Here is a 288,358-nt window from a genome sequence, read left to right on the forward strand (position 1 = left end):
TGCTAATACATTTCTGTTGAACTCTCCTATAATTACTAAATTGTTCAGGTGTGAAATAAAAACATTTTCTATCGTGTCACAAAACTTTGCTAAGAAAATTTCGAAGTTTCCACCTGGCAGTCTATCTAAATATATAACAAATTTCATCATTTGGTACCTTTATATGTGCTGCACGTAATTCAATTGTTCCTTCTAATGAATATTTACTTACATTTACAGAATTAAAATCAAATGTGCTTTTTACATACATTGACACACCCCCACCTCCGATAGATGATCTGCAAAACTTACTAGCTAGTACCATGTTTAGAGGTTTAAAAAGTTCTTATTTGGCATCAGATAACCAGTGTTCACTAATAGCAAGCACATCAGGCATAGTTTCATTTACAAACACGTCTAATTGTTCACATTTCTTGCTCAAGCCCTGTACATTCTTGGGGATTATTTTAAAGTTGTAAACACCTTGTTGTAGATTTCTCTGCTTTTCCACCTTAAATAAGGTCATACCTCTGTTTCTCTTGTGGGCTTCCTCCTCTTTCTGGTTTCCACTAAAAAATCATTTAGATGGGATGGAGGCACTGGCTTCTATCTGCTGTCTGAAGTTTTTTTTAGTTGACAATACTGGTTCAGCTAATGTTGGAGTTGATTCTGCTGCTATTGTGGATGGTTCTGCTGTTGTTAATGATGGTTCTGTTGCTTTTGCGGTTGATTTTCCTGCTAGTATTAGGGCTGGCTCTGCATTTGTTGCTGTTTCTGTGATTGTTTCTGATGCTTTTAGCATTTTTTGTGGAATTACTTCTGCTGGTGCTTGCTTTAAAACTGAAGGAGGTAGGGTGCTCTTCACAGTTTGCCCTTCTTCACACACGATTTCTGGCTCTGCTTCTTTTGTGTCTTTAATGGAAGGAGTAGTTACTGAGAATTTGTGCTTGGAAGAATGGACTGGTGGAGCTAATGGTAATGACATGCTGTCACTATGTTTATTGAGTCTCTCTAACATTTCACTGATTTTCCCACACAAACGTTTCTTGCCTTTTTGTTCAGATGCATCTCATGTTCGTGAAGCAATCTCTCTTAAGAAAATCTGTACAAAGAAAGGTTGTATTTGGATACATTTTGCATCTTTCCTGAAACTGGGAGTTGGCTCTCCTAATTTCAGCGTTTACACACGAAGTGGGGATGAGGTCATGTCTACAAGCAATGCTAGTGACAATCACTTTCTGCTTCTTAGTACTGTCCAGAAAATTCCTTAAGTTGTGCACAGTAATCAGTAACTCATTCCTGTACACATCATTGGCACCTCCAATTAATAAAATATAACGATTTGTGCTTTTTTGTTGTCTTTGACGTCCTTTATAATTTCCTGCATTGGAGCACCTGGTTTTACACAACTGTAGGCTTTATAAGTCATGATGATTACTGAGAATTTCCGCAAGACCGAGTCCATGGCTATCAGAGTAAATACTTAGGCCTACCTCGTTTTCTGTGTTGTTGGCAGTGTACGACGTTTTTGGCGTAAATACTGATGTTTCAGGAGAGAATACATCAAGTATAAACAGCAGAGATGCTGTTATTTTTCCCCAGCTTCAAAATATAGTAAGCGCCGTATAAACCAGACTCGTGCTGATCTCCTGCAGCTCGTTAATTTGTACTGTACAAGGCACTTGAAAGAACGTACAACGATTACTTCCTTGCATGTGAATGGGATCTTACAGTTTTGCGTTTACACATGTGTCACTGTCATTGTAGCCCCATGGAATTAATTTGAGCAAAGACTTTTAAGGCTATGTGGGAGGGGAGAGAGGGAGAGAGAGAGAGAGAGAGAGAGAGAGAGAGAAACCACAACTATTTCAAGATTACATGAGGCAATGGGCAAAGACGCAACAGACAACATCTCACCTGTAGCGTGAGCAGCTGGTGTGGCATGCTGAAAAGCTTCAGAAAGAAGAATTTGACTGGGAAATGATGATGGATATGAGACTTGAACCTATCATCGTAAATCTAAAATCTGATTGTTCAGAAACAGACTCCAATAGAATGGCGATGGTATTATGATGTAGACTTTGGAACAAAGTAATAATATTTCTTAGTTTTAAAGACTCGTGGTTTAAAAAATATGTTTGTCAACATATCAGTTGCATACATAATAATGAGAATTTCCTAGCCTTTTTGATTAGGACTTTTTATCCTTCTGATTTGCAGATTATGTTCAACTTATTGCCCAAGGAGAAGTTAAGCTTCTCAAGCTCCTTGTTGTAAGCCTCTGTCATTTTCAAGCATGAACTGGATAAGGCCCTAAAATGACAGTAACTGTTACTTGTCGAGATTTCTATAGTCTTCGATGTTATCGGTCGGATTCTCCTGAGTTATTCGCAGATGATGGTGAGTTGTTTGTTTGTTTGTTCAATGGATTATAAATGCTGTCTCTCGCAGTAATGAACGTGTTAGTTAACACTCATAATGCCCATTAACAACGAAAAATATGACACCTTACTGACCATTTTTACGATAGTCTTTTACATTATTCTTTTCTACCACTAATATTTTTTACACGCAGTGATTACACTTAACTATCGTCAAAAACACACACACACACACACACACACACACACACACACACACACACACACACACACACTTTCAAAAGTTCTATTGAGCAGTTGTCAAAGAATAATGATTTCAGTTTCTGCTTGAAGTTAATTTTGTTGTGTATTATAAAAATTGTACTTTACGTCTTCACAAAGCGTGTCAGCTGTTCTCGGCTCCCGACATCACGCAGAGTACGAGGTGCAACAATAAAGTAAAGAGACTGACGTGAAAAAAATGTTACTTACCGTTTTAGTCAAGTTTAGTGTTGTCTCCTTCAAAGTAGTTCCCTTCTGACTGCGCACACTTTTTCAAGCGCTTCTGCCATTGATGGTAACATTTCTGGAACTCATCTTCTGTAATATCCTCCAAGACCCTCATCACAGCTTTTTGGACATCTTGTGTTGTTTGAAAATGGTGTCCCTTAACTGCTGTTTTGACTCTTCGAAACAGAAAAAAGTCGCACAGAGCGGTATCTGGTGAATAAGGTGGCTGTAGTAGTACTGAAATTTGTTTTGAGGTTAATATTACTGAACTGACACAGCAGTGTGGGATGGCGCATTATCGTGATGCAGCATCCAATTATAGTATCAGCAATGTTGGCATGGACACGAAGAACTCTTTTACGAAGTCTTTCCAAGACATGAAGAACTGTTTTATGAAGTCTTTTCAAAACTTCTTTGTAGTAATATTGGTTCAGTAGGCAGCCACTCTAAGAACAATACCCTTGCAATCAAAGAAACACACAAGCATGCATTTCACTTCTGGCTTTAACATGCGAGCTTTTACTGGTCTACGTGACCCCTTTGAGCACCATTGCCAACTTTGGCGTTTTGTCTATGGATCGTACTGAAAAAAACCAACTTTCATCACCAGTGATAACACGGCTCAACAATTCTGGATTGATTTCCGTTTGCTCTAACAGATCGCCTGCCACATTTTTCCGTGTTTCTCGCTGTTGTGGTGCGAGATTTTTGGGGATCATTTTTGAACAAATCTTTCTCATACCAAGATCTTCAGTTATTATTGGACGAACCGTTTCTCGATTGATGTTGTCTTCTGCAATCGTTTTCACAGATAATGTTCGATCAGATCGTACAAGTTCATGCCACCCTCGCTAAGTTGACATCTGTCCGTGAGGTTGATGGTCGTCCACTGCAGTCTTCATCTCCAACATTTGTTCTGCCTTCACTAAACATTTTATGCCAACGAAAAACTTGAGCTCTTGGCATAGCCTCCCTCCAAAGTCTTCTGAAGCTTACCATAAGTTGTCGCGTTTTCACCCAATTTAACGCAAAATGAAAAGGCATACCATTGCACAATATTATGCACTTCCATTTCCATGACAAGACACAAACACGTGTTAACTTATTACAGCACAACTCACAACTGAGCAGTTGCACTGATGTGCCGCTTGGACTAGAAGCAGCTTATAGACCAAGGTCAAAGATACTGTGCCGACGAAAGCCTGCAGGGTTGCCACATCTTGCAAAGAAAATCAGTCTTATTACTTTATTGTCGCACCTTGTAAATCTGTGGAGCAGTAGACGTGAACTTGTTTTCTCTCATGATTGATCGAAATCGGTTTTAATATTTATAATTACCCTCATACATTTGAATGTATAATACAATGTATGGTAGGCAAACGACCCTGACTTATCCGCAGCAATGCAGTTCGGCAATGTGGACTTTGTTCGCCCGCACATGCACAGTTCTCATCCTCCCCCCTCCCCCATCCACCCTAAGCTTCCTTTTCACTCCACCTCTATGCACAGAACACCGTCCTAGGTGAGGCGGGCTTGAATTTTGTTAATAAAATAGGTTGAGCAATTGGGGTGATACTGTTTTTCCTCAAGAAGGGAGGCCATGCGGAAAAACATTTGAGAACCACCATTCTAGTGAATAGCTATCTTTAGTTGTAAGTAATGGCAATAAGTTATTGGCTGAACAGTGGAGCATTTTGAACTGTGTAATGATATGGTGTTAAACTAATTTTTTTTATACTGCTGCAGGAGTTTTGTTTTGGAGTGATTCTCCCACATATTGCTGGCCAGCCAAACTACCTAATCGCACCCAAGTTAGCGGCTCATAGGATCTAACCAACATCACAGCACGTGCTGTCTATAGTTCACGAGTTTTCTAGGGGGTGGCGTGATAAGACATCCATGCTACGGTGATGGACAGCACTGCACCTAACTGTGCAGCAGTCATCTCCCATCCCCTCCCTCTCTCTCTCTCTCTCTTGTAAGCATATTTGTGAGCATTTCATTGTCAACTCTTCCATACGCGTCAGAGCAGCGACGTGAATCTTTGAATGCATGTGACTCATTTATATTGTTGCTAAGGTTTACAGAAAGCTCACCAGTGCAATGAAAGTGTGCAATACAAAGCTACAATGCAAAGATGCAGATATTTAGATATATCAAACGTCAAGAAGCACTGCATACTACCTGCCAAACGGTGCTCCCTTCTCATATTTTTTTCCAACACTTCTTTTTTATTAAATATTAACTCAAGTGTATTTTCATTGGAAATATTGACCTTTTTGTGCAGACCTATATTTGCCCATGTCAGCATTTTGTATTCTCATACGACTGTCACAAGTATGAACATTTTGGGTACTTCAGACAAAGCTAGTTCATTTTCATGAAGATTCTTTGATGAATAAGTACCAAAGTATAGTGAGATGTGCTAGTAAGTTCTGCAAAAATATTTTAATCGCAATTAATTAATACGTCATTGGTTGACATACATGTGATTGAGTAACAGTTGCTAATAAACATAAGAAGCTGAGCACTGTAAATGTGCCTGTTAATTGAGTGAAATTTACTGGTTTTGTCACACTTAAAGCGAATAATTATTTTATTTTTATCTTTATCAACCAACATTTTCATAGGTGTAATATAACGAGTTTGCTGGTAAAGTCATAGTCACTTCAACTTTAAAAATATTTTTGTGTGGCTAGAACCAACCCAAAGCGCATATTTTAAAAGTTTGTCAGTGTCCTGTTGTGTTGTATTTGCTATATGCCGGGGATGAATTGAGATCCGGGAATACATGGGGATCCTATATTAAAATATAGAGTATCATTTCCTACAGTTTAATTTTTCGATCTGTTTAATCGCAGTGGATGTGTTACAGATACTACTGGTATGCCATGGTAGAATTTTGAAGTAATCTCTGCCAGCTAACAATGTTCTTGAATACAGTGTGATTGTTGTTGCTGAGCGCCAGTGCTGGGGGGACAGTTTACAGTCTGCAAGCAGAGGTATGTCGCGCGAGACGAACGGTCGACTTGAGAATATAAACGGGCTTGCACTATTTGGTTCAAGTTGCCAATCTCTTTCGTATATGATTATTCGCACGGCTTTTATTCATGCGATAATTTGTGTGGCAAGATCGATGTTGTATAGTGGCATGGGGAATATTAACCCGTCAGTGCATGCAGGTGATCTGTTGGACCAAGGAGAATATTTTCGCATTAATGCAATGTCTGAGAGTTGTTTCCAAGAAACCATCTTCTCAATACCTTTAAGTGAGCGTAATAGGAGTCGTTTGGTATGGTGTATCTGGTATTTCAACAATAGCACTTCCGGTTAGCTCACAACAAAGAGGTCTAGGGTCTCTCAGGCCAACCGCATGCACTGGTGTCAGTTTATTGTTAGTTCCGCCAAGGTTATTCACACGCGCTCATATTTGCGGTATCTGCTTAGTTTAGTGGTAGAACAGACTTTTTCGTGCTTTGTACCTTATTTTTGTGTTTTGTAACTACATCATGGCTTATTCTTACAAGGCACAGGAGGAGAGAATTAGGAACTTCTTTGATGAAGTAACGCCTGAAAGTGACGCTGGTGATTCTGAGGATGGAGAAACCGGCTTTGAAGAAATCCAGGCCCCAGAGTGGAAAAGTGATTTCGGCACTGAACAAAAAACGTAGAGTGATGAATCAGAAGACAGTGATTGTGGTGCTGACAGTAATGTGTTTGTCGGTAAAGACGGAACAGGATACTCGTTGACTGCACTAACAGGTACATTCAAAGTATCCAGCGAAACTTTTCATGTGAAAGAGATGCACAACAAACTAATAAAGCTGAAATAAAGGCCTTATTGGGATTATTGCACTACACTGGTGTAATGCGTGCCCATTGAGTAAGTCTACAAGATTTGTATGGCACAGGAGTTGAAATATTTCATCTCACAATGGGCACAAACATTTCGTTTTCTCCTTCGATACCTCAGATTCGACGATAAACAAACCAGAATGGAAAGGGAGAAAACACATCACATGGCGGCGATAAGGAAAGTTAAATGTCGTACAATGGTAACATCTATGGATTGTTTACATCTTCACAGATGTTAGGTACGTAGTCGTCGCGTTTATTGTCATCTTTGCAGTAAAGCTGCGGTGCATCAGGAACAGCTGACTATGAACTGGGCGCTGGGAGGCTCATGACAAGTAGGTTGAAGTAGGAGGATGAGGTTGATAGATGCCCCAAGCAAGGACATGGCGGACGTAAGGGCCAACTTTTTAAACAAACAAATTCGCCGTAATGTTTGTGTGCGAACAGCGTGAATGGAGGTAAATATATCTTTTTGTTTCAGGAAATGAAGAAATACCTGCAACAAGTACTTTCCAAGTAAGTTTCAGTTCAGTGCTGAATGCAGTGCAAGTGTATATTAGCATTTATTGACGATCACGAGGCTGTCCAAAGGTAATCTGAAAAAGACTGCATAAATAATTTTTTAAATCATTATATCGACAGTGTGTGCTTGGAAGGTTTTTTTAAGATAAATTATGTGTCAGTATTTACATTTAACAAGTATATTTAGTACATACGTTAAGGAGTCCAGTGAAAAGGGAAAGCGTTACAGGCGCGGTAACGTGGGAGAGATCATTTCAAATATTAGGCAATGTCAGTCTTCTTGGCCCACATCTGTATCCTCGCATGTGGCAATGGAATGTTGCTTTCATTACGTGCTTGCTCAATAAAGTTACTGAAATTACCCTTCAGATAATTCACTGCTGATAGTTCTTATCCCTATTCAGTGAAACTAAGTGAATATTCATTCGTCCGGCCACTGTGGCCGAGCAGTTCTAGGCGCTTCAGTCTGCAACCGCACTGCTGCTACGGTTGCAGGTTCAAATCCTGCTTGGGGCATGGATGTGTGTCATTCCTTAGGTTAGTTAGGTTTAAGTAGTTTGTCTAGGGGATGGATGATCTCAGATGTTAAGCCCCGTAGTGCCTAGAGCCATTTGAACTATTTGAATATTCATTCTATTGGTCCAAAACTAATCAAAGTAATGTGACCAGAATCTCTCTCTCAAAACTGAGAGGAGACCTGTCCACTGACTCAGTCTTCCAAGTGCATGGCTTAAGGTTCATAGTTTCATGCACAAAATTTTGTAGCCTTGTGCAATATTGAAGAGTTAAGCTACTATTATTATATTCCTTGAAAAAGTATACTTCTCAAGTTGAATCTGGCTTTCAGTAAACACACAACCAAAACTATACTGTCAGTACAAAATGGTGAGGTTTTGTTCTGAGTTCATCTGTTAGCTTTCATGGATTGTAAGTGCTTTCTAATGCCTTTGATACCAAGACTTCAAAGCTACTTAAATAGTTTTCTTTGTGTTTTCACATATCAGCTTTTCATAGTCTTATTACTTAGTTTGTGAAATTATGTGATATTGGAGTTTCAAATCAATTGAAGATGCTGCCCATAATAAATTGGTAATATAACAGAAACATTGAACATCAGTAGAACTGAGGCACTGAGAACCATAAGGGTGTAAATAATTGTCATTAATTTTGAAATTGTAGCATGTATGTATATATGTATGCATGCTCCTGCCATCTGTTGATCACATGGTGGAACCATTTTTATCTATATGGAACCCCATATGGTTTATATGAAAATCCACAGAAATGCTGCCTCACTGACTTCTTGGATATTTATTTCCAGATGAGCACAAAGCATAATTCTATCCCTCTGTACTGCCTCACCTTGGGTTGACAACATAATTTAGTGTCTACATCATGTATGGAGTAAGAGTATTTTACAATTGGAGGTATGTTGGCTGTTCTATGTGAACATCAAGTGACAATGCAATGTAAGACCGTGATATGGTGGACTGGATCATAACTGTGTATGTGGTGCATTTAGTATCTGTTCTTTGTTCTGATTCTAGTTTCAAATTAATCTTTCATAAGAAATGTAGGATGTTGAGACTTCAATCATGTCACACCTAATAGACTGTGATTTGTCTACAAATTTCATTTACACACACATTTATTTTTCTAAAACTGTCACCCCTTTAGTTGTACCTAAATTACATACTTTTCTCAGTGTTGGCAGAATTACAGCCTTTCATAGCAAAGGCTTCAGCAAAGCAAGTTAATAACCTAATGAAGAAAATAGAAAAGTCATAAATCTAAAGTTAAGCAGAAATTTACCTTCACAATTGCTGTTTTTTATGAGTTTAGTAATTTCAATACTTTTACATAAAAACAACTGAAAAGTTTGCACAGGACAGTATGATGTAAAATGTTAAATTCCTTTTGTCAAATCAGTTTGTGCCTATTAAAAAGAAAACCAAAAAGAAATCCCAAACTGGAAATAATTTGGGATCCTGAATACTTTTAGACAAGTAATCAAATAAAGAAGACTGTAGACACAAGGGAGTGCATACAGTGAATCTTTCATCTTAGGAACTTTTTGTGCTTCAGGTTTTTTTGGGTTTGGGTACTTAGTGGCTGTGAGCAACAGTGGGGATGACACGTTTATGATCTTAATGTGGAGAGAGATGAGTGCTTATCACAGTCTTCCTTCAGTTGTGTAATGAATTGAACTTTTTTTACTGTAGACACACCAGATCTTGCCTGATGCATTCCAAGCATCATAACAATTTCTGTATATGCATATACAACATATTCAAACACAACAAATTACTGATTTTGTTGTGCCATTACATATCAAATTACTGACATAAATATTTACAGTATTGAAGTATGCATTTGGCCCTACACTTACTCTCTGCAAGCCAACTTGTGGTGTGTTGTGAAGGATACATTATGTATCACTGTCAGCCCCCTCCCCCACCCCTCTTGTTCCATTTATAAATGGTGCATGGGAAGAATGATTGTTAAGACTCCATGTGTGCTTGAATCTCACTAATTTTACTTAAGTGAGCTTTTCACAAGATGCACATAGGAGGAAGCAAAGTATTGGTTGATTCTTCTAGATTAGATTCCGTTTTCATTCCATAGACCCAAAAAGTGGGATGATTCTCATGTGTGTGGAACATGTCAGAAAGTATAACGTCAAGATATGAAACATTTGAATATAATACTTACTACCCTGATCATTTGCCAGGGATCAGAAGTGGGGGGCACTGCCACTCTCCATCTTGCCAAAACTCCTTGCGGTGTGTGAGGCATATTAGTTTCTCTCTGCTGCCCATTCAACAGCATACCGTACTGCTGCTTGTCCCACTGTGGAACAACTTCTCTCCAGTCCTTTAGCGAAGAGGCCATTTGAGGTCTGCGTGAACCATGTGCTGGAGACAGTTGATGTGGTGTAAGTAGTATACACACCCAAATCCAGGGCTTGAATCTACTGTCACCCTGGGTACTACAGAATCTGAGCCATTTTAGATTTAGTGTGGTGCAGGAGAGGATGCACTCTGGCATCTGTTGTAGATACCAAATTTCACAAGATTTTAAGTGAGCACCACAACTATATATATATGTATTTACAGGTGGGTCTATGCGTGGGGACTCTGTTGATTGCTCCGTTTCCCCTGATAGTCCTAAAGATCAGATTTCCTCAAGACTTCGCTATCTTTGATGTGAAATTAAGTGTAATCTTGTGAGCACTGGAGCAAATGAGATGGGTTGCACCTGATAACTTAACCTGTTTAGACTCTCTGTGCCCTTAACATACTGAAACATAGGTACCCAGCAGATAAACTTGAGCAGGATATCCAGGATACATCCCTCCACTTAAAAGTCTGGTGAATGAAGTGTCTTTCCATTGGGTGACAGCACATAGGTGTTAAGAGAAACGAAATGGCAGATGTAGCAGTTGAGGAGGCATGTTGCAGTACTCGAATAGTTCAGTGTTGTATCCCCCAAGTGCTATCACATCACTGTTGAGGTACAGTGTCATGTGTCGAAGGGAAGAAGATAGGATGGAAGTGACAGACAAAAGCTAGGTCTCCCCCAGGGGTCCACAACTCTTTTGTGGATATGTGCATGGTGAGCATAGGACCCCGAGCTAGTACAGCTCTTTGCTTTCCATGCTGCATACATTCCCTTTCCCCCATCTCTCCCTGTCCCTGATCCTCACCCTGCCCCTTTCCTTCCCCTTCTCCCTCTCTTTGGGCCCCCTGCGGGTCCGGGAATTAGAATAAGCCCGAGGTATTCCTGCCTGATGTAAGAGGTGACTAAATGGAATTTCACATGCTTCGGCCTTTATGTAATGGTCCCCTGTAGGGTTTGACCTCCATTCTTCAAAATTTTCCTGATGAGTGAGACAATTGGGAAAAGGCACCTTATGTGGTGCATTGTGTCCATCGTGCATTGAGATCTTTAGCTCATTTTCTTGTCATTGCATTTCAGTCCTACTCATTCTCCATCTCTTGGGCGAGGACACCTTCCTGAGTGTGTTTTCCACCATGCACTATGCAGTGTTGCTGTCTGCGTCGACGATAACCATGGACTTCTTTGCACCTGATAACCAGCACGATAGCCAGCCCGTTGTGGTGGGGCCGACATGTACCCTGTTGGTTGTAGCCCCCTGACCACACAGGGATCACTCTGCTGATGCGTGTGCTGTTACCTCCCCACATATGCCAAGGGATAGATGCCCATCCCCCCTGGGGTATTGGGACTCCCGGCATCGCCATCCTGCCAGATAGCCTTCGCTGTGGCTGGGTGGCACCCATGGGGAGGGACCCTGGTTGGAGTGGGTGGCATCAGGGCGGATGACACGTGATGAAGCAAAGTCCATCATCTCTTGCTGGTGGTGAAACACCAGCAGTCTCTAAGCGTTCACGAGCTCAATTCAACGCACAGAAGTAAGACACCAAATTGTTCGCCTCCCTGGCCACACCATGGGAGGAACATCAGGCGAAGGATAGCAGCGGATCTTATTCGCCCTGGTACCTTGTATGTTTGAGAGCTGGTGGGGAATCTTTCATGACGATGAAGCCTCAGTTTTTTTGTGGAGCATTGATAGGACAAGTCTGCGGAGGTGGAGTGATTGTCCAAAATGAGATTTGGGTCAGTCTTGATAAAAACAGCATCCTCTGCCCAGTCACGGCCATTACTTGCTTGTGACAAGCTGGGAAATGTTTCTGTAACCACCACACCCCGTGAGAACTTAAATATGGTCCAGGGTATCATATTTCACAGGGACCTTCTTTTGCAGTCTGACGATAGGCAGCGTGCCAATTTAGAGCGGCGAGGTGTACATTTTGTCCAGCATGTCCACCAGGATCCGAGGGATAATCAGGTTGCCACTGGTGCCTTCATCTTGTCCTTAGAGGGTGATACATTGCCCAAGAAGGTCAAGGTGATGGTCTGCTGCTGTGCTGTAAAACCCTATATCCCTCCCCCGATGTGGTGCTTTAAGTGCTGGAAGTTCGGCCATATGTCTTCCCGCTGTATTTCCAGTGTCACATGTCGAGATTGTGGACGCCCGTCACATCCCAATACTCCATATGCCCCGCCTTCCATCTGTGTCAACTGTGGAGAGCACCATTCGCCTTGCTCACCAGACTGCAGGATTCTCCAGATAGAAAGGAAAATCATGGCGTACAAGACCCTGGACCAACTGACCTACACTGAGCCTAAGAGAAAATTTGAACACCTGCATCCTGTACGTATGACATTCTTACGCTGCCCCTACAACAGTTCTGGCACCATCAGCTCCGCCAACCCCAGTCACCTCTCAGAGCCGGAAGACTACACCTGCCCCCTTGATAATGGGGGGCATTTCCCTTCCTGTTGCTCCCGAACGACCTACTACGGGAGCAACCGCCTACCCCCAACCATTGGTGAGGTCCATCCCCAATTTTAAGCCAGAGAAGCATAAGTCTTTTTCCATTTCTCTTGCTATGAAGGGGTCCCTTGTGTCACTCCCTTCCCAGGTTTCTGCTAGTGGGAAAGATGACACACGCAAGTGGCTCAAGAACCCGAAAGCAGCTGGTTGTAGGGCTTCACGCTCATCCTTAGTTCCAGAGACTGAGCCATTGAAGTCCTCCCAGCCAGTGCAACCCAAGGAGCAGCGAGAGAAATCCAAAGAGAAGACCCCCTAAGACAAAGGAAATTGCGGTGGCATCCACACCACTGCTACCTACAAGCTCTGTGTCTGAGGATGGGTTGAAGATTCTGGGGTCTGCTGAGGACCTAGATCTCACCAGACCCTCAGGCACAATAGCTGTATACTGCTCAGGCAATAAGTCGGTGGCGGCAGGTGACTCTGAGGCTTAAACTGCCTCATTGAATGCTCCTTCCTTCCCAATCTCACGATGACATCAACCTCCAGTGGAATTGTGGCGGTTTTCTCCTGGCTGAGCTGCGACAACTGTTAAGCCTTACACCTGCTATCTGCATTGCCCTCCAGGAAACCTGGTTCCCGGCAATGTGGACCCCTGCCCTTCATGGCTATAAGGGATATTACAGGAACTGTAGTGACTATAATAGTGCGTCAGGTGGAGTTTGCATTTATGTCCTAAACTCACTCTGTAGAGCCACTGTGCCCCTTCAAACCCCTCTTGAAGCTGTGGCCATCAGGATAAGGACAACACAGGAAAGAACTGTCTGCAATGTATATATTCCTCCAGATGGTGCAGTACCCCTGAATGTCTTAACTGCACTGATTGATCAACTCCCTAAACCCTTGCTACTTTTGGGAGCTTATAATGCCCATAACCCCTTGTCGTGTGGCACCGTGCTTACTGGCCAAGGTAGAGATGTCGAAACTTCACTTTCTCAGTTTGACCTCCGCCTCTGAAATACTGGGTCCACCACACATTTCATTTCAGTGTGGCTAATGGTAGTTACTTGGCCATTGATTTATCAATATGCAGCCCAGGATTTCTCCCATCTATCCACTGGAGAGCACATGATGACCTGTGTGGTAGTGACCACTTCCCCATCTTCCTGTCACTGACCTGGTGTCAGGCCCATGGACGCCTGCCCAGATGGGCTTTAAACAAGGTGCACTGGGAAACTTTCATCTCTGCTGTCACCACTGAATCTTCTCCACAAAGTAACACTGATTTGATAGTTGAGCAGGTGACTACAACAATTGTTTCTGCAGCAGAAAACGTGATCCTTTGCTCTTTAGGGTGGCTCTAGTGTAAGGCAGTCCCTTGGTGGTCGTCTGAAGTCGCTAAGGCAATTAAAGAGCGTTGGCGAGATCTACAGTGGCATAAGCAGCATGCTTCCCTGAAGTACCCATAGCCTTTAAACGGCTCCATGCCTGCTTTTGCCAACTTATCACATGACGGAAGCAGGAGTGTTGGGGAGAGATGTCTTGACCGTTGGGTGCCACGTCACCTTCTCAAGTCTGGTTAAAGATGAAACATCTTTTCAGGTACCAGACCCCACCAGGTGTTCCCGGTGTTAACGTAAATGGTGTGTTATCTACTGACGTAAACACGATTCCTGAGCGCTTTGCTCGAGCCTCTACGTTGGAGAATTACCCTCCCCTCCCTCTCCCCCCCCCCCCCCACCCCCCCCCTCCAGCCTTTCACACTCTCAAAACGGCGGCTGGAAGGGAAAGTCCTCTCATTCACTACATGCCACGGTGAATCTTATAACGCCCCATTTACGGAGTGGGAGCTCCTTAGTGCCCTGGCACATTGCCCCTACACAGCTCCTGGGCCTGATCGAATCCACAGCCAGATGATTAAACAACTCTCATCTGACTACAAGTGACATATCTTCGTCATCTTCAACCGGATATGGTGCGATGGTGCCTTTCCATCGCAATTGTGGGAGAGCATCATTCCGGTTCTTAAACCCGGTAAAAACCTGCTTGATGTGTATAGCTATTGGCCCATCAGCTTCACCGATTTGTGAGCTGCTGGAACGTATGGTGTGTCGGCGGTTGTGTTGGGTCCTGGAGTCACGTGGCCTACTCGCTCCATGTCAGGGCAGCTTCCGCCCGGGTCGCTTTACCACTGATAATCTTGTGTCCCTCGAGTCTGCCGTCAGAACAGCCATTTCCACCCCCCTGTGGGTCCGGGGTAAGAATAGGCCCGAGGTATTCCTGCCTGTCGTAAGAGGCGACTAAAAGGAGTTTCAACCGTTTCGGCCTTCTATGTGATGGTCCCCCTTGGGGTTTGACCTCCATTTTTCAAAATTCTACAGAAGTACGAGCCTTTTGGGGAAGGACACCTTACATGGTGTACCACAGGTCCTAAGTGCACTAAGACCTTGGCACTGAGCATTGCACTGGCGTTGTAACCATACCCACTATTCCTCAAATTGGGCCTCAACGCGTGATGGGTTGTCCAAGTTACGCCCATAGTGGATCTCCATCTGCACCAGCGATCATGATGGACTTTCCATGGCACCAGAAATCCAGCCCGGTAGCCAGCCCGTTGTGGTGGGGTCGTCATGTACCCTCTAGGTTGTAGCCCCCTGACAACACAGGGATCGTACTGCCGATACCTGAGCTGCACCCTCCCCACGTCGGCCAAGGAGTAGATGCCCGTCTCCTTGGGGCATCAGGACTCCCGGCAATGGTCATCCTGCCAGGTGGCCCTTGCTGCGGCTGGGTGGCGCCCGTGGGGAGAGCCCCTGGTCGGAGTGGGAGGTATCGGGGCGGACGTTTCGCAGATGAAACGTCAACACGTATCAGGTCGCTCTGCGGCCGAGTCTTTCAAAAGAAAAGGTGCCGTTTCTAGTTCTGGTTCTCCTGCCCTTTCCCCCTTGGCCACTCCATGGGAGGAGGGACAGGCCCGCCGGCTTGGGGCGAAGTACTTCCCCCGCTATTTGGTCTGTTCTCGAACCGATGGGGGGACGTTCGCCACCTCCAAGCCCACGTTCTTTGTTCAGCACATTGAGAACATCTTCGGGGAAATCGAGGCTCTCAGTAAGATGCGTTCAGGGTCCGTTCTTATAAAGACCACCTCCGCCACACAGTCGGCGGCGCTCCAGGCGTGCGACCGCCTAGGGGACATCCCAGTGTCCATTGTCCCACATCTGGCACTAAATAGGACACAGGGGGTTATTTTTCATCGTGACCTCCTGCTACAATCTGATGAGGAGCTTGGGGCCAACCTGGAGCGCCGCGGCGTGCATTTTGTCCAGCGAGTCCAGCGTGGCCCCAAAGACCGTCGCATCGACACTGGGGCCTTCATCCTCGCCTTCGAGGGGGACGTTCTCCCGGAGAAGGTGAAGGTGATGTGCTACCTGTGCGACGTGCGACCTTACGTCCCGCCTCCTATGCGCTGTTTTAGGTGTTTGCGCTTTGGGCACATGTCGTCACGGTGTGAGGCTGAGCCCCTTTGTGGCGATTGTGGACGTCCTCTTCGTGAGGAACATACATGCACCCCACCACCTCGGTGCATTAATTGTCCTGGCGTCCACTCGCCTAGATCCTCAGACTGCCCCGCCTATCAGAAGGAGAAGAAAATACAAGAAATTAAAACTTTGGATCGGCTCTCTTATTCTGAGGCCAGGAAGAAATATGACCGCCTTCATCCCGTGCCATTGACCACTTCGTTTGCCTCAGTTGTGTCCACTCCTTCCGCGGTATCCTCACCCCTATCCTGTCCCCCTTCCGCCTCCTCCACCCATCAGGGGGCTCCGCCTCCCAAATCCCTCCCTTCCAAATCCTCCTCTCCCGTGGACCCCACCCCCTCTGCCCCAGGGGCCACCCTTCCTCCTCCTCCTCCCCCCACGCCACCTGAGAAGCGATCCTCTTCTCAGGCGTCCATCGGGGAAACGTTCCGGACCCCAGCTTCCGAGGTCCGGCGTTCCAAAACGGACCCCGCGCGGGAGGACCTTCTTCGGGTCCAGCCCACCATCCCTGTGCCTCCTCGGCCTTCCAAGAAGGCCTCCAAGAAGAAGTCTCTATCCCCCTCTCCACCCCGGCGCGTTTCGTCTGACGCTTCATCCGTGAGTCGCTGCTCCCGGCCGTCCTCAGTTTCTCCGGGACGCTCTGCTGCCAGGCGCTCCGCCGGCCTTTCGTCGGCAAATGATGCGGCCCCTCCTACACAATCAGGGACAGCGGCCGCAGCTGGCGACGAGTCGATGGAACCGGATCCGCCTCCCGTCGGTTGTAGCATTGTTCCCTCGCAACCTGGCCCTCCGCGGCCGTCGCGGTGACCAGCTCTTCCCCTGTCTCGTTCCCCCAACTTTTTGACTAGCGATGGCGTTGTTTCATTGGAACATAAGAGGTATTCGATCTAATCGGGAGGAATTACATTTGCTCCTCCGCCTGCACCGTCCGCTCGTCCTTGGTCTCCAGGAAACCAAGTTGCGCCCGACTGACCGTGTTGCCTTTACCCACTATACCTCGGAGTGGTATGACCTCACCCCTGTGGACGGTATCCCAGCTCATGGTGGGGTCATGTTGCTCGTTCGGGACGATGTCTATTACCATCCCATTCCATTGACCACCCCACTCCAAGGAATAGCTGTCCGCATTACTCTTTCTGCTTTTACTTTTTCAGTTCGTACCATCTACACTCCACCGTCATCTGCTGTTAGTCGGGCTGAAATGATGCACCTGATCGTTCAGCTTCCCCCGCCGTTCTTATTGTTTGGCGACTTCAATGCCCATCATCCCCTTTGGGGCTCTCCTGCATCCTGTCAAAGAGGCTCACTCTTGGCGGATGTCTTCAACCATCTCAATCTTGTCTGCCTCAATACCGGCGCCCCGACTTTCCTCTCGGACTCTACTCATACCTACTCCCACTTGGACCTCTCGATCTGTTCTACCACTCTTGCCCGTCGGTTCGAGTGGTATGTCCTTTCTGACACCTATTCGAGCGACCACTTCCCCTGTGTCGTTCGTCTCCTGCACCACACCCCATCCCCATGTCCTTCGAACTGGAACATACTGAAAGCTGACTGGGGACTTTACTCCTCCCTGGCGACCTTTCCGGACCACGATTTTCCCAGTTGTGACAGTCAGGTCGAATACCTCACGGCTGTTATTATCAATGCTGCCGAACGTTCCATTCCTCGTACTACTTCTTCTTCACGTCGCGTTTCCGTCCCCTGGTGGAACGAGGCTTGTAGGGACGCTATCCGTGCTCGACGACGTGCTTTACGCAACTTTCGCCGCCATCCTACGTTGGCGAATTGTATTGAATACAAACGACTCCGAGCGCAATGCCGTAGAATCATCAAAGACAGCAAAAAAGCTTGTTGGGCCTCTTTCACCAGCTCCTTTAACAGTTTTACTCCCTCTTCCGTCGTTTGGGGTAGCCTGCGCCGGCTGTCGGGCATTAAGGCCCACTCCTCGGTACCTGGCCTGACCTCAGGTAATGAGGTCCTTGTTGATCCTGTGGCTGTCTCCAACGCCTTTGGCCGCTTTTTCGCGGAGGTTTCAAGCTCCGCCCATTACCACCCTGCCTTCCTTCCCAGGAAAGAGGCAGAAGAGGCTCGGCGACCTTCCTTCCACTCGCTGAATCTAGAAACTTATAATGCCCCCTTTACTATGCGGGAACTCGAACGTGCGCTTGCAGTGTCCCGATCCTCTGCTCCGGGGCCAGATGCCATTCACGTTCAGATGCTGGCACACCTTTCTCCGGCGGGCAAAAGCTTCCTTCTTCGTACCTACAATCGCGTCTGGACCGACGGTCAAGTCCCCAGGCGTTGGCGTGACGCCGTTGTTGTTCCTATACCCAAACCCGGGAAGGATAGACACCTTCCTTCTAGTTACCGCCCCATTTCTCTTACAAGCTGTGTCTGTAAGGTGATGGAGCGCATGGTTAATGCTCGGTTAGTCTGGATTCTTGAATCTCGACGACTACTTACTAATGTCCAATGCGGCTTTCATCGCCGCCGCTCCGCTGTTGACCACCTTGTGACCTTGTCGACATTCATCATGAACAACTTTTTGCGAAGGCGCCAAACGGTAGCCGTGTTCTTCGACTTGGAGAAGGCTTATGATACCTGTTGGAGAGGAGGTATCCTCCGCACTATGCACAGGTGGGGCCTATGCGGTCGCCTGCCCCTTTTTATTGATTCCTTTTTAACGGATCGAAAGTTTAGGGTACGTGTGGGTTCCGTATTGTCAGACGTCTTCCTCCAGGAGAACGGAGTGCCTCAGGGCTCCGTCTTGAGCGTAGCCCTTTTTGCCATTGCGATCAATCCAATTATGGATTGCATTCCACCTAATGTCTCAGGCTCTCTCTTTGTCGATGACTTCGCGATCTACTGCAGTGCCCAGAGAACATGCCTCCTGGAGCGCTGCCTTCAGCGTTGTCTAGACAGCCTCTACTCATGGAGCGTGGCAAATGGCTTCCGGTTCTCTGAAGAGAAGACGGTTTGTATCAACTTTTGGCGATATAAAGCGTTCCTTCCGCCATCCTTACATCTCGGTCCTGTTGTTCTCCCATTCGTGGACACAACTAAGTTTCTAGGGCTCACGTTGGACAGGAAACTGTGTTGGTCTCCACATGTCTCTTATTTGGCGGCCCGTTGTACACGTTCCCTTAATGTCCTCAGAGTTCTTAGCGGTTCATCTTGGGGAGCAGATCGCACTGTCCTGCTTCGCTTGTATCGGTCCATAGTCCGGTCGAAGCTGGATTATGGGAGCTTCGTCTACTCGTCCGCTCGGCCATCCCTCTTACGCCGGCTCAACTCCATCCACCATCGGGGGATACGTCTTGCGACCGGAGCCTTCTACACTAGTCCTGTCGAGAGTCTTTATGCTGAAGCTGCCGAATTACCATTGACCTACCGGCGCGACGTACTGCTGTGTCGGTATGCCTGCCGGCTGTTGTCTATGCCCGACCACCCCTCTTACAAGTCCTTCTTCGCCAATTCTCTCGACCGTCAGTACGGGTTGTATGTGTCTGCCCTGCTGCCCCCCGGAGTCCGCTTCTGTCGCCTGCTTCGACAATTGGATTTTGCCCTCCCTACCACCTTCAGAGAGGGTGAGAGCCCGACACCACCTTGGCTCCAGGCTCCGGTTCATATTTATCTCGACCTCAGCTCACTCCCGAAGGAAGGTACTCCGGCTGCAGTGTATTGCTCACGGTTTGTCGAACTTCGTGCTCGCCTTGCCGGTCACACCTTTATTTACACCGATGGCTGCAAAACTGACGATGGTGTCGGCTGTGCCTTTGTCGTCGGGGCCACCACCTTTAAATACCGGCTCCTCGACCAATGTTCGAGCTTTACGGCCGAGCTTTTTGCTCTCCATCAGGCCATTCAGTATGCCCGCCGCCACCGCCATTCATCGTACGTACTCTGCTCTGACTCACTCAGTGCTCTTCAGAGCCTTGGAGCTCCCTATCCGGTCCATCCCTTGATTCAACGGATACAGCAGTCCCTCCATTCTTTCGCTGATAATGGTGGTTCTGTCAGCTTTCTGTGGGTTCCCGGACATATAGGAGTGCCTGGGAATGAGGCTGCGGATGCTGCAGCCAAGGCTGCAGTCCTCCTGCCTCGGCCAGCCTCCCACTGTGTCCCGTCATCTGACGTTCGTGGGGATGTATGTAAGAGGCTTGTGTCGTTGTGGTGGGATGCTTGGTCATCCCTCCAAGGAAACAAGCTCCGGGCAGTAAAACCGCTCCCAACTGCTTGGACAACATCCTCCCGACCATCTCGGCACGAGGAGGTCCTTCTGACCAGGTTGCGGATTGGGCATTGCCGGTTTAGCCACCGCTACCTGCTCTCTGGTGACCCAGCCCCGCAGTGCCCTTGTGGTCAGGAATTAACAGTGCGCCATGTTTTATTGTCGTGTCCCCGTTTTAGTCAATTTCGTGTTGTCCTGTCCTTGCCATCTACTTTACCGGATGTTTTAGCTGATGACGCTCGAGCAGCTGCTCGTATTCTGCGTTTAACTTTAACTGGCTTGTCCAAAGACATTTAACCTTTTTACTTATTTTATCTGCATCTTTGTCAGGTCCTTCTGGTGTCCCCCCATCTCCTTGAGTTTTAACAGATTCCATGTGCTCTAACAACAGTGACAGGGCGCTAATGACCTCAGCAGTTGAGCGCCCTTAAACCCAACCAAAAAAAAAAAAGCCGTTTCCAGATGCCAACACCTGGTTGCCATCTTTTTTGACTTGCGTAAAGCATATGAAACGACCTGGCAACATCATATCTTTGCCACATTGTATGTGTGGGGTCTCCAGGGCCCGTACTGTATTTTTATCCAAAACTTCCTGTTACTCTGTACTTTTACGTCCAAGTTGGTGCCTCCCATAGTTCGCCCCCTATCCAGGAGAGTGGAGTCCAGCGGGGCACTGTATTGAGTGTCTTTCTGTTTTTAGTGGCCATTAACGGGGTAGCAACAGCTGTCGGGCTGTCCGTCTCACCTTCTCTGTATGCAGACGACTTCTGCATTTTTTACTGCTGCTCCAGTACTGGTGTTGCCGAGTGTCGCCTCCAGGGAGCCATCCACAAGGCGCAGTCATGGGCTCTAGCCCATGGCTTTCAGTTTTCTGCCATGAAGATGTGTGTTGTGCATTTGTCAGTGTTGTACTGTTCATCCAGAACCAGCACTTTACCTTAATGACGATCCACTCACTGCAGTGGGGACATATTGATTCTTAGGTCTGGTTTTTGACGCTCATTTGACTTGGCTTCCTCATCTTCGTCAGCTTAAATGGAAGTGTTGGCAGCACCTCAATGCCCTGCCTGAGCAACACCAACTGGAGTTCAGAATGGGTCACGCTGCTGCAGCTCTACAGAGCCCTTTTTCAATCCCGCCTTGACTATGGGACTGTGATTTATGGTTCAGCGGTGCCCTCAGCATTGTATTTGCTCGACCTATTGCACCATTGCAGAGTTAGATTAGCGACAGGAGCTTTTAGGACAAGTCTGGTGACAGGCATACTGTTGGAGGCTGGAGTCTCTCCATTGAAGATCAGACATGTACAACTGCTCGCCAATTACGTTGCACACATTCATAGCTTCTCCTGAACATCCTAATTATCGTCGTCTTTTCCCAGCCGCGGCGGTTCACCTCCTGCATATGTGGCCCAGGTCAGGGCTAACAATTGCTGTTCGTGTGCGATCGTTTTTGTCTGAACTGTAGTCCTTCCCTTCACCACTTCTCCTCGAGGTCCATTCACACTCACCTCTATGGTGTAGCTATTGGCTGATGTTTCACCTGGTCCTCTCATGTGGACCTAATGTCCCCGTTAACCCTGCAGCTCTCCGCTGTCACTACTTCTCAATTCTTGAAGTGTTCCAGGGCTCTGAAGTGGTTTACACAGACGGCTCGATGGCTGATGGTAATGGTGGCTTCGCCTTTGTCCACAGAGGCCATATTGAACAGCATTCCTTGCCCAATGGTTACAGTGTATTCACTGCAAAACTGGTGGCTGTATCTCGTGCACTTCATTATATCCGTTCGTGCCCCAAGGAATTGTTTCTTCTGTGTACTGACTCCTTGAGCAGCCCACAAGCTATCGACCAGTGCTACCCTTTCCAGTCTTTGGTGGCATCTGTCTAGAAGTCCATCTATGCCCTGGACCGGTCCCGTCGTACAGTGGTGTTTGTGTTGACCCCAGGATGCGTCGGCATCCCAAGCAGCGAGCTTGCTGACAGGTTGGCAAAACAGGTTATGCAGAAACTGCTTCTGGAGATGGGCATCTCTGAACCTGACCTGTGTTCTGACTTAGCCGCAGGGTTTTTCAGCTTTGGGAGATGGAATGGCATAACAGTACGCACAACAAACTGCTTGTTACTAAGGAGACTAGGAGTGGTTGGAAGTCTTCCATGTGGGCCTCTCACAGGGAACCAGTTGTCCTCTGCTAGCTCCACATTGGCCACCCTTGGGCAACCCACGGTTACCTCCTGTGCTGTGAAGACTCACCTCAGTGTTGGTGCGGTGCCCAGTTGACAGTTGCCCATATTCTGGTGCACTGTCCCGCTTTGACTGCCCAGCGGTGAAATCATGGGTTACTGGACTCGTTGCCGCTCATTTTATCTGACAACACCTCATTGGATGATTTAGTTTTACGTTTTATTCATGAGGGTGGATTTTATCGTATGATCTAAGTTTTAGTGCATTTCCTCCACCCGAGTGCTTTTAGGGTGGAGGTTATAATGTGTTGCAGAGTGACTGGCTTTACCTTTTTATTCTCGTGGTGGCCAGGCACCGTAATCTGCTTTCTTGTTTTACTCTCTTCTGTTTCTAGCATCTCTATGTTGTTTTCTTGTCCTCTTTTGTTTCTTTTACTGTTCGTTGCCTTTCCTTCTTCCTTGTGGTTTTTTCTTTCTTTCCATTTTGTGTTATGTCTTATTCTCACACTTGTGGCACTGTTTTATTAGGAACAAGGGACCGATGACCTCGTAGTTTGGTTCCCTTCCCCCCCCCCCCCCCTCCCCCCCTCCTCCCTTTTAAACCAGCCTCTTTGGGAGTATGTTTTGTGCCTGCACCTAGAGACAGACGTGTGTGACTGTAAGACGTGGTTTCTTTTCTTTTCTCCCTCTACTGGAAAATCTCTGCCCTCACTTTGTCCTTCTTTTTTCTTGGGTCTTCTCTTTACCTTTTGCTCTGCCATGGCATTTGAGACACCTTCTCTTCTTTCCTTTTCTTTGTTCCTCCCTTCTTTCCTATCTGTGCATGTCTGAAGGCCAACTCACGCATTCCTGTGTCTAGTTGGTGACGGAATAAAGCATAATTCACCATCCCGCGTAGACAAGTAGGACACGTACATACCCCTTGGTAAAGGTCAGGTGCAGGGAGGGGTGATTAACTGAGCTGGTACCTTTTGAACATGCTGATTGGTCCCTCCGTCCATTTCTCAGGAGGTGTGGACAATCACCTAAGGCGGGAGTGCCCTCAGGGAGGTCTCCCCACTAGGAAGGAGCCGGCCATCGGGGACACCGGTAATCATGGGGGATACTTTTGCATTGGTTTCCTCTACTTCAACTTCTGCCCACAACAGAAAGCTAGATGAGTCTCAGCCACAGACAATTCTTCCATCAGTGCCAAAGTTCCTAGTTGTTTCTTGATCTGACGAGGGTCAAGACTTCTCCACGGTCAACCCTTTCATTATTCAGAAAGGTATCTATGCAATTACAGGTCCTGTAAAGTCTTGTTCCCGGTTATGAGATGACACCTTATTGTTAGAAACAGACAGTGCCCTCTGGACACACAAATTGCTTCAAACTACACTGCTACACACCTTCCCTGTCCAGGTGGAAGCGCACTGTACTTTAAATTCATCATGCGGGGTGGTTTATACAAGATCACTCGATGGATTATTGAATGAGGACATTCAAAATTACCTGTCTGACCAGGGATTAATGGCTGTACATAGTCTTGAAAAGGATTGACAAGGAATTTGTACTGACCCGCACTCTTTTCTTGATGTTTGACAGAGTTCAACTTCCATTGAACATTAAAGTAGGATATGAGATCATTTCAGGTCGCCCTTACATCCCCAACCCTACACCTTGCTATTGGTGTTGGCGATTTAATCATACCAGCCAGTCATGTTCCAATACAGCAAATGCGTTGCATGTGGCAGGGATGCCGATGAGGGTGATTTTCAACTCATCCCCTCGTTGCATCAACTGGATGGGCGACCACACTGCTTCCTCTAGAGATTGCCCTATTTTTAAAGATGAACAACTTTTTCAGGAAATCCTGGTGAAGGAAAAGGTGTCTATCTTTGCTGCTTGTAAGTTATTCACCAGTAGAAAGCCCACTGTGCTCCTAGTGAGTAAATATAGAGCAATGTCCTCACCTCTCCTCGACCTACTGAGGAGGTAGCCACGCAGACTTGTGATCTCACCTTTAGCACCACGGTCATCAGATAGGCCAGCCCAAAGATCGACCATTCCACATCCTCACTATCACCCACTCACTCCAAGGCTCAACCTTCATCGGCTCCTGCTAAGTCATGGGCCCCAAAATCGGACACCTGGACTTCCAATAAAGAGCCTACTCGCGAAGACTTTCCTACGTACCCAGACCTCACAGGCATCAACTCCTCTCTGATCTCAACGTCCTGCTTCCAAACAGGCTCATAAGAAACAAAGCTCCTCTCCTTTGCCGCCACGGCATATCTCTTCTGCAGCACCACCCAGCAGTAGTCGCCCTTGGCCATCTTCTGTATCGCTGAGACACACTGCTGGCAGCCTATAAACCAGCCAATCACTGGCAGCAAGGGCTGCCCCCGAACAACCTATGGCTCAGGATCTTCCGCCTTTGGCTGAATGCCATTCCATGCCATCAGCCGCTGGTTCTCAGTGGTTGTTGAGTTGATGGCAGTCGTGGTGAGATTTTTGCCTTTTATGTCCACCCTATGTCAATTATCTGTTGGAATATCTGTGGAATTCACTCCAGTCAGGATGAATTGTCGATCCTGTCTTCAGGAAACAAAGCTACAGCTCCATGATTGCTTTGTCTTCCCGCATTCCACGGCACCTTGGCTTTGCCCCTGGACCTGCCTTCTCTGTGACCTATCTCAGCTTTCCAAGGAGTGTACCCCTCTATAGTTTATCATCGGACATTTGCTGCTTTATGTGCACAACTGGAGGATGCCACATTTATTTACACTGACAGCTCAAAGACCACCTTTGGTTTTGGGAGTGCCTATATAGTTGGCGACACCCGTATTAGATTTCGGCTTCCCGACCAGTTTTTACTGCAGAGCGTTACGCTGTTCTCCAGGCTGTCCACTACTTCAGTCGCCATACACAGATGCACTATATTATATGCTTGGATTTGCTCAGCTCTGTTCTCAACCTCCGAGCTCTTTATCCCATCCACCCTCTGGTCCACCAGATTCAGGACTTTCTCCACATGCTCCACTTGATGGGCGTCTCTGTGTCGGTCCTCTGGATCCCAGGGAATGTTGGTATCTGCGGAAACAAGGCAGCCGATATAGTGGCAAAGGCTGCAGTCTGTCTTCCTTGGTCTGCTGTTCGCATGGTTCCCTTTGCCGATCTACAGATCATTTTATGTCGTTGTGTTGCTCTTTTAGGGCACACACATTGGTCTGCACATCCCGATAATAAATTATGGAACATCAAACCTCTTCCCTGTACATGGACCTCTTCCACTTGGCCTCGTTGTCAGGAGGAGGTAATTTTATCTCCAGATTGGGTACTGTCTTTTTAGCCTTAGACATATTTTAATTGGCAGTCGTCTCCTGCTTTGTCCTCACTGCTCTCAACCGTGGACGGTGAGACACCTATTTTAATCCACTACAGGCCCATTTACTAATGTCGCCTGATATATCTTCCCTTTTAGCAAATGACATGTGCTCGGCAGATCGCGTCCTTGAGTTTATCCGTGTCAGTGAGATGACATCACACATTTGAAGCTCTTTCCGGGAAAAATCACCTCCCCTTCAATAGCAGTTTCCTAAGATATCCTTCCATTTTTAGTTTTCCTCCTCCTTGAGATTCACTCCCATTGCTGCTATTTTAAATTTTGGTTTTTTACCCTTCATTAAGCAACAGAAGGGGTGCTTATGACCATAGCAGTTTTGTGCCCTAAAACCATAATTTAAAAAAATGATGCTGGGTCTGGTAAAGTCGAAAACTTGGTCATGGCATACTCTTTCCAGCCATGCAGATGGATGAGGTCCTTGTCAGTTGTGTTTGCACAGGACACAGCCCTCTGATGCTCAGCTTCTTGCTCTGATGAGTCACGTGCAGATCATGGTACACCACATTTCAGTAGACTTTTTTTTTATCTTCATACAAAGTGCAGCAGTTAATTTGCTGACAGATTGCCATCTGTATTAACCTACAATCAAACAAATGTATGTGTTTTAAGGTTTTGTGAAATGTCTGACGTGTTCTCTAAAATTTTAGGGAGAAGTTTTTAATTAGTTATCAGGTTAGCTGGCTTACCCATGTTTTGTGTAATGAGCTGCCACCACATTTTTCTGTGCAATTACTTCAGCTTTCCTCTTATTTTAATTTACATTCAGGGATGTGAGCTAGTATGAATGTGTGGGTAATGGTAAATCACTAATTTTTTAAAGAATTTCTCATGGAGAACAGTGGTCTTTCTTAGTCTTTAAAATGGAACGTAAACAGTCTCGATTGCAAGAAACCTTTATTTTTGTGGTTACCGGTTTGTCAGTTACTGACTGGTTTTGGTCAGTTCACTGCCACCATCTACTAACATGGTATGAGATCTGAAGATGATCAGTAACTGACCAAAATCGGTAACAAGAAAAATAAGTTTCTTACAGTTGAGATTGTTTGTTCATTTTAAAATAACTGTGAACAATGAGAGTGAGTGCATGTATTTGTGTAAGACTCACTCACCCTTGTTTTGACAATAACCACATTCATTCCTCCTAATGTTTTTTTTAAGGGTGCTGATCAACTTGCTGTTAAGTGCTTATAAACCACTTTATAAATGTACACTCTTGGATTCTGAAAAGTAAATCTCACCATGATGCAGAGTGCTTCTTGTAGTGCATGACATAAGAGTTCGCTGAGCATCTCCATGCTGCTTTTGTGCTTACTAAATGAGCTTGTAATGAAATTTGTTTGTCGGTTTTCCTTTATCAGTTCTTTCTGGTATTGATCTCAGAATTAAGAGCAATATTCAAGTATTGGTTGAACAAGGGTTTTGTAAGCTATCTCCTTAATGTATTGACTAAGCTTCCTGAGGATTATTCCAATGAATGTCTGGCTTATACTTTACCTGCAGTTAGTTTTATGTGGTCATACCACTTTTAATCGCTCCATATGCAACAGTTTGTATGTGACTGCTTCCAGAGTTGTTCTGCACTCACGTAATCATACAGTAATTGGTTCGTCTGCTTATTTATTCACAACATTCCTTTTTCATGTTCAACTGCCAATTCCTGCAACAAGTGTCAATCTTCTAGTGTTGCAGTTGCATACAGAGACGTGCATCATCTTCAAAAAGCCTGATGGAAGTCTGGATGTTATCCAATAGGTCATTTATGTATATGGTGAAAAGTAATTGTCCCAGAACACTCCCTTGTGATATGCCCAGTCATTTTTCTGTTTGAATAATTCTCTATGTAAAGAATGATATGCTGTGTTATGTTTGCGAGAAACTCTTCAATCCAGTGGAGTCCAATTCCACAGCAGGTCTGATAGTCTGTACACTTGTATTTTGCTGATTAGAAAGCAGTGCAAAACTGTGTTAAACATCTTCTAGCAGCTAAGGAACACGGTATTAACAAGTGCGCCAGTATCTAGTGCTCTCTGGGTCTCGTGAGCGAACAGGATGATCTGAGTTTCGTTGTTTCCAGAACCCATGTTGAGTCTTACAGGCGAGAATTTTGGTCTTCAGAAATGTTATGATACATGGGCATGAAACATGTTTCAAAATTGTAAAACATACTGACAACAGAGACAGAGCCTTGTAGTTTTTTGCAGTGTTCTTAAATCTTCTTGAAAAATGTAATGAGCTGTGCCTATGTTACTAGGAACACTTCACTTCTTCAATGACCTACAGTATAATGCTGCTAGATGAGGAGCAAATTCTTTTGGATGCTCTTTATAGAATTGTAATGGTATCCTGTCAGATCCAGTAGTCTTTCCTCTTAGTGACTTCATTTGAATTTTTATCTCAGTCACCTACACTATCAGATAAAAAGTATCTGAAAACTGCTGTGTAATGCGAAATTGACCACTAGGTGTCACAAGAAGTGGGAATGACAGTATAAAAAGAGGTAGGGAGTACTGTGTTGTCAGTAGAAAAGCAGTAACAGCAGAATGCATTTGTAAGGCGAACTCAATGGCTTTGAAGATGGAAAAGTCATTGGATGTCACCCGAGTAACAAATCACGCACATTTCAATCCTCCTAAAGCTACCCAAGTTGACTGCTGATATGATTGTGGAATGAAAATGCAAAGCAACAACTAAATCTAAATGGAGACCAAACAGACCTCAAGTACTGATGGACAAGGCCCATTGAGCATTGTTGAGGGTTGTTGTAAAACATTGTGTGAAATCAGTGGAAGGAATCACTAGTGAGTTGCAGAGTGCCACCAGCAGTTGAACTAGCACAATGGCTGTGCGTATAGAGTTACAGAGAATGGGTATAACGGCAGAGCAGTTCCTCATAACCCGCACATTTTGGTAGTCAATGCTAAGTAATGTGTAGTGCCAACAGTGGAGTATGGAGAAAGAGGTGTTACAGAATGGGGGTCTTTCATAGCTAATGTGTGATCCCCTTACTGTACTTGAGAAAATGCAAAATACAAAGGGAATTAGCATATTTGACAGCATTGCGCATGGTGAACAGAAGTGGAAGAGTTTGGAGATGATTGTATCAGTATGATGCTGCAGCCTGCCATAAAGCAACATCTTCAAGGCAATGGTTCGTGAGCAGTAACATTCCTGGAAAAGACTGGCTTTCCTAGAGTCCTGACCTGAATCAAACAGAAAACTTTTGTGATGAGTTACAATGTAGAGTTTCTTCCAGACCTTAGTGTCTGTCACTACCTTCTCTGGTTGTGACTCTTGAAGAATGGGTTGCTGTTCTTTCAGATGGTGGTTTTTAAATCAGATTGTGTATTTCATTGTCATTTTGATATTCCTGTGACGATTTAAAGAAGGAACTGCAGTTACAGTGTTAGTGAAACAGTTACGGAAATGTGTTCAATATTTAGATTTTCTGTTATCCTCTGCTTTGATGCCATTATTGTCGCAAGACTTTCTCGACAGATGGCTAGTCCATTTACGCATTTTTTAAACCAAAACTATGTAGGGTTTTTTCCCCCTCAAGCCTTTATATTGAGTTTTACTTCCAAATTCACTGAATGCTACATGCACGGCTCTGAGCCTGAGAAAGCCTAATTTTGGTTTTGTTCAGTTTCTGTATGCCTGGAAGGCTTTGACGACCTTTAAATTTACATTATATTACTGTTCAGTGATAAGACTTCCTAATCCTATTACTCACACAATATAAATTGGCACTTTTGTGTGGAGTGTTTGATGCATAAGCAAGTGTTTGCCACTGCAGATGTTTGCTGCTGTGATGGGTGAAGATGAGAGACTAGAATAGACTGTGTTGCTTTCTTGTGGGACAAGAAATACACTGGGATCACTGTTGCATACACAGTGCCTTCTACAGTGCTGTATTATGCTCCTTTGTTTCCTAGCTAAGGTCAGCAATGGATGGAAACAATCAGTACCAGTGTGAAGTCGTCTAACCAACTGCGCTCCTCCGGGTGCTAAGTTATATTACACAGAAGTGGCAAAGAAACTGGTACACCTGCATAATATTGTGTAGGGCACCTGTGAGCACGCAGAACTACGGCAACACGACTAATGTCTGAAGTAGTGCTGGAGGGAACTGACAGAATGCATCCTGCAGGGCTGTCCATAAATCCATGAGAGTACAAGGGGGTGAAGATCTCTTCTGAATAGCACATTGCAAGGTATCCCAAATATGCTCAGTAATGTTCATGTCTGGGGAGTTTCGTGGCTAGCGGAAGGGTTTAAACTCAGAAGTGTGTTCCTGTAGTCACTCCGTAGCAATTCTGGATGTGAGGTGTGTCACATTGTCCTGCTGGAATTGCCCAAGTCTGTTGGAATGCACATGGACAGACAGACACTCTTTAATCTTGATAACCTGTCATTGTAGCTGCAGTAACCAATTTAACAAATGTGCCAGTCACTTGTTTTATAGGAGTTGCCGACTGCAGTGCCACATTGTGCCTGTTAACATATCTCAGTATTTGAATACACATGCCTGTACCAGTTTCTTTGGTGCTTCAGTGTACATATAGTAAAAGTACAATAATGGACATGTTTCACAACAATATTTTCTTGGCCCCCCATTAAAAATTCATTGTCTTCATGAAAACTCAGTTCTAATAGGGATTTTTTTTCCCTCCATTGACCACTCTTGCTATCTTGTAGATTTTTATGTCTTTGGTGTGCATCTGCAGGTGGTTTATATGCTTGCTCTGGCCTTTCCTGTTGTAGTTATGTGTTCTCTCTGACAACTGATTTCACTTCTCCTTGTTAACACCACCTTAATACTCAAATGCATTGTAACACTTTATGTATTCTCAATTTTTCTATCAATACAGAATGCCTGTTTAATGTGTGCTTCTGTATCTCTTTTGTTTCAGAGTAGATGGTCTTCTGTGTATACTGATTACAGATAGGGATGGTGTACCTGTTTTGAAAGGTAAGTTGCTACAGGAAGTGAGTTTTGTTGAAGTAAAAAAAATGGAAAGTCCAGGATAGAAAAGAAAGAATAGATTGCTACCTACCTCATTCATCCCTCTTTATTCACACAAGAATCAGCATTACAGTGATGCAGGATTTATCAAAGCAATACAGTGCAAATCAGTAAGCTAAAACACACAGTATATCTAATATGCTTTGAGGATATGACCGGTAGAGTATGGGGACAGGCTAGGTGATCAGCTGTGGGCTTAAGGAACTATCCTGCCATTTGCTTTAGTGATCTAGGAAAAAGCCAGTTCAGGCTGCCCAGACAGAACAATTCCATCTTTCTGAATATGGTGTGTGTGTGTGTGTGTGTGTGTGTGTGTGTGTGTACGTACACCCATAGGCTATAGGCAGTGTGTAAATATTGTTGGAATAGGTTATTTACGTAACTAATTGCTAATTGTGCTGGGTTGAAGTGACTCATATCTAGTGTCAAAATGATGTGTTTAGATATTGTGTACATAAAATGAGGTACTCAGTACTTTCAGTGATATTTTTCAGTATCCACAATTTATAAGAGGTAATCTAGTCGTCATGAGTGAACTCTAATTTTGCAGGAACAGTTTTAAAATCTTTGACTGTCCTTATTTAGGATGTTTAATATCTTTTAATCATGTTTGGTTAGTGGCAGGACAGTTTTGAGATATACCATTGCTGTTTCCATTCTTCCTCTTTCTCAAACTGAGCTAGAGTTTCCTCTCTGATTACCTCTGTGTCTTCAACATTTTTTGCAAAGTCTTTCAGGTTATTATGTAATTTGGCATGTTATACACTCCTGGAAATTGAAATAAGAACACCGTGAATTCATTGTCCCAGGAAGGGGAAACTTTATTGACACATTCCTGGGGTCAGATACATCACATGATCACACTGACAGAACCACAGGCACATAGACACAGGCAACAGAGCATGCACAATGTCGGCACTAGTACAGTGTATATCCACCTTTCGCAGCAATGCAGGCTGCTATTCTCCCATGGAGACGATCGTAGAGATGCTGGATGCAGTCCTGTGGAACGGCTTGCCATGCCATTTCCACCTGGCGCCTCAGTTGGACCAGCGTTCGTGCTGGACGTGCAGACCACGTGAGACGACGCTTCATCCAGTCCCAAACATGCTCAATGGGGGACAGATCCGGAGATCTTGCTGGCCAGGGTAGTTGACTTACACCTTCTAGAGCACGTTGGGTGGCACGGGATACATGCGGACGTGCATTGTCCTGTTGGAACAGCAAGTTCCCTTGCCGGTCTAGGAATGGTAGAACGATGGGTTCGATGACGGTTTGGATGTACCGTGCACTATTCAGTGTCCCCTCGACGATCACCAGTGGTGTACGGCCAGTGTAGGAGATCGCTCCCCACACCATGATGCCGGGTGTTGGCCCTGTGTGCCTCGGTCGTATGCAGTCCTGATTGTGGTGCTCACCTGCACGGCGCCAAACACGCATACGACCATCATTGGCACCAAGGCAGAAGCGACTCTCATCGCTGAAGATGACACGTCTCCATTCGTCCCTCCATTCACGCCTGTCGCGACACCACTGGAGGCGGGCTGCACGATGTTGGGGCGTGAGCGGAAGACGGCCTAACGGTGTGCGGGACCGTAGCCCAGCTTCATGGAGACGGTTGCGAATGGTCCTCGCCGATACCCCAGGAGCAACAGTGTCCCTAATTTGCTGGGAAGTGGCGGTGCGGTCCCCTACGGCACTGCGTAGGATCCTACGGTCTTGGCGTGCATCCGTGCGTCGCTGCGGTCCGGTCCCAGGTCGACGGGCACGTGCACCTTCCGCCGACCACTGGCGACAACATCGATGTACTGTGGAGACCTCACGCCCCACGTGTTGAGCAATTCGGCGGTACGTCCACCCGGCCTCCCGCATGCCCACTATACGCCCTCGCTCAAAGTCCGTCAACTGCACATACGGTTCACGTCCACACTGTCGCGGCATGCTACCAGTGTTAAAGACTGCGATGGAGCTCCGTATGCCACGGCAAACTGGCTGACACTGACGGCGGTGGTGCACAAATGCTGCGCAGCTAGTGCCATTCGACGGCCAACACCGCGGTTCCTGGTGTGTCCGCTGTGCCGTGCGTGTGATCATTGCTTGTACAGCCCTCTCGCAGTGTCCGGAGCAAGTATGGTGGGTCTGACACACCGGTGTCAATGTGTTCTTTTTTCCATTTCCAGGAGTGTATTTACAAAAAAATTGGTTGTATCGTACTTCCCAGAGGCACAGCCAGTAGATAGTCCATTACATTTTGCCCAAGCGCGTTAACTCAGTGGGAAATGGTCTGTGAAGTTTAAAAATTACAGTATTTGTGATGGTGACCATGAAAATCAAGAGTTTGGAGTTGGTCCATGTTGTGGTCTCATATAATAGATTACCGCACTGAAAAGGCAACGATCAAGAATTTATTCTTAACCATGTTAGTGGTTGCAGCACTCAAGACTGAAAGCTTCATTTGGAAGTTCTCTGTTGTGGTATCTCCACTTAACATATGCTAATATCCACTTCTCGAACATTCTCATGTAAGTCACAATCCAGAAACAGTGGCTTGCGTGTAACATGCCACTTCTAATGTCAAACGCTCACTGACACATCCAAGCACTGATATTAATCAATTTTCATAATTTTGAAAGTAGACATGTACATCTTAATAAACTTTTAACTTTACTCATTCTATGTTAGCTTCATTTTCTTCTTGTGGTATGATTGTTGTCGTGTGTTTTTTATGTAAAAAGAAATCTTGAAGCTTCCAAAGTTGTGATGGTTTAGTAGGTCACTTCATCTATTAAATGATAAAAATTCATCCCTTTTAGCTTCTGCATGTTAAACAAACTGTCCCTTATAACTAAACAACTTCCACAGAAATCTAGCTTATAACCATTTGCCATGAGTGCACAAATATATCAGACTTTAACTGGCTTCACAAGACTCAAAGAAAGATAAGAAAATTTACATTTGTAGGCAAAGAATTTAATCATTTATATTGCTTTCAAAGACAGTACTTAAATTGACTTTATGAATATTCTTTATGTAAATATAGCAAAATTTAGTGGAAATAAAATTTGTTATTTAGTTTCTTGTTAACTTCAAAATTATTCTAATCATACCAAATGTAAGTAGCAGTTTACAAAGTACAACATTACATATAATCTTTTTTATGTAAGGTGATTTTTACAATCAAGTGACGATAGTATCAGAGTTCATAATGTGCATTAGGTGTGCTTATATCACAAGCTTCATTAGGTACTAAATCAGGTGTTTTGCATAAATGGTCAAAATAAATATTCACAAAAATTCCAACATTTTTCATCATTTTAGGACATTGTAAGGATGCACAGCTCAAAATCATTAATACATGGAGCTGTTGTCTGCTAAATGGTAACCTCATCTACAGTTATTACTGGATCTATTTCTCTTAGGATTGCTGAAAATATGATACATATTCAAGAACAGCCTGAAGCATAGTGATGCCATGTTTATTTTGGGTGAAATGAAGCGTTGGCCCTTTTCTGTGCATATTTCTGGGATGGATGTAGCGATTAATGGGAAACTTGGTGCTACATTCACCTTGTGACATTTGCCTGCTTTATTTCCTCGTTGATTGTCCTCGGTGTTGGAAGTTGAACACTGACTACTTTAAATGATGTAGCTGACAGGTGCACATTTGCGTTTAACAGTTCTTTACTTTCACTGTTCACAATCCCCCAATAATACACAGTAATATGGCTAGTGCACCATTTTCAATAAGCCTCAGTAATAGTTTGCAGGCAAACACCAAATACTGCTACAATAGTTTGCTATCGAACATCTACGAGCAGTAAAAACCTAACCACACAGTTCTAGAAGAATAACAAAGTACATATGGAACAGACACTGTCATTGTTTTAACACATGGCCTAATTGTGTTACACGTATTTCATGATCTGAAACTTGACCTTGGACGGACTGTCTCGGGACCAAAAATCAGGCCCTTATATGTTCTCACAATAATAGGTGGTGAAACTACACATTGTTCGAAGTTTAATTTACAGAAATTACAATTAAAGCTTAACTCATTAAATTAATTGAATACATCGAAAAACTGCTTCTTTGTAACAGTTTCTTATACTAAGAGTTAGGCCGAATTATTTGTTTAAATGATGAAATTAAGATATCGTTACACAAACAGTACTTTTGACGAAACTGAAAATTACTTTGGAATTAATTAAGGGCTGGCTTCGCTAACGTGTTTTTGAACAGAGCCAAATAGATCCTTTAATAATACTATTAGTTTTTCCTTCAAAAGCTTATAATTAGTACAAAATTTATATTTGTTTAAAAGTCAACAATAGAATTTAAGTTGCATAACAATTGCTGATTCCACCCGATAATGAAAGATATTAACTAGTAACAGAATAAATTAGAAAATCAGTTACATACATAAAACTAAGCATAAAATTAGACCTCGTGTTATATTCTTTAAAACTGAGGGCCAATCTTTCTCTTTTACGAAAATGCAGATTATACTCACATGTTAATGGTAATTAGTCAGACATGAAAAAAATGAATTTTAAGGAGGCATATGGCAAAACAAGTGGGGAAGTAAAAATATCCCAGCTTGCTTCATCACAACGTGTGAAAAGCATAGGCTGTGGTTGTAAATTATCATGCAGTCACATTGGCATCACTCAGACGCACAATCCGTTTGAAAAAAGTGTAAACAGGTACGTCGTTGAGAGACCAGAGTTTCTCCTGGCGTATACAACTTTAAAATAACTTCCGGGAATTCAGCCAGGTAACACTTTCAGCGACCACCGATATTTTGGCGGGAGAACACCCCGCCATTTTCAAGGCAACTGCAACGGACAGGCGCCGTACATGCAAATTTAAAACCTCAGTTCTCGGACTCGTGCAGGAAAGATAACACACACTGAACACTAGCGCCACCAAAGATGACCAGTCAGAGCTATCGGTTAGTGAGACTACGAATTCGCAGGTGAGGTAGCATTGACTCTGTCCCTCTGTTTTTTGCCAAGGGAGAGAGCCGGATTCCGAACAGAGTTTAAACAAAACACTCCATCCCTGCTAATGAGGTTGCTCGCTAATTTAATCTCAACTGCCTCCTTAATAACACTGTCCCAATAGCAGGACGTGCATGCCGATATCTTGGTGTTATTTTATAACAAGGAGTGACCAGTATCCAAGCAATGTTCAGCAATAGCAGATCTACTTGGGTGCTGTAATCGTGTGTGCCGTTTATGCTCAGTACATCGGTCCTCCATGGTCCTGATAGTTTGACCAATATATGCCATGCCGCAGCTACAAGGAATGCGATATACACCCACATTACGCAGACCAAGATCATCTTTAACAGAATTCAAAAGCACTATAATTTTAGATGGAGGTTGAAAGACACATTTCACATCGTATTTCCATAAAATACAACTGATCTGGTTCGAAGTGTTTCCTATGTAAGGCAAAAAGGCAGTAGACTTAGGTGTCGACTCAGAATTGTCATCAACCACCCGATGTAATGTTGGTCAATAGCACAACGCACGTTCAATCTGTCTATCACTATAACCATTTTGACAAAACGTAACTTCAAGATGGGACAGCTTAGCTGGCAAAGTCTCAGCGTCGGAAACGACATGTGCCCTGTGTACCAAGGTATGAAGTACCCCTTCACGCTGAGCTGGATGGTGGCAACTATTAGCCTGTAAGTACAAGTCGGTGTGAGTACGTTTCCTGTAGACTGCATATCCCAATGATCCATCATCCTTTTCCTAACCAACACATCAAGAAAGGGAAGGCAACCATCCTCTTCCACCTCCATTGTTGAATGTTCAGGTGGATCGAGTTCAGATATTCTAGAAAGGCATTTAAATTCTCCCTACCATGAGGCATGTACGTCGCCTGTCTGTTGCAGTTGCCTTGATAATGGTGGGGTGCTCTCCCGCTGGAATATCAGCGGTCGCTGAAAGTGTTACTTGGCTGAATTCCTGGAAGTTATTTGAAAGTTATGTCATTGTTAATAATCCAAAGTTTCCAGGCAGGTAATTGTTAAATGTGTCCATTGTTTAGTAAGAAATCAAATTGGCATCAACAGGTGCTGTGGAGATGTTAAATACTAAACACTTCAGCTGGATACCAGAGGAATGTATAGTGTATTACTTATCAAGAAGCAAAAGTACACGTATCTGTAGTTTAAATTCAATGATACCTACATTCTCTTAAGAACTGTCATCGTTCATCATTTTGTCTCTCTTATACTTTTCGACCTCTTGTTCATCATGAAGAAAATGAACATTAATTTCACAGTCAGGTCAAATCATTAGTGTTGTTAAAATTCTTCATTGTTCATAATAATTTTTGAGGTGCATGCAAACAAAATTGGTTTAAGGTTTGCAGGTTACATGTCCTAGTACAATGAATAGGAGATTCATCTTCCATGAGTGTAAAACTCAAACATTTGACTTTTTTCTGATATCACCACCATTATTATTATTTATTATTGTTTTTACTACAGTTTCAGCAGACTCAGCCCCAGAACTTGCAATGCGACCAAGTTTCTTATCCACTTTTAGTATGGCTACTGAGCAAGGAGGAAAACTTGGACTTGGGAAAAATAAATCCCTAATCTGCATGTACTCCTCATACCAGGTAATTTTTCTTAGCCAGATGTAACATTTGACAGACTGAAGTGAATCAATTTTGTTGTCTGCTTTATCAGTTTTTATGTGTAAATAATTGGATGCCAGCAGTGCCATTGTGTGTCCTGCTTATTTACTGATCTATTCATGTATTCATTTTGAAATAAAAACTTGTTTTCATGTCAAAATATGAACAGTGAACTACAGAGTGGAAGGCAAGAGTGAGAAAAAAAAGATGGCAAGTGTTTTGTTAAAGGCTAGAGAAGGAATTTGACCTAAGAGCTCAAGACATACAAACGTCAATCTAGAGGGTTGTAGAGATGGAACAAAGGAGAACATTGATTTTGGAAATCTCAGAAAATGGGTGACTCAGTTACAACTCTGAATAACATATGCTTGTAAAAGTTCAATTTCTTGGACATTACAATGAGTTCCTTTTTGCGTATGAATAGGATTTGTTTGATTACCAACACTTACATTGTCTGTCAAATTGTCAGTCATGTATCTTATAAAACATAAGAAAAGTCATGTAATATACTTAGTTGCTGATCAGGACCTACTAATCAGTACCAAGTAACAGTGCTCCAGCAATATGTGGTGGATCATGTATCCTTCTGTGTAGTTGCGGTGCTGGAAAGACAACTCGTGTTGTCTGCCAAAACTACCAAGGAACTCAGTCTGTTGTATTAACTAGTACATTTATTAACACACTTAAACAAAACAAAAGTCTTTTTAATATTGCGTATGTAGAGCGACAGAGCATTCACATACTCAAATCTCCACTCAACATCACAGACAGTTGTAAGTCACAATTTCTCTCATAACTAACCGAACACCATTGAGTTGTTTCTTTTCCTCTTTAGATTTCCATCCTTACAGGTAGTTTACTCTGAGAGTAGCAAAGTACAGTTGAGCCACCAATCCAAAATATGGGAAGCTGCCCCAGCAGGTAGGGGCATGTATATGCTGCTTTGCCTTCTCAATGCCATGCATTTGCTTTTCTGTATCTCCATTGGTACTCCTGTTTGTCAAAAGTGTGCACAGTGGAAGGTTGACCAACTTAATAGCTAGATAAATGGCAGAATTGGGGCACACACACACACACACACACACACACACACACACACGCCTTCTGTTGGGCCAAAAGGATTGGAGTGGAACACAACATTAGCAAAATTGGTATATTACACCTGTATCACAGTCTAACATAAGTCGCGACACTTCGCCTCGATTTTGTTGCCTTCAGCGCCAGCAGCGGTCCAAGCGGCCGGTAGGTTGAACTGTGAGTTTGGCGCGATCGTGAAAGCGAATAGTGATTGTTTATTTTGATTTATACAATGGTTTTTACCGTCGGGAGCGTTTGTAGCGCAATAAATTGCAGCAGCAATAGGAATAAGACACCACAGCTGTCTTTTTTTAGGTTTCCGAAGGATCCTGAGAGGTATATACCATCATGTTACTAAACTGTATCGTCAGGATTCATTTGCAAATGTATGTGTATAAATCATGAATGTTTTGTTTTAGGAGGAAAAAAATGGCTAGTTAATAGCAGATGAGAAGACCTTATGAAGAAAGACCCGGTTTACCTGTACAATAATGAACGCAGACAATAACAAACTCGTGTGGAATGCAGTATCCACACTGTTTGACATTCCAAATAAGCCACCTCAACTGACAATGAAGAAGAAACTGCCACAAAGATTCGACAGTCAATCTAAAGCTGTAAAACAGTCCTATGACACAGAAGCAGCTAGTTCAACTCTCCATTTATTAGTGCTAGATTCGTGAGAATCAACACAAGACCTGCTTTGACGATGAAGTGGTTAGATTAAGTGCAGCTGTCCGTGTCTTACAAAAGCGTATGAAGTGTCGGAATGTGCAGATCGCTAGACTTAGAGTGAAACTATTATGGGACAAGGAAAGTGCCTACAGACAGATTGTTTGAAAATTATTCAAATATTTGGTTTTTCGTGAAATGTTATGTAATCAGCTCATTATGTTTTCAACATATTTCTCCCACTATTTGTCAGTTGCTTGTCCCACTTAGAATAATACAAAGATGAAGGTCGTGGAAACAAGTGACAATGACAAACACAGAAGGCCTACAGAAAGATAAATGAGCTGTCCATCGCGTTTGCATGTAGAGGCACATGTCTGTGCTTCTTACATGTGAATCTGTGTGTTTATATTCTTTTGATATCAACGTGGTACGCTGCAATTCTGTCCAATGTCACAAGTGTTTCTTCACGAATGTGTTGTAGCTTGCCACTCTATTCATGGTTTTTGTCCATACTTGCGCTTATTTTAGAATCATTTTTAGAAACTTATATGCCTTCTAATACTACACAAACTCTTGGAGGCAAGAAACTAACTCGAATAATTCGGAAATTACGTAGGAAATGGATGCAAACAAACATTATGCTTACGACGTGTCTGACGTTCACCTTACCTGCCGCTCTGAGCGCTAGTGTCGCTCCATCTGTCAAACGGCAGCAACTTTTACAGCAGTGAGTGTCGGACTGTTATGTTAGACTGTGCCTGTATTATGTTTGAGATTCTTGTTGGTCTTTCCCTCCTGAGGGAGAAGATTCAAAAAGGGGATGTGATTCATGTTAACTTTGTTTGGGTGGCCTTAGGACATGAAGAGGTGGGAACTCCAATGGGTTCCAATGGGACACATTTCCAGAAAGCTTTTGTGGACTACAAACCACAATAATCTCATTGTGAAAGATCCAGAGAAGCTAGATGTGATATTATTATCCAGTGTGCTCATAGTGTAAAGAACATATGGATCAAAATGGGGGAAATTTGGATCACTTTAGGATTGTTAATACCACTGTTTTTCCTCTGTAGGAAGAGGGCACATCAAACAATGCCACAGTATTCTCTAATATGTGGAATGTTAATGTAAAACAATTGTTCTGAATTTTACATGATTCTTTATTTATCCTGCTGGTCCTATCACACATTTTGTGAGTGGTGTGCTCATGTTTGTTGAGCCAGTTCAAAAGAAGTTAACTGAGTTACTCAAGCTATTTCTTCAGAGGTGATTTTTGCTGCTAGTGCATTTATGCTGTTTCATGGGAAATGATTTCGTCTATGAGTTCTAAGTCCTGACTGGTGAACTTTTACTTTTGTCAACTGGTAATATATGTATCTCTTATGTTACATTGAACTTGATTACAAACCTGTTGACAGTAGTTAAAGTGTCGTAATTTAAAAATAAGTGATGTAGACAATGCTATCAGTAAAAAATAGAAATAGCATGTTCCTACACTAGTGGTATTTTTATTCATCTTTCCACAGATGTAGTCAAATACAATGTTGGCTTTTGATTCATGGTGTAGTTACCATTAATTTGTCCAAATAGATATTGTGATCAGAATGTATAGTTATAGAAACTTACAAAGAATGAACCGAATGACATGGCACTTTTACAAGACACTGAATTGTCATTAGAGAGTGAAGTGCTTCAGATCCATGTGTGGACATTGAGTTAGGTTTTCCATGATTTCCTTAAATTGCATAAGGCAAGTGCATGGATGGTTTCCTTGAAAGGGCAATGCCGATATCCTTTCCCAATCAGAAGCCGTCATTCTCCTCAAGATCTCTTCATTGAGCCCGCTGTGGGTCAGCAGGTAAGAATAGGCCCGAGGTATCCTGCCTGTCATAAGAGGCGGCTAAAAGGAGTTCCATGTGTTTCGGCCTTCATCTGATGGTCCCCTGTGGGGTTTGACCTTCATTCTTCAAAATTTTCCTGAAGAGCGAGCCAATTGGGGAAGAGCGCCTTACATGGTGCATCGTGTCCAACGTGCATTGAGATTTTTAGCCCTCTTTCTCATCGTCACATTTCAGTCCCACTCATTCTCTGTCTCTTGGGCGAGGACACCTTCCTGGGTGCGTTTTCCACCATGCACTATGCAATGTCACTTTCTGCATTGACAATGACCTTGTACACCTTTGCATCTGATATCCAGCACGGTAACCAGTCCGTTGCGGTGTGGTCTTCATGTACTCTGTTACTTGTAGCCCCCTGACCACACAGGAATTGCTCTGTTCATGCCTGTGCTGTGAACTCCCCACGTATGCCAAGGCGTAGATGCCCATTCCCCTGGGGTATTGGGACTCCCGGCAATGGCCGTCCTGCCAGATAGCCTTTGCTGTGGCTGGGTGGCACCCATGGGGAGGGACACTGGTCGGAGTGGGTGGCATCAGGGCGGATGACACGTGATGAAGCAAAGTCCATCATCTCTTGCTGGTGGTGAAACACCAGCAGTCTCTAAGTGTTCACGAGCTCAATTCAACACACAGAAATACAACCCCAAATCATTCCCCTCTCTGGCCATACCATGGGAGGAACGTCAGGTTAAGGATGGCAGTGGATCTTATTCGCCCCAGTACCTTGTAAGTTTGAGAGCTGATTGGGATCTTTCATGACGATGAAGCCTCAGCTTTTTGTTGAGCATTTAGAGGACAAGTTTGGGGAGATGGAGGGATTGTCCAAAATGAGATCTGGGTCAGTCTTGATGAAAACAGCATCCTCTGCACATCAGACATTGCTCTCTTGTGACGATCTGGGGAATATTTCTGTAATCATCACACCCATGAGAGCTTAAATATGGTCCAGGATATCATATTTCACAGGGACCTTCTTTTGCAGTCTGACTGTAAGCTGCATGCCAATTTAGAGTGGCAAGGTGTATATTTTGTCCGGACGAGGGATAATCAGGTTGTCACTTGTACCTTCATCTTGGCCTTAGAGGGTGATAAATTACCCGAGAAGGTCAAGGTGATGGTCTGCTGCTGTGTTGTAAAGCCCTATATCCTTCCCCCGATGTGGTGCTTTAAGTGCTGGAAGTTTGGCCATATGTCTTTCCGCTGTACTTCCAGTGTCACATGTCGAGATTGTGGACGCTCGTTATATCCCAATACTCTATATGCCCCGCCTTCCATCTGTGTCAACTGTGGAGAGCACCATTTGCCTTGCTCACCAGACTGCAGGATTCTCCAGAAAGAAAGGAAAATCATGGAGTACAAGACCCTGGACTGACTGACCTACACTGAGCCTAAGAGAAAATTTGAAAGCCTGCATCCTGTATGTATGACATTCTTACGCTGCCCCTACAACAGTTCTGGCACCATCAGCTCCGCCAACCCCAGTCACCTCTCACAGCCGGAAGACTACACCTGCCCCCTAGATGATGGGGGGCATTTCCCTTCCTGTTGCTCCCGAACCACCTACTACGGGAGCAACCCCCTACCCCCAACCATTGGTGAGGTCCATCCCCAATTTTAAGCCAGAGAAGCATAAGTCGTCTTCCACTTCTCTTGCTAGGAAGGGGTCCCATGTCACTCCCTTCCCAGGTTTCTGCTAGTGGGAAAGATGATACCTGCCAGTGTCTGAAGAGCTCAAAATCAGCTGGTTGTAGGGCTTCACACTCATCTTTAGTCCCAGAGACTGAGCCAGTGAAGTCCTCCCAGACAGGGCAATGCAAGGAGCAGCAAGAGAAATCCAAAGAAAAGACCCCTAAGACAAAGGAAATTGCGGTGGCATCCACACCACTACTACTTACAAGCACTGTGTCTGAGGATGGGGTGAAGATTCTGGCGTCTGCTGAGGACCTAGATCTCGCCAGACCCTCAGACACAGTGGCTATAGACTGCCCAGTCAATAAGTCGGTGGCTGCAGGTGACTTTGAGGCTTAAACTGCCTCATTGAATGTTCCGTGCCTTCCCAGTCTCACGATGAGGTCATCCTCCAGTGTAATTGCTGTCGTTTTTTCCAGCTCCTGGCTGAACTACAACAACTGTTAAGCTTTACTCCTGCTATCTGCATTGCCCTCCAGGAAACCTCGTTCCTGGCAATGCGGACCCCTGCACTTCGTGGCTATAAGGGATATTACAGGAACTGTAGTGACTATAATAGTGCATCAGGTGGAGTTTGGATTTATGTCCTAAATTCAGTCTGTAGAGAGACTGTGATGCTTCAAACCCCTCTTGAAGCTGTGGCTATCAGAATAAGGATGACGCAGGAAAGAAGTGTCTGCAATGTATATCTTCCTCCAGATGGTGCAGTACCCCTGAATGTATTAGCTTCACTGATTGATCAACTCCCTAAACCTTTCCTACTTATGGGAGATTTTAACAGCTGGCCTCTGTGACTGAGTGGTTCTAGGCTCTTCAGTCTGGAACTGCGCTGCTGCTATGGTCACAGGTTCAAATCCTGCCTTGGGCATGGCTGCATGTGATGTCCTTAGGTTAGTTAGGTTTAGGTAGTTCTAATTCTGGGGGACAGAAGACTTCAGGTGTTAAGTCCCATAGTGCTTAGTCATTTGAACCATTTTTGTGATTTTAACTCTCATAACTCCTTGAGGGGTGGCACCATGCTTACCAGCCAAGGCAGAGATGTCAAAAATTTACTGCCTCAGTTTGACCTATTCCTCTTAAGTACTGTGGCCACCACACATTTCAGTGTGGCTCATGGTAGTTACTCGGCCATTGCTTTATCAATTTGCAGCCTAGGAGTTCTCCCTTCTATCAAATGGAGAGCACATGACAATATGTGTGGTAGTGACCACATCCCCATCTTCCTGTCACTGCCCCGGCATCAGGCACACGGACGCCTGACCAGATGGGCTTTAAACAAGATGGACTGGGAAACTTTCATCTCTGCTATCACCATTGAAACTCACCCACATAGTAACATCGATGTGGTATTGAGCAGGTAACTACAACGATCGTTTCTGTGGCAGAAAATGTCATCCCTTGTTCTTTAGGGAGCCTCCGGAGACAGTCAGTCCGATGGTGGTCACCGGAAGTTGCTGAGGCTATTAAGCTCTACACCGGCATTAGTGGCACCCTTCCCTGGAGCACCTCATAGCCTTTAAATGGCTACATGCTCGCGTTCGCCAACTTACAAAACAATGGAAGCAGGATGTTGGGAGAGATGTCTCGACCATTGGGTGCCATACCTCACCTTCTCAAGTCTGGGCAAAGATCAAACATGTTTTCAGGTACCAGTCCCCAACAGGTGCTCCTGGTGTTAACATAAATGGCATGTTATCTATCGACGCAGATGCAATTGCTGAGACTATGCTCGAGCCTCTGCATCGAATTGCCCCACAGCCTCTCGCACTCTCAAACGGTGGCTGTAAGGCAAAGTCCCCTCATTTACAAGACACTACTGTGAATCCTACAATGCCCCATTTACAGAGTGGGAGCTCCTCAGTGCCCTTGCACATTGCCCCGACACAGTTCCTGGTCCAGGTTGGCTCCACAGCCAGATGATTAAACATCTCTCATCTGACTACAAGTGACACATTCTCGTCATCTTCAACTGGATCTGGTGCGATGTCGTCTTTCCATGTCGTCTTTCCGTGCTAAAGCTCGGTAAAAACCCGCTTGATGTGGATAGGTATCGGTCTATCAGGCTCACAAACGTTCTCTGTAAGCTGCTGGAATGTACGATGTGTTGGCAGTTGGGTTGGGTTGGGTTCTGGAGTCACGTGGCCTACTGGCTCAACGTCAGGGCGGCTTCCGCCAGGGTCGCTCTACCACTGATAATCTTGTGTCCCTCGAGTCTGCCATCCAAACAGTCTTTTGCAGTCTTTTTTTATTTACGAAAAGCTTATGACACTACACAGTGACATCATATCCTTGGCACATTATACGAGTGGGGTATCCGAGGTTGCTCCAGATTTTTATCTAGAATTTCCTGTCACTCTGTACTTTCTGTATCCAAGTTGGTGCCTCATTTAGTTCCATCCATATCCAGGAGAATGGAGTCCAGCAGGGCTCTGTATTGAGTGTCTTTCTATTTTCTGTGGCCATTAACTGTCTAGCAGCAGCTGTCGGGCCCTCCGTCTCACCTTCTCTGTATGCAGATGACTTCTGCACTTTGTACTGATCTTCCAGTACCGGTGTTGCTGAGCGTCGCCTATAGGGATCCATTCGCAAGGCGCAGTCATGGGCTCTAGCCCATGGCTTCCAGTTTTCTGCCATGAAGACATGTGTTATGCATTTCTGTTGGCGTCATACTGTTCATCCAGAACCAGCACTTTACCTTAATGACGATCCACTCACTGTAGTGGAGACATGTCGATTCGTAGGTCTGGTTTTAAATGCTTGTTTGACTTGGCTTCCTCATCTTCGTCAGTTTAAATGGAAGTGTTCACAGCACCTCAATGCTCTCTGCTGCCTGAGCAACACCAACTAGGGTGCAGATCGCTCCACGCTGCTGCAGCTCTACAGAGCCCTTGTTCAATTCCTCCTTGACTATGGGAGTGTGATTTGTGGTTCGGTGGCACCCTCAGCGTTGTTTGCTCGACCCATCGCACCATTGCGAGTTGGGCTAGCGACAGGAGATTTTAGGATGAGTCCAGTGAAAAGCATACTGGTGGAGGCTGGAGACCATCCATTGAAGATAAGACATGTGGCACATGTCACCAATTATGTTGTACACATTCATAGCTCTCCTGAACGTCCTAATTACCATCTTTTCCCAACCAAGGCGGTTCACCTCCCACATAGGGGGCCCAGGTCAGGGCTAACGATTGCGGTTCGCACGCGATCGCTTCTGTCTGAACTGGAGTCCTTCTCTTCACCAGTTCTCCTCGAGGTCCATTAATGTACACCTCCGTGGTGTAGCTCTAGGCTGAAGTTTCACCTGGATCTTTCGCATGGCCCTAAGGACTCGGTTAACCCTGTGGCTCTCCACTGTCACTACTTCTCAATTCTTGAAGTGAAGTGTTCAAAGGCTCAGAAGTGGTTTACACTGATGGCTCGATGGCTGATGGTAATGGTGGCTTTGCCTTTGTTCACAGAGGGCATATTGAACAGCATTCCTTGCCCGATGGCTCCAGTGTATTCACTGCAGAGCTGGTGGCCATCTCTCTTGCACTTCATTATTTCAGTTCATGCCCCAAGGAATTGTTTCTTTTGTGTACTGACTCCTTTTGAGCAGCCTACAAGCTATCAACCTGTGCTACCCTTGCCAACCTTTGGTGGCATCCGCCTAGGAGTCCATCTATGCCCTGGACCGTTCCTGTCGTACAGTGGTGTTTGTGTGGAGCCCCAGGACACGTCAGCATCCCAGGCAACAAACATGCTGACAGGCTGGCCAAACAGGTTACGCAGAAACCGCTTCTGGAGCTGGGCATCTCTGAACCTGGCCTGTGTTCTGACTTAGCCGCAGGGTTTTTTGGCTTTGGGAGATGGAATGTCATTAAGGAGACTACGAATGTGTGGAAGTCTTCCATGTGGGCCCCTCACAGGGAACGACCTGTTCTCTTCCGGCTCTGCATTGGCCATGCTTGGGCGACCCACAGTTACCTTTTGTGCCATGAAGACCAGCTTCAGTGTTGGTGCGGTGCCTGGTTGACAGTTGCTCATATGCTGGTGCACTGTCCCATTTTGACTGCCCAGCGAGGAAATCTTGGGTAACCAGACTTTCTGCAACTCATTTTATCTGACAATGCCTCATTGGCGGATTTAGTTTTAAGTTTTATTTGTGAGGGTGGGTTTTAACATTTGATCTGAGATTTAGTGCTTGTCCTTTGTCCCTCTGTGTCCTCCACCCTAGTTCTTTTAGGGTGGAGGTTTTAATGTGTTGCAGAGTGGCTGGCTTTTCCTTTTTAAGCTCTTGGTTGGCCAGCCACTGCAATCTGCTTTTTTGTATTGCATTGTATTGTATGTTAACCAGGGGCCTATAAACGACAGAGAGGCTCCATCTCCGATGCCGCTGCAGTGGTCCTCAACCCCACGATGACTACTGCAGTCCACTTCACCCCTCTGCTGCCCCACACTGAACCACTCTTTCAGGGTTATTGTGCGGTTTCGGTCCCTGGTGGACCCTCCCCCCCCAGGGAATGTCTCACAGCAGATGAGTGTAACCCCTATGTTTTTGCATGGTAGAGTAATGGTGGTGTATGCGTACTTGTTTGCATAGCTATCACTGAAATAGTGTAGCTGAGGCGTAGTAAGGGGAACCAGTCCGCATTTGCCGAAGCAGATGGAAAACTGCCTAAAAACCATCCACAGACTGGCCGGCTCACTGGATCTCAACCCAAGTCCGTTGGGTGGATTCATGCCGGAGACCAGGCACTCCTTCCCAATCCGGAAAGCCATGCTTTACACCTCATGGCTAACCAGGTGGGCTTTCTTGTTTTACTCTCCTGTTTCTAGTGTCTCTGTTTTCTTGTCCTCTTTTGTTACTTTCAGTGTTCTTTGCCTTTCCTTTCTTTCCGTTTTGTGATATGTGTCTTGTCTGTTTTATTCTCACACTTGTGGCATTGTTTTATTAGGAACAAGGGACCGATGACCTTGTGATTTGGTCCGTTGCCCCCTCTTTTAAACAAACCAACCAATCTCGTCATTGACAGTATGTTGAACAGAAATTTTCCTTCCTTGATGGATGGATGGATGGATGGATGGATGAATTGCAGTGGTAGGACTGAGATAAGAAAAGCACTATTGAAAGTTGGGTTTCCAGCTATGAGTGTGACAGACTATTGCTCTGTGACTGTAAAATCCTAAGTGACTGTATCGTGTATAGTTATTAACATAATGTGTCTGTTTTTAATGTGAAACTTCAAGCTTTAGATTTCTCTTATTTGTTAGTAAAATTACCACTACAATATAAATTACAAAGATGCTCTTATCGGTTGTATATTCCAGATTCTTTATTTACATGAGTCTATCTTTTTAAGTAAGAAGTAGTAAGGGAGACTCTAGTGGACTTTAACCTTAGGGAACACCTGGTGAAGATTGCAAGTTACACTATCAAAATATCGTGCAAGTACGACGTGGCTTGCCAGCAGAAAACCCGATTTTTCAAGATGACAGCTTGAACCAATTCGGACTTCCATCAGCTGCTGCTTTTATTTTTTTTTCACTTGTGTTACACAAGCAAAACATTTTAAATGAAACTGTCATGTATAATATTATCATAAATCTTTGATTTTATTATTAATGTTTGCTAAGTATTTAACATAGTGAAAGTAGGTTAATTTTGACACTGTGAGTTGAGCACATTTTATTTATATCTTTTTTTCCCCAGGTTGTGCAGATAAATAAGTTGCCACTGGTAATCAGTTTCATTGCTACAAGCTCATGCAACACAGGGCATTTGCTTTCCTTGGAACACTCAATTGAACCACTATTGGGAGACCTGAAATGCGCAGTAGCAGACTGAGTACCATTCTGGGACTGACTGTGTGATAAATGTATGCATGTTGCATGTATTGTGTACAGCACTTTATGATACTGAAATGTTATGTTCCTTGTCCTGAAATTTATTTACACTGTTTAAAACCAAACTATGTTTTTAAAATAAATATTTCTCAATTTTCATAGTAAACGATACTTGTGCTTATCTCAGATTCAGTGCTTAACTTTTAATCTCATAAATTAACTAATGACTCTGAAAGAATCTATTTGGCTTCATGGTAAAAACATTTTCATGACTATCTAGATCAGGCTGTTCCAGCTCATCGGCTCCGTTGTGAGCTGCGGAGCGCTCCCTGCCCCAGGGAGCCGTGTCGCTCGCTGTAACCAGTCAAGTGGGCCGGCACGTGGCACGGCTGGCTGAGGCAGGCGGCAAGGCAAGCGTTTTGATGTGCCAGCTGCGTCTTAAAAGATCGACAACCTCATACTCTTAGCTGCTAAGACGTGGTGACATGCTACACCAGGAAATACGATGTTCAGGAAATAAATAAGAAACAACTGTTTTACAAGAAATTGCATACTAACTTTATTGGGTCTCTGTAGCTTGACATTTTCTTTTCATTACAAGATCGGAAATATCAGGCGTCAAAGTGTTCGCAGAGTTAATGCGGAGGATGGCCTTCATTGTTGCATCCTGAAGAAACGATCGTTCCTTACTTTTTACTCTTTTCATTACTGAGAAAAGCTGCTCACAACAATACGTAGATCCAAACATGCACATGATCTGAGCGGCATTGTTGTGAAGCTTGAGAAATGTTTTTTGCTGTAATGAATGATACCATTGTGACAAATCCAACGTGTTGTAGTACCTCTCTTTCAACAAAGTTGAATTTTGCAAATCAATTATCTCCAATTGAAGTGACGGTGACAAGTCATCGGGGGAAACTGAAAAAGGAGTGCTGAACACCTTAAGTTCCGTTTCCAAACTAGTGAGGTCTCGGAATCGTGTTTCAAACGACGTGATGAGCTGCTTTAACTTTGCTTGGTAATCGCCGAAAGTAGTACCTTCAGGTAGTTCTAAAGAAGCAAGACGACTGAAGAACGTTAAATGTCCATTACTCATGTGCCTCTCAAATAAACGTAACTTTTCAATGAACGCTTTGATCCGGTCGTGCATGTCAACGATTAGCTGCCCTTTGCCCTGCAGTGACAGATTTAAATTATTCAGATGCATAGTTATATCAGCTAGGAACGCCAGGTCTGATATCCATTTTATATATTTCAGACAACACATTTCTTCTCCTTTCATTTCGAGAAAAAGGGATATTTCCTCACGAATGGCAAAGAAAACATCAAGAACTTTTCCCCGACTCAGCCAACGAACTGTACTGTGGTAAGGTATATCCCCATACTCCGCTTCGATATCTTTCAGGAATCCTTTGAATTGGCGATGATTCATACCGTGACGCCGCACAAAATTCACACACTTCACGACATCTGTCATTACGCCACCTAGCTCTACTGTTTCAGCATACAGTGCCTCTTGGTGAATAAAACATAGGTCTTTCCCGAATTCGTCCCTGAGTTTATTTTTCAAATGAGAAGCAAAACCTTGGTGACGCCCGATCATTTGTGGTGCACCGTCTGTAGCTACAGAATGGAGCTTATCCCACAGACAAATTCATTTACACCGCAACAGGACATGACATTTTTGAAGCTGTTTGTGAATCAGTAGACAATATGAATTTGTCTGTGGGATAAGCTCCATTCTGTAGCTACAGACGGTGCACCACAAATGATCGGGCGTCACCAAGGTTTTGCTTCTCATTTGAAAAATAAACTCAGGGACGAATTCGGGAAAGACCTATGTTTTACTCACCGAGAGGCACTGTATGCTGAAACAGTAGAGCTAGGTGGCGTAATGAAAGATGTCGTGAAGTGTGTGAATTTTGTGCGGCGTCACGGTATGAATCATCGCCAATTCAAAGGATTCCTGAAAGATATCGAAGCGGAGTATGGGGATATACCTTACCACAGTACAGTTCGTTGGCTGAGTCGGGGAAAAGTTCTTGATGGTGCTTTCGTCAAGCGCTAGCGAAAATGCAACAAAGCTCTCCGCCTTTCTCCTGAGCTGTGTCTCTAAATCTGCTGCCATGTCCGGGATTCGACGAGACATTGTTTGCTTCGACAGGCAAACCCCTTCAATTGCCTGCACCTCCATTGGAAACAAACATTCTGCAACACCTACCATGCACGATTTTACGAGTGGTCCCACCGAAAATGGCTTGCCACTTGTCGCAATGATGTGAGCGACCCTGTAGCTTGCTCGAAGTGCAGATTCAGTAGTGTTTTCTCTGCTCTCATTCACCTGAAAATTATAAACGCATTACAGAACACGAACTATGTTGCATGTTTTGATACCCTCCGTATTACGAAACTGTTTTTGAAATTACGTCTCCTGCTATGTCGTTCTTAAGCCTGGCTACCAGTTCTCTGCGTGCAACGCCTTCTACCTGATCGTAGTGCGCAGCGTGAAGACGTGTATAATGTCGTTGTATATTGTACCTCTTCGCAGAATTGAATACTTTGACATACAAGACATTGCGGACGACCATCCCTCTCAATGAATAGAAAGGTATCCTCCAACAGAGGTACAGGGCTCCCGCGGCTAGTCACAACTGTCATTGAACAAGGATTATTGCGTCAGTTGCGGCTGCATGCGGCCAGGGGTCAGTGAGTTCGCTTTCCCCCTCCACGCGGGCTCCGAGCTGCCGCAGTGAGCGCTCCGGCTCCCTGGAGCTCGGTTGGAACAACCTGATCTAGATACTCTCAAATCAGCTGCAATATACAAAATACAAGCCTGGGATTTGATGGAGCTCCACTGGGTGGCTGAAGCTAGTGCTAACTCATTGTGCACTTTAGTCCAACTTAGCTGGTGGAATGTCATTTTTGCAGTGACAGTGCTTATGAGATTAGTGTACATACAGAAGTCTATGAAATTGTGTGGCATTATTGGCTGGTGCAGTCAAGCCAATATTGATGCCTCGCCTACACCATTTTTTTTTTTGTGTGTGTGTGTGTGTGTGTGTGTGTGTGTGTTTTTTTTTCTGCTTGTCACGTTCCTTCCCAGAGGTGAAACCATCCATGCAGTATGATACTGTGCAACATTTAGGACTTCAGCATTCAGCTCAAAACAAAAGGTGTGGGATGGTCAGTCAAGGCATTGTGTTGCTTCGTGACAATGCATGTCTCCATTCTGCCAGTGGAACTCAACATTATTCAGACATTCGGTTGTGAGAAGTTCGATCACCTACCATAAACCTTTTGACTACCACTTGTTCTGCTACTTGATGTGATTTGAGGAAGGTGGTTTTTATAGCGATGACAACACAAAAAATGATGCTCAGCAGTGGCTGTCTTCACTAGCAGCATCTTTCTATGAAGAGGGCATAAAAGTTGGTTTCCTGCTATGACAAATGTCTCAACAATGGTGGCAACTGTGTGGAAAAATAGTTTACAGCAAATGCATTAACATGTTCATTGTGGTACTTAAATTGTAATAATGGTACTGCACCATGCAAGCACAGTAATTGCTTTGTGTAAGTAGTATACGTTTTCAAACCTAAATTTTCTAGCAATGAACATACGAAAGTTTTTCGCAACTAATCTGCACATTGAAATGAGGGTTAAAACCAACAAGTGAGAATGGTTATCAAAAAATACACTTGGGTATGTTCTGGACACAGTAATGTCAGTTGCTAAAATTCAGCACCCTCATGCTGCAACTATTGTGTTACTGTAGTGTAGAAATTTAACAAAGTTTTCTATGACTGACTGTCAGAAACAGATAGTTGGATTGTTACCTTAAGCAGGTCTATTAATTGTACAGAGAGTAAAATTGTCAGTGTATAAAGGTAGTGCAGGGTACAATTGAGTAATAACGGAAACTCATCCCCAGACATGAGAGAATTAATAATCATGAAACAAGGTGCTTCTACAGTCAAGCACAAGCTATGCAACCTACCTCTCATTCACAAATTTTCTTTCCCTAAACCACTTGCCATCAGTTAGCAATACTGACAAGGAAACATCACCAACTCGACCTTATATTTTAAAGAGGAAAAAGACATGTGCAAGATAGCCCCAGCAATCAATCTCATGCAGAAATTTGGGCCATTATTGGGACTCACTTCACCTGCTTTGGGGAAATATATTGCAACACAATAGCTCCCTCCCCCTCCTACCGCCCTGGATTCGCCTTTGGTTTCCTAGCAAAATATCCCTTCCACATGCAGCTGAAACATCAATACCACATGCAGCAATTCCATCAACAGCAGCAGAAGTTAACAGAAGGACCACTAAAAGCAAAAAATCCATAAGCTTTAAGTAATTTTGAGATCCTGAGTCAACAAAAACTGAAATTAACACAAGAAAGAGCACAAACCAATCCCTCTTTCAACAGTAAAAAATTTGTGAGCCATCAACTGCGCATTAAAAGGACAGGAGGAATGTTGACTAGACAGTGCATCCATACAAAAAAAATTGTTTTCTTCTGGACCTGGTAAAGGATACAAAACAAAAGTTTAGACCTACAAAAATATTCTTGGAGAACCACTCATAAACTGTAGATTTGGTCTGTGTAGCTTTAATAACTTCTGCAGAACTTAAAGTGGAAGTGGCTTCCTAGTTTTTGCTGGAACAGTGTGGAGTGTAATCCCATTCTCAAAACCAAATATCTGAACTATGAAAAAAAATTTGAACATGTAGCATCAAATATTAAATCCATGAAGCTTTTAGTTATGTTTCTGTCAATAACCTGGTAGTAGAATATCAATTTTCATTTCAAAACCAGACTTGGTGCTACAGTTCTACAGCTGAAAGTATTTTATTATAGTCTTTTTAATATAATATTTCAAAGAGGGTTGAGATGATCAAGACGGTGACTGCCCTGGATGCCCTAGAACATCAGTTACTGGTGACAGTGTGGAGGAAGTAAAAATAAGTCGTTCCTTCTCACCCTGTCCCATAAGTCTACCCTGACCCTGGATTCTGGGTGACTTTTCTAAACTGTACCCCTTTCCCTAAACCTCTTCAATCCTTTTCCTCCCCTCTCTTCTGTCCCCCTTCAACTCTTCTGCCAGATGAAGGAGCCACTGGCTCTGAAAGCTTGTAAAAGTTAAATCCTTTGTGTGTGTGTGTGTGTGTGTGTGTGTGTGTGTGTGTGTGTGTGTGTGTGTGTGTGAGAGAGAGAGAGAGAGAGAGCGCGCGAGCGCGCGCACACGCACACGCGCACACACACACACACACACACACACACACACACACACACACACACACACACACAATATATATGACTGTTTCATACTGTACAAAAAAATTTTCAACAAGGTTATTTGTGAAGCCAAGGAACTGTACAACATCCAATTTATTGCAACTTAAGAACTAAATATAGTCATGTGGGAAGTTATCAATGTAGTTTTATCTCTGACCCTAAAGAAATTATGAAGTATTCAATAACCACTTCATAAGCAGGGGCAACAAGCTTTCTTCTCAGACTGGTGCTCTAGTACGCTCTCTCTGTTCATACCAAAAGTTATTCCCAAAAAAACATTGCATCTTGATGTAGATACACCAGGTAAAATCTGCAGTATTATAATACAAAAACCCGACTTCACCCCCATTTGGTTTCGATGGCTCAGCCTTCTTCGAGAAATGTGGCATCATGTGTTATGCCTGCTGTTAGATACAATAATCTGCTTCTTGTCCTTGGGCCAAGTCCCTAAAATTTTCAAGGCACAAAGGTGGCCCCTGTCATTAAAAAAAAAGTTGGAGGACTGATGTTAATAACTACAGATCCATATTGACCCCTTCAAGCATAGCTAAGGTTCTTGAGAAATCAGTATATGACCATATTATCAAGTTCCTGTAGAGAAGCTGTTTATTGAGTCCTCATCAAAAAGATCAATAAATGCCATCATATTTTGATTTATAAATGAACTTTATGGTGCACTCAGTGACAGAAAGCATACAACAGACCTTTGATATCATCAAGAATGAATTACATATGGATAAACTGCTACAGTGTGAAATTATGGGAAATTGAATTAATTTACATATATTTAGACAGGATGCAAAAAGTTGTAATCACAAAGAAGTTGAAAGTATATAGTCAAACTGCAAGACATGGCGTTTCTCAAGGTTCCACGATTGGATCCTTTCTGTTTATTTTTTATCAATGATCTGCTCCAAAGAGTTCCAAAAGGTCTACCAGTAATGTTTGCTAATGACACCAATATACTGTATTCAAATTACTGTGTTCATGAGCTCTGTAACATGATTTGTGGTACAAACTCCAAGCTGGTAAACTGAATAAACGTGAACTGTTACTGAATAAGGACAAAACTGTTTATCTAATTCTTACCGATGACATATAATTTCATCAAGAATAGACGATAGATTTGAAAAGTCTCCCTATAAAGCAAACGCTAACCACTAAATCCGTTGGAGAGCGAATGGATGATGAAAAGTTTAATATGCAGAACAGTTTTTTTACTGTGCATTTAATCTCCTGAGTAAAGTCTGACACTAGAGCAGTAAAATGTGTATACTTGCCCCCAGTACACTTCATTTTTGTACTGCCTTACAAAGAGTGATATTTATTATACAGAAGAGAAGAATGATGATAAAGAGACTAATACTGCTGACCTACAACACCAAACATCTACTGCTGGTGCTCAATATCCTGTTAGTGTCATTTATTTACATTCATGACAATGTGTTTTATCCATGAACATTACCACAGTTTTACAATAATTCACCATCAGCAGACCTGTGATTCCAGGGGTGTATCTGTAATTAGTCAAGAGCTATGTAAAGAACATATGACTGTAAGACACATGGGAGTCGTTCTATACAACAAGCCACCTTAAAGCTTAAGTAAAAACATTAGTTCAGAAGAAGAAATTATGACTGCCAGTGTAAAATAACCAAGTTAAATATTTTCATATGTATCATAAATTTATAGCTAATTAATGAATTCTACAGACATTTCTGTTAGTTTTCTTATTACGAGTCTAAAATAACTAAGTCAAATGTTTTCTTAATGACTAAGTTTTTAGCTGATTTTTTTTTTTCATTCTACAGATGCAATTTTTGTTTTCCATCATTATTAACTAATTATTATTATTATTATTATTATTATTTTACAAATTGTAACTGTAGCCTGTCCCACAATCATTTTTTTTCTTATTAAAAATTAATTATTATATTTATACATATTATAGATGTGACTTGTCCAATATCCATATCAAACAACACACAAAAGAAGTTATGGGATCAATACAAATCGAAAATTTCCCATGCTAAACATTTTTAAATTCTTGGGCTAAAATTTTGTGATTTTTTAGATACATTAGTAGATGTCTGGGATTGACCACTTATGCAAAGTAGTACTTGCATAGGCAGCTAATAAGTCTTCATTGTGGCTCTTTTAATGGGTTGTTGTTGTTGTTGTTGTCTTCAGTCCAGAAACTGGTTTGATGCAGCTCTCCAAGCTTCATCATCTCCCAGTACCTGCTCAGTATATTCATCTCTTGGTCTCCCTCTACGATTTTTACCCTCCACACTGCCCTCCAATACTAAACTGGTGATACCTTGATGCCTCAGAACATGTCTTACAACCGATCTCTTCTTCTAGTCAAGTTGTGCCACAAATTCCTCTTCTCCCGAATTCTAGTAAACCTACTCCAGCATTTCCTCTATTTGATTTTGTATTTATAACCCTGTATTCACCTGACTAGGAGTCTTGTTCCTCCTGGCACCGAACTCCACTAATTCCTACTATATTTAACTTTGACCCATCCATTTCCCTTTTTAAATTTTCTAACCTACCTGCCCGATTAAGGGATCTGACATTCCATGCTCCGATCCGTAGAATGCCAGTTTTCTTTCTCCTGATAATGATGTCCTCTTGAGTAGTCCCCGCCCAGTTTCATTAATCATGCCCAGCACTCTAATATTGCAAATACATACTCCACATCATCTCAACCTCAAAGCAGTGGCCCAAAAAGGTCCATGACTACTAAATCCCTCAAACTTAAAGAAATAATAGAATACAATTGTGTACCTAAGTGTATTGTCTCTGGTATGTCATTTTGGCAAACCTCTCAAGCGAATGCATTATTCTAAGTTATCGTTAGTGTCGCTAATGTTACCAAATAATCATACAGTTTCTTCATCATCATCATCACCTCATCATCATCGTTTATTGCATTAAAAGCCTTTAGGGCCTAAAACAGAAAATAAAAATCTATGAAAGAACATGTTACAAAAAGGTCAGCGAGTTTCAGCAGAGGAGATATACACCTATACTGAAGATGGTAGTCCATTGTTGCTGGCCTCTGGCTTCATCCTCCACTGCTGTTAGCACACTTGTTTAAGGATTGTTAATACTCAATCCTTCCATTGCATCCTTGGTTATCTCCTTTGTTATTTTCCAGCAGGTTGAGAACAGAGGACTCAGTATGGGAGGGATTTACCAGCTTGAAGGGTGTCACCAAATACTTTAAAGAAAAAAATACTACAGTGCTCAACAATAACAGAAATAATGTTAGTATCTGTATTCGAGCACTGATTTTATTACTACAGCAGCTTTGTAATATTCCTGTGAAACCAGATTAAATTATAGGATTCTTTAACTCAATACTGGTGGCATGATTGATTAGTGCTGATGGTGCAGTGTGCTGGAACTGCCTCCACAATGTCATCAGCATGATGGTCACAAATGAGCTGTATGGAAATAAGGTGGCCCGCTTCTGAGTCATGTGATTTGATTTTGTTGACACCTAAACTGTTACTGTCATCACTGCTCTCACATACTGCAGGTGAGCTGACCACTGGAAGCTCTGCTCAAGATATGAGAGAGATAACTATCAATAATCACATGCATTATCTTCCAGTTGGTAACTCTGCCCTACACATCCACCAACTATCTCCTAATGAAGTAAAGTCACAAGCATTTGTTACTCCATACACTGGAAGGCCACATGCGAAAGTAGTGAAATGAAGTGTCAGATATGTTATGCCCCTCCATATATCTGCGTATCCTCTGTTCTCACAATCCTCCCAGCCTAACCCTTTTCTAGTTATTGTTCTCTCTCTCTCTCTCTCTCTCTCTCTCTCTCTCTCTCTCTGTCTGTCTGTCTGTCTGTCTGTCTGTGTGTGTGTGTGTGTGTGTGTGTGTGTGTGTGTGTGTGTGTTCGTTCCCCCCCCCCCTCCCTGCACTGTTACAGTCCTCAGTTTGAAACTTGCACATAGAGCCACCCGTCTCCCCTGTATCACATCTCCTATTACCTCCCAACCATTCTATGCTCTGCTCAGCTTATCCCATTACAGCTCACACATTCCCTTGACTCCTATCAGCCAGAATAACCACCCACAAACAGTGTACTTACAGGTGGGTATCTTTGGGTATCAGTGAGAGAGATTATATGCCAAGTCAGTCTTTCACTGAAGCCCACCTGTCATAGAAATTTGGATGAATATTCTCTGTCCAGAGGGTATTATTTCTTTGAAAAGGATTAATAGGACAAGATTGTGCATAACATCAATTGTGTATATTGCAACAATTGTGTGACTGATACTAACTCTATTTATGAATTAATAGAGAGAAACATTCCACATGGGAAAAATATATCTAAAAACAAAGATGATGTGACTTACCAAACGAAAGCGCTGGCATGTCGATAAACACACAAACAAACACAAACATACGCACAAAATTCAAGCTTTCGCAACAAACTGTTGCCTCATCAGGAAAGAGGGAAGGAGAGGGAAAGACGAAAGGAAGTGGGTTTTAAGGGAGAGGGTAAGGAGTCATTCCAATCCCGGGAGCGGAAAGACTTACCTTAGGGGGAAAAAAGGACGGGTATACACTCTCTCTCTCTCTCTCTCTCTCTCTCTCTCTCTCTCTCTCTCACACACACACACACACACACACACACACACACACACACACACACACACACACACATACAGACAGACACAAGCAGACATATGTCTGCTTGTGTCTGGGGATTGGAATGACTCCTTTACCCTCTCCCTTAAAACCCACTTCCTTTCGTCTTTCCCTCTCCTTCCCTCTTTCCTGATGAGGCAACAGTTTGTTGCGAAAGCTTGAATTTTGTGTGTATGTTTGTGTTTGTTTGTGTGTCTATCGACGTGCCAGCGCTTTCGTTTGGTAAGTCACATTAACCCTAATTATCTATGCACGTATGTATGAATGATATCAAAACTCAGGCAAGTCGGTTCTTTTCAAACTTATTTAGCACTTGATGTGGTAACATATTACCAGCTAGTGAGCCAAGTATATTTCTGTGAGGTGGTATATAGTTAAATGTGCAACTGAATGAATTTTTTTTGAGATTACTGAGCAAGAGTATTATCACCAGAGGGAATAGCTGCAGGCATAAAGGTAGCATTCAGCATTCTTCAGCATAATCTTGACAAGATTTTGTCAGGCTTGTGACTCACACTCAGTTAGTTTAAAGAGATACGAAATATAATACTAACGACTGTTCAGTTATAGCCATAGTATTTGAAGGATTGATGCTGACAGACAGATTGATGGTAAGTGATAGCTTATCTACTAGCATGATTTGTGCAACTCTGGTATATCTTTATAGTAGATTCTGAAGAGAGGATGCTTATTTTCTTACAAAAGCCTGAAAACTGAAATCTGTAAATATTTATATAGTTTCACTCAAAGTTTAGTTTTAGGAGACCATTTAGGATTTCAAAATGAATCCAATCCATATTTCACATTCAATTTTGTTTTTATGAACTTTTCCAGAAACAGGAGATCAAAAATACAACTGAGTATGGTCCATGAATGATAAATTGACAAGGGAAATCTTAATTTTAATCACATTATTTTCAGAGATGTAGAAACAGACATTTTAGTGCCATTTACCATGTTTATTTCATTTCATTTGAATACCTCCTGTATCATGTGCTTGTAAACTCAACTGTCAATTTAGCAACAGTTGCATGACAACTGGATTAGATAGAAGAAGGCAGAGGTTCCCCATCCAAGGCAGCAAAAATATTTTTTACTGTAAGAAGTGCCATGTTTGTCCGTGTCTTCAGTGTTGCACTGCCCAGGTGTGGTAGCAGTACTGGGAAAAGGAAAGTTAAATTTCATTTCCAATTTTCTAAAAAATCTAGAAACAGCCACACACAAAAATATAACTATTAGACAAATCATAAATTATCAAAAGACATTTTAATCACTATTGTAACTGTGAGATGAAATTTAACTTTTATTTGTTTGACCTAAAATTCAAAAAGTTGCCTTTATTTGCTATTTTCATAAAGTTAATGTTCTACACTGTGTTAAGAGTTCTTGCTTATGAAAGAAGCTGCAATAATTTTTCATGTTGGTGACTGTCAGTAAATGTTGCTAAATGCACTATGTGACTCAGTCTCTGAAAATTCTGTACATTTATCATGTGACAGCCCCTAGTACTACTTCTGATAGTCAAGTGGAAATTTTCCTGAAACTTGGTGAATAGTTGCTGTTGGGGTTTTAGATCAATGACACACCTCAAAATTATATAATCGGCTTCAAATGCCATTCATTTCATAGTGTGGTCTTAGTCCAACTGCTTGCTACTATCTGAAGTGTTTACAAAAACACCTGCAATCATTATGCGATTAACCAAAACTAATTATCCGAAATCAAATCAGGACAATAAGTTATTCTCTCTCTCTCTCTCTCTCTCTCTCTCTCTCTCTCTCTCTCTCACACACACACACACACACACACACACACACCTCTACAAAACCACCTCCACTGCTTGTATAACAATGTTTACACCTCTAAGTAGCACTGCATACTTCGTCTCATTAGTCATGACACTGAGCATCTCCACAACCTTGAATAGTAGGTATTGTCTCATTTTTATAATCAGTATGTCACTGGCTTGTGTATCTGGGCTGGAATTCTTCTGCAGTAATTGACATGGATATCTGACAGCTGATTGTTACACTACACTTTAGAGTTGGGCTAACCCTATCAATTGCTTTTTGATGAGCATGATATTCAAAATTAGTGCTTTCACGATGTTTCCACTTCACACTAGCATTGAAAATAGTTACAGACTAACTACCCTTGAAGGGATCTAGAATCATAAACAATTTGAACTGACTCACTCTGGCACAATACACAACCCTGATTCTAACACATAGTGACTGCACTCATATATGTACAGCTAAATGTCACACTGAATGAGTTCTGTGGGGTGTGAAGAGACTTTTGGGTAAAAAGTTTAGCTTCTTACGAAATAAACATCCTGTTTTCCATTTCTTAAAAAGGGTGTTCTCAGATACAATTGCCACCAGAACATTTTCAAATACTGGATACATCAGTGTCACAAAGTATGCTGTTTTGGGTACATCTGTTCAGTTATGTGATTTCTGACTCTTTTTTTTATTTTTTTTGTAGAAATTTACATGAATCAGATAAAATAATCAGTTAAAAAGTGTCTGAATTATGTGCAAGTCAGCCAAAGAACCTTCTGTCCTAAACTGTTTAATAAAGGTGGCATACTTTCCAATATATTTATTCCATCCTAAGCTTCATGGTTGAATACCCTGCACACTACAAAACTGCTGACATTTACTATAAAGAAGTGATCACAAAAATTTAACTCACTGCCACATAGCATTACAAGTTTACTTGCTAACAATACATTATGTAAGAATAAATAGGTTTATTTACTTTGTAATACCAAGGAACAACTAGGCAATAACTAAGGATCCACTACATATCCTTGGGTAACACGTGAGGTATTGAATTTAACTGATGAAAGAAAAAATGTATACAAATACAGCAAGTGAAACAAGAAAAAGATAATACACAGAGCAAAATGTCACGCAAAAGAAAATTGCACAAGTCTTTGAAGAAAACAGAAGCAGCTGTATGAATACCAAGAGCTCATGTGAGAAGCCAGTGCTAAGCAAAGAAGGGTAGACTGGAATGTTGAAGGAATATACAGAACGGCTATACAAAGGAGAGAAACTTGGAGACATTGTTAAGGAAGAGGAATTAGATTACTATGAGATGGGATATGTGATAATACCAGTGCACTGAAAGAATTCAGTAAAAACAAGACATCTGGAGCAGATGACATTCCCTCAGAATTGTTAAAATTGTTTAGAGACCTGCTATGGTAAAACTATTCCAACTGGTATGCAAAGTACATGAGACTGATGAAATACTCTCAGATTTCAAGAAGATTACAATGATTCCAGTTGCAAAGAAGTTGAGTGCTGACAGGTGTGGATATTACTGAACCATCAGCTCAATAAGTCATGCTTGCAAATCGTGATAAGACGCCCTAGACCGCGTGGCTACAAATTGCACTGTGGTTTCTTTCACATGTAGCACTACCTTGGATTGAATAGGAAAGTTCTGTGGCTGGAGGTGGTAAATGGATCTTGCACCTGTGCCAGGAGCAGCAGAAATAATCCATGGGGTGCAGGATTAGGAGCAGCAGTAGCGTGTTGGTGTAGGTGATTAAAGCGTAAATTGTTGCCAAGAGGAAAGAGGATAATTTTGACAAAATTTCATCCCTCGGTATTGAAAAAGTTTCAGAAGTAACAGCCTGGGTTATGGAATCAGTTTATGCTAACCACTTCCATGACATCTGATAAGCCACCTATGCCTCCTGGCCAGTCCTTGCAAATGGAGTTAGAAAACCCAGGGTACCCAGTCTGTTAGCATCACCAGTATTCTATAACCATCATCTCCAAGAATGCTTTAGTCATAATGGTGTGCTGGGGCAGATTATACACATGACAATATGATCAGGAGAGATTGCTAGTCTCCACATAAAGGAGGCAACGAGTGACAGACAGGCACATAAAGTTACTTGTGATGACCACTTACACTATGTGATCAAAAGTATCCAGACAGCCCAACAAACATACATTTTTCGTATTAGGTGCAATGTGCTTTCACCTACTGCCAGGTACACCATATCAGTGACCTCAGTAGTCATTAGACATCATGAGAGAGCAGAATGGGGCACTCCGTGGAACTCATGGACTTCAAACATGGTCAGGTGATTGGGTGTCACTTGTGTCACATGTCTGTAAATGACATTTTTACACTCCTAAACATCCCTGGGTCCACTGTTTCTGATGTGATGGCGAAGTGGAAACGTGAAGGGACACATGCAGCACAAAGGCATACAGGCTAACCTCACCTGTTGACTGACAGAGACCACCGACAGTTGAAAAGGGACGTAACATGTAATAGGCAGACATCTATCCAGACCATCACACAGGAATTCCAGACTGCATCAGGATCTACTGAAGGTACTATGACAATTAGGCAGGAGGTAAGAACACTTGGATCTCATGGTCGAGCGGTTGCTCATAAGCCACACAATACGCCGATAACTGCCAAAATATGCCTCGCTTGGTGTAAGAAGTGTAAACATTGGACAATGAAACAGTGGAAACCCGTTGTGTGGAGTGACGAATCACGGTACAAATGTGGCAATCCAATGGCAGGGTGTGAGTATGGCAAATGCCCTGTGAACGTCATCTGTCAGCACGTGTAGTGCCAACAGTAAAATTCGGATTGGTAGTGTTACGGTGTGGTCATGCTTTTCATGGAGGGGGCTTGCACCCCTTGTTGTTTTGCATTGCACTATCACAACACAGGCCTACAATGATGTTTTGAGCACCTTCTTGCTTCCCACTGTTGTAGAGCAGTTCGGAAATGGCAATGGCATCTTTCAACACAATCGAGCACCAGTTCATAATGGCAGAGTGGTTACTTGACGATAATATCCCTGTAATGGACTGGCCTGCACAGAGTCCTGACCTGAATCCTACAGAACACCTTTGGGATGTTTTGGAACACTGAATTCATGCCAGGCCTCACTGACCAACATCGATACCTCTCCTCAGTGCAGCACTCCATGAATCATGGGCTGCCATTCCCCAAGAAACCTTCCAGCACCCGATTGAACATATGCCTGTGAGAGTGGAAGCTGTCATCAAGGCTAAGGGTGGGCCAACACCATATTGAATTCCAGCATTACCGGTGGAGGGCGCCACAAACCTTTAAGTCATTTTCAGCCAGGTGTCCGGATACTTTTGATCACATAGCGTATCTTTTAATTTCTCTTTAAGTATTTCCATGTCTCTAATTGACACAAAACTCTTTCTGTAGTTCAGGGTACATGTGCATCACTGTATTCAGCCTTTAAATAACATTTAAATACAGGGAAATTTCTAATTGTTAGTCCTTCTAAATAACACATTAGATGATGAGGATCGAACTGTAATTACAGAACTCCATCACCAATTCATCCTTAGTAGTGATTTCAATGTACGAATAGTATTCTGGGGTTCTGCCACTGGCTGCCCCAGGGCCAAAAGGTTAAGAGTCAAATGTTGTAGGGAGCTACATGTCTTGTGAACATGAGGAAGAGTATTTAATGGTACTTTAAAGACTGGTAAGAGGTCTTTCTTTACCAGGGATCTGTTGATATGCCCTCCAGGTGTTGTGGGTATCCTTGTTGGTGGCAATTTGTTTTGTGCAATACGAATTCAACTAGCAGATTAAGCCATTAAATTGGATGCTCACCCACACAGCCAAATAACTGCATTTGAACACTGTGGAAAGTGTCCTGAAACTGCTGCAGCATCCATTCCACAGTCTTCAGGTCGAACACAAAGGCAAACCCTTACTTGGGCAAATGAGGATTGTCCCTACGCAATCAGTATGAGACATATGTATCTGCAAAGTTTCAAATGTGGATTAATTGTAGAAAACCACACAGCCTTTTGAGTTATGAGGAAAAATGCATGCCACACTATTAAAGAGAGTGGTTTTAAGTGCCAGAGAATAAACTGTAGCTGGTTATATCAATTATTTAACCATGCCACATCTTTTCACTAAAAATGCTAGATAAAGCCCTCATCAATTGATCATGAATAGGAGATAATTCAATGAAGAAAAGGCTTCTTTCTTACTGCTCCACTGAGAGGACCTTCTAGTGTGCAGTGTATATGATACACCGATTTCAATAGGTAATGTGTAAGTGCTTAACCAGTTGTATTTCCATGACTACGTATTTGAGCTTTCTGTTTGCCATCCCAACAATTACAAATAAACAGTTTTTACATAAAGAGTGACATAGTGAATGGAAAGAAAGTGGGGGAAAGTAAGTATGACTGCAGCTGACACTATCTTTACTTTTTGTGCATTTTACACATTTAACCACATTTGTCTTTATAGCAACTGTAAAATCTGTGAAAAAACAGATGCATTATAACCAGTAAATAGACTTTTAAGATAAGACGTACCTTATGTCTACTCTGAATTTCACAACACCTTCAACTTCTGTGTTGTTGTAGTTGTGATCTTCAGTCCTGAGACTGGTTTGATGCAGCTCTCCATGCTACTCTATCCTGTGCAAGCTTCTTCATCTGCCAGTACCTACTGCAACCTACATACTTCTGAATCTGCTTAGTGTATTCATCTCTTGGTCTCCCTCTACGATTTTTACCCTCCACGCTGCCCTCCAATACTAAATTGGTGATTCCTTGATGCCTCAGAACATGTCCTACCAACTGATCCCTTCTTCTGGTCAAGTTGTGCCACAAACTTCTCTTCTCCCCAATCCTATTCAATACTTCCTCATTAGTTATGTGATCTACCCATCTAATCTTTAGCATTCTTCTGTAGCACCACATTTCGAAAGCTTCTATTGTCTTCTTGTCCAAACTATTTATCGTCCATGTTTCACTTCCATACATGGCTACACTCCATACAAATACTTTCAGAAATGACTTCCTGACACTTAAATCTATACTCGATGTTAACAAATTTCTCTTCTTCAGAAACGCTTTCCTTGCCATTGCCAGTCTACATTTTATATCCTCTCTACTTCGACCTTCATCAGTTATTTTACTCCCCAAATAGCAAAACTCCTTTACTACTTTAAGTGTCTCATTTCCTAATCTAATTCCCTCAGCATCACCCGACTTAATTCGACTACATTCCATTATCCTCGTTTTACTTTTGTTGATGTTCATCTTATATCCTCCTTTCAAGACACTGTCCATTCCATTCAACTGCTCTTCCAAGTCCTTTGCTGTCTCTGACAGAATTACAATGTCATCGGCGAACCTCAAAATTTTTATTTCTTCTCCATGGATTTTAATACCTACTCCAAATTTTTCTTTCGTTTCCTTTACTGCTTGCTCAATATACAGATTGAACAACATCGGGGAGAGGCTACAACCCTGTCTTACTCCCTTCCCAACCACTGCTACCCTTTCATGTCCCTCGACTCTTATAACTGCCATCTGGTTTCTGTACAAATTGTAAATAGCCTTTCGCTCCCTGTATTTTACCCCTGCCGCCTTTAGAATTTGAAAGAGAGTATTCCAGTCAACATTGTCAAAAGCTTTCTCTAAGTCTACAAATGCTAGAAACATAGGCTTGCCTTTCCTTAATCTTTCTTCTAAGATAAGTCGTAAGGTCAGTATTGCCTCACGTGTTCCATTGTTTCTACGGAATCCAAACTGATCTTCCCCGAGGTCGGCTTCTACTAGTTTTTCCATTCGTCTGTAAAGAATTCGTGTTAGTGTTTTGCAGCTGTGACTTATTAAACTAATAGTTCGGTAATTTTCACATCTGTCAACACCTGCTTTCTTTGGGATTGGAATTATTATATTCTTCTTGAAGTCTGACGGTATTTCGCCTGTTTCATACATCTTGCTCACCAGATGGTAGAGTTTTGTCAGGACTGGCTCTCCCAGGGCCGTTAGTAGTTCCAATGGAATGTTGTCTACTCCGGGGGCCTTGTTTCGACTCAGGTCTTTCAGTGCTCTGTCAAACTCTTCACGCAGTATCATATCTCCCATTTCATCTTCATCTACATCCTCTTCCATTCCCATAATATTGTCCTCAAGTACATCGCCCTTGTATAGACCCTCTATATACTCCTTCCACCTTTCTGCTTTCCCTTCTTTGCTTAGAACTGGGTTTCCATCTGAGCTCTTGATATACATGCAAGTGGTTCTCCTTTCTCCAAAGGTCTCTTTAATTTTCCTGTAGGCAGTATCTATCTTACCCCTAGTGAGATAAGCCTCTACATCCTTACATTTGTCCTCTAGCCATCCCTGCTTAGCCATTTTGCACTTTCTGTCGATCTCATTTTTGAGACGTTTGTATTCCTTTTTGCCTGCTTCATTTACTGAATTTTTATATTTTCTCCTTTCATCAATTAAATTCAATATTTCTTCTGTTACCCAAGGATTTCTAGTAGCCCTCGTCTTTTTACCTACTTGATCCTCTGCTACCTTCACTATTTTGTCCCTCAAAGCTACCCCATTCTTCTTCTACCGTATTTCTTTCCCCTATTCTTGTCAATCGTTCCCTAATGCTCTCCCTGAAGCTGTCTACAATCTCTGGTTCTTTCAGTTTATCCGGGTCCCATCTCCTTAAATTCCCACCTTTTTGCAGTTTCTTCAGTTTTAATCTACAGGTCATAACCAATAGATTGTGGTCAAGAGTCCACATCTGCCCCTGTAAATGTCTTACAATTTAAAACCTGGTTCCTAAATCTCTGTCTTACCATTATATAATCTATCTGATACCTTTTAGTATCTCCAGGGTTCTTCCATGTATACAACCTTCTTTCATGATTCTTAAACCAAGTGTTAGCTATGATTATGTTGTGCTCTGTGCAAAATTATACCAGGCGGCTTCCTCTTTCATTTCTTAGCCCCAATCCATATTCACCTACTACGTTTCCTTCTCTCCCTTTTCCTACACTCTAATTCCAGTCACCCATGACTATTAAATTTTCGTCTCCCTTCACTATCTGAATAATTTCTTTTATTTCATCATACATTTCTTCAATTTCTTCGTCATCTGCAGTGCTAGTTGGCATATAAACTTGTACTACTGTAGTAGGGTGGGCTTCGTATCTATCTTGGCCACAATAATGCGTTCAATATGCTGTTTGTAGTAGTTTACCCGCTTACCTATTTTGCTATTCATTATTAAACCTACTCCTGCTTTACCCCTATTTGATTTTGTGTTTATAACCCTGTAGTCACCTGACCAGAAGTCTTGTTCCCCCTGCCACCGAACTTCACTAATTCCCACTACATCTAACTTTAACCTATCCATTTCCCTTTTTAAATTTTCTAACCTACCTGCCCGATTAAGGGATCTGACATTCCACGCTCCGATCCGTAGAATGCCAGTTTTCTTTCTCCTGATAACGACATCCTCTTGAGTAGTCCCCGCCCGGAGATCCGAATGGGGGACTATTTTACCTCCGGAATATTTTACCCAAGAGGACGCCATCATCATTTAATCATACAGTAAAGCTGCATGCCCTCGGGAAAAATTATGGCTGTAGTTTCCCCTTGCTTTCAGCCGTTCGCAGTACCAGCACAGCAAGGCCGTTTTGGTTATTGTTACAAGGCCAGATCAGTCAATCATCCAGACTGTTGCCCTTGCAACTACTGAAAAGGCTGCTGCCCCTCTTCAGGAACCGCACGTTTGTCTGGCCTCTCAACAGATACCCCTCCGTTGTGGTTGCATCTACGGTACGGCTATCTGTATCGCTGAGGCACGCAAGCCTCCCCACCAACGGCAAGGTCCATGGTTCATGAGGGGTTTCAACTTCTATAAGGGTGTAATGTTGTGCCATGTTATAGTCAACATTGATATGAAAGAGCAATGAGGAGAATGTCAGTTGCCTGATTTTGGTGCATAACTATTCACCATTTCTTCATGTACAAATTTCTATCATGGTATCGCCCACGTTCATCTTTTTTCTTCACTCTAGGCACCATTTTTTGGCCTTCCATTTAACCTTCTACCTGGTACTTGGCACTTCCCCTTTACAATATTCTTCTTGCCCCCCCCCCCCCCCCCAAATCTCTTTGGAGTAATGAGCATTTTGATGCCAAATTTGTTCCTATTTACTTCATTTTTAATCTTGCCTTTTGTAGTATTACTTTTCTGATGAATTTATATCTTCACAATATCTAGAAGTCAATCTGTACCTTCCTACGAAATGAGTAGCAACTGTCATGCATCACTGAGTCTACATTAACCTCTTTTGCAAGACTGTCCTCTCACCTGTAATTGTATAGGGTTGCCACAAGTTTCCCCAAGTGAAATTCCCTGATTTTTCCCCAAGTTCCACACAAGTTTTAGCATTTTTCCCTGGCAAATTTTGAGATCTCAAGGGTAAGTTAAGATGTAAGTTGACAACCCATCTTTGCAGCCATGGTACAAGAAACAATAGTGCAAACAAGGAAATATCTTTAAAAACATACCTTGCAAGCAGGTGGCACTTCCTGATGTGAGCAAAAATATTAAGTTCTAACATCAACATCTTTTGTAATGAAACTTCCTGGCAGATTAAAACTGTGTGCCCGACCGAGACTCGAACTCGGGACCTTTGCCTTTCGCGGGCATGTGCTCTATCATCTGAGCTACCGAAGCACGACTCACGCCCGGTACTCACAGCTTTACTCCTGCCCGTATCTCGTCTCCTACCTTCCAAACTTTACAGAAGCTCTCCTGCGAACCTTGCAGAACTAGCACTCCTGAAAGAAAGGATACTGCGGAGACATGGCTTAGCCACAGCCTTGGTCGGGCACACAGTTTTAATCTCCCAGGAAGTTTCATATCAGCGCACTCTCTGCTGCAGAGTGAAAATCTCATTCTGGAAACATCCCCCAGGCTGTGGCTAAGCCATGTCTCCGCAGTATCCTTTCTTTCAGGAGTGCTAGTTCTGCAAGGTTCGCAGGAGAGCTTCTGTAAAGTTTGGAAGGTAGGAGACGAGATACTGGCAGAAGTAAAGCTGTGAGTACCGGGCGTGAGTCGTGCTTCGGTAGCTCAGATGGTAGAGCACTTGCCCGCGAAAGGCAAAGGTCCCGAGTTCGAGTCTCGGTCGGGCACACAGTTTTAATCTGCCAGGAAGTTTCATATCAGTGCACACTCCACTGCAGAGTGAAAATATCATTCTGGATCTTTTGCAATGGACTATTATTATATGGAAACAGCAAACCAAATGGTATGTGTCTTTCAGTAAGACCACTGATGTTATTTTGTTTCAATAAAACACAACACATTTGGTGACAAAAATACGCATTTCCTTGGAGCTGCAAGACAGTTAAAATACCTTCAATGATTTCAGAAAAAAGTAGGCCTCTTGAAAGGTGTATAAGGCAGGGAACAATTGTGTAAACCAACACTGTGGGTGACCACCAATAAAATATTGGTTTTATTATGTTCATTACTGTCGGTCATTACCCAGTGTGTTGCATCTATTATTTTACAGGTATTGTACGATTTTCATTTCGAGAAATATAAGAGTACATAGCATACAAACCGCCAGTGACTCACAATTTTCTTCTTCTTATTATCCATACAGTCTAACATATAAACTACTTTTGAAGTGCCAGAATGTACTAGAATCAATAAAATGTCTATAAAACCGCACACTGTACAAAGTGTGAGACATTTGCAATTCCTGAAATCCATCGGTCATGGCCTCTGGCCTGCTGAGGAGCACCACAGTCCTGGGTCCATGGACAAACCATGAAAATCTACTGCATTACGCCACACACAAACAGACCCAGCCTGCAGGAAGAGCAATGAGACTAGATCCAATGGGCAGGGCCTGGACATTAGTGGGAACCAAATGGCTTCAGATCAGCAAGCGCGATCCGTTACAGATACCCACAGAAATGGCCAGTGGTTTTGGCCTGTTGCGGAAATCCACTCATGTGGCCACAGACAGCATGTTGATGGAATGAGACCACAGTGATCAATCCATGCAACAGATAACTTGTTCAAATACTCTGAGACTCAATAATAATGAGAATAGGCAGCAACTGACTATAACGATGATTGCTGAGCCACAGACAGACACTTTGAAAAGACTATCTCACTCTCATAACTAAATTTTCAGCCATAGCTTTCGTCAGAAAATGAGAGCGCGCACACACACACACAATCACTCAGACATAGCTCATGCACACGACTGCCGCCTACAGTCTCCTAGAATCAGATCCAAACAAATCACTCCTCACACCTCCCTGCCTCACACTGGCAGCTGCTAGGCTAGTGGCAAGAAATGGTGATGGCACGACTGCAAGCTGAGGGAAGTGACTGAAAGGGGAGAAGCAGTAAGAATGAGGGAGTACGGAAGCAATGCATGTACTCAGCTGCACCCAGCCAGCAAAGATGCCTGATACCTCAGTAAACAAACCATTTCATCTACTGAGACAAAAATGAAATTTTTTCAGTGTTCCCCCCCCCGCCCCCCCCCCCCCCCCCCCTATTTCCGTGATTTCCCCAACGTGTTTGAAATTCCCTGATTTCCAGAACGTGTGGCAATCCTGCTGTTATTCATAGATGCTATGGGCATGTGCTTTGTTCAGTAAACTATTAGCACCAACCCCAACTAGTAAATGGCCTTCTTTGCAATGAAGTAATTATTGCTTTCTTTTCTTCCTCACTTGTCTCTCCATTAAATGTCTTGAAATATATTTGTATGAATTGTCATTGCTTGACAAACAGCACACCAGTGTCCCTCAGCAATTGATATCAATAAAAGTGGAGCCCAATTGAAAGCAACCTGACCGATTACATCACAAATGTATTTAATGAGAATATTGTGAATATCCTGAGCCAAAATTATTTTGCCTCACTGTTAAAAAATCATATATAGGAATTCTTTCATGGCACTGTAGGTTTAGAAACACTTTATTTGTGAAGTATGACAAGAAAATCTTGGTTGTACAATGGGAATTATGTTGTATTTTTTCATCCAAACATAAATACACTGTTTAACAATAATTATGTTTTATTTTAATATGCTAAAATAGCTGTGCTGCTTACCACAGTTGGGGATAGACAAAAGGCGGTGGTCACTAGGCAGTGGTTCTGGAGTCATAACATCGAGCCCCGCACCCCATATCTTGCGACTTTCAAGGGCTTCAATCAAAGCTTCTTGGTCAATGACGCCTAAAATAACGTTAAAAATTTGTTGTTATTCAAAAATGAATGGGTTGGACTAAACTGATAACCAAGAACAGGGACACCAACAACAGAATAGTGCAAAATAAAAATAAAACTGCAATACTAAAATAAAGGAACTGGCTCAGATAACATGATAGAATTGTATGGAAATATATGTGTGCTTTTTTGGCTGGTACTTGTCTTGTGGAACATAGATTTCATTGCTTTACATTCTGGCATAATCAGTGGTAGTTCTAAACTTCCAGAATCACTACAAGTACTGCAAAGTGCTCCCTTTTGACAAAGCACATAGCATTAATTCTTCAGAAACTTTGATAAAAGTGGTAGAGTAATATCAAGGCAGCAATTAGGTTATTTATAATACAGGCATCACTGGTGGTACAGATGGAAGAAAATCATTGTTACTGGAAGTATATGAGATGAGCACTGTAAAATTTTATATTAATACTGAAACATACTAAAAATAATCAAATTAAACATACCTCCACGACTAACATTCACTAGAATTGCATTTGATTTCATTTTTCCTAATGCCTCTTTATCTATAAGATTTACAGTTTCACTGTTCAGAGAACAAGCCAAAAAGACAAAATCACTCTGTTTAAGTAGTTCATCAAGAGATACAAACTCTGCATTTAATGCTTCCCCTGTAAAGAAATGAAAAATGTTAGTGTCAAGTAACAAAGTATTTACAGTATGCTAAATTTTAAAATGAGTATAAGATTGCAGTCATGCTTCAGTGTCACTGTACAAAGAGCTGTTTCTAAACTACTTGTAAAATAATACTATGAGTTTCATATCCTTATACTTAGCTAAAGATTTCTGCATAGGCAGTACTGTTCATTCCACAGTCAGTATCTCTGAAATTAATAGTATGGATGAGATCCTTTTGGCTACTGTTTCAGCATGTAATTCCAAGATTGGTTTTCCCAACACCAAGCATAATGACGCTGATGCAACAAATGTGGAATTTATTTCCTCTAATGAAGGGGTGTTGCCAGTTTTTCAAGCAAATTCATTTAGTAGTCTACTTCATCCCAAAAACTGTTAATGGGGTTCAGGACAGTAAAGCAAATACACTTGACTTTCTACACTGTACAGTGGAGTGCATCTTCATTTGTGGATAAGAGCATTATCAACCTGATACAGAAAACCAGAAGCATTTGACTCTCTCTCTCTCTCTCTCTCTCTCTCTCTCTCTCTCTCTCTCTCTCTCACACACACACACACACACACACACACACACACACACACACACACACACACACCTGTACACTTACATTTTGACAGCTGGACGTACAGTCATACAGAGAGAGAGAGAGAGAGAGAGAGAGAGAGAGAGAGAGAGAGTGTGTGTGTGTGTGTGTGTGTGTGTGTGTGTGTGTGTGTGGTTGTGTGTGTGTGTATGTATGTATGGGGGCGCGCTTGTACTCTAGCTTGTGAAAGAAAGTATTACTGTATTTTGTGTGTACGCCTGTCTACAACTCAAGCCTTCAGCTATTTGGTAACTGGGTTGTCTTTACTCCTAAACTATTTACATTCTGCCAGAACAGTCCTTGCTATATTGACACAAAAAAGGATTGACTCCAGATTTATCACTTGTAAGGGGGATGGTATTGTCCAAAATGTAACCACAAATGGTATTCCTATGCAGTGAATAATTTTGGAGGTGTTGTGCTTTCACTGTTTGTGTGTCAGCAGAATGCAAAGACAATACAATAATATAAGCACTCTGAAGTATGTGAACACTTCGGGGCCTTCATTTCAGCTTTACTGTGATCATTGCCTTATGCAAATTGTTTTCCCAGTGTGTTGATTTTCCCAGGACTTGTGTGGTTGTTTGTGGGAGGGGGAGAGGGGGGCAGGAATACAATTGCATAATTCCAACATTTCAATCCTGGATTTGCTATTCGTACTCAAGCTTAAAATGTTTACAATAGCAATACTCGATTAAAAAGTGTTGAATCTGTCTCAACACACTACTGAATTTATAAAAGTTAAGTCTCATTTAATTTATTTGTCTTTCAAACAGTTAATGAACATGAAGTTGTGGATAATGAATGTTGTCTTCTGTGGCTTACTCCTATTTTGCCATGAAACCATCCATCTGCAATTTGTTGCTTTTCACTGGTACGATCATTTTTCGCATTGATTAACTACACCCACAACAACCTCACTGGCAGCAGAGGGTAAATGCTGGCAATAAGTGGCTGTACTGTGTTCTTATCGGCACATATGAATATCAATGGCAGTTAACCAGCTTTTAACATCTGGTAGAATTTTGTGCGCAATGACCTGTTTGCATTTCACTGCTACTGATGTCTGCCCTTTTAAACTTTTTACTGAGGCTCACTGATCATGGTTGACACCTGGCTGAGAAAACAAGAATTTAATTTTGACTGATAATTGGCCTCTCTCTCTCTCTCTCTCTCTCTCTCTCTCCACCTCCTCCCTCTCCATCTTCCTCTTTCTTTTTTGTTGCTTGCCAGTTTTGATTGTGCTCATCACCCTACATGTTTAAAATTTACACGAATTATATATTTGGAACACAGGCAACTGTTTTAAAAATGTGTTGTTGTTTTTGGGACACTTATCTGATTAACATGTAAACTGACTTGGCTGTAGGACCATAGGGAGAGAGGGGGGGGGGGGGGGTGCCGAAATGATTCTCCACCAAGGACATAGGCACAACAGGGGACACAGAAACTAACTGAAAAAAATAATAAAGAAAAACTTCTTAAGAATTAACTGGGACAGGTACATGGGTTCTCCTACCTCTCGTTTCTTTGTCCTGCCTATGAGAAGAAGCCTTTCTCTCTGCCTGTGACTGTACATGTCTGTTGTCATTGCCATTTCTACAGTGTCATTTCTACATTGAGATTTTTGTCAAGTAGCAAATATAGAAATAACTACTGTTGAACAGACAGCTATCACTAACATGGTTTATGTAGAAACAATACATTTGGCTCTGGCAACTGTAGCTTATACAATTCGCTCAAGTCCAAAAATGAAGCACTTGTGGCTACTTTTCTGTGGTAGTGCTACAGGTCGATGAGTCAGTACTGAAGCGAGACTGTCTGAACTGGAGTGCATCTAAGTATTTGATAGAATAATCAGTTGGAGTATCAACAATGTAAGGAAAAGATAGATTGCTACTTACCGTAAAGAAGACATGTTAAGTTGCAGACAGACAGACAGACAGACACACACACACACACACACACACACACACACACACACACACAAGACTGGCATTTCTGACAGGCAGTTCGGACCAGCTGGAGATGGCGGTCATGTGTGCATGAAGATGAAGTGTGCTTATATATATAATAGAAAGAAACATTCCACATGGAAAAAATATATTAAAAAACAAAGATGCTGTGACTTACCAAACGAGAAAGTGCTGGTATATAGACACAATAGAAAACACACACACAAATGGCTCTGAGCACTATGGGACTTAACGGCTATGGTCATCAGTCCCCTAGAACTTAGAACTACTTAAACCTAAGTAACCTAAGGACAGCACACAACACCCAGTCATCACGAGGCAGAGAAAATCTCTGACCCCGCCGCAAACACTCACACAAATTTCAAGCTTTCTCAACCTAAGGTTGCTTCATCAGGAAAGAGGGAAGGAGAGGGAAAGACGAAAGGATGTGGGTTTTAAGGGAGAGGGTAAGGAGTCATTCCAATCCCGGGAGCGGAAAGACTTACCTTGGGGGGAAACACAATCTTCCTATCTTAAGTCCTTAGCTGTTGTACACTATGCAGGTTACAGGGATTATAGAATAAAACTGGCTACCAGACTCTAAAGGTTCTCGCAGTTCATTATGCACATAACATCTTGTCCGTCTCAGTGTCTTGTCTGTGATTACCGAATGAGAGACTGACACGCCTCAAGGGTGTATTTTAATTGGTGCAGCATTCACAGTAATTATTATACAGTATTAAGCCTAATTCAAAATTAGCTGCTTGTTGATGACTTTGCCATATTTTACTTCTCCTACAATCTTACTAGCATAACTCATCAGCTTCAGCTGAATATTAATCTTTTAATGTTGAGGCAGCCATGTTACATTGCAATCAAGCCAAGAAACTTGCAGATGGCCTGTAATGGCTGTAATGGTGTACAATTTCATAACCAACATGTATCAGAGATTACACATTTCAAAAGTAAATCATCATGCATCCTATAATTTCTGGTTACAGATTCAAGTCACAACACGTAAGTCTTAGAAAAGGAATAACCAAAGAAAAAAAGACAGCCAATGATGCTGCAATAGTAAGTAATTATGATGACACTGTTCCATTGCCTAACTCCGTCAAATCTACAAGCATCATTTTCTTTAGCTGTTTACACATAAATTTCCAGGTACTGTTATACATCTACGCAGCCAACCTTTCTGTGAACCACTTCATCTATTATTATTGATCTTTTGTTAAAAAAAGGAAGAAAAACAAAACCAGATGTTATCAGAAGTGTCTAATTCTTCTAGGAATCAACTGAATTCCAGCATCACATTTTCCTGACCGAAGTGATGAAGAAAAGCTTGCATTTCGTTACATTTTAAAACAGTACATGCTGAGATAGTCTCCCCACCCTGTTATAGCATTAGCCCCAAACCTCATAATTTAACTATCTTGACTAGATCTGCAACCAATTTCAACAGTTTTGTTAGTTAATGAATATATATATATATAATAGAGGGAAACATTCCACGTAGGAAATATATATCTAAAAACAAAGATGATGTGACTTACCAAATGAAAGTGCTGGCAGGTCGACAGACACACAAACAAACACAAACATACACACAAAATTCAAGCTTTCGCAACAAACTGTTGCCTCATCAGGAAAGAGGGAAGGAGAGGGAAAGACGAAAGGAAGTGGGTTTTAAGGGAGAGGGTAAGGAGTCATTCCAATCCCGGGAGCGGAAAGACTTACCTTAGGGGGAAAAAAGGACGGGTATACACTCGCACACACACACATATCCATCCACACATATACAGACACAAGCAGACATATTTAAAGACAAAGAGTTTGGGCAGAGATGTCAGTCGAGGCAGAAGTGCAGAGGCAAAGATGTTGTTGAATGACAGGTGAGGTATGAGTGGCGGCAACTTGAAATTAGCGGAGATTGAGGCCTGGTGGATAACGGGAAGAGAGGATATATTGAAGAGCAAGTTCCCATCTCCGGAGTTCGGATAGGTTGGTGTTAGTGGGAAGTATCCAGATAACCCGGACGGTGTAACACTGTGCCAAGATGTGCTGGCCGTGCACCAAGGCATGTTTAGCCACAGGGTGATCCTCGTTACCAACAAACACTGCAATAAAAGTCCTCAATCTTTCCTCTCCCACATCCACACCGGCTATTCAGAGCATCCTCCTACAGGCCAACCGCAAATTAGAGCAGCATGCCACCCTTCACCTCAAAAAACTATCCAATCTCCTGGTTTCCCACCTCCGGAAAGGCAACTCACTCACCCTTCACAACCTTTCCAGCAAACCTCAACCACCTCTCATTGCACACAAACCCAGTCTCTCCCATCTACTCAGTCTCCCACTTCCAGCTCCACTCCCTCCAAAAACCTCAAAATTCCAAGCAACACAATCTGGCACCACAACACCCTAATTCAGTAGTTAACCTTTCCTCCAAACCTCTCTCCCAATCTGAAACCTCTGTCCTATCCAAAGGCCTCACCTTCAGCCCCACTCCCAGATTCAACCAAACAGCCCTCGTCAAAGATTTACTGTCCTACACTCGTACTCTCTGCTGGAAGTATCACTTTGCCACGAAGAAAAATGATCCTAATCCTACCCCTAATGATCCAACTCCCCAAGACACTATCCAAATTGAACCCTGCCTGGAACAGTTCCGTCCTCCGTCACAGCGGGACCCACCTCCTCTTCCTCAAAATCACCCTCTCCAAACCTTCCAGGAATTTCTGACTTCCAGCCTTGCCTCTCAATCCTTCTTAAAAAACCTTAATCCTACTCCCAACATCACCACTGCTGAAGCCCAGGCTATCCGTGATCTGAAGGCTGACCGGTCCATCATCATTCTTCCGGCGGACAAGGGTTCCACGACCGTGGTACTTGATCGTCGGGAGTATGTGGCTGAGGGACTGCGTCAGCTTTCAGACAACACCACATACACCAAATCCCATGCCACTTTCCTTGATGTTGACCTCCACCTGTCCAATGGCCAGCTTCACACGTCCGTCCACATCAAACCCACCAACAAGCAACAGTACCTCCATTACGACAGCTGCCACCCATTCCACATCAAACGGTCCCTTCCCTACAGCCTAGGTCTTCGTGGCAAACGAATCTGCTCCAGTCCGGAATCCCTGAAGCATTACACCAACAACCTGACAACAGCTTTCGCATCCCGCAACTACCCTCCCGACCTGGTACAGAAGCAAATAACCAGAGCAACTTCCTCATCCTCTCAAACCCAGAACCTCCCACAGAAGAACCACAAAAGTGCCCCACTTGTGACAGGATACTTTCCGGGACTGGATCAGATTCTGAATGTGGCTCTCCAGCAGGGATACGACTTCCTAAAATCCTGCCCAGAAATGAGATCCATCCTTCATGAAATCCTCCCCACTCCACCAAGAGTGTCTTTCCGCCGTCCACCTAACCTTCGTAACCTCTTAGTTCATCCCTATGAAATCCCCAAACCACCTTCCCTACCCTCTGGCTCCTACCCTTGTAACCGCCCCCGGTGTAAAACCTGTCCCATGCACCCTCCCACCACCACCTACTCCAGTCCTGTAACCCGGAAGGTGTACACGATCAAAGGCAGAGCCACGTGTGAAAGCACTCACGTGATCTACCAACTGACCTGCCTACACTGTGACGCATTCTATGTGGGAATGACCAGCAACAAACTGTCCATTCGCATGAATGGACACAAGCAGACAGTGTTTGTTGGTAATGAGGATCACCCTGTGGCTAAACATGCCTTGGTGCACGGCCAGCACATCTTGGCACAGTGTTACACCGTCCGGGTTATCTGGATACTTCCCACTAACACCAACATATCCGAACTCCGGTTGGTTGGGTTAAAGATTAAAGGGACCAAACTACAAAGGTCATCGGTCCCTTATTTCATAAAAACACAGAGCACAGGGGAACTATCCACCAGTCAAGCGAAGCACTAAAAGAAAAACTCCAGGGGAAGAAAAGCCCCATGGTCCATTGTAAGACAACATGGAAAACAGAGCACAGCAACAAAAACAACATAGAGAACAAAGGCAGATGGAATTAAAACTGCACAGCAGAGAACTGTGGCTGGCTGATCACGAAAATAATAGGATGAGCCAGCCACTCTGCAACACGTTAAAACCTCCAGCCTAAACGTTTAGGGCGGAGGCGAATCACAACACAAAACTAAGTAAAAGAGAGAGCTCAAAAGAGGGTGATGTTAAAAAAAAAAAATTTAAATGGACCTATAAAAGCCGCTTGCGCGAATAAAACTTAAAACCCGATCTGCCATAGAGACATTGTCACCTAAGAGAGATGATAAAGCACCCTGGAGATGAAAAGTTCGCCTGAGGGCGGTTAAAAGAGGACAGTCCAACAATATATGGGCCACCGTCATAAGCACACCACAGCGACAATGAGGGGGGTCCTCTCGACGCAGCAGATGACCATGCGTCAGCCAAGAGTGACCAATGCGGAGCCTACAGAGAACCACAGAGTCCCTCCGAGAGGCCCGCATGGAGGAACCCCACACAGTCGTTGTCTCCTTTACACGCCGCAGCTTGTTGGGCACAGACAGGGTGCGCCATTCGTCGGCCCACATCCCAAAGACCCGACGGCGTAACACCGATCGGAGATCAGTGGCCGGGAGGCCGATCTCCAACGGCAGTTTGCGGGTGGCTTCTTTAGCTAACTTGTCGGCGTGTTCGTTGCCCGCTATCCCAACGTGTCCCGGGGTCCATATGAACACCACTGAACGGCCACGTTGTGCAAGAGCATGAACGGACTCCTGGATGGCAACAACAATGGGATGGCGTGGGTAGCACTGGTCAAGAGCCTGGAGACTACTGAGAGAGTCACTGCAAATGACAAAAGACTCGCCAGTGCCGGTACGAACACGCTCAAGGGCACGAAAAATAGCTGTTAGCTCTGCAGTGTAAACACTGCAGCCGTCCGGCAAGGAGCGTTGGTTGACATAGTCCGCATGAACATAAGCGTACCCCACACGGCCATCAACCATCGAGCCATCGGTATAGATAACCTCCGAGTCACGGGATTCGTCGAGGAGAGCAAGAAATTGGCGGCGCAAGACTGCAGGAGGAACTGAATCCTTTTGCCATTGGGAGAGGTCCAGCTGAAGCTGCGGCCGACGGATACACCAAGGTGGTGTATGTGGGCGGACCTGAAAAGCAGATGGAAGAGGCAAAGACTCGAGTTCACTAAGCAGGGACTGAACACGGATCCCAATTGCATGGCCTGATCGCGGCCGCCGGCGTGGAGGATGGACTGCCGCATCGGTGAAAAGGAGACGGTAGTTAGGGTGACGGGGAGAACAACGGACGTGGGCAGCATAGTTGGCTAAGAGTTGGTGACGCCGAATGTAGAGCGGAGGAACCCCAGCCTCAGCAAGTAGGCTATTAACAGGACTGGTGCGGAATGCTCCTGTCGCCTGTCGAACCCCACAGTGGTGAATGGGGTCCAGCAGTTGCAACGCTGAGTGCGACGCTGAGCCATACGCCACACTCCCATAATCCAGTCGGGACAGCACAAGGGCTTTGTAGAGCTGCAGCAGCGTGTTACGGTCGGCACCCCAAGTGGTGTTGCTGAGGCAGCGGAGGGCATTCAGATGCTGCCAGCACTGACGCTTGAGCTCACGAATATGTGGAAGCCAAGTAAGCCGGGCATCGAACAGCAATCCCAGAAAACGGTAAGTGTCAACAACCCTGAGCTTAGCATCCTGAAGATAAAGCTCAGGGTGGGGATGGACAGTGCGACGCCGACAAAAGTGCATAACACAAGTCTTCGCAGGAGAAAACTGAAACCCATGGGCTAGGGCCCACGCCTGTGCCTTGCGTATGGCTCCCTGCAACCGACGTTCTGCTACGCCAATGGTGGAGGAGCTGAAAAAGATGCAGAAATCGTCAGCATATAACGTGGGCGAGACAGAGGACCCTACTGCTGCTGCAAGGCCATTAATGGCCACAAGGAAAAGGGGCACGCTCAATACAGAGCCCTGTGGAACGCCGTTCTCCTGGATATGAAGGGAACTATGGGATGTGCCAATTAAAACGCGGAATGTCCGAACAGATAAAAAATTCTGAATAAAAATGGGGAGAGAGCCCCGGAGACCCCACCCGTGCAACGTGGCGAGAATATGGTGGCGCCACGTCGTGTCATATGCTCTGGAGAGGTCAAAAAAGACGGAGACGAGGTGTTGGCGCCTGGAAAAAGCAGTGCGGATTGCAGACTCAAGGAGGACCAAAGTATCGGCGGTGGAACGGCCCTGACGGAAGCCGCTCTGGCATGGAGCCAGGAGACCCCGAGACTCGAGCAGCCAACACAGCCGTCGACTCACCATGCGTTCCAGCAGCTTGCACAGAGTATTGGTTAAGCTAATGGGCCGATAACTATCCACAGTAAGCGGGTCCTTACCAGGCTTCAGCACTGGAATGATGGTACTTTCTCGCCATTGCGACGGAAAGACACCATCACCCCATAGGCGGTTGAAGATGGCAAGAACACATCGCTGACAGTCCGGGGACAGGTGTTTTAGCATCTGATTGTGGACGCCATCAGGCCCAGAGGCTGTATCGGGGCACTGTGCCAGGGCGCTCTGGAGTTCCCACAAACTAAATGGGGCGTTATACGCCTCAGGGTGGCGAGAAGCGAAAGAAAGCCGTTTGCCTTCCTCCCGGCGTTTGAGCGCGCGAAACGCAGGCGGGTAATTCCCCGACGCAGAGGCCCGGACATAGTGCTGAGCGAAATGCTCGGCGATTGCATCGGCATCGGTGGATACTGCCCCGTTGATGGTAAGCCCTGGGACACCTGTAGAGTACTGCAATCCAAAGATGCGCCGAATCTGCAGCCACACCTGGGAGGGGGAAGTACGGGAACCGATCTTGGAAACGTACCTCTCCCAACACTCCTGTTTCCGCCGTTTGATAAGCCTCCGTACCTGAGCACGGAGACGTTTGAATAAAATGAGGTTCTCCAAAGACGGGTGCCGCTTATGTCGCTGAAGAGCCCGCCGACGTTCTTTAATGGCGGCAGCGACCTCTGGAGACCACCAAGGCACCGACTTTCGCCGGGGGCACTCGAACGAACGAGGAATGGTACGTTCCGCAGCGGAAACAATCGCTGCAGTCAGTGTCTCAACCGCCACATCGATGGTACCATGGGGGAGAGAGTCAACAGTGGCAGCAGAGCAGAACGTGTCCCAGTTCGCCTTGCTAAATGCCCATCTAGGCGAGCGCGCAAAGGAGTGACGCTGTGGTAGTGAAAGGAAGATCGGAAAATGGTCACTACCACACAAGTCCTCATGGACTCTCCAGTGGACCGATGGTACAAGCCCTGGGCTGCACAACGACAGATCGATGGCCGAGAACGTGCCATGCGCCACACTGAAATGTGTGGCGGCGCCAGAGTTTAAGAGGCAGAGGTCGAGTTGGGAGATGAGATTCTCGACCTCCCTGCCTCGGCCAGTAACCTTCGTTCCACCCCACAGGGGATTGTGGGCGTTAAAATCCCCCAGGAGAAGAAAAGGCGTGGGGAGTTGGGCGACAAGCGCAGCCATTTCGGTCAGGGAGACTGTACCACCTGGAGGGAGATAGACACTGCAGACGGTTATGTCCTGGGTAGTCCTTACACGGACAGCCACAGCTTCCAATGATGTTTGAAGGGGCACAGGAGCACTATATACAGAGGTAAGGACATACACGCAGGCTCCACCTGACACACAATTGTAAGTGCTACGGTTGCAGTAATAGCCCCTGTATCCACGAAGAACAGGGGTCCGCATTGCCGGGAACCAGGTTTCTTGGAGGGCAATGCAGAAAGCAGGTGTCAGGCTTAGGAGCTGTCGTAGCTCAGGGAGATGGCTAAAATAACCGCCACAATTCCACTGGAGGATTGTACAAAGCATGTCCGGTAGGGGCATGCAGGCACTGAAAAGGCAAATTACTTGGCAGGGTCACATGCTGCCACCGACTGAGCGACGGACGTCACTACGGCCATCGTTTCTGAGGAGACGGCGAGATCCAGGTCATCAGGGGACGCAAAGAGCTCGACCTCGTCCTCAGAGGCTGAGCTGACAGGGAGCGTTGGTGCGGGAACCACTGGGTCCTTATTCTTCTTGGAGAGCTTCCTTTTCTCTCTCTTGTCTTTGGGAGGAGGGTTGTCATGCTGGGAGGGCTTTCCTGACGCATCATCAGGAACAGAGGAAGAGCGTGAAGCCCTTCGACCAGCAGCTGGTGGCTTCTTCAACCACTGGCTAGTGTCTTGTGAGACACTGGGGAAGTCCTTGGAAGGGACGCCCCCAAGGGATCCCTTCCGAACAAGTGAGGCCGGAGGAGGCTGTTGCGTCCCCGGCTGAGCAGCCGGAGGGAGCTGTCGCTTCCCCGGCTGAGGAGCCGGAGAGGGCTGTCGCCGCTCCGGCTGAGAGGTGGGGACCAACGTCCCCGGTTGCTTGGGGCGCACTGCTCCCAAACTCGGTGTTTTGGGAGCAGTGGAAGAGAGAGCGGCCTGTCCCAGCGGTGGGGCAGACGTTACCTGATTTCTCTGTGGGCCAACAGAGAAGGGAGTCTGTGCAGGAGCTGGTGGCGGCAGTGTGACAGTAGCATAACTCCTCAACATAGGTGTGGGGTTGAGCCGTTCTAATTTCTTCTTTGCCTCTTGGTAACTTAAACGGTCCAAGGTCTTAATTTCTTGTATCTTCCGCTCTCGTTGATAGACTGCACAGTCTGGTGAGCAGGGAGAATGATGCTCCCCACAGTTAACGCAGGTGGGAGGCGGAGCACATGGAGCATTAGGATGTGGAGGTCGTCCACAATCACGACATGTGGGGCTGGAAGTGCACCTGGAGGACATGTGTCCGAATTTCCAGCACTGGAAGCATCGCATAGGGGGCGGGACATAGGGCTTGACATCGCACCGGTATATCATGACCTTGACTTTCTCAGGCAAGCAGTCGCCCTCAAAGGCCAGGATGAAAGCACCGGTAGCGACCCTATTATCCTTCGGCCCCCGAAAGACACGACGGACAAAGTGTACACCTCGTCGTGCCAGGTTCTCACGTAGCTCGTCATCAGACTGTAGCAGAAGATCTTTATGAAAAATAATCCCCTGGACCAAATTTAAGGACTTATGGGGAGTGACAGTGACGGGGATGTCACCGAGCTTCTCACAGGCGAGTAATGCCTGGGACTGCGCAGATGAAGCTGCTTGTATCAAAATGGCCCCGCTCCTCATTTTGGAAAGAGATGCCACTTCCCCAAACTTATCTTCGAGATTGTGCACGAAGAAAAGAGGCTTAGTCCCCAAAAACGAATCCCCATCAGTTCTGCTGCATACAAGGTATCGTGGCGAATACGGCTCTTGTCTGTCTGCAGCCCTACGTTCCTCCCATGGTGTGGCTAGGGAAGGGAACGACTTCGGGTTATATGTCACAGCGTTAAATTCCACCTTACCACGCTTAGAGACATTGGCGGTCGGACGACCACCAGATTGAGATTTCACCCGCTTCATTGCGGGGCATCCGCCCCGATGCCACCCACTCCGACCAGGGGCTCTCCCCACGGGCGCCACCCAGCCACAGCAAAGGCCACCTGGCAGGATGGCCGTTGCCGGGAGTCCCGATGCCCCAGAGAGACGAGCATCTACTCCTTGGCTTACGTGGGGAGGTGTCAGCTCAGGCATCGGCAGTACGATCCCTGTGTTGTCAGGGGGCTACAACCTAGAGGGTACATGACGACCCCACCACAACGGGCTGGCTACCGTGCTGGATTTTGGGTGCCATGGGTAGTCCATAGTGATCGTAGGTGCTGGTGGTGACGCACTAAGGGCGGTACTTACACAATACATCAGGTGTCTATGCCCAAAATGAGGGATGAAGGGTGCAGGTACGACGCAAAGACGATCAAGAGTGCCAAGGTCGTAGGGCACAGAGGACTGATGGTGCACCACGTAAGGTGTCCTTCCCCAAAAGGCTCGTACTTCTGTGGAATTTGGAAAAATGGAGGTCAAACCCTAATGGGGACCATCACATTAAGGCCAAAACGTTTGAGACTCCTTTTAGTCGCCTCTTACGACAGGCAGGAATACCGCGGGCCTATTCTTACCCCCGAACCCGCAGGGGGGTCCGAACTCCGGAGATGGGAACTTGCTCTTCAATATATCCTCTCTTCCCGTTATCCACCAGGCCTCAATCTCCGCTAATTTCAAGTTGCCGCCACTCATACCTCACCTGTCATTCAACAACATCTTTGCCTCTGCACTTCTGCCTCGACTGACATCTCTGCCCAAACTCTTTGTCTTTAAATATGTCTGCTTGTGTCTGTATATGTGTGGATGGATATGTGTGTGTGTGCGAGTGTATACCCGTCCTTTTTTCCCCCTAAGGTAAGTCTTTCCGCTCCCGGGATTGGAATGACTCCTTACCCTCTCCCTTAAAACCCACTTCCTTTCGTCTTTCCCTCTCCTTCCCTCTTTCCTGATGAGGCAACAGTTTGTTGCGAAAGCTTGAATTTTGTGTGTATGTTTGTGTTTGTTTGTGTGTCTGTCGACCTGCCAGCACTTTCATTTGGTAAGTCACATCATCTTTGTATTTTTTATATATATATATATATATATATATATATATATATATATATATATATATATATATATATATATATATGTGTGTGTGTGTGTGTGTGTGTGTGTGAGGGGGGAGGGGGTATCCACAGTAAAATAAAAAAAAATAAAAAACACACACACACACACACACACACACACACACACAAGATCATGAGGAGTACTTTTGAACTACATAGATAATCAAATTAGCTGAACTGCTATTCATAAATTAATATTAACTTACTTACTATAAATAATAATTTATATGCATTTGGTGCCACAATTTCCTGTAATTTTGATTGTGTAATTGCTTTTTATATTTTACATTTTGCTACTTATATTAAATCTCACCTTCAGGTTTACGTGAATGCCCAGTGTACAGTAATCGTGCAATATCAAATCCCTTAACTCTTCTAGCTATGGCTTGGCCAATGCCTCCGAGACCAACAATACCTACTGTTGATTCCTGAAAGTCTTGACCCAGCATCCATTGTGGTTCACTAGTCTCCCACTGCTTGCTGCACAAATATAACACATTTCACTTCTAATGGGTCACTGTATGCACAACTTAAAAATTGTACACAATTTTACATTATATCTGAGACTGGAGAGAAAAAATACAAACTGTACAATATATTATGCATTTTCTTTTGAAAATTTAGTATCTTTCATGGTTGAAGAAACTATTTGAATTTAAATAACAAATAATGGCCTGATCTAGAAATACCTACCATACATTCCATATTACTATGCACATTATCAACAATTTAAAACAAACATGATCCCCATAATTTCATTCTTGACTACTAGGAGGTAAAACGTCCAGAGGTTCTTCAGTGTCAGTCTTACAACAGTACTGTTAAGCTTGTTTACCAGTTCTACAGTGGGACAAGATGGAGATGTGAATAGGCTTTACCAATTAATTCTGGATGTGCTATCATTTACAACAGTGACAATTATCAATGTGGAAAATTATTATGTAGCAGAGCAGGAGGATGTTGAGCTAATCAAAATATATTCATTAGCACTGTTGTTTATTCAATAATTTTATATATGGAATTTATTGCCAAATTTCTGAGACTATAAATATTAATGTTCGTTTCAGTTCAAATCTTTCAACATGATGTTTCAGGGAGTGAAGTCTCCCTTCGCTTTTCTTATGTGGGATGCTATAAGAAACAGGCTTGAATGGAGATGTGAGCAGCCTTTTGCATTGTAGTAGTTGAATGTATCTCTTCACACTAATGGAGAAAGAGTGACTTGTTTAAAAAACATAGCTGAACTGGCAGTAGCACTTGCAGAATTAGAATGCTATATCCAAATTTTCAATACAATAATACAGCAACTGCATTGAAATTTAAAACAATTTAAATATATTGTTTATTTTTCAGTTCCAGTTGCACTTTTATTTATTTTACAATATGACTAATTTCAATCTTCCTCAATAACCTTCAGACCTATGTAGTACAGTATCCTGATATGTGATTCTGATACAGACACAATGGGTTGCTGATGCATCTATACTGATATGAAGATGATCCAGCAAGATCAAAACTAACAATAACAATAATAATGATGCAACAGGGACTGAAAAATAAATAATATTTTTATTTATTAAAACTGCCAAGAGCTGCATTTGACATCAGTAAGGTCAGGAATGGGGTAAATGACTGGACTGTGGCCAAACCTGGCAGAGGGGCAGCAGATACCAGAGATATTGCAAGTTTGCTAGCTCTAGTCTAGATTTCTTGAAAAGCATCTCTATTCCAGCTAACTAGTATTTTTAGGTTAAGAGCTGGGATTAGTGATGTCACCTGTGATTTAGGCTCTCTGAGGAAAGCTCTTGATAATGAAGATCATAAAGTGATCATTGGTGGTGTCAATAACAGTCTGGATTCTTAATGTGAAAAAAGTGGGGCATCACATGTTTTATGTGTTGACCCTCTCATGATTACACAGCATCTTGCAGGTTGTACATCTAAATGTCTCCAATAAGAGGTTACTTGTACAACTAACTTCCAGAAGCATTCAGTGCAACCAAAGCACTATCTGTCCAATCCCTATGACTTCCAATATTTTTGCTATGTTTCTCAAGGCAAATGTTCCTGAAAGAAGTTGCAGAATGATTATAGCTGCAACAATCAGCGGACAAACACAAAGGCTAACAATCATAACAAATTTAGAGTTTTCCATCACAATTTAAGAACCTTATTAAATACAAGCTTCTCATATCACTACAGAAAACTGAAAAATTTAAAAATATTTCTACAGATGTATTGTGCATAACATAACATTGTTTGGAAGTCACAGACATTGAACAGATGCAATTTGTGTGTGTGTGTGTGTGTGTGTGGGGGGGGGGGGGGGTGCTTGTAGGCGTGTGTGTGTGTGTGTGTGTGTGTGTGTGTGTGTGTGTGTGTTTTTTTAAGGGGTTAGGGGTGCTCAACATCAGGATTGTCAGCACCCACATGAATATCAACTGAAACGAACATGGTTAAAATGTGAGAAAAGAACTACAAGGCGAACTGAGATGACATCACATTCGCTCTCTCCCAATCTCATTCATAATCACCGGCTCTATCATAATAGCTCACAACATGGAAAACAGCACCACGAAAGGGGAGACATGCAAAAACTGTCAGTTAAAACACAATAAGACTAGAGGAAAACAAAGAGAGATTCACAGCAATATGTGGCTGGCTGATCACTTACCAAAAACACAGATGAGCCAGCCACCCTGTAACACATTAGGAACAGCACCCTAAGATTTCAGGGAACAAGTCAGACAATTCACAAAATTTTAAAAGTCTACAACATTTGTTTGTCAACTAAAATAGATGGCAAATCTGACAGCAAATGAGGTGCCACCCTTTGGTCCAAAAATAAATCACAGTCTAGTAAAATGTGGTGCACTGTGATCTGTATGCCACAAGCACCACACATTTGAGGCTCCTCTCACTAGAGCAAGAAGCCATGCATCATAGGGCTAGGGTCTATGCAAAGATGAGTAAGGTGGACATCATCCTGCCTGCTGGTTGGAAGATGCACCCAGATGGTTGCAAGTTATTATCCTATTGCTGAAGGCAGTATAGCAGGAATAGGGTGTGGATATATTTACAACAAGTATAACAACATTCTAGTTCACAGAGCTTTATGTGAACTGAATTGAAAAAAATGTTTCAGTGTTGTACTTCAGTAATAGACTGGCTAGCATACAAGATATCAGTTCTGACTCTATAGGCCTCTAACAGGAAATATTTTAAACTTTATTAAGATATTCTAGAGGGTACTAATAAGACTTAATAGAAATAAAAGTGAATGTAAGTGAAGGTTTCAATATTGCTTTCATCTCTGACTGTCCTGATCAAGGGCACCTAGAGTTACTGACGTCTGGCTTTGGTTTGATACTCTCAGTAACATTCACAATAAAAAAATAGGACACATTCCAATAGCAACTGATAATTTACTTTTAAATTTAACTGCCTTTCATGGACTGACCATGGTGGTCAAATGGCAGCTATAAAGCATCCACATAAATCAGGAATAACTAAGAAGTGAAATATAAAATTTCACAGAATTGTAAATGCTTACTCTTACACTACTCAGAGAAAATTCCTTAGATGAAAAATGTGAAGTAGTTACCAAAGACTCAAAGCAGTAAAGAAATTTAATTCTCCTCTAAAAAATATTATTACTGTATCTAGTTCTATGTAGAGAAAACTTTATTTAATACAGAGGACTAACTATAATCAAGATTTAAAAGTGCAGTACAAACATTATTGTACAATTCTTCTTCACATCATCATAAAGACAAAAACCACATACTATGCACAAAAGATTAAAAAATTCCAAGAACACAGCAACAACAATTTGGAGCATTAATTATGTCTTGGATATTGACTACAAAGAGTATTTAAGAGATTATAAAGTTGACTTACTGGCTAACGATGAATGAAACTACATACCATATTGTCAGGAACAAATATTATCAAAACTCTTTATTCCACAATAATTACAAGAGAGATCAAAGATGAAAACAATGAACTACTTTAAGGTGTCAGCAAAGAAAAAGAAACATAGTTGCTCCCAACACCCACACAAGTTCTCAAGATGTTACTTCGTGAACTTTGAAAGTTCTTTGGCTTGGTAGCATTACTGATGCTTCATATTTGAGAAATCTTGAAGAAGAGAAATTTGTTAACATCGAGTATAGATTCTTTGAGTGTCAGGAAGTCCTTTCTGAAAGTATTTGTATGGAGTATAGTCTTTTATGGAAGTGAAACATGGATGATAACAGTGCAGACAAGAAGAGAATAGAAGCTTTTGAAATGTGGTGCTACAGAAGAATGTTGAAGATTAGATGGGTAGATCATGTAATTAAAGAGGAAGTACTGAACAGAACTGCAGGGAAGAGAAATTTGTGGCACAACCTGAGCAGAAGAAGGGATTGGTTGGTAGGATGCATTCTGAGGCATCAAGGGATCACCAAATTAGTACTGGTGGGAAACATGCAGGGTAAAAAATCATAGAAGGAGAACAAGAGATGAATACATTAAGCAGATTCAGAAGAATGTAGGTTGCAGTAATTACTTGGAGATGAAGGGGCTTTCACAGGATAGAGTAGCATAAAGAGCTGTATCAAACCAGTCTTTGGACTGAAGACCTCAATGACAACAACCACCTTTGAGAGAGCCTTTGTCAAAAAATCAGTCTGCTGCTAGTTGCTACTGATCAAAGCGATTCTGAACTTTCTTGCAATAACAACCTCTCAGATTTAGCAGTGCCTCATTAATGGCTTTTCAATTATCACAGAATACACCTACTGGTTTTTCACAATTTGTGCAGCAAATGCTTAAGGTACATTGCCTCTTTCACTGTTGTTGATAGGGCACTGTATTCAATGTCTGTAGCTGATAGGATATCATTTGTTGCCATTTTGAACTTCATTAGATTGCTGTCCCAGTTAACTTAAAATGTAGCCTATTGTTGACTGAGATCTGGTGTATAATCACCATCATAGAAGCCTTAAATTTTTGTTGATCCACTTATTTAGAAAGTTAGTCCTACACTGAATGTTCCTTTGATATATCACATAATTTGAAGTCCTACATTGAATGTGCCTGTGATATATCACATAATTTGTTTGACTGCTGCCCAGTGAGTTTTTTTTTATAATTGAGAGTTGAACTTGCTTATAGTCCCCACAGCATATGAAATGTCTGCCCTTGTGCCTTAAGCCAAATATAGGAGTGACTCATCAGCTTGCTAATAAAGAATGTGGTGTAACACAAGTTGTTCCTCATCTGTAAGTTATTCCTTCACACAGCTGTAGCTTCAAACCAGGTTTGAGAAGATATGCAACCAGATTGCAGTCTTCCATGCCAAATTTCTTGAGTACTTTTTACAGCATATTTGCCATGATTAATGCTAATCATTCCTTGCATTCTGTCTCCTTTTGCTCTCATGCCAAGATACTTACTGCGTTCGCTAAGACCTCTTGTCTCAAACTGATTCATTAATTGTTTCTTTAGTTCTTTCTCCCGCCAATTATTTCTGTTCAAGGAGATGACCAAGTCATCTGCCTAAACAGCTAGAATGAGTATATTTTGCTTCTCAATTCTGTAATAAATGGATGGATAATATTCTAAGTTCTTTAACTTCATTTTTTCTTAATGTTGCACCTTCTGATACCAAATGTGTGATGTCTGTTTTAGACTATAAATTTCCTTCTTTATTTTGCTAACTTCTGTCTCCTTCCATTTCTGCACATAGTATTCAGGTAGATAGATGTAAATTTCTTCATCAAGCTCACCACATAGGGGCATGATTTGAACATTCATGCGTTCAGTGTCAAGATCAAATTCAGCTGTTAAAACTAACAGTTTACAAACTAAAGAATGATGAACAATAGTTGAGAATGTTTCATCAAAGTTCACCCATGGAGTCTGGCAATAACCTTTTGAAATTAAATGAGACTTATAACATTCAGTTTGACCATCTGAAATTTCTTTAACTTTGAACACCGCTTTTGAACTGATTGCCTATCTGCCTGATGGTAAATTTCTCAAAGTCCACATATTGTTTTCTAGTAATGACATGTATTTAAGTCTTCCTTCCATTTTTGAAATCATCACAACTCATTGTTTCTTTATATGAATTTGGCTCAGGAATACTCGCAAAACAAACAAATTCATTATTAAAATATCTGCTGTTCGGTTTTCTTTGACATGATGATTTTCTAGTTTCTGATTGCACAGGTTCTGCATCTGACTGATCAGTGTCCCTATTGATGTTGCCATTTCTGTCTGCCCAGTGTCAGTTCATGCCAATTCAAGATAAAGTGAATATCGATCAACTTCTGCAGGTTGTGTTGATCCTGCTGACTCAATGATGTTATGTAGTGACACTGGCAGGCACTGCCCACACCATTATGAATCAATCACATTTCCCTTTGTGATGAAGTTCTCACAGTTGCATTTTGAATTTTTGATGATCTGTGGTTCATGGACCTTCTTTGGTGAATTTGGATCAGTTAATGTTACACTTTAGACTCTTCACAATATCTAATGAAGATAAGTTCTTTGAATTTGTCTTCTAATTTCATTCAGTTTTCTTTCAATACATGCATAATGTAGCTACAGTTCGTAACTGTTGACTTCTATAACATTTTCATGATGAAACACTTCACACAATCAGCACATTTCACCTACTTCAGTTGGAGTCTCTATTAGTGTTCTGGAGAAAATTGCAACACTTTTGTTGTAAGCAACTGTATGTCATTGAACAATACACACAATCCAAGTAATCTTGTTTGAATAACTGACAGAAAATTGTATTCAAGGCCTGGAAAATGTGCAACATCATTAATAGTCATCATCTTATTTCAGTCAACAACTGCTATTTCAAGATGAACATTTACCTCTGCAATTGCCTCAAGATTGTTGTTATCTGCTACTGCAACTTTTGTATTTGTAGTCATTTCAAAATTGTTGAACAAATTTCTTTTATTCATCACGTGTCACGTACATCTGGAATCTACGTATCGGCCATCACCATGAATATTGATTCTTGAAAACTTCACTAAGTTTTTCTTTGGCCCATTATATCTTGGATATTGACTCCAATAAATCCTTTACGAAATCATAAAGTTGACTTAGTAACGAATTAAGTTCACCAAGACCTCGGCGGGCAGGAATTTCAGTATTTTAAACATAGCTGCACAACGGCAACGGTTCCACGTAATAAAATTATAAACAGCCGACCAGTTGCAAAGGATAAAGAATTCTTTACCTAGGTTTCAACAAATTTAAATTTGTCTTCTTCAGAAGGTGGCAATTTTACATTAGTATGGACTGATGTATCATCGCCGTTTTTACAAATGTCTGCATAGATCCATTTGTCAAAATTAAAATATAGCCCTAAAAATAGGGTTTGTCACGCAAATATAAATTAGTACATGGATGTTGCAGAGCTCACAACCGAGTCGGTTGTGAGTTCTGCAACATCCATGTACTAATTTATATTTATGTGACAAACCCTATTTTAGGGCTATATTTTAATTTTGACAAATGGATCTATGCAGACATTTGTAAAAACGGCGATGATACATCAGTCCATACTAATGTAAAATTGCCACCTTCTGAAGAAGACAAATTTAAATTTGTTGAAACCTAGGTAAAGAATTCTTTATCCTTTGCAACTGGTCGGCTGTTTATAATTTTATTCACCAAGACCATTTGCAAAAACAAAGATTATCAAACTATTCATTTCATTACAATTACAGGAAAGATCAAAGATGATAACAACAAATTATTAGAAAGATCAGCAAAGAGAGAGAGAGAGAGAAAAAGAAAACACAACTGTTCCCAACATTAGGCATGAAATACACAAACACAGTAACACAAATGATATTCAACTCTTTTATGGCAGTTGCAATGAAACAGGTGATATTAAGTTTAAATAGCTGACCATTAATTCAAAATTTTTCATAAGAGTAGTCAAAAATATGGGGAAAAATATCCCATCAAAGGAAAATCTACATTAGTGTCCAAAAGTTAAACCTAATCACAAAAAGAAGATGTACTGCCTTATCAGGATCTACATTTACATAGATACTCCACAAGCTACCATACAGCGTGTGGCAGAGGGTACCCTATACCATTACTGATCATCACCTTTCCTGTTCCACTCGCAAACAAAGTGAGGGAAAAATGACTATATGTCTCCATATGAGCCCTAATTTCTCTTATCTTATCTTTGTGGTCCTTTAGACACAATGTATGTTGGCGGCAGTAGCATCGTTTGGCAGTCAGCCTCAAATGCCAATTCTCTAAATTTTCTCAATTGTGTTCCTTGAAAAGAAAAACGCCTTCCCTCAAGGGATTTCCATTTGATTTCCCAAAGCATCTCTGTAACACTTACATGTTGTTGTTAAAACCTATCAGTAACAAAGCTAGCAGCCTCCCTTTGAATTGTTTTGATGTCTTCTTTCAATCCGACCTGTTATGGATCCCAAACACTCAAGCAGTACTCAAGAATAGGTCACACTAATGGCCTGTATGCAGTCTCCTTTACAGATGAATCACACTTTCCTAAAATTCTCCCAATAAACCAAAGTCGGCCATTTGCCTTCCCTACCACAGTCCTCACATGCTCATTCCATTTCATATCACTTTGCAACATTACACCCAGGTATTTTAAATGACAGGACACTACTAATGCTGTAACCAGACATTATAGGTTTGTTTTCCCTACTCATCCACATTAACTTACATTTTTCCACATTTGCAGCTAGCTGCCATTCATCATACCAACCAGAAATTTTGTCTGAGTCATCTTGAATCCTCCTACAATCACTAAACTTCGACACCTTACCACACAACACAGCATCATCATCAGTAAACAACCACAGTTTGCTGCCTGTCCCGTCAGTCAAATTATTTATATATAGATATCTAAAAACAAAGATGATGTGACTTACCAAATGAAAGTGCTGGCAGGTCGACAGACACACAAACAAACACAAACATACACACAAAATTCAAGCTTTCGCAACAAACTGTTGCCTCATCAGGAAAGAGGGAAGGAGAGGGAAAGACGAAAGGATGTGGGTTTTAAGGGAGAGGGTAAGGAGTCATTCCAATCCCGGGAGCAGAAAGACTTACCTTAGGGGGAAAAAAGGACGGGTATACACTCGCACACACACACATATCCATCCACACATATACAGACACAAGCAAAACAGCGGTCCGATCACATTTTCCTGGGGCAGTCCTGATGATATTATTGTCTCTGATGACCACTCGTCATCAATGACAACATATTTGGTTCTATTACTTAAGAAGTCTTTGAGCCACTCACATACCTGTGAGACTATTCCATATGCTTGTACCTTTGTTAACAGCCTGCAAAGGGGACCCATGTCAAATGTTTTCTGGAAATCTATAAATATGGAATTTGCCTGTTGCCCTTCTTACATAGTTCACAGTATATCATGTGAGAAGAGGGCAAGCTGAGTTTCACAAGAGCAATGCGTTCTAAAACCATGCTGACTTGTGGACAAAAGCTTCTAGGTCTGAAAAAATTTATTAAATTCGAACTGAGAATATGTTCACAGATTCTGCAGTAAACCAAGATTAGGTATATTGGTCTGTAATTTTGCAGGTCTGTTCTTTTACCCTTCTTATATACAGGATTACCTGCACTTTTTTCCAGTTGTGTGGGACTTTTTGCTGGGCAAGAGTGTCATGGTAAATGTGAGCTAAGTGGGGGACCAATGGCATAGAGTATTCTGTAAAATCGAATTAGGATTCCATATGGACCTGGTGACTTATTTGCTTTCAAATCTTTCTGTTGTTTGTCTACACCAGGGATGCTTATTACTATGTCGTGCATACGGGAGTCTGTTTGATATTCAAATGATGGTATGTTTGAATGATTCCCCTGCAAAATTTAAAACTTCAGCTTTCGTTTTGCTATTTTCAACAGCCACACCAGACTGGTTAACAACAGACTGGATGGAAGCCTTAGACCTGCTTAGTGATTTTACATAGGATCAGAATTTTCTCAGATTCCCCGCCAGATCTTTTGCTAAGGTATGATGGTGGTAGTTGTATGCTTTGCACATAGATCTTTCCACATATGCACAAATCTCTACTAACTTTTGCTTGTCATCATTTGTGCATTTTCTTTGGAACTGAGAGTGTGACAGCCTCCGACTCCTCAGCATTTTCTGAATGTTATTATTAAACTGTGATGGGTCTTTTCCATCCTTAATCCACTTACTAGGCACACGACTCTCCAGACTACTGTTTACAATTTGCTTAAACTTTGCTCCTAATTCCTCTGGAAATAAGTGGAGTCAACTCAGTGTCTTCGTGAGCTGCTAACAACTGCTTATCTGCTCTTTCTAGAAGAAACAGTTCCCTAACCTTTATTAAATTTCATAGCCATAGTTGCTATAATGACATCATGACTGTTAATCCCTGTTTCTACATTGATGTTGTTGATAAGCCTATTGGTAGCTACCAGGTCTAAGATATTTCCATCGTTTGTTGGCTGCTGAACTAGCTGCTCAAGATAGGTTTCAGAAAACGTGTTCAACAGTACTTCGCATGAATGTCTGTGTGTACTCCCCACAATGAATCCAAAGACAGCCCCATCTATACTATAGGTTAAGGTTGCCTCCGACTAGTATTGCATGATCTGGGTATTTATGCACAACTGACCATAGAATTTCTTTAAATGCCTCTAGAACTGTCACAGCAGAATCAGGTGGCTGGTAAAAACAGCCAACAATTAACATGGTTTCACCTATACATGTTATATGCAAAATAATAACTTTTTGTCAACAGGAATGAACACTCCCAGTCCTATGGCGTCTAATCTGTCTTTCCAATACACGTTCCATGACTCACTAAATATCTCAGAGGATATTGGGAGGATTACTGAACAAGCTAGAGCTTGACCACAAGGTATTTTCCACACACAAGTGCCTGAAACATAATGTTCTGATAGTTAAGATACACATTTGTAAGAAAATAACACAACTGGGAAATCTCTTCCACAACGAAAGAACCTGTTAATAGGGGGATACGGCTACCCCTAACAGCTATACAGACTGCACAGTAATGTAGTATGCTCTTTATGAGCTGATTAAAGCACTCTCTTGGCATTTGATCCCTTCCTCAGGCAGAGCAGTGTGGAGGTCTGGAACAGTCCTAATGGAGGCTGACAGGATGCAATTCACTTCCATACTGCATCCCAGGCATGTGTATAGAAATAAGATCAGGGGACCTCAATGGCCAGTTCGTGTGATGGATATCTTCACTCTAATGTTCTTGACGGCAAGAATGTGTGAAGTTGGATTGCAACCTCCTCACTTCTTTTACACACAGAGACTTACTCAGTATGCACAGCCAATCTTCTTCTCTGGATAGCCGGCTATGTCAGTCTCCAAAAACTTCTTCTCCAAAGAATGATGCAAGTTAAAGGAATATATATGACACTTTCTCTCTCTCTCTCTCTACTCGTGAAATGAGTAGGTACTCTAAGAATACTTTTAGTTCACTGTCGGTGTATTTCAACTTTCATAAAGAACAAAATTATCATTTCTCGCATAAACATTAGACTTCTGGTAAGCCGCCCATGTCATCTCACATTAGACGCAAATTAAGATACATTTACCACATAGTTGATTCAACAACCATGGAAATCATGAATAAGTCTTGCCTCTAGCACATCTGTGTTAAAAGTTACTAAAAATCTTTTTTCAACTCTACTGTTTTTTTCGTCACTGCAATAGTCAAAGTTATAAAACAGCACAGAATAACACAGAAGTTCCTTGGGGCTGCCGTGTTCTTCCATTACAACTTCCTTGGTGCCACCGACAAGTACTCGTTGATGCCGTTCGACCACCATATCTACAGTCTTCTCACTACACACTTTGGACATGCACACACAGACAGGAGACATGCAGTAAATAGGTTATCTCACACTTATATTTAAAATATCATGTCTTTGAGATGGTAGAAGGCCAAGTGGTTCTAACATTCATGCGGAAATTCTCGAAACACTACATCACCTTCAAGAAATTCATCCACAAGAGCAACTCGATGTGGACATCTGGCAAACAGTCTTGCTATCCTAAGCGTCTGATACACAGTCTGTCGGGAGACAGCATTTCCTGAGGCAGCTGCAAATTCTGCAGTCAACTGACTTGCAGATGTATTCCCATTTCATTGGGCAGTTACGGCCAGATCTCAGGCCTGCTGTGGAGTCATTATTCATGGTCAGCCTTCTACTGGCCTATGAAGACTATCTCCTGTATCTCAAGGCCATTGCTAATGCCTGGAAATGACCTTCTGTGGCTCATCCAAGGATACTGAGATTTCAGTCTGCATTTGACCTGCTTCCTGGCAGCGGAATATTTTACCCTGCACAACAGAATCCAAATGGCATCTTTATGTCATTCCGCTAACAACTTTAGCAAGGGGCTACACTCTGCTCACTGTAAATGGCCAAACCAGACTGAGATGTCAGTGGTCCATGCATTTTTTGTGGTTGCCTTTCAGTAATGCCACTATTCACAGTGTGGAGTACTTCTTTCCTACACAGAGTCAACAAATAGGGTTCATAGATAAGTATTTATGGTGATGTTTGGTGATTGCTCACCTTTTCTCTTCTCATTTTCATGATTATGCTTAACTTTTGAACACTAGTGTATTTTTTACATTTACTTAGACATGCATTGCATACTCTACTATCAGTCATTCACATTTCCAGATTCATCTACCAATGAGATCACAGAAATCATAATGTCACTGAAGAATAGTAACTCTTGTGGCTATGGCTACAATGGTATTTCAACTAAAGTACTAAAATCTTGTGCAGCCTTGGCAGTTACCCCCCCCCCCCTCCCCCCCTTTCCACTCCAGTCACAAAAGACTGATTTATTATGCTGTAGTAACATCTGTTCAGAAAAAAGGAAATACACAAGGGACCTTTACCTATAAGTCCACTTTTCCATGTTCTCAAAAACTTTTGAGAAGTTGGCTTACGACTAGCTCAGTATGCACATCAAGACCTCTTGTGCTCTATCTATTACAGACTTTTTGAGTCATACATGCAACATGGAATTAAAACAAGTGTTATAGAGAATTACAAAGCCTCAAACCCTAGAACACTTCCCCTGCAGCTCCAGAAAAAATTCTGACATTGTATGAAGAGATAGTGAGCTAAAGTTCACCCTATGAATAACAATTTGTATGTAGCAGGTTAAGAGAAAGTGAACTAGCATTAAATGTGAACTAGCAATAGACACAAATGTTGCACTATACCACTTATTTACAGTCAGATATAATACACAAAAGGGTATTTTTTAGACTCCAATGTTGTAAATTATTACGTATGGAGTAACATTATGTATTATAAAATATAAATATAAACCATTATGTATTTTATATTATTACGCATGTGTTCTGTGTACAATTTGCATAGCTATACAGAAAATAACTTGCAGGACCAATAAAAATCACAATCATGGTCACAGAACACTGAATCATCTTTCTGAGAATAACTTTTTAATAACGTCTCAGTTTGGTCTCCAGAGAGGCTTTATGGAACACAACATGTCACTGAATGAATAAATGAATGTAATTATAGCCTTGTGTCATACAGCATATTTTAATTCTGAAAATATAATTAACTAAGTATTGCACATTTTCTCCACAGTCATGAAAAAGACTTTAAGGAATACCTGTTAATTAGAAAATATTACAAATGAAATTTTAACAAAATTAAGACAGATGAAAGTTGTGACTCACTTCCTGGAAAGGGGAGAGGGGGAGGTGTTAGCAGATTATTTTGTACTCTGTAACAGTTTTTATATGAGCTGCTACATTTTTTGATATGTATGCAAACTGCCAAAAGAACTGCGTGAACTTGATCCTGAAAATGGGATTATTCTCCACTGTAACAAAACAGGAGAAATGTGTATAAAAACACCTCAAGAAAACATCTCTGCAGTTCAGGTATGTCTAAGTTCGGAAAATAAATGTATGAAAAACAGCCAAAAGTGTTCATCTTGCAAAAACAACAGCATATACGGTGAAAATGTGTGTAGGACATGCTATATTTTCAAAAAAGTAGCACACAGGAGCAGCAGTGTAGTTGGAAATGGTGATTAAAGAATATTATGAAATTCACTGACAACTTCTATGTTGTATTAAAACATAGCTACTGTTGTTTGATAATAAGAACTGCATGTAGTGTAATTTGAGGAGCCTAACAATAAAATGGAGCCCATAGTACAAAAGTCAGTCTAAAACTGATCAATTTTCATGTGTTGGAAGGTATTCAGCTGTTCAAGGAATATTTTATGTTTGTTTCCTCCACAGGTCTCGATGACTGCAATCTTCAGTGTCTTAGGTCCATACATGACAATGAAATTTGTTCAAGCTGAAATACTGCCTCTAATGAATGACAAAGTGAGTAGTTTATCAGAAACCATTCTTGTTCCCTCATTGCATCCGTAATCTGTTTTAATGTTTACCTGTCAGCTGTGGTAGTGAATATGCTGTAAATAAAGAGATATTCCACATTATGTAAGGTGGGCACTGGATGCAAAAACATTCAATAACAGACAGGTCACTGAAACAGGATGTATCAGGATATTATAAGGCTGCATAAGTGTAGTGGCAAGTGAAGTGTGAGATGAGAACAGAACGAGTACCGTCTTTGTTTGAATAGGTACCACAGTGTTACAACAGTGTGTGTGTGTGTGTGTGTGTGTGTGTGTGTGTGTGTGTGTGTGTGTACTGCATGGTATGCCCATCATCTTATTTACATTGCTGTAAAGGACCACACACCTTCACCCACAGGACTGGCTTGGTATCAGATCATCTAATGTTTTTTGAGGTACAAGAGTCCACTTTGTCCAGAATTGGTCTCTTCATTTTACATAATGCCCCAGTATCAATCAGTTATCTTGCCTTTTTTTGCATTAATTTCAATTAAATCATTGTAGTTTCACCTTTAAAGTGTCATTCATATAAATAATAATTATACATGTGATCCTGTCACATACAAAACCAGATAATAATATTTGTATCCATTTTTTAAATTGCAATATAAATTAACGATGTTTCAAATAATTATTTCATGTTATAAAATTCATTTCTATAAATTCAAATTATTGTAATGAGTTTGCAAAAACCTCAAAACAAACATTATTCTTTTATATCAACTTACACATATCTCTGTAAATAGCTGAGTCCCAGCATTGCCCAGACATGTATTTATTCCAATTCTATTAGTCCATCTCTTCCTCCTCCCCTCTGCCCACCTCTCTGTCCATCTCCGTCTCCCCCCCCCCCCCCCCCACACACTTTCTCTCCATCTCCTGCTAACCTCTATGTGTCCATCTGCTCTACCCCACTATCTCTGTCCATCTCCTCTTCCCCTTTCAGAATCCTTCTCCTCCTGTAGCATCTCTCTCCCCCCTCCCCCTCCCCTCCCTCCCATTTCTCCTTGTCCCCTTCTCTCTGTCCATTTCTTCCTCCCTTTGTCTGTGCGTCTCCTCTTTCCTTCCTCTGCCCATCTCCTCCTCTTCTCTTTACATTTCTCCCTGCCCCTCTCTCTGTCCATCTCCTCCCATACTTGTGTCCATATCCCCCTTGATCCCTCTCTGTCCCTCAGTCTCTTCCTCCCCCCTTCTCTCTCTCCATATTATCACACTCACCCCAATAGGAAGTTGCTGCTTCTTAACCGCATAGTACACTCATGTTCAGAAAAAATAGAACATCTTGAATGGCTAGAGATAGGATGTTCATATTCACAGGATATGTACATTAGTACGTTCTGCAGAAATGATTAGCATTTCAGTCACCTCGGTTCAGCACGAGTCCTGTTTCCTAGTAGGCGCAGAGTCTGCCATGAGCCCTGATAAATTGTTCCATGTGTGATGGCATCAATGCATACAAGGCACAAATGGCATCCTGTGATACTGCCATCCATGCTGCATTCACCTAGTTCCTAAGTTCATATGTGGTGGTTGGCACTGGGTCACAGCACTGCACCCATCGTTTCACCCTATCCTGCACTGTTTCAATTGACAGTAAGCCTGGTGATCTGGTGGGCCAGGGCAAAAGGCTGAAATACTGTGACACCAAGAAGGCATGTGTTCATGCAACATGTAGTTGCGCATTGTCTTGCTGAAAAATGTCATTTGGAGTGATGTGCAGAAAGGGTATGGCTACGGGTAGCAGGATGTCATTCACTTAGGTCACGCTTGTCACATTGCCATGGACACACACCAATTGTGATTTGTTGTTGTACCCAATAGCACCCACACCATAAGACCTTGAGTTGCCCTGTGTGTCTTGTGCGAATGCAGCTACTGTGATGCTGCTCCTCCTGCCTGTTGTGAACCAAAATGCAGCCATCATTTTCAAGGAAACAGAACCTGGTTATTATCTGATGCCATTTCTGTCCACAGTGATGTCATTCCATACACCATTGTGTCTAGCATGTTTCTGCACATTCATCAAAGGTAGGCAGAGAAGTGGACAATCTGCATATAACCCATGCCATAATAAATGGTGATGGACAGTCAACCCTGATAGTGTACAATGTGTTAGACAGTTCCACTGTTGCACCAGAGCTGAGGAGGGTGCAGATCCATCCTGCACTGTCATTTGGATGAGATGTCAATCTTCTCAGGGTGGTGGTCTGAGTGGTGCGACCTGACCCATCTCGTCATATTCTATTGCCTTCTGTGAACCATACTGGATACACCAATTGCACTGCCGAAACACTTTGTCCCAAAGAGCACCAGTTTCCCGCATGGATGCATCACATTCTCTCATGACAATAATGTGGCCTCTTTCAAACTCAATGACTTGATGGTACAGTTTGCACATACATAATGTGAGGCATCCTGTACATCTGCTCAAGTCACACTGATCCAATATCTTCAGTTTATAGCTACAATGGGAGCTGTAAGCACATTTTACTGGTAGCTGGCATTGCACCACAGTATCAATGTTGACATGGAACCCATGGGCTGACATGGTTCAAATGCTAAAAATTTCTGCAGAACATGCTAGTGCACATGTCCTGTGAATATGAACATCCTATCATTAGTCATTCAAGGTGTTCTGTTTCTCTGAACATGAGTGTATTTCTTTTCTGATACTAAATAATATGTGTACCAAGTTTCATTGAAATCAGTCCAGTGGTTTAGGAGCAGATGTGGAACATACTCACATACACACATTTTTATAATATGTATGGATTTACTATATCTAAATATTAATTATACAGGATGTTGCACGAAAAATTGGCCTGGAGTACAGACTGCTCGCCAGTTACACACAAATTGTTGCACAACATGAGGAGGTACAACAACAAATAGATAAACATGTACTAATTACATAATAAAGAAACAACAAATAAGTTAATGCAAGCAACAGCTTGAAAACAATAGATGACAATTGGTGGGTGACAATGAGCCTTCTAGTACTCAAGATCACTTTTTCATGCACAACCCTGTATCTCTGAATTGCATTGTGTCTACAGTTTTGGCTGGAGTCAGAGGAGCACAAGCAGAAATGGTATGAGGACAGGATGAAATATGGTGCTGTATGATTATAGGTGCAAAAAAAAAAAAAAAAAAAAAAAATCACAAGCTGGAGTTCGACTGAGTTTGTGAGTACTGCTTGGTATGACCACCGTCTTGTCCACAAGGCTGTCAAGGTGCATCATGTTCATCCACAGTATCGGTTTACCATTGGAACACTGCAGTTTCTCTGAACCTGTCTGAACAAAAAACCCAGTGCCATCTACTGGGGGCTAGACAGGTGGCAGGTATGCCATTGTGTTGGCTTCCATTATCCAGAAAGCACAAAAATTGTAAGACTTCGATGAGGATGTGATAGCTGTTACAAGCATGATGAGTGATAAAATGTAGCATTTTCAGACAAGTTTTACTTCAACCTGTCTGACGATGGTGTCTGAATATTTTTTAGAAACTATCACAATCATTATACTAGAAATAAGTATGATTTGCATAGAGAAGTAAAATGTTTTACTTTAATCCAAAATGGAGTTCTTTATTCCAGCATACAGAACAGATGCTCTTCCTGTCAGCATCAAATCTAGTATTAATAATCTAATTAAATAAAAATACATCTAAAACAGAATCTTTTTTTATTTCTTACAGGTATGATAAATAACAATGTGTGGGAATTATTGTGTATCACATTCTAAACAGATACCAAAATTCTGCATTTTCTGAGTGTGTGTATAAATACCTATATGGCTCTATGCATGTAAGATAAATGTCACTGTCATTCCTGTTTAACTTTAAAATGGAACAATTTTCTGTATGGAATAAATTGTTAAAATTTAATGTACACATTTACTGTAATTACTTCATACATTTTACATCACTGTGATTTAGTTAACTTATGGCTATGTGGAACATGAAGTACTGTAGTAACTACATTAACTGATATTTTAGAAAACTTACAGTTAATAATATTTAGTCTGACCTCTCAATTTTTTGACGTCCTTCAGGCATTCTTCTTGCCACTGCCAAAGCAAGCGCCATTGCGACATCAGCTACAGCAGCATCTAAGACCTTTGGGGTAATTCCTATTTTAATTCCACGAGACTTCACTTCCTTCACATCTATGTGGTCATACCCAGCAGACATTGTTGCCACAACTTTCAGATTAGGACCTGAGGCACAAAAAAATTGTGACAACTTTTCAGTGAGTTACAAAAACTAGAGAAACAATAGGGGGAAAAAAAAAAAAAAAAAAAAAAAAAAAAACAAAACAGAACAAACAGAGGGTTAAGACTCGGTGCTAGAAATACAGTGCATTTCAGTGATTTCACGCACACGGTATTTATAATGAAGTGTGGTGTATATATTCACTGAACTTATCATGAAATGCTATTTATTAACTGCAAAAGATTAGAAACTGAGTGGCATTAGTATTGATGATGCTAGCAGCCTATTGTTACAGAGTACAAACTGACACAATTTTCTTTCTAACTGTTTAGAAATCCCAGATTATCTACAAGAATAGTCATAACAATGGCCCATTCTTATAGTTCCAGATCATCTTCATTTCTGTTTCTCTGTCAAAAAGTGCTGTTATTGGCTCTTTCATTCAACTAAAGAAACTCCTTATTTTTCTTTAAATCATTAGCAAAATGAGTAAATAAACAAATGGATTAGGTGACTTCTGTAGAGCTAAAGGATATTTACAGCACTTGTTCCGACACACTCTCGTGAGACAAAATATATCGGTGTCAAAAATTAAAGCAACAAATGGAAATTTTGCAAGTTTGCATTTATCTTACAACAAAACAGTATAAACAGGTGATAGTTAAGTAGAAGAAAGTACAGAATACAGACTGTAAGAAATGGTATGTGCATAATGGTAGAGAAAAGTCCTTCATTTTTTCTGACTTAATGGATTTGCATACACATTCCAACAACAGGTTAATGTGCTCAGTATGGGGTGTGACCACCTCTGGCAGCAATAGGGAATGTTGGGAACAATGTCATCACTCTCATGTTGAGACAATAATGCCCATTTTCCCTGTAAAGCTGCTCGCGACTCTTGGAGAGAGGTTGGTGGACGCTGACGTGATGCAACCTGTCTTTCTAGTGCATCTCAGACATGCTCTATGGGATTCAAATTGAGAGAGTGGGCAGGTCACCTCATGTGTGCAATATCTTGCATTTCCAAGAAAACACCAACCACCTGTGCTCTATGAGATTGAGTATTATCATCCATCAGCATGATGTTTAGGCCCACAGCACCTTGCAACAACTGCACATGAGGTCCCTAAGAGTCTCGTCACGATACCTAACAGCAGTTAAACCTTGCTGATTCACCAATACAATTTCATGATGGGGCATTCGAGTGGTCAATGTAATCCATGCCTACACCATTAGGGATCCTTCTCGAAATGGTCTCTTTCCACAAAATTTTGGTCCCAAAATCGTGTTCTACATTCGCTCTAGATGTGAATATGTTGAGAATCACTCTCCAGATCAAATCATCTGTGAAAAGGTCTCTTTCCACAAAATTTTGATTCCAAAATCATGTTCTACATTCCCTCCAGATGTGAATATGTTGAGAATCACTCTCCAGATCAAATCATCTGTGAAAACAATATTGGCATACTGTTCAACCGTCCAGGTAGCATGTTGACGACTTCACTCTAGATTTTCTCTTCTTTGAAGACGCGTCAGAGGTACATGTACAGCAGGTCTCCGAGAATAAAAGTCACTCTACCGAAGCCTTCCTTGCAATGTTTGCCTCAATATGACCTGTCCAGTGGATGATGCTGCCATGTGTCGTAAGGTGGTACAATCATGCCATTACAGCCAAACAATGGTCCTCTCTTTCTGATGTCACACATGTTGGCCCTGCCCTGGTCTTCGGGATACTGTTTTAGTCTCTAAAAACTGTCGCCATATCTGAGAAACAACAGAACAATTCACATTAAGCCATCAGGCCATATCAGTTTGCGATTGTCTTGCATCCATTCTTCCTATGGCTGTCCACTGCAGAGTCTGGTAGGTGTCTTCGCTGTGCCACACTGTACTGTCTGTGACTGTGCACACAATGACTGCATGTGGGACTACCTGCAAACACTACCCCATTTGATAGGTGCCTTGACATAATCACTGGCATGGTTGCTCATTGACCAGAATGCCATCTTCCAAGCAGAACACAATCATATGGACATCTGTTGATAATTTATGCAATTATATTATTAATTAGACACAGGATGGGGAAATAGCAGTTTGTTGCTTTGATTTTGCACACCAGTGTATTGCGAGCACTGCCTGCTGCACGACGGAATGCTGTCTAGGTATGCTGCAGACTTGTGACACAGTAGGTGAAGTATGTCAGTGGAGCAGAGACAAATGGGGAACCATTCTAGTGGTAATATGGTCTGCAAAAACAAATGGCAGAATGTTATGGCTTATCACCTGGGAACAAGCATCTCATAAATGGTGAAGCTGATCAACTACTTGCTTGCTACTGTTGTGAGCATCTATCAAAAGTGGTTGAAGAATGCTGAAACCACAAATAGGCAACAAGGTGTTGGGCATCCATATCTCATCACAGTATGTGTGAATTGGAGGCTTGCCTGCTGTGTGAAGTAGGACAGGCACCAATCTGTGGCAGATCTGACAACAGAGTACTATGCTAATATAGATACAAGTGTTCGACGCACACTATTCAGCATGTACAGGGCTATTACAAATGATTGAAGCGATTTCATAAATTCACTGTAGCTCCATTCATTGACATATGGTCACGACACACTACAGATAGGTAGAAAAACTCATAAAGTTTTGTTCGGCTGAAGCCGCACTTCAGGTTTCTGCCGCCAGAGCGCTCGAGAGCGCAGTGAGACAAAATGGCGACAGGAGCCGAGAAAGCGTATGTCGTGCTTGAAATGCACTCACATCAGTCAGTCATAACAGTGCAACGACACTTCAGGACGAAGTTCAACAAAGATCCACCAACTGCTAACTCCATTCGGCGATGGTATGCGCAGTTTAAAGCTTCTGGATGCCTCTGTAAGGGGAAATCAACGGGTCGGCCTGCAGTGAGCAAAGAAACGGTTGAACGCGTGCGGGCAAGTTTCACGCGTAACCCGCGGAAGTCGACGAATAAAGCAAGCAGGGAGCTAAACGTACCACAGCCGATGGTTTGGAAAATCTTATGAAAAGGGTAAAGCAGAAGCCCTACCGTTTACAATTGCTACAAGCCCGCACATATCGAACATTTGTGAATGCCTAAAAAAACTTTTTGAGTTTTTGTATGTGTGTGCAAAGCATTGTGAAAATATCTCAAATAATAAAGATGTTGTAGAACTGTGAAATTGCTTCAATCATTTGTAATAACCCTGTATTGTTAAATATGGGGTCCTAAGCAGACAACCTCTAAGTGTTTCTGTGTTGATCCAAAAACATCATCAAGTATGTTTCTGTGGATATAGGATCATCAAACTTGGAGTGTGAATCAATGGAAACATGTCAACTGGAGGGGCAAATTGTGTTTCTTGTTACACCAGGTTGATGATCTGTCCATATACTCCATCATACAGGAAAATGGTTGCTCAAAACGTGCACCATACCATCAATGCAGGCCAGTGAGGACAGTAGTTGATGATGTTGATGTGGTCTTCAGTCCTGAGACTGGTTTGATGCAGCTCTCCATGCAGGACAGTAGTATGCTGTGGGAAACATTTACCTAGATATCCACAGGACGTGTGATAGTATTATAAGGCACCATGACAGCAATGGACTATGTGAACATTATTGCACACCACCTGCATCGCTCCATGCCTGACATATTCCATGACAGTGATGACATCGTCCAGCAGCATAACTATACATGTCAGAATGCCAGAAATGTGGTACAGTGATTTGAGAACATGATAGCAAAATCAAATTGATGTCTTGGCCACCAATTTTGCCTGATCTGAACCCAATGTAATGCATTTGGGAAGCTGTTGAGCAGCAGCTCCCACAAACCACCGGCCATTAAGTTGCTGAAATTGTGTGACCCATGCATAGACATCTGATACCACATACCCCCTTAAACCCATCGTAACACTCCTGCTTACATATATGAAGTAAATTATATCATTTCACACATTGCAGTGTACTCCAAATATAAAAGTTATCTGTAAGTGAGGTTCAGATCACTGTAACTAATTAAATGTCATACAAACATTGAGATGCACATGTACACCAACTCCTGGTGACCTGCCTTGCTTGTCGACTCCCCCACTGATTGCTGCCTGACCACCAAGGCACTTGAAGCTTTGTACTTTGCCACCTCCACGGATATATGTCGCTAGAATCCAGTTGCCTTAGCTTGTTCTGGGGCACAAACTGAAGACTTCAAGTCCCGCACCACTGGGGCCTGATGCATCCTGCTGTAACAGTCCAACTTCTCGTATGGAGTTCAGAGCAGTTGATGGCCCTGCCATCTTCTCTGTGCCAACAACAGATTCCTGTCTAGCCCAGAGCCTGAAGTAACCTGGTTACTCGCGACATCCGATGACACAGCAGCAGCAGCAGCAGCAGCGGCACTCAGTGTGTGCTACTACTGGCAAGGCCAGTGCACAGAGGTCAACACACTGGGAAACAACAAAGCAGCGTATCTGCTGTACTCGCCAGGAATCACTGCTAATAGCACAAAAACTGAATGAATGTAAATAATAAACAATAAAGGGCGTATGTATCCACAAGCTGCTTTCTTCTACTGCATCCTCATCCATTTCCAGTAGAGAATCACTCACTCAAACCATGCCACTCTGACACATATTACGGTATTTTTAACAATTAATATTACAATATGTAAGTTATCATTAAAAATAAGTTAATTTAAGTGCCTCCAATAATAGAGCCCCTGATGCTATAACTTGTAACATTTTCATTTACTACCAGTTGATAACATGAAAAACAAAAAAAAAATTTAATGTTGCTCTTTTTCACATACTCCTTTTCAAAATTTGCAAGTCTTAAGTTGAACATGATAGCAGTGAATGGTACAAATATCTCATCATAATCTTTAACTTTCATCATCAAGGAAAGCAACATTGGACTGGGAATAGTACTATGTGAAATTTATTTGGGATAATATATTTACAAATGTATTTGTTCAAATACAGACTCTTTACAGCAATACACCACCACTCTCAACTTGGCCTTCACTGGACATAACTATCCCACCAGCCAAGTTCAAAGACAGATTTCTACATCTACATCTACATTTATACTCTGCAAGCCACCCAACGGTGTGTGGCGGAGGGCACTTTACGTGCCACTGTCATTACCTCCCTTTCCTGTTCCAGTCGCGTATGGTTCGCGGGAAGAACGACTGTCTGAAAGCCTCCGTGCGTGCTCTAATCTCTCTAATTTTACATTCGTGATCTCCTCGGGAGGTATAAGTAGGGGGAAGCAATATATTCGATACCTCATCCAGAAACGCACCCTCTCGAAACCTGGCGAGCAAGCTACACCGCGATGCAGAGCGCCTCTCTTGCAGAGTCTGCCACTTGAGTTTGTTAAACATCTCCGTAATGCTATCACGATTACCAAATAACCCTGTGACGAAACGCGCCGCTCTTCTTTGGATCTTCTCTATCTCCTCCGTCAACCCGATCTGGTACGGATCCCACACTGATGAGCAATACTCAAGTATAGGTCGAACGAGTGTTTTGTAAGCCACCTCCTTTGTTGATGGACTACATTTTCTAAGGACTCTCCCAATGAATCTCAACCTGGTACCTGCCTTACCAACAATTAATTTTATACGATCATTCCACTTCAAATCGTTCCGCACGCATACTCCCAGATATTTTACAGAAGTAACTGCTACCAGTGTTTGTTCTGCTATCATATAATCATACAATAAAGGATCCTTCTTTCTATGTATTCGCCATACATTACATTTGTCTATGTTAAGGGTCAGTTGCCACTCCCTGCACCAAGTGCCTATCCGCTGCAGATCTTCCTGCATTTCGCTACAATTTTCTAATGCTGCAACTTCTCTGTATACTACAGCATCATCCGCGAAAAGCCGCATGGGACTTCTGACACTATCTACTAGGTCATTTATATATATAGTGAAAAGCAATGGTCCCATAACACTCCCCTGTGGCATGCCAGAGGTTACTTTAACGTCTGTAGACGTCTCTCCATTGATAACAGACCATTGTATCCAGTTATGGTACTGCTTATCCTTCAAAAAAAAAACTTAGGAATACGCCTCTTGAAACTTAGTACTGTCCTGGTATCGAATGTATTAATCAGCTACTTTGATAAAGCTATGGTTTTCTAAAACCATGCCCTGAAATGAGGTCCATTCTGTCTCACATTTTTCCCCACCACATTTAGAGTGCTTTTCATCCCCACTCCCAAACCGCAATCTCCCGCAATATCCTGTTCAGACTCTATGCTCCTTCTGCTCCCATTTCTCTATCCTATGGCCCCTGCCCCTGTGACCATTCCCTACAGTAAGACTTGCCCTAGGCACCCTCATACCACCATCTAAACCAGCCCTGTAACTGGCAAAATATATGCTATCAAAGGGATAGCCACATGTGAAATGACACATCATGTACCAGAAGTTACGTAGACACCGTTCACCCTTCTACATTGGTATGACTACTACCAAGTTTTCAGTTAGGATGAATGGGAATAGACAGAAGGTACATACTCGCAACACACAATATACCATTGCAGAACATGCTCTACAACATAAAGTCATGAACTTAGTGTCTATTTCTTGACACTGTCATCTAGATTCTCCCCCTAACAGCAGTTTCTGAGAACTATGCAGATGGGAAATGGTCTTACAACATTTCCTAGGTTCTTGTCACTTGCCTGCCCTTAATTTATGTTAATTTCTTCAGTATTATCATTTCTCCTTGGGAAATATTCCTTTCTTCACCCCCTTTTAGTTTTCTATGTCTCTTACTTTTTGACCTGTCTCACCTCTGACACATATAATTCACTTAGCTTTCTGTTCTTACTAACTCTTGCACAATGTTTTGTCATTAATCTCTGTCTTGCTTATTACCCCATCTTTCACCTTTATAGCTTCAGGTTTTCAAATCTCATCTTGATGGAGTCCACAACAATCTTTCCTTCTGATCCCATTTGGTAAGTCTCCTCTGACCCGGGATTCTTGAGGACTTTTCCATAACTTTCCCCATTTTCTAAAGCTCACCAGTCCTTTTCCTTCATCCCTCTTCTTTCCCCTTCAACCCTTCTGCCAGAAGAAAAAGCTACTGGCTCCAAAAACTTGCACCTTTCCTTTACTTTTAAAAGTGTTTCCTCCTGCCACCACTTGTCGAGTATATTTTTTATCCATCGAATTGTATTATACAACAATTACAGTTCTATATATTATTATTAACATGATTAAGAAAATAGACTTATAACAACATTTACAACTATATGAGACTCCAGATGCAGAGTTTAGCTTTACAAAATATATTGACAATCTTGACATAAACATAATATCAGCAGAAATACATTCTCAGTATGAAAATTAAAAAAAAATGTTTTTCTAAAATAATTCAGTGAGAATAATTCTAGTTAACATTTTAATTACACAATTACTTTTAGAACGAAATTTTCACAGAATATGGATCAAATGCTGCACAGTTTATTATGTTTAATATAAATTTCTAAGCTGGTCTCAGCTTATCATGTTATGCTATCAAACATATGAAACTGCAGTTTTATATAAAATAAAGATATCATGCCACCCAAAGGATGTTTTTTAAGTATAAAGACAGCTGTGTGCTATTAAAATTAAAAATGGAAAAGTTAACAGTAATTACAAAACATTTGGCCTATTTGCTATCTATGGACTGAGTTGTATCTCATTTCTGGTATTGGTCACTTCCTCATTTTATACAAAATATGCTGTTCCAATTCATACTGATGATCAGTCAATTGAAGTTTTTTTTCCGTATGAAAGAACAGTTTTGCCATTTAAAAAAATTGAGTTGTTTTCCTTTGAAGTCTGATTATTACTTTTTGTAACATCACATATATATTTATGAAATGAAATACTTGTATACCATTGATGTATATCAGTTGTGTACATCATTTTGTCAATCGGCAAATCCTGGTCTGTTATATTACATTACCAAGGACTTGTTGAACACATGCAATGCAGAAACTCTTCTGTATTGCACTCAAATGATGGACAAACATTATTAAGCAAGTGGTCATAATGTTTTGGACCATTGGTGTATATAATGGAATCATCTCGTCAGTAAAATGAATCATAACCCCTCTAATATGCCTTTAAGTAGCAAAATTAAGCTACAAATTCAAGAAGTTCCATGTTTTGTTCTGCATTACAGCATTAAGTTAATATGCCTTTATTAATGTATAATAATTTCAAATACACAATTAAACTGAAGACTGTTTATCTGAATGGTAATATTAACAATGTTCTAGGTGTATTTTCTATGAACACATGCTATCAGAGACCAATAATTCACGTTAATCTGTTAGTTACATTTTTTAAAGTTTTGTTGTCTTAAGAAACATGAAATATTAAAAATAAGTTAAAAATTTGCCCTTCCAGTATCTAACTGTTTACATTATATAATACTCTCAGTAACTACATAAATAATTAACTTTTGCCTCCAACCACCCAAGCCCATATGATAAAGTAAGTATACAGTATCTGAATTGGGTAAAGAGGAAAATAGCTTTTATGTACGTAACACCACATTTATTTTCAACCATTTAAAACCAAAAAAGGATGTCAAATGTATAGAATAATGTCATATGAATTATCATTCATGTAAGTATTTGCTTCATGTAGAATCAGGCTAATGCAGCTATTTTTAATCATTCATATATTATCATATTTATCCATTTAACATCAGCAGAAACTTAAAATGGACATAAAGATTAACTTTGGTAATTACCTGCTTTATCAAGGAGTTCCTTGTCAATTTTCACTTTGGAAAACCAAAACAAAGCATCTACGCCTTCTATTTTACTCAGTAGTTGTTCTCTACTAGGGTTTCGCACGCCAGGGCAGAAAATGGTATCACATCTGAAATGGAAAAAAAAAAAAAAATAGCAGTAGCTGTAATAAAAGAAAACAAACACAGAAAATGTCGAGACACTATGTGTGACTGAACTACAAGAAGAGCAGAAGGGAAGAGAAGGAATCTGGAACACAAATGGAGCAAATGGGATGGAAATTGATTATATATATATTTTAAGAGAGAGGGTAAGGAGTCATTCCAATCCCGGGAGCGGAAAGACTACACACACACACACACACACACACACACACACACACACACACACACACCCCTCCCTTAAAACCCAAATCCTTTCGTCTTTCCCTCTCCTTCCCTCTTTCCTGACAAAGCAACCGTTGGTTGCGAAAGCTTGAAATTTTGTGTGTGTGTTTGTATGTTTTTTATTGTGTCTATCTACCAGCACTTTCCCGTTTGGTAAGTCATGGAATCTTTGTTTTTAATATATTTTTCCCATGTGGAATGTTTCTTTCTATTTTGAAAAAAAACTAGAAGGTAAAGAAACTACCGGCAGCTGAAATAATTATGGTAAAACTATGCAAAATGAGGAGAGAGAGATAACTGTAGCAATCAATGAAAATAAATATTGAAATTTTGTTCAACACTTTTATACTTATATCATGACAATACGTATAATTTTCTGATCACACCTTTGTGCTTGTCCTGCTGGCTATTGTGTATGCATGGACCTATGTCCAGGGGAAAGAAGCTTCTTTCTGGCCAGTCTTCCCTTAATCCTGCTAAGTGGGTGGTGGTCTGAGCCGACTACGCTGTTTTCAAGAGTTTGTGTCTTTCCACTATTTCTTATAAATAAACTTGAAAAACCCTGGCTGAAAGCAACTCTTGGCAAAAGAGCTCTAGCAGTGCAAGCAGGAAATTGCCAATTGAAATTCTTGCATGTAGCTCCTGGAGGTGTTTGGCAGAAATGCCTGAATGTAAACTAATTTCTTGAGTGGCATGGAGAATATGAAATGGGCAGTCAGCCATGGGCATTCACAAAGATAGAAAAGGAGTCGTGAGCCGTGTGGGGTGAAGTTGAGGTTTTAAAAGAGTTACTTGCATGAAGTCAAGAGTGAGTGATCCTCAAGTGATCAATAAAGTTGTTATTCTGTTTCAGAAAACTGAAAGAGTTGGCAGCTACCTTGCAGGGGTCAGATGGGGCAAAGAGATTCACACTCAAGCAAGCACCCAAGTGCCTATAAAGTTAAAATATTGTAACACAGTGAAAGAATTTCTCAGTGTCCTAGTCATGGATAAGGACTACTTTCTTCAATGGAGACAACAGAACTGTATATACATATAAACATAATTAGCATACTGTAGTAATTGAATGGCTATAGGAAATCTAGTTTGTTGTCTGTTGTATGAACATTAAACAGTCCCTGCGAGGAACCAATAGCCATTCCTTGGCTCTACTGCTTTATTATGCAGATGCCACAGGGTAGTCCTAACTAAAAATTTTCTTATACAATAAACGAAACCACAAAGCTGTCATACTTTGTAAGATATCAGACTAGTTTACAACCCAATTCTTATTTTTAATGTACAACGAGATACAGAAGTTGCTTGTAGAGAATGTTGTGTAATAACTGTTAACTTCACTTATTCATAATTTGAATCTTCTACCAGTTGCCAAATGTAATTAGCCTTAAACAACACAGTGATTTGTGTCAAGTTGTTGTTATTCTATAAAATATTGCTTTTGTAGAACATTTTGGGAGATACCATGATAGCTTTAACTTCACTGAAAACTATGTATAGTCTGTTCATGAAAAATCTATCTGTAATAACTTGTTCAGTATTTGTTCAAGATTTAGTGAGAATGTTAGTATCAAAAATACATCTGGTGTGGTTGTTTGTGTAAAATATTTCATTATTTTTTGTACTGAGAACATATATTTACTGAAATTCTGTTTATGTAAAACATGTTACTACATTTTGTACAGCTAACTCTGTGCTTGGACTTTTGAAGATTCACAACTTATAATTAAAAGTTTCATTTTGGATACATTTTGACAATGCTTTGTTAAGTATCTCTGCCAGTGGACATCCTAATGGAGGCAAATGAACTGGCATGAGTACAGCGGAATAGTTCAGGAACCTGCCATGGAGGGCATATGTGTCCCGTTTTGTGGGCTGACTGCTGACATCAGTGTTTACTTGTGAGCTGCAGTAAGCAGAACAAGCCAGTGCTCCTGTGGAATTAGAGTGCAGCGGGTATTGGTCCTGCTAAGAGTTGTCATGTGCTACTTTTACGCACCCACGTGCTGAGTCATTGTCATGCACGCATCTCCATGGGTATAGGCACTTCACTTCCTGAGGTTCAATTCGCACATTGAGTTACTCCCATTCACAGGATTTTGTTTGCTGGTTGTGACCGAGTCACCTTCAGTCAGAAGCACCGTACCAACCCTGTTGAGTAGTGGTGTTGTCATGGTTTCTGGAGATACTTAACTTTGCAAATTAGTAATCATTGTAACTTATTTATGGCATGGCAGTGATGCCCACCAAGTAAGTGTGTAATAAGTATTGGTTTGGCTGAAGTTGGAGATATGTAAAAGCTAGTTTTGAACTCCTCAGTGGAGTAGTTGCAGTTTAAAAGTATTAAAAAACAAAGAGTGTATACAGTTTTATTTTTACGTGGTATTACTGGATACAATAAATGGAGGGTCTATTGTAAATAGTGTTTGGTTTATTAAATAGCCAATACAAACGCTGGGCCTCATTATTTGGCAACCAAAGGTACGTATTTCAAAATTTATTTTATTTTATTTTACTATTCAATGTTCTTGTCTCTTGGTAACGTTCATTGGCAATTTGTTCCAATTACATCACCTACAGTTTTCAAAGACAATTTACATTAATTATTATATTTCTTTCATAAATTACTGAATGGGGGCTTTTAGTCAGGATACCCCTAGTAAGTTTAACAGCTTGACACTAAAACCTTATCTGAAATTTTGCAGTACCTTTGGGTGGAAATATGAAAATTAAAATTGTGATGGTATTGATGAAAGTTTCATGAAGATGTAATTGAATGTAAAAACTGGACATGGATTTGGAACCAAAGAAAGTGGCACTACTTTCAGACCAAACTTGGCGGTCAGACCTTGAAAGAGACAGTTACGAACTTTTATTTTATTTATGAGTGGTGAAAAAAGACAGCATGTTTTTATGATTTCTATCCACTAGTAAACTTAAAAATCTAAAAAATGGATAGCAAACTGGGACTAAGAACAGTGGAAAAAGACAACAGTGGTTTAATTGAAAAGAAAATGGACATATTGTTGTGGAGATGATAAAATGGACAGACTATCTAGATAATAAAATTGAGGAAGTGCAAAATAAAGTATCAGAATTGAACAAAAAGTTACAAGATGATTTGTGTAGTACACCAGGTAATAAATATATCTAAAAAGAAAGATGATGAAACTTACCAAACAAAAGCGCTGGCAGGTCGATAGACACACAAACAAACACAAACATACACACAAAATTCTAGCTTTCGCAACCAATGGTTGCCTCGTCAGGAAAGAGGGAAGGAGAAGGAAAGACAAAAGGATATGGGTTTTAAGGGAGAGGGTAAGGAGTCATTCCAATCCCGGGAGCGGAAAGACTTACCTTAGGGGGAAAAAAGGACAGGTATACACTCACACACACACACATATCCATCCACACATACACAGACACAAGCAGACATTTGTAAAGGCAAAGAGTTTGGGCATTTTTTGGGCAGAGATGTCAGTCGTGGCGGATGTACAGTTGCCTCTGTACATCCGCCACGACTGACATCTCTGCCCAAAAAATGCCCAAAAAATGCCCAAACTCTTTGCCTTTACAAATGTCTGCTTGTGTCTGTGTATGTGTGGATGGATATGTGTGTGTGTGCGAGTGTATACCTGTCCTTTTTTCCCCCTAAGGTAAGTCTTTCCACTCCCGGGATTGGAATGACTCCTTACCCTCTCCCTTAAAACCCATATCCTTTTGTCTTTCCTTCTCCTTCCCTCTTTCCTGACGAGGCAACCATTGGTTGCGAAAGCTAGAATTTTGTGTGTATGTTTGTGTTTGTTTGTGTGTCTATCGACCTGCCAGCGCTTTTGTTTGGTAAGTTTCATCATCTTTCTTTTTAGATATATTTTTCCCACGTGGAATGTTTCCCTCTATTATATTCACACCAGGTAATAAAATTGACAAAATACGTAATAACACAGATGCATAATGTATTGGGTAAACAAGTTACAGAATCATTCTGAGAAGTAAAAGGTGGTCTATGTAATAACTTAACAGAAAACAGTTTTCAATTTGCTGAGGTCAAATCAAATATATGTGAATTGTTAGTTATCATCGAATCAGCGGCGAGCAAGTGAATTACGACTGACAAGGTGAACAAAGTGTTGTAGTGACTGCCAAAAATGCTAATGTACTTCATGTAATTAATAATGATGATAACATAACTATTGCAAGTAATGACTGTACATAAGTTGATATTTTGAGTGAAAGAGTTGATATTAACTACCATATAAAATGTTTTATGGCACCAAAGACATGTCTAAGTCTGGACGAACTTCCAACAGTAAGTGATGTTAAATTTGCACAGATTAAGTTGGAAATCTGTAAAAATAACACATACTGGTAAATCAGGGCTAAGACAATCACAGAAGGTGGATATGCTAGTCATTGAGAGTTACAATGTTAGGTGCCTAATGAAGACCCTCAGGGAAATATCAGCAAGGCAAGAAAGAAAGCCAATGTGCACATAGACAATAATCAGTAGATGTGATGTGCATGGACACACAAACAAATGCTTACACTTTCAGAAAAACTGAACAGTTTATTCAAGAGAAAGAGCTTCACAAACTGAGCAAGACAATAATGCATTGGCCCATCTCTGACCCTTATACAAGCCATTACACAGCTTGTTATTGACTGACAGAGTTGTTGGATGTCCTCCTGTGGGATACCATGCCAAATTCTGTCCAACTGGCACATTACATTGTCAAAATTCTGAGCTAGTTCGAGGGCACTGCCCACAATGTTCCAAACGTCCTCAGTTGGGGAGAGATCCGGAGACCTTGCTACCCAAGGCAGGGTTTGACAAACAGTAGAGACTCTTGCTATGTGTAGGTGGGCACTGTCTTCCTGAAATGCAAGCCCATGATGACTTGCCATGAAGGGCAACAAAATGGGGTGTAGGATGGATTAGGGTGTACACATTTTGTGTGGATGCAGGAAGAGTTAGTCACAGGTGATACAGTTCACGCAGTTCCAGTAGAGCTCCAGTCTACTAGCAGAGCAGATACCATCAGCTGCAGGAGCAGCTCATTGCCGGCTGTACAGTTTGTATACATCATTTAGTTTGGTGGCATCCTAACTTACTTCTGACCAGCTTAGTTTTTACTAATTCACTCTTAAACTTCTTGCATAAATTTTAGTGCATGAGGCAACATTTGGGTAGCTTCCTGCCGCCAGAAGTGGTACGTCATGTGAATCTGTTTAAATCTTTTGTTAGTACACAGTGTATAGTTCAGATGAGTGCTTTAGAGTTTGCATACTTATTTCCTGCAGTAACTTTTATGTAAAAAAGAAAGTTTCTAGTAAATACTAACCGTTGATACATCCATTTTCAATAGAGAAATTTATTTCTGTTTTCACTTATTATCCTCATTTATATTTTGTGTACATGCCAATCACAGCAATGCCACTGTCACTGTCAGGTAATTTTCTCTTTTGCATTGGTCTGTTTGTAATTTCTCATTACTCCTGACTGCTTTGTTTGTATTTTTCAAGATCTTATTCAGTTTTTTATACAGTACACATGGATAGGGACTGTTTCTGTTGGAGAATTGGCTGCTGTCCATGAACATCTGGAAGCTGCATTGGTTATGGTCAACAGGCTTCTGGCTACTGCTCAAAGCTTCGGTGACATTTGGATGCCAGTAATGAGACTGTTCCACTTTTTATGCCATTGAAATCCCCCGATGATCTGGTTGTCACTGTGTCTTCTAATATGCAATGCCTGCTCCTTCATATTCAATCGAGAGTGAGTAGCAGTCAGTGATGGGTTTGCACATCACTGGGTGAAAGGTGAAAGAGAGAATGTGGCACATGGTTGGCTCCTTACATTTTAGCAGCAGGTACGAGGTGCTACCAAGTGCCGATAATACTTTCGAACCGATGTGCAATGCCTCTCTTGTTGGGCCAGTGGCCGATTTTCCTGCCCAGTCCAGACAAGTGCAGAAGGTGGATATGCTAGTCATTGAGAGTTACAATGTTAGGTGCTTAATGAAGACCCTCAGGGAAATAGCAGCAGGGCAGGAAAGAAAGCCAATGTGCACTCAATGTGTCTGCCAGTGGGTCTTGTCCAAAATGTGAAGGAAGCCCTGCCAACAACTATCAAGTGGACTGTGTGCAACTGCAAATAGTGGCCCCTGTTGGCACAAATGATGCCTGCAGCTTGGGTTCTGAGGCCACCCTCAGTTCATTTCAGCAGATGGCTGATTTGGTCAAGGCAACTAGCATCACACACATGGTGCAGGCTAAGCTCAGTATTTGTGCCATCATACCCAGGCCAGGGTCCATTGCATTCCTCTGGTTTGGAGCAGAGTGGAAGGTGTAAACTAGAGGCTCAGATGATTCTGCAATGGTATCAGATGCACGTTCCTCAGCCTCTGCTTTTGGACGGAGAATTATACGTCAGGCACACACTACAAACAGGAAGTGGCTACTAGGATAGTAGAGTGTGTGTGGCATGCACACGGGGTTTATTTTGGTTAGAGGAGCATCCCCCCCCCCCCCCCACCTCCTCCCACTCTGTGATCATAGACAAATTACCTCCCAAAATCAAAGATACATCAGCCACAATGTCCTCAGATAATGCTCATCCTCACACATAGGATATAGAAAAGATTAATATGATAGTATATTCTGAGGCTTTCCCGGCATACTGAAATCTTGAAAATTTCTCAGGTATTCAGCAGGGTAGCGTCGTCCGAAAGGCACGATATTTCGGCAAGCAGACTTCTTTCCATCTTCAGGCATTCTTGGTGTCTGCTTGATCTCTGATGGATGCCGACTTTATATAGTCTCCACCCCTCTCCCGCAGCCTTCATCTTGGTGCTTCTGAGTGGTCTGCGGCTGATGGTGGGGGAAGCGCGGTGCCCCGCGACAGATCATGGCCGCAGTCCTTCCGCGTCTACAGCTGCTTGCAGAACTCTGCCATCTTGGTTACATTGCTTCTTCTTCTTCTTCTTCAGGTGTCCTGACAGGAGCGGATTTCCGTGTAGACTGCTGTTGTGTTTTAATCATACTCCAAGCTGGATCCCAGGCTTTGCTTAACTGGAAACCGCTGTATTTATTTATTAGTTCATCATGCAGCCAGATCTCCACTGCCTCTCTGAGGAGACAATCCCAGAAGGTGTTCAATTGCTGTAACACCTTTGTGCCATTGTAGTTCATGTCATGTCCATGTGAGATGCAGTGCTCTGCCACGGCGGACTTGGTCGGCTGTGCGTTGTCTGTGTGGCGTTTATGTTCACTACATCTCTCCTGTACTGTCCAGATGGTCTGGCCTATATACATTTTCCTGTACTGGCAAGGGATGCTGTAAACTCTCGGTTTCCGGAGTCCTAAGATGGAGTAGCGATGGTTGGGCTGTCCGCTATCACCAGTAGTGGCCAGTATGTTTATGGAGGTTTTCGAAGAAGCAGCTCTCGAGTTGGCAGCCTATAAGCCCTCTTGCTTTATTCTATATGTAGACAATCCATTCGTAATCTGGCCGCATGGATGACACCACATCCAAGACTTTCTGCAGCATCTGAACTCGCTGCACCAGAATATCAAGTTCACAATGGATTTCTGGATGTGCTCATCAAGCGAAGATCAGATGGCACACTAGGACACAGCGTCTACCGTAAGTCAACACATACAGATTTGTACCTGCATGCCTACAGCTGTCATGCTCCTTCACAGCGAGAGGGTTTTCTAAGCACACTGAAGCACAGAGCACGCGAAATCTCCGACTGTGACAGCCTAGTGGCTGAATTGCAGCACTTGCAGCCTGTGTTCCGCATGAACGGTTACAACAACTGGCAGATAAAACACGCCCTAAGACCGAAGAAGCTGAGGCCACAGCCTTCCAAGGACGAAGACAAACCAGTTACAACAGCGATCATACCATATGCTGGGAACACATTGGCAAAGATCAGCAGAATACTCAGAAAATATAATGTCAAGTGTGTGTTTCGCCCCCCCCCCCCCCATCCAAAACAAAAACATTATTAGGATCAGTAAAGGACGACTTAGGACTCTGGAAATCAGGAGTTTACAGCCTCCCTTGCCAGTGCGAGAAAATGTATATAGGTCAGAAATCAGGATGGTACAGGAGAGATGTAGTGAACATAAACGCCACACAGACAATGCACAGCCGACCAAGTCCGCTGTGGCAGAGCACAGCATCCCACATTGCGTCTGACATTGTGAAGCAGACAGTTATACTACTGAAAGATGCCACTGCTGGCAGGGAAGACGTCAAGCATGAAGGGATGTAGGTGGTCTGCAAAAATTTTCAAATACTGCCACAGGTCCCATGGATGCCCAGGTGACTGTACCCCATAGAATAAAGCTGCCCTCAGCTGACCTGCATCTATGGCACAGAGCATGTTTCAAACAGCTATTCACCTTGGTGATGGTATATTTGGACACGACCATTGACGTGACATAACAAGAAACATGATTTATCTGATTGTGTGATACTCTTCATTTGATCTACAAGCCAATCTCAATGATCCTGAAGATGATAATGATTGGTTTGTGGGGCGCTCAACTGCATGGTCATCGTGCCTGTACACATTCCAAATCTGAACACAGTCCAATCTCGCAACTTTTCATGAATGATGATGGAATGATGAGGACAACACAAACACCCAGTCCCCTGGCAGAGAAAATCCCTAATCTGGTGAGGAATCGAACCCGGGACCCCATGATCCAGAGGTAGCAATGCTAGCCACTAGACCACGAGCTGCGGACACAATGATCCTGTGCCCACTCATATTGTAACTGCTGATATCCTGGCTCAACATGCAAACACAAAGGAGTCATCTGCTCCTTGTTCAATAATGTGGGCTGAACAATGTGCTCTGAAACACTTGTACCTGCATCAGAAATGCACTCTGTCATATAGCTACCTACCCTGCTTTACAGTGTGGGCGAGTCTCTGACCTCCATGTTCTTTAATGAGATGTGCACAACTAACACCTTGTTGCCTACTCAGGGTTTCACAATCTTTCCACCAATTTCCATAGATGGAGATCCTTGTTCCCAGGGACCAGGCCATAACAATCCAACTTTTGTCCCACTCACTTTTGTCTGGAGATTTCCCCATTTGCAGCCTATATTGTCACTAGATGATTCCCTCTGCCTCTGCTCCACTTTTATACTTTCCTTACTGCAGCATGTGGCGGCAACATTCAGTCTCACGGTGGTCAGTGGTCATAATGTTTTGGTCACAGTATACCCCGATTCCCAAAATGACATCGCCTCCCCATCAACGTACAACTTAATCACAATAGTAGTCTACCATTTATCTGTGGACAAAGAAAACCTGACACAGATTCTGACACTACATTCAGTTTTCCACAAAAGAATGACTGTAGTTGTCTCTGCAGAATGGGGAAATGCTATACTGCAAGTGCATCCACCAGTACAATTGAGAAAATATGATTTTCTGTGGCAAATGAGCGTGGGGGCAGGGTTGGGAGGGGTAAAACACAAAATTTCAATGTTGAAAAGACGTTCACTTCAGGATTTGAGAGCTTCTCAAATTCTGATAGTTGCAACACTTTGCAGCCATAGAGCTACAAATTCTACAGTTCGCTTGACATGCCTGTGCAATAATGAGTAAAACTGTGATGAAAAGGACCATATTTTGTCAGTTCTAGGATGATAAGAGTCATTTTAATGGCTAATTTGAGGGTTGTTTTGGGAGGTTTCCCAAGTCCATCTCATCAAATGTTCACTTTGTATTACATTTTACCCACAGAATACAAACAAAAATGTAGCTTTAAAAATACACATTGTTCCATTATAATTATGATAGTTGTTGTTGTATGTGCAAAATGGTTCTTTATTACAGAAAAATCAATATTTCATGCTCTTTCATTTTTTACATAAATTTATATACCTACATCTTCATCTTTACTCAGCAAATCACTTTCTCTTCCATTCACGGATTGAATATGTGAAGAGCGAATGCTTCTACACAGCTGTAAATGATGAATGTAATGTGCATGATCTCTATGGGACAGTTACCTAGGGGGCTGAACATTCTTAGTTCCTGCACTCAGTTGGAATTTTCCAAGCATTTTATTGAGAGCTGTACGGCATCTTGCATCAAATTCTGACAGTGAAGATTTTTCAACGTATCTGTCTACTCCCTCATCAGTCATACAAGCATCTGATCATTTGTGCCACCCTTCTCCTATTGATAGTATTGCCAAAGCAGATAAAAATGCCTGACACATTTAAGAATGTAAATAATTTTTTAAATATAATAATAGCTTGGAAAGAGAATGCTCAGTTTGTGTTAGATACATCAAGATGGCTGTGAATATGTCTGGCCCGAGCTGCTGGAGATGGCTGTCATGTGTATCTGAGGTGTGCTTGCTTGTGTGAATAAATGTATGTGTGTGTGTGTGTGTTTTTTTCTCGTTCTTTTCCTTTTTCCGATGACGGCTGTGGCTGGACACTAACTTGTAAGTGTCTTTTAATTGTGCTCTCTACAACCTAATGTCTCATCATTACAGTAAGCAGCAATCTATCTTTTCCTTACATTGATATTCCAATCTGGAGTTTTGATTGTTATGCTTTTTTTATATTTGCACTTAAATAAAGGTATTAACAATATTAGATGTGCAAGAAACAGAAGAGACTTGTGATGAGAAAATGTCATTGTAAAATTTATATTCTTCATTTTTAAGATTTTTATCAAAGGCAACAGCCTTGAAATAGGTTGTATTGCTACATATGCATCTACATCATTCCTTAAAACTAGATATTTAGCTGCAAATAAATACTGTCAGTCACTGGATTAAAAGAGTTACTGTAAGTCCACTTACAGGCTCTGTTATCCTCTCTTTTTCACAAAGCTCACCAAAGTGCTTCTTTATTTCTTTAATTCACTTGTTAAGACAATTTATATTCAATGTCCCACATTCCACAGACACTGAAACTTTCAAAAAGAAGTTAGACATAATTATGACTCTTTGATTTTAGCAGTTTCTGACAGAAACCAAGAGAGTTGTTGCAGTGGTAAGACACTGGACTTACTGTCAGGAGGACAGAGATTCAAATCATTGTCTGCCCATCCAGACTGAGATTTTCCACAATTCAGACAGGCTGAGCTGAGACTGGAGAAGTAGTGTAGCCCTTGAAGTGCAAATACCCTAACTTTATTCATGCAGTATTTGAAAATGAGAACACTTAGTCACTTGCAACAAACTTTACACTTAATTTCAAACCTTTACACATTTTTTTCTCACTAACATCCCATCACAAAATGATGAAAGGAAAAAAGCTAATCACTTACTATACTTTTTAAGTTCATGCAGTAAAACTGTCACATCAGGCATGGCATTTTTAATTTATTACTTCTTAACTACTAATTCTATGACACATTTTGCAGAGTGTATACACATATACTAAATATATATATGCAAAACTATATCATTGTACAATACATAGTTCAGGAGATAAGACATCATAAACACTGAGATACACGAAAAACTGCAACATCACACATGACATTTTAATTTATTACTTCTTTGCTACTAACTTTATTCCCAACATATTTCACAGACAGTATCAACATATGCCTCAAACAAAAGATACAAAATATTTGGGTCAATAATTCCTGAAGAAATTTTGTGTAACAAAGAGCTGGTAAAGAGACTCCTATTACTCTTCAAGGGCTGGCCTTACTAGAACAACCACAATGGACTTAATTTTGGTGTGCACAACAGGGGGGTAAGACCACTGTTGTTTTGTCTCGTGATTAAATCAAATCTAAAGCAAACTAACATCCCAGATGTGTTCCAACAGCTTAAGATCAGGCAAATTTGGTGGCCTCAAGCCACTATGGCACGAGTTTGGATTTGTGACACAGGCAGTTATCCATTGTCCAAGATGCCATTGCCATCGGGGAAGACACTGAAGCACAAAGGGATGCATGTGGTCCACAATAATGTTCATGTTGTCCTCAACAGTCACAGTGCCTTCGATTACTATCACAGGCCTCACGGAAGCCCACGTGAATGTCAGTCATAGCATAATAATGCCCACTCCATCCCCTCTCCCCAGCCTGTGTATGTGGCACAGTGCATTTTGAGCAGCTGTTTTCCTGGATGATGGGGTATCTTTAGATTACCATCGATAAGGTGAAACAAGAAGAGTGATTCATACAATCAGGTGACTAATTTTCCATTGATCTATGGTTAATCTCTAAGAGCTCACGCCCACTGCAATCGTAATTGACGATGTTGTTGCAGTGTACCACGGGAATTCGAGTACTGGAAAAAATCCAAAGGTGAAACGTCTAGATCACTTTTCACACTTTCTGTATATTTCTCAGTATAAAATTACAACATAATGTAAAGCTAGGGAATGTTTACAGTGTACAAATGATTATGAGGAGCAGTATGTACAGAAACAAAATTGATTGATTACAAACTTAAAACTGTCCAAGGGCCCTGGAAGAATTGTGCATGTCATTACTCAAGGGTAAAAATAAGGAAGAGCGGGACTTAGTGCATTGTCGAGTTAATTAGAGATGAAATACACATCAAGGCTTGTCAAGGAATTACAAAAATCTTTAAGTTTTCTTCCATTTTTTTCAGTTTTTGTTTTGGGGAACTATCCTGGTATTTAGCCTAAGTGGCTTTCGAGAAACCACAGAAAATATAACTTAGGATACTAGGCAGGGATTCAAACACACCACCACCTCATTCCCCTACAACTTTAACCATAATGCGAGTTCAGATTGTCATTTTTGAACAAAAATACCTCTGAAGAACCACATGAAGTACCTGTTCACTTGATTGTAATACTCAACGAGTTGCTCTCGGGGGGCCATTGGGAAAAACTTGCAATTGGACAGATACAGGCAGGGGTGCCTGCAGGGTGTCGTGTCAATAGGGGCAAAACATTTTCTTTAAAGGCCTATACACTGATCACCCAGTATATTATGACCACCTATCTAATAGCCAGTATGTCCACCTCTGGGACAGATAACAGCAGCATATCATGTCATGGAAGCAATGAGGCTTTGGTACATTGCTGGAGGGAGTTGGCACCACATCTGCACACACAAGTCACCAAATTCTCATAAATTCTGGGGAACGGGGGCAATGGTCTCTGACACCATGTTTAAATATCCTAGATCTTCGGTCGGGTTCAGATCTGGCGAGTTGAAAGGTCCACACATCAACTGAAACTCGCCACTGTGTTCCTCAAACCACTCCATCACACTCCTGGCCTTGTGATGCGATGATTTATCTTGCTGAAAAACGCAACTGCTGTCAAGAAACATTATCGTCATGAAGGGGTGTACACGGTTTGCAACCAGTGTACAATACTCCTTGGCTGTCATGATGTCTTGCACTAGCTGCACTCGACCCAAGGATGCACACATGAATATTACCCAGAACACATGGGAGGCATCGTCAGATTGTCTCCATTGCACAGTACAGGTGTCATGGAGCTGTTCCCCTGGAAGACGACAGATTTGCACCCTGCCATTGGCATGATGAAGAAGGTACCAGGATTCATCAGACTATGTAACGTTCTGCCACTGCACTAGTGTCCAGTGCTTATGGTCACTTGCCCATTTCAGTCATAGTTGCCAATGTCGTGGTGTTAACATTCGAACAAGCATGGGTCAGCTGCAGAAGCCCATTGTTAGGGGTGTTTGGCACACTGTGTATTCAGACACGCTTCTACTCTGCCCAGCAGTAAAGTCTGATTATAGTTCTGCCACATTTCACCACCTGTCCTGTTTTACCATACTGCCCAGCCTATGACATCTGTAATAAGGGGTAGCCATCCAACCCCACAACATCTGGACATATTTTCCCTTGCCACTTGTCAAAGACACACACCATAGCACTCCTCGAACACCTGACAAGTCATGGAGTTTCCGAAATGCTCGTGCCAAACCTCCAGGCCATCACAATCTGCCCTCAGTCAAACTCGAATAGATCGCACGCCTTCCCCATTCTACACATGGACAGTGCATCAGGGATACACATGCAGCTGTGTGTGTCTGACTAGCAGTCATTCCTCCACAGGTGACACTGCTATTGCCGGGATGGGTTTATATTGATAGTAGGTCCATGGTCATAATGTTCTGACTGATCAGTGTATGTGATTTATAAATATTAAAGACATTATTACCTGCTCATCATTTTCTCCTATATGTGTCTACAGTGCACTTTTAGTACCTGCTCAGTGTAATGATGCACAAGCTGACATACACTGAGATGACAAAAGTCATGGAATACCTCCTAATATCTTGTCACACCTCCTCTTACCCAGCATAGGACAGCAACTCAATATGGCATGGACTCAACAAAAAAATGGCTCTGAGCACTATGGGACTCAACTGCTGAGGTCATTAGTCCCCTAGAACTTAGAACTAGTTAAACCTAACTAACCTAAGGACATCACAAACATCCATGCCCGAGGCAGGATTCGAACCTGCGACCGTAGCGGTCTTGCGGTTCCAGACTGCAGCGCCTTTAACCGCACGGCCACTTCGGCCGGCTCATGGACTCAACAGGTCATTGGAAGTCCCCTGTAGAAATACTGAGCCATGCTGCCACTATAGCTGTCCACAAGTACTTAAGTGTTGCCAGTGCAGGATTTTATGGACGAATTGCCCTCCTAATTATGTCCCATAAAGGTGTGATGGGTGTCAAAATCATTCACTAGAAATGCACATAAAGTTCTTCCAACAAATCATGAACAATTGTGGCCCAGTGACATGATGCACTGTCATTCATAAAAATTCCATGGTTGCTTGAGAACGTGAAGTCCATGAATGGCTGCAATTAGCTTCCAAGTAGCTGAACATAACCATTTCCAGTTAATGATTGGTTCAGTTGGACCATTCCATGTAACACAGCCCACATCATTATGGAGCAGCCACCATCAGTCTGCATAGTGCCTTTTGATAACTTGCATTTGTGGCTTCATGGGATCTGTGACACCTTTGAGGCCTACCATTAGCTCTTATCAACTGAAATTGGGACACATCTGATCAAGTCATGGTTCTCCAGTCATCTAGGGTCCAACTGACATGATCACAAGCCCAGGAGAGGGGCTGCAGTTGAGGTTGTGCTTTTAGCAAAGGCACTTATGTCTGTTGTCTGTTGTCATAGACCAACAGATATGTTCATTGCATGCCAACACTGATTTATGAGGTTACTTCATGCAATGCTGCTTGTCTGCTAGCACTGATGCAAACGCCTCTGCTCTCTGTCATTAAGTGAAGACCATCAGCCACAGTGTTGTCTGTTGCTAGAGGTAATACCTGAAATGTGGTGTTCTTGGCACATTCTTGACACTGTGGATCCCGGAAAATTGAACTGCATAACAATTTCTGAAATGGAATGTCACACGTGTCTAGCTCCAACTACCTTTCCACATTCAAAATCTGTTAATTCTCCTTATGCGGCTATATTCACTTTAGAAACCTTTACACATGAATTACCTGAGTACAAATGGCAACTCCACCAATGCGCTGCTCTTTCATACTTTGTGTACACAATACTACTGCCATCTGTAGGCCCAATATGTAAATATTGCTATCCCCTGACTTTAGTCACCTCAGTGTATATTATATAGTAGAACTTGTTTTTAAAATCCCAGATTTGATGTTTTCCCACCATTTACATCATTTTCTGATGGTCCTGCCATAAGCCATATTCTCTCAATTAGTTGGTTTCCTCCCATTAAAAGTTTTGTATGGATAATGTTTCCCATATTTAGCACTTTTGAACCACTGCCACAAACTGCAACATCGATTTTTAAATCGCTTTATGTGAGAAACTATATTGTGTTCCTGCTAACAGACAACCTGTAGGGTAAAGCATACTGAAACATACAACTATACTGTTTGTTTCAGAGTCAAAATCATTTTGGGACTATGAGAAATATAGATGCCACTTCAGAGGCATTTTTGACAGGTTTTAACAATGTTTTAATCGCATGACTGTACTCTAAACTGCAATAAATCACTAAAACCAGCATTTGAATTTGTTTTTGTCTTAGAGGCTAGTCATTTAATTCACAAAACAATATGCAAGAAACAACTGATTTCAACTTAGTACGATTAGTTTGAACTATGTAGTTCCACAAAATTCTCATTGACGAGTTCTTCTATACTCTTAGTTCTGTTTGTCATAACATTAACAAAATTACTTGACTTCTCAAATGCATCTTTATGCCATTTCGAAGTCATAAGAATTTTTGCAGACTTGTCAAACTTTCTGAAATTGCTGAATGGGTAGTTTGTAATGTGCCATGATGACTGCCATGCACTATATGTGGCCGGGAAGCACACACAACTTACAAGTGCACTTTTAATTGATTTATAATAAACCAGTCATGGTTATAATAACAGGCAGTCTAATCAAAGTGTTCTCTTTATACCATTTATGCCATTCTTGCAAATATAATTTTTGTCAGTTGTCATAAATTTAATTAACTCATATTTCAGGCATTCTTGGTCTAGGGGTAGTGTCTTTGACTAATAATCACAATGTCCTGAGTCCCAGATTCAAACGCTGCCACTGTTTAAATTGTGAATAAAAATAATCAGCGATGGCGGCCGAAGACTTCTGGCGTAAGAAGTGAACCTTGTTCTGCCAACGGCCTTGTTGAAGAAGGTGAAGGAGGGATCCAAGGCACTCTCTTGCCCTGGGGAGGGAAACTGTCGCTGAAAGGTGGAAAAATCAGCAACGATCAATGGCATGAGGGTGCAGAAGACAATGGAAATCACTGCATTAAAAACACATAATGTATATCGACAGGACATATGACCTGTAATTATCAAAATCCATATCACTTCAGGCAGGGGGGTTACCTTCACAGTCTTAGATGTTATTGAATTTAGCATATATTAAAATTCAGGAGTATGTAAGAAACATATTTTTTTTTTGTTTTCTCCCAAAAAAATTCCTGCCCTGAGATACAGGTCTTCAAAGATGACACTGAACATCATTTTGCAGGTGCTAATTTTGGAAAAAATTTTTAAATGCTGTATCTCTGTAACAGTTCTAGACATTTTGTTAGAGTTTTTTTCTATTTTAAAGAAAACTGCTTTATGATTACAATGGTATACTCTGTTTGGATGTATCTGTCAAAATTCTTTTACTGTCACCTTTTGAATTTTTTTTTATAATTTACAGAAAAAAAAATTTTTTTCAGTAGTGCCAGTCCAGAAAAGTTAAGATTTTTTCTGTCGATTAGTACCATGTAGTACTATATTCTCTGTAATGGAGAGCTTCCACTTTTAAGTTGGACAGGTTGTATTTTAATGGTAATCTATGTCTTCACTGAAGTTGTTTCATACTAATTTCTTTGTTACAATGTTTATTTTTATTGTCTTTGTTGCAGTTATTTCTTATCACTTTTTTTGTTGCAATTTTTTTTTTCACTGTCATTATTGTAGATATTTCTTACACTTTGTTGTAGTTTCTGGTTAGTTTCTTTGTTGTGGCTGTTCATTGCAGGTTTCTGTATTGTATTTGTTTGCTGAAGAGGCTTCTAAGAAATCTGAGGCCCTCCAGTGAGATCTGTGTTTTCGTGAAAAATTTGCCGGTTGACACAGCTGCAGCGTGTTTTGTGAAAAGGACTGTTTGAAATGTGTTCTGACTGGGCCACAGGAGAGCAAAATGTGCTGACTATTTGCATATCCATATATAAGACAAACAAATAAACAGACTTTGTTCAGGTTCTGAATAAGTGTTCTCATTTGAAGACTCTGCTTCAAAGTGAAGATGTTTCCAGTGACGACTTTTTGTGTTCTAAATGCTTTGACAGAATAACAACAATGATAATATCTGAACGAAGTGAAGCCTGTCATGGTGGAGATGATTCAGATTTTGCATCAATAGAGGAAGAATTAAATACCCTGACTCAGTCAACTACAGAGGTAGGTGTTAGGCCTGTTTAGAAACGGTGGTCAATGAAGTCAAGTCATAAGCTCTATGCATTAAGGAAGAGCAGAGAAATTACTAAAGCTATGGATGAATACACCACAGCAAAACTGAGCAGACTCTTCAAAGTAGAAATTCCATCTTCAGAAGAAAATGAACCAATGCACTCTTGCACCTCTTGCCAGGAATTTTTCACAAATATCAATTCAGCTGTTGAATAATGTGCATCCTACGGTGAAAAGGTGTAACTTTTAACTATTATTCCAGAGACATTTTCAAATAAAACAATTTTGAACCAAGTTCCACCAGTATCAAAGTACATGGTAGACAAATCAAGAAAGGTGAGGTCTGTAAAAGAAGTCTTTGGAAGACTAGATCCCTATTAAGGTCATCCTATAGATACAGATAAAGTTCAAATAGTGCAGTCATTTTATCTGGAAGATAAATGGGACTGTTCTTGCCGGAGTGCCAACAAAAAGGACACTATACTGTAACAGTTGAAGGTCAAAAAGTTGTGAAAGTGAAGATGTACATGACATGCAGTATTAAAGAAACTTTTGAAATTTAGAAGAGCAACTATACAACTTCGCATATTGGAAGATCAAAATTTTATGCACTATGACCCAAATGGGTAGTTAGGCACCCACCTAGAGATGTCTGTTTATGTGTGTACTACACGAATTTTGAACTTTGTGTGGTAACTTTGAAGAACTTACTGGGGCACGTGATGTATGACACCTTGGTTGGGTGTCTGAAGTCATTAGTAGTCTGTGACATAAAGCAAGAGACTTGTTTGTTTCAAAAATATGGTGACTGCTCTGGAAAGGGAGGACTGACTTTACAGACACTTGGCCTGGAAGACATAGCAGATAACTCTGGAGAAATTACATATGCAACATGGGAGGAAAATATACTAACTAAAAAAGGTGTTGCCTTTGACAGTTTCATTGATGAACTTGGTAAATGGTCCGTGAAAGCAGTAACACACCAGCATCTGAAGAAATTGCAACAGCACATTGCAGAAGGGAAAGGGTGTGTACAGGCTGAAGAACTATGTTTAGTGCTTCACTGTGATTTTGCTGAGAACTAATGTGTAATTCTCCAACAGGAAGCACAAAGGTTTCATTGGAGTAATGACCAGGTTTCAATTTTTACAGGAGTGACATATTTTCAAAACAAGACCACAAGCGTTGCAGTTATAAGTGATGACACAGGACATGACTCAGGACATGCTTTGCTAGCAATGCACAAAATTCTTCAACTGGAAAGAGGGGCAGAGAAGATCATCATTATTTCTGATGATGTTCCTAGTCATTTTTAAAATTGTTACCAGCTGTTTGAATTGAGTAACTTACTTGTGCCAACTGACTGGGTATACAGTGTTACTGGTCACAGGAAGGGGCCTTGTTATGGCATAGGAGGCCTACTGAAGCACCATGCTACAAAACAATCTTTCCAGACCAAATACAGCTGCGATTCAGAATGCTGAGGATTTTATGAGAGTCGTGAAATCTTACACATTCACAGCCCCCATTCTTTTGTCCAAAGAGGAAATCGAAGAATTCTGTGAGCAGAAAAAAGAAGAATCATCCAAACCAACTACTCCTGTGAAAGGAATTCAGAAGACACATTTTTGGACTCAAAGTGATGGGCAAACTCATATTGCACGCACTTTAAAGAACAAGAAAGAAGAGATTTCATTCATTCAGCCAACACCTCAGAAATAAGCAGGATAATATTTAGATTCACAACCTGAGAAGGGGGGATGCTTGTGGCATGTGTGTACGATTGTGACTGGTGAATTGCAGAGATTATAGACACCAGTTACGAGTTAAATGAAATTGTGGTGAACTTTATGCTACCACATGGACCAGCTGCTGGATATAGGTTTCCAGCTGCAGGACAGCAACAATGCCATCAGTGCTCACTTCCTGTTCACAAAGTGCTCCAGTTCCTATTGGTTCAACAGAAAGAGGCATCACTCTATATCAAAGGAAGATACTAGAGCAGTGGAAAACACTTTTGGTTCACTGACTGGCTAATTTCAGTATAAAACAGAGTGCACAGAAGTTGTATAAACTGAAACGTTTAAGTCTTCGGATCTTTCACATATATTTTGGAACCATTTAAATGCTTGAAAAATGAGTCTCTTACTCATCTTTCAAAACTAAAATTATGTTAAATAAGGCTAGGTTTTGATTTTTATGAGCCTGTTATGTGATAATGTGGTAATGAAGCAGATTTTATGTATGGCAAAAATTTCGACTGTTTACAAAAATCTATTAACCTAGAAGTGGAATCTCTCCATTTCAGGGAATGGAAAACTATATGTTATCAATCAACAGAAAAAAAATTGAAATTTTATGGATTGGCATTTTTGACAAAAAAAAAAAAAAAAAAAAAAAAAAAAAAAAAAAAAAAAAAAAAAAAAAAAAAAAAAAAAAAAAAAAATTCCATAAATTATAAAAAAAAGTTCAGAATGTTTTAATAAAAGAACTTTGACAGGTAAGTCCAAATGGAGGATTTCTCTGTAATCATAAAGCAATTATCTTTCAAATAAAAGAAAACAACAAAATATCTAGAACTGTTTCAGAGATACAGTATTTTAAAATTTTTTCCAAAATTCACATCTTCAAAATGGTATGTGCAGTGTCATTTTTGGAGGGCTGTACCGCAGAACAGATTTTTTTTGGGGGGAAAACAAAAAGAATACATGTTCCTTACTTAGTCCTTCATTTTAACATATGGTAAATTCAATAACATCCGAGACTATGGAGGTAAGATAAGATTTTTTCCTAGCTCACCTGAATTGGTATGGACTATGCCAATTGAAAAAGTGTGATGATGATTTCTCCAATGGCAAAAGATTCCAGATTGGTTCCCCATTGAATCTCCAGGAGAGGGATTGCCAAGGGGAAGTTGACTGTGAGAAAAATACGGAAAGACAAATGACGAAATAACATTCTACGAGTTGGAGCTTGGATTGTCAGAAGTTGAACATAGTAGTAAAGCAAGAAAATCTGTAAAGGGGAACACAAAGGCTCAGTCTAGATATACGGGGGGAGGGGCAGCAAAGTGAAATGCTGTTTGGCAATTAGTGAATAGTAATCTCACTAAGACAGACTTCAGATGGAAACACTCTTCTCTATTCAGTAAATCTGAAGATTTTCCATAGTGATCAAAATAAGTCAGGAAATTAAAAGTGCGAAACTGCGACTGAAAAATAAATGAGAATTGGTTTAAATATCAATACAATTGCCAATTTTCTCAGGACCAATATGGTAGCTATAGTGAAAATGGAATTAAGATAAGAATTTCTGACAAGATGAATATAGGGTAACATCAACAGCAGCAGAAAACTGTATAACTGGAGTAGAATTAGTTATGAATAGGAAAGAAGAACAGAGAGTGAACTACCGTGAACAGCTTAATAACAGTTGCTCTCATCAGATCTGACAGCTAATCAACATCGACAACGATAGTCTAGATATACATGCTAATGTTGCAAGCAGAAGATGAAGAGGTGGAGGAAGTATACGAGGACATTGGACATGTAATTCAGTATTTGAAGAGACATAAAAATCTAATAGTCATGGGGGATTGGAACACAGTTGTAGGGAAAGGAATAGAACAAAGAGTTGGGAGAATATGGACTTGGCAGTAGGAATGAGAGAGGAGAAACAGTAATTGAGTTCTGCAATAATCCTCAGTTGGTAGTAACAAATACTCTGATCAAGAATTACTAGAGGCGGAGGCATACTTGGAAACGACCTGGAGATGCAGAAAGATTCCGGCTGGAATACATCATTGTGAGACAGAGATTCTTAAATTAGATGTTGACTTGCGAGGCATACCCAGGAGCAGATATAGACTCAGATTGCAATTTAATTATGAAGAGCACACCGAAGTTTAATAGAATCATCCAAAAGAATCTGTGTGGAAAGGAGTGGGATACTGAAGTACTAAAGAATGATGAGATGTATGTGAAGTTTACTAAGGATGTAGATACCGTGATAAGAAGTACCAGAGTAGGCGGTTCAGCTGAAGATGAGTATATATCTCCAAAAATGGTAATCACAGATGTGGGACAGTCAAACATAGATTTACAGAAGGTAACTGCAAGAAAACCTTAGTTATCAGAATAAATACTTTGACTGATTGATGAAAGAAGGAAGCACAAAAACATTCAGGGAAAGACAGGAATACAGCAATATAAATTCCTCGGAAATGAAATAATTAGGAAGTGCAGGGCAACCTTGTCTGTTCACTGAAGGAGACCGCTGACGGTTGGTTGGCTGGGTGGGTTGTTTGGGGTAGGAGACCAAACAGCATGAACCATTCCAGCATTTGCCTGGAGCGATTTAGGGAAATCACAGAAAACCTAAATCAGGGTGGCCGGACACGGAATTGAACCGTCGTCCTCCTGAATGTGAGTCCAGTGTGCTAGCCACTACCGACAGTTGAAGACGGTTGTAATGTGTAATAGGCACATCATCACACAGGAATTTCAAACTGCTTCAGGATCCACTGCAAGTACTACGACAGTCAGGTGGGAGGTGAGAGAACTTAGATTTCATAGTCGAGTTTCTGCCCATAAGCCACACATAACGCTGGTGTGGGTATGGGAAAAGCCCAGTGAACGTCATCTGCCTGTGTGTGTAGTGGCAACAGTAAAATTTGGAGGCACCCCCTGTTGTCTTGCGTGGCACTATCTCAGCACAGGCCTACAATGATATTTTAAGCACCTTATTGTTTCCCACCGTTGAAGAGGAATTTGGGGATGGCGATTCCATTTTTCAACACGATCAAGCACCTGCTCGTAATGCACGGCCTGTGGTGTACTGGCTACACGACAATAACATCCCTATAATGGACTTGCCTACGCAGAGTCCTGATCTGAAGCCTACAGAACACCTTTGGGATGTTTTGGAATGCCGACTTGCATCGATACTTCTCCTCAGTGTAGCACTCCGTGAAGAATGGGCTGCCATTCCCCAAGAAAACGTCCAGCACGTGATTGAATGTATGCCTGCAGGAGTGGAAGCTGTCATCAAGACTAAGGGTGGGCCAACACCATACTGCATTCCAGCATTGCCCATGGAGGGCGCCGCGAACTTGTAAGTCATTTTCAGCCAAGTGTTCTGATACTTTTGATCACATAATGTAGATGGGAGGAGCAACTTCGCTGCACATCTAATATCAAAGTTTCCCTTGGATGGGTCTTGCATATCCTCACAATGGATTGCATGTGTTCTTTTATGACTTTTACTGAACTGTAATGAGCACACTAGCGAGTACCAGAAAACAGTTTCAAACGTTTTTCTGTTTCATCTAAAAGTATAATTCCATCCTATATGTAGAAAACAAGATGAATGAATATAACGTCTCTGTATACTTCCAAAACAGGAGACGCTAGAGGGAACACATGAGAATGCATGGACTTCACAAAGATTTAAGGAATAATTAGCACAGAAACTGAACAGAGCTTTTGGTTTGACTTCTCGATGTTTTCGTTGTACTCCTCCACATATGCCAAACAATGGCACGGCATTGTAATATCCTTCAGCCCTGAACAACTCAATATGCACCCACCTTTTTTCAGCTGCTGTTGAGTATCTTTTGGCATACACTCTAGTTCAGCTGGCTGGATTTTCATACTCATAACACATAATAATTAAGTATAAGCTGTGAAAAAGCAATTTTTAGAAAGTACTAGTAATACTTAAGTAAAACATTACAGTAATAAAGCGCTGGTAATCTCTTTACTGTTCGTGTGTGTTTTTACTTATAGTATAGTAATATGGCATTGGTACGGTATCAAAAAATGCTTCACGCAGGATAATTACGTCCAGCAGTCTATAGTTTTTCAGGTTCATGCAACATTTTACAATAATTCTAAAAATTCTGAACACATCCATTTACAATTACCATGGCCAGATATTGGGCAAGTACCTACGTATGTTTGTATTTCGCTTGAGTGTGACTGTGGAGCCTCAAAATTCAAACTGCTTTTTATTTACTGAATATATTTTGGCCATGTTTGGAATTTGATTAAAAGTGGTCTAGTCCTGTGGGCCTCCAAATCCCGAGGTTCTCGAGATTCGGAGCCGCCCCCCCCCCCTTTCCTCCCCGCAGAACAAGAAGCCCGAGGCGTACACCACCCCCCCCCCCCCCCCCCCCCTCCACGTTCCTCCTAGTCCACCACTGTTTCGGAGACAGAACTCTCACCATGGATATTCTTCCTAATGGGGCCGCTTAAACATGTATAAGTTTCGTCATTCATTCGATTGGCAACTTCATTCGATTTTATTATAGCTTATTAGGAATGACAGGAATTAATATGCAGCAGGTACCGTAATTTTTCTTTCCTACTGATCTATACACTGTCCATAATTACTGAAATCCCGAATGTTCTGGCTATAGGACTATAGATTTGATTTTACATTTATCGTCACATTTGTGCCTGTATTTTATTTATTTTTTGACGAATGGTGTCACTTTTAAGACTGTTCTTTATTTTTATATGTTTATGTTTAACGGCCGTTTATGACACAATAATTCATCCTTTCAGTGTCTGCAAGAACGAACCATATGCATGCTTTAGCAAAAACTCGGAAGTGTCCGGTCCATGGCGTCGGTTCACTCTCTGTTGAACTTATTCCAGGTATGAGTATTAAACAAAGATATCGATATTTTGTTTCAATATTGTAGCAAACGTAATGTCCATTTATGAACTATCGATTTTCGTGTGTCGAGTTTTCACCTTCATTTTTGGGAACTACTGGAAAATGTCAAAAAGCACACGCCAGTTTTCAGCTAATGCGGAAGTACCCGGTAGTTTCTAACTGCTATGTTCCTTGCTAACTGCAAGCCCACGTCGTCTGACAACACATCTTCGGTTACTTTCGAGAACCTCTGCAGGTTCACACGCTGAAATAGCTGTAAAGGCCCCTGTAAACGATCAAACAATTTGTCAGATTTCACAAGGTTGTAAAATTATTTTGCAATTTGCAGCTTTGTTTGATATGTTTGATAAACACAAACTGTGTCTGACGTCTTTGACAGAAACTTTGATTGAAGGCTGCAAAGTTGTGGAAACTACGATCAAGGATAAAAACAATAGAGCAGTGGCATTTACCAAATGCTAGAGTAGTTGTGTTTTTCCAAGCCATATATTACTAAGGAAGAACTTAAGAGAAATCAATATTCTACGTGCACATACACACGGGAGTGCAATGAAATAAAAAAATCGAAGCTCTCCGGTTCTTCCACGGCCAATGTAAATATTTCGACCTCGTACTATTTTAATGAACTGTCATCAGAGGGTCAAGCAGAAGAGAATGGATTTTTACATAACTGTCTTATTCTTTCAGTGTGAGTGAGGAATAATAGGTTCTAAGTGTAATATTTCCTTCAGCACATATTCATGGGTATATTTATCTCCCAGTTTTAGCCATTCTCATGACCAGTGTCTAGTTTTCTTTTTATTGTTTAAACACATCGTTAAAGTAACTGCAAGAAATGCTTTGGCTGCATTGGTATCTACAGTGCATTTTATAAGTTTTGGGGCAAACAGAATAGTTTTTATTTACTTTGAGAAATAACAGATAAACAATTAATTGTATTATATTTTTCATTCCAATAGACAGAATGATATTCACAGAACAGTAAACTTAACATTTTACTTCATTTAATGACTCACAAAATAAATAAAAAATTCATTTTTATGTGGAATAACATAGATTTGCCTTCGCAAACGTTTAGGAACAAAGTGCAGAAATAAACCAAAAACTAGGAAATAATGAGGACTTAGTACTTTGTACTTTTACCGCGACGTTGTAACGCTTGTGTCAGCCGTTTTGGCATACTTTGATCAAGCTTTTGTAAGTACGAACTACTTAGATATTTACATTCTTCTTGCACTCGTCTCCAGACGTCTTGTTTAGACTGTATGGGGACTTTTCGAACATTTCTTTCTAACGCATCCCGTAAATTCTCTATGGTGGTTATATCCGGACTTCGTGGAGGGGGACTGACAACTTTTGGACTGTTGTCTAGGAGCCACAACCGTACAATATAAGCGGTATATTTGGGGTCGCTGTCCTGACAAAATTTGAAACAGTCTCCAATCCCCAAATTTCCTGCGCTAATCTTCAAATTGTTCCTTAGAATCTGCAGGTATAAATTCTTATCCATTGTTTCGTCACTGAAGACCAGCTCACCCACTCCCTGGACTAACATACAACCCCAAACCATAATATTGCCCCTGCATTGTTACGCTGTAGCCCCTGCATTGTTACGCTGTAGCTTGCATTTTTTTTTCTTCCAGCTCTTTGTTGGGCTGCCGCAAGATCGTTATTCGTCCATCCAGTCCTGACATGGTAAATTTTGATTCATCTGAAAAAGTTACTTGATTCCACCACTACATGGTCCTGCTCATGTGTTCCCTTGCGAACAGTAGCCTCTTCTTTCTATTGTCAGGACTGATCTAAGTCTTCCTTCCTGCATTTCGCCCATGGTAATTTTCTCTGTAGAGTACCCGTCTGATTGTGCTAGGACTGGCCTTCTTCCGAAAGTCTTCCTCAGCCTGAACGGTCTACCCGATGGGAGGCCCCAGTCACAAGACGACAACAACAATGGCAATTCGTGTAGCTGTGTTTCGTGTATCTTTCTTGGCCTTTTGCATTATTGCCCTCTCTTCTCTCCTCACAAATATCCTTAGACTCCCTGCCTGTGGCAGATTTTTTATCCTGTCTTCACATTTATATCGATGGACGATGTTCCCAAGAATACTTCTCTTGATATTCAGTAACGTTTCTATTTTTCGGCATGTTCTTCCCCTTTCATGGTGGAATATTACTAACTGCTTCTGTTCAAAAATGCTGTTTTTACCTCTATGTACTATTGTATACAAACACACTTGTGTTTCCTTTGAGCTCTAGGCAGGTAATGACTGACATCGCAAGAAGTAACGAATAACAGAGATATGCGAATTGACACTGTTGCAAACAATTGTTCCAAATTTTTGAAGTACAGAGTTTCACATCTCGCAGTAAGAGATGGGTCTTTTTCTGTTGTATACAAGCAAACACTCTTGATTGCAATTTTCATCGCCCATAATTATATGTACAACTTGCAGACGTACATCTTTATTTCCGTATTAAGCATCATAAATTCTTTCATACCCAGACATAATGTGCACAATGTTGGTCCCAAAACTTATAAGAGGCATAGTATTCCTACCAGCATTCAGATACGTCGCGATGCAGCATGACAGAGCTGCTTCAAAGGTAAAGTTAAATTTGACCAACTTGGTTTGTAAATCTGTTCACTTGTTTGACAGATTACCGATTTGTGGTTTCAGTTTCAACTTGGTATAAAGTTTTTCATTGGTCTAGTTCATTTTATAGCTAGTTATAAATATGTTTTATATCATTTTTACTCAAATTTGTCGATATTTTCAGGTCGTTCTAGTGACAATTTTCTAGACATTTTAGGCCGTTAGATCCTGTGCCCTTTTTCATATTTGTAAACGAAATGAATTCTCGCTAGGGTAACTACACCACTGACCTCCAATGCGGGTGCCCCTGAGGAGGGATCTGTTGAGTTTCTCACCCGGTCTGAGGCGCAACTGCCTGAGAGCTGCTGAAAGGGGAGTTGCTGTCTAGTGAACCGCGTGCACCTTCATGAGGGGTGTTCAACCCGTGGCCCGAGGGCTGCCTGCATCCCAAAGCGCTTATCATGTTAAGTATATGATATGCGGCCCAAAAATACCCGTCTTCTTCCAATGTGGCCCGGGTGAGCTAAAAGGTTGGACATCGCCTGACGGGGTGGCCGAGCGGTTCTAGGCGCTACGCTCTGGAACCGCGAGACTGCTACGGTCGCAGATTCGAATCCTGCCTCGGGCATGGATGTGTGTGATGTCCTTAGGTTGGTTAGGTTTAAGTAGTTCTAAGTTCTAGGGGACTGATGACCTCAGAAGCTAAGTACCATAGTGCTCACGTCGGACCCATTTGAACCATTTTTTAATCAGTGCCCTACACTGTCTGGGAGCGGCTCGCCAAATACTTGTGTGGTGCAAGATGCCGAAACAATTGTCACGAAACAAATAATGTTCGGAATACAAAGGCAGGACAAGCTTTTGGAAGAAACGGGACTGAAGCTTTCGTTTTCGGAAGAAGCAGTTCAGAGGAAACTTCACAATTTAAGAAATCATGTATCGGTGCGAAAATTAAATCTTGACCGAAACAAATTGCAACTAAATCATGGTTGCACTTTTTAATACAATCTGGCTATACAAAATTAAATAACTGCCTGCTGGCATTGTTTATATACTCTTGACGAGCCAAAATATTATGACCACCTGCTTAATAGCTTGTTTGTCCGTCTTTGGAACGAAATACATGACTCATTCTGCATACCATGGATCCGACAGTTCGTTGGTAGGTTTGTGGAGGTATGTGGCATTAGATGTCTAAGCACAAGTCACGTAATTCGCGTAAATGACGGGCCACTGATTTGCACATACACGGTGATGGGGCACGATAGCTACCCAAATGGGTCCATAGGATTTACATCAGGCGAATTTGGTCGCCGAGACGTCAAAGTGACTATAATGTTTCTCAAACCACTGTAGCACGGTTGTGGCTCCGAGGCACACACAATTATACTGCTGAAAGATGACATCGCCGTAGCGGAAGGCATCAAGTTTGAAGGGATAAAAGTGGTTCGCAGCTGTCATTGTGTCTCCAATTACTACCACAGGTACCATACAAGCGTGCAATGTCTGCCATAGCATAAATCTGCTCCCACCGTCCGCCCCCGTAGCGTAGCAGTAGCGTTACCGCCTGCCACTTATGGAGCCCGGGTTCGATTCCCAGCACGGGAGTGGGTGTTGTGTGTTCATCATCATCATCATCATCTACCGAAGTGGCGTCAACTAAAATGGACTTGCAATATGGCGGCCGAACTCCCCCGAATGGGGCCTCCCAGCCAACAATGCCGCCACCAGCCAGTGCCCATGGCGCCCTACACCACGATGACGGCGTTTGTGCAGACGACCATCGACCTACTGTAGCAAAAATGTGATTCACCCGAAGAGCTGACATGTTTCCACAGATCGACGGTCGAATCCCGATGGTCCCGTGCCCACTGCAATCGTAACTGACGATGTCGTCAGGTCAACATGTGAACACATAGGGGTGCTCTGCTGCGGAGTTCCATGTTCAACAATGTACGATGAACGGTGTGCTCCGAAAGACATGTGCGTGCACCAGCATTGTGCTCTTTCGGCAGAGACGCCGTCATCTGTCCTACTTTACAGAGCAGATAACCCTCCGAACACCACGTTCTGGCCAGCCGGGGTGACCGAGCGGTTCTAGGCGCTACAGTCTGGAATCGCGCGACCGCTACGGTCGCAGGTTCGAATCCTGCCTCGGGCATGGATGTATGTGATGTCCTTAGGTTAGTTAGGTTTAAGTAGTTCTAAGTTCTAGGGGACTGATGACCTCAGAAGTTACGTCCCATAGTGCTCAGAGCCATTTGAACCATTTTGAACCACGTTCTGTGAAAAGTCATGGACGTCCACTCATTTATCGCCTAGTGGTAGTTGCACTGCGCTACCTCTTTCCGTAGATGCTCACGACAGTAGCACGTGAACGTTTGACCAGCTTCGCCGTTTTCGGGATACTCGTTCGCAAGCTCTGCGCAATAATAATCTGATGTTTGTCAGAGTCGCTTATCTCAATGGACTTCCCCTTTTGCAGTCCATATCTTCGCTGCAGTGATCCCCCCGTCCGTGTCTGCTCCGCTAACATACTTTAGCTACCGCGTCACATGCCCGCAACGCCACCATGCGGCATCCAATGTCTCGTTGGGCATCGTCATAATGTTTTGGCTCATCAGTATTTGATTAAGAATAAGAGTAGGAAGTTCGGGAACGAAATACTAATAGTAGTCTGTCATCGTTAAAGATATCTCAAGAGTTGAAGAAAATTACAGGGAGAAGCGGAAGTTGATCAGACGACAATTACAAAAGCAACTGGCCTTACTTCGATGCGCTGAAGTTTGTTTCTCCGAGATTGGCTGCCTGTGCTCCCACACAAAGCAGTCTGGTACACGTAACGTAAGTCTTTTCTTCAGAATTTGCAGCCAAACAGCATAGTGTCGGTACTGCCAAGAAACTCCGCCCTTAGTTGATTTAAAGTAATGTCTGAGCCTTATCTGTCACGTTTCTTATTTGTACCTTAGAAAACTTATTTCTTTTGTCTCCGCCACGGTCGGATACGACATGCCATTTGTTGTTTCTAATCCATTACACCGCTTTCAAAATATTACTGTAACGCGTCACTATTCATACATTCCACGAAGCGCGGTAATTGAAGATAAGTTTTACGTGAAGAAAAAAAAAAAAAAAGAAAGAAAGCAGTGTGATGAAGACGACAATCTGGTGGCAAGGGCAGCACTCCAAAAAAGTGTTAGCGAAAGGTGTACATGACGAGTATGACTTTCTGGACAGTGTGTTGCCTCTGAACTGCGCACACTGTTCTCTATGTTCTGGAATTAAAGATGCATCCACATGGTGCCTTTTTTTCTGTTCGACGTTGCGCATGCGCTTACATATCCGCCAGCGCAACTGTCGATGCGCATTTGTGCATGCGTAATTTCCTTTTCTGCACTTTTTCCCCACATAATCCATTACGATTCCCTTTTACCTTCTCCCAACTCATGTTCAAAATAAAAAAAATCTATTTACGACATAACATCATTTGACTTTTCTTTTCAATAAGCTTTACCAACAGTCATGTACTTTATGTTATTTTATTTCGAACGCAACCAGTTTCGGCAGTTCATTTTGTCATCTTCAGGTCCCATGCTCTTTCGAATCAACGAGCTTATCGTATAGCGCATAAAACTGGATACCGTGCATTCCAATCGTTGTGCAACAGATTCAAAGATTTATGGATAGGAAAGAAAGTTAACTATTTGTTTTTAAATCGCGTGTAAGTCGTTGCTGCAATTATTTGAATTGGTATAGAAAGACGGTAAAAGTCTGCCAGTCGTCTCTTGACACCTTCTCTATAACGAAGTTTCCAGTGTGCTGCGATACTGTGAACCCTTGCGTACGTAAACTCAGTGTCTCTTCCGGAATTTTTCAGTGTCAAAGCTATGTGTAGTGGATACACGTATGTCACATCGAAAAACTATTCCATCTCCTGATGGAAAACTTACTAACAGTTAATTCTGAAGCATTTTCAAAGTCTTTAGACATTCAGCAGCATTGCATAAACGTTTTAGGAGAGTGCAGATTAAAAGCCTGTTGACGTTAGTCGTTAGCAACCATTGTGTTCTTGTTTGATTCATTAATTTTGTAGCACTACAACAAGCACGAACGAATTGCTTAACTATATCAAGAAGATACCCATACCCGAGTGTGTTAGCAATCTAAGGAAGGGGTTGAAGATTAGAGTTTTTATGCTGTATTCTCCTGTTTGGTTACTTCAGTAGCGCTTGGCGCATGTTAGGAGAAAAAGAAAGGCGCGAGTACTGGCAGGAGCAGAGACGACTGAATCGGGCCGCATCGATACCTAGTGGCAACTGTTAGGCCATCCGCCTACAAGTATTTTTTTCCGTTTGCTAAAGCTGTAAGGCAACTAAAACCTTGCTGAACCCGAAGGTTTGTTCGAAGACTGCAGTGATTTACCACCCACTTCTGAACTGACTTATACAGACAGTTAGAAGGGGTACTCCGAAACACGGTGCAACTTTACTGGCCATTCTTGTCGTTGCAAGTGAAAGAAGCGATAAGAAGAAAAATTTAGCGGAAACGATAACGCGAAAAATAAAGCGAAACTAGCGGTTTGTGGCGAAATAACGCGAAATCGGCGGCTAGAACGAAATATTGCTAAGTTTGTCACTTTGCCATACAAAACATGTTGTAAATTGGAGGACGGCAGTTTACCATATTTGCAACTGATGGTTATTAGATGTTGAAATTGTAGTGTGACTTTTTATTTCCTCGAGGCTGACGTTCACGTATAATCTTAAAATGATACTTCGTTTCCCACATAACTATAACGTTGCGTGAAAAATAGTACCAAAGATGGCAAAAAAGCACCTAAACTGAAAAAATAATACCACCAAAATTCGAAGGAAGGTAGCCAGAAATGGAAAAAAATGATACTGGAAAAAATAATACAAAAATTGCTAGAAAATACCGAAACTGGAAAAAAACCAATCTACCAAAAAAGGTAATGGCAAAACTGGTGAAAAAGGTAACATGTAACTTGCAAAAACAGGTAATGCTGAATCTGACAAAAATGGTAACACCAGATCCTGGAAAACAACTAACACCAGAACTGGCAAAAGCCAGTGTCATCGAATATGCTAAAAAGAATGAACAATCCTGCAAAAAAAATAGGTAACGCCGAACCTAGCAAAAAACATCGAACATGGGAAAAAATAACACTGAATCCGGCAAAAACACCGAAATCGGCAAAAAATAGCACTGAAATTGGCCAAAAATGTCGCCCATTCGCGCAAAAAATTACACCGAAACTGGCAAAAAAATAGCACCTAAACTGGTGCTATTTTTGCCAGTTTAGGTGTAAAAGAAGAAACAGGGAAAGATATAACACTTCAGTTGAAAAATTAGAGCGAAATTCGCAAAATATACCGCATCAGTAAAAAAGTACAAAGCAAAAAGTGACAAAAATGGCATAGAATTTGCCAAAAATTAACACCGAAACTGGCTACAAATAACACCCAAATTGGGAAGAAATAACACAGAATTTGGCCTTTAATTAAAACGATTTTTTCCAGTCCCTAACGATAACATGAACCATGGACCTTGCCGTTGGTGGGGAGGTGCGTGCCTCAGCGATACAGATGGCAGTACAGTAGGTGCAACCACAACGGAGGGGTATCTGTTGAGAGGCCAGACCCACGTGTGGTTCATGAAGAGGGGCAGCAGTCTGGATGATTGACTGATCTGGCCTTATAACACTAACCAAAACAGCCTTGCTGTGCTGGTACTGCGAACGGCTGAAAGCAAGGGGAAACTACAGCCGTAATTTTTCCCGAGGGCATGCAGCTCTACTGTGTGGTTAAATGACAATGGCGTCCTCTTGGGTAAAATATTCCGGAGGTAAAATAGTCCCCCATTCGGATCTTCGGGCGGGGACTACTCAAGAGGACGTCGTTATCAGGAGAAAGAAAACTGGCGTTCTACGGATCGGAGCGTAGAATGTCAGATCCCTTAATCGGGCAGGTAGGTTAGACAAATTAAAAAGGGAAATGGATAGGTTAAAGTTAGATATAGTGGGAATTAGTGAAGTTCGGTGGCAGGAGGAACAAGACTTTTGGTCAGGTGAATACAGGGTTATAAATACAAAATCAAATAGGGGTAATGCAGGAGTCGGTTTAATAATGAGTAACAAAATAGGAGTGCGGGTAAGCTACTACAAACAGCATAGTGACCGCATTATTGTGGCCAAAACAGACACGAAGCCCATGCCTACTACAGTAGTACAAGTTTATATGCCAACTAGCTCTGCAGATGATGAAGAAATTGATGAAATGTATGATGGGAAAAGAAATTATTCAGGTAGTGAAGGGAGACGAAAATTTAATAGTCATGGGTGACTGGAATTCGAGAGTACGAAAAGGGAGAGAAGGAAACAAGGTAGGTGAATATGGAATCCGCCTGGTAGAATTTTGCACAGAGCATAACTTAATCATACCTAACACTTGGTTCAAGAATCATAAAAGAAAGTTGCATACATGGAAGAATCCTGGAGATACTAGAAGGTATCAGATAGATTATATAATGGTAAGACAGAGATTTAGGAACCAGGTTTCAAATTGTAAGGCATTTCCAGGGGCAGATGTGGGCTCTGACCACAGTCTATTGGTTATGAACTGTAGATTAAAACTGAAGAAACTGAAAAAAGGTGTGAATTTATGGAGATAGGACCTGGATAAACTGGAAGAACCAGAGGTTGTACAGAGTTTCAGGGAGAGCATAAGGGAACAATTGACAGGAATGGGGGAAAGAAATACAGTAGAAAAAGAATGGGTAGCTCTGAGGGATGGAGTAGTGAAGGCAGCAGAGGATCCAGTAGGTAAAAAGACGAGGGCTAGTAGAAATCATTGGGTAACAGAAGAAATATTGAATTTAAATGATGAAAGGAGACAATACAAAAATGCGGTAAATGAAGCAGGCAAAAAGGAACACAAACGTCTCAAAAATGAGATCGACAGGAAGTGCAAAATGGCTAAGGAGGGATGGCTAGAGGACAAATGTAAGGATGTAGAGGCTTATCTCACTAGGGGAAAGATAGATATTGCCTACAGGAAAATTAAAGAGACCTTTGGAGAAAAGAGAGCCACATGTATGAATATCAAGAGCTCAGATGGAAACCAAGTTCTAAGCAAAGAAGGGAAAGCAGAAAGGTGGAAGGAGTATATAGAGGGTCTATACAAGGGCGATATACTTGAGGACAAAATTATGGAAATGGAAGAGGGTGTAGATGAAGATGAAATGGGAGATACGATACTGCGTGAAGAGTTTGACAGAGCACTGAAAGACCTGAGTCGAAACAAGGCCCAGAAATAGACAACATTCTATTAGAACTACTGACGGCCTTGGGAGAGCCAGTCCTAACAAAACTCTATCTGGTGAGCAAGATGTATGTGACAGGCGAAATACCCTCAGATTTCAAGAAGAATATAATAATTCCAATCCCAAAGAAAGCAGGTGTTGACAGGTGTGAAAATTACCGAACTATCAGTTTAATAAGTCACAGCTCGAAAATAGTAACGAATACGAATTCTTTACAGACGAATGGAAAAACTAGTACAAGCCGGCCTCAGGGAAGATCAGTTTGGATTCTGTAGAAATGTTGGAACACGTGAGGCAATACTGATCTGACGACTTATCTTAAAAGAAAGATTAAGGAAAGGCAAACCTACGTTTCTAGCATTTGTAGACTTAGAGAAAGCTTTTGACCATGTTGATTGGAATACTCTCTTTCAAATTCTAAAGGTGGCAGGGGTAAAATACAGGGAGCGAAAGGCTATTTACAATTTATACACAAACCAGATGGCAGTTATTAGAGTCGAGGGACATGAAAGGGAAGCAGTGGTTGGGAAGGGAGTGAGACAGGGTTGTAGCCTCTCCCCGATGTTATTCAATCTGTATATTGAGCAAGCAGTAAAGGAAACAAAAGAAAAATTCGGAGTAGGTATGAAAATCTATGGAGAAGTAATAAAAACTTTGAGGGTCTCCGATGACATTGTAATTCTGTCAGAGACAGCAAAGGACTTGGAGTCGACAGTATCTTGAGAGGGGGATATAAGATGAACATCAACAAAAGCAAAACGAGGATAATGAAATATAGTCGAATTAAGTCGGGTGATGTTGAGGGTATTAGATTAAGAAATGAGACACTTAAAGTAGTAAAGGAGTTTTGCTATTTGGGGAGCAAAATAACTGATGATGGTCGAAGTAGAGAGGATATAAAATGTAGACTGGCAATGGCAAGGAAAGCGTTTCTGAAGAAGAGAAATTTGTTAACATCGAGTAAAGATTTAAGTGTCAGGAAGTCGTTTCTGAAAATATTTGTATGGAGTGTAGCCATGTATGGAAGTGAGACATGGAAGATAAATAGTTTGGACACGAAGAGAATAGAAGCTTTAGAAATGTGGTGCTACAGAAGAATGCTGAAGATTAGATGGGTAGATTCTGTAACTAATGAGGAGGTATTGAATCGAATTGGGGAGAAGAGGAGTTTGTGGCACAACTTGACAAGAATAAGGGACCGGTTGGTAGGACATGTTCTGAGGGATCAAGGGATCACAAGTTTGGCATTGGAGGGCAGCGTGGAGGGTAAAAATCGTAGTGGGAGACCAAGAGATGAATACACTAAGCAGATTCAGAAGGATGTAGGTTGCAGTAGGTACTGGCAGATGAAGAAGCTTGCACAGGATGAAGTAGCATGGAGAGCTGCATCAAACCAGTCTCAGGACTGAAGACCGCAACAACAACAACAACAACAACAACGATAACAGGGGGTAAGTCGTACGGCCAACTGGGAATCTAGGCTGTCAGTTTACCCACTGAGTCACCGCTCCACATTTCTATTCAAACCATTAATACGTTATTTATCAAAAATAAATTGCACTCAGTCAAGGGAACGAACACTAGCCTCTGGATTCGGTACAAGAAGTAACCAAATAAAATACAGTGGCTTACGTAAGTTTCAAATAATTTATTCGCGAATAAATTTGTTTAAATGATCGAATTATTCGAATAATTATCCAGATAGAAATTTATTCTGCTTACCAATACAACTTGCACGCCCTTCCTCTCTGCTGTCATTGCAGTTAATATTAACAACGCTAAAGAGTCCTGTTTGTTCAGTTGCTCGATTTACTCATGACAGCCTACAATGTAGCTGGATTGGAGTTTTCTGTTAATTATAAACAAAGTAAACAATCAGAATCAGCTGTCACGGTTGGCGACAAATTTTTTTCCATTTGCTCTGTTCAAAACCTGTATCAATGTCAGTGCGATTTTAGCTGGAAATTGAATGCAAGCATTATTTCATCAGCTTTTATTACGCAAATTTACAGTTCCTTCAGCTAAATCAGTGACCTCCAATAACATTCAATATTCGATTACCACTATACGTGTCATTATACATTATCATACTCTGTCACTGTGGTAATAATTGATGACTCTCAGGTATATAGTATTCACTTTCATCAAAAACATGGAAAATCGACAACTTTTTGAATTCTAATTGCACTCCAACGTTTGCTAAGACCATTAGTGCCGCTACATTGTGACGAAGCTGTATAGGGTGCGTATTATTTAGCTGTCTGGCAGGGCCATGTACCTGCTGCCCTGCACATCGTTGAGTGAGCGCCGCATGATAGAAAGAGGTACGAGGAAGACGAAGTGACGACAACGATCTGTTGGTAAATTTCTGAAGGAGGTCACACCGATATTTAGATTTTATGCTTGACGAACTACAGCTATAAGGCTGGAAATAACATTTAGTTAGCTAGTAACCGGCGACTTATATACCAGTTTCTACTATTTATTGTTCATTTCAAAACAAGGTATTTCAGTGATTATTCCTGAATCTGAGAAATACTTAAGGGAGGTTCTTAGTAGTTGTGTGAAGATAAATTAACTTTCAATGCGTCATTTGTACTTTATTTTATATAAAAAAAAGTTGTTTACACAGCTTTAACCATTAAAGATTATATGTAGATACATCCTTGGACTCGACAAATTTGGGAATTTCATAGATGCCAAAACCCACTGAAAAGGAGACTGTGTTTACCAATTTTTATTTTTTGGCACCATCAGTGTCCTTAATTTATATTTCTAGTAGTTTGTTGAGGAGCTAACATACCACATCATTTCTTTTCTTCAGATGACAGGCGCAACTCTATTTGCTTATTTGCTTGCAACATGCTCCATTACAATTTTTCTAATACTACAAGTACGTATTGTGTGTGTGTGTGTGTGTGTGTGTGTGTGTTTGTTTAGTTTCGTTAGATTATATAGTGCTTAGGCTTAGGGACTGATGGCCTCAGCAGTTTGGTCCCATAAGACCTTACCACAAATTTCCAAATTTTGTGTTTGTGTGTGTGTGTGTGTGTGTGTGTGTGTGTGTGTGTGTGTGTGTGTGGTGAGAGAGAGAGAGAGAGAGAGAGAGAGAGAGAGAGAGAGAGCAGTGTAAGCCGAGCTTGACGTCCCCATCCGACGGATGGATCACTATCAACAGTGTCATATGCCCTCACTTCATGAGTTTGGTATTAAAGTCGGACATTGGGGCAAAGCCTGGTGGTCAGGAATCTTAAGGGGAGGTTTACTATGTCTTCGTTCAAAAAATTGCATTTTTGGATCCATAAAAGTGTTTAGAATCCACCCCTGAAACGGTTTTTCCGAATACGGAACGGAAATGTTTGCTATTCGCGGTTGAACAAAAAGATGCACCTGTCTGAAATCGGCCTGTTTCACGCACCAGTGTTTTTCGGGGATTTCGACTTTATAGCCGTGAAAAATTATTCTATATGCTTGCCCAAGGATCAAGTGATCAAGGAGCTTACGACATACAACGGCTTGGCAATCCAACAGCATTCCAAATCGGTGGAACAGATGAAGAAGGCAATTTGGGCAACGTATTTCCACAAGCGTCCGACGGATCAAAATTGTCCGGGTGGGGAAACTAGTTGGTGCAAGTGGCTCATTCCAGAGGCTACCGGGCATCTGGACGAATATCAACACTAATATCCGCTCTCCTAAGAAGTTCAAAAAGCGATTCATCCGAGGACGAGTTATTTTACCGGTGCTTGGGAGGAAACACACAAAATTCAAATGAAAGTTTGAACGCGTGTGTTTGGCAGTTAGGTCCCAAGCATTTGCATTCTGGTGCGGAGACTGTGACTTTCCTGGCAGTGAGCAGCTTCAACGAAGAGTATTCAGCAATTCTGAAGACCATGACAACGATGGACGTCACCATGGGACTTCAAATGGTTCAAATGGCTCTGAGCACTATGCGACTTAAGTTCTGAGGTCATCAGTCGCCTAGAACTTAGAACTAATTAAACCTAACTAACCTAAGGACATCACACACATCCATGCCCGAGGCTCCAGACTGTAGCGCCTAGAACCGCACAGCCACCCCGCCGGCACTCTGGGACTATTCGACGCAGTTAGCCAAGATTCGGACGACCACCGGATTCAAGCGGCCGAAAACCGCTTGTCACTGGCCGTACGAGCGGCTCTGGAGCAGCGCAGGGTGGCCCAGATCAAGCAGAACGCCCTCTATGAGGCAGAGGAAGGACTAGTTTATGGATCCGGAATAGCAGATTGAACGTAAGTTGCATAATATTACATTTATATGTACTCAAAACTTCAAACGCGTTTTTCTCGAAACGACTTTTTTTTATCGCGAGGTATGGTAACTTCAAATCTACTGAACCGATTGGCATGATTCTTTGTTTCCGACGAAGCTAACTAACTTGTCTAGGAGTTGTACCACTTTTATTCTGATCCATCAACTATAAATATTTTTACTTGGCCGACGAAGTCGAAAAATCGATGAAAAAACCCTATTTTGTTTCAAATGGCCGCCATTTTGTTTCCTATGGTCCAAATAACTTTAGCGAGGTACAACTGCTAAAGAATCTTATATACAACGCTAACGTCAGCTCAATTTTGATATCAGACGAGCCGGCTGACCTGTGACATACCGCGCGTGGAGGTCTACATCGAAATTTTGTTTCGTTCCGACGGCACTTCCACCTTTGCTCTTCGACATTTCCGGTAGAAAAAATTCCAGTTTGTAGAGTAAATATCAATAAACATTTTGACCAAATTTGACATTGATATCTATAACACATACCGAGAAAAAAATCTCAAAAAACATCTCTCCTGCTCTCGGTCCCCCCCCCCCCCCCCCCCCCCCCCCCCCGCCGACACCGCATCAGGCTCCACAGGTGTTGTGGTGTAAGTCGCCATGGCATGAACACTCGCCCAGACTTTTCATAAATTTCTGGCTTATTTTTCTCTGTTTCCTACTTCGAAACTTGCTGTATCTTATTCTTTACAGTAATATGAACAGAGTGTTTATTTCCAATACTTGACGCTCAGGGCACCAAGTCTCACATTTTTATTCAAATAATCTTTAGAAGCGGCACTCCATACGACTTTACTTTGTCTGTAAGCGTTTATAAATTTAAAGGTGCTTCCTTTGGAGTCAACAAACATTACTGCACATAAATCGCTTCATAGCATAAACTCAACACACTACACAATGAAACACACACGGGCCCCAGCTGCCTGTCGTCTGCTAAAAAGCGCAAAGCTCCCTACCGAAGGCGGAAGAAAATGCGCTTTTAGCGCAGGGCTTCCTTTTCCAGGAAATTACGCATGCACAAATGCGCACGCATAGTTGCGGTGTTGGAAATTTACACGCAAGCGTAAAGTTGAACAGAAAAAAAGGCTTCGTGAGGACAAGTTTATCACTGTCACTTCGTATTTCTGGTCCCTCCGTTATCTAGGTACTTCTTCGTCGCAATAGACGCACCACAAACACCCAAGCGAAGTGGAAACTGCTTGCGCTATGTGGCAACATGACAACACGAGAACGTCCATGCTTACGTGCGTTCTTTCCACAAATTTTTGTGCATGCCCTTTTGTTCCCGTGCGTCTGTGATTGCGCATAACGGCAGAGGCTTCGTGTGGACACACATTAAAAAGAAAACTATAATTTGTGCAGCCGACGAGGAGACAAACATTCCTCTGCTTGATTCGTGGGTGTGAAATTACAAAAGATAATCGAATGTTACGATTTTAGTGACAAATGTATATGCTTACATAATGCGCGATTAATCATCTAAATTTTGTAGATACTAAAATGAGATAGGTGTCTCGAGAACAGTACTGCCGCAATTCAAAACATCTCAAGCCAGCACTTCCAATGTACAACAATATGAAGTACAGATGGATTGCATATTAATAACGAAAACAATACGAATGTTTCAACAAGCCTTGTTCATGTGGTCTGCATTATGGAAATATAGTAATGATATCCCAATAACGACAAAGAAGGAACTAGTTTTCGTTATTGTACTGTACTTCTCATTGTGAATGTATAATATAACGATATAACATCAGCTTCCTTGCACTATGAATGCACGTGACTGTAACTCAAATGAGTGTTTTTGCATGTGTTAGTCAGTTCAAAGTACGATTATATGAACCAAGGAATGTTGAAATCATGATTCCGACATGTGCCGGTTACCTCGAAAGATTAGTTATTAAATGTGCTACGACAACAGACGCAATCAACATTCTGAATAGTTACTTAACGTATTTTTATATAATTTTTTGTACGGTTATCGTTCTTGAGTTGTTCCGATTCACAGTTAAAAAAACGATTAAATAAAATTATCTCCACGTACCTTCCTTGCAACAGCTGAATTGCCTTCTTGGGAATATCCGAATGCGCCACAAGTACTCGTGGCTTAGACATGCTGACAGGAGAACTGTCACTGGTTGCAAAGCTAAACCGGCTCTAATAGCCGCAACGATCTCAGTATTTAGCTCCCGTAGATTGGCAAACGCAGTCTACTGCGTAAGTCGAGATGGTTCCTCAGTAGCAGCGTGTTGTGTTCGTGTTTGTCGCTTACTTTCAGCCTATGTGGACGAAAGTGTGTAACAGATAAGGAGATAACTGATAACGTAATCTGCAACAAAATCTGGAGTGCAAGGGTTCTAAAATTAAAACTTACAGAGCGAAACCAGCATGATGCAAAAATTGGTGTTCGATCTATCACGTTTTATATACGGTACAATAAATTTGGTTGCCTTCGATTTATCACATTTTATATGTAATAAATTTGGATGCCATTTTTTGTTGGCAGTGAGATGTTGAGTTTTCCGAAGTAATGTTCCCCTTACCGGTAATTTTATGTATGATTTAAAACATGATACGAGTCATTTTACAACACAGCGTAGTGCAGATTACAGAAATATTAATCTACTTAATAACAGATCCACAGCGGCGAGCAAATACGAATGAAAACGTTATAAGCAACCAACTGTCATAAATTGCAGTACGTTACCAATAGTAATCATTGTTTGCAAATAAGAATACACCCTTAGTATTTACAGTACGTACCGATATTTTAATGTTAGACATAATAGATAAAATGTCAAAGCACACACTAATTACGGTTAAAAAAATGAACAGCCCCCTCCTGCCCAGGATGAATGAGGCTGTTTCTAGCAAGAGCAAGAAGTGTAATGACTGCTACTCTGTTTAACACTATTCGCACTCAGTATTGTGTAGAGAATAATGCACAGAACACCTTGAATGATATTACGATAGAAGATATCCAACTGTAATGGTTAGACTACTAATCTTTGTCTAGATGTTTTACACAAAGAGTTAGAAAAGATAGGTGATACACACACTACCGTGGCATTTGCTGCATAAGAGAGAAAGATGGAGTGTTGATAATGTTGTATGTAAATTGACCCATTTGAAAATCATGAACAAGTAAAGGCAACTAGACATTGAAAAGCTGCAACACTAGATATTAATCATACGAGTAATCATCATCTTGGCATTTGTGCTGTTATGAATAGCTCAAGAAACAAAGAAAACATATCCTTATTCACCTATTCCACAGGAAAATATGCACATATTTGCTCATGATAATTCATTGTAGTTAACTCTTTTGAAGTAAGTGTTGGATGATACGACAATGTTAACATAGCTGACAGGAAGACAGAAATGGGTGAAAGCATACGGGGATACTGGAGTTCATTACCTCACTCATTGGTTGAAAATGATATATAATAGTGCTAAGGTTGAAGTAAACACAGTACATCAAAAGAAAAAAAAGATTGTAATGTATATTCAAATGGAGTTCAGAAAGAGATATTTTTCTGTAGAAATGCATCGTCAGCCAGAGGACTAGTGTACAAGCAAAAATTCTAAAGGAGGTTAATTGAATCTGTGACAAAGCACCTGAGCACCATGTCTGAAAAGCTCAACTAAGTGCATTTTCTTCAGATCTGTCTGTTTCATTACTTTCTGCAGAGTTTATGGCTATTGCACTCAAACACACAGTTTTACCATCCAGTCATCAAAGCACAATTTGAAGTAACAGGTTTCAACTGCTCACTACTCAGGGTGAATTGATAAACAGCGATATTAGGATTTTCCTTGTTGCTACCCAACAGCAAAACACACAAAATAAATCCATAAACATCTAAACTGATATAAGTAAATAAATACCAAGGAACACTTGAAGTCGTAGGCTGTGCTATTTCAAGCTGACTTACTTTCTCACTATATGTGTTGTAGCCATCAGTTAAATTACAATGATAAGTCACTAGAAAACTAAAAGGACTATAATTTGACTATGAAAGAATGCATTACAATTCAAGCAGGCTTTGGTTTCCTAACTGTGAAATGAGATACAAGAGACAGCAAATACCTAAGGATACATCTAATTTGTAACATACAAAAAAATTGAAATCTCCCATCTCCACTGATGGGAAATAGTCCAAACGTATAGCACATACACAAACAACAACAACAACAAAATTAGAATTAAGTTTGATGATAAAAGTCTCCTACAGCTGAGTTACTTTCAAAGGACTGCAGAAGAACTGCCACCAGTGAAATCTTTGCAGAGGTGTCACAATTCTTATTCAGAGCTCAGTGCATTTATTTTATTTCTTTTATTCTTCCAGGGATTGTCTCACAATTATGATGTAATTATAATGCAATGAAAACAAATAGCTCCAAAATATGCATAGTTATACACATAGGATTGGTAAGTACCGGTATGCTTTTATGTGGATAGGACAGGTTATCAGTTGGAGTCTTGATGAAGGAACCATCCTGGCATTTCCCTGAATTTGTTTAGGAAAACCTAAATCTGGATGGCCAAACAGAACGAACTCCGTCCTTCTGAATACAGTCTCCTATTGAAAAAATTGCACTAATCAGAGGATGAATTTATGAATGATGAGATGATCCTTTGAACAGTGTGTCTATTTTTATCATAATGTTTACTGTAATACTGTATTTATACAATAATGTCTGCGAAATTTATACGCTAAGCACTGGTACATCATAAGAAAAACAATTTAATAATATTATTGTGTTAAACATAGGACTGTGCTAGTAAAAATAGTGTTAGAGACTTAAATAACTGTGTACAAATATATCATAAGACAAAAACTGACATGTCTCCTGTACAATAGATCAGATGATGTATAAAATGTATGTTATGAGATGAATAAGACACAAACATGAGATCAGTGTCTTAACAACTGCACTTCCTCATTTGGTTGGTCCCTAATGTATTAAGTTCTTTGATATACACACAACCTGTTCCAAATAATGTGTATGAATATCATTTTGTTCTTCATTTATGCACCCATCCAGGACAACTGCTGTTGATTCCTGAACCATGAACACGCGGCTTTGCCTTTTGAACTAACTGCAGTCTGCCCGGAAAATGGACTCCAAGCCCATAAACATGGCAGCAGTGCAAATCACTGTTCACATGTCTCTAAACTGTTCATAGCTTTGAAGGATAAGGCAGAATTTGTAAGCTTATATTCACTGCTGCTCTCTGATAATAACACTCTTTCATTATTCTTGTTTCTGTTTTATGAAAATAGTAAAGAAGATTAATGGTTCATGAGTACATGAAATAAGAAGTAACATGATCTTGCATATGAGTAACGTCAGTTAATCTGCAGTACTTTAATACTCATCCATACAATAAAGAATTTAATTTCATGTTGTATAATACTGACTTTCTCGTTATTGGTTTTTGCTTGAAACATTGCAGTGACTTAAGACCAGGTTGCTGTTTATGCTTCATCCTGCACTTATTCTTGAAGATATGAACCTGAAAATCAGTAGTGAAGCACATTTATGTAGTTTGTTTTCTCGGTAACAATTTCTCTAGAATTTGAGTGTACTGAAGTAACGGCTGTGACTTTAGCTGTTAGAAGAAAGGCAGAAAGCTTAGAGCTCATGCACCAATTATGTATGCAAACTCTACTGATTGTTACCTGTGAAAAACCGCTTGTTGTTGAATATGTGTGGATAAGAAGACTGTAGCTCATATAAATCATTTTAAGTAAAAGGCAACCTGATGAAAATATTTCCTACATTCGTTCGCAACGGCCTTGCCACAGTGGATACACCAGTTCCCGTGCGATCATCGAAGTTAAGCACTGTCGGACGTGGTCAGCACTTGGATGGGTGACCATCCAGGCCGCCATGTGCTGTTGCCATTTTTATGGGTGCACTCAGCCTTTTGATGCCAATTGAGGAGCTACTCGACCGAATAGTAGTGGCTTCAGTCAGGAATACCATCATAACGACCAGGAGAGCGGTGTGCTGACCCCACGCCCCTCCTATCCACATCCTCCTCTGAGGATGACATGGCAGTCGGATGATCCCGGTAGGCCACTCGTGGCCTGAAGTCGGAGTGCTTTTTTCCTACATTCGTTCAGCTTGTGAAACTGTATGTTTCTTCTTGAAGGCAAGTGGGAAAGAAAAATGTGGGTAGATAGGCAATGAGAGCTGGGTACACGAAAGTGAAGATGAAGGGAATGTCATTTGTGGGATAAGATATTACAGGCAAACAAGGATAATACGAGTACAACATTGAAACTGACAGAAAATAAACAGTGTTGAAAAAAAATTAAAAGTGAAGTAGAGTAAAATAAAACTCAGTAAGGTGAGAATGGGGAATGGAGTTATGTGGGGTGGAGAGAGGAAGGGTCAAGTTGTGTTGGGAAACCAGTGATTAAGTGAGAAGAGAGTTAAGTGGAGAAGATCCAAGGGAAAAGAAGGTGGGAGGGGGAGATATACTGCATGTGGATAAAGAAGGGAGAAGGAATGTCAAGGGGTAGAGTACCAATCAAGGTAGAGTTGGGATGGGAAAAAAGGCAGAATAAGGAACGTATGGTGGCTGAAAAGCAACAGGGTGAGAAGGGGCCAGAAGACCACATGTATCTGCAGCACATCATCTTTGTGAGGTAACAGTAGTTATGCATACCTTGCAGTGAAGCAAGGTTCTCTGCAACAAAATATGTTGTGTATTACATATTTGTCTGACTGATAAGTGCAGCATGTTATGCAATCACACTATTCCACAAGCTGCATAGTCAGAAGTTTCATAGTAATGTGGACATCACTGATCAGCTAGGAACACATCAGCATGCAACATTTGGCACAGAGACCATGCAACATAATTTTTTTTATGTCAGGAAAAGAATAAAAGACCCCTATGAATCTATCTTCACCTCTTTCTGACCTAAGATCTGCTTTGTGTGTGCTGCATATATACATATAAACTTACGCCGTTATTGCCTTCTTCTACCAGACAAACATCACGGTGACACTAAGGTGATAAAGGCAAAAGTTCCCTGAATTTCTGTGGGTGCTGTCAGTATTCTCCAAGGAAGGGCCACCCCAAAAATTTCATAAGCATCACAGGACCATATCCTGTGATAGATATATTGTTTCTTAACATGACGACCATCTTCCAAGGTGACAATGCCACACTTCAGACTCCTAGATGCTCATTTGGTGCTCCATGAATGTGCAGATGAACTACAATACCTCCCCGAGCCTCACCAGTTCACAACTTCACTAAGGAAATGTGGTCAGCTTTAAAGAAGATAACGTGGCACGGTTTGTCACATGGAGATATTGGAAGGGTTCAGTTAGATTTTATCATGTTAAGACACAGTTTTAGAAACAAGATTTTAGACTGCAAAACATTTCCAGAGCAGACATGGACTGTGGCAGTAAATTATTGGTTACAGATTAACACTGATGGAATTACAGGGAGGTAGGAAATTAAGAAAATTGGACCTGGATAACTTTGAAGCTACAAGGGTGTAAAGAGTTTCAAAGGTAGCATTAAGTACCAACTGGCTGAACAAGGGAAAGAAATACTATACAAGATGAATGGGACACATCATTGGATTACAAAGGATAAATTGAATAGCTGATTAAAGAGAAAAAAATGCAGAAACTGAATTTTACAAAAGGAAATGCCCATCTAAAAACAACCTGACAGAAAGTGCAAAATAACTAAGCAGAAATGGCTAAATGCCCTATAGGACAAGTGAAAAGCTATACAAACAAACCATTAGAAAAGAGATAAGCATCAGTATGAATACCAAAAGCTCAGAGGTTATCAAGTACTGAGCACAAAAGGGAATGATGAAAGGTGGAAGGAATATATAGAAGTGCCATGCAAAAGAAACAGACTGAAAGATAGTAGTATGGAAAAGGAAGGGGAAGTAGATGAAGATGAGATGGGAGACGTCACATAGAGTGAAGAATCTGACAGAGCTCTGAAAGACTTAAGGTGAAATAAGGTACTTGGAGTAGGAATGTTCCCTCTGGGTTGCTGAGATCCTTGGGAGAACCAACCATGACAAAACTGTTCCATCTGGTGTACAAAATTATGAGGAAGACTTCAAGAATATTCTAATATGCCCAATTCCAAAGGAGGCAGGTGCTGACTGGTGTATTATCAAAAAAGTCGTAGTTGCAAAATACTAACACAAGTTACTTACAGAAGAATGGAAACTGGTAGAAGTTGATCTCAGAGGAGATCAGTTAGGATTCTGGTGAAACGTTGGAACACTTTAGGCAATGGTTTCGTATAAATGTTAGATAACATGAAGCAATGCTAATCCTACAACTTATCCTGGATTATAAAATAAAGAAAGGCAAACCTACATTTATACAATTTGTGGATTATGGGGAAACTTTTGTCAGTGTTGACATAATGTAGTCTTTGGAATTGTGAAGTTAACAGGGCTGAAATATAGAGTGAAGGGTAATCTAAAACTTTTATAGAAATTAGACTGCAGTTATGAGAGTCAGAGGACATGATGGGGAGGCATATGTTGAGAAGGGACTGTGACAGGGTTGTACTCTATTCCATATGTTATTCAGACTGTACACTGCGTAAACAGTAAAAGAAACTGAGAAGCAATTTGGTATAGGATTAAACTCCAGGTAGAAGAAATATAAAGTTAAACATTTGCAAATGACAGTGTAATTCTGCCAGAAATGGAAAAGGACTTGAAAGGGCAGTGGAACAGAATGATAGTGTGAGTTGAACATGAACAAAAGTAAAACAAGGGTGACAGACTAGAAAAATAAAGTCAAAATGATGATAAGGAAATTAGGTTAGGAAATCAGAGACTAAAAGTTGAAGAGTTTTGTTATTTGGACTGCAAGATAACTGATGATAGCTGAAATAGAGAGGGTATAAAATGCAGACAGGCACTTGCAAGAAAATTGTTTCTTCAAAAGAGAAAATTGTTAACATGTAATATAAATTTAAATGTTAGGAAGTATTTTCTGAAAGCATTTTTCTGGAATGTAGCTGTATTTAGAAGTGAAATGTGGATGACAAGTAGTAAAGACGATAAGATTAGCTAGCTAGATTGAGTAGCTAATGAAGAGGTACTGAACCAAATTCAGGAGGAAATAGAACCAAGCCACAACCTTACTAAAAGAAGGGATTAGTTGAGAGGGCACATCGTAATACATCAATGAATAGTCAGTTGGTTAGGGAGGGAAGTATAGGTGCAAAAATTTTAGATGCAGATCAAGGCTTGACTACTGTAAACAGGTTGAAAGGGAAGTAATTTGTAATAGTTACACAAAGGTGAAGAACCTTGCAGAAGATAAATGAATATATACATCTGACCAGTTTTTGGAGTGAAGGCTGCAACAACCCTAATGGTTACAACTATACTCGTTCATCTTTTCTTTTTACTAGTTTTGAAGTAAGTTATCAGTTGCACAAATAGGCTATAACATAGAGATTTTATAAATATATATTTTTTTCTTTAAAAGACAAAGTCATTAAGACTGGATCTCTAATGTAAGTGGTAACAAATTACAGAGACATTTTAGCATCTGTTGGAAAAACTATTATCCCCTCATAATTACAGTAACCACCATAAGAAGCTGATATATTGTGTAAATATTATTATATTACTGAAAAACATGGCATTATAATGTTTTAAAGTCCTGTATTTTTGCCAATCCAGTTTCGCAGGGATGCAACATTTGAATAAACACCAGGGATCCCTGGTCTGCCACATCCTCGCCCAAAAGAAACAAGTCCAACCAAGGTGCCGTTTACTGTCAGTGGCCCACCAGAATCTCCCTAAAATAGAAACACTCATTATTTGTTGACTAAGAACATTATTGAAAGTCAAGAGGGAAAATATGAGTTTCCTTGCATTTGTAAACAATGATTCTATTCACAATTATTAATTTGTTCCACATAGTTTAAAAATGGAACACTCTATAGAAAAAAATGTTTTTATTATAGTACACCAGACTCAGTACAGATGTATGAAAAAGAAGCCATCAAACAATTTTCATAAGAGTAAATGTCAACAACTGAAGTCTTAAACCTTTTTATTGGTGTGTATATAAATTGTAAAAGCTATTTAAAGTAATAAAAATCTATGATGAATGGTACCTGACAGGAGTCATGTCCTCCACTGCGATCTCCTGCACATAACATTGTCTTTGTGAACTGTGGATATGTTTTTAAACACTCATTTCTAGGAAGTATATACAGTTTTGCTTGCTGCAGAAATTTGGAGCCACTCCGGGAACCCTCCTGCAATATCACATAACTATTATGCATGGCACTGACATAATAAAGCACTTCTTAAAATTATGTTGGTACTTCATAGGCTCATATTTTGTTTCATCGAAGACAAAATTCCATAGCAGTGTTATATGTGACAATATAAAAAAGGAACAACTATATCCAAGTACAAAGTTATATGGTCTTTTCTAATTAAGTTAATATTGTGACATTTTGATAATGTTGGGATCTAAATCAATATAGGAGAAAAAGTCAGTTGGTTATAGAATAACTTAGAAATAGAACACTTCCTTTCAAAGAACTGTAGGCTTTGTGGACATTATGCCCTCCATCACCTTGCAGCATTCCTACCATTTAATGAGTAGATTACTAACACAACTCATTGAATCTAGTAGGTGTGTTTTCAAGGAAATTTGTAAGCCTCTTCAATTATACTACTTTCAGAGAAGCCACACTATAGCTGCTAGCTTAGATTCTTATCAGTGACATAAGCAGCTAGTCTAAATCATTTGTCAAGCAAGTGTGTGTGTGTGTGTGTGTGTGTGTGTGTGTGTGTGTGTGTGTGTGTGTGTGTGTGTGTGTGTGTTTTGCGCTGTTCAATGCGTAGTCCTTAATTAGTTAGGTTCTACCAGAAAATTACAGCATATTTAGTTCTCTACTTAAAATTATCTTAAGCAGAGTTCTTCATCAAACATGTTGTTCAACTAGCCCCAGACAACGAACCTTCTAATAAAGCCTAGAATTCGATCAATACATCTCTTAACGATACCTTAAAAATTATGTGTACATTCAAAGTCATACCTATAATTAACCAGACAAACAATAAATGGTGATAGGAGAGCTGACTCTATGCTCGCCACACTAAGGGTTTTTTTCTTCACATTTTGATGAACCGCAGTGTCATGCATTGTTGTCTGTGAAGTCTACTGGCACAGCAATGTCATGGCAGCACTTTTGCCCACCTCTTATTTCCTTTCGAGTTAGTGATTTGGAGATGGCATAGACTGGCTGTGTACACCAAGCCTCCACACAGTCAGCACAAATAGCACCTAATTCCAGCCCTTGTCATTGACAATTTTAGTGTCAGCTCCAGTAAGCTACTTCCGTAGTTACCATACTGAAACAAATGAGTTTGCACTGCTTAAACTATATGTTTACTGTGACTGCCATCATTTCAACATGCTTCATTTTGCCTGTGATAGCTGCTCACAGACTATATCTATGACTGTGCAGCACTTTGTCTTGATAGTACTTCACTGGTGTTGTATTATTTGCCATTGACACAGATTTCTCTGGTTGTCCCTCTGGAGTGATCATGTATCCACCATCCACAACTATGCAGTGACTGTATTTTGTACAGCTGTATTCACTTATATGTAATTTATGCCCAACTAAGAGAATGGAGTCACAGACACCTTAAAATCAGCCGTGCCCCATCAATGTCAGAAACACCAGAGCAAACAGCCAGTGCCACAAAAACCAAATTGGTTTATGCAAACCATATGGATTGCTGTTAGCTGTCTGCAATCACATCTACATACATATTCTGCAAACCACTGTGAAGCACCTGGCAGCATTGTACCACATATTAAGGTTCCTTCCCCTTTCCAATCATATGTGGAGTAAAGGAAGAATGGCTGCTTAATTGCCTCTGTGCATGCTGTAATTAGTCTAATCTTGTCTTTGCAGTCCCTTCAGAAGCAATACACAGAGTTCTGAAGTATATTTCTACAGTCTTCATTTAAAACTGGTTCTTGAAACTTTTTAACTAGGCTCTTGTGGGATAGTAGCTGTCCGCCTCCAGGGGACTGTCAGTTCTGGTTTTTCAGCATTTCAATGTCTCTATCTCTTGGCTCTAACAAACCTGTGACCATTCCTGCAGCAGTTCTTTGTATACATGTAATACCCCCTGTAATTCCTACTCAGTATGCGTCAAACACATTCGAGTCATAGCCTGAGGTGGGATGTGCAAGTGATTTGTAAGCAGTCTCTTTTGTAAGCTGACTGCATTTTCCCAGTATCCTGTCAATGAAAAAAAGTCTGCCACCAACATTATCCACAACTGATGTTATGTGGTCATTCCATATTATGTTCACGCTGAGGGCTGGCAATGGCATTTTCAGAAAATGCATAAAATCAATGTCTGTGAAGAGGCACATAGAAGAAATCAGGAAGATGCCAGTGAGTGGGCACAGGAATATCAGTCCAAGCTCTCTCATTTGTATCGCCCAAGAGATGTGTTTACTATTTACTGTGGATGAAGCCAGTGCTTTCTGTAATTTGATGCCTGAAAAATACTGCATGTCAAGGGCAAAATGTGTCATGCAGGAAAACAGAGAAAGGACAGACTGACAGTGATATTTTGTTGTAATTCAGATGGTTCTGAGAAGCTCAAACCATTAGTGATTGGAAAATACAAAATCCGCATTGTTTTAAAAATGTCAAGCTATTCAATCTGCTGTGCCCTATAAGAATAACAATAAAGCTTGGATGACCAAATCTATCTTCGATAACTGGTTCAACAATGAATGGCTTCAAGGAAGAGAAATATTTTGCTAACTTTCAACCACTTCTCAGCACATCAGTTCCATGATCTGGAGCTTCCAAACAAAGTTGTCTTTTTACCAGTTAACACTACAAGCCATCTGCAGCCAAGGATCGAGAACTAATTGCCTCAATGAAATTTAGTTACAGAAGCTGACTTGTTAAAGCTGCTATCAGTGCAATTGAATTACAAGGAACATTTCTATATTGGAACATACTGCAAGCTATTGACAATGTTTTGCTGTCAGCAATGAAGCTACAAAACACCCCATTACTAGCTGTTTTAAGAAGGCGTGGAGAGAAACTGACAACGACACTGAAATTAAAGAAGAAATTGACGATCCAACATATAAACATACTTGTAATGTGGATACAACTTTGGATTCTGATGCTCCTCTTCTACAGGCTTACACCAGGTTGGTGCCCTCTAATTCTGTCAATATGGAAGAATGGACACAGCCAGACAACAAAATCTGTAGTGCTGAAGAACCAGTCATCAGTTCAGCTGATGACACACAAGAGGAATAAAAAAATGCTGTACTGTCATTCTGAGGAGGAACGTGAAGATATGACACTCCCACTGCACTAATGCTTTACTGTTATCTTCTGAGGAGTGACATGAAGATATGACACCACCACATGGTCTGAAGCTGTAGCTACAGTTGCTGTTCTCAAAAGAATTGCTGCCACTTCCGATGTCTCCATGGTATTTCTGGCTGCTCCAGGTATGGTATCTTCAGAGGGCCATAAAATTATGACCAACCGTCCGACAAACAACAATTAATGTTTTTTTTTTTTTTCATGCTAGCATAAAGATGTAAAATGTGTAATTGATAAGATTTATTGTTGTAAACTAAAACATGTATGCTGATTATAACTAAATGTGTTAAAGAACAAACATTAAAGTGTTTCCTCAGATTACTGTTTGTGCATTACTTGACACACTGATACATTGGGTACAATATTGGTCCACAATATGTATGCAATGTATTATTTGAAAAATAGCATACATTTGACAATATGTACGTACTCTTTCCCAATGAAACAAATGCCAGAAGTACTATTGTACATATACATCATAGTCATTTTCATTTTCTCTTAAAGGCCATGAAACTGAGTGCTTCATTAGAGAACTCAACAGTTGTGTATTTTTACTTAAAACCCCATTAATTCAAACGTCATTAAACTGAACTGGCTATTTTTTGGTCCTTTGAAATTCAGCTAAAGAAGGGTCTCCTGTAACATGCTGCATCTTCCTTATCAATAAATTTCCAGTTCAGTCACAAATTTTGTTTGATTCCCCACACAATCGTATTTTTGTTAAAAAATGTTACGATACCTAGTCAAACACATTTCAGAAGTTAAGAAGCGCTGCACATACCTAATTGCTTTGATCCATGGCTTTCAGGATTTCACATGAGGAATTTGCAAGTTAAGTTTTGCAAAATGGCTCTGAGCACTATGGGACTCAACTGCTGTGGTCATCAGTCCCCTAGAACTTAGAACTACTTAAACCTAACTAACCTAAGGACATCACACACATCCATGCCCGAGGCAGCATTCGAACCTGTGACCGTAGCAGTCGCACGGTTCCGGACTGCGCGCCCAGAACCGCGAGACCACCGTGGCCGGCAAGTTTTGCATGATCATTGGTTTTGGAATAAATGCAGGTTTGACTGGAAGACGTCATTTTGATTCTTGTTTTGACAGGTGTTTATCTACAATTGCCCATAGAGGATGTGCACTAACAATTCCTTATTAGCAACATCACATTTGGCCCATGCCACTATGAATGATAACCATTCCAATGCCTCTCCTATATTTCAGTGATTCCTTGAGAATCTCATGGAGCTTATTCATATCTCTACAAATTAACTCAATCATATTGTCATCACAGGACCATCTTGCAAAGAAAAGTGCCAAACTCTGCATATCCTAGTCACAGTGCTGTAAAACACATGTCTACAGTACAACTTAAATGAATGCTGATTCTTCCAGGACGATGTTTTGTACTTGTGTAACAACTCACCATGTGGAACCAACTGACTGACTGCTTAACTCACTAACCTGATGTAACTTCAATCATATCTGTTACACAAATCTGGCAATATTACAGCTGTGTTATGTACTTCATAGTGGTTTTCAGAGTATAGATGTAGCTGTGTCCCCCCCATGAACCATGGACCTTGCCGTTGGTGGGGAGGCTTGCGTGCCTCAGCGATACAGATAGCCGTACCGTAGGTGCAACCACAACGGAGGGGTATCTGTTGAGAGGCCAGACAAACGTGTGGTTCCTGAAGGGGGGCAGCAGCCTTTTCAGTAGTTGCAAGGGCAACAGTCTGGATGATTGACTGATCTGGCCTTGTAACAATAACCAAAACGGCCTTGCTGTGCTGGTACTGCGAACGGCTGAAAGCAAGGGGAAACTACAGCCGTAATTTTTCCCGAGGGCATGCAGCTTTACTGTATGATTAAATGATGATGGCGTCATCTTGGGTAAAATATTCCGGAGGTAAAATAGTCCCCCATTCGGATCTCCGGGCGGGGACTACTCAAGAGGATGTCGTTATCAGGAGAAAGAAAACTGGCGTTCTACGGATCGGAGCGTGGAATGTCAGATCCCTTAATCGGGCAGGTAGGTTAGAAAATTTAAAAAGGGAAATGGATAGGTTGAAGTTAGATATAGTGGGAATTAGTGAAGTTCGGTGGCAGGAGGAACAAGACTTGTGGTCAGGTGACAACAGGGTTATAAACACAAAATCAAATAGGGGTAATGCAGGAGTAGGTTTAATAATGAATAGGAAAATAGGAGTGCGGGTAAGCTACTACAAACATCATAGTGAACGCATTATTGTTGCCAAGATAGATACGAAGCCCACACCTACTACAGTAGTACAAGTTTATATGCCAACTAGCTCTGCAGATGACGAAGAAATTGAAGAAATGTATGATGAAATAAAAGAAATTATTCAGATTGTGAAGGGAGACGAAAATTTAATAGTCATGGGTGACTGGAATTCGAGTGTAGGAAAAGGGAGAGAAGGAAACGTAGTAGGTGAATATGGATTGGGGGACAGAAATGAAAGAGGAAGCCGCCTTGTAGAATTTTGCACAGAGCACAACATAATCATAACTAACACTTGGTTTAAGAATCATGAAAGAAGGTTGTATACATGGAAGAACCCTGGAGATACTAAAAGGTATCAGATAGATTATATAATGGTAAGACAGAGATTTAGGAACCAGGTTTTAAATTGTAAGACATTTCCAGGGGCAGATGTGGACTCTGACCACAATCTATTGGCTATGACCTGTAGATTAAAACTGAAGAAACTGCAAAAAGGTGGGAATTTAAAGAGATGGGACCTGGATAAACTAAAAGAACCAGAGGTTGTACAGAGATTCAGGGAGAGCATAAGGGAGCAATTGACAGGAATGGGGGAAAGAAATACAGTAGAAGAAGAATGGGTAGCTTTGAGGGATGAAGTAGTGAAGGCAGCAGAGGATCAAGTAGGTAAAAAGACGAGGGCTAGTAGAAATCCTTGGGTAACAGAAGAAATATTGAATTTAATTGATGAAAGGAGAACATATAAAAATGCAGTAAGTGAAACAGGCAAAAAGGAATACAAACGTCTCAAAAATGAGATCGACAGGAAGTGCAAAATGGCTAAGCAGGGATGGCTAGAGGACAAATGTAAGGATGTAGAGGCCTATCTCACTAGGGGTAAGATAGATACCGCCTACAGGAAAATTAAAGAGACCTTTGGAGAGAAGAGAACCACTTGTATGAATATCAAGAGCTCAGATGGAAACCCAGTTCTAAGCAAAGAAGGGAAAGCAGAAAGGTGGAAGGAGTATATAGAGGGTCTATACAAGGGTGATGTACTTGAGAACAATATTATGGAAATGGAAGAGGATGTAGATGAAGATGAAATGGGAGATATGATACTGCGTGAAGAGTTTGACAGGGCACTGAAAGACCTGAGTCGAAACAAGGCCCCCAGAGTAGACAATATTCCATTGGAACTACTGACAGCCGTGGGAGAGCCAGTCCTGACAAAACTCTACCATCTGGTGAGCAAGATGTATGAAACAGGCGAAATACCCTCAGACTTCAAGAAGAATATAATAATTCCAATCCCAAAGAAAGCAGGTGTTGACAGATGTGAAAATTACTGAACTATCAGCTTAATAAGTCACAGCTGCAAAATACTAACACGAATTCTTTACAGACGAATGGAAAAACTGGTAGAAGCCAACCTCGGGGAAGATCAGTTTGGATTCCGTAGAAACACTGGAACACGTGAGGCAATACTGACCTTACGACTTATCTTAGAAGAAAGATTAAGGAAAGGCAAACCTACGTTTCTAGCATTTGTAGACTTAGAGAAAGCTTTTGACAATGTTGACTGGAATACTCTCTTTCAAATTCTAAAGGTGGCAGGGGTAAAATACAGGGAGCGAAAGGCTATTTACAATTTGTACAGAAACCAGATGGCAGTTATAAGAGTCGAGGGACATGAAAGGGAAGCAGTGGTTGGGAAGGGAGTAAGACAGGGTTGTAGCCTCTCCCCGATGTTGTTCAATCTGTATATTGAGCAAGCAGTAAAGGAAACAAAAGAAAAATTCGGAGTAGGTATTAAAATTCATGGAGAAGAAATAAAAAGTTTGAGGTTCGCCGATGACATTGTAATTCTGTCAGAGACAGCAAAGGACTTGGAAGAGCAGTTGAATGGAATGGACAGTGTCTTGAAAGGAGGATATAAGATGAACATCAACAAAAGCAAAACAAGGATAATGGAATGTAGTCTAATTAAGTCGGGTGATGCTGAGGGAATTAGATTAGGAAATGAGGCACTTAAAGTAGTAAAGGAGTTTTGCTATTTGGGGAGCAAAATAACTGATGATGGTCGAAGTAGAGAGGATATAAAATGTAGGCTGGCAATGGCAAGGAAAGCGTTTCTGAAGAAGAGAAATTTGTTAACATCCAGTATTGATTTAAGTGTCAGGAAGTCATTTCTGAAAGTATTCGTATGGAGTGTAGCCATGTATGGAAGTGAAACATGGACGATAAATAGTTTGGACAAGAAGAGAATAGAAGCTTTCGAAATGTGGTGCTACAGAAGAATGCTGAAGATTAGATGGGTAGATCACATAACTAATGAGGAAGTATTGAATAGGATTGGGGAGAAGAGAAGTTTGTGGCACAACTTGACCAGAAGAAGGGATCGGTTGGTAGGACATGTTCTGAGGCATCAAGGGATCACCAATTTAGTACTGGAGGGCAGCGTGGAGGGTAAAAATCGTAGAGGGAGACCAAGAGATGAATACACTAAGCAGATTCAGAAGGATGTAGGTTGCAGTAGGTACTGGGAGATGAAAAAGCTTGCACAGGATAGAGTAGCATGGAGAGCTGCATCAAACCAGTCTCAGGACTGAAGACCACAACAACAACAACAACAGATGTAGGGACCTTGACAACAGTTCAGTCAGACAGTCTGCTTGAAAGCATGGAAGCTCATTCTAGATCAGTTGGTGTTTCCTTTATGGTGATTGAGCTCAAGGTAAGGTTACCTCCTTGAACAGGCTCCTGCTGGGGAAAGTATGCTGTGATTACTGGTATCAGAGAGGTACCTTAGTAGTTTAGAATCAGGATTCAGGTACCCAGTTTTGAAAGAAATCAAAATAACAGAAGAGCTCATAAAATGCTTAAGAATGCACATAAAACTAAGGTTAGCTTCTTTCATCAAAATATTAGAGGATTGAGTAGTAAGGTAGAAAACTGCTTGCCTTTTTGGAAAATTTGGAGCACTTTGGAAAGATAGACATCCCGTGCCTCGCAACTTATGTCCTCAATTATTTGCTGGATTTATTCCAATCTGTCTCTTCGTCTATAGGTTTTACTCTCCACAGCTCCCTCTAGTACCACAAAAGTTATTCCCTGATGTCTTAATGCATGTCCTATCATCTTGTTCCTTCTTCTTGTCAGTGTTTCCCATATATTCCTTTCCTCACCAATTCTGCAGAAAACCTCCTCACACCTTACTTATCAGCCCATATAATTTTCAACATTCTACTGTAGCACCACATCTCAAATGCTTCGAGTCTCTTCCATTCCCGTTTTAACACAGTCCAGGTTCTACTATCATACAATGCTGAGCTCCAAAAGCACATTCTCAGGAATTTCGTCATCAAGTTAACATCTACATCCATACTCCGCAAGTCAGCCGACAGTGTGTGGCAGATGGTGCTTTGAGTACCTCTATTGGTTCTCCCTTCTATTCCAGTCTCGTATTGTTCGTGGAAAGAAAGATTGTCGTTATGCCTCTGTGTGGGCTCTAATCTCTCTGATTTTATCCTCGTGGTCTCTTCGCGAGATGTACATAAGAGGGAGCAATATCCCGCTTGACTCCTCAGTGAAGGTAAGTTCTCGAAACTTCAACAAAAGCCCTTACTGAGCTACTGAGCATCTCTCCTGCAGAGTCTTCCACTGGAGTTTATCCATCATCTCCGTAACACTTTCGCGATTACTAAATGATCCTATAATGAAGCGCGCTGCTCTCCATTGGATCTTCTCTATCTCTTCTATCAACCCTATCTGGTACGGATCCCACACTGGTGAGCAAGTGGGCAAACAAGTGTTTCCGGATTGCATTTCCTTAGGATTCTTCCAATGTGTCTCAGTCTGGCATCTGCTTTATCGACGATCAATTTTATATGATCATTCCATTTTAAATTATTCCTAATGCCTGCTCCCAGACAATTTATGGAATTAACTGCTATATAGTAGCTGAATGATAAAGGATCTTTCTTTCTATGTATTCGCAGCACATTAAACTTGTCAACATTGAGATTCAATTGCCATTCCCTGCACCATGCGTCAATTTGTTTCAGATCCTCCTGCACTTCAGAACAATTTTCCATTGTTACAACCTCTCGATATACTACAGCATCATCCGCAAAAAGCCTCAGTGAACTTCTGATATTATCCACAAGGTCATTTATGTATATTATGAATAGCAACGGTCCTACGACACTCCCCTGTGGCACACCCGAAATCACTCTTGCTTTGGAAGACTTCTCTTCATTGAGAATGACATGCTGTGTTCTGTCATCTAGGAACTCTTCAATCCAATCACACAATTGGTCTAATAGTCCATATGCTCTTACTTTATTCATTAAATGACTGTGGGGAACTGCATCGAACACCTTGCGGAAGTCAAGAAACAGGGCATCTACCTGGGAACCTGTGTCTATGGCCCTCTGAGTCTCGCGGATGAATAGCGTGAGCTGGGTTTCACACGATCGAATTTTTCCAACCGATGCTGATTCCTACAGAGTAGATTTCTAGTCTCCAGAAAAGTCATTATACTCAAACATAATACGTGTTCCAAAATTCTACAACTGATCAACATTAGAGGTATAGGTCTATAGTTCTGCACATCTGTTCGACATCCCTTCTTGAAAACAGGGCTGACCTGTACCCTTTTCCAATCCTTTGGAATGCTACACTCTTCTAGAGACCTAAGTTAAGGTCTATGTTTGGTACTAATACACTTCTCCTGGCCAAGAATGCCCTTTTTGCCTATGCCAGTCTGATTTTTATATCCTAATTGCTCTCTGTCAGTCATATTTTGCACTGTCCATCATATTTTGCTGCCTAGATAGCAGAATTTCCTAACTTTATCTACTTTGTTATCACCAATTTTGATGTTAAGTTTCTCATTATTCTCATTTCTGCTGCTTGTCATTACTTTTGTCTTTCTTTGATTTATTTGCAATCTACATTCTGTACTCATTAGACTGTTTATTCCATTCAATGGATCCTGCAATTCTTCTTCACTTTCACTGAAAATAGCAATACAGAACTACTGTCACAAAAGATGAGTTGTTACATATATTAAGACAGAACACAAGTTCGGAAACATTGAGACAAGTAGATTTTGTAGTGATCAGCACATGGAAGTTCGTGCTTGTGAATTAATACTAAAATAGTTCACTTTTAATTGTAACTGTATATAAATCCCTACTGGGAAATTTTGAATTCCTTACTTTGCTCTCTGTCATACAACAGCAAGCAGTTAATAGTCTGTGGTGACTTTAATGTAAATTTTCTAAAGGATTATGATAGGAAAAATGATCTGGAAACCTTATTTTTATGCTACAATTAGATCTTAGTGATTAACTTTCCAACATGGATGGATACAGACAGTAGGACCCTCACTGATATTGTTTTCTTTGGTGGAACTTAAAACAAGAAAGTAACTGTTTACCAATTAAAAAATGCTCTCTCTGATCATAATACACAGAAAGTTAGGATAAATAACATAGTGCCTTACAGTATGGATACTCTTCAGTGGAAATCAATCAGAATAATTAATGACTACAGGACAATTTTTTTAAAGAACGGTTTACAAGATATGACCTGGGACAAAATTTATAATTAACCAAATGCAAACATAAAATTTAATCTATTCCATCATAAATTCCTATCATTATTTGAAAATAGCTTGCAACATAAGCTAATCAGAAAGGACACTATACAGCCAAGTAAAAACCATGGATCATTAGAATTATGAAAGTATCTCCTGAAATGGAAAGAGAAATGTATCTGTTGGCAAGAACAAGTAGGGATCCTGCAGCAGTTGCACACTATCAAAAACTATGCATAATTCCTAAGAATGATATGCATCTCTCCCATGTGTACAGCCCAGTTGATACTTCATAGCCCCTAAACGTACAGAATGGTAGTGAATGGAGGGGAAAGTGGCGCTGATGACAGAGCCTTGGAACAGAGGCAAAGCGCTTTGGCTGGAGAGAGGTGAAATTGACAATCACAGGTGTGTGGATTTTAGCTACAATTCTAGTCTTTCCTGTGAAACACATGTTCAGATGTAATATATTGTATAACATGATGCAGAGATATGACTTTATAATACACACTGACATTTTATATTTTCTGGAAATGTACTTGCATGCCCACACTTGGTATTTTGTGAAAGAGCCACACTCAAGGGACCAAAGATGCATGCGGCTCATGAGCTATGATTTTCCGATACTAAAGTATCAAAGTAATAAATAACAAAAGCCCAAGAGTATGTGGGGTAAGATTGTTTGAACTGATAGTACTTTGTGTAATGAATCAGTTTCAGTAACAATGAACCTCTGCAGATAAGCATACCAGCCATATTTCTGGAATTATAAGTCATGGAAGGTCTAGTAATCCTGCTGGTGCCAGGTCAAGTGGCAAAAACATCCATGGCAGATTGAACAGCTGCTACAAATTGCTATAGTCACACATGTCAACCAGCCAATATTTACAGCAAGCTCTTTGGCGTATTTATTAATAATGAACTTGCACTATGTCAGTTCCTCCTGGAATCTGGTTGGCATTCTGTTTTACCTACTGCAATGGTTTTCTGTCCACCTTAGACAGGACTGTCTTCACTCATGGTTCAGCTGACCGTTTTGGTTTCAGCAAACAGACTGAAGGCATATGGGTACACCATGAGTGTGGTTCATATCCTGGTGTTTCTCAGTCGAACTTACTAACAGTGTTGTCCAGCAGTGACATGTGGTGCTATTCAATGAACATTCAGAGTACTGTATTGACCAGGAGAAGTCCTTTTTTGTGTGTTCCCAGAATAGTCAGAAACTACTACTGGATTTAATGGTGATTAAATTGTGCTTCATAAATCGGTGTTGTTGATGAAGCAGACTTACAAAGGAAGGATTAAAATTGTTGGCTTACTCTAGTCACTCCCCAGCCAGTAACAGTTGCACTGGATCCTTGGTGTGGTTCTCTTCCACTGACTGGAAGATGTGCTGGTTGGACTGTCGTGCTCAGGTTAAATGGGGGATCCACCTGAGGAAATGAACAGCAAGTTCATATGAATGCTATCATGTTTTTATTTTCCATTTGCACTGAGTACCCAAACACCATTCTCTCTCTCTCTACACACACACACACACACACACACACACACAAACACACACACACACACACACACACACACACACACAGAGATATATATATATGTGGGTACCTTTATGAGAGCAATATCATTGTCTTGTGTAACAGGAGAGTAATCTCGATGAGTGATAACCATCTGTGGATGATGTGTGGAACCACCATCACCCCTCAATGAAGTTCCAGCTCTCAGTATAAGATCAGGTCCTGATCTACTGCAAAATAAATAATCAAAGTTAATTGAACAATCCTGAATTATTTTATTTCATCAACATATACTCAAAGTCTCCAAAATTTTCTTTCCTAAATTCAATACAGTCTACAGGAGTAAGATTCAATACTTATGCATCATGCTTGTCAAATCTGTTACAGGATTATCATAGTAATGATTTTATTCAGATCATAAGGCTCAGTACCATATTATTACTACTGCCCACTTGTATTTAAAAGCAGAGTCACTTTAAAAATATTTATTTGCAAAACAAGTCACATGGAAGCAAATTTCCAAAATAGTAACACCAGTACTGAACACAGAAAATTTCAGGTAAAAATACCTTCAATGAATCCCAAGAATAACAGACCTGTTTTACTAATTTCTGGCTCCTCAAAAACTTTGAACCTTTCTTTTTGCAACATATCACACACATGAACAAACAAAACATTCTAGCTCCAGCACAGCAAAATTTCAAAAAGAAAAGAAGTCTACTGAAACAACAGTTACTTACTAACAGAAGATAATATACAGGCTGTATTAAAAAGGACGGCACAAACTTACATGGCTGAAAGTACATGATAATAGAAGTACAAATGTCCCAGTAAACATGGGTCCGAAAATGAGCTGCTTGCGAGATAATCATGACTGTGTGATTCCAAGCTACCACTGATGTCATTGTAAACATCGTCCTAGTTAGTACACATTAATTTGAAATTTAGACTTTCGAAAACCCCTGAATCATTCTGGAATTCTTGACAAGCATGTACAACTCTCTGCTCCAGTTCTTCAACCGTATTAAAGGGTGTGCTGTACACCTTGCTTTTGAGGCGACCCCAGACACAAAAATGCGAAGGATTTAGATCAGGTGATCTTGGAGGCCAAGGTACAGGCCCGCCTTTACCTATCCATCTTCGGCCGTATCTGTGTGTTAGATGCCATCTCACACTATCAGCAAAATATGTGAGCTCCATCATGCATGTACCATATATTCTGACACTGCTGAAGGGGAACAACCTCAAGCAATCCTGGAAGATGACACCACAAAAAAATAAGGTATCTCTGTCCGGTAAGTTGTGGTGGAAGAATGTGTGGCCCAATGAGCTGATCGCCTAGTACTCCACATGTCCAGTGGATGATGCAAGATCAAATGCCAGTTGCCATGCAGTACTAAGGCAGTGCTGTCATGCCCTTACAGCCAAATACCTCTCCTCTTTTTGTGATATCATGCATGGTTGGCCCTGCCCTGGTCTTTGGGATATTGTTTTGATCTCTATAAATTGTCACCACATCCGAGAAAGAACAGAATGATTCACATTAAGCCATTAGGCCACATCAGTTTGCAGCTTTCTTGCTTCCATTCTTCTTATGGCACTCCACTGCAGAGAGCCTGATAGAAATCTTCTTTGTGCCATACCACCGTGTCTGTGACACTGTTCACAGCAATTGTGAATGTGGGAGTAGCTGGCACACACTACCCCGTTTGATAGGTGCCCTGATGTCATCACTGATGTGGGTGTCCATTGACTGGAATGCCAACTTCTATGCAGAACACAATTTTATAGATGTCTGTTGACAGTCTGTATGATTATACAATGAATCAGACACAAGACAGGGAAATAGTAGTTTGTTGCTTTAATTTCGGACACCAGTGTACATGGGATGTAGTGAAGACAGACACAGGTGGGGACAGAAAAGAAAAGGAACAGATGGCTCTAAAAATAAATGAGACATTGGTAACAACTGCATGTAGTGTTGCAAACTTCTTAAACAAGCACTTTGTTTCTGTTATTGAGTGCTTGGGGTAACCAGGTTCAGTAAACAATTGCAATGGAATGTCTGAGACCAATCTCTACAAATAACTTCTGTAAAATGGAAATGTCCCTCACCTCTCACAAAGAAGTACTGGTGGAATCTGCCAAAAAAAAAAAACCTTAAAATCAAAGTATTCTACTGGTCATGATAACATATCAATGAAGTTAATCAAAGAGTATTCATGTGAGTTGAGTTCGTCTTTCAGTTTTTTCTGTAATCAGTGTCTTATCAGTGGAACATTTCCAGATTGACTAAAATATGTGGAAGTTAAGCTTCTTTACAAGAAGAGGGATAAAGAAATACCATCAAATTGTCAACCAATTTCACTTTTTCAAAAATATTTGAAAAGGTCATGTTCAAGTGTCTTCTTAAGCATCCAACTGTAAATAATATGTTGTCCAAGTTTGGGTTCCTTAAGGCTATTTACATGTACAGTGAGAATATATGTAATTCATTAGATAACAAATAGGGAACTGGCATTTTCTGTGGCCTGTCAGAAGCCTTTGACCGTGTGAATCACAGCATTCTCGTAAGTAAATTAGAATATTATGTTGTCACTGTCAGTGATGCAAAATGGTTCAAGTCTTACATAACTAACACAAAACAAAGAGTGTCACTGCAAAATACATGTGGATCAAGTGATCAGTCTTCATATCATTGGTAATAAATTATATGTGGTGGTCCTCAAGGTTTCATTTTGCATCCATTGCATTTCCTTGTGTACATTGATGACCTCTCATCTGTTGCATTGCCACATTTACAACTACAAAACACACACACACACTTGCACGCTTACGCAAAAATAACTCACATACACATGACTACAGTCTCTGTGTGTGAGGAGCATTTGTGTGTTTGTGTGTGTTTGTGTATGTTGGTATTTTCAATGAAAGCCTTGTAGGCCAAAAGCTCACTTTCTGACAGTCCTTTTTTGTGCCTACCTGTGACTCAGCATCTCTGCTATATGGTGAGTAGCAACTATTGTTTTCATAACATTGTTACAAAGCATGTAATAAGACTCATTTTTGGCATAAATTCGAGAACGTCTTGTAGATAGTTCAAGGAAGAGCTATTCTAACAACTGCTTCTCAGTACATTTATTCCTTAACAAAATTTGTTGCAAATAATATGTCTCTGTTTCCAACTAGTATCAATACAAGAACTAGGAATAAGAACAATCTACATCAAGACCTAAAATCCCCTACCCTGGTCAAAAAAGGGGTCCAACATTCAGGAACACACATTTTCAATAAACTGCCAGCAACCATTAAAAACTTGATTTCAGATAAAGCACTCCTTTTACTCTCTAGATGAATATCTTAACTGGGACTATTAAACTAGCTTAAATAAAAATGTCTGTTAGATTTCAGTTTTGAAGCACTTGCTCACAACAATCAAGATTTGGAATTTTGTGTATGATAAATTTATTAAAAGTGCATAACTGTGTTTCATTCTGACAGTATATTAATTCTGTAAATATTATCAGTTTCAGTTTGTTGTAATGTACTCACATATTTTGACAATCTCCTGACGAATGATCAGGGAAGTTCTAATGTTCTAATGTTGTATGTTCTTTATGTTATACTTTCTGACATGTTTCACACCCACAAGAATCATCTCTTTTTTGGGTCTATGCAACAAAAACTGAATCTAATCTAATATTTTTATTTATTTATTTAGTGCCTGTATTATCACATTTATGATATTGGACTTATCAAAGTACAGAACAGTATAAAATATTACATATTTACATCACATACAAAATCTTATCATTGGTATCAACACATGTTTATAACAAAAACATTATTCTGCTTATGTACATACAGATAGAGGAAAAGCTTGTGAAACCCCTTGGTTGAATTTACTTAAACTATTAATTACTAGTACTTTAATTAACTGGGCATAGTAACATACAGCACAAAAGCTAGGTGCATAATTACATACATACATGGGTGAAAGAAGTTTGGTTTTATCTAGGTATGGTTAATAATTATGAATTTTTGTTTAGAGACTTATGAAGTAGATCTACAGATCTGAGCAAAATTCCAGGTGTTTATTAATGCTGTAGAAGCTGTCGTTTATTAGTAGATTTTTTAGTTCTTTTTTGAATGTATTACTGTTTGGTATTTTTTTTATGGTATCTGGCAATGCACTGCACAGAATTTTTGGTTTGTAAATAGCACTGTCCTGATATCTAATTTAAACAAAGTTATTCAGGTGAGAAATTAGTATTTACTAGAACCAATTCTGTTTGGACTGTATGTAAACCATATAGATACTGAAGGAAATATTGTACATTTATGATATGACAGCACTAAATGAAGATACAAAATTGATACAACTTGAAATAAAAGCGTATGTATCTGTTTGAATTATAGTTCAGTACTTACATAGTCTTTTCCACCATATACTACAGGTTTCAAACCAAGTGGGAGCATTCAAATACCATGATGTTTTGATGAGTGTCATTTCTATCATTTTCTAGCAGAGTGTTGATACATTGTGATTATTGTCATACTTATATGTTGAAATGAAAAGAATAGTTATTTCTCAGCATGCAAATAAAAGAATGTCCACAATGTCTAAACAATTTGCAAGAAAATGATATGTGTGGCACTCATTAAAGGTCTGACACATGACTGGAAATGCAAGAGATTTTTTACCATTAAAACACTCTGGTGTCTATAAACATAAATCATTAAGAAGTATCATAATATGCACCAATGAGATATCATATCACAAAGACTAAAATAAGTTTTTATTGTGAAATGCTGATAAGCATATGTGAACTTAGTAATTTTTGGTGGTATTTATATAATGTATGTTAACAAAGTTAACACTATATCATTTTGACATGTTCAGTCATGCTGAGAGAACGTGAGTGAGACCACATCATGCTGTGTTGCATGTACATTCTGTCCACATAACATATTTTGCCAAGTCCAATTGATATTGTTGTTGTTGTAGTCTTCATTCCGCAGACTTGTTTGATGCAGCTCTCCATGTTACTCTGTCCTGTGCAAGTCTCTTCATCTCCAAATAACTACTGCAACCTACATGCTTTTGAGTCTGCTTACTGTATTCATCTCTTAGTCTCCTTCTATAATTTTTACTCCCAATCTTCCCTCCAATACTAAATTAGTGATCCCAAGATGCTCAGAATGAGTCATACCAGCTGATCCTTTCTTCTAGTCAGGTTGTGCCACAAATTTCTTTTCTCCCCAATTCTGTTCAGTACCTCCTCATTATCTACTCATCTAATCTTCAGTATTCTTCTGTAGCACCACATTTCAAAAGCTTCTATTTTATTCTTGTCTAAACTGTTTGTCATCCATGTTTCACTTCCATACCTGGCTGCATTTCATGTAAATACTTTCAGAAAGGGCATCCTATCACCGAGGTCTGTATTTAATGTTTATAAATTTCTCTGCTTCAGAAATGCTTTTCTTGCCATTATGATTCTACACTTTGTATCCTCCCTATTTAGGCCATCATCAGTTATTTTGATGCCCAAATAGCAAAACTCATCTACTACTTTAGGTGTCTCATTTCCTAATCTAATTCCCTCAGCTTCACCTGATTTAATTTGACTACTTTCCATTATCCTTGTTTTGCTTTTGTTGTTGTTCATCTTACATCCTCCTTTCAATACACCATCCATTCCATTCAACTGCTCTTCCAAGCTCTTTGCTGTCTGTGACAGAATTACAGTGTCATAGGCAAACCCCAAAGTCTTTATTTCTTCTCCCTGAACTTTAATTCCTACTCCAAATTTTTATTTGCTTTCCTTTACTGCTTGGTCCCTGTACAGACTGAATAAAATCAGTGATCGGCTACAACCCTGTTTCACTCCTTTATCAACCACTGTTTTCCTTTGATGCACCTTGACAGTTATAACTGTCATGTGGCTTCTGTACAAGTTACAAATAGGCTCTTGCTCCCTGTATTTTACACTGCTACCTTTAGAATGTAAAAGAGAGCATTCCAGTCAACATTGTCAAAAGCTTTCTCTAAGTCTACAAATGCTATAAATATACATTTGCCTTTCTTTAACCTGTCTTCTAAGATAAGTCATAGGATTAGTATTGCTTTGCATATTTTTACATTTCTCTGAAATCCAAGCTGGTCTTCCCTCAGGTCAGTTTCTACAAGTTTTTCCATTCTTCTATAAAGAATTTGTGTTACTATTTTGCAGCCATGACTCATTAAACTGGGTCACTGATAACCTCACCATTGAGCACCTGTAAGCACCATCTTTAAACTGGTAGTTTGGTAATTTTCACACCTGTTGGCAACTGCTTTCTTTGGAATTGGAATTATTACATTCTTCTTGAAGTCAGAAGGTACTTCCCTTGCCTCATACATCTTGCACAACAGATGGAACAGTTTTGTCATGGCTGGCTTTCCCAAGGCTATCACCAGTTCTGACAGAATGTCATCTACTCTTAGGGCCTTGTTTCAGCTTAGGTGTTTAGTGCCCTGTCAAATTCTTTTCACAGTATTGTGTCTCCTGTCTCATCTTCATCTATGCACTCTTCCGTTTCTATAATACCACCTCTAAGTTCATCTCCCTCCCACAGACTCTCAATATATTCCTTCCACCTTTCAGCTTTGCATCTCCCTCCCACAGACTCTCAATATATTCCTTCCACCTTTCAGCTTTGCATTCTTTACTTCAGACTGGTTTTTCATCTGAGCTCTTGATATTCATACAGATGCTTCTCTTTTCTCCAAAGGCCTCTTTAATTTTCCTGTAGGCAGTATCTATCTTTCCCTTAGTGAAATATGCTTCTAAATCCTTACATTTGTCCTCTAGCCACTCTTATTTAGCCATTTTGCACTTCCTGTCAGTCTCATTTTTTTTTAGACATTTGTATTCCCTTTTGCCTGCTTCATTTGCTAAATTTTTATATTTTCTCCCTTTATCAAATATATTCAATATCTCCTGCATTATCCAAGGATTTCTTCTAGCCCTTGTCTTTTACCTATTTGATCCTCTGCTGCTTTCACTATTTCATCTCTTAAAGGTACTCATTCATCTTCTACTGTACTTCTTTCTCCTGTTATACTCAATTGTTGTCCAATGCTCCCTCTGAAACTCCCAACAGCCTCTTGTTCTTTCAATTTATCCAGGTCACATATCCTCAATTTCCTACCTTTTTGCAATTTATTCAGTTTTAATCTACAGCTCATAACCAATAAGTTGTAGTCAGAATCCACTTCTGCCACTGTAAATGATTTACATTTTAAAATCTGTTTCTGAAATCTCTGTCTTACCATTATATAATCTGTCTGAAACCTCCCATTGTCTCTAGGTCTCTTACAGGTATACAATCTTCTTTCATGATTCTTAAACCAAATTTTAGTGGTGACTAAATTATGCTCTGTGCAAAATTGTACCGGGCAGCTTCCTCTTTCAGTCCTTTCCCCCAGTCCATATTCACCTGCTATCGTTCTGTAGAATTAATGATAATTATAAAATTTAAATGGGCAAGTAATATAATGTCAGTGTCTTACAAATGAACTTATGAGATCTTTTCCTCCATTACATACCTGATCCCAACTATCAAATTGTTTGTAATTAGTGATTATAAAAAATGTGGCAGTAGGTGTCAGATATGTACTGGAGGAGAAAGTCTATCAATGGAAAATACAGAATGGAATAATGACAACATCACAACAAAAAGGGGGAGAAAGTCTCTTACACTAATTTGTAAGATATTAGTATTACAGCATTTTCAGACCTTCATTTTCCAAACTTGTTAAGTAATCTTCTGTCATATTTCTGGGACATTGACAGTATACTGCCAAGAATTTGTGCGTTTATAATATTCATCCTAATAAATGTTCTAACGGATGATAATATTAAGATGCTTGTGATGAAACATAGGAGCAATTGTAAATAAAAGTATCAGTGTTTGAGCTGCTTCTAAAAAGCTCTTGGACTCTCATAACACTGTAAGCTGGTTAATCATGAAATTACATTTGGGCCATCTGCATAACAAACTCAAGTGTATGGGTTTAGATAAGCAGTTTTGTGAAGGGGCTGCAATTTTTTAAGTAGATCAAAAAATTAAATCCACTGAGGTAGAGTTGATTCTGCACATCAACTCTATTGAGAAATATTAGTTCGAGCACATGTCATGCTGTAATCTTATCACTGTACAATAACCTGGAAAATGAAACAATCATTATTAGAGTGTTAGACACAATTTCATACAAAATAGTTTTAAAAGCTTTACTGAAAATTACTTGTCATTGATAGTTTGGAAACATCCCCAGATGGAACTATATTGTATTCATTTACAAGAGACAGACTTGATCTCTTTGAGGATGCTCACATGTAAATTAGAATTAGTGATCCTGATATCACTGTAATAGCAATGATCACACAGCTATAAATGGCAACTAAAGCATGGTTTAAATATTCCATAAAATGGACAAAGAAATAGTTATATTCTCTTTAAGAAGAGACCAAATCATTTGACTAATGTAAACAGGTGAGTGAGCATCGAAAAAAAAAGTTACATATAATAGAATAAAATAGTGTTATTGGAGTAAAACAATACAAGCTGCCCATAAACTACTCAAGCCTATCTGTAAAACCCCAGAGCAGCAGATGATAACCTATGGACCTTTCGGTTAATGTATTAGTGGCATGAAAACAAAATGTTCAGACACTTATTGATGAAACTCAAACACAACAGCAAAATGTAAGTTCAAATGTGGAATTCCATTTACATATGTATCTCCACACAAATATCAAGGAATGCTGCTCATTCAGTTGTTGTACCTATGCAAATGTGGCTGAGATACATATTAGTACTAGTGATACTTAAGTGCAGCTGAAAGTACTAAAGCCAAGTACTTAACAAGACATCTATATCTACAGCTAGACTCTGCATCCCACCATGAGGTGCATGGCAGAGGGTACATTCAATTGGACCAGTTATTAGGATTTCTTCGCATTCCATTCACATATCGAACATGGGAAGAATGACTTTTTGAATGCCTCTGTGCATGCTGTAATTATGCTGATCTTATCCTCATGATCCCTATGTGAGTGATACGTAGGTGATTGTAGTATATTCCTAGTCATTTAAAGCTGGTTTTTGAAACTTTGTTAAAAGACTTTCTCAGGACAATTTCTCTTCAAGAGTCTTCCTGTTCAGTTCCTTCAATATCTCTGTGAAGCTCTCCCATGGATCAAACAAACCTGTGACCATTCATGCTGCCCTTCTCTTTACATGTTAAATATCCCCTGTTAGTCATATTTGGTACAGGTCCCACACACTTGAGCAATTTCTAGAACTGCTCGCATGAGTGATCTGTAAGCAACCTCCTTTGTAGACTGATTGCACTTGTCCAGTATTCTACCAATAAACCGAAGTCTACCACCTGCTTCACCCATGACTGAAGCTATGTGATCATTCCATTTTTTATTCCTGCATAGTGTTACACCAGGTACTTATATGAGTTGGCTGATTCCAACAATGACTCATTGATATTGTAGTCATGGGATACTATGCATTTTCGTTTTGTGATGTGCACAATTTTACATTTTTGAGCATTTAGAGCAAGTTGACAATCTTTGCACAAGTCTGAAATCCTATCAACATCTGACTGAATATTTATGCACCTTCTTTCAGATAGTTCTTCATTACAGATAACTGCACCATATGCAAAAAGTCTGAGGTTACTATTAATATTGTCTACAAGGTCATTAATATGCAACATGAAAAGCAAAGGTTCCAACACATTTCCCTGGGACACACCTGAAGTTACTTCTACATTTGACAACGACTCTCCATGCGAGATCACATGCTATGTCCTGTCTGCCAAAAAGTCCGCAATCGAGTCACAAATTTCACTCGATACCCCTGGTGATCGTACTTTTACCCATAAGTGTTGATGTGGTACTGAGTCAAATGCTTGTTGGAAATCAAGAAATACTGCATTTACCTGAATACCTTGATCCAAAGCTTTCTGTACGTCATGTGAGAAAAGTGTGAGTTGGGTTTAACATGAACAGTGTTTTCAGAATCCATGCTGCTCAGCACTGAGGATATCTTTCTATTCAAGATACCTCATTATGTTTAAGCTCAGAATATATTCTAAGATTCTAAAACTAATTGATGTCAAGGAAACTGGATGGTAGTTTGGTGGAACACTTCTACTATCCTTCTTGTAGCTAGGTGCAACCTGTCCTTTTTTCCAAGAACTGTGCATGATTTTTTGTTCAAGGGTTTGATGACAGATTATAGTTAGAAGAGGGGATAACTCACTCACCAATTCAGTCTAGAATCTGACAGTGATTTCATCAGGTCCTGGAGCTTTGTTCAATTTTAACAGTTTCTGGTGTTCTCAACACTGCTGACATTAATAATTATTTAAGTCATCTTTTCAGTGGTGCGAGGATTAAACTGGGGCCATTCTCTTAGGTTTTTCTTTGTAAAGGAACATTTGAAAATAGAGTTAAGCATTTAAGCTTTCACTCTGCTACTCTCAGTTTCAGTTCCTGTCTCATTTGCTAGGGAGTGGACACTAACTTTGGTGCCACTAAGAGCCTTTACATATGACCATAATTTCTTTGGATTTTGTGAAATTTCATTTGACAGTATTCTGCTATGGTAGTCATTGAATGTATCATGCATCGCTCTCTTGATGGCCAAATGCATTTCATTCAGCATCTCTGTATCTATAGCCCTGCACTTTGTTTTACAATTATTATGCAATAATCTGTGTTTCTTTAGAAGTTTCTTCACAGTGACTGTATACAATGGAGTTGTTAAGATGTACATAGAATTCGCAGATGTACAGATCCATTCTTGATGAGTGATAGCCAATTTCAATGCATGCATTATGACTGTGCATAAAACATTGCTACCCTCTCTCAAACAATTCTATTGTCTGTTGTACAACAAGACAAGCAGCTAGGATCCTACCAACCAGGTCCTGTTTAGTTTCTGCTCAGTTTTCATACACCAGTGATCTCGTATGATCCCACAGGGATAAAATTCACACTAGACTAGTTTCAGACAATTATGTATTAGTTTTTCAATAACAATGTAGAAACATAAGTACAATAGTATACAAACATGTGCTTTGCACATATTGCTAATTCAAGACCATTTGAAATATACGTTTTTTAAGATTAGTTTCTTATATCAAAATACTTAGTGTAGAGTCATCTATCGTCTGTATAATTTTGATCCTAGAGATTTGGGTCACACTGTGTTTATACAGCTAAATGCTGGACATTTACACATTTGTAGTTGACTACTTGTTCTATTCAAGACTTTTTGATATGCTGTTTACAAGACATTTTAGTTCCATGAATAGATTGTCAAAGCATTTTATGGCTATATGTTTCACATCTTTCAGTTACAAAGCTATATTTACTATTGGAGAATGCAAATCATATCTGCTTCCAGTGTTATATTTGCAAATGTTTCATAGTTCTCTCAAACTCCAACCGATGGTTAATAAAAAATTTCATCAATGAAATAATGGGTAAATTTTGAACTGCTTGAACAAATGCTTGCAAAATTTAAGTGAGTGATCCCTACACAAGATTATAAATATTTTCTTTTGCACAATGAATAGTTTTTATGTAAATGAGGAAGGAAAAGGAAAAAGGAAAGCACCACCATTCTGGCCACTGATGGGCCAACTGACCCCAACTGACCACTGTGTCATCCTCAGCCAATGCTGTCACTGAGGTACAGGTTGGAGGGGCATGAGGTCATCAGACTGCTCTCACAGCAATTATCGGGTCACCAGAGCTGATGTTGCTATTGCTTCTTCAAGTAGATCCTCAAATGGCATAACGAGACTTGGTGGACGCTGTTCCAATCCTCACACCAAGGAAAAATCTCTGGTATACCATAAATCGAACCTGGGTTCCTTACATGGTTGTCAGCTGCACTAGCCACTCAGCTATGGAGGCAGACATGAAAGAGTGGAGTTGCTGCAGAACATTAGTCCATGTATCGTCAATGAATGAAAATGGGTTGAAACCTTGATAATTATTTTCATGTCACAAGTAAATGAACATAAACTTAATAGGGTGTCTAATGTATGGTTTTCCCTATTTCAGTTTTCATCGGTATGTATAACTAAGAACTTAAAATTTTCTGTCATGGTTGACGCAGGATATTTTTATCAATAGAGCAGAAAATGATTTTTCTAAGTTTAAAAATAACCTATTTGTGCAAAATATGTCAATAGTGCTCACAAATACATCATTTTCTCTTTTTTCTGTTGGTATTTCTTTACTCAGTAACGGCCTTGCCCCGCAGTGGATACACTGGTTCCCGTCAGATCACCGAAGTTAAGCACTGTCAGGTGTGGCCAGCACTTGGATGGGTGACCATCCAGGCCACCATGCACTGTTGCCATTTTTCGGGGTGCACTGAGCCTTGTGACGCCAATTGAGAAGCTACTCGGCCGAATAGTAGCGGCTCCGGTCAAAGAAAACCATCATAACAACCGGGAGACCGGTGTGCTGACCACATCCCCCTCTTATCCGCATCCTCATCTGAGGATGACATGGCGGTCGGATGGTCCTGATGGGCCACTTTTGGCCTGAAGATGGAGTGCTATTTCTATACTCAGCTCAGCAATAATACTTGTATTGTAGGATACATGCTGCTTGGAGTAAAAGATTTCCTTCTCAGAAACAATTTTATTACTTTTAAAAATAAAATGGTAGACCATTAAAAAAGAATGAGAACAGTACTTGACCCTATGAATGAGCGCTATAGCACACATATTGTATGAAGTTGTCTAGAAAATAACTTCTGTTCAGCTATAAAAAAATCCTGCTGCCGTCAAAAGCAAATTTACCTGAAAAATCTTAAAACTACAACTGTTTATTACTAGCATTTTTCTACATAATCACCATTTAGATTTAAGCATTCATCATATTTCTTAATGAGTTTACAAATTCCCTCTGCATAATTATGCTGCCTGAGACTGAGACCATCCTGTTAGAGTCAAAATTTATATGCAGAAATGGAGCTCACTTAGAGTAAAACCTGGGCAGTAGGTTGAATGTTCATGAAGTCCCATTTGAACTTGTTTTTACCAAGCACAGTGTAATAGATTAAAGATGGATAACTACTTCTTTCATCATCTTTCCACTCTTAAACGAGTGATACCATTAATGCACAGTACTTTCACGTATCATATTTGATCAATATGTAGCACAAATTTTCCAATGGATGTCAATGGCTTTGAGACTTTTTGACATTAAAAAAATGTATTAGAGGATGGATTTCATATTTGGCAGGATTTTGAATTGAAACGCTCATTTTGAATGACTACCGTAGGTGAACGAAAAGCAAAGTTGCTTTGTTGCCATCACTGTTCTAAGTACACTGACTTATGGCATGAGACAATATAGTGACTCTTCTGTTCCCCCCAATGCTTCCCATGATACATGAAAATAGAGGTTACTTTTTTCTCATAATTTCTCCTCATGATGAATAGCAGAAAAAGAACAAGGAGGGGGTATAGTGCAACTTTCTGTGTCATGTTTATTAATTATTAACTAAAACAGGCATGTGCTGAACTATATATTCCTATATATTCCATAAAAAGATAACTTCCATAATTCTACATTAACAAAATGGAAAAAGTAAACAAAAATATGGAAAGGCAGCTATCCACCTTTAGCTGACTGATGTGTTATGCAGTGACACACATTACTAGCTTTCCAGATACATATCTTTTTTAGTTTAAGTAAGCACACATAGACACCATAATGCACTCAGCCACAACTGTGGGGACAATGACTGTTTATGAATGGTTGCACTGGTTGACAGGAATGATACAAGGAGCAAGTATAGCAGCTGAGTAAGATTCAAGGAGCAGTGAGGGTGTGAACTGTTAATAAAATGCAGAAGAGGTGGAGACAGGTGGCTCTTAGCATCAGTAATAAAATGATGAATGAAGAAAGTGGTAGTACCAAAATATAAGGAGAGGGGTGAGGGGGGCATTTTCTTGCTTTGAGATGAGGGACATCATATTCAAAATCCTAATCTGTTATCCCATCATAGTCTTCCATATTGAGAATAATAATGTGGGATGATGTGGAGTTGAACAAGTATGTAGGTTTAATCATACATAAAGAATATAGTTGCCTTTCATTCGTTAGTACGATACTGCAAACCACATTCCACCTATCAAAGAGATTTCCCATAACTCAACTCAACAAGTTATGTTGGAGTACTGCTTGAGTGTGTACCATCCATATTAGTTTTGATTAATAGAAGACATTGAGTGTATGGTATACAAAGAAAGGCAGCAAGTGTCACAGTTTCTCGTTCTTAAAACTTCTGAAAGAGTGTTGCTAAAACGCAAAAATGCCTTAACTGGATAACAGACTGATAAAAATGTGAAATATCTTGACACAAATCTACTTTAAAATATTTTTTAGAAATCTTTCAGGTCTCTTTATGCCACTTCTGTAGGAACCATATGAAGATAAAATCAGACTGACAAGAAGTCAGACAGAGGCATGTAATCACTCATACTTTACAAACTACATCTGGAAATGGATCAGGAAGAAAATTTATGACATTTAACAATAAAAAGTAGCCTATGTCACAAAGTTTACAATGATTTGCAAACTATAGATGTTGACTTAAGAAAAAAGTGGAAAGTAGAACTTGTAACAATGATAGAATTACAATTGTCTAGTTATTGTGTTAGTTTTCATTATATTTGTGATATTATTTTTTCCTGATGTCTGATGATTTTGGACTTACTAGAGTATTACACTGGATGACATCATCTAGGTAGTGCAATATTTTTGCAAATTGACATATTGCCATCCTCTGGCCCTACTGATGATTCTTATCTTCTGCTGGATGCTGTCTATATATCTCTTTCTTTATATATAAAAACAAAGATGAGGTGACTTACCGAACAAAAGCGCTGGCAGGTCGATAGACACACAAACAAACACAAACATACACACAAAATTCAAGCTTTCGCAACAAACTGTTGCCTCATCAGGAAAGAGGGAAGGAGAGGGGAAGACGAAAGGAAGTGGGTTTTAAGGGAGAGGGTAAGGAGTCATTCCAATCCCGGGAGCGGAAAGACTTACCTTAGGGGGAAAAAAGGACAGGTATACACTCGCACACACGCACTTAGGGGGAAAAAGGACGGGTATACACTCGCACACACACACGTACCGTAGGGTAAGTCTTAAGGTAAGTCTTTCCGCTCCCGGGATTGGAATGACTCCTTACCCTCTCCCTTAAAACCCACATCCTTTCGTCTTTCCCTCTCCTTCCCCCTTTCCTGATGAGGCAACAGTTTGTTGCGAAAGCTTGAATTTTGTGTGTATGTTTGTGTTCGTTTGTGTGTCTGTCGACCTGCCAGCACTTTCATTTGGTAAGTCCCATCATCTTTGTTTTTAGATATATTAAATGCAAGATATGTTATACTTAATGTTTCATTTTGTTTGAGACTATTATTTTCTGTTTGTTTGAAATTGCATAATATATGGGCCTTTGATTAGTATGCTTATGTCATAAGCAAACATTACAGTTTTTGAAGAGTCCTTTCAAGTAACTGGAAGGTCAGTTATGTATGTTAGAAGCAAGAGAAAACCCAATGAAAATACTGTTGGGCTCTACACTTCATATACCTTCAGTTTTATTTCTGTGATTCGGTTCATTAATATGAATCTCTGCTTTCTGTTACGACAATAAAATTCCACACATACTAAAAATATGGCATTAACATTACATTAATACTTGTTCCATAGATCGTGAATAGGACAGCAATTAATTTGTTTTTAAATGCTGGTTGACTGTCTGCCAGACTTTTGATGCTATGCGGCAAATGACCAAAGATTTTGGTCACAACATAGTTTACTCCTTTCTGTGACAAAGTCAGATTTAACCCAGAATAGTTATGATCACCCTTTTTTTCTAGTTTTGTGGCTACACACTTTGCTGAATGGGGATAAGTTATTAATAACAAATTTCATAAGTGAATGTATGTAATACAAAAGTACTATGAATATCCTGAGTTCCTTACACAAATGCCTGCAAGGTGATCTTGGGTGGGTTCCATTCTGATTACATTCTTTGTGCAATGAATGTTCTTTCTCTTAATGATGAATTACCCCAAAAAAGGATGCCATATGAAAGCAGTGAACGAAAATAGGCATAGAGGCTAATTTACTGATATGTTTATCACCAGTATTTGCAATAATCCTAATAGCACAAGTAGCTGATCCTAACCATTTTAGCAGATCATCAATGTGTTTCTTCCAATTCAATTTCTCATCAATGCGCACACTCATAAATTTTGAATATTCTGCCCTAGCAAAAGACTTCTGTTCAAAGTCTATATTTATCAATGGTGTATTGCCATTTACTGTAGAGAACTGTATATATTGTGTTTTCTAAAAATTTAGTGAGAGTCTATTTGCAGAGAACCACCTAATAATTTTTTGAAAGGCATTATTTACAATTTCCTGAACTAATTCTTATTGTTGGGTGTGATTACTATACTTGTACCATCAGCAAAAAGAACTAGCTTTACATCTTCATGAATACAGACTGGCAAGTCATTAATACATTTTACGAACAATAAGGCACCCAAGACTGGACCCTGTGGGATGCCATTCTTGATACCTCTCCAGTTAGAGGCCTCAGTTGATTTCTGCAGACTATCCATACTGTTAATTTCAAGCTTCTGCATTATTCTAATTAAATATGAATTAAAGCATTTGTGCAATGTCCCACTCATACTACAATACTTAAGCTTATCTAGAATTCACACAGTCAAAATCATTTGAGAGATCACAAAATATCCCAATGGGTGATGTTCAGTTAGTCAGAAGATTTAGTATTTGATTAGTGAAAGCATATATAGCATTATCTGTTGAAAAGCCTTTCTGAAAACCAAATTGACATTTTGTTAGTACTTCATTTTTACAATTATGTGAGGCTACTATTGAATATATTACTTTTTCAAGAATTTTGATTAATGGTGTCAGAAGTGAGATTGGGCAGTAGTTGTAAATGTCAGACTTGTTGTTGTTGTGGTCTTCAGTCCTGAGACTGGTTTGATGCAGCTCTCCATGCTACTCTATCCTGTGCAAGCTTCTTAATCTCGCAGTACCTACTGCAACCTACATCCTTCTGAATCTCCATAGTGTATTCATATCTTGGTCTCCCTCTATGATTTTTACCCTCCACACTGCCCTCCAGTACTAAATTGGTGATCCCTTGATGCCTCAGAACATGTCCTACCAATCGATCCCCCAACCTGAGGTTCTGGGTGACTTTTGTGCACAGTACCCTTTTCTCTTAATCTGTCCAGTCCTTTTCCTTCACCCCTCTTCCTTCCCCTTCAACTCTTCTGCCAGAGGAAGGAGCCACTGGCTCCAAAAACTTGTGAAAGTTGAACCCTTTTGTGTAAGTCTTCGCCTGCTGTTGCTTGGTGAGCAGATTTTTTATCTCTTCATTTACACTGTAACGTCGCTTATTTGTCTGTATGATTGCATCCGCACTCCCTCACCCTGATGGATTCATCCCTGCTCTCACATTTATAGCTTCTTCCAGCATTCCTTATCCCTCTTTGTGTTGCACTTTGTCTGTTTCAGATCTACCTTATGTGAGACCACTATTTACCCTAACCTTACTGCAGCTGTTCTGGAGATACAGTAGAATAAGGAAATTGATTTAAACAGTTTTTGTGCGGATTTTGATCTTGAATTAGCTGCACTGTTATTAACAAATATTGATTTAGTTGTTGTTGCTGTGTACCATTCACCAGATTGTAACTTTGAGAACTTTATTGGACATATGGAGAACTGTTTGTGTTACCTAATATGCCTAAAGTCAAAAATCGCACTGTGTGGAGATTTTAACATACACATAGGTGATGGAGATGCCAGAGAGGCATGAGATTAATTACCAGTTATGGGTTGTTTATTGCAAATAATCTCCCAACAAGGGGTGGTGCATGCCTGGACACCATAAGCACCAACCACAACATCTGGAATTATAAACTCAGTGTAGTTGAACCTATGATAGCAGATCACTGTGCACTAGTAATGGAAACCAGTATGAGGAGCAAACTGCAGATAAGCACATGGCATTCAAACTACACATTCAAAAGAAGATTTGTTAATGAAGAGAGACTAAATGATCTCAAAGCAGCTCTGTCTTGTGTAAACTGGTAGCAGAAAATTGCAGAGTTAGTAGGCAGTGATTCTTTCTTCTGTCTGTTCCAAACCTTAAAAGCAATATTTGATGACATGGTTCCGGTAAGACCAGTGAAGAATCCTGTGAACAAATCACAGGCAGGCAGAAAGTTATCAATATGAAACAATGGTACACACCTGAGCTCAATAAATTGAAGTGTATTGTAACAATGTGCAAGGGCCAAATGAAATCAGCTTTAGACGTTCCAGCTAAAGAATTACATCACCATAACTACCTAAAAGCCAAAAAAGCTTATAGGAAGGCAGTAAAGGAAGCAAAAAAGAAATATAATGATACATACATTAAAGAGGCCCAAAATCCTTGAAAAGCTGCCTGGAATCTTGTAAATGAGAACAGAAAGAAGACTACCTCCTGCTTAAATTCATGTAGCCCTGGTGACTTCAATGAATATTTTGTCAGAATAGTGGAAAAGACAGTGAGTGAAATTCCACACTCTGACCTAGATCTGACTGCAAACATAAGAAATGCAGACAGTTGCAGTATTCAAAACTGGAAGGAAGTACACCCTGAAGACATGATAAAAATTGTGAACTCCTACAAACACTCAGAAAGTGTAGACATCTATGGCATGTCCTGCACACTGCTAAAGCAAATTATTGCAGAATTAGCTCAGCCACTAGCCATAGCCATAAACATATGTCTGTCTTCTGGTGTCTTCCCAGACTTCCTTAAACTGGTGCGCACAGTACCAATATGTAAGAAGGGAGATCCATGCGAGGTGTCCAGCTTCAGACCAATCTCAGTGGTACTAGTACTAGCCAAAGTTACTGAGTCTGTGAAGCACTGCCAGGTACTGAATTACTTTGAGGAAAACAACTTATTCCAAAACACACAGCACGGATTCCGCAAAGGGAGATCAACAGTGACAGCCACACTGGACTTATTACAAATGGTTCGACAGAGTTTTGAAGAGAGAGAGAGTGTGGCACTGATACTCTGTGACCTCAGCAGAGCCTTTGACTGCACCTCACCCACAACACTAATAGCCAAGTTAAGATGCTATGGTGTTGGAGGTGTTGTTCTATCAACACTCCAATCTTATTTGGTAAACCGAAAGCAGGTAGTATCAGTGCACAGAGCAACTTCTCTTGAACAAAAACTGGAACATGGAGTGCCCCAAGGATCAGTCTTAGGACCTCTCCTATTCCTCATGTATGTCAATGATACGAGCTGTAATAGTCAAATGTTGCAGTTTGCATATGACACTACCCTTATTGCCAAAGGACATACAGCTGCAGAAGCTCTTGGTGCATCAAATTTGATGTTTGAAGAAATAAAAGAATGGTTCATCATAAACAAAATGAAGATCAATGAAGAAAAAACCCAACATTTGATATGCAGTCTAACCAACATTGAAGACCAAGAAAACATGGAGACTGTCAGACTATTGGGATTCAAGATTGACAGCAAACTCTCCATGAATGATCACACTGCATATGTATGCACCAAACTTTCTTGTGTGATATACCTCCTGAGGAAGCTGAAGAGGGTAATAACTGATCAGTTTCTCACAATAGTCTACCATGCACTCTTCCACAGCCACATTAGCTATGGACTTTTGTTGTGGGGACACTCCTCAGGCTGCAAAGATGTGTTGCTATTACAAAAAAAAGCCATCAGGATCATACCCTCTAGCAAAAGACTGGACCACTGTAAGCCTATTTTCACCAGGCTAGGCATAATGACTGTTTTTAGCCAGTATGTGTTTTTCTGCCTCATTTATATAAAAGAAAATCAAAGGAATTTTAGCATAAGACAAGAAATACATAATCATGACACTTGCTGTAAGAGGAACATTGAAGTGCCAAGGTGTCGCCTATCAAGTACACAAGACAGCTTTCCAACAGTCGCCCTAAAAATGTACAATCAACTGCCTCCAGAAGTGAAATCCCTGCCACCTGAATTATTTCAGAAAAAAATTGCTCAGGACTTGAAACAATACCGACTATATTCCTTGGAAGAGTTTTTCAACAGTGGTTCTAGTGAATGGACAAAATAATAAATATTGTTATGTTTATATATAATTTTGCCTAAATCTAATCTTCTTTTTATGTTCTCAGTTAATTGCACATTTAATTTTGTGTTTTACTTAAAGTACATATTTTGCCAAAACGAAACTTTATGAGTGTGATCTATATGGTTTTGTAAACGTTTTGCTTTATGGTATTTTCATTTGCTGCTATGAAGTTTTACCTTCCTGTTTAGTTATATTTCATTTTCTCTATGTTCTATGTGTTTTTGTGCACTGCATAAATATTTTCTTTTATTTGTAATATAAATTTTGTATATGGTGTTGTATAAATGTTAGTTGATAAACATTGTATGTGTGATGCAGTCTGTCCAACCATGGCTGGTAAATGATGAAGATATAGTAATAAAGTAATAAAGAAGAAAAGAGGTCAATGACTTGGTGTTGCTTCTCTCTTGTGTAACAGCTTACACTGAACTTCTTGTATGGTGCAGTTTGATGAATACAATAAACTTTAGATTTTGGATTTAGATGACATTTATCACTAGAGGAAAACTGTATTCCAGAAAAATGCCAAATTTTATAAAAATTCCACAGTTTTAATAAAATGATAAGAAAATAACTATTATTATCCACAATAAATACTACTTGTATTAAAGATACCAATAAACAATAGCTTGTTTTCTCTAGCAACTATTTATTAAAGATGGAAATGCTGATCACCAAACCTTTTTATAAGTCCAAAAATTGGGTTGTTCATTATAAGACCCAAAAAGGACATGGCTGCATTGCGTTCCTGTGAAGCTCCTTCTTTACATTGAAGAACTCTGCACCTGTACACCCAATAACAATATGCTTTAAAACAACTGAACACTTTTATTGATGACAGGAATATTTTTCCCAACAGAATACAAATACTTTCATTTTTATGTTCGTGTTGCCTACATTTGAAATCAAATGGAGGTGAGTACCAGTATGTGTATCTTTAATCTTTATTTAACAACAAAAACAAGCAATTTTTCACAAAATAAGTTAATTGGATAGATAAAAAAGATCTACTCACCAAGCAGTGGCAGAACACACACATCAAAGAATGTTGTAATCAGGCAAGCTTTTCGAGCCAGTGGCTCCTTCTTTAGGCAGAAGGATTGAAGGGGGCAGAAGAGGGGTGAAGGAAAAGGACTGGAGAGGCCTAGGAAAAGGGTTAGATTTCAGGAAAATCGTCCAAAAGCACGGGTCAAGGGAGACTTACTGCACAGGATGAGAAGGAATGACTGATTGTTGGGGACTGAAAACATGAGAGCTTAAAGGTGGAAGACAGGGTAATGTGCAAGACAGAGTTTACTGCTTAAACATCATGCATGAGATAACAAGAGTGAAAAGATAAGTGCATTGTAGGTAACAGAGGTGGGAGGGTGGTGATGAAAAAATAAATGGATGAAACAATGAAAGATGTCGAAAACTAAAACCTTTTTCACCATCTTACCAGTCTATTTTTCACTACTGCCCTCCCACCTCTTTTATGTACAATGAAATTAGCTTTTCACTCTTATTAACCCATGCATGATGTTCAAGCAGTAATGTCTGTCTTGCACATTACCCTGTCTTTCATCTTTAAGCTCTCAGGTTTTCAAATCTCGCTTGATGCAGTCCCCAACAATCGGTTATTTCTTCTCATCCTGTGTGATATGTCTCCCCTGACCCACAGTTTTGGGTGACTTTCTCAAAATCTGCCACTGTTCCTAGACCTCTCCAGTCCTTTTCCATCACCCCTCTTCTTTCCCCTTCAACCCTCTGCCTTAAGAAGGAGCCACTGGCACAAAATTACAACCTTCTTTTGTGTTGTGTACTGCTGCCACTTGGTGAGTATACTTTTTACCTATCCAGTTAAATTATTTAATCTTTATTTAGTCTTTAATCTCTATTTATTCACTGTTGATCATTTTACATGTAGCAGGCTTTGTTGGATGTAAATAACAGTCATGTAGTCGAAGAGTACAGGTGAAGTTTTAAATACTAAAATCATCAAATGAGAGACTACAGGCACAATCAAACATTAAACTCAACATTGTCCATACCATGAACTCTTTTATAATGTAACATACACTTCCTGTTAGTCAGTTACTGGTACACAATTTTACCTTGAAATTTTTAAATTGCATGGATCAAACAGAGAAAAGAAATTTATTAAAAATTTTGAGTTTGTTTACTTTGTAGAAGCTTTCTGATCTTGCTGTCCAGTGCCATTGTAATGTTAATGTTTGTCTGATTATTTTCTGTTGTCATGTCTGTGAATTGTTTCTATGGCAACATACTCTTTAATGTAGTTCCTGACAAAGACTGCAGAGACATTCACAATTGTTAGTATTTGAAATCTGGTAAAAAGAGGGAGACAGTGCTCCACCTTATATATTATACAGACAATTTCTTTTTGAACTTTTAAAATGTTGCTGATAGGGGGAAATGTTCCCCACATGAGTAGGCCATATTAAATATGTTACTGAAAGAGCCCAAAATATGTCACATGGAAACCATATGTCTTGGTTTCCACATGAGGTTGGACACTCAAGAGATACTTTTGCCAACTCGGTTAATATGCTCTTCCCAACTGAGTTTGGTGTCAATATGTATTCTTAAAAGTTTAAATAATTTATTTTCTGTACCCTTAGATGATGCTGAAATAAGCATTCTGATTTAATCTGGATCACAAATAAGCTTATTGGCTGAAAACCAATTTCAAGTTGCATCAGAAGTTTCTTACGTAATCTTATCAAGAGTTATGATGTCCTGATGTGAAATAAGTAAAGTTGTATCATCAGCATAACAGACTACAGACTGTGGGACACTATGGATTAGATCATTGACAGCTACAATGAAACAAAAGGAGCCAAGAACAGAGTCCTCTGGAACAACAGTACCAGCTAATACTAAGGAGCAATATCCATTTCTAAATGAGACAAACTACCTTTTGTTCTTCAAATGGGAGGATATTACTCCTAATACAGATTTCTGTAGGTATAGTACTCCAGTTTTGTTAGTAGTATGTTAAAAGGAATGCAGCCAAATGCTTTACTTAGATTGCATGATGTAAGTGATATAATCTCTTCTTTTTGAAAACAGCTAAAATATTATTAACAACATAACAGCAGCATTAGTATTTTTATCTCGCTGGAACAAATAGTGATGGTTGCAAAACAAGCCATGCAATGCAAAATCATAATGTAATTGATTGTACATGAGTGATCAAAATATTTTTGAGAGTTTTGGTACAACAAAGGCTGGTCAGTAGTTGTGGGGGAGTTGTTTATCACACTCTTTGAATATGGTTATAACTCCTCAGATTTTGAATAAATCCAGAAAAACTCCATACCCTAAACATTTATTAAAAATATAACTTAGTGGCCTACTTATCAAATGAAACATTCTTTTAACAGAATAATTGGACCTCTAGAAGCAGCACATACATTTTGAATTTAGAAACTATTTTGAAGATATCACTGGGTCTGATAATGTCTCAATGAAAGGTGAGCCTTTCAGACAGTTGGGAGTCAAGCAAATCCCTTGCAGATGTGTTCAAGTTCTTAACTAATTTGCTAAAGTAGTCATTGATTTCTCCTGGATAAAGCAGAGTTTGACATACAAGGAATGGACAAAATATGAAAACACCATGACAAACACATTCTTGAACAAAAGTGAAGGTTAACAGATAGCTAATCTTGTGGGTTGCGCTTTTGTATTAGACCATAAATGGCACCCGTGCAATATCCTCAATATGGTGCAAGTGTCAGTTGTCATCAGAACATTGTTCTGCAGAGCTGTAAGTGCATTATGTCAGAGCTCAATGCATTTGAAAGTTGGCAAATTGTTGGTGCTTATATGGTGGGTGCTTCCATAACCAAAGTAGCCAAAATGTTTGATGTTCCAAGAGCCACCGTAGCAAAGATTTATAGTGCATACAGGGAAAGCAGAAAAATATCATCTGCTAAGTCACAAGATAAATGTGACAAAAAATAAGAAGGCAATAGCTGAAAAAAATCTCTGCAGAACCGAATGTCCCACTTGCAAGCCCTGTCAGAACCAAAACACCACAAAGAGAGCTCAATAAGTAGAGAACTGGCATGCATGCTCACCAAACCAGAAACAGTAATTGCTTGTACCGAGATAGAATGAATAAAACTAAAACCCAAACCACTATGCTTTACCAAGGTGTCAAGATATACGATAAATTGCCAGAAGAAATCAAAAACATAAAGGAACTCGGTAAATTTAAAGAACATTTATTAAAAAATAGCTTTTATCCGATTAGAGAATTCATGCAGCATGGATTCCTCAAGATTACTATCTGTTCTACTGCTCATAAAAATTGTGGTATCATCAGCAAATAATGTAAATTCACACAGCAGGCTTGTACATGATGGTAGATCATTTATAAAAATCAGGAATAATAGTGGCCTAAGAATTAAGCCCCGAGGCACTCCACATTTAATGGAACTCCATTCAGAATGTGAGGAAATATCACATACTCCACCTAAGTATTTGGTAGAAAATCCAAAGAAATTCTGGTCGTATGTAAAGTACACAAGCGGCAAGATGCAGTCAATACCTTCGCTGCGCAGTGCCGATGGTACTGTTACCGACAACTGTGCTGCTAAAGCGGAGTTATTGAACACAGTTCTCTGAAATTCCTTCACCAGGGAAGACAAATGGAATATTCCAGAATTTGAAACATGAACAGCTGCTAGCATGAGTTTCTTAGAAGTAGATACCTTAGAGGTTGCGAAGTAACTCAAATCGCTTGATATGGGCAAGTGTTCAGGTCCAGATTGTATACCAATTAGGTTCCTTTCAGATTACGCTGATACAATAGCTCCCTACTTAGCAATCATATACAACCACTTGCTCACCGATAGATCTGTACCTACAGATTGGAAAATTGCGCAGGTCGCACCAGTGTTTAAGAAGGGTAGTAGGAGTAATCCATCGAACTACAGCCCTGTATCATTGACGTCGGTCTGCAGTAGGGTTTTGGAGCATATACTGTATTCAAACATTATGAATCACCTCGAAGGGAATGATCTATTGTTACGTAATCAGCATGGTTTCAGAAAACATTGTTCTTGTGCAACGCAGCTAGCTCTTTATTCGCACGAAGTAATGGCTGCTATCGACAGGGGATCTCAAGTTGATTCCGTATTTCTAGATTTCCGGAAAGCTTTTGACACTGTTCCTCACAAGTGACTTCTAATCAAGCTGCGGGCCTATGGGGTATTGTCTCAGTTGTGCGACTGGATTCGTGATTTCCTGTTAGGAAGGTCGCAGTTTGTAGTAATAGACGGCAAATCATCGAGTAAAACTGAAGTGATATCAGGTGCTCGCCAGGGAAGCATCTTGGGACCTCTGCTGTTCCTGATCTATATAAATAACCTGGGTGACAATCTGAGCAGTTCTCTTAGGTTGTTCGCAGATGATGCTGTAATTTACTGTCTAGTAAGGTCATCCTAAGACCAGTATCAGTTGCAAAGGGATTTAGAAAAGATTGCTGTATGGTGTGGCAGGTGGCAGCTGATGCTAAATGACGAAAAGTGTGAGGTGATCCGCATGAGTTCCAAAAGAAATCCGTTGGAATTCGATTACTCGATAAATAGTGCAATTCTCAAGGCTGTCAATTCAACTAAGTACCTGGGTGTTAAAATTACGAACAACTTCAGTTGGAAAGACCACATAGATAATATTGTGGAGAAGGTGAGCCAAAGGTTGTGTTTAATTGGCAGGACACTTAGAAGATGCAACAAGTCCACTAAATAGACAGCTTACACTACACTCGTTCGTCCTCTGTTAGAATATTACTGTGCGGTGTGGGATCTTTACCAGGTGGGATTGATGGAGGATACGGAAAGGGTGCAAAAAAGGAAAGCTTGTTTTGTACTATCACGTAATAGGGGAGAGAGTGTGGCAGATATGATACGCGAATTGGGATGGAGGTCATTAAAGCAAAGACGTTTTTCGTCGCGGCGAGATCTATTTACGAAATTTCAATCACCAACTTTCTCTTCTGAATGCGAAAATATTTTTTTGAGCCCAACCTACATAGGTAGGAATTATCATCAAAATAAAATAAGAGAAATCAGAGCTTGAACAGAAAGGTTTAGGTGTTCGTTTTTACCATGCGCTGTTTGGGAGTGGAATGGTAGAGAGATAGTATGATTGTGGTTCGATGAACCCTCTGCCAAGCACTTAAATGTGAATTGCAGAGTAGCCAAGTAGATGTAGATGTAAGCTATTCAAGACAACTTTTTGTTTCCTGTCTTGGAGATACGACTGTAGCCAATTGCCTGCAACACCACTTATTCCTACTAATTTTGCTTTTTGCAAGAGAATCTGGTGATCAACACAGTCAACCACTTTAGACAAATCAAGAAGACACCAAGTGACAGCATTTTCTCATTAAGCATTTCTTGGACTTTATTTGCAAGTGCTTAGACTGCATCTTCTGTTGAATGGCCCTTTTGAAAGCCAAATTGACTCTTTCTGAGAACTCCATTCTTCATGAGATGATCAGTAATTCTTACAGGTGTTAGCTTTTCTAGAACTTTAGAGAAAGCTGTCAGCAAATAGGTAGGTCGATAGTTAATTCAGTTTTATTGCCATTTTTGTACAGGGGCTTCACAATGGCATACTTAAGTCTGCTGGGGACAACACCATTCTGAAGGGAAGCATTGAAAATATGACAGAGAATGTCCCTTATCCACACAAAAGAATATTTCAATAAATTACTAGAAATATTATCAACCCCTGCAGAGTTCTTACTTTTTAGAGACATGATGATTTTTTTTGAATTTTATCTACAGTGACAGCATTAAGGTGCATTTCTGGCTTCATCAACATTGGGCTTGCAACCAATCTGTTGAGTTACTGATAGGAAGTGTTTATTAAAAATCTCAGCCGTACTTTTGAGGTTATCTACTAGGGTACATCCATATCTGATTTTATTTACATCTTCCTTGCTTGTTGTATCTCTTTCTGTTTCTTTTTTTTTACAATGCTCCAGATTGCCTTTATTTTATTATTAGAATTATCTATTTTCTTCTCATAATAAAGGGCTCGTGATTTCTATGTTAGTTTCTTTAAAATTATTCAGTATAATCTATAGTGTTCCCATTGTTCTACATCTTTAGATAATCTTATTGCAGCATAAGTTTCCCTTTTGGTTATACATGACTGTTTTATATCTTTTGTAATCCAGGGCTTACTTACAGAACTGGAAGCACTGTTTTTGACCCATTTCTTTGGAAATATTTCTTCAAAAAGAAAACAGAATTCGTTTATAAAACAGTTGAATTTCGTATCAATATTATCAAGGCTACATACTGAAGACCAATCCATTTGTTGCAACCTGGGGTTGACAGTTTCCTTTGCCTCTTCATTCATTAGTCTTATGAACTTCCATTGAAGAAGTTGTTTTTTGAACAGATTAACATCATAAAGAATGAGAATTTGTCCATCGTGATCTGAAAGCCGACTTATAACCTCCCTGACAGTATAATTCTGATATCCACTTACATCTAAAAAAATGTTGTCTATCATAGTTTGGGACTCAGATGTAATTCTTGTTGGAAAGTTTATTACAGATATCAAATGATACAAGGTCATTGCAATCTCAAAGCCAATTTTATTGTTATTTTTTGTCATAAAGTTTATATTGAAATCACCTAAAACTACAGTATCCTATGCTTTTGCATGTAACCCTGACAGCACGAGTTCCATTATAAGCAGAAAAGTTTTTTGTCACCTGAGGGTGGCCTGTAGACAGCCAGCACTGTTATTGTGTACAAATTAGTTATTATTTCAGTTGCACATTCCTCAAATTGTTGTTCCATACCATATTTCTTAATATCTATAGCTTTGTATGCTACACTATTCTTAACATAAATTGCTACTCCATCTTTGTCTTTACTTTCCCTACAGTAGTATGTTACTAAACTATAACTTACTATGGATGGCAAGGTACGTTTATCAGTAATATGGTGCTCAGTTAAGCACAAAATATGAGAATTATTTATACAATCCTTTTCCTTAATGTTAATAAGAAGTTGGTCTGTTTTGCTTAAGAGGCCTCTTACATTTTGATGAAAGAAAGAGATGCCTTCCTCTTGCTTTTTTATTCTATTAGTGCTGTTATTACATGACTGTGAATCCACTGGAGTCTGCCTTGAGACAGAAGGGAGGAGACACTTGACATTACCAACTGTTGTCCCTGCTTTTTCTTTAGGCCCACGCATAACAAAATGTTGTGATGTGAAGGAGGCTCGGGATTTCTTCTGCCCAACAACCTTTTATTTGGATTGCTTGATATCCTTGTGGATATTTTTATTGTTGTATCTGATGATGTAGTTGTTTCTGTAGATGGATATGTTGTCACTCATGCTGTTTCTTTGTTCTCTGGTCCTGACCATGTTGTTTTACCTGCTACCATTGTTCTTATAACTTCTTTCTCAGCACTTCCCATTATAATCGATTCTTCTTGTTCTACTACTGCTGTAGCAGGATTTATTTGTAGGGAAGATATTTTGATCACCTACGTTAAAGTTGGCAGTGAGATTTTGTCACATTTCTGACTGTGATAAAAAACAGTTTTCACTCAGGCTTTGATTTTCTGGCTGAGCTGTGATTTGCGCCATTTATTTAGATGCATTCCATGTGTTGTGAAATGCTTTCTTTCTAAATCATCAACAGGGAGAAAAAAAGCATTTGAAGTGGTCTGGATAAAGGACAAAAAAGATCCACCATGGTTTAATAATGAAATTCAGAAGATAATGAGGAAGCAGAGGCTGTTGCACTCTCAGTTCAAAAGACAATGCACAAGTGACAAAAGCAAAGGTTAGTAGAGATTCATGCATCTGTGAAAAGATCTATGCATGAAGCGTACAACAACTACCACCATCACACTTTAGCAAATGATCTGGCAGAGAACCTGAGAAAATTCTGGTCCTATGTAAAATTGCAAAGCAGGTCTAAGGCTTCCACTGAGACACTTGTTGACCAGTCTGGTGTAGAGTTGAAGATAGCAAAATGAAAGCTGAAGTTTTAAATTTTACATTCAAGAAATCATTTACACACAAGAATCATGCAAACATATCACCACTTGACCATTGGACAGATTCCCATATAGAAAACATAGCAGTAAGCATCCCTGGTATAGAGAAAAACTGAAATGAAACTTCCTGGCAGATTAAAACTGTGTGTCAGGCTGAGACGTGAACTTGGGACCTTTGCCTTTCACAGGCAAATGCTTTGCAGTAGAGCATTTGCCAATGAAAGGCAAAGGTCCTGAGTTCTAGTCATGGTCTGGCACACAGTTTTATCTTGCCAGGCAGTTTCATATCAGCGCACACTCTACTGCAGTGTGAAAATTTCTTTCTGGAAACAACTGAAAAATTTGAAAGCAAATAAATCACCAGGTCTAGATGGAATCTCAATTTAGTTTTACCTAGTCCGCATTTATTGTGAATCTCACACTCAGCACAAAGTCCCAAGTGGCCAGAAAGAAGTGCAGGTGACTACATTATATAAGAAAGGTAAAAGACTGGAACCACAAAATTACAGACCAGTATCCCTAACTTCAGTTTGCTACAGAATCCTTAAACATATTCTCAGTTTGCATATAATAAACTTCCTTGAGAGTGAAAAGCTTATGTCCACAAATCAGCATGGTTTTAGAAAGTATCACTCATGGAAAACTCAGCTTGCCCTTTTCTCATATGATGTACTGGGAACTATGGATGAAGAGCAACAGGCAGATTCCATATTTCTAGATTTTCAGAAAGCATTTGACATGGTGCCCCTTTGCAGGCTGTTAATGAAGGTATTAACATATGGAACAAGTTCACAGATGTGTGAGTGGCTAAAAGAGCTCTTAAGTAATAGAAATCAATATGTTGTTCTTGACGGCAAGTGTTCACCAGGGACAAGGGTATCATCAGGAGTGCCCCAGTGAAGTATGATAGGTCCACCGTTGTTCTCTATGTACATAAATGATTTGGTGGACAGGTTGGGCAGCAGTCTGCAGTTGTTTGCTGATGATGCTTTGGTGTATGGTAAAGTATCAAAGTTGAGTGACTATAGGAAGACACAAGATGACTTAGACAAAAGTTTTAGATGGTGTGATGAATTGCAGCTAGCTCTAAATGTAGAAAACTGAAAGTTAATGCAGTAGAGTAGGAAGAACAAGCCTGTAATGTTCAAATACAATATTACTAGTGTCCTGCTTGGCACTCAAGTTGTTTAAAAATTGTGTGTAATGTTGCAAAGTGATATGAAATTGAAAGAGCAAGCGAGAACTGTGGTAGGGAAGGTGAATGGTCAACTTTGGTTTATTGGAAGAATATTAGGAGAGAGTGATTCACCTGTAAAGGAGGCCACATATAGGACACTGGTGCAACTAATTCTTGAGTACTGCTCAAGTGTTTGGGATCCATTCCAGGTCGGTTGAAGGAGGACATAAAAAAAATTCAGATGTGGGCTGCTACATTTGTTACCGGTAGATTTGAATAATGTGTAACTGTTACTGAGATGGTTTGGGAACTCAAATGGGAATCCCTGGAGGGGAGGAAATGTTCTTTTTGGGAAACATTATTCAGAAAATTTAGAGAACCGGCATTGGAAGCTGGCTGCCACATGATTCTACTGCCTCCCTCATACATTGCGTGCAAGAACAAAAAAAAGATAAGAGATGAGAAATGGAGACTCATACAGAGGAATATAGACAGTCATTTTTTTGTCACTCTATTTGCAAATGACTAGTAGTGGTACAGGGTACCCTAGTCCATACACTGTATGGTGGCTTGCACAGATATAGATATAGACGTAGACTGCCAAGGATTATGTGATGATTTTAGCAGATCAGGTCCATCCTATGGAACAATGTTTGTCTGCAGTGATGATGTTCTGTTCCAAGATAACAGGGCCCTTGTTCACACAGCTCACATAATCAAGGACTTGTTTTGTGAGCACAAGTACGAATTGTCACACTTTACGTGGCCGCCACAGTCATCCGATCTCAATGTTATTGAATCTTTGGGATCCACTTTGGAGAAAGGGTTCATGATTGCTATTCACCTGCATCATTGTTACCTGAACTTGCCACTATTTTGCAGGAAAAGTGGTATAAGATTCCCCCAAAAACTGTACAAGACCTGTATTTCTCAATTCTGAGATGCCTGGAAGCTATTTTGAATGCCAACAGGCAACAGTTTTCCCCACACCATTTTAAGCATGATAATGTATTTTTGATGGTTCCATATTTTTGTTCACCTCCTGTACATGGCTGGAAGAATGGTTTTTCCTAAAACTTCCTATGCTGCTTTATAGTTATTTGAAGCACTTTCTAAGTATGTTTCACACGCTGCTTTTCTGTATTGTAAGAGCATACTTTCCAGTCTTTTTTACTTTCAAGATAAGTATTGTGAACTATATCCCTCAGCTCAGTTCCTCGATTAGCCTCACTTTTATATAATTGATAAAGTAAGAGCATTTTTTTTCTCTCTATTTGTGCTAATTCTTTTGTGTACTAATTAACGTTTTGGTTTCACCTTTACCTGAGGAGCTAACTTTTATTAAAGGGGAAGATGGACACCATATCATTATATTCTGTTAAAAAATTATCAAAACCATTTTTAACTCCTACTTTTCCTGTTTGACACTCATTTTCAACCAATTTGTATCGTTTGACGTAGCAGTAAAGAACATAATGCCTGACCTCTTTTCCATGCCTCCACAAAATTCGTTGGAATAAGTTGGTTCTTATATAATTTTAAAGGCAATGGATCATGGTCTGCAACCTTCCACCAGCCAGGCTAGTCACATATTCATCTCTATGTAAATTACAATAATATCATCTAGAGATGCCTCCATAAGTGCAATGCAAGTTTAAGAATCTTAAAATATTTTTTAAAAAAAGTATTAGAACCTTGTTGCTCTGAATTTTCCATTTCAGTGTTAAAATCCACATTGATAGAAACATTTCTTTTAAACTTAAATTGGTTGTTTACGACTAATTCATATTGGTAAAAAAAAAAAAAAAAAAATACAATTACATCACCATTTGGAGACCTATATAGGCTAACATGTATTATATTTTCTTCAATCAGTCTCACACAACTAAACTCTGCATCTATTTCTGAGCTTTGTGGTGCCATGTCCAGTTTTCAAAATTTTAAACTATGCTTGATGTAAATTCCAGTACCAACATTTTGCTTGTTTCCTGCACCGCAATAGATCCTTGAGGAATGAAACTGTCTACTTGATTTTCTGTTAACCAGTGTTCTGACACACACAGAACATCTACATTGTTCATGTTACATTTTAATAAATGAAAGAAAGTTCTGTGATCCAGTTTTAAATTAGTGTATGAAATCAAAGTTCTATTAAATTACAGGCTTGATTAGCAATCAGCATGGGTGAAGATATTTTTGAACACTGAAGTAAGACTGTACACTATTTCAATAAGTCACATGAAATAAGTACTACAAGAGCTACCGTAAACTGTTAAAGTAACATTTAGTTCTCCCATAATTCAACTGTTTTGCATTTATTTACTTATTTATTGATTATTTTCCTTTCCTTTCTGCACTACATTTTAAAGGTTGACTTCACTTTTCTTCCACCATTATTTCACACACACTTATCCAGTTATTCCTCACTACTGGTAACTGACCTCATTCCAGTTTTGTCTACCAACTGGTGAGCAGTTGGGAAAGTGGATGATAGAGTGATGAACAGTAACTAGAGGCAGTGTATCGCATAACAAACCAAACAGTATAGTCATTCTGCAAATTCTCTCTGTCACATATGTTTTGGATTCCACATTCAACATTTGGTGTTTGTTTTTATACTTTTTCTTGTATGGTGAAGGGCATTTTATCATTGTAGTATTCATTGTGAGTAACACATAGGAAACATAATAAATATTAGATGAATAAGTTAAAGTAATAGTGTTCTGTATGTTAAAGTTTCATGAGAAACTGTTAGCAGCAGCAACAAGAGAAAGACTAATGGAGCATGTGGTATTTGAAAGAGAGAGCAGTTGGTAGCATCCACAAAGCATTCTGTGCACTTTGTGCAGAACACACCTTGTGTTTGACACTTAGCAAGCTGATACCTGTTTTGTATTCAGTTGACTGCAGTTTCATCTTTGAGTTCATTTTCTTATACCATTGAGAAAAGACCAGTAAATTTAATGTGTTAACAGAAATCATAGTTTCAGTTATCTTAATTCTGTACCCACCTTGCTACACAGTGAGCTGCAGTAATGACCCATATGTCACTCAGTATAGCAGCACCACAGATTTGAGCACCAGAAATTTCAAGAGAAAGCTATAACAAGTTTCAACATAAGAAACATTCTGCAGTGAAAGTTAAAATATGACAATGCAAATCCATTGAGACAGGAAACTAACACATTACAAATAACACATTAACTTTCTTTAGAGAAAAAACTATCTCCAGATGTTTTAAAATAAACCAATAATGAAACAAAGATTTACTTATGTAATAAATTGTCAGTTAGGGACATATACAATCATTTTATGTGTTATATAAATTTTATGTGTTATGTGCATAAATGATCTGACACACAGGGTGAGCAGCAATATGTGGCTGTTTGCTTATCATGCTGTGGTGCATGGAAAGGTGTCATCATGGAGTGATTGTAGGAGGATACAAAGACGACTTAGACAAAATTTCTAACTGATGTGATGAATGTCAGCTAGCTCTCTAAATGTAAGTTAGTGCAGATGAGTAGGAAAAGCAGTCCCATAAAGTTCGCATACATCATTAGCAGTATGCTACTGATGCAGTCAGATTGATTAAATATAGAGAAGAAGGGAGGAGATTAGTGTTTAACATCCCATCGATAGTGAGGTCATGAGAGGTAGAGCATAAGTTCCTTCAATTCATCTACCTTGTGGTCCCCAGTTTTGGTGCTAAGTTTCTCACTAACCTCATTTCTGGTATTCCAAATTACTTTTGTCTTTCTTCTGTTTACTCTCAACCATATTCTATGCTTGGTAGACTGTTCACTGCATTAAGTATTTCTTCCTCTCTTTCACTGTAATAGAAATGCCATCAGCAAATCTTATTGTTGATATCCTATTATTCTGAATTTTAATCCCACTCTTGAACATTTTTTCATTTACAGAGCATAAAACTGATGACCACATTAACAACTATCTCAACAGAATGAAGAATAAATGCAGGATGGAAAAATATTGAATGTTATGTGCCTGGAAGTTTGGGCTTGGGCTACTTATGTTCTTGACACTTGTAAATGACCTCCCAAATACATTAAAACATGTGAAGGAGCCTCAGTGTTGTAGCTAAAAAAATTCTGATCCAGAAACACTGCGATTACCAGTAATGCCAAGGATGAAATCTATTATTTAGATTAGATTATATTTACTTTCATTCCAATTGATCTGTAGTGAGGAGGTCCTCCAGGATGTAGAACATGTCAGAAATACAACAAGACATGACAAATATTTACAACTAAAACAAATAAGCTAATGTACCATTCCACAGGTCCCAAGTGGAATGATCATCATTTTTTAATGAACACTATATGAAAGAGTCATTTTACAAATACTTGTGGAATGAAAGTAAGCATAGTATGCCAGCTTTTTCATTTTTATATTCCCTATGTCTGACACAATTCGCATTGCAATTAGAGATTTGTTAAGACACTTCAGCAGTTCTGTGGTGTGCTCCTCCCAGTTGAATTTATTATCAAGCTGTAATCCAAAGAATTTAACACTGTCCACTTCTTCTATCTTCTTGTCATCATATGTTAGACATATACTCATGGAACACCCCTTACAAGTTCTGAACTGCATGTAGTGTGTTTTCTCAAAGTTTAGTGACAAAGAATTGGCTAGGAAACAGTGATTAATGTCCACAAATATTTTATTAGCTGATCTCTCTAAGACTACACTTGATTTGCTATTTATTGCAATGTTTGTATCATCAGCAAACCAAACGAACTTGGCATCTGGTAATGTTACTGATGAAAGGTCATTGATATATACAAGAAAAAGTAAGGGCCCCAAAATGGGACCTTGCGGGACCCCACATGTAATTAGTTCCCAGTTGGATGTTGCCTCATATCTTGACACATGTCTCTTTCCTAATAACACCCTTTGTTTCCTGCCAGAGATGTAAGATTTGAACCATTTTGCAGCATTTCCTGTTACACTATAATATTCTAATTTACTTAAAAGGATATTGTGATTTACACAGTCAAATGCCTTTGACAGATCACAAAATATACCAGTCGCCTGCAATTTTTTGTCTAATGAATTAAGCACATTTTCACCGTAAGTGTAGATAGCCTTCTCAATACCAGAACCCTTTAGAAATCCAAACTGTGACTTTGACAGTTTGTTATTTGAGATAAGATGGTTATAAAGCCAACTCTACAGGGTTATTACAAATGATTGAAGCGATTTCACAGCTCTACAATAACTTTATTATTTGAGATATTTTCACAATGCTTTGCACACACATACAAAAACTCAAAAAGTTTTTTTAGGCATTCACAAATGTTTGATATGTGCCCCTTTAGTGATTCGGCAGACATCAAGCCAATAATCAAGTTCCTCCCACACTCGGCGCAGCATGTCCCTATCAATGAGTTCGAAAGCATCGTTGATGCGAGCTCGCAGTTCTAGCACGTTTCTTGGTAGAGGAGGTTTAAACACTGAATCTTTCACATAACCCCACAGAAAGAAATCGCATGGGGTTAAGTCTGGAGAGCGTGGAGGCCATGACATGAATTGCTGATCATGATCTCCACCACGACCGATCCATCGGTTTTCCAATCTCCTGTTTAAGAAATGCCGAACATCATGATGGAAGTGCGGTGGAGCACCATCCTGTTGAAAGATGAAGTCAGCACTGTTGGTCTCCAGTTGTGGCATGAGCCAATTTTCCAGCATGTCCAGATACACGTGTCCTGTAACGTTTTTTTCGCAGAAGAAAAAGGGGCTGTAAACTTTAAACCGTGAGATTGCACAAAACACGTTAACTTTTGGTGAATTGCGAATTTGCTGCACGAATGCGTGAGTATTCTCTACCGCCCAGATTCGCACATTGTGTCTGTTCACTTCACCATTAACAAAAATGTTGCTTCATCACTGAAAACAAGTTTTGCACTGAACACATCCTCTCCCATGAGCTGTTGCAACCGCGCCGAAAATTCAAAGCATTTGACTTTGTCATCGGGTGTCAGGGCTTGTAACAATTGTAAACGGTAAGGCTTCTGCTTTAGCCTTTTCCGTAAGATTTTCCAAACCGTCGGCTGTGGTATGTTTAGCTCCCTGCTTGCTTTATTCATCGACTTCCGCGGGCTACGCGTGAAACTTGCCCACACGCGTTCGACCGTTTCTTCGCTCACTGCAGGCCGACCCGTTGATTTCCCCTTACAGAGGCATCCAGAAGCTTTAAACTGCGCATACCATTGCCGAATGAAGTTAGCAGTTGGTGGATCTTTGTTGAACTTCATCCTGAAGTGTCGTTGCACTGTTATGACTGACTGATGTGAGTGCATTTCAAGCACGACACACGCTTTCTCGGCTCCTGTCGCCATTTTGTCTCACTGTGCTCTCGAGCGCTCTGGCGGCAGAAACCTGAAGTGCGGCTTCAGCCAAACAAAACTTTATGAGTTTTTCTAAGTATATGTAGTGTGTCGTGACCCTATGTCAATGAATGGAGCTACAGTGAATTTATGAAGTCGCTTCAATCATTTGTAATAGCCCTGTACATTACTTTTTCTAAAATTTTTGAGAATGCTGGCAACAGTGAAATTGGACAGAAATTTGATGCTATTTCTTTATCTCCCTTCTTAAACAGTGGCATAACTTGACCATATTTCAACCATTCAGGAAATATTCCACTGATAAACGATTGGTTACACAGATAGCTTAATATGTTGCTTAGCTCAGAATCACATTCTTTAATTAACTTAGTTGATATTTCATCATACCCACTAGATGTTTTTGATTTTAAAGATTTTATGACGGACATTATTTCTGCTGGGGTAGTGAGGGTCAAATTCATATTATGGAAGTTACTTGAAATGTCTGGTCTGAGGTATTTCATGGCAGCATCTACTGAACCTGACAACCCCATCTTTTCAGTAACAGTTATGACATGTTTGTTGAAAAGTTCTGCAACACTAAACACATCTGTCACCAATGTATCATTTAATGCTATTTGTTCCACTTCATGTCTGGTTCTACCAGTCTCCTCCTTCACTATATCCCATATTGTCTTTATTTTGTTATCTGATATGACTATCTTTTCCTTGTAATATATTTGCTTTGACATCCATGTTACAGTCTTTAATATTTTGCAGTATTTCTTGTAATGTGCTATAGCATCAACATCGGAACTGTTTTGGATTGACAGATACAGTTTTCTTTTTGTTTTGTTTGTGCTTAGAGTATATGCTGGGATGATTATTGTTTCATGTTAGAACTCTGTGCAGAACCAGGATTCAAGTTCAGATCCCTGTCTTTGATGAGCAGTATACTACCAATTAAACCATGCGAGCACATCTCATGGGCATTCAATCATGGCTCCTCTGCTGTTCTTGCTGTATCTTTATAAGCTACCATTTTATTTCAGCTATGGAGCAGCATAGCTCTTTTCCAGATGGTGCAGATATTGTCACTGAGCTGAACAGTGAAGCACCATGAGAGAAGATGTAATGTCAGATATTTTTGTCAGAGATATTAAGTGTTTTTGTACACACAGTGTTACCAGAGTTCTGAGTATTTTTAAGTAAAAAATATACAACCTTTGATTAATTTAGTGTATCAGCTTGAAATATGAACAGGATAAAAAAATTCTAACTTTTTTGTTGTTTACTGATGAAAACTTAAACTAGACTTACTACGATGTAGAGGTTCAGCTAATATTGCCATGAGTATAATTGTGATCATGGAAGACATAGATCATATGTTGATCATATTTGTAGCAAAGAAAAAAAACTAATAAATTATGAGACAAAAGTGCTGGCCAATTTTTACCTTCAGGTGGCAAGGCATGTAGTACCGCCAATAGACACATGAAAATGACAGTGATACCCTTCCTAGTTTATGGAACTAGTGTTTTCTTTCATTGGGAGGAGAGAGGAATAGGTTGGGGGAAGGTTAGAAAGGAACAGCAGGTCTCTCACACCTCTGAATGAAAGGGACTCACCCATAGGACACTCATCCTTGTTGCAGATGAGACTCTCTCGTCCTGGGGTGTGAGAGACTTGACATTCCTTTTTAACCTTCCCCCAGTGTATTCCTCTCTCCTCCCTGAGGAAGGAGTGAATAGTTCCATAAGCCAGGAGGTAAATCACTGATGTTTTTATAAGTGTCTATCAGAAGTACTACACATTTCCCCTCTCGAAAAACTGATGTTATTACATTGTTATTTTATGAAATAATATTTTGGTGCCATTTTCAACATGAGCAAAAAGTTTTCATAACACAGAAGAAAGTGTTACATTTACAACATTAGCAAGGAATGATAGTCTATCCATAAAAGTAATCAGGTTTATTAGTGGGTTTCACAAATGCACATCTTGATTTTGTCCTGTTAAGCAGCTACAAAATTACCTGTGGCTTCATAGTGCATTATTCACAGATGAAATTCGTTGTCAACAATCATTTTAATTTGAGAAAGTAATTTGAGATAGTAATAAACACAATATTATAAAAAAAACAGCCCATATTTTACCTACTGATCCTTTTGCACAAAAAGGAGTGAAATAGTGTGTTAGAACACTCTCCAAAAATTTAAATGACCCATTCCTCATCATTGTTAATCAGCCCTATGGTAAATGTAATGAATTAACTGTTACTGGAATAACAATTTCAGAAGGAGTGGTTTTGAGATGTACACTGTAGCAGCAATACTGGTTTGTAGTTTTTATGCCATGTTATATGTTGTTGTTGTTGTTGTGGTCTTCAGTCCTGAGACTGGTTTGATGCAGCTCTCCATGCTACTCTATCCTGTGCAAGCTTCTTCATCTCCTAGTATCTACTGCAACCTACATCCTTCTGAATCTGCTTAGTGTATTCATCTCTTGGTCTCCCTCTACGATTTTTACCCTCCACGCTGCCCTCCAATGCTAAATTTGTGATCCCTTGATGCCTCAAAACATGTCCTACCAACCGATCCCTTCTTCTAGTCAAGTTATGCCACAAACTTCTCTTCTCCCCAATCCTATTCAATACCTCATCATTAGTTACATGATCTACCCACCTTATCTTCAGCATTCTTCTGTAGCACCACATTTCGAAAGCTTCTATTCTCTTCTTGTCCATACTAGTTATCGTCCATGTTTCACTTCCATACATGGCTACACTCCATACAAATACTTTCAGAAACGACTTCCTGACACTTATATCTATACTCGATGTTAACAAATTTCTCTTCTTCAGAAATGATTTCCTTGCCATTGCCAGTCTACATTTTATATCCTCTCTACTTTGACCATCATCAGTTATTTTACTCCCTAAATAGCAAAACTCCTTTACTACTTTAAGTGTCTCATTTCCTAATCTAATTCCCTCAGCATCACCCGATTTAATTTGACTACATTCCATTATCCTCGTTTTGCTTTTGTTGATGTTCATCTTATATCCTCCTTTCAAGACACTGTCCATTCCGTTGAACTGCTCTTCCAAGTCCTTTGCTGTCTCTGACAGAATTACAATGTCATCGGCGAACCTCAAAGTTTTTACTTCTTCTCCATGAATTTTAATACCTACTCCAAATTTTTCTTTTGTTTCCTTTACTGCTTGCTCAATATACAGATTGAATAACATCGGGGAGAGGCTACAACCCTGTCTGACTCCTTTTCCAACCACTGCTTCCCTTTCATGCCCTTCGACTCTTATAACTGCCATCTGGTTTCTGTACAAATTGTAAATAGCCTTTCACTCCCTGTATTTTACCCCTGCCACCTTTAGAATGTGAAAGAGAGTATTCCAGTCAACATTGTCAAAAGCTTTCTCTAAGTCTACAAATGCTAGAAATGTAGGTTTGCCTTTTCTTAATCTTTCTTCTAAGATAAGTCATAAGGTTAGTATTGCCTCACGTGTTCCAACTTTTCTACGGAATCCAAACTGATCTTCCCCGAGGTACGCTTCTACCAGTTTTTCCATTCGTCTGTAAAGAATTCGCGTTAGTATTTTCGAGCTGTGACTTATTAAACTGATAGTTCGGTAATTTTCTAATCTGTCAACACCTGCTTTCTTTGGGATTGGAATTATTATATTCTTCTTGAAGTCTGAGGGTATTTCACCTGTCTCATACATCTTGCTCACTAGATGGTAGAGTTTTGTCAGGACTGGCTCTCCCAAGGCCGTCAGTAGTTCTAATGGAATGTTGTCTACTCCCGGGGCCTTGTTTCGACTCAGGTCTTTCAGTGCTCTGTCAAACTCTTCACGCAGTATCGTATCTTCCATTTCGTCTTCATCTACATCCTCTTCCATTTCCATAATATTGTCCTCAAGTACATCGCCCTTGTATAAACCCTCTATATACTCCTTCCACCTTTCTGCCTTCCCTTCTTTGCTTAGAACTGGGTTGCCATCTGAGCTCTTGATATTCATACAAGTGGTTCTCTTCTCTCCAAAGGTCTCTTTAATTTTCCTGTAGGCAGTCTCTATCTTACCCCTAGTGAGACAAGCCTCTACATCCTTACATTTTTCCTCTAGCCATCCCCGCTTAGCCATTTTGCACTTCCTGTCGATCTCATTTTTGAGACGTTTGTATTCCTTTTTGCCTGCTTCATTTACTGCATTTTTATATTTTTATGCAATTACTTAAATCTTATTGCTCGTAAGCCATTTACATATTGTGTAATCATGCCCAGTGGCACAGATGGAAGCACAAACATCTATGCGGCTTCTTTTACCTATAATCCATGATGAACTGATAGCTGAAAATGTAAGAAGGGGCAACCATCACCATGGTAGAATTTCAGTGATTGTAAGTGTGAGAGATAAGCCTTTGTAGGCCAACTACCTCATTCAGACAGACTGCTCTAAATGAAACTGAGATAAATAATGTATCACACATAAACAAAACTTATTTAATAAAGTCACTGTGATGCATTTTGTGAAAGGAGGAGAAAGTAAAGTTAATGAACTTGTTATTTGTGTATATTATTGCATACATTATATTAAATTCCAATGGAAAACTGCTATGTCTTGTGTGTCCGTATGTTAAAGACCAGTGTCTACAAAGTAGCAGTCTATATCTGTAGGGAAGATAAATAGAAAAGCAGAGTTACCATGTATGTTAAAAATATCAAGTTTAAATTGTTGAAACCAGTTGTTCATGCTTAAATCAACTATTGGACACCTGTGCTTGTGAAAAGCTACTAGGTGAAGAGTCAAATAATTACTACAGTTTATGCAGGGTGTAAATTATATTGTAAATGTATTAAATTATTTGACATGTTTGCAGGAAGTTTGAAAGAGACAGAGAGAGAGAGACAGTGAGAGAGAGATTGAACATGGTTAAATATGGATCATTGTATGTAAAAAAGTAATACCTTAAGACAATCATTTAAATAGTCAGCATGTTGGCATATTATTCACTGACACTGAATATTCACAATTATGATCTGTGGTGCATGCAAATAACAAAACTAAACTAAAATTTATTTTTTACACTGTATATAATCTCTACTATTCTCCTAAATTAATGTCTGATTCCTTTAATTTATATAAATGCCTTCAGAGAAGAGAAAGGGCTCAGATATTCACCAATTTCTTCAAGCATGTAATTTGTGTACAATTTTGATGAATACATTCATGTTACTTCTAGTGTTGTAATCATGGACATCACTGAATGTGTCTGCTCTTTGGTTTTTTGCGAAAATGTTATCAATTTATACAAGTACAAGGATTCATTCAGATTCTGTCAAGAAAAAGAACCTTCATGGATGTGAAATTATTCAAGGTACACATTAACAGAAGTCATGGATATAACAGAGGCTTAATCTCTACACTGTAATAATGGTGAACTATCACTAGACTCCTTACAGCTATTCTCACTTATGCCAGCTAAATTTAATCAAGTAAATTAGTAAGGAAGTTGCTACTTTGGAAAAGAGCTGCTGCCTTCTTAGTTTCACTGAAGCTGCTGTTTGTTTGCTGTTAGTTGCTTAATATTTAATTGATTACAATGGTATTTTCTTAAAAAAAAATGCTTTTCCTGATTCTGTAAATAGTGAGTCCTGTTCGTACTTGTCATGCAGCTGTAAAACAAACAGTGCCACTTGCTGTGTAGGTAACAGAACTTTCCAGTTCCTGAATTTAGATATCCTGATAAGTTGTAGAAAAGGAGGCTAATGAGGTACGTTTTTAATATTCTTTTGAACTAATACAGATTCTTAATTTCTTGCTTTATGTTTGATAGAAGCTCGTTGAATATATTCCATTTGTGCTGCCCTTCTTTGTATTTCATACTAATTTTTGTGCATTGTTTGCATTTTTTAAGTTCTGATTAGGTGGACAGTAGCTGTATTGATGAGTCCCTGATATTATATCTTCAATTTGTTAAGTGCAATTTTAATATTTATTTGAACCTTCGTAGAAAAATGAAAGAAATATAAGGAACTAATACCTTTTTTTATAACTGTGGTCATAATCTCAACAGATTGTTTTGCTCCTGACTTAATATTTGTTAAATGCTCGTATTAATGTTATATGAAAAAAATGTAATCAAACAATATGCTCATGTTTGTACCTGATAGGGAAAATCTTCTATATTTGCAGTGTTTCCACCAATAATCCTGTTAGCTTCATCAATTCCATGATTTCTTTCTGATCTTACACCTGAAATAAATATGAAGTCAATCCTGGCTGCATTAAAATTGTTTTAAATGCATTTCTAAAACATAAGTTCTGCAAACAGCAAACTCTCATCATCATGGTTGAATGTTTTGTATCTACAAAAATGGAGCTCAAAAATATAAATAAAACAAGACAAAGGAGGCGTCAAGATTATCATTCCACAAAACATGAACATTTGAAAAATAACACTGAGGAATGAAGATTGCACTGGAACAATGCAAGCACAAAGCACAAATGAGAAATATGAAGCATTTTTAAACACACTACTCCATCATTTTCATCCAGTCTTCCCCAAAATGAGCTGTCAGAAAAAGAAATGTCATGGTAGGCTATGAATTATCAAAGAAATGATTGGACTCAGGACCAGAGTAAAGGAATTCAGATGAACATGAGACATGGAGATATATAAATAGCATCAGAAGAAGTACAAGAAATCAATAAGAAAAGCAAAAGCCAGTCCAATAGACAGAGTCATAGTGAATTCAAGTCATAAAAGTAAAACAGTATGGCACATAATCAGCACTCAAATATGTAGTGAAATTGTGTAAATAACCAAAATTTTGTAAAGTCAATGTGTATTGAGAATAATATAGTTACATATAGAACAAAAAATGCTACTATATTCAACAACAATTTTGTGCATGTTGTGCAAAATTTGAAGGGGGAAAGAAATCGTCAGGGATCAAAGCACAATACTTGGGCAACATCCCACTCAATGTTCCTCAATTCAGAAATTAAAACCAAAGACATCTGTAGGAGATAATTGAATATCAAAAATATCTAATGAAGTTTGCAAATGAAGAAATAATTGAACCTCTTTTGGATATAGCAAATTTCTCTTTCAAAGGAGGATGATTTGCCGAAAAATTAAAAATAAGCAAATTAGAATCAACATCTAAGAAAGGTGACAAAGATGACCTGAATAACTATAGACTAGTATCTTTAATCTATGATTTTTCAGAGATGGTCATATATAGTAGGATGTCCACATTTCTCAAGAAACATAGGATTCTGATTCCAGCACAACATAGTTTAAAAAGAAAGAAGTTTACAGAAACCTCTATCTGAAGCCTAACAGAATCCATTATAGATGCATGCTGTTTTTCTTGATTTGATTAAAGCTTTTGATGCACCAAATAAAAAACTTGAGAGGTATGGTGTACATCGGCATGCAGTGCAGTCGATAAAATGATGTATCAGTAACAAAAAGTAGTATGTGATAACAGAATTTGAATACAGATCTGTAATCAGGGATCCATGCTTGGCCCATTTCTATTCAACCTGTTTATAATCAACATAAAAGTAAGTGAGAAAGATAAGTGATGACATGACAATAGTGAGTGTAGAAGAAAATCTGGACACACTGGAAAGAAATTGGTTTATGTTGACAAATAATGCAGTATGGTGACTCATACACAGTGACTTCCTTACAAATCTAAAAAAGATAATGTTCATGATTCACAAATAGGGAAAAATAGGAAGAAAAGGAAGACCACATACATATATTCATAGATTAAACAAGATTGGAAGAAGTTACCTCTACAAAATTATTGAGAATTACAGTTTACAATAAGCTCCCATGGAGACAAGATATAGACAATGTCTGTTGTAAAGTAAGCACTTTAATATTTATTATGTAACAGCTTGACATTATGTTAACAAAAAAACTTCTATGTCCAGTGTACCCTGCTTTATTTGAACCATACTTGCCATTTAATATTGGAGGGCAGTGTGGAGGGTAAAAATCGTAGAGGGAGACCAAGAGATGAATACACCAAGCAGATTCAGAAGGATGTAGGTTGCAGTAGGTACTGGGAGATGAAGAAGCTTGCACAGGATAGAGTAGCATATAGAGTTGCATCAAACCACTCTCAGGACTGAAGATCACAACAACAACAACTTGCAGTATGGAATTACTGTTTGGGGAAACTCCAGCAGCAATAATACAAAAAAATTGTTGTTTTGCAAAACCAGGTCATTAGTTCCATTTGGAATAAAAAACGAATAGACTCATGCAGAACTGCCTTCTGTAATCTAAAAATGTTGACTTTTCCATCTATGTACATATACAGAACAATAATATAATTAGTGAAAGATGGTACATTACTAGAAAAAGTGCAGATGTTAATTCACATGATACAAGAAATAAAGGCCAGCTGAGAAGTATACCACACAGACTGTGAACTGTTGAAAAGATCCTCACTATTCAGGGGTACAATTGGTAAAGCATACTCTTAAGAGTCTACATGACAGTATGAGTGAAAGGACATTCTATAAACATCTAAAGAACTGCTTAATGGAAATAAGATTATGAGTATGTGTGTAAATAATAGGAAATGCTGTTATTACTTGTATGTATATATTGTAATCAATGGAAAATATTGTAGTGTGATGTATGTAAATAGCTTATAGTATGACATTTTATATTGTAATATATAGGCTAAATATTTTACAATATTAGGTTAAGTTGATCTGTCCTATATTACAAATACACACTCTTTACATAATGTAATCAAATGAGACAAAATAAAAATCAATCAATCACTGAAACTTACAATGAAACAAATAACGTTATGTTGTTGAGTTTATTGTTGTAATAATCAAATCATTTGCAGATTAACCCACAGAAAATTCTTACTCTATCTATCCAGAATAACTCTAATTAACAACAACATTTGTCTTTCAGTTCTATACATTTCACTACGTGGCCATGCTGTTCTCATTGTAAATACATAATATGCCTAAAATGATCTGTAATTGAATAAAAACTGGTTGTGTGATTAAAAAGATAACAATATTGACAGCTGGAGCATTTGATTTCAATAAACTTGCAGTCAAAGTTGTGGAAGAATGACACTGATTGAAGAACGACAACTCGGCCGCCCTCTCATTAACAAGATAATGAAGTACTCATGATAGGCATGTATAGGCAGTAAAAATTAAATCTTCTATTGTTTGCATTGTGTGTTCTAATTTCTGATATTCCAAGCATTAGTCTTCATATATGATACCTTTAAGTCAGACATATAAATACCATGTTCCAGATTGTGTTAAACCACCCTATGCCTTATATTGATAAACATTCTGCATATGATAAGGTCATATTATACTTTGCAGAATGATACTGAAGACTTCTACAACTGTCAACTAAGATGGACTAAAACAGAATTTCTGGACCAATGGATATTGTTTGAATAACTTTTGAGTTTATAGAATTTTATTTAATTTATCTGTTCAGCTAAAAGTCTTTTTAGATTGTCAAACAATGGAAAATCCAGGATGGAGTTACAACAACGTGGATAGGATAGATTTGCTGCAACTCATTACAAGTTCTTTAGTGACAAACTGGTATGGCCTCGTGACCAACTGCAGCACTGAATCGTGGCACCGCGCCATGACCAGAGTAAACAGGTGTCAACCTATGAGTCTGCTGCAAAATCATCCCCACTGTTTTTCCCCCACATATAAGACAAAATTGCCCTTCATAAAATGTGACTTGCTTTGCTAGTGGAAAGCCAGGTCATGTACAATCTGTGTGCTTGCAACAGAAAAAGAGCTCTACCCGCACTCGCTCTCTAGTACAATGCCAGTCAAACAAATGGTGAACTTAGTCATTGCTGGATGTTGTGTGCGACTTCAGTTAGACACTGGCGCTTCTATTACACTGCTTAGTCATCCCACTTATGAACAGTTGGGCTCACCACAGTTGACAAAATCTTGCACGCAAATTACTGCTTATATGGGTCAGGACATTCCAGTGTTTTGTACATGTAGTTTGCATGCCACATTCCAGTCTCATAACAGAACAGTGACATTTACATTTTTGTGATCACGAAACTGTGAAAATATTTTTGGGATAGATTCATTTGATTTGTTCGGTCTTCGTATTCAGGACAATGTACATTCTGTTTCTTCTTTCAATCCAAAAGACAGTGTTACTCAATTGATTGAGGAGTTATCTGAAGGACTTGGCAGAGCAAATAATTTTGTGGTGCTTTATAATGAAGGATGCTGCGCAACCTAAAATTTTGAGGATGTGTCTCACCCTCATGCATTTAAAGAGAAAGTTGCAGGTGAACTTTAAGAATGGAAAGACAATGGTGTTGTTGCTCCTATCTAGGCTAGTCAACGGGCTTCCCCCTCAGTCATCTTATCAAAGTCTTCTGGAACACTTCAACTTTGTGTTGATTTAAACTCACTGTGAATCCGCAAACAATAATTGATGCTTGTTTGTTTCCTCACCCTGAGGAATTAATGGACACGCTTGGCGCGGGCCACTATTTTTCAAAAATTGACTTATGCAATGTGAATTTGTAAATTCTGCTCAATGAGGAGTCTCAGAAATGGTTTGTAGTCAACTCACATTTAGGGGTGCTCAAATATTTACTCTTACCCTTTGTCAGCGTTTCCATGCCTGCCGTATTCCAATGCTATTTAGAACAGCTTACTGCAAATGTGATTTTTTTAGTTTATCCCGGCATATTTCTTGCTCGAACAGTTCACGGGTGTACTGCCGGTCCATAGTGTCCAATGGGTACAATATTTTGACGAACAGATATGTTGCCATCGTCAGGGGTGCTGACAAACTGAGTGAGCTCCTGAGGGCGGGTGGCTGCCTTAAATCCCCTGTGAGGTGTTCTCTCTGCGGTTCGCGCCCGCGATTGCTCGTCAGCGGGCACTGAGATGCTAGTGTCTGCATCTGTGATGGCACCGGTGTAATTGCCTCAGCCGCCCTGGTCTCCTGTTTTTTTTCTTTGCTCAGTTCGTTAGCACACCTGACGATGGCGACATGTCTGATTGCCGAAATATTGTGCCCGCTGGACACTATGGACCGGCAGTACACCCATGGACTGTTTGAGCTTATTGCAAAAGTTCCATTCTGTTCAAATTACTTTGATGATATTGTGGTGTCAGGACCTACACCAAAGGAACATGTAAGTAACATTCGTACTCTATTTCAAGTACTTTCAGCTGCAGGTTTGCAGTGTCACCTGGGCACGTGTGCCTTTTTTTAGTCTGAAATTCACTACCTAAGCCATGTTCTTAATAGCCAGGGTGTTCATCCTCTCCACTCACATTTGTTGACCATGCAGGAATTCCCTGTCCAGTGGAATGAGGCAGCATTGCAATAAGTTCTTGAGAAGATGACATATTATATCCCGTTTATACACAATTCAGCCCATATCGTGGCTCTGTTGCATCATTTGTGCCGGCAGAATGTGCCTTTTGTTTGGACCAAAGAGTGTCAGGATGCATTCCAGAAACTTAAAAATGCCTTATTGAGTGAGAGATGCCTTGTTCATTTCGATCCCGCTGTCTGTGGTTTTGGCAGTAGACGCTTCTTTGTAAGGAATCAGTGCTGTGCTGTCGCACATTTTGGTTCACAGGACAGGGTAATTGCTTTTGTTTCCAAGTTATTGACCGAGACGCACTGTAATTATTCCCAAATGTAGAAGGAAGCGCTCGCTGTTATATATGTTGTGACAAAGTTTCACCACTATCTGTTTGGTCGGAAGTTTTACCTAGTGACGCAACTTAAGCCACTTCAGTCTCAGTGGTAGTAGTAGCTTTATTCATCTGTAGATCTCTTTTTACAAGGATGTAGGACATGTCAAAGTATTTACAAATTTAGATCAATTTAAAATAAGCTAATTTGTATACACATATATTCACAGAGACAGTCATTAGATTTTCTCCTGGTATACAATACTTTTTTTACAAATAACTTATTAAATGATGTAATGCCACATTGTTCACTCATATCTCACTATCAGTCACTGCACACACTATACACACAATGTTTCATAACACTTCACTCACTACACACATACACACACACACACACACACACACACACACACACACACACACACACACACACACACACACACACACTGGTGATCTCTGGGGCATTTTATGTACGGCAACTTTCCATTTGCTATCCTGAAAAACTGAGTCAGCATCCCTCCATGAAGAGTGAGATGTTGAGCTCAGAAAGAGGAAAAGGTGTTAGTATTGTGCTATGCATATCTTGGGATAAGTATTTCTAGAATGGAAAAAAGAAGGAAAAAACCTAAAGTGAAGGTGTTATGTGGAATGTTGGATATTTTATAATTATAATTATTATTTATTTGTATAAAAATTTTTATCAAACCCCTACTCTGTTTCAGCTAAGTAGTCCTTCAATGTATAAAATGTATTGCATAACCAGTACTTTTTAGCTGCCTTTTTAAATAAATGTATTTTGGCAATTTCTTTAATCTCTTTTGGTAATTTATTGTACAATTTATTCCTTGGTAGAAATTGCTGTTTTGAGTTTTATGTTTATTTTTTCTTGGTAAATGTAGGTTGAGTCTATTGTCTTGTTGCATGGTCATGGAGAGAGCTGTTTGTGCATTAATTACCAATGTTATTTTTGGATGTGCACAACTGACTGGTAAATTTATTCACATGGAGCAATTAAAATCCCCAGTGTTCTGAACAGATGTTTACAATGAGCTTGACTAGTATTTTTGGTTATTATTCTTATGGTTCTTTTCTGGAATTTGAAAATTGTGTTCATAATTTGTGCATTTGTTCCCCAAAAAAGAATTCCATAGCTAAGAATTGAGTGTACATATGAATAACATGTAACTAAAAGACACTGCATGTTACACACTGATGATAGGGTTTTAAGGACACAATGTGCTGATGACATTCTCTTTGCAAGTAGCTTTGTGTGTCCACATCACTTCAGCTGAGAATCAGTATTCATTCCTAGAAATTTTGCATTTGTTACACAGTCTGTAGAGGTGCCATCTACATTTAATTTAACATTGTCATTTTTCCCCTTCAAACTGAAATACACGGCATTAGTTTTCTTTGTGTTCAATGTCACTTTATTACTTATTGACCAATCATAAACTTCCTTGAGAGTTTCATTTGCTTTCTCGGCAAGGAGTTCTCTTGTTTTCTCAGTGACTATAATATTGCTGTCATCAGCGAAGAGGATTTTTTCACCATGAGTAACACTACTGGGAAGGTCATTGATGTATATCAGGAACAGTATTGGTCCTAATATGCTACCTTGCGGAGCCTCCATATTAAAGTATTTTGGTTCTAATAAGTGTTTCACTAAATGTTTAGATCTATTTGAAGTATGTGTTATCTCTAATCTTTGTTTCATCCATCTGAACCTGTTCCACCGTGTGCGGACCAGAAGCTGAAATGTTGGGCTTTGTTATTGTCAAAGTGTCAGTATGAAATACTATAATGGCCCACATCAAGCATGCAAATGCTGAAGCCCTTTCTCACCTTCCTGTTGGTCCTGATTCTGCCTTCGATGATACTGCCGTATCTTGTTGTCAGATCGATGCACAGGACACTGAACTTTTACGGACTTTTCTATTGAACTACAGGACAGCTGCACAGACCACAGAGGCATACCTTGACCTGAACTTATTGTTACCCTACATCAATACTGCTTTGCCAGTATTTAACTGATAGCTAGTGGGATGCTCAGGTATTGGTAAAGGATTTGCAGTGAGCAGTCTTACATGTGGCTCACAGGAACCTGAGTCCAGCTCTGTAAATGCTGGATCAGATCCTGGTAGGCCTGCAGAAACTGCAGGACCAATTGCCGCCAGAATGGGAACTCATATTTAAACCACACAAGCCTAATCTATCACTGTATTACCACATAGAAGGTGCTGAGATTAGGTTGGATCTGGCACGTCTGTATAAATTAATACAATTTCCAATTAGCAACGAGCAAGTCAAGTTCACACGTTGCAACTTACATGCACGCCTCTTTAAGTGGGGAACCTTGGGGGTGTTCACCCAAGAAAGACACAGGAGGTACTGCTGATCACATAAGATGGTGGTAGTCACGTGATGATGTCACTAACTGAACTCTGACATTGTCAGAGGGGGAGGGTTACCATCTGCCTGACCTGAGTGCTGCATATGGTTCCAGCACAGGTGAGGTGTAGACAAAGCAGAAGGTTTGTATAGTCCACAGGACGTCCTGTGGCCCACAATCCTATTTCCAGCAAGCAGGGCACACTGGGTTTATTTTGTATGCATTACTGAAGTTGTAGTAGCGAAATGCTACTAGCAAGGTAGGGTCGTGCAGCTAAACGTTTGGAACTGCACAGGAGTGGAATATTTATTAACGGGACAGACTGTGACATAACAGGGCAGACCTTTCACCTGTCAGCCTGTGTTACAGGGGAAACCATGTTCAACATCATGCAACTACAGCCTTACTAGCCAAGGAAGCCACTAGCGATCCTCCCAGTGAGAAATCTGACCTACCTGAATGAAACTTTGGATCCTAAGCTAATTCTGTCCTTAAACGGGCTAATAGAGAGGCAAGAGGGACGTGTTTCAGTACACATGTACAGCAATATCGGGAGGAGCAGCACCACATGATCTAGATCACAAGCGTCACAGCCACTAGCACAGTGTTGGTATTGATCCTGTTTTGGGCAGCGTTCGTCTACTTTATGCAGTGGGCCGCTCTTGAATGCTATCCTTCATCAGATACCATTGGACTGGTTCGTACATGGGAAGCTACGAGGAGAGCAAGTAACTGTAGGAATGCTACTGGGTCATTTAACTGTGATACTATACATGTATCTCAGTGAAATGAATGGAGGAAAATATTGTTCATGTGTTAATACTAAAGATGGGATGTATTTTAGTAGATAATCCGTATTTGAATGGTTAGTTGGAGATTTGAACCGTATTCCTCTTGATTTTCTTGCATAATGAAAGAAGTGATGCAGTACTAAAACCCAATTCCAGACATGGTATTTTTAAATGCTGGTCCAGTGTGTTCTGGAAAATCTGATTTATATTCCCAGTTTTTGTCTTGACCTATGCGGCTGAAACATTCGGATAACCGCTTACCCCTCAGCAAATCTATTGTCTCTTTCAATAGAGCTTACCGTCCCCCTCAAATGACATGTAGTCAATGGACATTTTACCACATGAGGTGACAAAAGTCATGGGAGGCCTCCCAATATCTTGTTGGACCTCCTTTTACCTGGCATAGTGCAGCAACTCGACGTGGCATGGACTCAACAAGTCGTTGGAAGTCCCCTGTAGAGAGATTGAGCCGTACTGTCTCTACAGCAGTTCATAATTGCGAAAGAGTTACCGGTGCAGGATTTTGTGCACGAACTGACCTCTCGATTATGCCCTATAAATGTTCGATGTGGCTCATGTCGGGCAATCTGTGTGGCCAACCATTTGCTCTAACTGTCCAGAAAGTTCTTCAAACCAATCGCAAACAATTGTGGCCTGGTGACACAGTGCATTGTCATCCATAAAAATTCCATTGTTGTTTGGGAACATGACATCCATGAATGATTTTAAATAGTCTCCAAGTAGCCGAACATCCAGAGGATCTACTCCATTCCATATAAACACAAATTGGTTCAAATGGCTCTAAGCACTATGGGACTTAACATCTGAGATCATCAGTCCCCTAGACTTAGAGAACTACTTAAACCTAACTAACCTAAGGACATCACACACATCCATGCCCGAGGGAGGATTCGAACCTGCGACTGTAGCAGCTGCGCGGTTCCGTATTGAAGTGCCTAGAACCGCTCGGCCACAACTGCCGGCCATATTAACACAACCCACACCATTATTGAGCCACCACCAGCTGGCACAGTGCCCTGTTGACAACTTGGGTCAATAGCTTCATGAGGTCTGTGCCGCACTTGAACCCTACCATCAATTCTTACCAACTGAAATCAGGACTCATCTGACCAGGCCGTGGTTTTCCAGTCGCCTAGGATCCAGCCAGTATGGTGACGAGCCCAGGAAAGGCGCTGCAAGCGACGTCGTGCTGTTAGCAAAGGTACTCACGTCGGTCATCTGCTGCCATAGCCTATTAACGCCAAATTTCGCCACATTGTCCTAACCGATACGTTCGTCGTATGTCCCACATTGATTTCTGCAGTTATTTCACGTGTTGTTGCTTGTCTGTTAGCAGTGACAACTCTACGTAAACGCCACTATTCTCAATCGTTAAGCGAAGACCGTTGGTCACTATGTTGTCTGAGGTGAGAGGCAATGCCTGTAAGTTAACGACTTTCGAAATGCAATGTCCCATGCATCTAGCTCCAACTACCATTTCGCTTTCGAAGTTTGTTAATTCCCGTCGTGCAGCCGTAATCACATCAGAAACATTTTCACATGAATCACCTGAGTACGAATGACAGCTACGCCAATGCACTATCCTTTTATACCTTATGTACGTGATACTACCGCCATCTGTATGCGTACATATCGCTGTCCCACGACTTTTGTCACCTCATTGCACTTCAACGAAGATGAAATAAAATTAATGTGATAGCAGTATGCCTATCAGGAATATATTCCAAAACTTCGCTGACAACGATGGCGCTAAGAACGATGGTATTTTAAATCTACATCCAGATACATACTCCGCAAGCCACCATACGGTTCGTGGAGGAGGCTGCCTTTCACCACTAGTAGTCATTCATTTCCGGTGGAGGGTACCCTGTACGACTACTAGCCATTTCCTTACTTGTTTCATTCGCAAACGGAGCCAAGGGAAAACTACTGCCTATGTGCCTCCATTGGACACCTAGTTTCACTCGTCTTATATTCGTGATTCTTATGCGAAATGCAAGTCTGCGGCAGCAGAATCGTCCTGTAGTCAGTCTCAAATGACGGTTTTCTAAATTTTCTGGATTGTGTTCCTCTAAAAGAATATCGTTTTCCTTCCAAGAATTCGCATTTGAGTTCCCAAAACATACTTGCGTGTTGTTCGAATCTATCAGTAACAAATCTAGCAGCCCACCTCTGAATTGCTTCAATGTCTTCCTATAATCCGGCCTGATGTGGATCCCAAACACTCGGCCAGTACTCAAGAAAGGATCGTACTGATGTCATATATGTGGCCTTCACAGATGAACCACACTATCCTAAAATTCTCCCAGTAAACTGAAGTGGACCATTTGCCTTCCGCACTGCAGCCCCTACAATCTCGTTCCATTTCGTATCGCTGCTTATCGTTACGCCTACATACTTCATACTGTGTCAAGCAGCACACTACTACTGCTGTATTCGAACATTACAGGGCTTTTTTCCCTATTCATTTGCATTAACCTACATTTTTCTACATTTAGAACTACCTGCCATTCATTGCACCAACTATTCTCCCGCAGTCACTCAACGACGACACCTTACCGTACATCATAGCATCATCAGCTAACAACAGCAGATTGTTGCTCATCTTGTTCGCCAGATCATTTATGTATGTAGAAAATAACAGCAGTCCTACTATACTTCTCTGGGACATTCCTGGCGCTACCTTTGTCTCTGATGAACACTCGCTGTCGAGGACAACGTAGCAGGTTCTGTTACAGTGTGTTCTCTGATGAACACTCGCTGTCGAGGACAACGTAGCAGGTTCTGTTACAGTGTGTTAACTGTAAGACGGCAGAGTTGTGAGGGGAGTGCGGGGAGAGGAGGAAGCAATCATTGGCTGGCGAGGGGGAGGAGCCGTTGGGGAGGGGACAAGGCACGCCTACCGGTTGCAGTGCTGGCACTGAAAATTGCGCGTCATGCTTACACGAAAGCAGACTAAAGGCTTGGAAGTAAAACTCGCTTTAAGTGTTGTTCGTAAACGAAACTGAAATCGTCATGTACATTAAAATCTATATACAGGGTGTTTCAAAAATGACCGGTATATTTGAAATGGCAATAAAAACTAAACGAGCAGCGATAGAAATACACCGTTTGTTGCAATATGCTTGGGACAACAGTACATTTTCAGGCAGACAAACTTTCGAAATTACAGTAGTTACAATTTTCAACAACAGATGGCGCTGCGGTGTGGGAAACTCTATAGTACGATATTTTCCACATATCCACCATGCGTAGCAATAATATGGCGTATCTCTGAATGAAATTACCCGAAACCTTTGACAACGTGTCTGGCGGAATGGCTTCACATGCAGATGAGATGTACTGCTTCAGCTGTTCAATTGTTTCTGGATTCTGGTGGTACACCTGGTCTTTCAAGTGTCCCCACAGAAAGAAGTCACAGGGGTTCATGTCTGGCGAATAGGGAGGCCAATCCACGCCGCCTCCTGTATGTTTCGGATAGCCCAAAGCAATCACACAATCATCAAAATATTCATTCAGGAAATTAAAGACGTCGGCCGTGCGATGTGGCCGGGCACCAGCTTGCATAAACCACGAGGTGTTCGCAGTGTCGTCTAAGGCAGTTTGTACTGCCACAAATTCACGAAGAATGTCCAGATAGCGTGATGCAGTAATCGTTTCGGATCTGAAAAATGGGCCAATGATTCCTTTGGAAGAAATGGCGGCCCAGACCAGTACTTTTTGAGGATGCAGGGACGATGGGACTGCAACATGGGGCTTTTCGGTTCCCCATATGCGCCAGTTCTGTTTATTGACGAAGCCGTCCAGGTAAAAATAAGCTTCGTCAGTAAACCAAATGCTGCCCACATGCATATCGCCGTCATCAATCCTGTGCACTATATCGTTAGCGAGTGTCTCTCGTGCAGCAATGGTAGCGGCACTGAGGGGTTGCCGCGTTTGAATTTTGTATGGATAGAGGTGTAAACTCTGGCGCATGAGACGATACGTGGACGTTGGTGTCATTTGGACTGCAGCTGCAACACGGCGAATGGAAACCCGAGGCCGCTGTTGGATCACCTGCTGCACTAGCTGCGCGTTGCCCTCTGTGGTTGCCGTATGCGGTCGCCCTACCTTTCCAGCACGTTCATCCGTCACGTTCCCAGTCCGTTGAAATTTTTCAAACAGACGCTTTATTGTATCGCTTTTCGGTCCTTTGGTTACATTAAACCTCCATTGAAAACTTAGTCTTGTTGCAACAACACTGTGTTCTAGGCAGTGGAATTCCAACACCAGAAAAATCCTCTGTTCTAAGGAATAAACCACGTTGTCTACAGCACACTTGTACGTTGTGAACAGCACACGCTTACAGCAGAAAGACGACGTAAAGAATGGCGCACCCACAGACTGCATTGTCTTCTATATCTTTCACATCACTTGCAGCGCCATCTGTTGTTGAAAATTGTAACTACTGTAATTTCGAAAGTTTGTCCGCCTGAAAATGTACTGTTGTCCCAAGCATATTGCAACAAACGGTGTATTTCTATCGCTGCTCGTTTAGTTTTTATTGCCGTTTCAAATATACCGGTCATTTTTGAAACACCCTGTATATACACTCCTGGAAATGGAAAAAAGAACACATTGACACCGGTGTGTCAGACCCACCATACTTGCTCCGGACACTGCGAGAGGGCGGTACAAGCAATGATCACACGCACGGCACAGCGGACACACCAGGAACCGCGGTGTTGGCCGTCGAAAGGCGCTAGCTGCGCAGCATTTGTGCACCGCTGCCGTCAGTGTCAGCCAGTTTGCCGTGGCATACGGAGCTCCATCGCAGTCTTTAACACTGGTAGCATGCCGCGACAGCGTGGACGTGAACCGTATGTGCAGTTGACGGACTTTGAGTGAGGGCGTATAGTTGGCATGCGGGAGGCCGGGTGGACGTACCGCCGAATTGCTCAACACGTGGGGCGTGAGGTCTCCACAGTACATCGATGTTGTCGCCAGTGGTCGGCGGAAGGTGCACGTGCCCGTCGACCTGAGACCGGACCGCAGCGACGCGCGGATGCACGCCAAGACCGTAGGATCCTACGCAGTGCCGTAGGGGACCGCACCGCCACTTCCCAGCAAATTAGGGACACTGTTGCTCCTGGGGTATCGGCGAGGACCATTCGCAACCGTCTCCATGAAGCTGGGCTACGGTCCCGCACACCGTTAGGCCGTCTTCCGCTCACGCCCCAACATCGTGCAGCCCGTCTCCAGTGGTGTCGCGACAGGCGTGAATGGAGGGACGAATGGAGACGTGTCGTCTTCAGCGATGAGAGTCGCTTCTGCCTTGGTGCCAATGATGGTCGTATGCGTGTTTGGCGCCGTGCAGGTGAGCGCCACAATCAGGACTGCATACGACCGAGGCACACAGGGCCAACACCCGGCATCATGGTGTGGGGAGCGATCTCCTACACTGGCCGTACACCACTGGTGATCGTCGAGGGGACACTGAATAGTGCACGGTACATCCAAACCATCATCGAACCCATCGTTCTACCATTCCTAGACCGGCAAGGGAACTTGCTGTTCCAACAGGACAATGCACGTCCGCATGTATCCCGTGCCACCCAACGTGCTCTAGAAGGTGTAAGTCAACTACCCTGGCCAGCAAGATCTCCGGATCTGTCCCCCATTGAGCATGTTTGGGACTGGATGAAGCGTCGTCTCACACGGTCTGCACGTCCAGCACGAACGCTGGTCCAACTGAGGCGCCAGATGGAAATGGCATGGCAAGCCGTTCCACAGGACTACATCCAGCATCTCTACGATCGTCTCTATGGGAGAATAGCAGCCTGCATTGCTGCGAAAGGTGGATATACACTGTACTAGTGCCGACATTGTGCATGCTCTGTTGCCTGTGTCTATGTGCCTGTGGTTCTGTCAGTGTGATCATGTGATGTATCTGACCCCAGGAATGTGTCAATAAAGTTTCCCCTTGCTGGGACAATGAATTCACGGTGTTCTTATTTCAATTTCCTGGAGTGTATATATAAATGAATGTATGTATGTTTCTCTATTATGTGCTCACAAACCATTCATCCGATTACAATGAAACTTTTGTGAGTTGTTCTCCGAACGCCCGAAAACAACAATATACAATGTTTTAAGAGTCAGGTCATTGTAGCATGCGATTCCCACTGCTCGCAATTTTTTTTTTTTCATTTTATTTCATTCATATTGCCAAGCGTTTGTGGTGATACGCCAGGATGATTCTTGGAAAACTGTTTGAATCTTCCAGTGCTACGCATGCTGTGTCCTGTGTATGTAGCAGTTCTCACTGAAGATTTGTAAATGAGGTGAAGCAATTTTTTCTGCTCCCTTTCCCTTTCGCAGCATTCAATCACACGCAATATAATTTTACGAGCATCGCTACGTAATACTGGTTTCCTTCTAACCGTAGGCCTACAGGTAGGCGTTGTTGGCGACTCCCTAGATGGGCCAGCACCTGCCTCTTCACTGATTTTGATAATGTTTAGCACAACTGCACAATAAAAACACGCAGAACAGAACAGCGCAAAACAATAACACAGCAGACGACAATGGTTACCTTGTACAACACAGTCAGCTACGTAATGTTGGCAGCAGTCGAAACTGCGTGCCTACCAAAGCCTCCCGACGTTTACCGACTTCTGCCGATTCAGGACTAGGGAGAGGTCTGCCATCTAAAAGTTTACACTCTGTACTTAAGTCTTCGAGCCACTCACATATATGTTAACCTGCAATGGCGCTTCAACTCAAATACTTCTGGGAAATCTAGGAATATGGAATCTAAATGTTGAGCTTCATCCACAAGTTCGCATGATATCGTGTGAGAAAAGGACTAACTGAGTTTCGTACCAGCGATGCTTTCTAGAAACGTGCTGATTCGTGTACTGACGCTTTCCCATCTCAGGGAAATATGCAGGGTGAATTTTCAACCGTGTACAAACTCTAGGGATTGATCGATGAGAGGATGCGGAAGAAAAAAGTTCTAACGAACTTATGTCCGGAAATGCATGGTTTTCATGCTAGAGACACTTTATTCAGTCATACATTGTTACAGAGACTGCGGTCTAATACACGCTGTACCATGCAGCCACAGTTACAATATGTGTTCAAAATGTTTTCCATGTGCCTCAACGCATGCATGTACGCTCTGTAGCATGTTCTGTCTCTTACGCTCACAACTGCCAGGCTGCATCCGAACGGTGTCAAAGGCAGCATGAATACGCTGCTCCCGTGTCTTCACATCTTGAATGGACTCTGCACACACTATACTTTTGAGATGGCTCCAAAACCGGAAGCACGGGTTGAGGTCAGGTGAATGAGCAGGCCATGCAACTGGACCCCCTTGTCCGCTCCATCGACCAGGGAAGGCACGGTTGATGCGACCAGACGTTTACGGCGAAGTGGGATGGTGCACCACCATGTAGCAGCTACATAACCCTTCGAATCAACAATGGCACTTCTTCAAGCAGGAGAGGCAAAGTCACCTACAACAAACGCTGATAGTTCCGGCCTGTTAGGCGACGTGGAAGGAAGACTGGTCCGAAAATATGGTCGCCAATTATCCCCGCCCACACATTTCGGCTCATGGTTCGCTGTCACCATACCATGTGGGTTCTGTATAATATCCCACAGATGACTGTTGCATTTCCGGACATAAGTTCATTAAATCTTTCTTGTCCCACATCCTCTCATCGATCTACCCCTAGAGTTTGTATATGGTGGAAAAAAATTACCCTGTATATTATATGTTCAAAAATTCTGCAGCAAACAGATGTTAAGGATACTGGTCTGTAATTTTTCGGTTCCGTTAGTTTGCCCATCTTGCACACGTGATCACTTGCGCTTTTTTTCCAGTCGCTTGGGACTTTACTCTGGTCGACAGATTCGCGATAAATGCAAGCTAAATAAGGGGGCAATGCCGTAGAGTACTCTTTGTAAAAACGAATTGGGATTTCATCCGGACATGGCGATTTATTTGTGTTCAACTCTTCCAGTTGTTTCCCAAGGCCAGTGATGCCCATTACTACACTGAAGAGTGAAAGAGATCGGTACACTTGCCCAATATCGTATAGGGCCCCTACGAGCGCGCTGAAGTGCCGCAACACGAAAGTGGAATAGAAGTAGTGCTGGAGGCAACTGACACCATGAATCCTGCAGGGCTGCCATAAATCCGTAAGAGTACGAGGGGCTGGAGATATCTTCTGAACAGCACGTTGCAAGGCATCCCAGATTTGCTCCATTATGTTCATGTTTCGGGAGTTTGGTGGCCAACGGAAGTGTTTAAACACAGAAGAGTGTCTCTGGAGTCAGTCTGTACCAATTCTGGAAGTGTGGAGTGTCGCATTGTCCTGCTGGAATTGCTCAAGTCCATCGGAATTCACAATGGGCATTAATGGATTCAGGTGATCAGGCAAGATGCTTACGTACGTGTCACCTGTCAGAGTTGTATCTGGACGTATCAGGGGTCCCATATCACTCCAACTGCACTTGCCCCACATCATTACAGAGCCTTCACCAACTTGAACAGTCCCCTGCTGACATGCAGAGTCCATGGATTCATGAGGTTGTCTCCATACCCGTACACATCCATCCGCTCGACACAATTTGAAAAGAGACTCGTCCGAACAGGCAACATGTTTCCAGCCATCAACAGTCCAATGTCGGCCTTGACGGGCCCAGGCGAGGCATAGATTTGTGTCGTGCAGTCATCAAGGCTACACGAGTGGGTCTTCATCTCGCTAACCCATATCGTTGATGTTTCGTTGAATAGCTCGCACACTGACACTTGTTGATGGCCTAGCATTGAAACCTGCAGCGATCTGCGGAATGGTTGCAATTCTGTCACGTTGAACAACTCTCTTCAGTCGTCGTTGGTCCCTTCCTTGCAGGATCTTCTTCTGGCCGCAGCGATGTCGGAGATTTGATGTTCTACTGGATTCCTGATATTCACAGTAAACTCGTGTAATGATCGCGCGGGAAAATCCCCACTTTCTCGCAAGCTCGGAGATACTGTGTCCCATCGCTCGCGCCGGCTGTAACACTACGTTCAGACCCACGTATCTTGATAACTGCCATTGTAGCATCAGTAACCGACCTAACAACTGCGCCAGATACTTGTGTCTTATATAGGACTTGCCGACCGAAGCGCCGTATTCTACCTGTTTACATATCTCTGTATTTGAATACCCATGCCTGTGCCAGTTCCTTTGGCGCTGCGGCGTTTGTTCTCCATGTGAAAGACTGTGCTGTGGTCAAAAGGGGGTGTGTTTGTACGATCCTGGGTGCAAGATTTCTTAAACGCGAATTTTAAAACCTCAGCTTTCCTTTTGCTGTTTTCAACTGCCACATCAGATTGGTCAACGAGTGAGTGGATAGAAGCCTGAGACCCACTTAGCGATTTTACGTAGGACCAAAATTTTTCGGGGTCTCGGCATTTGCTAAGGTATGACGGTGGTGGTTGTTGTATGCTTCGCGCATCGATCTTTTAACAGATGCACGAACCTCTACTAAATTTCGCCTGTCGTCATTTGCGCATTCTCCTTTGAACCGAGAATGGAACAACCTTTGCTTCCTCAGCAGTTTCAGAATTTCGTTGTTAAACCACTGTGGGTCTTTTCCGTCCTTAATCCATTTACTTGGCACATACTTCTCCAGAGCAAGACTTTCAATCCGTTTAAACTTTGCCTATAATTCCTCGCTTTCTTTTTCGCTTTTATTCTGATATACACGAGTCAGAATGATTGTTAATGGAACTTTGCGAATATTTCTGATGGAACTCACATACCTTGAGAGACGACGCGTTGTTCATGCTCCGTATCACTGGCGCTCAGACAAGCAAGCTGAAGCACGAACATTACACAGCAGAGGACGGTACGCATGGCAGCACAGAACTGGCTCCGTTGGCGGACGTTCGGGTACATAAACCGCGGAAGTCTCATTACAGTGGCAACAATAACGCTTTTGATTAAATGACCTCCGCAATCATGATACACGGTCGTCATGTTAACTGTATGCTACATTTTGTCACATACGAGGTCAAAACTTTCCTGTGCACCATTCGTCCAGGACACGCATCCACACGCTAGCCTCAGCAAATGAAAATTATGCTAAGGAACCTAAAATTCATATTTTTTATTCTCGAATCGGCTTTTCTGGTTTTTTGATGATATCGTATCAGTTATGTTCCATGTAGTCTCGTAGAATATTACACAAATAATGTGTATAGGCACGGAAAATGATATTACCCTTCTGCGACTCGAAATGATTAGTGGGATAGGAGTAAGCCGACTTAAACATATGTGTGTTTGTGTTTTGCATCACTTCGCCCCTTTCCAGACGGTGGCACATTCCAATCAGTTTAGCTTACGCAAAGAAGGAATCGATTGTGGAACCATCATGATAACAATTTAAGTGATTGGGGTTAGATGTTCGGACGCAAAATCAGATCGATGCAGTAGAATTTGAACTGAGACTTCGTCAGCTTTTAAGTAGTTTGGTAATGTCATCACACAGCCCTTCATAGCCGCTATTCACTTCCTAACAACACTGAATATGTTTCTACTAATGTCACTGTCAGACGTACGCCCGGATAGCCGAGCACGTTAATCCGCCGCTTCCGCGATACGAGGAAGCGAGCTTGCATCCGATCGAATCCGTCTCGTGAATTAACGACTAACGCCGGTTAACCGCTAGCATGTATATGGTTTTCAGATAGTTTCCCACACACAATTAGGTAAACACCGAGCTGGTAGCGATGTCTCGTCTCAGACACCCACTTCACAAACATTTAGACACCGAAGTATGGAGTACAGAGATAGATACCTTCTAGGGGAAGTGGTAACATCAAGAAGAGCATCCGTCCATCGAGTACCACTAATATTGCATCAGCTCATGAAACAATGCAGACCCCGTGGGAAAAAAGGGAAAAGGCAAAGAAAGAGTGTCGCCGTCAGTGCTTGAAACATTTCTTGACGTCTGCTTAAGAGGCACGTTTAATTTCTCTAGTGTTTTTTTTTTTTTTTCGCGTAAACCCATAAGAATTGGTCACATTCCGCCCAGTTGATCAAGTATAATCTTCAGATACCACTTCGACGTAACACATCTCAGAAGAAAGTCTGAATTTTAGTCATGCCCACGTATGACGTGTTAATCGCCACTAAATCTTATTAATGTGCAACACGTGTCGCCAAAACATTTCATTCATATAAACGCATTCTATGCTAAGCCGAGAAATTTTCTCTCGGCGCTCGTAATTTGTCATCCCAGTCTCAGAAGTTTCTCACAAGAAATCCATCGATTGATCAATTGGGCGTTTAGTGAAGAGCGCTCTGGTGTTTCAGAGCTTCTACGTGTCCATCGTCGTTTGCACTGGGCCGCTTTTTCAGTTACAAAATCTCAACCACCCTTTAACCAGACATATCTTTTAATTGCAACTGAATGTTACTGATATTCGTCAGGTAACAGTTGAATCATACTCTCATTGGTTTGCTTGTGATGTTCTTCCACATGAATGGATACTTCATGAGGTTCGGAGTTCCACATTCGAAAACGCAGTCCTTTCTTCAGAAAAGTTATCGTCCAACGCTTGAAAAGAAACAGAATTCGTATTTTTAGCATTATCGGCATTTGTTTTATCCTGTCAATTAGTATCATAGAAGGCACCTTTCTCGTCTCCTTTATGAGGAGTAAACTTCATACTTTAACAACTGTTCGTTAGCTGTTCACTACTACCGCAATAGTGATGCGATTTACTCAATGGAATACAAACAACACTGTGAACTAAAATAACTTACTCACTAGTTAAAAACTGAACGTGTTGAACATTTTTTCACACGCTTCGCCCTGCCACACAAAGCACTGAACTACGATCCATGGTCCTTCCTCAGCGTAATGCCTCAAATGTGTATTTGTGTACGTTATTGTGGTGAGTGTTTGTACGATGCAGTGTTACGGTAGACGACTATGGAAGAGAAAGGGAGGCAGAATGCGAAATCTGTTGCCAACATAAAATCTGCTGGTCTCAAACAGCAACAGGGCTTAGCTAATTATGAAGTCGTCATTCAACGTCCTTGTTAGTGCGGTTGCTTACATTAGGGGCAGGTGTGCACTCAGGGGCAAACCTATTGTTCTCATTTGATTGACAGGTACTTAACCCACTGTTACGTCGAAGTGGTATCTGAAGATTATACTTGATCAACTGGGCGGAATGTGACCAATTCTTATGGGTTTACGCGAAAAAAAAAAGCACTAGAGAAATTAAACGTGCCTCTTAAGCAGACGTCAAGAAATGTTTCAAGCACTGACGGCGACTTCATTCAAAGTCACATGCCTTCACACCACGAGACAACTGCGGAGAGATACGCTATGTAACTCAGGGCATTGTGACGCAATCAGACGATTAGTAGCTGTTTGCCGGCACGGTAGCTCTGTAATAAAAAACTGAGTGAAAAGATCAATGAACAACCTGAACGGGTGTCATGAGATGTGTGCCCCGAACATATATAACGAACAAAATGAGATCAACAAAGGAAAAAAGTGGTAATTGTCGTGCATTCAAAACTTATAGTCGCGTGTTCGCTCCTGACCGTATCCTCTTTTATATATATATATATATATATATATATATATATATATATATATATATCACATTTCGGACCTCGGCTAAAGTTATAAGTTTGATTGAACATCGAAGATGATTCACTTCACATTCAACCCACCAGTAACAACAAATACTTCCAAAAACAATTCCGCAGGACAGCTCGTGGCTGCGTCGTGGTCAGCACAGCTTACGCTGGAGCGTCTCCTCGCGCTGCAGCGGCTACCGGCCACCGGCCACCGACCAGACGCCGCCCGCCGCCTGAAATCGGGCGCCCTCCCAAGTGCTTTTGGGAAAAATAATCAGAAAAAGATAGTCTTATTTCAATTATGATCGTTCTGGCATGAATGATTTTCCACATTAATGAAGTCTCGACTACTGATATAAGTGATGAATTACCTTTAAACCATCATGCGACATTTGTATTCAACAGGGATGGTTCAGAAGTCTGGTGTAGGGATACTGCAGGCTCTAATTCGAAACAACAAAAATCAGCGGAGTGACTATTATTGCAGTTTTGCTTTAACTTCATTAGGGCGCTCTATGAGCATTGCTATGCAATGCTGTTACTGGTGACGAGTTAATGATGTCTTTATCGTTACTTCCTAAGAAGAAACGAAAGGCTGAGCCCTACCAAAAGACTTAAACTCGAACAAAGAGTAGCGTGAACATAGTATTTTCCCTCTGATAGCTCCAGAAGTGTGTTTTCACTGTGAATTCTTCCCCAAGGGTGTGTCCATCACAGTTGGAATTTGTTGCCAACAATTTAGACACCTTTCTGTCGCAGTGTAAGAAAATCGACCGTCTAAACTACATCACGTGTCGACTGCATGATAGCGCACTCTGTTGATTTGAGAAATAAAACTATCCAGGAGATTTATAGGGAAGTCATCTCTCAGGCACTTGTATTGATAGGGAAGTCATCTCTCAGGCACGTATACTCGTAAAATTTTACCTTTCTCGCTCTTGATCGATCGACTGTCAAGGCAATTCATTTTTATACGAAAATGCTCCTCAATCTACACTGGTTTAATGACCGCTAGAATCAGTTGTTTCTACACGTGTAGAATTTGCAAACTACTTTAGCGGTTTAACGACGGCAGCAGATGAAAATTTTTGCCTGACCAGGTTCGATCCCGGATTCGTGGTGCCTTTTCTTTCGGACATGTCCGAAAGAATAGACACCACACATATATGCATACACAGGGTGTTTCATGAGGAATAGTAGATGTTTTAGCAGGTAGTAGTATAGACGAATTGCAGAAATATTTCTATATAAATGTGTCCACTATTTATTGACTACAGAGATACAGCTGTTATTATGCAGCCCTAACAAACTCGAAAAAAAGCAAATGAGGAGTTGCAAAATCTCCTGATAACACCAAGTGTAGCTCTTCTGAGGTTGTCTTTGCGTTCTTTTATGCGGGCTGCACTATTCATAATCCGAACGATCATATAGGGTCTTTGGTTTGCTTTTTCTCTGTAGACTTCACCTTTCAACCATCCCCACGGGCAAAAATCCAAAGGGATAAGGTCCAGGGACCTTGGTGGCCGAGGAAAGTGCCCATATCAATTGATCAATCTTCCGGGATATGTTAGGTTTGGATTATGTGTCACCTAACGGCTAGAATGTGCAGGAGCTCCGTCATGCAGTACAACATAGGCATTCTTGTAGCAAAAGAAACCTCATTCAGAAATACTGGAAGCTTATTTCCGAGGAAGTGTAGACAACGGGGTCCTGTAAAGACCAACAAACGAAATGAAAATACATTGAAGCCAGCTGTATGAACTCAATAAAAATTGGAAACTTGTTATATGGCATTTTTTCTGCAATTAGTCTATACTACCACCTCTGTCAATTTTCACTATTCCTCCAGAAACATTCCTGTTTAATTATTCAGGTCTCGATGGACCATCGAAAGTTTTCAGTGCTAGACGCACGTCAGCGTTCGAACTTTCGCGAGAATACAGTGGTAGTAGGGCAACAAGGACGCCAGTACATTTTGTTAGTGTGGTTGCTTACATCAGGGGCAGGTGTGCACTCAGGGGCAAACCTATTGTTCTCATTTGATTGACAGGTACTTAACCCACTGTTCTCCTTTGATTGACAGGTACTTAACCTATTGTTCTCCTTTGATTGACAAGTCCTCAACCTATTGTTCTGTTAAGTGGTTTTCCATGTTACTGCACTTAACATATTGCCCCCTCCCCAGCGCCACACACTCCTCTCCCCCCTCAGGAAACCACCCCTCACTGCTACAAGCAGATTTTCAGGTCTGGGTTGGGGTTGGGTTGTTTGGGGAAGGAGACCAGACAGCGAGGTCATCAGTCTCATCGGATTAGGGAAGGACAGGGAAGGAAGTCGGCCGTGCCCTTTGAAAGGAACCATCCTGGCATTTGCCTGGAGCGATTTAGAAAAATCACGGAATACCTAAATCAGGATGGCCAGACGCGGGATTGAACCGTTGTCCTCCCGAATGCGAGTCCTGTGTCTAACCACTGCGCCACCTTTCAGGTCTGAGTTATTGGAATATCTCCTCTCGCTCTTATCAGTTTGATAACTACTTAATTGAATTGATCAATTAATTAACCTCTCCCCCTCTGGTAAATCCCCTCCCCTCCCACCCTCTCCTCCCTCCCAGAAAATGGCGGGAAAAAGACTCAGTTGATCGGTCATTTGGAGGGAAATCAATTGCTCTGTATGGAATATTGTTTAAACAATTTAGACAATGTATGGAATATATGGAAAGGGTATATTGTTTATTTATAAAAATTCAGTTTGTGGGTGTTGGATTTCTCTTGCTCATCATTGTCTGCTGTTTGGAAACATCTAGGTCTTACAAGAAGCAAACATGTTGCATAACCTAATGTTCGGCACTGTACCCTGGGTGTCTTAAACTAATGTTTGGGCCTTTTTCAGCGCTTAACCTATTGTTCTGTTAAGTGGTTTTCCATGTCACCCCCGTTTCCTTAAACTGTTGTACCGCCATTGATACCAAATTGAGTAATAAGGTATCTCCGCCCACCATTTTCTGGTACACCTTTCGAATTTCACATGCTTTTGAACCCCATTTCTCACGCATTCTTCTGTCATCCACCCCTTAAACCGTTGTACTGCGTTTTACATAAAAATTATTCAAATTAACTTAATTTTCTGCACTTAACCTGATGTTCTGCTCCGTGTCACCCACTCACTCACAGCCTCCCCTTAACTAAAGTACTGCTAACACCACATTGATATAAAAAACTATGCAAATTAATTAAATCGATATTCTTCACATGCATAGGTTAGTCTTTTTTTTTTAATTCTTAACATCCTTTCGGTCTTAGACTATTGTTAGTCTGTATGGGGGGCCCTTGCCAGTTGAGTCTGATTCAAGTGACTGAGAAGGTCCAAAGAAGAACCGCAAGATTGGTAACTAGTACATTTAGCTATCGTGAGAGCGTTACAAATCTCATTGAAACTCGGAAGTGGGACACACTTGCAGATAAACAACATGCTAAATGGAAGGGGCTGCTCACTAAATTCCAAAATCCTATCTTTGCCGAGGATGAAGAGCATATATTATTACCACCAACTTTCATATCGCACAATGATCACCATTCAAAGATAAGGGAAATTAGAGCTCGTATTGAGGCGTTCAGACAGTCGTTTCTCCCTCGCATGATCTGTGAGTGGAACAGTGTGGGGAAATATGACTTTGATGCGAATAGTGCCCTCCACCACACATCACTTGGTGGCTAGCAGAGTATATATGTAGATGTAGATGTAGGAGGAATATAGTTTAAACAAAAGATCACTAATAAAAAACACATCTCACAACTCGACGCCCAACGTCCAATACCAACGCCGGAGTCGGGGTGCATCGGTGGCCCCCACACAGCTACGCCGTGACTGTTCAGGTCCCACAAGGATGAGGCGCCGGCATCTCTTTCGTGCTTAACACCTGAGAAATGCCTGTCGAAATACGTGTTCACCTATGTACCGTTGCTGGCGCTATGATGCATAGGATCCAGCGCGGAGAGATATATGTTGCAATACTTCCCAGAATAGCACAGGGTACATTGTTTCTCGGAATCCTAATAGAACTTCCGAGCTGTGTCTAGCGTGCATGCATACCCAGCATGGCTAACGCTTCTAGGGGAAATGTTTATCCTGCTGTCAACATACGTCTGAGAAAAGTTAAACATTCACACCGCTAAAAAGCCAGTGCACTCATGCAAAAACACAATTAATCATAAAAGCATTCCTGTTGTTTGGAAAGAGATCACTGTCTAAGCACAGACGGGGGGAAATCAGAACAGTTATGCAAATGCAATTCGAAGCACTGTCATACAGAAGAGAAAAATGTTCCAAATTTTCTGTATCCCACAGCTACAGGTCTGGAGATGTCCTAATGGCACAGCGGCGGATGAGTGATGGCATCCCTGCCAGAGATGGATGGTCTGCTTCAACTTGTCTTTGAACACTAGATTTCTCAAAACTTTCCGTACATACCTTTCCTCCATTCTTGTTTGAATCTGTTTCTAGGATGTCTTGTGAATTAATAGAGCATTATGATTCCATATTGTACAGATCACCATACTGCACTGACAATTAAGCCCTGCAAAGTGCCCCTACATATCGTAAAATATGGAAAGACACTTACTCAATTACAATGCTCTCCCACTGAGGACAGGAGCTTGAGTATTAGACGATGAAACTGATCTCCAACTGAGTTGATGTAGTAAACATACAATTCGTATAATAATGAGTGGCAGTAATTGTTTTGTAAGTATGCAATGGTACATAGATAAGAGATAAGCCTGGTAAAGGAAAAAATATATGTTTTGTAAACAACTCTTATTACTTCTCGACATAGACTTGGTCCAGCGACCATCAAGTTTTTCATTCCATGTAGGTTCTGTGAAACTTTCCAAAATATTTGTTGACTACAACTGTCTCATTTGATGAAAATTTCTTCCCAGCAAACCAAAGTCAGGGAAAAGCAAGAAGGCACCTGGGGTTCAGTCTGGTGAATAGGGTGGATGAACAACCAGTTCAAAGCCCAATTGATGCACTTTCACCATTGTTATCGCTGATCTGTGGAATGGTGCATTATCCTAATGAAATAGTGCTTTTTTGCATGCCAACCTTGGTCATATTTCAGCCAACACAAGATTCAAACTATCCAACAATGAAGAATGATAGGGTCCAGTTGTTGTTATATCCTTGGGAATCCCAAAAAGCTTACCAGCTAATATAGCGGTCTTTGCTTCTTTGGCACACTTTCGCCAGCCTTTGTCCATTGTTTTGACTGCTGTCTTGACTCTGGTGTATAATGATGGATCCAGGTTTCGTCAAAAGTCACAAATCGGTGCGAAAAGTCTTGCAGATAGCGATTAAACATCACCAGACATTATGTTAAAATGTGCCAGATGCACTTTTAGTCGACAGTGAGCAATTGTTGCATGCACTTCACATGCAGCTTCTTTCTCCATGCTGGCTCAGTTGAGATGCCTACAGTCTCAGCAATCTCACGAATTTTCATTCGATAGTCTTGCATTACCATATCTTTGATTTTGTCAATCATTTCCTGATTTCCGAACTATACGGCTGGAGCACTTAAATTGATTAACCCAAAAGTAAGTGGTCTTCAGACTGGCGTTCTATGGATCGTGGAATGTCAGATCCCTTAGTTGGGCAGATTGACCAGAAAATTTAAAAAGGGAAAAGGATATAGTGGGAATTAGTGAAGTTCAGTGGCAGGAGGAACAAGACTTCTGGTCAAGTGAATACAGGGTTATAAATACAAAATCAAATAGGGGTAATGTAGGAGTAGGTTTAATAATGAATAAAAAATAGGAATGCGGGTAAGCTACTACAAACAGCACAGTGAGTGCATTATTGTGGACAACATAGACATGAAGCCCAAGCCTACCAAGCCGACTATCTCCGCAAATGACGAAGAACTTGATGAAATGTATGATGAGATAAAAGAAATTATTCAGATGGTGGAGGGAGGCGAAAATTTAATAGTCATGGGTGACTGGAATTCGATAGTGGGAAAAGGAAGTGAAGGAAACGTAGTAGGTGAATATGGAATTGGGATAAGAAATGAAAGAGGAAGCCGCCTGGTAGAATTTTGCACAGAGTATAGCTTAATCATAACTAACACTTGGTTCAAGAATCATGAAAGAAGGTTGTGTACATAGAAGAGGCCTGGAGATACTAGAAGGTTTCAGATAGATTATAGGCTGTAACGGTAAGACAGAGATTTAGGAACCAGGTTTTAAATTGTACGACATTTCCAGGGGCAGATGCGGACTCTGACCACAATCTATTTGTTATGAAATGTAGATTAAAACTCAAGAAACTGCAAAAAGGTGGGAATTTAAGGAGATGAAACCTGGATAAACTGACAGAACCAGAGGTTGTAGAGAGTTTGAGGGAGAGAATTAGGAACGATTGACAGGAATGGGGGAAAGAAACACAGTAGAAGGAGAATGGATAGCTTTGAGGGATGAAATAGTGAAGGCAGCATAGGATCAAGTAGGTAAAAAAGACGAGGGCTAGTAGAAATCCTTGGGCAACAGAAGATATATTGAATTTAATTTATGACAGGAGAAAATATAAAAAATGCAGTAAATGAAGCAAGCAAAAAGGAATAAAATCGTCTCAAAAATGAGATCGACAGGAAGAGCAAAATGGTTAAGCAGGGATGGATAGAGGATAAACGTAAGGATGTAGAGGCATATCTCACGAGGGGTACGATAGATACTGCCTACAGAAAAATTAAAGAGACCTTAGGAAAAAAGAGAACCACTTATTTGAATATCAAGAGCTCAGATGGAAACCTAGTTCTAAGCAAAGAAGGGCAAGCAGAAAGGTGGAAGGAGTATATAGAGGGTCTATACAAGGGCGAAGTACTTAAGGAAAACATTATGGAAATGGGAGAGGATATAGGTGAAGATGAAATGGGAGATATAATACTGTGTGAAGAGTTTGACAGAGCACTGAAAGACCTAAGTCAGAACAAGGTCCCAGGAGAAGACAACATTCCACTGGAACTGCTGACAGCCTGACAAAACTCTACCATCTGGTGATCAATTATACATTCAATGTAACCAGCTACCCCTCCAACCTGCAGAGATTCAAGCTACCCCTTCCCCCTCCTCATATTTTATAGCTAGAGCAATTGTATGGGTGACATCAGTCCTGTTCTGTGCACCAGAGGGAGAAGGATCAGTTTCTTTAGGACCAGGATGTAGGTATTTTTTTATAAATAATAATTATAACCATAATAATAACAAATTGATTTTATTAGTATTCCAGTTACATGGATTTTGTCCCACTGCTTTGAATTTCACATCAATGTCATGTCACCTCCATGTCATGTCATGTCATGTCAGTGTCATATTACATCAACATCATGATGCTTTCAGCCAACCACAATGTTGCCCATACACAAAAGTATGTGAACAATCTGAAATATTTATCAGCTCACTCTGTTGATCTCCATTCAAACTATGTGCCATGTAGGGAGAGGATCAGGGTGTGTGTATTTGTTATACATAGCAAATTAATTTTATTATTATCCCACTGATGCGAAATTTGTCATTCGATGTGGCAGCAGAGAGCAAACATCCCCCCCCCCTCTCCCACCCCCCAGGGGCAATAGGAGGACATGTAAGTAATCTCATAATTAAATGGTTCAAATGGCTCTGAGCACTATGGGACTTAACTTCTGAGGTCATCAGTGCCCTAGAACATAGAACTACTTATACCTAACTAACCTAAGGACATCACACACATCCATGCCCGAGGCAGGATTTGAACCTGCGACCGTAGCGGTCGCGCGGTTCCAGACTGGAGCGCCTAGAACCGCTCGGCCACTCCGCATAATTAAATGCTACTGTGAATTATTTGTTTCAATTTTTGCAGATTTTTTCAAATACCAACATCTTTATATATAAAAAAACGTTAACCAGTTACTGCAGTGCATTATTTAACAACAAACACGCTACACTCCTGCAGATACTTTAAACGTTAAAGAAATACCACAATGCAATACATAAACACAATGCATTATTTAACAACAAATATGCTCTTGCAAAGACTGTAATGTCAAAGAATCGCCAAAGTGTGACATACAAATAAATTACCACAGTACATTATTTAACAACAAATACGACATTTCAAGACTTTAAATGTTATAAAAATGCCACAGAGCGATACATAAACAATTAAACTCTTGCTATGTCGTCCATACATTACCATCGTGTATAATGTCATAGTGTATGTCTTAAAATGAGCGCTTCCTCCTATTGGCAGAAACAATGACATCACAACATACTCCACAAAATCTCAGTAAACATCAACGAAATGAATGACATAAGATACTAGTGTGCGACGGCATAACAAAATCCTGTAAGTACTGCACTTTTCCCGATTTTCAAGATTGTCCACCAAAGCTGCCTGTAGACGTGGTATACATAAGAATTAGCACAGTGGTACAAGTCACATCAGTACTGGTGCTGCAAGTGACATGAGATGCTTGTAGGGTAGGGTACACTTATCGGACTGCCTAGAGTGTGGGGATACTGGGCACAGTGACCGAACCATTTCGGGTAGCTAACACTACATTAGCCCATCAAATATGGTTCAAATGGCTCTAAGCACTATGGGACTTAACATCTGAGGTCATCAGTGCCCTTGACTTAGAACTACTTAAACCTAACGACAACATGCACATCCTTGCCCAAGGCAGGATTCGAATCTGCGACCGTAGCAGCAGCGCGGTTCCGGACTAAAGCGCCTAGAACCGCTCGGTCACAGCGGCCGGCCTAGCCCGTCACCCCAGCAATCGTAGCGAAATCTCCATTATTTCAACAATGCATGTGTAATCAATTCTGACACGACAGACATGGTTAGAAACAAGCTCTCCTAATCCCCAACCAGTTTACTTTTAATACTTAATACTTTTTAATACTTTTTGTACTTTAATTCTTTCAATACTTACGTACTTTAATACAAATAACATATGCTTACGTGTGGGCGATTTCATTTTGATCTTCTCCGAGGTTGGCTTCTACCAGTTTTTCCAGTCGTCTGTAAAGAATTCTTGTTAGTATTTTGCAACCGTGGCTTATTAAGCTGATAGTTCGGTAATTTTCACATCTGTGAACACCTGCTTTCTTTGGGATTGGAATTATTATATTCTTCTTGAAGTCTAAGAGTATTTCGGCCGTTTCATGCATCTTGCTCACCAGATGGTAGAGTTTTGTCAGGCTTTCAGCAGTTCCAATGGACTGTTGTCTTCTCCCAGGGCCTTGTTTCGACTTAGGTCTTTCAGTGCTCTGTCAAACTCTTCACGCAGTATTATATCTCCCGTTTCATCTTCACCTACATCCTCTTTCATTTCCATAATATTTTCCTCAAGTACCTTGCCCTTGTATAGACCCTCTATATACTCCTTCCACCTTTCTGCTTTCCCTTCTTTGCTTAGAACTAGATTTCCATCTGAGCTCTTCATATTCATACAAATGGTTCTCTTTTCTCCTAAGGTCTCTTTAATTTCTCTGTAGGCAGTACCTATCTTACCTATCTTTATCCTCTATCCATCCCTGCTTAACCATTTTGCTCTTCTTGTCGATCTCATTTTTGAGACGTTTTTATTCCTTTTTGCCTGCTTCATTTGCTGCATTTTTTATATTTGTCAGGTTTCCCAGAAGACTTATCAGTGGATTAAACCTGTTATAACCAGCAATGTCTCATATGCAGGGGCAGGCCTGGGGGGGGGGGGGGGGGGGGGAATAATGGATGGGAGGAGAGGATGTCCTTAAATGTACCACATACAAGTGCATAGGCAGTGTTCCCAGAAGTCTAATCAGTGGATTTAACCGGTTATAACCATCAGTACCTCAGTGCGAGGGCAATCCGAGAGGAGGGGGAGGAGGATGACCTTAGATCTTATCGATCCATGGGGAGGGAATGACCTTGAATATATACTGCACGGTTGTTTCAAATGTGTGGGTGGGACAGGACTTCCCCTGGGAGACCTTACATGTAACTTGCTCAATTGCCTAACACCTGAAGTCCTTGTCAGGGATAAGAAAAGCTGTTATAAGTGCTTCTTGCCACTACATACCCTGTTTATCTACCCTTGTTCACACTATGAGTTCTGCACCACCAGACTTTTCTTAGTTCTTATGCCATCTAACTCTGCATTAATCTCTTCAACGTTAGCATGCTTTTCTATTGGAACGATGGGAAGTCACAACTGCTGAACCACAATCGAGAATGAGTTTCGTAAACATTTGACATTATATACCTCGAGAAACCTACCAATGGTTGTGTCATGCAAAATCACCACAGAATCGTTTCACTATATTCTTACATATTTCAATGTCCTACAACCTGGCAAGCTTGTAGAAACCAAGATGCTGTTAGATACGTGTTTCTATGTTGATATCATCTTCAGAGCAGCACTGGACTATCGCCATGCGAATAAAACACGAAATGTCAAATTAAATTTGCAATTGGGTAGGAGAGCAAATGGTGTGTTGTTCTTAACGTAGAGGAAAGTTCAGGTTTAAAAGCAGTTTCATGAGTTCCTTTAGGGAGTATGTGTTATTATACCTTGTAGCAATGGTGTTGTTAGGCAGGGTGAAAATAGTGGTGTCCTGGACGTCCATCGACACAGCAGGCTTTTGTGCAGTTCTAAAATGAGAGTAGGGTAAGACTGACACACTTTTGTCTGCATTCTGAACTGATGATGTGGAGCTGGCCAATTCAGACTTGTACTGTGGAGCTGAAAGTGGGTGGGTACAGAGGACTAAGTGGCCCCTTGGAGCATCTTACAGTCAACTGTGAATACGGCGTGTGCAATGTAACTGTCTGAGGCTTTCTCTTGGTGGGAAGTGGTATGAAGCGTCACCGACGAGGTCACAGTGGCAACAGTGTATGTGTGGACAGTGTCCGTGGCACTCCAAACACAGAACTGCAAAGTTTTAAAATAAAGACACAAGTGCACACCTGTCCCAGTCCTATCCCACTACACATGACACTGACAAGTATTTGACAACTGCAGACGTTTGACCAGTGAGCTACATAATTTTAAAGTTAGAACAAGTGATCCAGCTCTGACAACCACCGTTCTAAACTTGATTCAAGTGAATTTTGTATTTTCTCGCCATTTTAAACTTACGAGACCTAACTAATAACATAGGGTGAAGTAAATTGTTTAAACTGTCATGTTAAAGGTGTGTGGTAGATTGTTAGCTATAGTATTAGAGGAGTAGAGAGACTGTTTATCTTTTCCAAGCAGCATAAGAAACTGTGACACCAGAGGGAGAAAAACCCAGTGGCCATCTTTAATTCTTTCTGTGACTTGATTGCAATATCTAGCAGTACACATCTGAGTGAACAATAGCTTGGGGACAACATGTTCAGTGGTTTTCCTTGTCGGCTGTAAATAGCAGATAAGTTCGAACTGGTTATTTCCACTTTGTCCTAGTATGCAGAGGTAGCCACCTTGCGTTCTGATGTCATAGAACTATGCTAGTATCTCTGGTCAGCCGTCTTGGATTCTATACTTAGCGCAAGTGACCTGTTTCTACCAATGTGACAATGCACCATCTTGAATTTCCCAACAATCCTCCATCTTGAATTTCCTGTCATTTTATACTTAGGAGAGCAACCCCACTTGAGTAGTATCGTCATAATAGTGGGGGAAAACCCACTAGCACAATTGGGCTGTTTTTGAATTTCCTGCCAAAATTTGAATTTCTCGCCATTTTATACATACCACAATTAGCCTACTAGGATAGGGTGTGCATTCGTCCCGTTTTTCCCGGGACAGTCCCGTTTTTTACCAAAATGTCTCGATGTCCCGAAAGTTTTTTTGAGGATACTCAAATGTCTCGTTTCTTTTATGATTCCGCTTGGCTACAGTATTTTACGCTACTGGTTGTTTGACTCGCTATTAACTGCGCAATTATTTACGCTAGGAAACGTGTGATGACTTTCAGCATACCCCAAACATGTACCGAACTGTCAAAAATTGCAAGTAATTTTAAACGCACTGTAGGTTACGAATAACAACGAAGATTCTTCTCTTCTAAATCGATCCACTGAATCCGTCCTTTCGGTCCAGAGATACTGTACACCACTGATACTTGCTGTCTGGCTTTCATCACCACACTGTTAATGTTTTGCACTGTGCAATCACTGTTTCATTATGCCAAAACGAAAGTGTAATTTTAACAGTAATATAAAAAGCGAGTTTCCTTTTACCACTGGTAGTGGAGAAACTGTAGAATGTACGTCGTGCAGATCAAAATTTGCTATTGGTCATGGTGGAAGGTCTGACATTGTGAATCACATTAAGACGAAGAAACATCGCATGAGTGGTCAAACGAAAAGAGCAAATAAATGCGTGAGTGGCTATGTAAACTTAAAATTAGTAACAGAAATGGATAGGCAGTTGGCAGCACAAGAAGCTACGTTTGCATACCACAGTGCAATGCATAATCATAGCTTTAAGTCAATGGACTGTACTATAGCAGTTGTTAAAAAACTTTTCACTCCTAAATTCACATGTGGACACACAAAATGTAATGCAATCATTTCAAATGTTATTGCACCGTATGCAGCGCAGCAGGTTTTAAATGAACTGAAAAGTGCTCGATTCATTTCTGTAATGATTGATACATCGAATCATCTGGATTTAAAGTTGGTTCCTCTCCTTATGAGGTATTTTCACCCTGAAAATGGCATGACGGTGAAAGTGCTCGAATTGGTTAATTTAGCTGAAGAAACTTCAGATTTACTTCAGAATTATGTGCTGGAGGTTTTAAAGAAATATGATTTTGAGGGAAAGGTGATCGCAGTTTCTGCAGACAACACTAACACCAATTTTGGTGGTAAGCAGAGGAAAGGAAAAACCAATTTGTGCTATAAACTACAACAGAACACAGTGAATAATATAGTAGGTGTTGGCTGTCCAGCACATGTGGTGCACAATTCCTTACAAACTGGCTCAGATTGCCTACCCATCGACTGCCAATTAATTGTAAACAAAATCTACCAACATTTCCACATGCATACAGTAAGGGTTCAATCTCTGAAGTCATTCTGTAAGTTTACTGAAACTGAATACAAAACTGTACTTGGGCACAGCAAGACAAGGTGGCTATCTCTGCTACCAGCATTGGAAAGAACTGTGGAGATGTTTCCTGCTTTGAAATCATTTTTCATTTCCCTTGATAAGTGTCCTGTTATCCTTAAACAATTCTTTGATAACCCTGTGTCTATTGTTCTTCTACATTTTCTTGTTAGCCAGATAAAACCTTTCTCCACAACAATTAAATGTATTGAGAAACAAGAAATCACAATAGTGGAAGTTTATCAAGAAATAAACAAATTATTGGGCAAATTACAATGTAGAAAATCTGAAAGATTTCTCACATCCTTCGTACATGAGACTCAAAGAAAGCTGGAAGAAGAGGGTGAAATTACTGTAGAACAATTTCATATTTATGCTGACATCTTCTACGACTCTTGCATTGAGTGTATTAAAGAATGGTGTTTACCATTTCTCACACTTTTTAAAGCATTTGACTGGGTTAATACTGAAAAGGAGCAGCTACAGTGGAAGGATATTCAGGACTGTTGTGTTTTTGTTAAAAGTATTGTACTAAATTTTCCTGTTGTTGAGGACGAACTGTTCGATGAATTTTCATGTGCAGAGAACTTCATAAAAAGTGAAGGAGACAAAGAAAGCGTTAGTGCAACGTGGTATCAAATATTTGCTTATTTCAAAAGTAAAAACATTAACATGAAAAACGTAACTCATTTGGTGGAGTTTTGTCTGGCAATTCCTGGTTCAAATGCTGCTGTGGAACGTGTATTTTCGTTAGTGAACTCTCTGTGGTCAGATGAAAAAAACAAAATGAAAGTTGAAACAGTGAGGGCCTTGCTCATTGTCAAAACACACTTGAATGGTGTATCGTGTACTGACTTTTATGATACAAACGAAAATGCACTTCTTGATAAAATACGTAAAAGTGAAAAGTACGGTGATAGTGTGGCAGAATATTTGTAAAAAGTGATTTGGGATCATCTGAGTGCACGTTGTAAAGGTAAACTTGTATGTGTATTAAATTTAGTCAATACAATATTTATGTCCCGTTTTTTTTCTTCATTGTCCCAGGTTTTTCTCTATTTTGTTTTAATTGTCCCCTTTTTCAATGAAAATAAAATGGACACCCTCTACTAGGAAAAATGTGACAACAATGCATGGCGTCATAGGGGAGGGGAAAAGGTGGGGATATCTGATGATGTCACTGATGACATCGTGAGGGGAGGGGAAGTGGCGATATCCTTTGTTCCAGAATGCACTCTATTCCATCACTATCGTCTCTAGGCAAGATACTGAAATGCCGATGTCACTGTTAGATTATACTTGTTACCAGCAAACCATGAAGTCTGATATTTTATTAAATGCCTAGGCAATATGTAAAATACCAAAAATCGTTAGAAAGGGTATGAATGTCTGTTATTTAATACTTGGCCTATGTTCAGCAGACTGCCAGTTACACTTAAGGCAACGTAGAAAAGAAATAAATTTTATATATGTTTCCAGTTGCAAGTACTACAGACATCATCGTTGTAACAGTTTCAGTCCAGTTCGGTTGGAATTTAGTTGTGTCAGAGTGTCAATTTCGCTAAGATGGGGTTGCACGTGATGATCGTGAATTGTTGTGGTTAGTGATCGTGCAAATGCAATGAAACAAAAATTTTGTAGAGAGTTACAGATAATGAGGAGCAATTCCTCAAGAAACTGCGTTTTTCTAACAGACTATCCTTATAAGGAAATAATAAGGGACGCGAAATCAGCTAAGACTGTGGAAAGAAAGCAATCTGGACATTATTTGTTAATGAAGAAGTACACTATAATGGACGTCCAGATAACAAACTATACAACTATTGAATGAAATATGTGGTGCAACCAAATTTTACTTACTAGATGGTGAGCTGTTAACTTCCATTAAATATATAAATTTCTAGTTTGACAGTGTTACTTCATTGTAATTTTACACTTTGCCGATGCCCATATCGCATTTTATAAAGTACCAAGGCTTTTTATACATTTGCTAGGAAAAGAATGAAATTAAAATTTTGTTAAACGTCTTACCAAGAAGTCCTAGCACTCTATACATTGTCTAGACATTCTACACAATCCCTTGATTTGACATATTATTCTGCCGTTGTATGAAATTTGTCGTCGGCTTCTTGTGATAACATCCGTATATCGCCTTAGCTGCTCGGAAGGTTACGAGGCTATCAGCCTACATGCATCTGAACCTTGACACTACTGTGCGCCTGTCTGATTGCAGTGCTACGTTCTTCACTACTCCATGGAACTGTTGTCTTGTAAATTAGCCTTAAGACTTGCGTTTCATTTCATCAGCAGCGCTTTGGGTCGCTCCTTTGGCGTAATCCAGCCACTCCAGTACTTTCAGTTACGATCATTTGGCTGTACCCCTCGTTGAATACCCATTTCGACGTATTTTTTGGGGACGGCTCTGTCTGTAAAGTACATTCAGAACGGTGTGAGGTCACTGGAGTGCAGGTCATTGTCCATTTCCCGCTGGGAGATTTTAAGTGCCGGAGAACTTCTCTAAACAAGGACGGAGACGTTAAGAATATCTCAACATCTCGGCAAATGGTGTGATGAGCGTAGTCAATTTGTCTACATAGTGTGCAGGCAGGTCTTTTACGAGGAGAAATAGATACAGAAACTATGCATGAATGAATGAGACAATATCGGTTCAAGATTTTTTGAGAGGCAGGTAAACGGAGTTCATAGATTTTCACAGTGATTGCTTGAAGAACGATAGGCAGGGAGAGAGGTCCAGAATGACGATAATGGCAAAGGTGGTCTCACCAACTTTAGGCCTCTCTGTTCGAGTTTGCACTTTCTGTGAGACTACATTTACTTCTAATACCACAACGTGACTCACCATGCCAACTGATGTTTTCGTGGGTTTTCTGACGCGTTCAGCAGCCCCATGTGTTTCCTCACTATCGGTTTACGGAAGGAACAGAGCATCTAAGCGATCTTGTATGTTTTACTTGGCTTTGCCATTTTATGTGGTATGCCTTTGCCTTCCCTTGCCCAGTTATAAGGAGTCGTACAATTTACGTAGACTTAGACTTTCGGCTGAACTTGGCACTTCTCCCACACACTAAACATTGCCACCATCTTTCGGGTTTCATGTTAAACTGTAGGTCCCTCTATAACTATAAGGGACAGTCAAATGAAAACGAGGGAGGTGGAAAGAAAGTAAGTAAAATGGTCATTATTTCAAAAGTAAGCGTCGTAACTGTTAATACATTTATCTACTGAGAGACAGCACGGTCAGTGCCTTGGAAAAATGTTTGCGGTTGCCTACAGAACCTGATAGTACCGAGTCGTGCATCACTTCGTCCGAAGCAAATCGACGGTCACGAATGTCTTTCTTCAGGGCTCCATAAGTATGGAAATCGGAACGGGAAAAATCGGAACTGTGTTGAAGATGTGAAACGGCTTCCCAGCTAAACTTCACCAGCGTAGTCGAAACAACAGTGGCAACATGTGGGTGGGGCATTATCGTGCAACAGAATGATGACATTGATCAACTTTCCTGGGTGTTTGGATTTTATGGCGAGTTTTCAGTTTTTGCAGTGTCCACGTACCGCTGTGCGCTAGTTGTGGCGACGTGTTCCAGAATCAGCATCGGGTCCTTGGCGTCAAAAAAGCGGGTAATCATAACTGTCCTGGAGCCGACCTACCTGTTGTTTCGACTACGCTGCAGGAATTTCGCTCGGAAGCCCTTGCACATACTCCGTGCAATCCCATTTTCTCCCTATATTTCTGAAGCCCAGAAGAACGACTTTCCTGGCAGTCGATTTGCTTCGGACGAAGAGGTGCACGACTTGGTACAATCATGGTTTCGTAGGCAACCACAAACATTTGTCCATGAGTGCACTGACCATCTTGCCTCACAGTCAGATAAATGATTTACCGTTTTGGCGATTATTTTGGAATTCCGTATTTTACGCACTATAAGACGCTTCGGACTGTAGGATGCATCTTAATTTTTAAGAAATGTTTTTTGGAGAGCGTTACTTATGCCGCTCTTCTTGAAAGGTTTAAAAATAATGTCTTCTCTCATTCTACACCACGACCATTTTATCCATTGACACACTTGTTTGATTGTAGGTCGTTTAAAAGCTCCCTTCGACGTGAATTCATGTTGAATTTCATCCATCATCCATTTGGTCCATTCCTCTTTGACATACAATTTAAATGGTATATTTATCGGCACATCAAGAGGTTGCAGTTGTTAAGTAAGTCATCCCGGAATAACAGCAAGCTCTGTGCTTCCCTGTCTCAATTTCTCTTTCGGGGAATTTTTCAAATGACTACTACACCGATCTAGCACAAGAAGAGAACTCTTATCCAATAAAGCACCTTTTCTTCTCTTCCACACTCTGTTAATCCACAATTTCATACCACCCTCATCAAAAAATGGCTTCAAATGGCTCTGAGCACTATGGGACTCAACTTCTGAGGTCATCAGTCCCCTAGAACTAAGAACTACTTAAACCTAACTAACCTAAGGACATCACACACATCCATGCCCGAGGCAGGATCCGAACCTGCGACCGTAGCAGTCGCGCGGTTCCAGACTGTAGCGCCTAGAATCGTTCGACCACCGTGGCCGGCCCACCCTCATTCATCCAACCCTTGTCAAGTACGTGGACGACACCTAGCGGTATTTCAAAAGGTTTTGGCCTGTTTTGAGCTTGAAAATGATCGTCGGATTAAGGTTAGATACTGTCAGCGCTACATGAAAGGACAACATTTTTTCATGTCCACTTGTTTTTATAGTTACAGTTTCAGCTCCTTTCATGGCAACAGTTCTGTTAACAAGCACATCAAATGTCAGAGGAGTTTCGTCCATATTCACTATTTGGTTTAGTTCCACACTGGTTCCCTTTCGATGTTGAATAATAAAGCGATGGAAAGATAATATTTTCTCTTCATAATCTTGTGGCATTTTCTGAGATATTTTGGTTTTCGTTCACATGCGAAGTTCATGACGGTTCATATACCTGTAGCACCAACAAACCCCACCCTTGAAGTCTGTTTAGTTCCACTGTAGTGCTATCTCAGAGCATGTATTTGAATCATTTTTGTATTAATTCCAGTGCCATTCTGACGGTGTCCATGAATCCATTTCAGCATGTCATCTTCTAGTTTTGACCATTTTGTATTTAATCCTGTATTTGCACATTTAATCTTCCTCATTTTTTACATTTCATCTTTACAAGCCCGCCAGTCGTGAACGGTTTTTTCTGTTCATGGGGGCCCGAAAAGCTGATCAGCTGCTCTGTTTCAGTGTTCTCCTGCATATGGTATTACTTTCAGTTTATAGCCCGCATCATATGAATACCTTTTATTTTTTTCCATTACGAAACTAGCTACTAACAAAAATATTGTACTGTTACCGATAGGCCGGCCAGAGTGGCCGTGCGGTTCTAGGCGCTACAGTCTGGAGCCGAGCGACCGCTACGGTCGCAGGTTCGAATCCTGCCTCGGGCATGGATGTGTGTGATGTCCTTAGGTTAGTTAGGTTTAATTAGTTCTAAGTTCTAGGCGACTGATGACCTCAGAAGTTAAGTCGCATAGTGCTCAGAGCCATTTGAGCCTGTTACCGATAGCACAAACCACCTTCAATTCAAATTCACTGGCACCGTAGACTGTAATGACGCATTATGGACTAGACAGTGTTCTGAGTTTGTGATGGCGGGGCGGGAAGGAGATAGCGTTAGCAAGCTGTGGATCCCAGCAACTCGTGTTCGCCGCATCGGTGCTCTGCTGGTGTCAGTTGAATCCCATGATGCCACATAGACATACGTTTCCCGTGGTATCGAATATATGGCCATTTTTAAGACTGGCGGCAATTTTAAATCAAATGCTTGACTTTTCTAAATTAATTTCGAGTATGATGCACCTGAATTATGGAGGCAATTTTTCGAAGAAAAAATGCGTCTTATACTAGGTAAAATACGATAATATACAATTTAGTTACTTTTTTCCATCCGTCTTGTTTTCATTTGATTGTCCGTTATGCACGGGCACGTTACATCACGGGGAGGGGAAGGCAGAGTTTAACACTGGCTCTGCTCCTGTTCCTGCTACATATAAGAAACCATCCACCGTACATTGCTGATAACGCAACAAAAGGACTTGTAGCATACGTCTCGAGTCTGAAGTCCGGCGGTCGAAACCAAATACTTCATTACGAAATGCCCATGTGCTTGTATAATGAAAAACACAAAAAAGGACTTTATCAATCATTTCTTAATTTACGCAATTTTTTGCGAAGAAATGGCTCTGTACACGGTAGGATGTACCATCATCAACAGAATATAGGGAAAAGTAAATACAGGGTGATCATGAAGTCCCATTACCCCCTATCGCATGTCCACATATTCGTAGATGGTCCCACTGTATTAATGTGGGACGACTTTGAGGCAGTGGTATTCTTTATTATTTATTCCAGAGTATCTGTGTGTACGCCGGCTAGAGTGGCCAAGCGGTTCTAGGCGCTACAGTCTGGAACCGCGAGACCGCTACGGTCGCAGGTTCGAATCCTGCCTCGGGCATGGATGTGTCTGATGTCCTTCGGTTAGTTAGGTTTAAGTAGTTCTATGTTCTAGGGGACTGATGACCTCAGCAGTTAAGTCCCATAGTGCTCAAAGCCATTTGAACCATTTTGTGTGTGTACACCAACGTTTTTATAAGAAAGTGTGATTTTCCGAACAGCAGCCTCAAGTTCTAAAACTGTCGCGTAACGTGGGGCAACAACCTTCTGTTTTATGAATCCCCATAATGAATTGTCGCAAAATACAACTATTAAAAAAAAAAGACGGACAAAAATTCGCTAGACTCTTTCCTAACAGACAGTCTCCATTCATTCCAATCTAACTACGAAAACATAGAAGAGATGTGATTTAAATTCAGTGTCGACGGCATTTGAGAGATATATGCCAAATAAATGAATGAGGGATGGTACTGATCCCCTATGGCACACAAAACAAGTCAAAACACTATGCAGAAGCAATTAAAAAAGCATGCCAAAATTTAAAGGACGCAAAAGCCCCAAGATTAACGAAGTTTCACAGAAGCTCGAAATCTAGCGCGAGCTTCAATGTCTCAAAATCTGGCAGAAACTCCAAAAAGATTCTGGTCATATGTTAAGCACACCAGAGGCAAGACGCAATCAATATCTTCGCTGCGCGATAACAACGGTGATTTTATTGATGGCAGTGCCACTAAAACAGAGTTATTAAACACAGTTTTCCAAAATTATTTTACAAAAGAAGATGAAGTAAATTTTCTAGAATTTGAGAGAACATCTGTCAACATGAGTATCTTAGAAGTGGATATCTTCATTGTAACGAAGCAGCTTAAAATGCTTAAGAAGGGCAAGTCTTCCAGTACATATTGTATACCACTCAGGTTACTTTCAGAGTATGCTGATACAATAGCTCTATACTTAGCAATCATATACAACCGCTCGCTCGTAGAAAGAACTGAACCCAGAGACTGGTAACTGCACAAGTCACACGAATACCCAAGAAAGAAAATAGGAGTAATTCGCTGAATTACACCTATATCACTAACGTCGATTTGCTGTAGAAATTTGGATACTATGCTCGAACAGTATGAAACATCTTCAGTTAAACGATTTATTGTTAAAGAGCCATCACAAATTCAGAAAATATCGTTTTGATGAGACGCAGCTACTGGAGTTTCACTTTTCTCTTCAAGATCATACATTAAAGCATGATTGAACAACTAATTTATTTGGTTCAAATACTCCTTACGACTGCGAGCAATAACTCTCTGACTTGTGATATAAAGACTCTGTGGATTTACTGTGGCACATCGTGTACAATGGACGGACTATTTCTGATTGAGAATTTCGAAGAACAGGATTGCAGTGGAACTGTAATTAGCGGCATTGTTGTAAGCTGTCATCTTGAACACCGAATGAAATTTTATTAATTGTGATAACATTTCATCTCATACAAGAGGATGATGCATACTGGAATTTAGCGAGGAAAATTGTTTATGGAAAATTGTAATTTCATGAAAGGAAAAGGTACGTTCAATTCTTTGGTCATTTTAACTTCTCCCTTGTTCGTGGATCGGAACATTATTTAGTGTGTCGTAATTCGTAGGGAACTTTGCACCCTGGGAAATCAGTAGAACCTGCTCCACAATCGTCTACATTTTAAGAGAGTTAATTCTGGACTTAATCGAAATTGATACACAATGTGGACACTGATTCCCTTGTTGAAGAGTGAGTACGTCATAGTACCCACTGCCTACGATTGCGCCTCAGGTACTATTAAGAATTTTCTGAATCGACGATCGCCGGAATTCTGCAGAGGCACAGTGATTTTATTCAAATGGCTCTAACCACTATGGGACTTAACATGTGAGGTCATCAGTCCCCTAGACTTAGAACTACTTAAACGTAACTAACCTAAGGACATCACACACATCCATGCCCGAGGCAGGATTCGGATCTGCGACCGTAGCAGCAGCGCGGTTCCGGACTGAAGCGCCTAGAACCGTTCGGCCACAGAGGCCGGCAGAGATTTTACTCCAGGTACTAAGTTCGACAACGAGCGTTAGACGGAGTGTGATTATGATCTGTAACTTCTAATCACTTTGTTTTATACATTTGAGAATTCATCTAATAATTAATTTATACCTGGAACTGTGGGAGACAGTCGTATAAGAATATTGGGAAGCGGCCTCTCTCGCCCAAAAGTTTCCATTCAAGTAACTAGATATTATTCAGTCACGATAATTTAATCAGGGGAAAGAACTGCACCCAGTGACTGGAAAGTTGTACAAATCGCACCAGCCGGCCGGAGTGACAGAGCGGTTCTAGGCGCTACGGTCTGGAACCGCGCGACCGCTACGGTCGAAGGTTAACATCCTGCCTCGGGCGTGGATGTGTGTGATGTCCTTAGGTTAGTTAGGTTTAAGTGGTTCTAAGTTCTAGGGGACTGATGACCTCAGCTGTTAAGTCCCATAGTGCTCAGAGCCATTTGAAATCGCACCAAAACCCAAGACAGGAAATAGGAGTAATTCGCTAAATTACAGACCCATATCACTAACGTCTATTCGCAGTAGAATTTTGAAACGTATATTGTGCTCGAACATTAAGAATCATCTCGAAGAAAACAATTTGTTGACAAATAGCCAACACAGATTCAGAAAATATTGTTCTTGTGAAACGCAATTAGCTCTTTATTCTCACAAAGTAATGGGTGGCATCGACAGGGGACGTCAAATTGATTCAATATTTTTAGATTTCCAGAAGGTTTTTGACACCGTTTTCACGGCGACTTTTGATTAAATTGTGTGCCTACAGTGTATCGTCTCATTTGTTCAAATGGTTCAAATGGCTCTGAGCACTATGGGACTTAATATCTGAGATCATCAGTCCCCTAGAACTTAGAACTACTTAAACCTAACCAACCTAAGGACATCACACATACCCATGCCCGAGGCAGGATTCGAACCTGCGTCCGTAGCAGTCGCGCGGTTCCGGACTGACGCGCCTGGAACCGCTCGGTCACCGCGGCCGGCATCTCATTTGTGTAACTGGAGTATTGATTTCCTGTCAGAAAGGTCACAGTGCGTATTAACTGAAGGAAAGTCATAAAGTAAAACAGAAGTAATATCTGACGTTCCCCAGTCCCTCTACTGTTCCTGATCTACATAAAAGATTTGGCAGACGATCCCAGCTGCCCTCTTAGAGTATTTGCAGATGCTGCTGTCGTTTACAGTCTTGTAAAATCATCAAATGATCAAAATCAATTGCAAAATGATTTAGACGCGATGTATGTAAGGTGCGAAAAGTGGCAATGGACTTTAAATAATGAAAAGTGTGAAGTCATCCACACGAGTACTAAGAGGAACCCGCCAAATTTCGGTGGCATGATAAGTTACACGAATCTAAAGTCTGTGAAATCAACTAAATATTTAAAGGTTACAGTTACGAATAATTTAACTTGGAACGATCACATGGGGAATGCTGTGGGGAAAGCAAACCTAGGACTGTGATCTATTGGCAGAACACTTAGAAAATGCATCAGGCCTACTACAGACACTGCTTACACTACGCTTGTCCGCCCTCCTCTGGATGTGCGGTGTGGAATACGCATCAGATAGGACTGACGCAGGACTTCGGAAAAGTTAAAAGAAGGGCAGGTCGTTTTGTATTTTCGCAAAAAGGGCTAGAGAGAGCCACGGATATGATAAGCAAGCTGAGGTGGCAATCGTCAAAAAAGGCGTTTCTCGTTGCGGCAGGATTTTCTCATGAAATTTCCGTCACCAAATTTGTCCTCAGAGTGTGAAAATATTTTGTTGGTGCCTACATAGGGAGAAAAGATTATCATAATAAAATAAGAGAAATCGGACCTCGCACGGAAAGATTCAAGTATTCGTTTTTCCCGCGTGTTGTTTGATAGTGGAACGATAGAGAAATAACTTGAAGGTGGTACGATGAACCCTCTGCCAGATGCATAACTGTAAATTGCAAAGTAATCATGTAAACGTAGATAGATGTAAGTAAAATACACGGAACGGAAGATTCTCTACAATTTTGAAAAAAACAGACTACATTTATAAAGAGTCGGAGGACTGCTCGGTTCAGTTAAGGTGTGTTTTAACGGCAATGTTAATTGTATATTGACAGTTACGCACAGACTATGAATAGGTTGGCCGACATACACCTCGTCTACGGCTTGACTGAAAGGAATGGAAAACCTGCAAAACGGCCCTGTCCTGGGCCATCACGCGGCATTGGCAACCAAGTCAACATCACCCTTGCATCTAAACACAGGTGTCCAGGGGCTGTTGAATTACTCTGTGTTTTCTCTTGTACGTTTTAGTGATTTAATATTACAATCCTTTTCACAGTTGTGAAGGTAATTTCACAGAAACAACTCTATATCCAGGCCGAACGTTGTTGCCAAGCGATATGAAATCGAACGAGCATGTAAGGATTGTAGAAGCGACTGTGAATGGTCGACTTCGGTTTATTGGGAGAATTTTAGGAAGTTTTGGTTCATATAGGACACAAGTACACCCATTCTTAAGTACTCCTCAAGTGTTTAGGATGCGCACCAGGTCGGATTAAATGAAGACATCGAAGGAATTCAGGGACGGTCTCCTAGATTTGGTACCAGTAGGTTCGAATAACACGCAAATATTGCGGAGATGCTTCAGGAATAGAAATCCCTGGGAGGAAGACAATGTTCTTTTCGAGGAACACGTTTGAGAAAATTTAGAGAACCGGCCTTTGGAACTGGCTGCAGAACGATTCTACTGCCGCCAACGTATTTTTTCGAGTAAGGACCATGAAGATACGGAAATTAGTGTTCGTATGGAGTACAGGTAGTCGTTTTTACTTCGCTCTATTTGCGTGTGGATCAGGAAAGGGAATAGCTAGTAGCGGTACAAGGTGCTCTCCGCTACTCACCATAAGGTGGTTTGCGGAGTATGTACATAAACGTAGAACTAGATAGAGATAATAAAACGAATGAATCGTTACCTATATTATTATGTCAGCTCTGTAACGAGGCTCAGGAAACCCCGCGTCGCTTATAGCAAGACATTCATATTCCTGATCAACATCGGAACTTTTCCGATGCAGTTCGGGTTCAGCTTACGCATATGACCATAGTTCTGTCGTCATGCTGGTACTTGTAAGAGGATCTAAAAGTAAAGCAGAACCGTTAACAGGATGAAGACATAAACTACCGTAGCACTTGCATTACTGACAGCAATCTGAACCTATGAATGAGACTTAACAGCCAAAGTCTGACAATCAAGAGGAATAAACAGCCTTCAAGCTCAATTTCGATGTTGATAATTCGTGCATACATGACATACAAGTGACCTAGGCAGGCTGTTTGCTTCCTCAATGAGGCATAGGTTTCACGACAGGTGCTACCCACTCTCGGCATTATTCTCCTTGGCCCCCCATGGCCGTTACAGGAAACACATTGAGACCTTACATTAAACAAGCGCAGTGGTGACTAAACAAATGGCAGCGTACTGTCTACACTACACTATCAGGTCACTTGCGGGCGTACTATCGAGTATACTTCCGATAAGCCTACAGAAGCGCCATCACTCCCAGGTGCAATAATATTGTGTTCGACTAATAGAAAGACTAAATAATGGGCTCGTGTTCACAAGCAGGGTTGTGAGTGTGGTAGAAACACATTCAGTGTAAATCTCTGACAATAATCGATCGTGCTAACGACCCTGTGGGCGTACAAGCACTTAAGCCCTTAAGGTATTGTACACACTCGTACATATGCTCTTCTCATCGTAACTATAACCTCAACTGCATACACAATAGTGAACCCCCACCTGTCCCCATTCCAAGACCTCCCATTTTCTCAAAAACTGCCCCAACCTCGCCTCCTTCCTGTAACACCTCCAATGGACCACATCTCACCTACTCCCACAGGTGCAAGGCAAAATCCCTTCCTGCCAACCCCGAGTTTACTGTCCCTGTCCGTCACATTCACCCTCCCCCCTCCATCCACCCCAACAATTCCCTCTGTTCACCCCCCACAGCTGAAGACATCATCTTTCTTACCCATAGTCCTCCAAAACATACACCCTTTCCATCGCCCCCACACCCTCCAACAGATATCCGTCGCCACCCACTCTGTCTTTCACCTCAACACTTCACCACTTACTTCCACAACCAAGCCCACTTCACCTTCACCCACCTCAACACCCTAGTTTAAGCCTCTCCTCTCCCCTCCCTTCACCCCCTCTCCTCCCACCATGGCGTGACACAAGTGTCGCATTCACTTCCAGAACATCCACTCCTTCAGCACCAACAAATACCTCCTCATGGACACCCTCTCCCAACACTGGGTCGTTACCTTCCTCCTGAATGTAACCTTTCTCCAGCCCCACCATACTGTCCACACTTCTCCCTATATCCTGCACCGAACTGATACTCCTGGTCTCCGAGTGCAGGGCGGAGTCGCCTTTGGCCACCTTAAGCACATCCCTGTCTGGTCACAACCCTTCCTCAACGGCACCTTATACTCAGCATCTTCTTCCCCTCCCTCACTGTCACCTGCACCATCATCTATGTCCACTCTACTGCTCCTATTCCCTATGACGTTATTTCCAGAGTTGACCGCACCTTCTCCACCTATGTGATTGCCGCTGACATAATCATCCGTAGTTGCTCCTCTGCTGCCCTTCGGCAGTGGCATCAGTTCCTCCCCACGATCCAACGTGATCTTGTTCCTCTTCCCCAGCACACCACTCCCGATGATTGCATTGCCTCTGCCAACCTCCTTGGGTGTATGACCATCGACATCCTTGACCCCACAGGTAGCAACCACCTTCCCGTCCTTCTCATCTTCATGTCTGCTCACCACCTACCTCTGGCTTCCTGCCCTGCACCCAATCCCAGCATAGTTCATGATTACTGTCGTGCCAACTGGGATGCCTACCGGGAATCCATCGCCACCCAGGTCGAACGCCACCTCGTTACATATCACCATCCCGACAACATCATCCAAGCCTCATCCTTCCTTCAGAAGGCCACTACTGGCGCCGTGGGCGCCTATGTTCCCACTAAAACCATCCACACCCACTGTCCGACTCTCCCTCCATGGGCTGTCCATCTCCTACGTGAATCCCACTGCCTCTATAGCTCCTTCCTGTGCACCCATGACAGGGATACACTCCACCTCCACCGGCAAATACAGCGACACGTTCAGAACCTCATTACAGCAAAGAAATGCCGGGACTGGCGTCAAACCTGTACAGGACTCAATGCCACCCTCCCTATAAACTCCTCCATGTACTGGTCTGCCTTCTATTGCCTTACTAGTTCCCATTACACAACCCATTACCCCATCCTCCATAACGACTGCCCCCTTCCTAACAACCTCAGTAAGGCCAACCGCTTCCCACCTTTCTGAGGTCTTCTCCTTCCCTGACGATCCCCACTTGGATTATTCCCTTTTCCCTACTGTCATGGAACACTCCTATGCCTCAGTCGCTGCAGCTACTCCCAGTGCTTGGGGCAGTTACCCCTCTCTGACATAAACATTCCAATCCCAGCACAAAACATTAAACTTATCCTCCTGTCAAAATGCAGCACGGCCCTGGTCATGACTGTGTCACCTACTGACACCTCAGAGAATGTCCCTTCTCCTTCCTGACTGTCTTTGCCGATTTATTTGTCGTCCTCTCCACTGGCTTCCACGCCAACCTGCGGAAGACTTCCCACGTCCTCTTGTTCCTCAAACCCAACAAACCCCCTTCCCTCTTCCTATAATCCCATCTGCCTCACCTCCATCTTCAATAAGGTCTTCAAATCCATCATCTCCAGTCATACCTATCACCACTCCTCCCTCTTACCCAGTGTGGTTTCCGACCATCCTTCTCCACCAAAGACCAACTCCTTAACCTCATCCACCTTCTCTCCCTCCAACTTAACTTCCGTCACTCTGCCATTTTTGTTTCCCTCAACCTTCAAAATGCTTACGACCACCTATGGCATCCCTGTCTCAAAACTCCAAACCTATTCCTGCCTATCAATTTTGTCCATCTTGTCGGTTCCTCCTTCTCACGCCATCTTTCCTATGTCACCCTCCACAATACCAACTCTCATATCTTTTATCCCACTGCTGGCATCCCCCAACAAGGCTCCATCTTCTCCGCTCTCCTCAATCTCCTATACACTGCTGATATGCCCAAGCCACCCCCACCTGTACACCTTCTCCAATATGCTGATGACACCTCCTTCTTGGCTCTCTATCCTACCCTTCAATGGTACCAATGCGACCTCCAAACCCAACTTGACTAGTTCGAAACTTGATGCAACCAGTGGTTCCTTCATATCAACCCCTCCAAGACCCAGGCAATCATCATAGGCCACACCACCAACTCCTTCCGTCTCCATGATTTCTACCTAACCATTGGTTGTCCCATCCAGCTCACACCCATCCTGAGATACCTTGGCCTCACCCACGGCCATCACCTCACCTGGACCCCTCATCTCCATCCAGCAGAAAGTCTATTTCCACCTCTGCCTCCTGAAACTCCTTTCCAGCCAGACATGGGGACTGCATCCTTCCACCACTCTCCACATCTACAAATCTCTCATATGTCCTATCCTCTGTTATGCCAGTGTTGCCTGGATCTCCGCTCAGCCCCCCCCACCCCCCACCACTTTCATAAGACCCTCAAAATCCTAGAATGTCACACGCTCCTCCTTGCCTTCCATATCTGCCTTCTGTCCCCCACATGACTATTGCATGACCTCATCCCCTTCCCCCACCACCTCCTTTTTTCCCAACATATCCACATCCTTTACACTGTCTTCAGGTTTGAGTCCCCCCACCCACTGGTGTCCTCCTTCCTCTCCACCCTCTGCTCATTTCCTAGCCTCTATCGCTGTATCCCTCCCTCTCTCCACCTCCACACCCTCCATCTCCTTCAACGGGACAATTTCCAACACCTCCCCCTCCCGGATGATGAATTTCACCATGACATCTACCCTTCCTACCAACTGTGGCCTTGCCTTGTCCACACCCCCTTCCCCAGGGCCCCCTTTTCCTCTGCTATCCTTCCCCCAGAGTGGTTTTCCCTCCTTCCCTCCCCCCTGAGTCTCTGCATCCCCTTCACGGACGTTTACCCCCCCCCCCCCCCATCCTTCTCTCCCCAGCCCCCTTCAGCGCACCCCCTGTCCCATCTCCCCTTCTCTCCCCCCTCCCCCCTCTAGCACCGCCCAGTCACCCTTTCTTCCCTTCTCTCTCGTATCTGTACCACTGGCATGTCCTCTCAGTTTGTTCTTCGTCGTCGGTGTGCTTCATCGATGCTATGTTCGGTGCTGTTGTACAGTTACGTCAAGTGTTGTGATTTTAATTGTGTGCTGGACTAGTACATAGTGTTACTGTCCGTGATTGTTCTGTGCTACACCAACCTTCACAACTTTTATGCTCTGGCCGTACTTCCCCTTCTGTTCTTTTAATAGTCACAGTGCGTTGTTTTGGTGTACACTTTTTTAGATTTTTATCTCCATTTTTCCAATCACCCCCTCTTGTATGATATCTTCGATTATGTTTCCCCTATTTTTTTCTCTGTTTCGCCATATTTTCTCCTTTATGTTGTTTTAAATGTCTCCCTGTTATGTACTGTCTCTCTGCTAAAGAGCTGCGCCTATGTTGCTCCCAGCCCCCCCCCCCCTCCAGGATGGGGAACTGAAATTCAATAGCGAAAAAAAAATAGTAAATGTACAGTAACTATAGCTGTAGAATAAATACAACAAAATCATTTCAAAATGGCTCTGAGCACTATGGGACTTAACTTCTGAGGGCATCAGTCCCCTAGAACTTAGAGCTACTTAAACCTAACTAACCTAAGGACGTCACACACATCCATGCCCGAGGCAGGATTCGAACCTGCGACCGTAGCGGTCGCGCGGTTCCAGACTGTAGCGCCTAGAACCGCTCGGCCACCCCGGCCGGCAAAATCATTTCACATGACATGAACAAGTGTATTGTTAGGCAGGTTTGAAGGTAGTTAACAAAGCTCAAATGAAACAGAAACCACGCTATCTATCGCCGGAATGATTTCCGCTGCAGAAGTTGGAAGAGACGAGAGCAGTTTGTCTGATGTGTCCGATGAAATTTTCTAACAAAAAATCACTGAATCAGTTTGTTTCATTGATACTGTGCTTATCTTTACCTAATTTTTTCGCTATGTTATTTGTTGATAGTCTTCTGCGTTTCTAATCCGCCTTCGTTACTTGTACGTTTACATTTCTTTTCTGAAAGAGACTATTAGCGAGTATGAAACACCATTTTCCATGTTAGCCAAGCACCGCAACACCTCTGTGTCTCCCAGGCCGAGGAAAAACAGGAACATTGCTTCCATCAACACTGCTTGCACGTTTCGCTTTGCTGAGGTATAGACTGGCTCTGCTGAGCAGACTCATAAATTTTAAGTTATTATTCTTTTATTCGAGAATATTATTGTGCAAATATAACTTCTGCTCTTATGGTGCATTTAAATGAGCCATTTTACGTCAATAGTTGGCCTCTATAGCCTTGCCGTCAATATTGCTGCATAGCGGCTGCAGCACATGGCAGTTTTGCGATATGGCTGAGAAATGTTGCTAATGTTGAGATACTTGTCGACGTATTGCCGAGGAGTTGTCGGTGTTGCCAGCCAGTGGTGGAGAATATTTCGTATTGCATGACAGTATCTACCTCTTTCCTTGTCTATAAACGCTTCCCTTTCGTTCTCACCTTGGTTTCCTACTTCCATCACTGATAGCGATGAAAGCCAGCCGGCCCGTGTGGCCGAGCGGTTCTAAGCGCTTCAGTCTGGAACCGCGTGACTGCTACGGTCGCAGGTTCGAATCTTGCCTAGGGCATGGATGTGTGTGATGTCCTTAGGTTAGTTAGGTTTCCGTAGATCTAAGTTCTAGAGGACTGATGACCTCAGATGTTAAGTCCCATAGTGCTCAGAGCCATTTGATGAAAGCCACATGTCTGTGTGAAAACAAGATCGTCTCGATTTTTTTTCAAAAGTTTGTTAGCGTGCATATAGCCATATGGTTTGTATGCTGTCGTGAGTTTGTTGTGTACAGTAAAGTGTAAGTCGACAAACGAGAGCACTACGAATTTTATAAATGAGATTCATGTACGACTAGAGCTATGAGACATCTAAATTAATGTGTAGGAAGATCGCAATCCGAAGAAAAAAGTTCGCAAGCTGTTGCCGATGACTTCGGAATCACAAATGATGAAGCATAGAAAAAATTCCGGTCTTCGAGCCTATGCCAAATGCGAGGCAAAAATGTAGCATAGGAAGAGTGGAAGTGCTGGTGGCTCATTACCCACATAATTTGCATATGATGCCATGAATTTCATGCTACCTCGTCAATTTTGTGGTTATAGTTATGGCCCTGTGTAAACAATTCCGCCCCGGAAAAGGTCAGTGGATATTGCTCGAGTGGCAATAGCGTCACATGGATATTTTCACTATGAGTGCGTCCTCAATTCATTACATTTAATAATTCGGAAATAATCATGGAGAAACTAAACTATTTTATGTATTCAAAAACACCAGGTGCTACATTGACTGTATAGTGTAAATGATGCGATTTTTGAAAAAGAAAAGATCGTTTATAAAACGATAATTATAAAATTATGAAAATGTGATGTTTTGCTTTGTTTCTCGCAGTCAGTTTTAATAGAAAACCTATAAATGGTAACGGTATGGATACATTGGTTTTTAGGGATGTTTTTTAGAGTTAAAGTGGTTTGCCCCTTATCACATTTAGCAAAGTATCAAACGAATACCAGAACTTTTCTACACACAACCGCTCGTAACTTGCGTGTTCAATATTGACAACATTTGTGAAATTGCTCCTTTAATTACAGATGACCATTGTTTTTAAAAGCGAGTCTCGGCTGGCTCCTTCGCGTTACGTTGGCGAGCATGGCCGGGAACCGCTTTTATGTCACTTGTTGCCCGTATGACACACATAATACAAGACGTGAATATTCCACTCGTTCTGAACGAAATGCTTTACTCAATATTGCTGTAAGACTGAGAAAAGACGTATTTGTAGAAGCAATGGTGGCCTCCGCTTCGATCCAAAATAATGGGCACTATGAAGTTTCAAGGCATTTTGTTGCGTTATTTCAGTCAAATAATTAATCTTCGGTCAAATAATTAATCTTCGGCCCAAAATAGGTAATGCACGGCTTATCGTCCGTCAGAACCGACCGACATCATAACAAAAGAATTCTGTATCTGCGAACGAGTGTTAAACCATACGCCCTGGGAACTTTTTATAGTAGACCATACCGTGATGCAGAACGGGGATGTGAGAACGGAGCCAATCCCAAAATGTGATCTTAGGCAATTATATACATTTCTATACATTACCTGTACTGTTAAGTTTGGCCTATTCTCTAAAAAAAGTCACGGGATGTGCTTTGCGTATTTGCTGTGAAAGCTCCATTTGTACGTACATAGCCAATAACATAATGTGTGTACAGCCTATGTAATACCGCGTGTTTATGAATACACAAAACAATTTAGTTCCTCTATGAACTGTTTTAGCGGAATAACTTTCAGCGAAATGACTTGCAGTTATCTTCTTTTTAATGTTGGCATCGTGGTATGCATAATGTAACAGCTGTCGGTTTTGATTCTGAACAATTATACGATGAACTGTAGTTATAGCAAGAAATTGAAATAAATGAATGAAGTTACTCGCCTCTAGACATAATTTTTGTTGTTGACGATTTTAGGTCTGAAAATTCACATCTGAAAACTTCTAAAAACCAATGTATGAAATCACTGGTAATTACATGAAAGTATAAGCAATGCCTATCTTGCTGATAATGATGTCACATTAACAATTACTAGGCTTGTTTAAATTTCTTTTTTTTATGACTCCATGTTTAAAGTGGGATAATTTGTAACTACTATAAATATTTTATATTCATTCAAAACCAGCTAAAGCCAGCAATTATTAAGACGGTCACCGTAGCGTTGATGACTGCAGTACAGTAATAATCTAGAATTGAGTTTAAAGATCACCGAGGAAAAAAAGTCAGAAAACATATTTTTTCAGAATTTCACAATCTAATTGTGAATAATTTTATTGCAGTAGTGTTCATAAAGTGTGATGAAGACTCAAAGAAGAAAGATTCAAAGTGGTTTATTGCAATAAAAAAAATATTTGATGGCTAGGGGCTTTCTTTAATCTTCAACGGTATGAAACAATTTAAAGTGCCACCGCATGTGACAGAATTACTAAAACGTGCAACTGCTACATTCTTAGATTCCTCAAACTTTTTAGTATAGTAATTAACAATTTTACTGCTAAATTATTTTTGTAGGTTTTTAGAAACGTTTCTATAGCGTTACACCTGACGTTTTACCATGTGACCTAACTTCAGAAATAGAAGTATTTCAAGAAAAGCCCTACCAAGATGTAAAGTGGAACTCGAAACCTCTAAAATGCTATGAATTCTCAAAGGACGAAGCTTCAAAGGAGACTGTTACAAGAAAAAACTTTTTGATGGCTAGAACATGTCTTTAATCCTCAACGGTATGAAGCAATTTAAAGTACCACCGCATGTGACAGATTACTGAAGTGTGCAATCGCTACATCCTTTGATACCTCAAACTTACTAGAACAGTAATTGATAATTCAGCTAAATTATTTTTGTACGACTTTAGAAACATTTCTACAGTATTATTACTAACACCTGACGTTTCTGCCATGTGATCTAATGTCAGAAACAAAAGTGTTTCAAGAAAACCCCTACCAACTTCAAACACCCACAGTTTCCTATTTTTGTAATAGGAAAAATTGACCTATAATTTTATTAGCTATTGGAAAAGTCAGATGGAAGAATCCCTCAAAGTTTGGAATGCATTTTATTGTGTTTTATTTCGCTGCTGTGACGTAGAACGGCTTCAAAGTTCAAAAATGTTTCAAGTAACCACAAAAGATGCTAGCTCTTTTCTGTACAAGGTTAAATAAGGCACCGGTTCTACGATACGTGCGCATGATCACCCACGCTCACAGGTGTACGAGAGGTTATCATACCATAATACTTTTGAAATCACGGAGTGCAAGAATTCTGGTCGAACAGCTTTTACTTCTGTCTCTACACATCAGTTTCATATTTTTTAGCACCGTGGGACTTTCTATAGTCCCCAGATCGTGCTAGTGATCATATGGTCAGCCTATGTACTCTGTGCAATATATCCATATTCTTGTCTGAGCAGTGCCTGATCCACATTCTGCTTTGGTTCTGAGAGCCGTAGTGCTCCAATTTCTGTATATTATTTATCTTGTGCTTAACAGTCGCAAATAACGACGTGAAAGGCTTCCATCGAGTATCACTAGAATCTCTCAGTAACAGAAAAATCTCTTGCCTCATGTCAGTGTCATCAGGCAGCGGGCGTGAAATCCATAAATTCATGATTAGTACTGTGTGAGGAAGCAACATGTAGCCTATAATCTTTTAAATGCCCTACCGTCCTGCTTTTGAACGTTATATGCCGGAGAAAGTGTCTAAATTTGTGCCGTTGCCGTTTAGAGGTTTTCAGTTAGCACTGACAAAGCAAAACTTCACATTTTCATTATTTTCTAATTACCTTTTTTTAATTTTTTTTAAATCACCCATATACAGCCTATGCAATACCGTGTGTTTGTGGATACGCAAAACAGTGTAGTTCCTCGATGATTATTTCTGAATTGCTGAATAAAATGAACTTGCCTCCGTGTCCGAGGATTCACACATTGGAAATATCCATTTGAACCTAATGCCACTCGAGTAGCAATATCCACTACTGCCCGGGAATGAGGTGCCAGAAACATTGCTAGGCAGTAGTGACCGGTAATGCTGTACTACATGTGGATGCAATTCGTGAGGCCATGTTGCCAGACAACACTGTCAGCTTATAATGTCAGCAACATGCAAATTTATGGTCCATGTTCCATTTTTTTCAACACCGACGCTATTCCTTTCCCCTTCGTCATTCTTTTCTTTGTATATCAGGAAGTGAACTCCGAAAATTATGTTTCACTGCCTCCACGATTAAGCGAGCAGATGAATTTTCATGCTTTTCTGCTTTGTTGATGGGTCGTTTGCGTCTCGTAGCCTTGGAAGGCGCAGTTTCCTTTCAAGATATTACGTCAATCTCTAGGAAGCCACAAGTAGGTTATCTACGCCGTTTCTGGGCAATTTCTGTCGGCGAAGGAAGCGCAGAGAAGAGAGAATTCTGACAGTACTGTTACTGGCGGGCTTCTACGTTCAAATTCCACTTATCAATAATACTTCTTCATACACCGAGAATTCCAGATGAATTAGTACACTGCGGACTGTATCTAATGTGTTACTGTCATAATTGCAGCTTTACAGTAAAATGAATCTAATGCGCTTCTGAAATAATTTCGCCTATATAATCAAATGCAAAAGGATAGTGAACAACCATTTATGTTCTGACACAGACTAGTGAGCAACAAATTTCAGAGCTAAACGTCTACTTGGACATGCACTCCTAATAAAGATATACCTGCATTATCACTGATGAACGAAGACACACTTTTCTGTCATGCGACATACAATGTCATAATCAATATTTGTTCTGTTTTTAACGTATGCCCATAGCGTATATTCGTTTGAGATGGTGCGCTGGTAAAACATGCACAGCGATATTCGATTTACACTAATACCCATTTCCAATTAAAGCTGTTACAAAATATTCCCTGCCTCGTTATTAAAGAGTGAGGTAATATCACTATAAAAACTAGGAAACCTCTAATGTATCATCGAGAGAATACAAGTTGCATAGTTTCTAACAGCAAACGTTATGCCAGATAAATACAAGAGACTTTTTGCTTCTGTACAGCTTTTACATTTGTCATGGATCCATTGTAGTTGGCGCATCGAAAGTGATGATTTGTTGTGGAATATAGAATTCTCGAATTGTCGCGTCCTTCTTCGTTCTGGGCACATTAACAGCAGTCCATTATTTGCAATAGTTAGACAAAGCATGCGAAAACGTTTTGTTGACGCCGACCTACATAGGGAGAAACGATCATCATAATAAAATAAAGGAAATCAGAGCTCACAGACAAAGATATAGGTGTTCGTCTTCTCTGGGATTGGAATAATAGAGAATTATTGTGAAGATGGTTCGATGTACTCTCCGTCAGGCACTTAACACATTGACTGCCATGGTATAGTTGGGTTACTGACCTCTTGAGACCATTTACTTTTTTTCAACATCCTGCTTTAGTTTGCTCCAAGTAAACTTGTTAAGTGCAAATAAAGTGAAAATATGGCATTTTTGTACCTTTTTTTTAAATTTTTGTGTGTGAGTTACATGTGATTCACACGACCCCAGAGTAAAGTTACCAGGTGTGTCATTTGCTATGTTGCTAATAATTTTAGGTTTGTACTCCTGTCAGTTTTTCGTTCCACAGCATTATTTGTATAAAGTTCCATTATTGCTTTCCTGCATTGTTGCTACAGTCTTTATTCAGTATTGTTTGCTCTGGAACCAAGTGATATGATGACAGAAGAAAATGTCTCCTAGAAGTTATGAAGATGAACAAAGGCTTGTACAGCAGCCTTTAGATGAAGTTATGGACATAAGTGATGAAGATTATGTGTCTTTATTTGGTGATAGCTCAGACGAATTTTTACCAGAGGAGACCGGATGTGAAACCGGAAGTTCTGATGATGGAATCACATTAGTGAAGGTAGGACGAAGAGATTTATGTCCACATCCAGTCAAAGAATCAGACTTCACAGCTGTAAAAACCAGGCAACAAAGCACCTCTAAACGTGTTAGTACCATAACTACTGCAGTTAATTCAGGTTCAATTGAAGTAAGTGCAATACCAGACAGTTGTGAAGATGAAGATGGCACACTTAGAACAAATTCTAATGAGATTTTCTGGGGGCCAGGTACAGGTAAAAATATGAAAAGCTTTACATTTATTCATTCCAGTTCTGGTGTAAATGCTTCTGTTGCACTAACTCTCAAAGGCAAGACACCATACGATTTCTTCAAATATTTTGTAACTGATGAAATTTTAGAATATGTGTCTCAACAAACTAATTTGTACGCAAAACAAGTCTTAGAAACTCATTCGGCAACTGTTAATTCATGACTGAAAAAGTGGATTGATGCCAGAAAAACTGAAATTGAATAATTTTTAGGATTTTTGTTATAGATGTCACTAAATGCAAAACCGAGGATTCCAAATTATTGGTCAAGAAATATGCTCTATCACAACAATGTAAAAAATGTTGTGTCATGCAATCGTTTTGAACTGCTTTTATGTATGTGGCATTTTCCCAATAACAACTAGTGCCCACCGAGAAACCGCTTATCCAAAATTCAACCTCTTATTGATAAATTACTGCAGAGATTTCAAAGTGCAGTTGTACCAGAGAAATAAGTTTGCATCGACGAAACACTTGTGCCATTTCGAGGAAGACTAAGTTTCATTCAGTATATAAAGAATAAGCGCCATAAATTCGGAATTAAATTGTTCAAACTTTGTCTGAAGGGTGGCTACACCTTGAATATGATACTTTACTGTGGGAAGAATGTGAATCCTGGTGTTCCTCTTGCTACTTCTGTTGTTATGAGCCTTAGGTGTGGATTACTAAATGAGGGCAGAATCTTATTTTTTTTAAAAAAAAATCTTATGGGACTTAACTGCTAAGGTCATCGTCCCTAAGCTTACAAACTACTTAACCTAAATTATCCTAAGGACAAACACACACACCCGTGCCCGAGGGAAGACTCGAACTCCGCCGGGACCAGTCGCACAGTCCACGACTGCAGCGCCTTAGACCGCTCGGCTAATCCCATCCGGCGCAGAATCTTATATACAGACAATTTTTACACAAGTGTTCATCTAGCGCACCAGCTTCTTGAACAATCAACACATTTAGTTGGTACTCTAAGATCAAACAGAAAACTGAATCCTCAAGATGTTGTACAGGCAAAACTGAAGAAGGGGAACACAAAGCAAAGGAAAATAACACAGGTGTAGTAGTGCTGAAATGGAAAGATAAGAGGGATGTTCTGATGCTGAGTACTGTTCATGGAGAAGAAGAAGCAGAAGATCAAACCAGGAAAGCCACAAAGAAAAAACCAGCAATGATAATTGACTATAATCAGTCAAAGTCTTTTATAGATCTTTCTGACCAAAAAAAATGGTATTCGCATTGTCTATGGCGGGGTGTGAAATGGTACATGAAGCTTGCAATTGAATTGTTGACAGGGTCAGCACTGGTAAATGCTCATGTGATTTACCGATACATCAACATCAAGAAGATCTCAATCACATAATTCAAAGAGGAAGTGATTTGAGACTACTCCATACAGCAGATGCCGACGAGCCTGAGACATCTCTCACCAAAGCCACTGTGTTACCTGCGGATTGTGCACTTGTGAACATGGGAGCAGCCAGATGTAGGTGTACAATGTGCTACGAAAAAATGAAGAATGAATTTGGACGAGAGCAAGCTGTCAAGAAATGCAAACAAACTGCATGGAAATGTAAGAATTGTGACTCATATTTTTGTGTAGTGTTTTTTCATAAAGCACAGTGCATACAGGTAGTCTTGAGTTCTTGAAAACCGTAGGCCACGAACATGACTTGTTACTGGGGCCATAACCTACTATAACACCGAGTCACAGCACACTCCTGTGAGTTACAACTGCACCACGGAGCTTTAAATGGGAAAATGTCCGTGAGTTATATTTACTTCACGTGGCCCGAAGAGAACACTTCCTGTGAGTTACATGTAACTCACGTGGCAGTCAATGTGTTAAATGTGATTTGCAGAGTATCCATGTAGATGTAGATATAGATGAACGTGCGCTGCTATCACTGATGTTCGAATACGGGGCTTTTCTGCTTGTTGTCAGCACGATGGCGTCCCTCCTCCATTATGGGCCAGCTATCAAGGCCTGTTTGGTTATCTAGTTTCCCCAGAGATATGTACGTCACAGAGAGCCGGCAGAGTGGCCGGCAGGTTCCCCAGATTTGAGGCGCTGAGAACCGTAAGGGCCTAAGGCACACAGTCATCGATTTGAGATAGTAGCATGTATGCATGCTCCTGACATCTGTTGATCTTATTGCGAACCAGCTTTATGAGTGCTATACCCGTCCACTCTATACCTGATCACTGCGATTTCTCTGATACTCACTTCCTTAATGGTCCAAAGCACAAATTTTCATTGCTGTAACCGCGCTCACTGGCTGCACTGACGCTAATTCCTTATAACAGTTGGAAGCTCTTGAAGGAATGCCGTCTCGTAACCTCACGTTCCATGGTATCAGCATTTCAGTCTGTAAAATGGATGTTAAGGGTTTCAGAACCTTTAAGAGTATTATCAACGCCTCTACCAATCCAAAAGTTGATGTTTGTGGTAACAATGTTCATTTCATCTATTGTACAAAGATGAAGTTTTCAACTGGTTGCTACGAACTGTCGTTTCAAGTTTTCAACTGGTTGCCACGAACTGTCGTTTCAAGTAAAATATGCTTCACCGAAGTCGCGGGAGACCACCTTTTTCTTCAAGTCACATCAAGGGAGACCACAATTTGTCATTTCCATATATTTTGTAGATATCTAATGCCGAAAAGATTGTATGGAAGACAAATATCAACCTTGAAACTTAAAGACTTAACAAAACGAGTTAAGGGTGTTTCAAAACGAATATACGGGTTTTCTCGCTTTTTAGCATTTATTACAATCAACTTACAATTATAAATTGTACAGCAAATGAAAGAGCAACTCAAACAGTTTTGTTTGTATATCTTTGCACAAAGGGAAGAGTACGTGATAACCAAGAGTGACTGAGGAAGGCGAGCGAGTGAGAGTTTCACGCGGAGACCCAAGAAACCCCTTCGGAAGGCTAGTCGTGAATTAGCAATTACAGTGAGACTGTGTGGAAACTTTTAATAAGACGCTTAAACTACACCCTTATCGTTTTCAGTTCTTACAAGTTCTAAAGCCTACAGACTACAGTTTACTTGCCAACTTTGCAAACGAAATGTTGCTGCATGACGATGAAGATCTCCTGGATCGTGTCGTCTTCAGCGATGAATCGGCACTTCGCCTAAGTGGAGTTGGGGAAACATAAACAAAGTGTGCAACTGGGGGTCACACAGTAACTGGGTGAGCGGTGTTCTGATTCTAATTTCACATTAATTACAAACTAAACAGTAGTCAAGAACACACTATTACCACTAGCCTGTGTATGAAAATTTTGTGCATTGTAATCCTAAATATTAACCCAAATTTGGTAATATGAAGTGGCTACTTGATTTTTATTGAAAATACAGGATGTTGAGGCTTGGTTAAAAAACAAGCCAAACCTATGAGACTGGTAGTGTGCCTACAAATTTGATTTTCACAAACACGTACTTACTCAAAACTTTGTTTCTGTGCTTTGTCCCCTTACGCTTACGGTTTTCAGGGCCTCGTTTCTATATGTAGGTACACGTGAAGGCAATTGTGAACGCGGAGAAGATCAGAAACCACACACACTTCAGCGAGCGGACTCCTGTTGCTTATGCTCCCTTTCCGATAGAGTTGTTGGTTACAATCAGTGAAGCTGATAACAACTTTACAACGTGCTGGGCAGTCCTCCGAACACATGCTATAGCCCGCTATCTCTTGCATATCTAGCATTTGCCTTGTCCTGTACAAAATGAAACGTATCTCTACAAAAAAACAAAACTATGTGGGCCGCGCGGGGTAGCCGCGTGGTCTTAAGCGCCTTGTCAAGGTCCGTGCTGCGGCTCCCCCCGTTGGGGGTTCGAGTCCTCCTTCGGACGTGGATGTGTGTGTTGTCCATAGCGTAAGTTAGATTAAGTAGTGTGTAGGCTTAGGGACCGATGACCTTAGCAGTTTGGTCCCATAATATCTTACAACAAATTTCCAAAAAAAAAAAAAAAAAAAAAAAAAGCTATGTGAAAGACATCATTGTTTTACTGGTGTAATTCTCTCTCTGTCTGACATGCTACGTGACCCTGTTTCGATTTGGAACCTACAAGCTGCATCCAAGATGGTGACTTCCAAAAGAGTGCCACATTTGTAACATAGCATTACGTTTTCCCTCTACCATTTCATACTACTTCCCTTTAAAATCCTACTTATCGACCTATTTTTGTTTTAGAAGTGCGGTTCTACACTTGTGGAATGTCCAGAAAATCATGTAGCTGTGTGGGTACCTGGCACCAGCCATTCCTTCAGTCTTGTAGTGGACAGGTAGCAGCTGAGAGTCATAAGATCCTTTGGAATAAGTTCATGTATTTTTTATATAGTTAACTAGCAGGTACAAAGTTTTAGCTGACTTCTTGAAAATGGCAGAAACTGACGAAGCCTTTCTCATGCCATAAAAGATAACACAATGGTCACACCGAGATGATGCTACAAAAGTCTTCTCGCGAGCCATTAAAAAAATTAAGATTGCAATGTCTGAAATTTTAGAAGATGGGGAAGAGTCAGGAAGATTACGTGTTGTTCTCTGAGTTTGCACAACATTATAGGAAGTGCAGAAATGGGGCACTAAACAAATGTACGTTTGCTACCACTTGCTTGCGTCGAAGTACCAGAGGTCGAGCTAAGTACATCACAAAAATTACGATAGTTTCCAGTAAATCTATGTTGCTCCAGAGACTTGAGGCATACAAACCAGCTGATTACTGTGTCGGGTTTTTCGACACGTTGCATTCGATTACAAATGAAGCGATAACTGTAGCAACTCAAAATTTCTTTGAGATATATAACAATGACTCAGACGATCAAGTAACAAATGAACTGATTCAGTTCAATGACTTATTCCAGTGCATCAAAAAGATAATGACGAAACTGATAAGTGATAGCACGTATAATACCCCCTGGATAGAAGGAAACTATCGAATGTTTTCCTAAAACTGAGATTGCTTTAAGAATGTTGCACTCACTTCTGGTCACAAACAGCGGAAGAGAAAGGTCATTTCTAACACTGGAGTAGATCAAAAACAGGCTTCAAATCTCCATGATAAATGTCCTGGTGTCACTCAGTGGTGAAAGCCACACATTAGGACAACTAAGCTGTTAAGATATTAAGTTATTGAGATGTTATAAGTAGTTTCATTAGTATGAAGGTTTGGCACAAACTAATTAGCCAATAAGATTTTTGAAACTTTCATTTTAAGACTGATGCTTCGGAAAATATTGCATTTTAATTAAATATATGTAAAATTTGTTTAGTTGTCACATTCATTTAGTTGTCTTGGATTTCCATAACAAACGTGTTTGCTTGCAGACGGTCGGAATAAAAATCACAACATCAAAAAATTATTAATGAAGAATAATAAAATTTCGGAAATGCACTTCTCTAGGTTAATGTAAGAGCGACATAAGCCATTGCAAATGTGAAATGGTGAGATAAGCCATTGTAAATGTGAAATGCTGGTACATTAGTAACCGATGTAGCCACCAGGACGTTGAAAGCAAACATGCAAACGTACATGCATTGTGTTGAACAGATACCGTATGTCAGTTTGTGGGATGGAGTTTCATGCTTGTTGCACTTCGTCGGTCAATACATGTACGGTTAATGCTGGTTTTGGACGACGCTGGAGTTGCCATCCGATAATGTTCCACAGGTATTCGATTGGAGACAGATCTGGTGATCGAGCAGCCCAGGGCAACATGTCGACACTCTGAAGAGCATGTTGGGTTACATCTGCGGTATGTGGGCGAGAGTTATCCTGTTGGAAAATGCCCCTGGAATGCCGTTTGTGAATCAGTACAACAGGTCGAATCACCAGATTGACGTACAAATGCAGTCAGAGTGCTCCTGCTGTCATACGAAATTGCGCTCTAGACGATAACTCCAGATGTAGGGACAGTGTGTCCAGCACGCAGACAGGTTGGTTGTAGGCCGTCAACTGACCTCATTCTGACACATAGTCATCACTGGCAACGAAGCAGAACCAGCTTTGATCATAAAATACAACAGACCTCCCTCCCCTCCACCAGTGAGCTCTCACTTTACAAACCGAAGTATCAAATGGCGGTGGTTTGGGGTCAGCGGAATGCACGCTACAGGGCTTCTGGCTCAGAGCTGTCCTTGAAGTAACGGAAGCGTAACAGTTCGTTGTGTCACTGTGGTGCCAACTGCTGATCAAATTGCTGCTGCAGATGCTGTACGATGCGCCAGAGTCACACGTCGAACACGATGGTCTTCTCTCTCGGTAATGTCCCGTGTCCGTTCAGAGCCCCGTCATCTTGCGACTGTGCATTCTTGTGACAACCGCTGACAGCAGTCATGTACAGTGATTATATTCCTGCCAAGTCTTTCTACAATATCATAGGAGGAACGTCCAGCTTCTCGTAGCCCTATTACACAACCTCGTTCCAAGTCAGCGAGATGTAGATGCAGTTGCAATGAAGGGGTTCCACAGTGCTCTGCACCGCGCGGCTCGGAGGGTGCGATGCGGACGCGGCTTTAGTCCTACACTATCTTTGATTTCCGTGAACAGTTTCGAACAAATTTTCATACAGACAGAGCCTCTGAACTGCAAAATTAGGTAGGGGTCCATATATGTGGATGATGTGCTGTGTTTATGGACCGGTACCACTGGACGGTTAGATGCATTACTACAATTTTTAAACTACCAACAAAAGAAAATACAGTTCACAAAGGAGCAGGTAGAGACTACTATACGTTTCTTGGACCTTAATATAGATCTTAACACAAGGGGGAGATACTTATTTAGTATTTACATATTTGACATTTAGAGAAAACCATCGCTACGGATATAGTAACCCCTGCAAGCTCCCAGCATCCACACAGCCACAAACATAGAGCTTTTATTCAAAGGTGCATCGCCTGATATCTGTTCCATTTTCTGAATCTGCCTTTCAAACAGAACTACAGAGCATCAAACATATTGCTTCCAGTGATGGCTATAGCTTTGACCTGACTGATAATATACTACGAAAAAAGAAAATGGATAAAATTATACCACCAATGTACACTGGCCAACAGGTACCAGTCAGTAGTTACAAAGACTGGTGTGTCAGCCCATATATTGGCAAAAATCTCATAAAACACCTTCTCGCAAGAAGGGACCTGGATTTTATAATGCCAATAGCGTATCAAATCTTTATTCGTGATAAAGACAAACTGCAACCCTTGGCACAGAGTGTGGAAAAGCATATACTGGTCAGTCAGACAGAACTGTGTAAGTAGTTTATCTGAACATGAGAGGAGCTGGAGACTGCGGAGGACCTATTCAACCTTTGCCGATCATCTTTTTACAGAAAATCACTCATATGATGTAGAATGCAAAGCTTTACATTCTGTTAAGAAAAGCAGAAAGACGACCCTACTGCAAATGAAACCAACGAACATATGACACAGAATGCCAACTTACTATTAAAATACCAAACTTAGTTTTCTTTTCTCCTCTGTTAAATTAAATAGTAGCTGCAAATACTAGATGAAAATTGTAAACTCAGCTTTATTTTCTTATTATTTGTTAAATACATGCCAGCCGCAGCGGCCGAGCGGTTCTAGGCGCTTCAGTCGGGAACCGCACGACTCCTACGGTCGAAGGTTCGAATCCTGCCTCGGGCATGGATGTGTGTGATGTCCTTAGGTTAGTTAGGTTTAAGTAGTTCTAAGTTATAGGGGACTGCTGACCTCAGATTTTAAGTCCCATAGTACTCAGAGCCATTTGAACCATTTTTTTGTTAAATACATCTCCATGTAAAAAACTTTGTTTCCATTTTCCAGTTAATACAACTACTCTTGTGTGACAAAAAATGTTACGCTCTCCTATGTAAGCACTCTAAATGTCGGTTTTGTATCTCCTGTACACATAATAACAGTGAAAGTCGCACGTCATTTTACCTACATTTGTAACATTTAGATGTTACCTGAAGATTGCATAAGAAACTGAAAGTCGGTTAATGACCAAATGGATATAATTTTGCAAAACATTGGGAACTGTTCCCTATTTAATGTTGCTTATCACTGAGTTACAACAGCAGTTAGTCGACATTAGTGAAACACCTATGGACCTAAAGTTCCTGCAAGTGCAGATGAATGGTATTGGATGACTACTTATTGTTCCTAAATGGAAGTCAAATTTGCACCAGGTATTACTTAGAGCAGGGACTCCGACGGGATTTTGAAGAAAAATTGTATGTAAAACAATAAAACGTCTTGAACGTTAGTGGTACATCATACATGGTAAAATTTGGTGGCGGAGTTTCTGCTGTGTCAGGACAACACAGGTTTCAGTCCACTGTGGAACCCACGAGGTTACTGTTAGTTTCTTTTTTTGTGTCGCTTAAAATAACTTCAGCTGCGTGAGATGGTACTACATAGTCTTCTTGTTTTTCTACAGAGAACTGTGTAGAATTCATAAATATGCTAACTAATGAGGCTTGGGCAGAAGTACTATCCCTAACAAATACAAATAATGCATATAACACATTTTCTTCCATTTTCATGGGATATTCTGAAATGTGTTTCCAAAAATGCTGTCAAAAATCAGGTCACATGGCAATACAAAACCAAGTTCTTGGATCACAGTTGGCATCAAAACTTCCTGTGGAACTCTAAAGAGACTAATTTCTAAAATGAAAACATCCACAGACCCACAATTCATAGAATATGTCAGGTATTACAAGAGGGTAATAGAAAAGTAATTGCTAAAGCAAAATTCATGAGTAATGATAGTTTTATAAGACAGTCTGAAAACAAATCAAAAGCCATATGGGGTATTGTGAAGTCTGAAACGGGGAAGAGTTGTGAAAACCAGGACATTAGCCTCAAAAATTTAAAAAATGTCAATATTAATAAACAAGATTTGCCAAATTATATTAACAATTATTTCATAAATGCAACAACTTCATTTAGCTTAAAATTTACAAACGAAGAAAAACCTGAATATCCAAAAACAGCTTGTAGGATGAGGGTAGAGCCAACAAATGAGGGTGAAGTGTTGAAAGTGATACAAAGCTTGAAACCCAAAATGTCGGCTGGCATAGATGAGGTGCCTGTGTCAATCATAACAAGGACAGCACCACAAATCGCAAAGCCCTTTGCCCACATAGCCAATTTATCATTCAGTGAAGGAGCTTTTCCAGAAAGGCTGAAAATTTCAAAAGTGAAGCCATTATTTAAAAACGGCGACAAGTATAAGGTAGAAAACTATCGCCCAATATCTCTCCTCCCAGCATTTTCAAAAATGTTAGAAAAACGGATGAAGCACCGAATCAACACATATCTAACTGACCATAATTTACTTGACAGAAATCAGCATGGCTTCCAAGCACATAAAAATACCGAAACAGCAGTAAAGTGCTACACTGAACAAATAATCAAAAATCTAGAAAAAGATTATAGTGTAGTAGGAGTAAATTTAGACGTCTCCAAAGCTTTTGACACTGTGAACCAGGACATTCTCTTAGAAAAATTGGAATCGTTGGGTATACATGGGATAGAAAAAAAAATGGTTTGAATCATACCTAAAAAACAGAACACAAGTTGTAGGACTGACATCAACTTATTCTAACCACAAAATAAATTCAGTATCAGAGGCAAAAAATGTAGAAATAGGAGTACCACAAGGCAGCATCCTAGGGCCCATATTGTTTCTTGTCTATATAAATGATTTTCACACCTCAGATGATGCAGCCAAAGCAATAACATTTGCAGATGATACTAGTGTGATAATAAGTGCACCAAAGCAATTGCTACCAACAACTGCTGATAAAGTACTAAATTACATCCACTCTTGGCTCAATGCAAACAGGTTGACATTGAATGTAAATAAAGCAAATTATATGCAGCTTGGGAAAAGATGTCAAAATGTAAATCTTGATCTGGTGCGGGGTGACAAAGCCTTAGAGAGAGTGACATCCACAAAATTACTGGGGATTCATGTGGATGAAAACTTAAATTTTAATGACCACGTAATAAAACTTGCACAGAAACTTAATTCAGCCTGTTTTGCTCTCAGAATTATTGCAAATTTTTGTACCTCAGAGGGTACCAGAATGGCATATTTCGGCTATTTTCAATCTCTTGCCACATACGGAATAATATTTTGGGGTTCCACAACAGGGCGCCTAAAACAAATTTTTTTGTTGCGGAAGAGGGCCATCCGGATAATAACTCACAGTCATCCACAGACACACTGCAAACCCATATTCAAAATGCTTAGAATACTTACTATACCATCATTATACATATACAAATGTGTATTGTATGTCAGGACCCACATTGCAGATTTTCAGACAAATGCCGACTTTCATAACTACAATACCCGTAATAGCCTAGCACTCCATACTCAGCGAACAAAAAGAACGAATACACAAAGGCATGTGAGCCATATCAGTGCAAAACTGTACAACGCACTGCCAGTCAACGTCAGGCAGTTAGAAGATGCTAACAAATTTAAAACAGAATTTAAAAAATTTCTAGTAGAACAATGTTTTTATTGTGTAAATGACTATGTAGGTCAATAAATTTTTTCTGATGATGTTTATAAAGGCAAAATGGAAAATACTCAATATGTACCTAATCATTCATTACCTAATCATTCATTACATTTACATACTTAAAGGACAGCTGCTGTGTGATGTAAATATATACTTAAGCAGTGTTGTGTATATAAGGACTTGCTGTTTAGGGAGGACAAAACTAAAGCCTTATGGAAAACAGACTATGCATTTAAAATAACAAGCAGGGGTATATAGGCTATATTACTTTCATTGTGTTATTATTAACCTCATTGTATTATTTTGTTTTGTACTTTTCTACGTATATATTATTTGTGTCCATTTCTTTGGAATGGCTTGACAACATCCATACAATAATTATTGTCAATGGATGGATAAATAAAATAAATAAATAAATACATATCATAGATGGTGCATAGCAATAATGACTATTTGTTCCCTGTTTCGTTAACACTATTTCCCCCAACACACATTGACCTGGGTTAGTTTTCAATATTAAGAGTGATATGTACTGTATACCAATCTTACACTTGGGTGCCCCTCCACGATTGGCACTCTAAGTGGCGGCTTGTGCGACAGGAGCCGAGACTGGCACTGTGACTCCGCTATTAACAGGATAAAACATAGTGTACCGGCGGTTAATTGAAGGTAGTAAGGTTGACTTATTAACATCGCAAGACATGAACTATGTTGTAAGGATAGTCTTGGCCTTCACGTTTGACACATTTCTTTGCTACATATTTTTGCAAAAACTTTACTGAAAACAGGAACATTTTGCACCTCTTTCCAAACGTTATCGAATGAGAAAGTGCATCATCCTATTAGGGAAAAAAAGAAAAGTTTCTAAAGACAACCAAGAAACTGTGAGAATTGACCATACAACTAAATATTCGCCTCATTGTGGTGCTATCATTTGCCTAAAATTTTCTTTCGGTAACTTGAGCCTTTTATGATATATTACGAAAATATACGTTCAGTCGGCCATTCTGTGTGTAACTAGAACCGATGTAAGACGACCACCGTCGTCATACTTCATAAAACAAATTATGCTCGCATAACTGAACTTAAAAAAGGCTCTGAGCGCTATGGGACTTAACAGCTGTGGTCATCAGTCCCCTAGAACTTAGAACTACTTAAACCTAACTAACCTAAGGACATCACACACATCCATGCCCGAGGCAGGATTCGAACCTGCGACCGTAGCAGTCGCGTGGTTACGGACTGCGCGCCTAGAACCGCGAGACCACCGCGGCCGGCAACTGAACTTAGTTAGACGTCACGTTAAATAAGTCATTGTAGTCCCTAGATTATCATTTAGGTTCAACATCACGTCAGATGGATCTTGTCATGATTCGTTCCATTGGTGAATGCATGTAAAATGTCAGCATCGGCGGTAAACTGAATAGCTTTTACAGAACTATACTTCTTTCTTTGGTTAGTCCATTCATTCAAGTTGTCTAG

General features: G+C 40.9%; 3 protein-coding genes and 1 pseudogene across 8 annotated transcripts; 2 read left to right on the forward strand and 2 right to left on the reverse strand.

Moving 5' to 3' along the window:
- Window positions 1-6,957: 6,957 nt before the first annotated feature.
- On the forward strand, window positions 6,958-115,978 carry LOC126457612 (ragulator complex protein LAMTOR3). Of its 4 annotated transcripts, XR_007585495.1 has the most exons (7): window positions 6,962-7,096; window positions 7,186-7,220; window positions 30,834-30,892; window positions 37,452-37,585; window positions 48,632-48,797; window positions 100,061-100,150; window positions 114,415-115,978. XR_007585495.1 is itself a non-coding variant. In XM_050094065.1 (6 exons), exons 1-5 carry the CDS (start codon window positions 7,058-7,060, stop codon window positions 48,764-48,766), a joined length of 402 nt encoding a protein of 133 aa, XP_049950022.1. In that variant the 5' UTR covers window positions 6,962-7,057; the 3' UTR covers window positions 48,767-48,797; window positions 114,415-115,978. The 4 variants fall into 4 exon arrangements, 3 of the variants coding, with proteins under 3 accessions (XP_049950023.1, XP_049950022.1, XP_049950021.1); XM_050094065.1 differs by lacking the exon at window positions 100,061-100,150; XM_050094066.1 differs by lacking the exons at window positions 100,061-100,150; window positions 114,415-115,978 and having other exon boundaries at window positions 6,958-7,096; window positions 7,186-7,295; window positions 48,632-48,931.
- On the reverse strand, window positions 59,548-154,703 carry LOC126457609 (glyoxylate reductase/hydroxypyruvate reductase-like). The gene is made up of 7 exons (XM_050094060.1): window positions 154,490-154,703; window positions 113,175-113,305; window positions 104,216-104,405; window positions 86,016-86,182; window positions 72,322-72,486; window positions 71,699-71,824; window positions 59,548-59,912 (listed from the first exon to the last, which is right to left on the reverse strand). Exons 1-7 carry the CDS (start codon window positions 154,558-154,560, stop codon window positions 59,797-59,799), a joined length of 966 nt encoding a protein of 321 aa, XP_049950017.1. The 5' UTR covers window positions 154,561-154,703; the 3' UTR covers window positions 59,548-59,796.
- A 3,536-nt stretch (window positions 154,704-158,239) lies between these two features.
- Window positions 158,240-158,357, forward strand: LOC126459012 (5S ribosomal RNA; annotated as a pseudogene).
- A 3,642-nt stretch (window positions 158,358-161,999) lies between these two features.
- LOC126457610 (trypsin-1-like) lies at window positions 162,000-236,946 on the reverse strand. Of its 3 annotated transcripts, none has more exons than XM_050094062.1 (8): window positions 236,863-236,946; window positions 218,305-218,393; window positions 208,778-208,866; window positions 196,224-196,328; window positions 175,321-175,456; window positions 175,026-175,139; window positions 162,596-162,739; window positions 162,000-162,274 (listed from the first exon to the last, which is right to left on the reverse strand). In XM_050094062.1, the coding sequence occupies exons 1-8, from the start codon at window positions 236,930-236,932 to the stop codon at window positions 162,128-162,130; spliced, it is 894 nt and encodes a 297-aa protein (XP_049950019.1). In that variant the 5' UTR covers window positions 236,933-236,946; the 3' UTR covers window positions 162,000-162,127. The 3 variants fall into 3 exon arrangements, with proteins under 3 accessions (XP_049950019.1, XP_049950018.1, XP_049950020.1); XM_050094061.1 differs by having other exon boundaries at window positions 175,321-175,459; XM_050094063.1 differs by lacking the exon at window positions 175,026-175,139 and having other exon boundaries at window positions 175,321-175,459.
- Between the last annotated feature and the right edge of the window lie 51,412 nt (window positions 236,947-288,358).

Source organism: Schistocerca serialis, chromosome 2 (genome assembly GCF_023864345.2).
Source record: "Schistocerca serialis cubense isolate TAMUIC-IGC-003099 chromosome 2, iqSchSeri2.2, whole genome shotgun sequence".
NCBI classification, from domain to species: Eukaryota; Metazoa; Arthropoda; class Insecta; order Orthoptera; family Acrididae; genus Schistocerca; species Schistocerca serialis.

Excerpts from the sequence above, each read along its gene's own strand:
- LOC126457612 (XM_050094065.1), top strand. The coding sequence starts at position 7,058 with ATGAGGTTGATAGATGCCCCAAGCAAGGACATGGCGGAC. Across the intron at positions 7,221-30,833 it reads CTGCAACAAGTACTTTCCAA|AGTAGATGGTCTTCTGTGTA; the intron begins GTAAGTTTCAGT and ends CTTTTGTTTCAG. Across the intron at positions 30,893-37,451 it reads TGGTGTACCTGTTTTGAAAG|TTTCAGCAGACTCAGCCCCA; the intron begins GTAAGTTGCTAC and ends TTTTTACTACAG.
- LOC126457609 (XM_050094060.1), bottom strand. The coding sequence starts at position 154,560 with ATGTCTAAGCCACGAGTACTTGTGGCGCATTCGGATATTCCCAAGAAG. Across the intron at positions 86,183-104,215 it reads GGACGTCAAAAAATTGAGAG|CAAGCAGTGGGAGACTAGTG; the intron begins GTCAGACTAAAT and ends ATATTTGTGCAG. Across the intron at positions 72,487-86,015 it reads GCATTCACGTAAACCTGAAG|GGGAAGCATTAAATGCAGAG; the intron begins GTGAGATTTAAT and ends ATTTCTTTACAG.
- LOC126457610 (XM_050094061.1), bottom strand. The coding sequence starts at position 236,932 with ATGTTCGTGCTTCAGCTTGCTTGTCTGAGCGCCAGTGATACGGAGCAT. Across the intron at positions 208,867-218,304 it reads TAGAAGATTTTCCCTATCAG|CTTTCTCTTGAAATTTCTGG; the intron begins GTACAAACATGA and ends AACTTGTTATAG. Across the intron at positions 162,275-162,595 it reads GAGGACATGACTCCTGTCAG|GGAGATTCTGGTGGGCCACT; the intron begins GTACCATTCATC and ends TTTCTATTTTAG.